Raw genomic sequence first — 288358 nt, 5'->3', positions numbered from 1 at the left:
TCAAAGTTGTGATCCCTAGACCCACAGCATCTGGGAACTCTCCTAGCAATGTATGCTTCAGACCTCCTGAATCAGAAATTGCTTTCACGACCCCTCCAGGTGACTGCCCAGGCCAGAGTGGGGTGGACCTGGGGACCAAGACCCCAGGGCAGCACCTTGAGGCGAGGCCCAAGGACCAGCCTCCTATTTCAGCTTGAGACATCAGTGGGAATGCATACCAGGACTGGGCACAAAGGTTCCACCATGAGGATTCCCAAGCTTGGAAACCTAGTGTAATTTGCTCTGCTGGATTTCAAAATGGCTTAAGACTGGAGACTCCTTTCTACCTTCTGCTCCCTCTCCTTAGAGCCAGAATGTCTGTTACACTGTGTGTCTGCCAGTGCCTCCATCACACTTCGGGAAGAGATAACTAACTTTGTTTTCATCTATGGGCTGCAAAACTAAAAACCAAGAAAAAATTGCCACTGACCAAATGACTTATGCTAAGGCCACAACTATACATAAGCATCCAAAATGCAGGTGCTATTCTGAGGAGAAAGGGACTGGGAACCAGTTGGGAATTTACCACCTTTAAATCTGAAATGAGAGAGAGAATATGCCCATATTTGGTTGGGGGGGCGGGGGCGGTAATCAGTGAACGAGTTAATAGAGATGGGGGCTCAAATTTGAAATACAGGGGCTGGGGATGTGGCTCAAGCAGTAACGCGCTCTCCTGGCATGGGTGCGGCCCGGGTTCGATCCTCAGCACCACATACAAACAATGATGCTGTGTCCGCCCATAACTAAAAAATAAATATTAAAATATTCTCTCTCTCTCCAAAAAAAAAAAAAATTTGAAATACAACCAAGTTTTTTTTTTTTTTTTTAAACAAAAGAGTTGCATATTTTCACTTTTCTGGGTACAAGGCTGAATACTTGTAATGGCTAAGACCAAATCATTAACCTCTTTACCCAATAAATACAGATGTACAATAACCCCTAAATGGTTTCACAGTATTCAGTTACATTAAAAAATTCATACTTTGTTGATTGATCTTCACTTGTAAAGAGATTTAAGCTGTTATCACTCTTCCATTATTGTAATCATCTGTGTGGTATGCACATGTATGTGGTGTGTGTGTGTCTTTCGATACTTGTTAAACACTTGAGTAGGATAAATTCCTAAAGGTAGAATCAGTGGGCCAAAAGAAATGTACATAACCAAGCTCTGGAAAAAGCTGTCATGATGTATATTTCTATATGCAGGACACAAAAGTACCTATTTCTCCACATTCTCACCAACACTGAGCATTTCATTCTTTTTCGCTTCAAATAATCATTTCTTAAGAGACACTCAGTGCAAGAGTCTACTTCCTTCATAAAGTCCCTTTCCTAACCAGAGACAGAAGGGCCTCCAGGACCCACATCTTCTTTAGAAGCTCTAAAGATGACGTTCAGAGTCCCAGAATGAGAGGACCATCCAGGCTGAGCCACACTCCTGAAACACAACCCCATCCATCCATTGCTACGGTACCTCTTCTCACCCAGGGGCCTGCAAACAGACCTCCATCCACACACACGGGCATGCACATAATGCCCCATTCCCAGAAGTGACTCCTCTGGTCCATAATACGCAGCTCATAGACTGAAAAGCCGATATGAAGTGAGATTCTGAAGATCACCCAAGACTGGAAGGGACTCCTCCAACGTAATTCAATAATTCATTCTGTGCCAACTGTGTACCTAGATTCTGGTCCTTACATGTTTGTTCCTCCTAGAAATACATTTAAACATCCAAAAACCATAGAGAATGAAAGATAATCATGACAACATCCACCACGTACTTAGCTTTGACTCTGTGCTGGGTACTCTATGAAGAGCTCAACTTTCACCGACTCTAATCTATAAAGCAAGCCTTCGAGGTATGCATCATGATTCTCATGGAGCACATGAGCACAGCAAGGCACAAGGTGGTTACATATACCTGCTAGGATCACAGAGCTAATAAGCAGCAGAAAAAGCACTTGACACCCCCCCCACCAAGTTTGTTAATTCCAAGGTCACCTGTGCCACTATATTTTGGAGTTCAAAGTAAGGCACCAAAAAAATGTTATCACAGGATGGAAATACTCTGGTAAAGTACAGTGCTGCACAGGATTCCTGGGGAGATTTCCAAAGACCCAACAGGTATTTCCTTATCTCTGGATGCTGCCCAGTTGTTAGAAGTTTATGACACCCGGCCAGGCATAGTGGAACACTATATAATCCCAGCAGCTTGGGAGGACAAAACAGAAGGATCATAAGTTCAAAGCCAATGTCAGCAACTTATTGAGGACCTAAGCAACTTAGTGAAGCCCTGTTTCAAAACAAAAAAATTAAAAGGGCTGGAGATGTGACTCAGTAGTTAAACATCCCTAGATTCAAATCCTGGTACCAAAAAAAATTTTTATTAAACCCAATACAGCATAAACATTATTGGAGATTCGAACTTTATGGATTCTCCTGAGGCCAGTGTTGAGGTCCTGGGTCCAAACCAAGACTTGCAATAAAGAACATTAATGCTATCCCTCTACCAATAAATAGGCTTCACTCCGAGAATAAAATACTTCGAAAATATTTTCCATCAACCCCTGCAGGTATCTTATTCAATTGTAAAAATGTGCTTCAAACAAAGTTTAAAACAACAAAAGTCAGCTGAAGTATCAACTGTCCAAACAACACTCAGTTTCCTTTTTCTTTGACTTACAATACATCATTCAATCCACCCTTTAACTTCTAAGAAATAAAACAAAAAGGATCACTATAAAAACAACATAAAAATTCTAACCAGACAAAAATGAACTGCCTCCAAGTTCAAAATGTGCTTTTTTGATGTCTTGTCCAACTCAGGTTGAAGTAGATTTCTCCCCTTCTCCTGCATCTTCTTCTTTTATTAAGTAATCAACCTCTCTCCTATCCTGATTTTCTTATGATGGTATTTCATCAACTTTTTAGAATATCATTCTGGCTTCAAGGAACAAACCAGAAATTTAGTGCAGTCTATGGCAACTTAATTCAAATGCATGAAATAGTGCAATAATGAAACCCGCTTCAAGGGGATCATCTCCCAAGCACTGTACATGGCACAAAACAGGCATCAATGGGTGACAGCAAGATTAACTGGACACCCTTTACCAAAGGCAGGTGTCTATTTGGTTTCTAGAAGATACACACTTGAGAAATGGAGGCTAGAATTGTATTATACACAGGGAATCTGGAAAGGAAGAGGAGAGATAACCTAACTATCTCACTAGAGATAGGAATATAGAAGCATGGTACTCAAAAAGGTTGGAAAAATTACAAAGGGGAAGGATTGTTTTCCCATTTCTGATATTTAAGGAGATAACCGATTTGATATCAAATGGCAAGCCTGAAGTATTTATGGTTTGGATATGACACTAGGGTAAGATCACAGCACTGGTTATGTTAAGCATGGGGAAATCAAGTGCTTTCATTTATCACCTCAGCAAATCCCCCTACAGAGTTGGCTATTAATATGCCCATGTCACAAACCCCAGAGAGATGTGTTGCTCATCAGGGAGAGATGCAGCCTGGCAGGTTCGAGATTTTTCATCTTTTTTTATTCCCTGAGCCCCTTCGGCTGTGTGTGAAATCTTCAGATGCCTTCTCAGAACTATGCTTTAAATGCATATAATAAAATGAATGTGTACAAAGGAAACCAGCTATGTTGGATCACAGTTCTATCCATGGACTCCGTGGAAACATGAAAAGAATTCCTGGTAGGTAGTGGGATGGTTCCACGCAAAGCATGTGTCCAGAATTGGAAATGTCATTCGTCATACAGTCACCCTGGCCCTGCAGGCATGCATCAGAGAAACAGCTGTATAAGAGAGAGAGGGGAGTGAAGCAGCAGGAGGAAGATGGGGGTGGGGGGGAGAGTGGTAGAGACAGAACTCTGTGCACTGAGTAACTAGACAGGATCACTAACTGTCACGGAGATGCACTGACCTGCAAGGTCGATGACTATGGCAGGTGGGATGTTTACTGTTGGCCTTGCCCTGAACAGCAGTTGTTGTGTTCCTCCTCCCAGGCTCACAGCCTGCTGGAGAGGGCTGCCCCCAGGAAGGGCTAGGATCACACCAGGCCCTAGATCAGCAGAAACCAGAGGACTGGACGACAATTTGTCCCAGACGGTTAGGAGCAAACGAGAAGTGAGGCCCAGGCAATCAAACTGCTGTACCTGATAGCAGCAAGAACCCAGGTGGGCTCACTCAGCAACAGTAGAAATCGGGACAGGTGTCTGAAATGAGACAGTATTTCTGGGGGTCCTGAATGGACCACAAGGAGACAGCCTTTTATCAGGGAAAATTAAAAGCACCCCAAATAGGGTCCTTAGGTAAGTTCATTAAAGCTGCCATTTACAGACACAGGTAGGCTTAAGGGAAAACTAAGAAATGTAAAGTTGCCTGGTTTAGCTACTTTGCCAGAGGAGGAAAAAAATTGCCCTTATGAAAAAGGAAAAGGAAGAGTAGTTATCAGAATCTATAGAGCAAGCTGGGGGTGGGGGGGGGGGAGAGAAGAAAAACTGAACTCCCTCCTCTTCACCCTGCAAATCCTTCTGATGCTTCCCATTGGCTGAGCCCCACAGAAGCCTGAATACATGAAGTCCCTAGAGATCAGCCTCCCAGAGCAGAGCAGGAAGGAGGGACAGTAGACTTAGAGGGCAAATAGAAGCTAGCCAAGGATGCTTTCCATGAGGAATCCATGGAAAGATTAAAAGAGATGCTCAAAAGAGATGCTCAAAGCCACTTAACGTGTAAAATAACTCCTGCCTCATGTCAGAATGATTCCCATGACATTCCCAGGTACATCCAATTTTTTGGACAATAAGACTGAGTCTCAAGGAGGATCAGTAACTTAGTAAAGATTCATAAAAAGCAATTAACAAGACAGAAAATTCAAACTCTGGTCTGCTTGACAACAGTCCCCCACCCTTTAGCCACTTTTCCACACTGTTTCAGAACAGCTACATTTTAACAAATTCTCCAAAGGACTTGGATATCACCCATTCTCATCTCACCACTCAAAATATTTTTTTTCCTAAACTCTTGACATTTTCATGTAAAACCCTCTAGAGGAGAATTATAAGCTCTTGTACGAGGAGAGGCGGTATAGAAAGCAGTGTGTGTTTGGAAATAGTCAACCCAAAATAAGAAATAAACTAACATTTGAGAGGGTGGAGCTGCTTGTCTCCGTCTGGGCAAAATTTCAGGATTTCAGAAATCCATGAAGATTAAAATGAGGCCCCAGAAGAAGCCAACATTGCTGATGGTGCGAAAGCTTAGAAAGCAGGGCTGATGAGATGAAATTCCATTCTGCATACTTCATGTTCAGCCAAGAGTAGGCAAGAGGGAGGTCCCTTTCTCTCCTTACCAAAATATCTTCAAAAAGGAATGCACGCTGTATCACTTGACACCAAGGCTAAAGCCTGGTTCGGCAAGATCACTTTCTTCATTTCAGTGGATAAGACCATGTTCATTCTCTTCTCCCATTTTTCCCTTGTTCTCATAATCCAGCAAAGACTAACTAATGCCCCATTCCCGTTTATATTCATTGGAGATATCGCCATGATTCACACATTTCTACACACATTCTATTTCAAGGTAAGTTCAGACCTTTGTAGATTCTGCTGTAAGGAGAACTCTAGATATCAAGGCCAAAGGGTATTCAGCAGCCATCCCATTAGATTTTCCAGCCCAACAAAGAAGCACCACAGTTGGACTGAGTCAAATCCAGAAAACGGGATAATTCTTATTATAGTTTGGATATGACGGGTCCCCCAAAAGCTCATACGTGATACAATGCAAGAACTTCCAGGGGTGAGATGATTAGATTATGAGAGAGGTAACCATATCTATTCATTAATTTGCTTGAATAGATTAGCTGAGTGATAACTATAGACAGGCAGGGTATGTCTGGAGGATGTGGGTTACTGGGAGCATGACTTCAAGGTTTATATTTGGTCCCTGGAGAGCAAGTGGTCCTGGTCTCTCTCTGCTTCCTGGTTATCAGGTCCTGAGCTATCTTCCTCTGCTATGCCATTCTGCCTCACCTCAGAAGTCAGGCAACCATGGACTAAACCTCAAAGCCTGAGCCAAGGGGCTGGGGTTGTGGCTCAGCGGTAGAGCGCTCGCCTAGCACTTGCAAGGCCCTGGGTTTGACCCTCAGCACCATATAAAAATAAAATAAAACAAAGGTATTGTGTCCAACTATAATTTAAAAATATTTTAAAAAATCATGAGCCAAAATAAACTTTTCCTCCTCTAAATTGCTCTTGTCAGATCTTTTGGTCACCTCGATGCAAAGCTGAATAAAAACTCCTCCTCACCTCTTTGGTGTGGACGGATGAGAAGACAAGTACAGACAATTTTTTTAAAAAAATATTTTTGTTTGAGGATGGACACAATGCCTTTATTTTATGTATTTTCATTGTTATGTGGTGCTGAGAATCAAACCAAGGGCCTCACACATGCATGAGGAGAGTGCTCTACCACTGAGCTATGACCTCAGCCCCAGCACAGGCAATTTTTAAACATGGTATACACTGGATGTTGTATATATTTAAGTACATACAAGTATTTTGTATGTCAATCAGACCCCTGGGTAAGTGGTTTAAAAGGAAAAGGAACATCGGAAAAACCAATAAAGTAACATGATGGTGCATGCCTGGAATCCCAATGGCTCAAAGAGAGACTGAGGCAGAAGGATTGCAAGTTCAAGGCCAACCTCAGCAACTCAGCAGGCCTTAAGTAACTTTCAAAAAATGAAAAGGGCTGGGGATATGACTCAACGATTAAGCACTCCTGGGTTCAATCCACGGTTCTAAAATAAATACAACCAACAGGAAAACCTAAGTCACTTATTCGTGTAAATTAAGTTTAAAGTTTCCCTCTTTTAAAAGGGAATAAAAGGCTGGCGGCTGGAGCCAGCATGGCGGCCGAGCGCAAGACCAAGTTGTCCAAGAACCTGCTGCGCATGAAGTTCATGCAAAGGGGACTGGACTCGGAAACCAAGAAACAACTAGAGGAAGAAGAAAAGAAGATCATCAGTGAGGAGCACTGGTACTTGGATTTGCCAGAGCTTAAAGAGAAAGAGAGTGTCATAATAGAGGAGCAGAGCTTCTTGTTATGTGAAGATCTTCTGTATGGAAGAATGTCATTCAGAGGATTTAATCCTGAAGTTGAGAAATTGATGCTTCAGATGAATGCTAAGAACAAAGCAGAAGATGAAGATGAAGATGAGATAGTAGAGCTTGATGTGTCAGATGAGGAAATGGCTAGAAGATATGAGACCTTGGTGGGGACAATTGGAAAAAAGTTTGCCAAGAAAAGAGACCGTGCCAATTACGAAGAAGATGAAAATGGAGACATAAAACCAGTTAAAGCAAAGAAGATGTTCTTAAAGCCCCAAGATTAAAAATGATGCCTTAAAATATGTCTCGGGGTGGCCATGAGAACAGCAGACTTTGGAGCCCATCCCAGTGGCATCTTTCAGCTATTAATACTTGATATTTATTTGTAAAGAGATGTGTAATTTTAGAAATAGACTGTGTTTGAAACAGATGTGTAATGGATGTTATACATCCTTTTCCGAATCAGGTTCATCAGAAGCGGAAGTTGAGCCTGAATCTTACAGATGTTCATAGGCACAGCATTGCTTCCTGAAGATTTTACCTCAGTTCTTTTTATATAGCTCTCCAGTGGCTGACCTTGAATGGACTCCTATAGATTAATGCCAGTGTTTAAATTGCCTTTAAGATTATATTTTACTTTAAATTATTAGTCATATAATCATGTCCAGCCAATTCATACATTCATTTTGGAGTCAAATGTCATAGGAATTTATTATATGTACATTCATCAAGAGCAAACATGCCTCTCCAACCTGAAGTATTTGCATGCTACCAGGTCTATCACTTTATGGTATTGTTTTTTGTTTAAGGCATTTAATTTTTTAAAATGTTCTGTAATAAATATCTGTTTCCACATAAAAAATAAAAAATAAAAAAAATAAAAGGGAATAAAAAGCCAAAAAGCTTTGCAATGCTAGACACACTGTGGCATCATAGAACGTCTTCAAAGCCCCACAAATCCAGGCCTTGTCACTTAATCCTACCTGTGTGTCACAAGCAAATGCATCCTCTCCGGAGCCTCAGGTTTTCTAACTATGAAATGGGGATCACAATGCCCAGTTCACAGGGTATCTGAGGTTCAGGAGGCCAGGTCTCCCACTTTTTTTTTTAAGCTAACCTACAGACTTTAAAGTCAAATTTCCTCAAAACTCAACTTTGCTTAAGTCAGACTCCCTGAATGCCAATGAAAGTTTACTGGAAGGGGGTGTAAGAACACCCATGAAATATCTGAGATATCAGCCCCAAAATACAAATGTTCCTTTAGAGTTGAAAAAAAACCCTCTTTGTTCTATAAGTTTCTAGAATATATCTCACCACTTAATGTGTCATATTTACCTGCCTAGTTTCCCCTTAGACCTTCACATTCCTGAAGGGCCCTTTTCTTCTATAATCCCCACATAGAGCATAGGGATTGGCACATCCATGGAGCTCAATCAGTATTTACTGGATGGATGGGCAGAAGAATGGAAAATGAATCACCGTCTTCCTACCTCTTGCACAGGGCTGGGGGTTTTGTATACATGTTGCCCGAATGCACATTCCTGGGTTTTGTTTGTTTTTTGGTTTTGGTTTTGGTTTTGGTTTGGTACTGGGAATTGAATCAAGGGGTGCTTAATTAATTGCTCAGTCACATCCCCAATTCTTTTTGAGACAGTTTCATTAAGTTGCTGAGAGCCTTGTTAAATTGCCGAAGCTGGCCTCAAAATTGCAATCCTCCTGCCTCAGCCTCCCAAGTTGCTAGGATTACAGGTATGCACCACCATACCCAGATGCACAGGGCCGTCTTTTGTCGGTGGTGGTGGTTTGTTTTTTTGTTTTGTTTGAGTACCAGGGATTGAACTCAGGGGGCACTCAACCTCTGAGACATATCCCAGCCCTATTTTGTATTTTACTTAGAGACAGGATCTAAGTTGCTTAGTGCCTCGCTGCTGCTGAGCCTGATTTTGAATATGCGCGATCCTCCTTCCTCAACTTCCCTAGCTGCTGGGATTACAGTCATTTACCACCACACCCAGCCACAGGGTTGTTTTGAGGATCAAGTGAGACAGTATATATGGAAATGCTTCAGAAGAGCTCAGTGAACTATCTTGGTTTTCTTTTCACAGGAAGATGGTAAGTATCTCTTAAGAAAAGATGGCTGGTAGCCTGAAACTTAAAATATATCTGTAGAATATATATACACATATTATGTATACAAATGTATATTTTTTGGGTTTTTTTAAGTTTTTAATCAATTTATTGCCTCTTAGATTCCAATTCACTCTTCACTGCCTGCTTTGTGAAAATAAATCTGGGCCCTTTGAATATTTTTCTTTCAGGGGATTCCATCATGTAATGGTTGGCTTACTGAATAATTTTGCTTCCCCTGTGGGATGTTAGATTTTATCAGTAGATGGTGCTGGAAAGATTTCAGGAGAAAAGGATTTTGTTAAATCAAATGTATGGAAAGTCAGTGTTTAGGACAAAACTTCTATGATAGGCCCCAAAGACTAGATCAAACTGAAATGGAGTTGGCTTGTGTTAAGTGGCCACATAATTACACAGAACTTAAAAACAGTCCTATTTTTCTTTAAAACAAAAGAGATTCACAGCAGTCAATCAAATGGGACCCAGTCAACCTGAACCAGCATGATAAGATTGAAACAGAGGAGACATCCTTATCAGGAAAGGAACTTTGAAAGAACCAAATTGCTTCTTCCTTGCCTCTACTTTCTTCAGCCTTTTCTGCCTATAAAGCCCTCTCTCTCTGTTCAGTTCAGCAGAGCCTTGAGAGTTTGCAGATGGGATGCTTCCCAGTCCATGAATTACAAATAAAGCCAATTAGACTTTTCAAACTCAAGTGAACAGTGTCCCGTTTCTGGTATGCTCATCTGGAAGGCTCCAGCATCTAGCTTCTGCTTAATTCTGCAGTAGGAGCAGCATTCCCAGAACCACCTCCTGCAGCACAAACAGGCCCCCAGCACGCAGTTCCTATAGCATAACAAGCTGCAGCATCAGCAGCCAGCCTAGGTGGTTTTGTAGGTGTCTGCAGTGAGACACCTTCCCAGCAACATATTTCCAGCAAATTCCACCAATGAGGCCCCAAGGCAGCCTCTTACCATTGACAGGGCCACGGCCACATGCTCTCCAGCAATGCTGGAAGCTCAGCTCTGGAAGTGGGGAAAGGGTATGATTTCAGCCATAGGGGCCATGGCCATTCCTTATACTGCCATTTCTATATTACTTAGAGATCTCCTTATTCGCCAATTCTTCGTTACATAATCCTCTGCAATAGTTAGTAATTTGTTGTTTGTTATTGTCGCTGGTGATTAAACCCAGGGCCCCAGAAATCCTAAACATGCACTTGACCACTGAGCTATACCCACAGCCCCTAATTATTCTTTATAGTAAATTTTCCCTGGTCACACTGCTGCATGGCTTCTCTCTCCTAGGTGAGCACATATCAATTTCTCAACAGTATGTATATGTGTGTGTATGTATGTGTATGTATATATAACACATATGATTTAGTAGATTATCTAAAACAATTCTTTATGTGTAATTAATTCCTTTAGTATATTGTTGTGTTCATTCATATGTTCATCTGTTTATCTATTCCTTCAACAAATGCTTATTGAATACCTACTATATACTAGATGCTCAGACTACAAAGTCTTGCCCTCCAGGAGTTTATAATTCAAAGTAAGATTAAAAGCAAGTGTGAGAACTATAACCAGCTTATTGAATAGTGTGGACCACGTAGTGAGCAAAGATTCAATGGTTTTATTTTTTTCCAGCACCTCTCCATGATGGTTCTATGTTACAATGCCCTTATTCTATAGCATCTCAGGAAGAACTTAGAATTTTATTCTAAGGGGTTGCATCTTCACTTGACTGAGGGAGGGAGGACAGCAACCCTGTGAAAGTAGGAGAAAAGCCACAGCACAGACAATCATTCTAAACATGAACCACTTCTACCCTTGTAGATGGGATATGCCTGGTTCATGAATCACAAATAAAGCCAACCAATCACTGAGCCACAGCCCAATCCTTTTTTTTTTTTTTTTTAACTTAAAACAGTGCTTAGTGGCAGCATTTCCAAGCTAGTCATTGCTCTGTAAGCACTGTGGTGGTTATCAGGCCCAACTGTTGACAGCTCTCCTCATATAAGGAGACTTAATGAGATGTGGCAGTACCTTAAGCCACGGTGGACCCTCTGTGTAGTTCCAGACAGGCAGTCCCTCTCAGCTTCCTGCTACACAAGTAAGTAACCTATTACAACATGATAAGTACCACAGAGTGGTATCTAACCCAGGCTCGAGAAGATGTCCCAGAGTTAAGTGACATCTAAGTTCAATCCTAAAGGACACATGGGTACATCTGAGCAAAGAGCGTGAAAGGAGAAGGTACCAAAGAGCTCAGATGAAAGTGTGTGTGTGTGGTGGGGGGGGGGGGGGGTTCCAGAAATTACAATTGTTTCTGCAACAATATTTACTATGTGCTCTGTATGGTTCTAGGTGCTGGAGGTTTGGCTGAATGGAAAAAAAAAAAAAACACAACACAGTGGGAAACACAAGACAAGGCAGGGCACAGATACATGAGGCAGCAAAGAAAAAGGGACCAGAAAAGAAAGGACCTTAAAACCCAGCTAGGAAACCCTGGGTCATCAAGAGGGCATGGGAATATCAATGAAGGATTTTAAGCAGAGGAGAGGCATAAGAGATTTATATCACATCACTTGGTTCCAAGCATATTTCCCTTTATCTGTTTCCATAAAACGTCTCCCCATTCAGTTTTCAAGGCCAGCACAGTCTTACTATTCTACTTGACAAAGGTAGCATTCTAGAACCTCAAGTGCTTATATAGAAAAAATCCTAACACTGGAGAAGTTTATCATACCTAAAGAATATAGAAACTTATATTACATGTACATAAAAGTAAGTTTCAGCTGGGGGAAGTGGTGCATGCCTGTAATCCAGGCGGCTCAGGAGGATAAGGCCAGAAGATCACAAGCTCAAAGCCAGCCTCAGCAAAATTGAGGTGCTAAGCAACTCAGTGAGACCCTGTCCCTAAATAAAATACAAAATAGGGCTGGGAATGTGGCTCAGTGGTCAAGTGCCCCCCGAGTTCAATCCCTGGTATCCTAATAAATTTTAGTGAATAAAAGATTTAAACATAAAGGATTAGAATATAGAAAAATACAACCAATACATGCATCAAAACATTACATGGTATCCCATTAACATGTATACTTTTTATGTTTTTGTGTATCATTTGAAAAATAAATTTTTTAAAAGTTTTTAAATAAAATATAGGAAATAAGCCAGGTATGGTGGTACACACCTGTAATCCATCAACTCATGAGGCTGAGGCAGGAAGATTGCAAGTTCAAAGCCAGCTTCAGCAACTTAGTGAGGCCCTATCACAAAAAATAAAAAGGGCTAGGGATGTGGCTCAATGGTTAAATGCCCCTGAATTCAATTCCTGGTACCAAAAATTGAAATTAAAATAAAAAAAAAAAACTACAGGAAAATATTTTATAATCCCAGAATGAAGACATTTTTAAATATTACACAAAATATTCACAGACTTCACTAAAAGTCAAAACATTAAGTATCTAACAAGCAAAAGTGACCATAACCAAATTCAGATCACAAACTAGGAAGGCATACAATAGATGCAATAGCAAAGAAGAAATACACATAAAGTTCTTAGAAATCACTAGAAAGAAGAAACAGAGAAGTGGATACTTGGATGCAAGGGACACACAGTACCTGCGGCAGCGGAGAAACCCAGAAGCAGTGTGGGATCTCACCATCAGGTAAGGGGGCACTAGCATCCCATCAGCATCACACCTCTGTCCTCGAGAGGCAGAGTGGCCTAAACAAACAGCATTCACAGTTAGGTGAACCAGAAATCCACACTATCCAGGTAAACACAGGTGCCATAATGTTCTAACAGCTGCAAGAAAACAAACATCAGGAAACAGAGGTACCAAGCTCAACAGACAGAACTGACACCCAAGGAACAAAGTCAATGGCACCAACAGAGAAACTATGAAAGGAAAAGTGAGAAAAGAACAAGTTAGAGATCCTGGGGGTGGGGGGAATACACAGAACAATGGACACAGTTGGGGAGCAATTAATAAGGCAAGTAGGGCTCTCAGAAGACAGCACAAAACAGCAGAGAGATGAAAAAAAGTCATGATGTCATTTCTGCTGCATTCTATTTTAAGAAATGAGTGACAGGTTCAGCCCAGGCTCAAGGAGAAGGAACTATGCAAGACTGAAAGGCATGAGTCACTGGGGACCATCAAGTGACAGACCACAACATACTCACCTTCCATACTGTCCCTTCACGCTGTAAGTGCCTCTATTATCGCCTTTCACGTGGTGTTATGGTTTTTACCTAGTGGTCTCCCCCTTAGATTGAGTCTTATGAGGGCAAGAACCAGCTTACACCTTCCAACCCACTATGACTGGCTCAGAGTGTAGCTGGAACAGGAGCCACAGAAGGCTTGTGGGATTCAACCATTCTTCTTGCACTCATTCAGAATGCATAGGGTCAGGAGCCAGGTTCTAAAGGTAATTCTGGACTACCTAGGCTGAATCCCAAAAAATTGATGATTGTTTTCAATGTAAAAGTAACCACCATGAGAACAGAAGGTCAGCATGCAACTTGCAAGACATGAGGAGGAATGCAAATGAAGAAAGTGTCATCAATTCAACAAAAGCCTTTTATATGTCTCCCTCAAATCCACAAATAGAAAAAAAAAAAACGCGTAACTAGCAATATTGCACTTTTAAATAATGCAACCATCATACTTGCCCTAAAGGTAAATAGAGATAATTTGGCAGCCAGTTTGTTCTCAGACACACATGCAACATTGACAGAACTACACATCATGCCACAAAGACCTCAAAAACTCAAGAAAAAAAACATGCAGAACACACTGTAACATAACTTAAAAATCAGAAAACAAAATAACATTCTTCATCACTGAAGAATCTATCCAGATAAAAATGTGAAGACAGTTTTAAACCTAAACAAAATTATATATATATATATAAATAATCAAAGGTGCCCTCCCTGAAATAGTCATTAGGTTCCCATGATTTTACATGTAGCTTCTGCCAAACCTTCAAGATTACAATTTCCATGTTACATAAACAAGTCCAGATCAGAGAGAAAGTGAGGAGCTTTTTCATTAATATCATGAGGTTATTATAAGACTGATACTGAAACCAGAAAAAGACTACACAGGGGAAAAATTATAAGCCCATTTCATATATGAAGAGTATTTACAAAGCATAATATTTAAATAATGGGGAAAATATGACTCATTCCAGGAATCCAATGTTAGATCACATATAAAAACCTGTTATTCCAACCTCAGCAATTTAGTGAGGCCCTAAGGAACTCAGTGAGACCCTGTCTCTAAATAAAATACAAAATAGAGCCGAGGATGTTGCTCAGTGGTCAGCAACCCCAGGTTCAATCCCCTAGACCCCCCCCCCAAAAAAAAAAAACTTATTGTTAGGGCTGGGAGGTAGCTCAGCAGCAAAGTGTTTGCCTCACATTTGCAAAATTCTGGGTTTAATCCCCAGTTTACCAAAAAAAAAAAAAAAAAAAATTATCACATACAGAATTACTTTAACAAATCCAAGAAGAAAAGTCATAGAAACATTTCAATATATAGTGGAAAACTCGGTGATAAAAGTCATATCCAGCTGGATATAGGGGCATATGCCTATATCCCAGCAGCTCAGGAGGCTGAGGCCCAAGAATCACCGAGTTCAAAGCCCGCCTCAGGAACTTAGCAAAGCACTAAGCAACTCATTGAGACCCTGACTCTAAATAAAATACAAAATAGGGTTGGTGATGTGGCTCAGTGGTTGGGGGCCCCCCCGAGTTCAATAACCAAGGGGAAAAAAAAAAAAAAAAAAAACACCAGTATTCATTTGTAGGGCCTGGGGCTGTCAGCAGCTCAGTGGCAGAGCACTTGCCTATCATGTGTGAGGCACCAGGTTTGATCCTTAGCACCACATAAAAATAAAACAAAGGCATTCTGTCCATCTTAAAAAAAAAAAAATTAAAGAGTTAATACTCATTTCTTAAGGGGGGTGGGGGAGGGACCTCAAGCTAGAACCAAAGAAAACTTCAAAATTCAAAGCCAATATAAACTTAATGTAATGAGAGGGTGCTTGTCACCCCAATTTTGCTTTTAAAACTGTAGCAGTGGCAGCCAACAAGAAAAAAAAGTGTTACAAGGAACCAAATCACATAGCATGAAAAATCAAAGTAATCAACTGACAAAGCATTAAGGCAAAGTAACAGGAAATAAGAATCAATATATAAAATCCACAGTCCTACTAAAAACCAATAGTAACCAAATGAGTGAAAAAAGATGTATCCCATTTACAACAAAAACCCTGCTATATACACAAAAAATATATAATCATCTACCTAAAGAAACCTATAAGAATTTAGTAGATTTACTACAACAACAAAAAAAGCAGTCTAACATATATTCCCATAAATTAATTTACAAATTTAAAGAAACTTCAAATAAAAATCCCCAAAAGATTTTCATGGAATTGGATACAGTGATTCTAAAATTTATCTGGATAAGAAAATGTCCAAGTATAGATTGTTTCTACTACTAAAAGCAAAACTATGTAGCATTAGAGCAGAAACAAAATGATACAAATTGATACAAAAAGAAAAATCATAAGTATAATGTACACAATGTAGGAATTTAGCATGAATTTGATTTTTTAAATTGTTTTTCATTAGAGAAAAGATAAAGTATGCAATAAATAATTTTGATGATTAAATAATTGTTAACTAACAGTTTTGATAATTTGAATATCTTTCAAGTAAATTGGGAAACAGTAGTTAAATTTCTTATCACTCAACAATAAATTTCAGATGAATTAAATATTCAAAGTTAAAAAAATGAAAAATTTTGGAGAAAATCTAGAATGTTTGTAAGCATAAGTCCAAAAGTTTAAGTCAAAAGCCATAATTTAAAAGAGGCTGGGGTTGTGGCTCAGTGGTAGAGCACTCACCTAGCACATGTGAGGTCCTAGGTTTGATCCTCAGCACCACATAAAAATAAAATAAAGATATTGTGTCCACTACAATTAAAAAATAAATCTTTTTAAAAAGTAAAAAAGATTTTTAGACTAGCTATAAAATCTGGAAAGTAAAAATACTAATAAACTTGGCAATATCTGAATTTAAATTTTTCATGCCATAAAAAAAAGTTTCTGACAAAAGATTAATATCCAGACTATAAGCACAACTACAGATAAAAACAAACAACCCAATAGAAAATGAAAATTGAGCAATTTATAATAGTAAAAAACAAATGAACAATAAACAGAATACATTCAAGTTCAGTAGTCATCCACAAAATGTAAATTAGATAACAATGAGAAATTGAGACTCCTCCTGATTAGGAGAATTTGAATAATTTTATAATATCAAATATTAGTCAGGATGCAGCAAGACTCGGCACTTAGTGAGGCTGCAAACTTCTTGGGAAGCTGTTTTGCGTATTTATTGCATAAATATTGCAAATATACATATACTGCAGATACATTGCAATATGTTATGATATATATGAATATATAATGCAAAAAAATACATTGAAATTTGAGATGTGAATTTTTTTAAAAAAATATTTTTTAGACGTTGATGGGCCTTTATTTTGTTCATTTGTTTATATGCAGTGCTGAGAATCAAACCCTGTGCCTCACACATGCTAGGTGAACACTTTACCACTGAGTCACAACCCCAGCTCCAACATGAATATCTTTGATCCAACAATTGCATTACCAAGTAAATACCCCAGAGAAGAACTGATGCCTGTCCACAAGAAGGTAGGCATGTGGAAAATTGTCCAAGCACAAGGAGTGATGGAGAAAACACTGGAAATGCCCCTCAAAACCATGTGAGATACCATATTTGTCAAAGCAAACACTATATTTCTCTATGTCCATAATTCCATAAATGATTTTAGAAGAGCCTTAAAGGAGACACACCACACTGGTCACGGTGATTCTGGGAAAATAGTCAAGAGGAACTTCAACTCTATTGACTTGAATATATCATAGTGAAAGTATGTTTTTCCACTGCTTATATAATTTTTAGAAAATTTTAAAACTAAGTTTTTAAAAAAAAATTAGAAACAAAGATAGAGCTCTGATACACTGCCCATGGATTGGCCCATAAACATTTTTTAAGTAATGACACTTATTTTGAGCCAGATGTGACACCATTCTCTTATTCCTTATACTTCACTGGGGAAAAATCTGGAATCACAGGGGAGGGGAAAAAAAAATCCAGATGTGAAAAGAACCACTATGTACCAGGCTCTGTTTAGGACCATTTCAAAAATTATTGACTAACTCTCAATGACAGCTCTAAGAGACAGACATTACATTTTACATTTTATAATTGATAATGAAATCCAGAAAGACAAAGTAGCTCACCCAAAAATCAGTTTCTAAGTGGCTCTTTGGGGATCATTCAAATTCAATCAATTCCAAAGCCTATTCTATTTCTCCTGGAACAGTCTACTTTTTCCTCCATCTCCGAGAATGATCATCCTTCAAGTTGCCCCAGCCCAAAGCTTTCAGGCTCATGGAGAGAGGTCTCACTGCATGGACACAGAGATGTGCTTTCCAGGTCTCCTGACAACAAAGGACATTTTTCCCAGCTGCTAAGAGTGAGGGCCTGCACTGTGGGACTGCCTTGGGTGCAGAGAAAAGGAAGGGACAGAGCCGAGTAGAACTGGGCTGTTGTCACCCTGGGCAATGGAGTCTGAGTTGGAGTTTGGTGGACAGGATGTACATTAGAGAGCACCCCTGGGATCAACACTTGTGAAAGGAAGGGAGAGGAAGGGTCAAAGCAGAGTTAGACATCAGGCCTTCCAGGCAGGTGAGCTCTGGAGCCAAGACAGCCCATCAGAGTTGCCCCAGGTAGGCTGGACATGGCCAGGCCACTATATCCCTGCCTCCATCAGTGACTGGATGTGGACTACCAGGGAAGGATATGACCTTGATCTGAGGCCATCCATGAAAGGGATGACAGCTGAAGGCTTTCTGCCAACAGAAAGGGAGGCAACAAGACATTCCTTGAAGGGAGAGTGGGGGATGGCACACTTCACCTACCGTAAAGCAAGGGTCTTGATTAGAAGGGTAAATGAAGGACAGTTAGAGCTCAGGGTCTACCCCTCCCTAACCTCTGCAGGGAAGGAATATTCTAGCCTCTGGGGAAATATACCAGGGAGGTTCCTGGCTCTGAAAGACCAGGAAAAGTGGGAGGTTGGGGGTGGAGCAGGGGATTAAGAGCAATAAGGCTGAGTAACCAGAGGTCTCCTAGGTGAGAGCCCTTCCAACCTCCTTTCCAAACTCCCAGAGCCAAACTGGAGAGTCCCCTGGCTGGAGGCAGAAAAATGCTCCCTAGGAGAAATTGAGCAACCAAGGGGAATGACGAAACGAAACGTTTAAGGAGATGAAAATGATAATTACCCCAATTTGGTCATGACACATCATACACATGATTCAAATGAGCACACTATTTCCCCCATAAACAGGTACAATTATTATGTGTCAATTTAAGTCATACACACAGTGTCACAAGAGATTGTCATATCCACGAACCAAAGGCAAATTGGTTTTTTTGGTTTCACCCCTCCCCGCCCCACCAAAGAAAGAAGAAGAAATCTTAGAAACTAAGACTTTGGTGTCACGGGAGAGCTACAGGTCCAGAGAGAAGGATGGGGAACTCCAGGAAGGTCAGGGAAAAGGAGAGCCAGTCTGGCTCATCCTCTGCTGGAAGGTGTGAGATAAACTAGCAGCAGGTATGAAGAAAAACTGAGCCCATGTTGATGCAATTAACAACTCTGGAAAAAAAAAAAAATAACAGGAAAGGAATTGTAATTGAAGGAAGCCAAAATATTTCTCCCTGATGGACTGAGGATTATTGAGCTGAAGAAATTTAGGACTACAAGAGATTTCTATCCTTTTCCTCTGTGTGCCTCTAGGCAAGGACATAAATTGCTCTTTCCTGGACACAACTGTCATCAGCTGAGAGCCAGGCACCAGAGGGATCTCCAAGCAAGCCCGGCTTATTAAATTCTCCTGGTATATTTGCATTCCACCGCTTACTGACTTTAGAGACACCCCCCTTTCATACCGTCACTACTCTAAGATTTATCATTCTTCATCTAAAAGATACAAAAGCATCTTGCTTTAGCCCTTTCTTTGGACTTCCCTGTTGAGAGGATGCCCATGCTCATCCAAAAACGAATAAAATTTGTATGCGTTTGTTGTCATTCATCTGCCTGCATTCACTTGGTTCCTAGATCCAGTCCAAGAGCCCATGGGAGAACTCATCAGGGTGGGGTAGAGGAGGCCCCTCCTTCTCTAAGTAGTCTTAGTGCGGTCCTCGCTTTAGCACTCAACAATATTCACATGGGCATAGTCACAAACACTGAACTAATATTCAAATATTCTACAACCAGAAATGCTGACTGTATTGGGAAGCCAGGGAAAGCACAGGAGTTGGATGACAGGGTGGAGTAGAAGTCATAGAAAAAAGCTAAATGCCCATGTCCCATAAGGTTAAAAAAAAAAATATATCAGTAAAAACCAAAATAGATGCATTAGGAGACAAAGAATCAGGACAGTGCACACCTGTAAGGAGGCTGAGGCAGGAGGATCACAAGTCAAAGCCAGCCTCAGCAACTCAGCAAGACCCTGTCTCTAAATGAAATATTTAAAAAATATTAAAATATTAAAAACAAAAGAGGCCTGGGGATGTGGCTCAGTAGTTAAGGGCCAGAGAGAAAAAGGATGGGGAACTCCAAGGGTGGTCGGGGGAAAGGGGAGCCAGTCCGGCTCATCATCTGCTGGAAAGTGAGATAAACCAGCAGCAGGTTCGAAGAAAAACTGAGCCCATGTTGATAAAAAGGTTTCAATCCCCAGTATCAAAAAAAAAAAAAAAAAAAAGAATCAGGACAGTATTTAGAAATGTAAGTTTTAAGTCCCAGAAGCAACAGCATCATGAATGGAATGGGACTGAGGGGCACATGGAGTAGGGAACAATTCTTTTAAGTCTTTGTGCACTACTTGATCTTTTTGTTTTTTTTTAACTTTGATAATGAAATTAATTTTTAGAGGAAATTGCAGGTACATCACATCACATCACATCACATCACACACACACACACACACACGCGCGCGCGCGCGCAAGTTGATAGAAATGAAATCCAGACTCAAGACCAATCCTAAGGTTACGCATGTAGATATCTCAGTACCCCAACTCACTTTAGGTCTCCAGGGACTTCAACTCGCCTCTCACTGAGCACTCACCTCAAGTGCATGCTGGGACCCCTCCACAGCTCCAGACCCCAGGGGCCTCACCAAGCACACACATGGGGGGGTTCCAGCCCCCAGGAAAGCCTCTCAATAATGGGGACCAGGAGCTGATGCCCGATTACTTCTCCCAGTCAATCCTCCTGTCGACTGTTCTGAGAGGCATTTTACCCAGAATGTTCCAGGCAGGACCAAGCCCCACTTGTTCCAGCACTGACCTCATGAATGCAGCCCTTCCCTTCTCCCCATGCCCCTCACCTGTGCAACTTGGCATTGCCAGTACCTCCAAAATAACCCACCTGCATCAAGTCTCAAGGCTAAGCTTTCGGAAAACACAATCTAAGAGCCAGGGGACACTTCATGTCCCAGTTTGCCTGCCTGGTGGGGCGGGGGGGTGCAATTTCCCACAACACAGAATATTCAGTGCTAAAATAGGGAAAGTCCCAGCACACCATGATGAATTCACCCTGGCCAGACAGCGAGTCTTGCCAATATCCAAACAGCTTCAGAACTGCTTTCTGCAGTTGGCTGTTCATTTGCAAGTTCTCTCAATGTTTATATCAGGTCACTGTCTGCGCCAAAACCTAGGAACAAAGGAGAGACCCATCTTGGAGTTCTCTGGGCGGGGTAGGGGAAACAATGCCATGAACAAATCATCTCAGTAAGTGGAAAAGCATGCTACCATGGAGTCAGATGATAGATGTCCAGCAGCACAGAAGGAAAGTGCAGCTCTGTGGGGGGCATTGGAAAAAGAGTACCCAAGTAACTCTTGCGAAAAAAGAGGGTAGGATGGGGGAGGATTGGCAGGCAAGCAAAAGGTTGGGGGGGGGGGGGGGCGCATCCAGGCACCGCAAAAAATCCCACAGGTATTTTTTATGATTTAAACATTATCATGTCTGGTGCAACGGTGCACACCTATAATCCCAGGGGTTCAGGAGGCTGAGGCAGGAGGATCTCAAGTTCAAAGGCAGCCTCAGCAAAAGGAGGCACTAAGCAACTCAGTGAGACCCTGTCTCTAAATAAAATACAAAATAGATCTGGGGATGTGGCTCAGTGGGTGAGTGCCCTCAAGTTCAATCCCCACTGCAAAAAAAAAAAAAAAAAATCTTCATGAGTTTATGGATGAAATAAAATGAACTCTGTACCTCAGCAGGACTTTAACAACAAGTTATAACAAAAATGGTTTTATGTGAGCCTGGACTGGACCAAGAAATGCGGTTAGCTAAAAAACCCCTTCACTGACGTGCAAAGACAAGACTTTCAAGCACAATCAAGAGGAAATTCCTGAGGGAGCAACAGCATGTGTCCCCACAGGGCAGCCAAAACCTCTGGAGTATACAATCCTCATCTGAGAGCCGCCTCAGAATCAAGATAGTATTTGCTAGTGCAGCAGTCCTTCCATGCTGGAGACAGGAGGCTCAGGAAGACAGCTGAGGGAGAAGAGAAGGAAATGGTTCTAGTGAAAGAGAAGAAAACTATTATTTAAGATTTCATAGAAGTAGAGAGTAGAATGACAGCTACCAGAGACCAGAGAGTGTAGGGGGTCAGGGAGGCAGGCAGAGGTATGCTAAGGTATAGCTGGACAGGAGCAAGGTTTAACTCCTTGATCCTCTCCAGCTATAACCAAAAGAAGATAAACCTTTCCACTTTTTAAGTTGATCATCTCACGTATTTTGTTATGGCAATAGAAAGCTAATATATTTATTACTATTTCTCCTTTGAAATGAAAATTTCAAATTTGGTTCAAATAACAGTGAGATAAACAACAAAGAAGGAAATAGTAAATGCTATCATTTGGACCAGGAATGTCCCCAAGGACCATGTGGTAAAGGCTTGGTCCCCAGCTGGTGGCATTATGAGGAGGCAGTGGAACCCGTAAGCGCTAGGGCCTGGGGAGAGGTCTTAGATCACTGGGAACATGCTCTTGAAGGGAACTGTGGGACCCTGGTCTCTTATTCTCTATTCTTTCACTTCCTAGAGGCCAGGAAGTAAGCAGCTGGCTCCACCACATCTCCCCACCCCAATACCCTGCATTATCACAAGCCCAAAAGCAATGGGGGTCAACCAACCATGAATTGAGATGGAAACCAAGAGCCAAGGTAAACTTTTCCTCTTTTTAAATTGATTATCTCAGATATTTTGTTATGGCCATAGAAAGCTAATAAAATAAACTAAGATGGGACATCATAAAGCCAAATTGATCATGAGAGTCATGGGGACAAAATACAGAGAAATTGAAAACTGGAAAAGGATGAAGAGGAGGGGACATTGTCTCTCCATTGGACAAACCATAAATTTTATCATGTCAGGAAGTATGTGCCGTGTTACAGTTGACCTCCACTGTTAACATCGTATGGATGGAGATAGTAAACAATTGGATATGAAAAAATAAAAAGTATAAATGATAGAAATAATGAAGCAATGCAAAAAAAGAAAAACCTACAGAATCTAGAAAAGCAGCACCCTAGAAAGTAACCTAGGAAATCCAACAAAACTAAAAACGCATGAAAATTAATAGAATTCTGCAGTTTAGCCAGACAAAAGAGCCAACTGATAGGCAAAAGAACAAAACAACCTACAAATAGGCAGTACTTTCTTAATAAGCAATTAAAAATATAATTTTAAGAATTCCATTCATTATAACAAAAACAATAAAATATCTAAGCATATACTAAAAATGTAAAAGACTGATATTACTAAATAAAAATGTACTCCAGAACAAAAAAGGTGACCCGATAAAGGAAGCAACCATCCATGCCCCTGGTTAAGAAGGCTCGTTATTGTGATGAACTCATTCTTCTCTCAAATTAATCCATAATTCTCTGGCAATTATCAAAAACACAAACAACAATAAATGTTGGCGAGGATATGGGGAGAAAGACACACTCATACATTGCTGGTGGGATTGCAAATTGGTACAACCCCTCTGAAAAGCAGTACGGAAATTCCTTAGAAAACTTAGAATGGAACCACCATTTGACCCAGCTATCCCACTTTTGGGTCTAGACCCCAAGGACTTAAAAATCAGCCTATTACAGGGACGCAGCCACATCAATGTTTATAGCAGCTCAATTCACAATAGCTAAACTAGATGCCCTTTGCCAGATTATGGGTAAAGAAAATGTGATTATATATATATGTGTGTGTGTGTGTGTGTATATATATATATTACACATACATACACACACACAAATACACACACACAAATGGAATATTACTCAGCCAAAAAGAATGAAATTATGGCATTTGCCCATAAGTCAATGGAGCTGGAAACTATCATGCTAAATGAAATAATCCAATTCCCAAAAAAACAAAGGCAGAATGTTCTGTTATGTGAAGATGCTGACTCAATAGGTACAAGGGAGGGAGGAGGGGAGGTTCACTAGATTGGACAGGGAGGAAGTACAGGGGAGTGGGGAGAAGGGAGGGAGGATGGGAATGGGAAAGACAGTAAACTGGACATAGTTTTCCTTTGTTCATATATTAATACACGACCAGTGTGACTCCACATCATGTTCAACCACAAAAACGGCAAGTTATACTCCACGTACATATGTCAAAATACTCTCTATTGTCATGGATAACCAAAGAATAAAAGGATTTTTTTAGCATCCATAAATTCTCAATTAGAACCACCCAAATCCTAGTATGATTTTATAATGAAACTTGATAAATTAATTATAAATTTCCTCTGGATGGGAAAATGCTCAATAGTCGAGAAATATTCTTAAAAAAAAAAAGTCCACAAAATAGCAAAAAGATTTTTAAAGTGCAACAGTGGTGCAATAGGAAAGAAAATAGTGCACACCTATAATCCCAGCGGCTTGGGAGGCAGAGACAGGAGGATCATGGGGTCAAAGCCAGCCTCAGCAAAAGTAAGGTGCTAAGCTACTCAGTGAGACCCTGTCTCTAAATAAAATACAGAATAGGGCTGGGGATATGGCTCAGTGGTACAGTGCCCCCGAGGTCAATCCCCAGTACAAAAAAAGAAATTTTTAAGACACTCACTAGATCAGACTGCATTCACATACAAATAGTGTTTAAGACCAACACAAATAGAAAAGTTATTCATGTTTTGGGGACAATTAGATGCTCAGAAAACACTTAGGTTAGATCTCTACCTCATGCAAATATTTATTGAAGATCTAGCAATAAGCATAAGAAGAAAGACATTTTTTCTGTCCTTAGGGCGTTAACAGGTGGAAAAATGGGAATTAAGTCAAAGCCCCACACAGATAAATGAAAATGAGAGTCACATTGTGGCAAGGGCTACTAAAAACCTGCTCCTTGTAGCTATGAGAATTTTAAAGACTGAGAACTGGCCAAGAGAAAAGGCTTCTCCAAGTGGCCGGGCTGAGTTCTGAAATAAAGAACAGGAGGCTCTGCTCAGCTAAGAGCCAGGGCGACACACTGGCTAAGAGGAAGCTGAGGGAGGGAGGGTGTGTGGAGCCTCCCAGGAAGTGGAGGAAGGCCAGTGGGCTGGGACTTAGAAAAGAGGAAGCAGGAAGGAAATGAGCCTGGAAATGCAGCCTGAGGCCAGACCATGCCTGGCCTTCAAGGCCACAGGAAAGGCCCCAGTCCCCATCCTGACCGCAAGGGGAACTCATCCAGAGTTTGTGCCAGGGAAGAAACAAGAGACTTTGGTTTTGAAAAGATCAACTCTGGCTGGGCTGGTAGTGCACCCCTGTAATCCCAGCAGCTCAGGAGGCTGAGGCAGGAGGATCATGAGTTCAAAGCCAGCCTCAGCAACTTAGCAAGGCCCTATGCAACTGAGAGAGACCCTGTCTCTAAATAAAATATAAAAAAGGGCTGGGGATGTGGCTCAGTGGTCAAGTGCCCCTGGGTTCCATTCCAGGTACAAAAATAATAAATAAATAAATTCTGGCTGCAAGGGAGAAAAAGGATTCTCTGAGAGGCTGTCCTGGATCAGGGGATCACAGATGTGGGCAGGAGCCATGGTCCATACAAAAAAAGGAAAAAGAAAAAGAGTGGTGGTGATGAAAATAGAGAGGTGCATCAATTAAAGATATATCTAGAAAGTAAAATGAAGGCTACAATGGACCAGATGCTAAAGTGAGAGCAAGGGAGGTGTGGGTGGCGGGCTCTGGTGTGGCGCTCTACAGTGGGGAGGAACACTGGTATACTGTAGATTTCAAAAAAGCTAGAAGATAAGATTTGTTTTTTTTTTTTCACCACAAAGAAATGATAAGTGTTTGAGGAGACAGCAATGCTTACACTCCTTTGAGAGTTTATTCAATGTATACATGGACTGAAATGTCACATGGTACCCCATAAATATGGGCAATTTGAACGTGTCCATTCAAGAATGGATGATGGTCACTCTGTTCACCTCAAGAGCGCATGACCAATTGGGAGCTGGTGAGATCATGAACTCAGGTTTGGACATGGACACGTTGAGGTATTTGTGAGATATGTGACTAGAGCTGTTAAGTAGGCCATAGAAGCTCATGGGCGGGGGGAAATTCCATTTCAGTTTTTTAATGGAACATGAAATAGGATACAATTAAATGTTATAAAAAATAAGCCCCATAGTTTTATTGCCTAAACGCAACCGAAGTTGATGTTTCACAAACAGCAAAGCAGGTGTGAGCAGCTCTCACCATCCTGGGTGAGATAACTTGGGTCTCTCCTCCTGGCAGCTGGCTCCTCCCCTAGGGTCTCACTGTCCTCTGCATTGAGGCAGAAGAGGGAAAAAAAAAAAAAAGTACAGAAGGCACCACTGTCACAGTACATATTGCTTCTCCCCAAAAGTTGATAAGACAGCCCACAGGCAAGGGAGCTGAGAATTAGAGTCTCCGGCTGAGTAAGTGCTTCCCAGGTATTTAAAAAAAAAAAAAAATGATTTTTAGTATGAGTATGTCCCAAATAGTGTATCTTAAGTTCAAATTTAATCAGGTGTCTTATTCTTCATGTTTCTTTGTTGGCTAAAATTGGCAACCCTATCCCAGGAACAGGTTTCTCTACAACAGGGCAATCACATATTATGATGGATAATCATTTCATTCATAGGATACAAATTAACTAGGGCAAACTTTCCCAAGCTAGTGCAGGGGAGGGGACAGTGACTTGTTCTCGAGCTTGGACAGTGACTTGTTCTCTATTCTATTCTGGAATAGAGAACTCTGACAAGTAAAGGAAGAATAAGAACCTTTTTTATTTTATTTTATTTTTTTTAGTTGTAGTTGGACATAGTACCTTTATTTATTTTTATGTGGTGCTGAGGATCGAACCCAGAGTCTTGCATGTGCTAGGCGAGCGCTGTACCACTGAGCCACAACCCCAGCCCCCTCCCCAGAAGCATTTTTGATAGACCTTAAGATAGTAGGTAAAGTGCACAATCAAAATGCATTCTGCCATCATATCCCTAATTAAAATAAATTTTTTTAAAAATAAAAATTTTTTAAAAGATAGGTTAAAAAATAAACTAGACCCTGGTTTATAATTTTAATGTACTTTATTCATTTGGTCAATGAGCATCTATTGAGCAATTACTATGTTTAAGGGCCATGCAAGGGACTAATAACACTGAGATATTACAATCCATGCCTTCACATATGCTCATGGTGTGAAGAGTGGTTGGGGTGGGGGAGAACATAAATAGATGAAGGAGCCCTTAAAACAAACTGGTGGGAATCAAAAAGGTTTCCCAGAAGGGAAATGGCTGAACTGGGCCTTAGATGTCAGTTAAACAAGAAATAACCACACGAGGGCGTGTCTTACCCAAAAGTTGGTAAGATGTTATTTCTGGCTGTGCCTGTGAGGGTATCCAATCTGTTGAGTACCCAGATAGGACCAAAAAAAAAAAAAAAAGGTAGAAGAAGGGCAAGTATCACCTCCACACCATACACACACACACACACACACCAATAATCAATCTCTCATTTGCACATCCATCCATTCTGTGTGTTTGTGTGTGTGTGTGTGTGTGTGTTATTTAGACACAGGATCTTGCCAATTTGCTTAACACCTCACTTTTGCTGAGTCTGGCTTTGAACTCGTGATCCTCCTGCCTCAGCCTCCCAAGCTGCTGGGATTACAGGCGTGAGCCACTGCACCAAGTTCTAGCTCCTAGTTCTTGGGCCTGGAGACTCTGTGCCCTACCTGCCAAAGCTTGGACTGGGAGTTACACCACCACCTTCCCCTAATTTCCCATCCTTTGGACTCTGACTAAATTACCCTGCCAGCTTCCCTGGCTCTTCAGCTAGCAGTCTATCTTGAGTAACTGCATGGGCCAGTCTCCATAACAAGTGTCCTCTTATGTGTCTATATATATATCCTATTGGTCTGTTTTGCTGGAGAACTCTGGCTTAAAAAGACAGTAAATCACCAGTTCCTGAAGTGGCCTCCCTGTTCCCAAAAACTTAGCCAAGTGAAGGGAGAGTCCAGACTAGAGTGTCCAGTTCTGTAGCATCTCATAGGACCCTGCCTTTCTCTCATGCATGCTGGGAATTCGGGCAAGTTAGTGTTGTCTGTTGGGAGCTCCTTTCTTGCATGCATGCCAAGCTTGTTGGGATGCTGGTCATACAATGGGACGAAGCAAGCTAAGCTAGTGATGTTCCCGCTTCTTGTAGCCTTGCTCACAGAAACTTTTCCTGCAGTAACTGGTGCATTACCAAAGCACAGTGGAGAGGAAGTGCTCTCTGGCCAGCTGCCACTGGGCTAAGTGTCATGGAGGTAGTATTGTCTGGCAAAGCACCAGAGCACTGTGTGAAACCCAGGTGCCCCTGTCCAGCCTGTCCCCACTGGACTTTCTGGCAAGGTACCTGTCCAACCCATCACTGCTGGATCTTCCCTTGAGCATTTCTTAATAAGCCTCATCTCTCACACCCCATCGCCAGGTGTCTTTGATCTCTCAGCAACCTATGGCACAGCCCTAGCACAACCGGGCTGTGGATGTTATGTACAAGGAGACCGAGACAGCTGGAATTTTCTGGGCCAGAGTACCAGAAAGGAGGGAGCTATGCAGAAAAGGATTCCAGAAATCTGCCAAAGTTCTCCTAGAATCCTTGACTGAATATAATCTATACACACTGAGGTTAAAGCTCCACCTGCCAGAGAGCTTGAAGCTGTATAATTTCCAGAGCCCATTCAGGGCTGGAAAATGTTTTGAGGTCTCTCAGCCACAGCAGAGGGGTCTCAAGGAATACAAAGACATTCAGAGAGGTTCCAGATGTGTCACGCCTTTGTAATAAAAGGCTGCTCTACACAAGATCTAACAAAGCCAAACACCAAGCTAGAAAGAATCAGGTTGATCTGCAGGTAAGTTTACTACCTACCAAAACAAACTTTGATGATATTTAGACAAGATTCGAATTCAAAAAAATATATCATTTATAACTTCAATATCTAATTTTGAAGTTATGCCAAAAAAAAAGGGGGACAATATGACCCCACACCCAAGAGAAATGTCAGTCAACAGCAACAGATTTGGAGCCCGGCACAGTGGCACATGCCTTTAATCCCAGTGGCTTGGGAGGCTAAGGCAGGAGGAGCGGGAGTTCAAAGCCAGCCTGAATTAGCAAGGCCCTTAGCAACTCAGTGAGACCCTGTCTCAAAATAAAAAACACAAAAAGGGCTGGGGATGTGGCTCAGGGGTTAAGCACTCCTGGGTTCAATCCCTGGTGCCAAGAAGAAAAATGAAAGATAAACAGACTTAGAAATAATAAAGATAGAATTATCAAGTGAAGGTAGGTGGGAAGGTGACATAATTTCAAACCAAGAAGCTGGAGCTCTGTTGTTCCCGCCAGAATACAGGCATAGAGTAGCCCTCAGCCCCAGGGGTGGGCAGCTGCACCTGTCCCAAACCACGTAAGGCACAGACACGAGATATGTAAATACACACACACACACAGATATATATACAGAAAGAAAATGTAGCCAGGTATGGTGGCATATGCCTGTAATTTCAGCAACTCAGGAGGCTGAGGCAGGAGGTCACAAGTTCAAGAACAGCCTCAGCAACTTAGTGAGGTCCTGTCTCAAAGAAAAGGTCTGGGGATGTGACTCAGTAAGCATTCCTGGATCAATACCAGGTACCAAAAAAATACAGATAGACTTACATACACATATAAATAAAATAGTACATATTATGTGTATGTATGTATAAATATGAAGTCAATGTTAGATTTCCTGCATTTGGAAACCGCTATGCTCATGTAAAAGTCAGTCCTAGGTCTTGAGTACATACTGAAGTTCAGAAAAAACAACATATTACATATACATGTCGTAAAATTTTTAAAAGGGTACATGGGAGTTTTGGCGGGGAGGGGTGTTCATTTGGTTTTTTGGCACTGAGGGTTCAGCCCCCAGGGCACTTTACCACTGAGCTACATCCTCATCCTTATTTTTTTATTAAGAGATGGGGGTCTCACTAAGTTGCTGAGGCTGGTCTCAAACTTGCCATCCTCTCACCTCAGCCAAGTCACTGGGATGACTAGCTGAACCACCCTCCCTGACTTTCCCTGGATGGTTTTTTTAATGCAAGTCCAAAATTATTTCAGAGGAAAAGGCTCAAGACCTTCGACCCACACACACAAAACTTCCAAGCCAAGCCAAGTAGCTGGATGCACAGGGCTTCTGGAGAGGTCAGCTGGATTGTGTGCGGTTCCCCTTGGTGGGCCTGCTAAGAAAAGGTGGTATGGGACAGACACCTGCCTCCATCAGAGGCCCTGGGTGATGGGAGGCAAATGCATCAACAGGATCTCCTCGGAGAATCCAGGGCACTCACCCAGATCTTCTAACACAACATTGCAGCCCCTTGGTGGGGAGGAGGGGAGCCAAGTCCACAAAGCAAGCCAGAATTGGAGCATCTCTGTCCTGATCACAGTGCTGTCACTTTTTTCTATGTGCCAGACACTACAGTAGGCACTCCCACTTACACGGTTTCACTTCATCAATAAACCAGCCCTGAGAGGCGGGTACTTCTCTCAGAGACAGAAGCAGATTCTGAAATTAAGGAATTGGCTGGGGTAGGTCAAGAATGTCCAGTGTGAACTGCGATCTGTGATAGCCAGTAAATCAAACTGTGATAGACATTTTGAAGTCCTCTGGTGCAGGGCAGCCTTGACAGTCAAGCATACTTGGGTCCAAATTCCAGCTCAGTCTCTTACTAGCTAGATCTTTGGAAAGATCTTCAAGACTCAGCTTCTACACAGGTGGAGTGGGGAGAGTATGTCATACTTTGCAGGGTCATGGAGAAAATTAAGGTTAAATACATGATACCAGAATAGAAAAAGGCACATACTTGGGGTTCAATAAGTATCTGCACACTGTCGTCCTCCTTCTCTTCATTAAGTACCCGAGTCTGAGCATATATGACCACAGGAGGTTATATACCAAAGCCATAACCAAATCAAATAGAAAAAATTTTCAGTAGATATTCAAATCGGTGGTTCTCAAAGTGAGGTCCCTGGGCCAGATGCATCAGTATCACCCAGAATTTGTCAGAAATGCACATTATGACCGCACCCCTATCGATTTAGAAACTCAAAGTGGGGCCCATATTTGTGCAATTTTGATGCACACTAAGGTTCCAGAACTGTTTGTAAAATCATTTTTCTATTACATTAACTCAAAATATTGTATAGACTGTGTCCAAGTCCTCATAACCAAGCTAACCATTGCTCATCCTTCTGTGCTTTATGGGTTAGTTTCAGATTACTTTAATATATTTTGATTCTACCTCTCTCCAAGAAAAAGTAAACCAGGTGAAATGGTGTCACATCAAAAACCTTACTCCAACCCCTGTGGAAATCAGTCTGGAGGTTCCTTAAAAGACTAGGCATGGAACCACTGTAGGACCCAGCTATACCACTCCTCAGTATTGATCCTAGAGAATTAAAGTCAGCATACCAGAGTTATACATGCATTATACATGCTTACCCATTTTTTTTTTTAGCAGCACAATGCACAATAGCCAAACTGTGGAACCAACCTAGGTGTCTGTCAACAGATGAATGGATAAAGAAAACGTGGTACATATACACAATGAGTATTACTCAGCCATAAAGAACCATGACTTCATAGCATTTGCCAGTAAATAGATGGAACTGGAGACTATCATGCTAAATGAAATAAGCCAGCCAGAAATAAGCCAAAAAGTCAAAGGTTGAATTTTTGTTCTGATATAAAGGAGCTAATCCAAAATAAAGAGGGGCAGGATAAAAATTAGAGGAAATATCAGAGGAGTTGACAAAGGGGAATGAAGGGGGGAAAGGAGGGTAAGGAAAAAGGAAAAAAAAGTGGAATGAATCTGACCCATTCCTATGTACATATAGGAACATACTACAGTGAATCTCACCATCATGTACATCCACAAGATACTAATTAGAAAAAAGAACTATAAGGAAATAGAAATATCAGTGGAGTAGAAGGAAGGAAATAGGGGATGGGAGAAAAAGAAGGGAAGGGGAAGTACTGGGGACTGAATTAGAACAAATGAGTTTTACTGTCATGTATAACTAAAAAGGAGCAATTTTTTACCAAAAAAGAAAGAAATTATGTCACTTGCAAGAAAATGCATGGAACTAGAGACCATTAAGGGAAATGAGCCAAACTGAAAGTCAAGGGTCATATGCTTTCTCTCATACGTGGAAGCTAGAGGGGGGAAAAAGGAAAAAAAGTAAGAACTGGGGAGATCTGATGAAAATCAAAGGGAGATCAGTAGAGGAGAGGGACCAAGGGGTGGGACAGAGAAATTGCTGGATACTGGGCAAATCAGATGGTCATATTGCATACATGTACAAATATGTAACAGCAAATCCCATCAACATGTACAACTAAAGGCTGAGACAGGAGCATCGCAAGTTCAAAGCCAGCCTCCACAAAAGCAAGGTGCTATCAACTCAGTAAGAACCTGTCTCTAAATAAAATACAAAATAGGGCTGGGGATGTGGCTCAGTGGTGGAGTGCCCCCGAGTTCAAGCCCCAGTAACCACCCCCCCCAAAAAAAAAAATATACAGAAGAAACCTACCCCTCCCAAAAAAGACTGACCTGTTGATTTGATACAAAAAGAAAAATATAGAACTGTTTTTTTAAAAAGCCATCTTAGTGGCCAAGTGGAGGAAATGAAGCCTGAATCAGGCATACCGCCCTCACCCCAACAGCATTACTAACACTCCAAACATCCAGCCATCCTCACAGTATAAAAGTTCTCATTGAGCTGCTCCTGTCCCACTCCCTGTAACTAAAGCCTAATTCCTAACTCGGCTGTCCCGTTCCGCTCATTGGCAGCTCTGGGTCACACTGAAGCAATCCTGAGCCTGAAATCAGGCACTTGTCATTAGGCGCAAGCGTTTATGTGCTAAAGACGTCAAACTACTGAAAGTTACAGAACAAGAGCTGGCTGTGGTCTGGGCAGCTGAAGCCAATTACACAGGAGTCACTGGGGAATCTGAATACTTAGAACGAGTCCCAATTAGACTGCAGTCGTCTTCATTTCTCTGAATTGCTGATACTCCTCCACATCCCTCTCCCGAGGCTCTACTCCTCCGTCCTGCCTGGCAGATGATTCCAATGGTCTGTTTTGTTAATCTTCCCTTTTATTTCCCATGCTTTGCTTTCCTAACTTCAGGACGCTTTCAAACAAGGGTTCACAGGCGTCTCATGCTTCTACAGAGGCAGGGATTTTTCTTGCTGTCCTTGAAGCGACAGCTTGTCTTTCCCCTCAAGTGTCTTTGTCGCAATGCCTGATAAACTGTTTATTTTTCCTAACAGCTTTCCTTTTTAGCCTGAAAAAACAAACATGAACCAAAAAACGTCCTTGTTTCACAGAATTGTCACTTTCCGAGCCATCCCTGATGCTGGAGCGCCGCCTGCTGAGGAATCGAGGATTGACAGCTTATACTGCCTTTGGTTTGGCCAAGGTTAATAATTGAATTTGGGGCCATATTTTATCAATAGATTCCTTAGAAAGGACTGCTGTAGCTTTTTTTTTTTTTTTGCTTTTTTTTTTTTTTTTTTTGCGCGCAGGGCAGGGGTGTAGGGAAACCAAAGATTGAACCCAGGGGTGCTTAACCACTGCACCTCATCCCCTGACCTTGTTATATTTTATTTAGAGACAGGATCTCACCAAGTTACGTAGGGCCTCACAAAGTTGCCGAGGTTGGCTTTGAACTCACAAACCTCCTGCCTCAGCCCCTCAGGCCTCTGGAATTACAGGTGTGTGCCACCACACCTGGCAGTAGTATTCTTGATATTGTTCTTTTCCAAAAACTCCTGCAGAAGATATGGTACATTATCCCCAAGAACTATGCTCCATGGCATAATAAAACTATTTTATTACCACCGTCTACCAAGTAGTTAGCAAAATGCCCTCTAGAGAATAGGCACTCAATATTTATAGATAGAAATCAACTAATATTTTGTGAGAGCATTTATCAAACTGCATTTTAATCATTTACTTCTTTTTGTCCCTCAGTAACAGCACCTGGAACAGTGGGAGAAACAAATAGAAAAACTGTGTCTCACCATTGGACCCCAGGACTGGCTAAGATTGTGTAATAGATGTTCAGAATGTGTTTGAAAAATACTGATGATGATTCTAAATACATAATAGTCACCATTTTTCATACCTTTCAGGTGCTAAGAACTATCCTTGGCATACATGGAAGAAAAGATAGCACCATTTGTTGAAGAGGCTCGGTAAACTGGAAGTCCATATGTAGTAGAATGAAATTTAACCCCTCTCTCTCACCCTGCACAAAACTCAACTCCACGTGGTGAAAAACCTAAGAATTAGACCAGAAACTCTCTACATACTAGAAGAAAATGTAGACCCAACACTCCAAACGTATCAGCTCAGGAACTGACTTCCTCAACAAGACTCCTAAAGCATAAGTATCGATAAATGGGATGGCATCAAACTAAAAAGCTTCTTGACAGCAAAAGGAAACAATCAGAAGCATGAAGATAGAGCCTACAGAATGGGAGAAAATGTTTGCCACTTGCACATCAGTTAGGGCATTAATTTCCAGAATATATAAATAATTCGAAAAACAACCCCCCCAACAAACAACCCAATCAATAAATGAGCAAAGGAACTGAACAGATAGTTCTTAGAAGAACTACAAATGGTCAATACATGAAAAAAATGTTTAATATCTCTAGCAATTAGAAAAATGCAAACTAAAACTACACAGATTTCATCTCACTCCAGTCAGAATGGCAATTATCAAGAAAACAAGTAACAACAAATGTTGGTAAGAATGTGGAGGAAGAGGTACACTCATACATTGCTGATGGGACTACAAGTTGGTGCAACCACTATGGAAAGCAGAATGGAGATTCCTCAGAAAACTGGGAACAGAACCACCATTTGACCCAGTTATCCTACTCCTCGGTCTATACCCAAAAGACATAAGATCAGCATACTACAGGGATGCACCACGTCAATGTTTATAGCAGCTCAATCCACAATAACTGAACTATGGAACCAACCTAAGTACCCTTCAACAGATGGATGGTACATACACACAAGCATTATTACCATCATAAAGAAGAATGACGGTATACATTGTCCGGCAGCAGCATCTAGAGGTTGGAGCTGGGCTGCGTGCCGAGCCCTGTCCTCCGAAGGCTGGACTGCAGCCTCGAGCGCCTCAGTGGCCTGTTCCCCGCTGCACCTTCGGGCAGAGCCTGCTCTGGGGTCGTTCTGCACCCCCCTGCCAGACCCGTGCTCTGGAGGAGGGGGACGGAGAGCCGCGGCGGCAGCCGCTTGGGCCCCAGGGGCCGGGCACCGGGCTGAGGAGCTGCGGAGGCCAGGGTGGCTCTGCTACGGTCGCAGACGAGCGCGGAGGCGATGGCAGCAGGGTTTCATTTCTAGAAATCTGGACTGGAAACAGAAGCAGCAGTTTGTATAATCCCAAGAACTTGCTTATGTCAGGAAGCTGTAAGGGCAACATGAATATCATTGAGGAGATCTAACATGGTGGCAGGCACAGAGAGATCAAGTCTCTGACATCTTCAACTGCGCGGACATAGGGAGCCATAAACTGTCTAAATGTTGTTTGCTCAGGATCACTAGGCAATGCTGAGCTAACGTGGATCTGGGGTGTACAGGCTGGGCCCCTCAGAACACACACACAGAGCCCGAATAGGAGGCAATTAAGCTCCGGTTCGCCTGCTTCGTGTGACTCAGCACTAACGATCCCGCTGAAATAATTGGTTGGCCCTTAGGAACTTACAGAGGTAAAAGCCAACCGAGCCTTCATAGGCAGTGGCCACAGGACTGAAACGGGGATTGGGAGAGACAGTCAGGACCCACCCGTTGCATTGGTCACCCGGCAAAGGGAACGAATGGTCACCATTTGCATGGGATACCACCATGGCAGAGAAATGGCGTCACGGGCGGAGGAGATAAATGCATTGAAACCAGCGCGACAGGTGTGTAATCCCCTAGCCATCTCTCTCCACACAGCGGGGAAACCTTAAGGGCCACTCCCAGCTCTCTTGTGAAAGCAATAACCAGACCGAGGGAATCAGGAGTGGTGCGGGACTCGCAGCGCAGAACTCCCGGCTACCGCTCCCACCAGTGCTGACAACTGAGGTCTCTTGCACCAGCTACCGGAGGCGTGGCTACAGGAGGGCAAGCAAATTCGCTGGGGGATCTCAGCCCCAAGCTCTACAAACTTAGGGTCTGAGGGAGGCAAACAGGGAGAGTGAGCCCAGGTGTTCATGAAAACAGGGCTCCCAGGAGCAGAAGACCTGGCGTGTAGCCAGTATTGTGGTGAGCGCCACAGGTGAGCACGGCCTGGCTTGAGGAAACACAAGACAAGGCCCTAGACACTCAGGATTGGAGACCCGCCCAGTCTAGGAGAAAGAGCTGCTGCACAGTGAATGGTTCCCACCTATTGAGAGGAGAAGCTTGGCCCAGTGGGCACAGCTCCACCTACTGGAAGAGAAGTTAATAGAACTCTAGGACTGCATTTATTATTATTATCATTTTTTTTTTCTTTCTTTTTTTTTCTTCTTTTTCTTTCATTTTCAATTTTTATTTGTAGTTGTTCTTTAACTTTTTTTCAATGTTTCTAATTTTTTTTTAATTTTTTTATTTTTTTATTATTTTTTTTTAATTTTAATTTTTTTTAATTATCATTATTATTTTTGTTAAAAAAATTTTTTTTCTTTTCGTCTTTTCTTTCTTTCTTTATTATCTAATCTTTGTTATTCTTGTTTCTTTTGTCTTTTCATTTCTTTTCAATTTTCTTATTCCCCCTTCCTTGAATTCTACCTGCCTACTCTCATTCTCTTTAGTGACTTCTTCCCTTCCCTTCTAATATACTTCCTCCCAAGCATCAAATAAATTTATAAGAGTAAACAGTAACTCAGCAGTCAAACAGAACAAGAAGTAACATGAGCAGCATAAAAAAGCAAGGAAGAAGAGGAGTACAAACAATGAAGGACAGCCTAAATATTCAGGAGGACCTAGAGTCAGCAGAAAAATGGTCATATAAAGAACTCAAGGAATACCTTAGACAGATGGAATGGAACCTTAAAGAGGATACGAGACAGCAAATCCAAACAGTGAAAGAACACTTTGAAAATGAATTACATAAACAGATAAAAGAAGAAGTTAAGCATCTTTATCAGGAGATAGAGATTATAAAAAAAAAATAATAATTCTAGAAATGAAGGAAACGATAAAACAAATTAAAAACTCAATTGAGAGTATCACTAACAGAGTGGAGCAAGTAGAAGCCAGAACATCAGATAATGAAGACAAAATATATCATCTTGAAAAGAGCCTAGCCAACTCAGAAAGGCTGGTTAAAAACCACGAGAAAAACATCCAAGAGATATGGGATAACATAAAAAAACCAAACCTACGAGTCATTGGGATAGAAGAAGGTACAGAGATTCAAACCAAGGGAATGAGTAACCTGCTGAATGAAATAATTACAGAAAACTTTCCAGAAATAAAAAAGGAAACGGATATACAAATTGTAGATGCATACAGGACACCGAGCACACAAAATCACAGTAGACCAACGCCAAGACACATTGTTATGAAGATATCCAATATACAGAACAAAGAGAAAATATTAAAAGCTACAAGAGAAAGGAGGCAGATTACATTCAGGGGTAAACCAATAAGGTTAACAACGGATTTTTCATCACAGACGCTGAAAGCGAGAAGATCCTGGAACAACGTATTTCAAACACTGAAAGACAATGGATGCCAACCAAGAATTCTGTATCCAGCAAAATTAAGCTTCAGGTACGACAACGACATAAAAATCTTTCATGATAAACAAAAGCTAAAAGAATTTGCAGCCAGAAAACCAGCATTGCAAAGCATCTTGAGCAAAACACTACACGAGGAAGAAATGAAAAACAATAACCAAAACCATCAGTGGGAAGTGTCTCTATAAAGACAGAGGGCGGGGGGAAAGCTAACCATGGAGAAACAAATTAAAAAAAAAAAAAAAGAAGATAAATAATCAAACATGGCTGGAAGTACAAACCATATATCAATAGTAACTCTAAACGTTAATGGCTTAAACTCTCCAATAAAGCGACATAGGCTGGTAACATGGATTAAAAAAACAAATCCAACAATATGCTGCCTCCAGGAGACACATCTGATTGGAAAAGACATACACAGGCTGAAGGTGAAAGGTTGGGAAAAAATATACCACGCACACGGTCCTCGTAAGCAAGCAGGGGTGGCCATCCTCATATAGAATAAAATTGACTTCAAGACTAAATTAATCAAAAGGGATAAGGAAGGACATTATATACTGTTAAAAGGAACCATTCACCAACAATACATAACAATTATCAATATTTATGCACCAAATAATGGTGCTGCGACGTTCATAAAACAAATTCTCCTCAAGTTCAAGAATCAAATAGACCACAACACAATAATTATGGGTGACTTCAACACACCTCTCTCACAATTGGACAGATCCTCCAAACAAAAGCTGAATAAAGAAACTATAGAACTCAATATCACAATCAACAACCTAGACTTAACTGACATATATAGACTATATCAACCATCATCAAGTGGATATACTTTTTTCTCAGCAGCACATGGATCCTTCTCAAAAATAGACCATATATTATGCCATAGGGCAACCCTCAGTAAATATATAGGGGTGGAGATAATACCATGCATTTTATCTGATCATAATGGAATGAAACTGGAAATCAATGATAAAAGAAGGAAGGAAAAATCCTACATCACATGGAAAATGAACAATATGTTACTGAATGATCAATGGGTTACAGAAGACATAAAGGAGGAAATCAAAAAATTCTTAGAGATAAATGAAAATAGACACAACATATCGGAATCTATGGGACACAATGAAAGCAGTTTTAAGAGGGAAATTCATCGCTTGGAGGTCATTCCTCAAAAAAAAGGAAAAAACAACAAATAAATGAGCTCACACTTCATCTCAAAGCCCTAGAAAAGGAAGAGCAAAACAACAGCAAATGTAGCAGAAGGCAAGAAATAATTAAAATCAGAGCGGAAATCAACGAAATTGAAACAAAAGAAACTATTGAAAAAATTAACAAAACTAAAAGTTGGTTCTTTGAAAAAATAAATAAGATCGACAGACCCTTAGCCATGCTAACAAAGAGAAGAAGAGAGAGAACTCAAATTACTAACATACAGGATGAAAAAGGCAATATCACAACAGATGCTACAGAAATACAGAAGACAATTAGAAATTATTTTGAAAACCTATATTCCAATAAAATAGAAGATAGTGAAGACATCGATAAATTCCTTAAGTCATATGATTTGCCCAGACTGAGTCAGGAGGATACTCACAACTTAAACAGACCAATAACAATAGATGAAATAGAAGAAGCAATCAAAAGACTTCCAACCAAGAAAAGCCCAGGACCGGATGGGTATACAGCGGAGTTTTACAAAACCTTTAAGGAAGAATTAATACCAATACTTTTCAAGTTATTTCAGGAAATAGAAAAAGAAGGAGCTCTGCCAAATTCATTCTATGAGGCCAACATTACCCTGATTCCGAAACCAGACAAAGACACCTCAAAGAAAGAAAACTACAGACCAATATCTCTGATGAACCTAGATGCAAAAATCCTCAATAAAATTCTGGCGAATCGGATACAAAGGCACATCAAAAAAATTGTGCACCATGATCAAGTAGGATTCATCCCTGGGATGCAAGGATGGTTCAATATACGGAAATCAATAAATGTTATTCACCACATCAATAGACTTAAAAATAAGAACCATATGATCATCTCAATAGACGCAGAAAAAGCATTCGACAAAGTACAGCATCCCTTTATGTTCAAAACATTAGAAAAACTAGGGATAACAGGAACTTACCTCGACATTGTAAAAGCTATCTATGCTAAGCCTCAGGCTAGCATCATTCTCAATGGAGAAAAATTGAAGGCATTCCCCCTAAAATCTGGAACAAGACAGGGATGCCCTCTATCACCACTTCTATTCAATATAGTTCTCGAAACACTGGCCAGAGCAATTAGACAGACGAAAGAAATTAAAGGCATAAAAATAGGAAAGGAAGAATTTAAATTATCACTATTTGCAGATGACATGATTCTATACCTAGAAGACCCAAAAGGGTCTACAAAAAAACTACTAGAACTAATAAATGAATTCAGCAAAGTGGCAGGATATAAAATCAACACGCATAAATCAAAGGCATTTCTGTATATCAGCGACAAAACTTCTGAAACGGAAATGAGGAAAAACACTCCATTCACAATATCCTCAAAAAAAATAAAATACTTGGGAATCAACCTAACAGAAGAGGTGAAAGATTTATACAATGAAAACTACAAAACCCTAAAAAGAGAAGTAGAAGATGATCTTAGAAGATGGAAAAATATACCCTGTTCATGGATAGGCAGAACTAACATCATCAAAATGGCGATATTACCAAAAGTTCTCTATAGGTTTAATGCAATGCCAATCAAAATCCCAACGGCATTTCTGGTAGAAATGGATAAAGCAATCATGAAATTCATATGGAAAAATAAAAGACCCGGAATAGCAAAAGCAATTCTAAGCAGGAAGTGCGAATCAGGCGGTATAGCAATACCAGACTTAAAACTATATTACAGAGCAATAGTAACAAAAACAGCATGGTACTGGTACCAAAACAGGAGGGTGGACCAATGGTACAGAATAGAGGACACAGAGACTAATCCACAAAGCTACAACTATCTTATATTTGATAAAGGAGCTAAAAGCATGCAATGGAGGGAGGATAGCATCTTCAACAAATGGTGCTGGGAAAACTGGAAATCCATATGCAACAAAATGAAACTGAATCCCCTCCTCTCGCCATGCACAAAAGTTAACTCAAAGTGGATCAAGGAGCTAGATATCAAATCAGAGACTCTGCGTCTGATAGAAGAAAAAGTTGGCTCCGATCTACATATTGTAGGGTCGGGCTCCAAATTCCTTAATAGGACACCCATAGCACAAAAGTTGATAACAAGAATCAACAAATGGGACTTACTTAAACTGAAAAGTTTTCTTCAGCAAGAGAAACAATAAAAGAGGTAAATAGGGAGCCTACATCATGGGAACAAATTTTTACTCCTCACACTTCAGATAGAGCCCTATTATCCAGGGTATACAAAGAACTCAAAAAATTAATCAATAAGAAAACAAATAACCCAATCAACAAATGGGCCAAAGACCTGAACAGACACTTCTCAGAGGAGGACATACAATCAATCAACAAGTACATGAAAAAATGCTCACCATCTCTAGCAGTCAGAGAAATGCATATCAAAACCACCCTAAGATACCATCTCACTCCAGTAAGATTGGCAGCCATTATGAAGTCAAACAACAACAAGTGCTGGAGAGGATGTGGGGAAAAGGGTACTCTTGTACATTGCTGGTGGGACTGCAAACTGGTGCCGCCAATCTGGAAAGCAGTATGGAGATTCCTGGGAAAGCTGGGAATGGAACCACCATTTGACCCAGCTATTGCCCTTCTTGGACTATTCCCTGAAGACCTTAAAAGAGCGTACTACAGGGATACTGCTACATCGATGTTTATAGCAGCACAATTCACAATTGCTAGACTGTGGAACCAACCCAGATGCCCTTCAATAGATGAATGGATAAAAAAAAATGTGGCATTTATACACCATGGAGTATTACGCAGCACTAAAAAAATGACAAAATCATAGAATTTGCAGGGAAATGGATGGCACTAGAGCAGATTATGCTTAGTGAAGCTAGCCAATCCCTAAAAAACAAATACCAAATGTCTTCTTTGATATAATGAGAGCAACTAAGAACAGAGCAGGGAGGAAGAGCAGGAAGAAAAGATTAACATTAAACAGATACATGAGGTGGGATGGAAAGGGAGAGAAAATGGAAACTGCATGGTAATGGAGGGAGACCCTCATTGTTATACAAAATTACATATAAGAGGTTGTGAGGGGAATGGGAAAATAAACAAGGAGAGAAATGAATTACCAAAAAAAAAAAAAAAAGAAGAAGAATGACTTCATGATATTTGCCAGTAAATAGATGGCTCTGGAGATTATCATGTTAAGTGAAATAAGCTGGTCCCAAAAAGCCAAAGGTCAAATGTTTTCACTGATATGTAGAAGCTAACACACAATAAAGTAGGAGAGGGAAAGAATAGATATTCAGTAGATTAGACAAAGGAGAATGAAGGGAAGGGAGATAGGGAAAAGAAAGATGGGGAAATTATTTTAGATTCATTCTACTATATATATGAATACACCATAGTGAATCGTTCCATCATGTACATCCACAAGAATGGGGTTCTAATCAGAATAACGTATCTCATGCTTATATATAAAAATAAACTATTGTCATATATAACTAAAAAGAACCAATGAAAAACTTTAGAAAAAGAACTATTCCTGGTATCCAACGTCTTCTCAGCTCCTTTAAGCCTGCCCATTTTACAGATGTAGAAGCAAATTCAGGGAGGTGAAGTTCTTTACCCAAGATCTTGAATCCAATTCTGATTCAGAAACCTACACCCTTTCCACTCAACCAGCTCCCTCTGACAAATCTGAAGGTATGACTAAGATTATTAAATATTCCTTTTAAGGTATCTGATAAGCAACCTCACACCCTGTCACTGCCACCACACACATTCACCTTCTCTCCCAATACACTTAGCCACGCAGCTGGGCATGGTGTCACACATCTATAATCCCAGTGGCTCAGGAGGCTGAGGCAGGTGGATCGGGGGTTCAAAGCCAGCCTTGGCAATGTAGTGAAGCTCTAAGCAACTCAGCGAGGCCCCATCTCTATAAAAAATAAAAAATAATAAAAAGGGCAGGGGATGTGGCTCAGTGGTTAAGTGCCCCCGAGGTCAATCTCTGGTACCAAAAAAAAAAAAAAAAAATGCCACACATCTGCCCTCATACATGATGCAAGCTAAACATGTCCCAAAACGTGGGATAAGGCTTTTCTTTGAACCAAAGATATGCAACCCATGAGCCTGTTACAAAAAGCCCAGATGAGGGGCTGGGGATGTGGCTCAAGCGGTAACGCACATGCAGCGTGGGGCGCTGGGTTCGATCCTCAGCACCACATAAAACTAAAATAAAGATGATGTGTCCACCAAAAACTAAAAAATAAATATTTTTTTAAAAGCCCAGATGATTCCAAAAAAGGCTTTTCATTGAAGCCAGCTGGCCATCATTTTTATAGCTTTTGCCTATAATTTTCCAATCTTCTAAGACAATAGAAAATTTAATTACATGAGTACTTCAAATATTTGCAATCACATCCCCCTAAACTTTCAAAATAGTGATCATATCCCGGTGACTATAAATCAGTATGGTAGAAAGCCTGCTTCCGTGTCTGACTTAACATAGCAGGTGGCAGCCCCAGCTTCTAAAGTGTTAGGGACCCCACCCTGACTCGCCACTCCTCCATCCTGCCATGAGCCACCATCTTCTATATTTTAGAAATTTTATTCCCCGGTAGTTACATTTTCAGGTGGCTAACTCGATCTTCTTATTCTGTAGCTGAGACAGTGGCAAAATGATAGATTAGAAAAGTAAAGGCCACATTAAGTTTTTGTTACAACCATTTTTGGGAAAAGCTCCTCACCAATGGCTAACGTCTCCAACTCAAAACACTCATTTTCAGGGCTTCTCTGTGACTCTGACACATTCCTAGCACCTGGTTTCTCAGAAAGTTCCATTTTCAACAGCAACCTGGAACATTCTTTTGTTAGCATAGAAACTCGTATATGGGGTGAGAAATTATGTGCACACATATGCAAAAATTATAAGTCCAGCAAGGTGTGGTGGTGCACACCTATAATCCCAGTGACTCAGGAGGCTGAGGCAGGAGGATCGCAAGTTCAAAGCCAGCCTCAGCAACTTAGAGAGGCCCTGTCTCAAAATTAAAAAAATAAAGGGCTAGGGATGTGGCTCAGTGGTTAAGACCCTTGGTTCAATTCCCAGTCCCACCCCACCCCCCAAAAAAATTATAAGTCTAGGTGTGGCAAAGAAATGGTCACAAATTCTTTTGTTCTAGTATCTAAATGGCCTTGAGATGGTCTTTGATAGAAGTGATATGCATGTCTTAAGAGGCCTTCTGCCTTCTGCTTGAAGCCCACACTGCCATCTGAATGAGCACCAACTAGCATGTACAAGAATGACTTAGGGATAAAGGCCCAGCCACATAAGCTGCATCCATCAGTAGACCCAGCCAAACCACCAGCTAGCTGGAGGCACATAAGCAAGGCTATCCAACACCAACCCATCCCAGCCTAGCCAGATCTTGCCAGCTGAACCACAAGCTAAATAGCTTTGATGTTATCTGAACCTGCCACTTTACCTATAGTGTATCTGAGCTACAAATTAACCAACTTGAATCCAATCAATTCTTTGTCTATAATTTCAGATTATTAGAAATATAATGGATAGAAGAAAAAGTTAACTTTTCAAAATACATATGTACACTCTACACACAATCTATGTTGTAGGGACAGACAAAGCAAGGCACCGAAGATAGCAGGAAACAGTTTTATTTGGCTGCAGCAGGTTCAGAGGGCACAGCTTTTGCTGCAATCAATCAATTCCCTGAACCCGGAGTTCAGATAGTTTCAGAGTTTTATACCCAGCATGTAAGGGGAGGGGCTCAGAAGTTCCCAGTCTGCAGAAGTTCACATAAAAGCAGCTTTTTCTTTTATTGTTCTGGGCAAGTTAACCCTTCAAGGACAATACCTGAGGGGGGGGGTTAGTTTTTCTCCCCTTTCTTCCCCCCACCCCACCCCCTGCCAGCTGTTACCAGGGAGCCCAATTGGTAACCTCTGTTATCTTAGGAATGTAGACATCTGTGTAAAGCCCCAGCTCAAGGCCAGAGGCCTTGTTTACTCATTTTTACATACTACTATACTGGATACATTTGTGAGAAACTAGTAAGGGTGTGTCCAGCACCTGGAGTGCCGATTTCCCCCGGCCAGTGGCCAAGTAAAACAGGGCAATGTGAAAATCGGAAGTTTATCTACACTGAACTCTTTTGTAGAGACTTTTTTGCTGATAGTCCTAAAAATCAGCCTGGTGAAGATTTCTGGAAAAGCCCAGTTAAGACTTTTCTGTAGAGAAAGGGGGTGCCACTTCATTCACACTCTTAATTTAGTATGCCAAGTTAGAGAATGTCCTGAGGACTTTGTCAGGCATTTTCCTAGCACTTCTTACCTGAGACTAAAACCAAATGAGTATCAAGCGCCAGGCACAGTGACGCACACCTGTAATCCCAGCAACTTGGGAGGCTAAGGCAGGAGGATTGCAAGTTCGAGGCCTGATTTAGCAATTTGGTGAGGGCCTGTCCCATAATAAAAAGTAAAAAAGGCTGGGGATGTAGCTCAGTGGTAAAGCCACCCTGGATTCAATCCACAGTACCAAAAAAAAAAAAAAAAGGTTTTAAAGGATAAAACTAATGTCCCCAGTGTTGTTTATGGCATTATAGGGTTCTAATGATGGAAGATGTGACATTATACTTGGTGAGTCCTCCTAAAGAGTGTTAGAATCCAATTCCTTTAGAAACTGTGGTAAAGATTCGTCTATGCAGCTTCTAAAGGATTTCTTCTCAGATAAACTTTTTAAGGATTTGTTTGGCTTTTTGGTACTGGGAATTGAATTCAGGGGTGTTTTATCACTGAGCTACATTCCCTGGCCCTTTTTGAGACAGGACCTCGCTAAGTTGCTTCTGGATCCCTAAGTTGTTGAGGCTGGCCTCAAATTTGTGATCCTCTTACCTCAGCTTCCCAAAGTCACTGGGACTACAGGTGTACACCACGATGCCTGGCTTAAGGATCATTTTCACAGTCGCTTTCTGTAACCAGCCATATAGTCTCTATGATTCACTTCGAGTCAAGGAAGACCATTAGAACAACCATTTATCATCTCAAAATTTTTATTCTCATTGAAACAAGAAAGGATTTATTATCAACTTCTGTAAGACTCAAGTAATAAATTAGCCTTAAGGGGTTGAACTAGAAGTAGAAAAAATATGGCAGACATTTGGGTTCATCTGGTGTCTGGAAGGCTTTGGGATTTTGAAATTCTCTTTAATATATTTTAGGTTTTTAAAAAAAATGCATAATATTTTCTGAAGGCTTTTCTTTATTTCTAAACCAAAATGTTTGAACAAAGAAAGTGGAATCCATGTATTCAGTGTATTTCCACTCATCCGTTACCATGCAACACTGACTCTTTTTACCGGAGTCTTCATGACCCACATGATTATGAGGCTAAAATTTACAGAACTTGCTTCTCCTAGTTCCTCAAATAGTTCCCAGAGTTGCAAACCAGACTCTTGACCCCTCACCCAGAATATCAGCTTCTTAAATTTTTTTAGTCCAAATTCAATATTCATGTGATGGAAAGCCCAGTGAGGCAAGGCCTTCCCCTCTCCCTTTGGCCCTGGATTTTAACGGCTCTGGTTAAACAGAATGAACTGGAGTCCTTATGAAGCAGCACTCAGTCCAGTCTTTCAACTGTCTCAGCCCAAGTAGAACAGCCTAACACTGGAGAATTCCATGGTGAGGAAGTGAGAGGCAGGGCAGCCCCTTCCAAAGCCCTTTTCAAAATATTACCTTTGGATCTGGGTTGTGGCTCAAGTGGTAGAGCACTCACCTAGCACACATGAGGCACTGAGTTCAATCCTCAGCACCACATAGAAATAAAGATATTGTATCCACCTAATAATTAAAAATATATACATATTTTGTTTTATCTTCAGTTATTGCAGCTGGAAAAATCCTACAAAAGCAAGCCCTGGGCTTCCATTGCCTCCTCTGGAAAAATGACAAGCTATCCTCACCCCAGACTCCTATGTGGGCATCTCCTCCACACACTCATCATACATTGGGCACTGAGCCTCTGTGCTCAGGCAGATGAGCTAGTGACACTGACAAGGAACAGTTTTAAAGATTTTTTTAATAAATTTTTTATTTTAATTTTTTAAGAGAATTTTAATATTTATTTTTTAGTTTTCGGCGGACACAACATCTTTGTATGTGGTGCTGAGGATCGAACCCGGGCCACACGCATGCCAAGCGAGCGCGCTACCGCTTGAGCCACATCCCCAGCCCCAGTTTTAAAGATTTAAGTGCTTTAGAGAACTGATTTTGAAAAAAGAAATGTTTAAATTTGATTTTTTTTTTAATCTGAAAAGGTTTTCTGCACTGGATAAAAATAAATTTAAAGGAATGAGTGTGGATGGATTAATTTGGCCACCAGTTGTAGAAAGTATCACATGTCAGATGTGTGTCTATGAAGTCATTTCAATAATTTAGGGTGTTCTAGGTATGGACACAGTTACCCCCACTTTTTCCTTTGTCCTGAGAAATTCAATTTAAATATGAGTTAAAACAGATTTGAGGTTATCCTTATTAAAAATGTTACTCTTACCACTATTTTATTGATTGGGGAAGAAAGGTAAGATTACCACTAGGGTCCTGGAAATTATTTGTGAAAGTGTTCCAGTTAGTATTGTTGTCTATCTAAGTACTTCAAAACAGCAATCATATTTTAACTCACAGATTCTGGAGGTCAGGGTTTCAGACAGATTTAGACAGTTTTCACTTGGGGTCACTCCATGCATTGCAGTCAGGTGTTGTGTTAGGGCTGCAGAAATGAAGGTTCAAGGGTGTTAGACATCCAAGATGGTGCCCTCACCCAGTGGCAATGAATGCTAGCCACTGGTTGGGAACTCAACTGGGCCAGAGAGCCTACACACGACTTCTTCAGTGAAGCAGTCTCAGGGTATTTGGACTTCTGACACAGTAGATCAAAGCTCTAGATGCAAATGTACCAGTAACCAAAGTAGAAGCTGTATGGCTTTTTATGATCTAACCATGGAAGTTACATAGATCACTTTTCTTATATTCTATTGGTCAAAGCGGTCACAAACCTGCCTAGATTCAAGAAACAAAACCAAAAGATCCCTACCATTTAAGGGGAGGTATTTCAAGATTTTGCAGATAAAATTTTAAAATAGTCTTAATAACCATGGATATAACCTCAGACACTATTGCTACCCTGGCCCACATCTGAGTCCGTTCCTTTGGTTGCTGACAGCTTTGACCTTGGGTGCCCAAGTGTAGGGCTCCCCCCCCAGTTATCCCCACTTTTTCCTTTGTCCTGACAGAGATTTAGAGTCCCTTGATCATTCCATGACTAGGTCAACATGTTTTTCCCTGCAGGTTTGAGCCCAAGATATGGCCTTGAATATTTCTAAACATAGACAAACTTGTTTAAAATATTGGTGGAAACACTAAAAGATCAAACACACTGCTAACCATGCAGAAACTAGCCCCTACTGCCCTGAGCCAAATCCCTTAAACTCTCCTACAAACTCCATATCATAACCCCATCATTATGGGCATACCTAGGCAGAACATCCCTTGTCTTGCTGTCCATACCTAGAACACACTATATATAAGCTCTCCCCTAATAAATTCTTTAGACTAATCATTCTAGAATTTGGCACTTTTTTTTTTAATCCCAACTGGCCCCAACTCAGGATGGCTCAGAGAAGTCCCTTGCAGTAATTCCCCTGTTGCCGATATTGAGGTGACACCAGCCTCAGGTTAAAACAGATGGGACACCAGGTCAGCTACTCAGCCTGAGGTCTTTCTCTGGTATGTGGGAACTAGCTCAACTCTCAGGGACAATCCTGAGCCAAAGCCAACTCTCCTGTCCCTTAGTGGGACAATTCTGAGGCACTTACAAGGGGTTCCCAGCATGAAGGGGAATCTGGCATCGTTTCCACTTCTTGTTCGAAGTCTGTTTAGAGAGCCCCCGCCCCAACTAAAACTTCCATGATGTTGTGTCCTGGTGAGAGAAAAGTCTGAGTAGTGTTGTAACAGATGATCTCTAAGGCGTCTCCCTGCCCCAAATTCCTGTTCTTATCCATTGTATAAATTTGGTTACCTACAAATTTCTGAGATTCCCCCCGAGTTCTCAAAGAAGTGACAGGGTGAAGACAAGAATCACCCCAATGCCAGGGTATATAATCCATGTTTTCATAGTTGACCCCATTTTCCTTATGAAATAAGGCACTTTTTACACCAAAACACGAGGTTACTCCTCCCTTAACACAACCATAAAAAATCAGTACTAAATAATGGTCTAAACTAAGACAAAATAAATGTATCCCAGTAAAATCTAAACTGTCCTAACCAGCAAACTTCTGCCAATTGCAATTTTTTACAACTAAGGTTTTATCTAACTTCTTAACCATGCCTCCTAGACTTGCAACACAGGCTGTAGGTCTGCTCAGAAATCAGCTTATCAGATGAATCAGATGTCCCTTGGCTGTCTGGATTTTTTATAATTAGCTTTGGAATATATAATGCATTCAGTGGCTGTGGGCAAAGCTCAGAGGAGTGAGAAAAATCCATTTAGAGCAGTTGCCAGAATTTCCAGTGTTTCCTCAAGCTTAGCCTACTAAATTCAATTCCTTGGCATAACCCAGAATAGATCCCTAGATCTGCCAGACTTTTGTGGCTTCGCCCAAGTTGGAAATCTCAAGAATCAGTCTCGTTATTTTGGCACCTTCTTTAGATGTCCCACCTGAATGGACGAAACGTGGTCACAGAAATAATAGAAGTCTGCCATGTGTCAAACCTTGGGTGGGAGCTGGAGTTTATTAACTACATAGATGCCAACCATCCCTAAAGTAACAAAACTGCAGGGAGACAGTAATGTGGTTGTTTGCTTGAAAGAATTCCAGAGACCAAAGTATACAATTTTGAACACTGGGCTATTCAGGGGCCTGGTAAACTTGGAAACCACAGAGGCGAGGGAAAGGGACAGAAGAGGGAGCAGGATGTCAGCTCTAATTCCACATTCAATTTGCTCCGCTCTGTTTTACAACAATGTCAGCTCTATGGAAGAAAACAAAATGTGGTTTCTGTGTCTTTAAGGCCCAGGAGGCATTGGCAATGGGTAGGTTTCCATAGCAACTTGTAATTCTACTGTCTATTAAGTTGAAAAGCAACAATAGAAACTCCCTAGCAGATAAAGTGTGATACTTCTCAATGACAATTATCTGCTTTTTGGGGCCTGGCTTTTGCCATACTTAAAAAATCCAACACCTAGATTCCTTTGCTATGTTAGCATGAAGCAGGGCTTTTTTTTTTTTTAACTACTTTTCAAAAAGCTCTCAGACAGAAAACAAACATGTTTTTGAGGAAGCTAAGCTGCTTTTTGTCCCCAGAAGAATTTTCCCTCTGTACACATACACACTGCACATAAGTAGCAAGAAAGATTAGGTAATCCAGAAATCTATCATAGCCTGCTGTAGTAAGACTGGATCCATCAAGATCCCATGTCAGACCTCCTTGAAAGCACCTGAAGCCATACCAAGTCTAGACAGGTGTGCTTTGAACACACAAAAAAAGCAAGATCATAATCAATAAACCTCAATAAGCCCCCTCATTAATAGTCAACCAACGTAACACTTGTTGAAAATAGAAGGCATTTTTGGAGGACACTAGAGCTATAAAAATAACGTGACCTCTATCTCTCATAAATGGAGAAACTAAACATAGACATGTAAACATAAAACCATATGATCAGGTTTCCCAAGTGTTAGAAGCCAAACTATATCCCAAAAAATTCATGTGTCAAAGTCCTAACCCATCATACCCCAGAAGGTAAACTTAATATGTCTCTATTAAAATGAGGTTATTAGGCTGGGTGTGGTGGTACATGGCTGTAATCCCAGCAACTCAGGAGGTTGAGGCAGGAGAATCACAAGTTCCAGGACAGCCTCACCACTTTAGCAAGACCCTGTCGCAATAAAATGACATTTTTAAAAGAGCCGAGGAGGCAAGGTGCCCTGGTGCATGCCTGTAATCCCAGCTGCTCAGGAGGCTGAAGCAGAAGGATCGTGAGTTCAAAGCCAACCTCAGCAACTCTGTGAAGCCCTAAGCAACTCAGTAAGAACCTGTCTCTAAATAAAATACAAAAAAGGACTGAAGATGTGGCTCAGTGGTTAAACGCCCCTGGGTTCAATGCCCAGTACCAAAAAAAAAAAAAAAAAAAAGCCAGAGGTCATTAGATGGACCCTAATTCAAACTGACTGGTGTTCAAGAAGACACTAGAAACAGATCCTCCTTTACAACCCTAGAAAGAAATGACCCTGACCACACCTTCATCTCAAACTCTCCACCCCACCCACTTCCAGGGCTGAGAAAATTAATTTCTGCTTTTATCCAACCAGTAGGGTCCTCTGTTACAAAAGCCCTAGCAATCTAACAAAGCTATGTTCCTCCAGCACAGTAGTTCTCAATCTTTTAACTATATGGAAATCACCTGGAGGACTTGTTAAAAACAAGTTCAGGCCCCAGTCCTGAACTCTGATCTAGGAGGTCTGGAGTGAGGTCCTAGAATTGGGAATTCTGACCAGTTCCCAGGTGATGCTGATGCACGTGTTGAAGGTCTACCCGAGAACATTTGCATCAAATGAAGGAGAGGCTACATCTAATCTTAGCTAACTCTAGATGGCAGCCCGGGTGCTCCCTCCTGCCTGAATCTAAAAATGGAAAGGATTCCAGCTGGAGGTTCACAGCCAGGTGCAGTCACCCGAGGGATACTGCCCAGGGGCACTTGCCTACTGGAGAACACAATCAATGAAAGCTGTATTTTGCAGAAAGAGAGATGCTAAATTTCAAGGCACAGTAACCCTGCTTGTTACTGAAACCTAGCCCATAAATAGCTGCACCAAGTTCTGATTAATTAGACCATTAACTCTCCTTCACTGAAAAGTTAGGCCAACAGATGAAGGGTAAAGAAGTTCGCATCCATCCCTTCAGAGGGGACAGAAGTATTCCCTCCTTGACCTTACCAGAGGCACCTGGGCCCCTGCTCAAGACCACACTTTAGAAGGCCTACTTTCCTCCTCTAACTGTTCCCTCCCCTCCAAGGGGGCAACCTAGCCCAGAAACCATGCCCTTTTCTAGATGAAGCCCCAGGTATTCTAACACCTTGCCTAAATGGCCCTGTACTTGCACAAGCCTCTTTAGTTTGCCCCAACCCATGTTTTCCTAGAAGAGCCCGTTACTCTTCACAGAAACTGAAAAATGTTAGCTATTTGCTTCTGCAGGTTCCCTTGCAGAAGGAAGCCCAATCTGGCCATAGGGAGGTAAGAGGGGAAGTCTGCAGGGCTCTTCTGGGTAAGATCCCCTGCATCCCTGCCCCTTTAGTAAACACTGCCAGTGTGCTTAATCCTAAACCCTAGAGGTGATTAAGAGGAACAGGGCATGAGGCTTAGTTCTGGGATAGAAAGAGTCCTCATGTATAGCATTCATTGGCATCCAAGTAATCACTACTCCTACCAAGGCAATTCTGAGAGACCAGAGTGAAATCAATTAGCTTCAAAATTGGCTTTCACGATCAGTGTAACAGAAAGACTGCTGTGCAATGGGGCAGGGGCAGGAGGTGGACTGAGGTCTTCCTCTATATTCTTGCCCTGGCTGGTTCCCTATAAATAGCACCGTTCTTCCATCAACTAGGCCATGGATACCTAGCTCACAGAAGAGTACCCTTTCTCCCTAGCAGTATTCCAAGTAGACTACACTTTTTTTTCCTAGAAGAGCCCGAAAAAAGTTAGCTACTTGCTTCTGCGGGTTCCCTTGCAGCAAGAAGCCCTATCTGGCCAGTGGGAGGTAAGAGGGGAAGTCTGCTGGGCCCTTCTGGGTAAGATCCCCTGTATCTCTGACCCTTTAGTAAACAAGAGGAAGGTTTCTCCTCTTCCTTTCTAGACATAGTACTTCTGTTTCAATGCCTAAACCCTGGCAGCCATTTCACAACCATGAGAGAAAGCATTACAAGCATACAAGATGACAGAGAAAGATCAAAACTCCCAATTGTTTTCTTTTAATTAGTTATGGCAAAATATACTTAAATGGTTAAGGTGGTAAGTTTTATTAAGTATACATTTCCGGTAGCATCAAGAACAATCATGTACCATCAGTCTTCAGACTTCTTTCATCTTGCAAAATAAATTTGGAAACAACACTCCATTCCCATCTCTCCCCATCCCCTGGTAACCACTTTTCTATGTCCTGTCTCTATGAATGTAACTACAGTAGTGCCCCCCCCCCTCCCTTATCTACAAGGAACACTTTCCAAGACGCCCAGGGGATTCCGGAAACACAGTACCAAACCCTATACGTATCATGATTTTTCCTTTGCATACACAGAATATAGCATGGATACACTGGCCAACGGGATGATTCACATCCTGGGCAGGAAAGAAATGGGATGGCACAAGATTTTATCACACCTTCAGAACAGCACACCATTTAAAACTTATGAATCATTTCTGGAATTTTCCATCTAATATTTTTAGATCATGGTTAACAGTAGGTAATGAAACCAAGAAAAGCTAAACTTTCTTGGCGGAGGGGCACTACTGTACCAACAGAAGCCCTTGTGGCTCTCATCTGGCCCTGTTGGGTTTGCAGCCTGAGCTTTGGGTTCCCTATAATGTCCCAAGGAAACCCCAGGCTGGGGTGGCCCCTGGTTCTCCACAAGGCAGGCACAAATTCATCACCACAATGAGAAACAAATTTGGAGATTTTTACTTACAGAACCTGGGCCGGGAGGACGCGGTGAGTCGTGCAAGGCAGGAACGAGAAGCCAGGCGGAGCGCTTGCAGCCCCTGCAACTAGCGGTATATATATACATACCCCGGACCAGGGCGAGGCCCGTGTGGCCCAATTCCCGGGAAGCCAAACGCCAGCTCAAGAGCCCCGTCCTTGGGGCAGATGAGGTGCCTCTAGTTCTTGCTTCTAGTTCTTATCTTGACCACTGGCTTGGGCCATTCGGATGTGACATTCTACTTCTTGGGACGTGTCTCAGTACTGTCACCTGAAAGTCCTGGGCTGGGGGATCTTCCCACTGCGCCTTGAAGGTGGTTGGAGCACAGGTGTGAGCCATCGAGTGAACCTGCTTCTGTAGCGTTCTGATGCTAGGACAGCCACCTTTGCTGTGGTGTTCTCTTTTCACATTATTTATACATTGTGTATCCATTCGTACCTCGATGGACCTGGGTTGCTTCCACATTTGGGCTACTGTGAGTAATGCTGCTATAAACCAGAGTATGGAGATCTCTTGGAGACCCTGCTTTCAATTTCTTGGGGTATACATCCAGAAGTAGGATTTCTAAATCATTGTTCTATGGTAGTTTTTTGTTTGTTTCAGGTTCCCCCCCACACACACTGGGGATTGAGCCCAAAGGCACTTAATTACTGAGCCACATCCCCAGCCCCACCCACCTTTTTTAGAAAGGGGCTAACTAAATTGCTGAGGCCGACCTTGAACTTGCAATCCTCCTGCCTCAACCTCCCAAATTGCTGGGATTATAAGCGTGTGCTACCATGCCTAGCCTATTTTTAATTATTTAGGACCTGGCACATAGTGTTCTGCAGTGGCTATAATTTTACATTCAGTATCTTCACATCCTCACCAACACTCACTTTCTGGGTTTTGTTGTTACTAGTTGCCATGCTAATGGGTATGAGGTATGGTCCCGGTACTTTTGTTAGTTTTGTGGTGCTGGGGATTGAACCCAGGGCCTTGGACATTTGAGGCAAACCCTCTACCAACTGAGCTGTCTCCCCAGCCCTGGTCCTGTCCTTTTGATGGCATTTATGGAGCTTATGAGCCAGTGTGGAACTGCCCTGCCTCTAGAGATCTTGTACACAAAATAAATAATATCCTTATTGTTGAACTCTCCTTTAGAAATGTCTTAAGCATTTTTTAACAGATACACTGCTCTTCCTGTAAGACCCAAAACAGAAAGGATTCATTCTCTTCGTAATTCAATTATCTTTTCCCCATGTTTTCTGTTACAGATCATTTCCTGCACTGAGAACTTAGCACAGATCAAATCACAACACAGTACAACCTCAAAGGAGTGCTCATACCAGCTTCACCCGTGATAACCACAAACTGGAAACAGCCCTGATGTCTGCTCAGTAAGAAGCTGGATAAACCATGGTATATCCATACAAAAGAATACCATTTTGCAATAAAAAGGAATGAGCTATCAGTACATGAATGACATAGATGAATCTCAGAAACATTATGCAGAATGAAGAAAACTTCATTCAGAAGAGAACACTGCAATGACTCCATTTATGTGAAGTCTTAGAACTGGCTATGCTAATCTATGGAGGGAAAAACAATGGCTGTGTAGGCCTTCCCTGTTAGTAAAGGGTCTTTGAATACATTTTAATTCCCTCTTACAACCACTTTATTTTATTGCCTCTCGAAGTTAGCATAAGAATTAATGTGTGAAAATAGTGGAGCCCTGGTAACAGTTTAACAACCAGCCCCCTGGGTAGGAAAAAAGTATGTGCGTATTTATTTAGTTACTGAAAGGATATAAAGCACACAATTTATAAAACATACAATAATCTTTATTGTAAATTCCATATAACCAATCAGTTCTCACAGAATGTAGTACTTGGTTTCTGCGAAGTTACAACTGTCAAGTATAGTTCTGACATAAAAGCTGATTGATATTTAATGTGTATTAGCAATAACAAAATGAAACAAGGAAAACTACATTAGAATTTATCAATGATGTGAGGAGCTAATTTGATGAATCAGATAATAGTTCTCAATTGCTGGAATATTCTTCAATTTTATGTGCTATTCCTTACAGTTACACACATGACATGTTTTTAAATTTAGTCTGTATTAACGTTTTCATCATCACTTTTAAGTCTAGACATTACACCTGATTCATCACACCTTGGTTTTCATAGTATCTGGAGATTTCCATGGTATAAATAACTCCACTCTGGCCAGTTCTGAGCTACAAATGTACCATCACTAGCAGGAAAGAAATGTGCAGGAACACAGTAATTTGAAGTATTTTCACCATACCAGTAAGAATTAAGGCACATAACCTCAAAAACTTAACAGTAAAACTCAGTAACTAGAAAGTGAGAATTTTTAAGGATGGATTTACTGAAAGTTATATATATATAAAAATTGGGGGGCGAGGGGTACTGAGGATTGAACCCAGGAGCGTTTCACTACTAAGCCACATCCCCAGTCCTTTTTATTTTTTATTTTGAGACAGTGGCTCACCAAGTTGCTTGGGACCTTGCTAAATTGCTGAGGCTGGCTTTGAACTCATGATCCTCCTGCTTCAGCCTCCCAAACTGCAGGGATTACAGGCATGCACCACCACACCTGGCTATAATTTTTAACAATGATTGTGTTTATCACTGGCTCCCTAAATTCCTGGAAAGGTAACAGATCCTGTGAGTCATTCAAGCCAGCTGGAGTACATTACAGCTAGAACACCAGGTTGTCCTGGTACTTTTTCTTGAAGATCCTGTAATTGGAAGCCCTCATGCTCCACGTGCACACAACTCCCCCAACACAATCAGGATTAACTCCCTGGCTTTTCATGGAATCTCATTTTGCATTTGGATTTAAAAATAAAAGATAGCCAGATGTTCAATAAATGTGTGCATTATTAGTAAATGACTAAACCGTTACTGCTCCAAATTCAGATACAACAGCTAAGAAAAAGAGCAGCTATCACAAGGAGCAAGAAGTTCATCAAAAGAGAATGAACGTAGGTGCTTTCCACTTTGGAAACTACCCTACTGACATTTAACTGCAAACACCAAACAGGAAACGAAATGGCTTTCATAGGGGAAAAAAAAAATAGAAGTTAGAAACAAAGCAACATCGTAACAAGGGGTGGGGCAGGTGCTAAGGTTAAGGATAAGTGTTCAGAAGAAAATGAGACAACAGGGGGGAAAAATGCACACATCTTACTTCGGAAGCATTAGAAGATCAGAGTTGACTCTGCAGACTCCATTAGGAAAAATAGGGGGGAAATATCAGGAATACCATATTTACCTGTGTAATCTGTATTTGAGTTATATAAAAGCAAGGACCCCACCCTCTTTAGTACTGTACATTAAAATTCTGAAAGCAAATTCACTCCCAGGGAATGTGCCCCAGTTAACCCTCTGGAGGGGGCTGAGATTCCTCCAAGAGTGCCCTCAGGCTCCCATGCCCACTCAGTGTTGTCCTACGTGCATCTGATCCTTGGTGTTGGTCAATCCCCTCAACAGCAACCAACTCTCAGAGTGGGAGCAACTGTGCCCTGCTACTAGAACACAAGCCACAGCTGTTTCTAAACTAAAACCGAAAACTTGGGAAAGCAAACATAACAAATTTTAACATGGGCTCAATGCAAGTGTGAAAACTAAAACCAGATCCGTGAATCGCCTGTCTTTCCTCAATGACTCACAGGCAACAGTTTTTAAATTCAGCAGAAATTCAACCCTTATTTCTATCAACTGACCATTTATTTGGAGTTCAGTGATACCTTGTTAGGCTATGCCAAATGGGGGGACAGAATAAAGTGCAAATTTTGAGTAATTGCTGAATTTTATCAATATCCTGATCAACACCTCAAAGTAGGTATGAGATTAACAAGGGTTTTGTTTTTTCCCAAAAGCACAATTTGCAAAGGAAAAAAGGGGCGGGGGGGGGTTATTTTGTGGCGAGTCTGTGGCAAATGGCATCTCAGTAAAGCCTTCCTTAATTCATGCTTATTAGAGAACAGGACTGACATGAAGACATCTGAGCCACCTCATTTAACCCAGCATTTCCAAATGTATTTGATCAAGGAGCCTATTTCTCCCACCTAACATCAATTAATATCCACAGAAAAGCAGTGGGCATTACCCATTTAAGCAACCGCCCTGATATGGGCAGCTGGCATGGGGACCTGTGAGGAAGGGCAGGGGGCTGTCTCCTGGAGGCACTTCACCCGACTCATTGCCAAGGCCGATCAAGCACCTCCTCCTCTTCTTCCCCACCCAAAGAGAAAGACCTCCTCAGATACAGTGGTCCATGATTCAGTTGACATTACAGAAAACGGGAGCAGTCCTTCCTTGCTGGACTCTCTAAACTCTGAAATCTCCTTTCTTAAAAAGCCCTGCATATATCCATTTCCCCAGGCTGAGTCAAATACGTACATCAGGGTTTCTGCTATGCTCAGGGGAAAGATTAGCTCAGTAAATTAAATTATAAATGGTTTTATAAAATGTCAAGGGAGGTAGACAACAAAACACCACTCAGTTAGAAATAATATTTATTATCCCCTCCCCCCATGTACATATTACTTCTCAGAAACATGAAGATATTATCCATGTCCTCATCAATTACAGTATGTAGAAAATAACTCATATCCTGTCAACAATATATTTTCTATCTTTTTAAAACAATAGCCGCTTTATTTCATTTTTTTATGTTAGTTCAAGAATAGTTTCAAGTTTTATTTTTTGGATCAAATCAATACAGTCTTTGTTTACAGGTAACAATTTTCTGACCGAGTCCCTCCCCCCAACCCCTAAAAAAATTCTATATCCTAAGTGATAAACTCTTCTTGTACATTCAGCAAACTTTATATTGGAAAAGAAAAAGAATAATTGAGATAGGTATTTACTCTCGTGCACAGTAATAAATCTAGCTGAGCTTCTACACCTTGCTTTGCAATGATGTTTGCATAAAATAAATCACCTCTTATCAAGTTACAATGGTAATTTCTTGAAATGTAGATATGAAAGCAATACACTTAATCCACTGAAATTTCCTTCTAATTTTTTAATCTGTAATTAAACTATCACCATAAGGACAAGCTTCATCCCAAGATGTTTCTCCTTACCCTCAGCTATTTCTCTCTGAATCCTGGAGTCCTCTCTCAGATCACATAGACATACATTAAAAGCACAGGGGGAAAAAAAATGTTTTATTTAGCTTGCTGACATAATGCCCTTAAGTTTGCTGACATAATGCCCACATTTTAACTTTAAAATGTAAAATCAGAGTTAAAGCATCACTTAAATTGTACAGTACATTATTAATCAACAGTGTCCCACAGACTCAGAAGTTCCCTACACTGGTTGTCTTCTTTGCACTTAATAAGTCTGTAACATGACTCAATCAAAGAATGTGCTTGTAATAGGCTGCTGGTTTAACTTTAGAATTAGAAGTTTTATACTGGGCTATTTTCAAATATGAGAAAGGCTACGAGTGGTATATGAACTATTAATTTTGTTTCCCATTACCTACAGGAGGAATTTATTCAAATAAAATTTTACAAGACAAAATGAGAATCTATATGCCTACATGTGGATGCATACATATATATATTAAACCTAACTAAAGTTTTACAAGCAATACTAACATAGTTCTGGTTACACATTCCTAAAGACTTAATGGTCTTAAAGATACATGTAATAAAGAGGCTTATGCAAAAGGCAAAACTTAAGAACGTGATCTTTGAGGTTTTCAATATTACTTCAAAAAGCTGTTTCTATCCCTCATAGAAGAAAACTATGCAACTGTTTATCTTAGGGAAAAAAAATATAAAAAGATAATGCTATCATGTAAGAATTCACAAAAACTATAACTGTATATTCCATAACAGTCATACCTACTTAAGGTAAATCACAATTGTGGTTTGTATTGTGTTACAGACATCACCATTACTTTTCCTCTTTAATAATGAGAGGTTTTATCTTTTTAAAAATTATTTAACGAGTGCCACAGAAATTCAAATCCCAGTAGCAACAAGTTAAACAATATTACAAAATAAGGCATTCTGTTCGCATATCAGGAAAGTAACAGGCTTAGTGCAGTAAAGCGAGCTCTTAACATTTTACAATTTTATATAATCCAAACAGTATAAAGAAGGCAATCTCTACCCAAAAAGTCCAATTAATTTCTATTTTTCAGGGAAACAGAAAAACATACATAAAATTCTCAAACTTTGGCTATTTCTCCCACTGCCATAAACAGAGACTGATCTTAAGTGTTTAATAAAGCCATTAGACATGTGGATCAGTCTCTGACTATGCCATTTCTAAGCCTGTAGGTCACACAATAAATGATTCCAAATTATAGATTAAATCTAATTGACAAAAATCCCTGTAGTGTTATTTATGAGGGGAAAAAAAAAACAACACGTGAACTCAAGACACACACACACGTGTGCAAACACACACAAGCACACGTGCCACATAGTAAACAATTTCCTTAATTAGTTCTCCAGAAAGAACCAAAATTCTTTATCATATCATCAAGCTGCAGCATGTGTACGAGGGGCAGCAATGCAACCTTATAGCACAAGGTAAGAATCTGAATGAACTTTTAAAGAACTAGTACCTCGAACCAAAGATTTTACCAAAGATGAACTCTAAAATACGCATTTTTTTTAAATTTGGACTTGACTGCCTGTTGCACTTTTACATTAAGTGTCGCTTAAACAAAAATAGAGCATAAATTCAATATTCTACCATCTAAACATTTTAAAGCAATGGTTATGTTATCATCAACAAGTAAAATGCACCTAATTTGGGTCTTTTGACACCTCTTAAGTTTATTGTATGATAAAGTTCTTCACAGTTTAAAATATTGTGAAGAAATATATTTATGTATAACTATTCACATACATACTATGTACACATACTATGTATTTGATGTATCCATAAACTCTGAATGTATGTATCAGTAGGATACCCACACATATGCAGGAATCCTAAATAGACTGGTGTGAAGTGTGAAATGGTTTCCCAGAAATGCTCAGAAAAGAATATTATTATGAATAACTGTAATAACAAACATTTTACCTTATTTACATAGTGCCTATCTCCCAAGAGGTAAATATGCTTTATAGACATTTCTTAGTATCTCTGTGAGGTTGGGCACTGAGGACACTATCAATTCTCATTTTCCACAACCAAGTACCTGCCCAAGATCATACATTTTAACAGTGGCAGAGTAAAATACAAACATTAAGCTCTCCCAGCTCCCAAAGTCTTTGATAACCAGATCTAACAGTCCTGTGGTGATACCAATATTTCCAACATTCAACACAACTTCTACCACAAAGGATCGATTTCTACATCCTCCTGTACTTGTGATTGTGCGTTATATGTATATCACAGGGAGATTAAAATGGTTTTTGGTTTTGGCAGATGAAAAAGTCTAACATTCAGTGTGATTATAATTCAGTGTAACTTCTGCAGTTTAAGTGCGACACAGCTGATTGGTCTACTGGGGAGATGCAGTCAATGTCTAATCATAGCTGAAGAGTTCCTGATCCAAACAGCTACTGTATGATTACAGAGATAGCCTACAATCTTGTATTGTCTTAAAGGTCTTTTCTATCTCCACATATGGTATACACATATAAATAAGCATTTTAGCACAAAATGTACAGTTAGCATCAGTTCATGTTCAAATAAACAAAGGCCTTAAGGATGAACTTTAAAGGCCAAGAGCTCCTCAGAGTGCATGTTGTTTAAAGATCGAAGATCTGGCAACTTTAGAAGTAGTTTTGTAAAAATAGAGGCCTCGTTTGGATGGTTTTTCATTATTAAGGTCCTTAGTGCACGAATGAGGGTTTCCTGCAAAGCCTCCACAGAGTTGACGTTTTCTATTCCAGATCGATCTAACAGGAAGTAAGGAATACAGAAACAGAAAGGAAGAGGATATATTATTGACAATAAATAAAAATACAATTCTTGCTCATCAATCTTACTAACAAATTCAAACAAGGTCTTTATACTTTGAAACAAAGGCAAAAGATAATCCGGCAAAATTTTTTCAATCTAACGGCAAGTTTTCTAACTGTATTAAAATGCACACGTATCACACAATGTATTTGATAAATCAAAATTCTTTAGTGCTTTGGAATTTTGGTTCACATAAAACAAGAAGTTTTGATCTGTTAAATCAGATGCCATCTGTGATGTCAATGGCTTTCCAAGTGCCAAGATAAAATGAACAATGTGATACAGAAATATATTTTTAATCCATATAAGCCAAATTCCACACGTGAAATGCAGGGACCCTCTAATAATTCCCCTGGTATTCATACCCTGTGTAATCCGTTCCTCTTTCATGGACTAGACTGGCTGAATCATATCCAGTGAATAAAACTCTGGCAGAGAAGTTTAGGTTACAAAAACTTGTGACTTCCATCTTAGGTATCTATCTCACTAAGAAAAGTCAGCTACCACACTTGTGAACTGCCCTATGAAGAGGTCTCCAGGGTAAGGAACTTAGATGGGTCTCCAACCAACAGGCCACAAGGAAACAAGAGGTCCCACACAATAGCTTTCCAGGTGCTGAATCCTGTCAATAACCACATAACCCTGAAAGCAGAGCCTTTCCTCCCCTAGCTTTCAAATGAAGTCAGGGGCCTCTGCTTGACTACAACCTCCTAAGAAACCCTGAGCCGGGGAATTGTCTCTAAGCCACACCTATATTCCCAATCCTCAAAAAAATGTAAGATAAAAAACATGTATTTGTTTGTTTGTTTTTTTACCAAGGATTGAACTCAAGGGCACTTAACCAGTCTCATCCCCAGCCCTTTTTTATATTTTAGTTAGAGACATGGTCTTGCTAAGTTGCTTAGGAAGGGCCTCACTAAGGCTGGCTTTGAACTTATGAACCTCCTGCCTCAGCCTCCCAAGCTGCTGGGATTATAGGCATTCGCCATTTGCATTCATGAGGCACTAAGTTTTGGGATAATTTATTATGCAGTAATAGATAACTAATACACCATGCAACTTTATTATACTAGTTATATTACACTACATTCACTTTCATTTAGCAAGACTATGTTTACTAAGCTTGCCATGCAAAATGTTAATTAGTGATTTAGAATAAACCAGCAATAAAGTATCTCAAAATTAGCCAAACCATATGTAGTCAACCCATAGGCATTTTTCATCAGCAAGTTATTTCCTCTCTTTACAAAAAGAGGCAGTAATGCACAAGAAATATGCAATGGTCCCCAGTAGAAGGAAGCTGTAATTAACATGAAAAAGATTTCTCTTCTACAAGGAGGCAAACTTCTTTGGTCATTCATGCCCTATCATTTTTCACAAGGATACTGAGGATGTCTTGCATTAACACTGGTAGTTTAAAAAGCCCACTGCAATGCAAGCATTTAGAATAAGAACTAAAATTTAATAATAAAGTGGGGAGGGAGTGTGATACAGGAAACATGATGAAAAAGGCTTATCTTTTTCTGTAAAAGATGGGGGAGGAAGACATACTAGACATGGAATCCAGAGCCTTGCACATGCTAGGCAGGGTTTCTACTGAGCTACAATACCAGTCCTTTTTTATTATGAGACAGGGTTTCACCAAGTTACCCAAGCTGGCCTTGAACTTGCAATCCTGCCTCAGCAGTAACTGGTCTTACAAGACGCATCACCATGCCTACTGAGTTTACCTTATACATACAAAATTTGAAATCATAACTATGTCAACTCTTATGCAAAAAGAAACAAATTGAATACTGATTATTGATATGAGGAGTCTGAATTTTTCAGATAAAACTATTAGACAAAAAACCTCTTTCTCTTGGCATCTTTTAGCCAATCATAAAGTTATCTTTGCAAAAATACTTAAAGTTTTCCATAATGCTTCCAAGAATCTGTTTTGCCTTTGATATTCAATTGTTGTTTTGTTTTGTTTTGTTTTATAAACATCTTTGTAACTTATTAAATCATTAGCCAAACTCTGAATGTATGTGCTGGCTACTCTTCTAGGTGCTTGGAAATCAGCAATGAACAAAACAAACCAAAATCCTTTCCTTTTAAGGTCACATTTTAGCAGAATATAATATTTTGGATCTTATCATAGGTAATTACCATACCAGAAAAGAATGACAGCGTTCCCCTCAAAATAACCAACATGGACAAAGAGAGAAACCAATGCTAAGGAGGTAAAAACTGTTTGAGTGGGAACTAGGATCATGAATAAATTGGTCCTTTGGTTAACCTTTGGGTTTAGATGACCTATGCTTGTTTCCACAACTCAGAACTCAGGGAAATGGATGCCTATACTAAAATGCAAATCAAATTACATTTTACAAAAGCCTCGATTTCTTTCTTTTCTTTTGGTACCAGGAATTAAACCCAAGGGCACTTAACCACTGAGTTATACGCCCAGTCCTTTTTTGAATTTTATTTTGAGTCAGGGTCTCTCTGAGTTACTTAGGGCCTCAACAAGTTGCTGAAACTGGCTTTGAACTCCTTGATCCTCCTTTCTCAGCCTCCCAAGCCATTGGAATTACAGGTGTGTGCCACCACACTTGGCTCAAAAGCCTCAACTTCTAAAACCAAGTTCTTTATGATTTTGAGGCCAAAGGACCCGATGATAAATCTGGCTGGACCATAAACAACAATCTGCTATAGACTGTAACACTGAATGCACAGACTGAAGTAGAAACCCATCTTCTAAAAAGTGCACTAAATTAGGTGACATGTTCACATCTGTCCCCCGCTTCTTCAGCTGGTTCTTCCTGCCACTCCCAAAAGCCTGTACACCTCACCAACCTCCTCCAGGATGCATCTATAAAGACAACTGAAATCTCTATCTAGAAGAGTCTGGGCCAAATACTGACATGCTGGTCCCTAACCTTCAACCAAAAATTATTGCTGTCACTTCACACAACCTGAAAAAAACTTACCTTCCAGGTGTAACTCCCCTTCAATGGCATCAGGATTCTTCCAATCTCACAGACAAGGTCATGTTGAGATTCCCCTCTCCCTTAGCAGCTAGAGCTATTTCTTCATAAGCAGTACAGTGGGAAGGCTTTGAAGCCAGGCACTGGAAGCTCAAACACCTGCTTAGCCAATTATTAGAAATGTGACCTTGGGTAAATCATTTAACCCTTCTATTACTCAAATCCCTTGCCTGTATGACTAAGGATAACATGTCCTAGGCTCACATGAGAGGTTCGTTTAGGAAATAGAATTATACAAGGAGACCTAGAAATTAGCTAGCATTTCTTCTAACATCATCAAAATTTTTTTTTACATAAATGAAGTTAAAAAAAAAAAACAGAAGACAACTAGAGATTCTAAGGAAAACAAAAAGCTATTCAAAAAAGAAGCAAAACTATAATGAAGAGAATATAAACAATCTATTTGTTACTTGACATGGAACACTCCCCATCCAGGATAGAGCAGTTTGGGGCAGAGATTTATGTCATTTTTTAAAAATGTTTTTATTAGTGCATTATAACTGTACCTAACAGTGGGATTCATTATGACATAATCATATGTGCATTATACCTTGACTATCATTTCATTGCCCACTGTGTGAATACTATGAGCACTATTTACATACCATTTATTCTACAAATATGATTTTTAACATTCCAACTTTGAAGTTGATAAATGAAGCATGTAAAGCAATCAGTTCCAGAACAGGACACAAATGTTTTGATTCCTAATTACAAAGAAACCATGGTATAGAAGACACTTAAGATAGAGCAGAAGGAAGATACTCTGTAGTGGAGAAACTCTACCAAGACTACCCAAGAAAGACAATGTAGAAGTGAAGGAACAGAAAATATTAATGTACTTAAATTACAAATAAGACAAGCAACTTAAAAAATAAGACAAAAATTTAGAGGAAAATGTAAGGGCACTTTCATTATCACTTGTATCTGCTAAATAAGAGTTAGAAGCAGTACATTCAGTGTTGGGTGGTCAACCATCAGAAAATTAGAAAGAAAGATTATTAGAAACTTAGTCCTCAGATGAATAAAGTTGAGATTAGAGGAAAAAAGCAGAGACTTTTCATTTATGCTCTTCTAAATTTTTTAATCTCATTTTCCCACTTTACAAATAGGTGATTTTTCAGTAGTAAAAATTTAAATCTGATGTGAAAAGTACATTTGTGTATGCTTGTATATCTTCAAATACAGACATAACAAAAATGAGAATGTGTTGCGTTCTTTTAAAATCAGTCTTTCTGCTTAATATTTCAAATATTTTATTTCAATAAATAGGTAAATAGAGAGATGAAGGGCTAGGTAAATGTTTGATAAAGACACCAAAATTAATAGAGATCTTTTTTGGTAATGCTATTTTCATCGTAATATTTTCTAATTTTTCAAATAATCCATATTAATCTCAGAATCAGAGGGGAAAGTCCTTTTTGAAAGATTAAAACAAAATAAAAACACATGCCTAGTGGAAAACATAAGTGAAGTAGCATGGCTCCGGCACAGAGCTCCCTTCACTTTCCTGTCTCTCTCTGAACTATCTCCAGACCTGGTCCCTTCCAGCACCTCGCCCCTGCCCTGTTCCAGGGGCACTGATTCTGCTGCCTCATTTCTATTGCTTCTGCATCCTCTCAACCTAACTCGCCAGCAGTGACTTTCCTATCTAATCTACCCATGATAAAAAGGCAGAAATAATGTTAAGCACTGCTATGTTCATGCCCAATCATTCCCCTATTGAAGAGGTAACAGATTCTGCATTGCCTGTAGATCTGTTAAAACTTCCCTGCTTCATTCTCATAGCTAGTAGCCCACCAGCCCGTGCTCCCCTAACTCTCAAGCCCTCTGTTCCCAGGCTCTGGCCACCTGCCCCTTCCTCTGACCCATCTCATGTATTTCCAAGCCTTTCCATCTTTCCACAAAGAAAATTTCAATAATACCTTCAAATTCCAGCTCCACTTCCTTCTTCCCCTCAAAGCCTTCTCTGATCATTTCATCTTCCTTTCTTTTAACTCCTGCCCCTCTCAGCCAAAAAAAAAAAAAAACTATGCAGTTTAGTACCAAAAAGTCTTGTGGGTTAGTTGTGTCTCTCCTAACAGAACACAAACACTTGGGAGTAAGCTTGTGTCTTAATGTTTTTTGTTTCCCCTGAGCACCTACCACAGAGTGTATTCATGAAGAATTTAACTAGTATTGATTATATCTCTGGTTTCACAAAAATTAATCTGATGTCAACTCAAATCAATTCTAATTACTAATCAAGAGATTCTGCAAAAATGGTACAATGCAAGAGGAACTACAAGGTTAATGAGAAACAGGCATCCTCTATTGACTTTCACACTATTCCATATCATAAATGCACTTCTAGTTATCCAGGTAGAGCTAATCAAAAAAAGCAACCAGATTGTACTTCCAAATGGCATAAGTCTTTAGTTATCCTATTGATATAAAGGCCTTTGAGATACACAGGGTTCTCTAAGATTTATTATAACTTAGCCATCTAATCGGAGGCCATAATTTATAACCCTCACAGTGTCTAGCACCTAGGATGCTTTACAGAGTAGGAAACAAATGGGAAATTTAAGAGATCAAAATATTGTAAAATGTCCAAAAAATGTTTTTAAATGAAGGTAAGTGATACCTAAAAATGCTGGCACTTATATAGATGCTTCCCAGGAAAATCAAAGTCTCAACTTCCAATTTGCTATTACATACTATCTGTGTCTTAATGGCTATTGTCTTTATTGAACTGAAAAATTTTAGTTTGATACAACTGCAATATAAATTCAAGATGGCAGGGAAATTCAGAAACATCAATGACTCACATAAATAGGCATTAAATGTAAGGACTCAGAAACCTTGATCATTCAAACAGTGCCTGACACCACAATAAGTTCACATAGTGAAATCCCTTTCCATTAAAAGGATGAGGAAACCAAGACCCAAAGGATAAAATTACTTACCAATTCACACAGAAAATTCAGCAAAGCTGGGCTGAAACCACAACTTAATATAATCATGTTTCTTTGCTCTTGATGCCTTTAACATTTTCAAGTAATCCACATTATAATTAAAACTCAAGATTCATATTTGAACCACCTACCTACCTGACAATACATAATGTCCCAAAAAATAAATCTGTGAAATAAAGATTTACACTTGCAAAATTTATGAACACTAAAAACTACTAGTGGTAAATGCAAATTTAAACATTATTTGATTTGTACTGTCATTATTAAAAAATTAATTTCACAAAAATAATAGATTCATGTAATATACCACTTTCCTTAAAGGACTTATTTCCTCTATATAGCTTGCTATGACCTAGTTAACTGCCACCTTCTCCATCCTTGGTCACTTATGTTCTAGTTGTGTCACAATTTAGAATCAGCTTGCTTACCTGCAGATACTAGGACAACTGCGGTAAACAAACTCATCTCTTCATCGCTAAGCTGCAGGGCATTTAGCTTCTCACTAAATTCAAACATAGAGTTTAGCAGATCCCCTGCTCCCATTGAGTGTAGATCATCCACACTATACTTCTTTCCACTTAAGAAGGTGACAGTACGCTCTTTTGCATCAAATAATGATGCAAACCGTACCATTAAAACCTGGAAAAAGAAAAAGACTTAAATGTATTTGGAAAAGTTCAATAGTAATACTAAGAAATAACTCAGTATTCAAGTCAGTTAAGAAACATTCTACACACACACACACACATATATATATATAATAAAAAGGAAGCTATAAAGGGGAAAAAAAGTTTATTTTTACCTAGAAAACACTTTAACATAATTTCTCTACCAAAGCAATAAATATTCCAAGGAGAACATCAAGAGAAATTCAGCAACCAAAGGCAAAATACATGAGTCCTATGATACTCTGAAACTCTAATAGTTAAAGATTTTGAAACACAAATATAAAATTAAAGCAGTCAATAACACCAAGAAGTTTTAAAATGGGGCCTGAACAAAAGCATTAAATAAACTTAGACCATCAAATACATCACTCAGTCTCTGTACCAAAGTAAAAAGAATAATATTTCAATGCAGCAACATCTGGAAACATCAAAACACCAAATGCAGACAAGGCAAACACAGCAGATGCCCTCTAATTAGGCTACTTCAAGAAACCATAACCCAGAGAGACCACACACAAGATAACTATCACAATAAAAGTGTTCTAAATGCCAAGTCATTATTGCCATTCAAACCAAATCAGTGAACAATCCCATTACTTACCTACAGCATTCCCTCCGTTACACTAACTGGTGACATCTATTGTCATACATTTCTCTCATAATCAAACGAACACTGAACAAACATCTTCCTTTTGCAATCCTCCCAAGCAAGGACTTGTTTTACCCAAGACAGTTCAAAAGGAAGTGAACCTCCGATGAAAATGTTGTTACCTTAGAATACAGCAATACCAAGACAAATCACAAGGTGGAAAGAATACAAGTCCTGGAATCTGGGATTTGTGTTCTAATCCTGGATGTGTTATGAATTTACTGGTAATCCAAGAAAAGTCTCTTGGCCTCTCTGGGCTGAAGTTACCTCTTCAAAACAAGTGAACTGAACTTGATCACTGATTTCCCTTCTGGCTTTAAACCTTAAGTTTAAAGTTCTCCTTCAAAAAAAAAAGCTGTAAGTGCTACTTTTTAATTACTCCGTAAGTACTTTATTTATGAAAATGTCTTTTCTGTTCTAGTCCAGGTGCTCCAGAAAAGACAGCCTGGGGCAAAAGCTTCTGTGGACTGTAGACAAGCACATATGAAAACAGGAATGAGGGAAAGGAGACAGAGAAGAGAGCAAGCAAATATTAAAGTATGTATTACTGAGCAGGCCACCACTGAACAGCAAGTACAACTGATAGCTCCATCTTGTGGGACCATCCTAGGCTCCTTTATCCTGCTGATCAAAGGCTCAAAGATCTGGCCCAGCAGACATCAACTTTCCACCACCCCCCAAATCTCAGTTTTTGCTTAATCTCAGAGTTTTGCAGGTCCCAAGACTTCTCACACCTCAGCAAGCAATAGGGAGCCCTGGAGCAGACAGAATAAAAGGTACCAGCTCACCAGGTCCAACCCAGGTGGGAAGCAATGGCTGCCTCAAGCCCAGGCTGAACACAGAAGAAACAGAGTAGAAAAATTAGCCAAGGATCCTAAAGCAAGGTGAGCCCCAAAGGATCTGAAATGGCACATAGAGACATCTGATAAATCCTGAAAATATTCTACAAGTTCCTAAAAGACAAAAACCATATTCTGTTCTCCCTTCTGATTCTGATTGAACATAAGAAACACCAAACTAGGCTATTAGTAGATGTCTAACACTATAGAAACCACCAAGTCCGCCCCTAAAACTAATACAAGAACTTGGGAGTTTATATGCTAGGGATACAGAGTCCCTAAGTCACAAGTAACTCTGGATTCACCTAGTTTCTTACCAAAACCCTGAGATGGTTATTCTTTTCTTGGTAGCTTCAAATCATGAACTATAAATACTTACAGAAAAGAATGAAAACACCAAAGAAAATGAGATACTACATGTCCTATATAAATATTTAGGATAACTAAAACCTACCTCAAAAGTCCCAGCTTTTAAAAGGTTGACCTGGTCATGCTGAGAGAGATCTCTGAATCCTGGAATACGCTTTGCAAATTCCACCACTTCTTTCACTGCTGGAGTGAAGCTCATGGAAAATTCTTCCCAGATTTCATGCCCTGATTTATGTGGATCCACATATGGAGACTTACTCATTGGACAAACCTAGTATACACAAAACAGAAAAACTCTTTAACTGTAAGAGGTGATGAAGAAATTTCAAGAGTAGTACCTCAGATGTCAAAAACCCTACAATGAAAACAGCCCCCAAACACAAGTAAAATCTACAGATAAATTCTCCATTTGCTGCTCACACCTTAATATAGGAAGCCTCATGGCAATAAACAGATACAGTTGCACATTGTCAATTTACAGTAAAAATAAATTCTAGTCAATGAAAGGTGTGTAAATATTTAAAAAATAGAGGTATTACAACCTTCACATAAGAAAAAGTCTCACAGCAACCCAATTTAAGTAATAATTAATTTACTATAAAAAGAGGTGGCTAAGCAAAAATGCTACCTGTAATCTATCACAAAAATCTACTGCACAGGTTTAAGAGTTTGTTAACACTGCTGCCACCTTATGCTGCTATATAGTACTTTAGGTTTTTTTAAAAAACAAATTGACGTATATTTGATTCTCAACTCTGTTAGTTATGACCAGTTATAACTATCTCCTCCACCCTCCGCCCAGCCCAGTGCTGAGAATGAAACTCAGGGCCTCACGCATGCCAAGCAAAAGTTCTAACAAAGATATACCCCAGTCCATAATTATTTCTTAGATGAGGCAATGATCTCTAAAAGGTTTGGTGACTTATCTATACATAGCTGGCAGTAACAGGCTTACAACCCAAGCCTATATTTAGTTATTTTAAACTCACTTATTTCTAAATAGGCAAAATTACAATGTTGTGATTTCCAAGAGGAAGACAGTAAGGTGTTCCATTTTTTAGACAAGGTCACTGACCTTTTTGTTTCATAAACAATGATGTGATCACTGACCTCCACTGTTCAATTAAGAATGACTACAGACACAAGGTGTACTTTCTAAATGCAGACTAAGGGAGCGAAAAACAGGAAGCCAGGAAGTCAGGAGCGACCTATAATGAAACATGTACTGTATATTCTATCAGTAACCAGACTTTCAATTTTCATTAATCAATTTGAGATCCTAGAAAGGGACAATTCTAAAACCATGGAGGACAATCATGAAATCAGAACCCCTGAATGCTTAGGAATGTTTCCTTCTTTAAGGAAGCCACAAGGCTTAACAAAATATAAGTCTATCTTTCACACAGATCCTGGAACTGAATATTTATAAAGGACAAAAACTGGACTAGAGTCGACTATTTTGAAAATGAAAAAAGACGACTTTAATTACCTGGTGGTAGAATAATATCAAGCACTATCAAAGGACCTCATGGTTTAAACTGGAAATGGTGTAGTACTGTTGTTTTTGATGAAATTTTGGCAGAATAGTAACACTGTATTTTCATGTAGAATGTTGTATTTGATGAAAAAATTTAAATGATATGAACAGCATTAAACTTATCTCACAGAATGAAAGCTGAGAAAATCCTTACATTAGCTTATTAAATTGAAATATTCCTAAGTTCTCAAATAGTAAATCATCTATATTCTATATTCAAAGACCTTTCTGCATAATAATGGTTATGATGGCACATGCCTGTCATCCCAGCTAAGAAGGCTAAGGAGCCAAGAAGCTCAAGACCAGCCTGGTCAACAAAGCAGGATTCCATCTCAAAAAAAATTAACAAAAACCTCTCTCCACCAAAATCAAAAATTTCTGACTATGGCAAGCTAAAAGATCAGTCCTTTGGAGAAAAATCCCAAAGCTAATACAGTACTAATTAATCACGCTACTTAAACTTTCAAAGGGATTTCTAAGAATTAAAGGCCCAATTCTGTATGAATAGTATTTTACATAAAATCTTAATCCCAATCACAGTATCAATTAAATCATATGCTTAGACCTAGCCTTGTGTGAAATTAGCATTCCACAGAGGCTATTTATTAAATTCTTTGACCTAAATACTATACAAAATCAACTCTATAAATTTCTTAGGCTTTCTGACCCACCTCCCAAGTTGGTACTTCCCCACATAAAAGAAAACCTTCAAAGCTTTCCTTGATACAAGGTGAGCAAAAAATTGATTGCACTATACCAGATGCATCCTCCCTCCAGTGTTGCACAGGTAACTATTCTTGTTCTCATTCTGAGAAAATCCATCTATTGGAACTCTATCACATACTCTTTGAGTATAAGCATTGGAGAAGTTCATACAATGTCCATTTGCAATACAAATGGCATGCCCATTTGGGTAATGCATTATGTTCCTCCCTTTGTACTGTCCATTGAGATGCTGCTGGCTCTCACTACAAGGAAAATGGCTATTAAGCCCATTGCCACAATGGTCGTGATTTAAATTATACTGCTCCATGTTCTTGGGAATCCGCTCTCCTCTCTGGGGCTGCATGCTCTCAGCTGAGTTGTCTCGCTGCTCTTGATTATACATAAAGGTATCCTTGTGGGCTCTGGTCACCATGCCAATCACTTCTTCCTTTGCAAAGTCAGAAGAGGGAGGAGGAGAGCTTTTGATGTTTTCTTGCTCCAGCTGGGGTTTCGGTCGCAGCTGTTCCTGGGCTGGTAAAGCTGTCTGTTCATGATGTTCTACTAATGTGTCATTCTGCAAGTGACCACTGAACTGGCTGTTCATCATGGTCTTCATCGCACTTTGCATTTCAATTAGCATCCTCTGTTTTTCACGCTTAGGAATACGACCAAACCGAACAGCTATTAAAGAAAAAGATATTTAACATATAAATTCTAAGTAAGATCTCTTAGTACAAAAAAATTACAAAAAATTATCTCTGATAGCTAAGGCCTTTAGTCACACAAATAAAAAACATCTATATGTCTCTGGACCAAATTTTTCTAAACTTGGTATTGATGTTCCAAAGAAAGTAGGAAACCGAAGGAAATTTTTCTATTCTTCTAAATCAAAACTAAGGAGATTTATTTCCTAGGTATTTTACAAATAAAATGTAAGAAAGAAATATAAAATTAACTAATGAAAACCACAATTTGAAACAGACCAGCATTACTAACTTGCACCTATTAACAAGGCTGAGTGAGGGCGCTGTTTTCAGGCAGGCCTGAGGGATTCAGGACCCATGACCAGGAACACTGACCAGACCCAGCAGGCACAAACACTCCCAAAATGCTTAACTCATCAATTCCACTTGTAAGCTTACTCTCAAGAACCTAAATGTTAAATTATCTATGCCCCAAAAGCACATTATCATTTTTGGCTTCCTAAGAAAGACAATCACTTTAAAACACACATACATACAATCAACAGAAATGTAGTTATTGGAAAATACACTTGCTGTGTTTTAATTAAAATCAATGGAATAAACAAAAATTAGATCAGTCACCCGCCACTGTTTTAGAAGTTAGCCTTAGGAAGTATACGGTCCCTAATAATCCTATCTCCGAGGCAAAGAAAAGCTATTTTCTAATCTAATATTTAATCAAAGATAATAAAAATTCTATATACCTACCTAGCAAGAAAGCCTTCTACTCTAATTGTAGCCTCTAACAATAACATAATCAAAGACAAACAATTTTATCATGTTTCATATTTTACTCCTTCCCTCACAAATGACTATTGGTTTTGTCTTTTGAGGCAATCGTATCTATTCACTATTTTCTCTTTCTTTCCCCCACCCCCACTAGGGACTGTGAATCCAGGGATGCTTTACCTACCCAGCCCTTTTGTATCTTTTATTTTGAGTCATGGTCTCACTAAGCTGCTGAAGCTAGCCTTGAACTTGTGATCTTCCTGCCTCAGCCTCTGGTGTTAGGTGTGCACCACCACACCTGGCTCCATTCACTATTTTTATAGTGCTAGTCTTACAAATACTACAAAATTCCAGACAACTGAAAAAAATTAATTATTCAAATCTCTTATTCTACAAATTCCTCATTGCAATATTCAATTTCTGTATCTGAGGATATTCGAGTTAGAGTAATCAGAGGGATTGCCTAAATACTCCTCTCTAGATAAATAGAACTGCTCGGCAGTTCCTAACTATCCACACTAGACTAAGGCCTCTGAAAACCTCACATTCCTCTATCATGTTACAGAAAGACATTATCCAGAAATGATTTTCCCTAACTACAAGAGAAGAGTCAAATCTTCAATCATATCAAACATAAATACCACTAAGAATTCCACAGATAAACACTTTTCTTTTCAATGAAAATGGATTATGCCAGAATTGAGCAACTACCTCCACTTCAGGTCCCAATATTTCTTTCAATTTTGCATCTCTTCTGCATGTGTTCAGAATCTGTACACCAAAGCATATTTTCATCTCAGGCTAAAAAAATTATAGACAATTCACGTAAGAAATGGGTTCCTCAGTAATCCTAAGAAATGAAGAGTCCAAAATTCCTATGTGAAGAGAAACCAAATCTTTGTCTTAGAAAAAGTCTTCAAATTGTTTAGTGGGTAAAAATGGGTTTTTATAAAAAGTAACAACATCAAAAAAAGAAATTAAGTCAAAAGCTGTTTTGAGATGATGATGCTAAAAACTGATTTTAATGAATTTAGTGTCCTACAAGGAATCGAAATGTGCCTCCTAAAATCTGCTTCACCCTGAACATAAGAGAGCCATGAGTAACTGGCTGACAGCTCTGGGTCCTTCTGAGGAATAAAAGCCCAGGTTCATACACTTTAAAAACATTCTTTAAACTAGAAACATACCGTCTCTTGACATTCCCACAGACAGACACTTTTTGAAGCGACACTGCTGACATCTGTTCCTATTCATTCTCATTATAGAGCAGTTTTCATTCTTCAGGCACTTCTTGTATTGGATGTTTTGCTGAATACTTCTCCGAAAGAAACCCTACGAACAAAGGAAGATTTACCCATCCTTTAAAAACATTGAGATGAACTCCACAAAAGCACTGCTTCCTCACCTATCTACTATGAGACTAGCTACCTGGGAAATAATTTCAGCTTAGGACAAAGGGAAATATAATACTGACACACAGAATCATCTGGATTCTTACTGTTATGGATAAGCAAGTGCTGTCTATACACTGACCTAACCAAGTTTTTCTTCCCCATAAGGATTCTCTGCACAGACCCAAAGTCCCCCTTCACCACTTGGTACCCTGCTACCAAGTCCCCACCTATAGCCACATCTGCCATCTCATACTTCTACTCACATACAAATTCTAAAACTTTTGAAATAGAAATGACTGATTCTTATAAGATTGGTAGAGAAACATGTTTGACAGCTATAATTCCCTCACCAGAACCCTGAATTACATTGGTAGAGATTGGTCTTTCCTGAATCAGCCAGGTCTTCATCATGCGCCCATAGGCCGGTTACCACCCAAGGAAAGACAATTCCCAGCTAGAGGACTACAAATTGCTACCTTCACTACACACAGAATTTAAGTACATGCCCTGACAGGTCCTCAAAGAACTCTGGCTTAGTGGTTCCCCAGAAAACAGAAAACTCAAGAACACAATTACCAAAGTATTTCTTTCCTCTTTTTATTCTTTCCCCTGTACAAGGGGTTGAATCCAGAGGTGCCCTACCACTGAGCTACATCCCCAGACCTTACTATTTTTTATTTTGAGACAGGGGACATGGTCTAACCATGTTGTCCAGACTTCCTCAAACTTGCAATCCTCCTGGCTCACACCTCCCAGGAGCTGGGATTACAGACCTGCGCCACTGCACCCAGCTACCAAATTCATTTTAAACTGCATTTTACCTGCATATTATGAATGACTACACATTTCATCTTTAACCAGTACCTGTGGGATATCATGTTTTTATATTTTGTGACGGTTATATTACACACTTGAACATGTAAGAGCTAAGTTAAATACTTTTTAAAAGGGTATTAAATAGGCATATGCATTTATCAAGAATACACAGTGAATTTCATTCACTTTGGGCTTTTATTTTCTTGCTATAAAGAGAAAATAATACCTGCCTCACAACTACTTCACATTTTTGTAAGTGTATACATATTATATGATTTTTGAAACAATAGAAAAGAGATATGCCAATAGAAAATAGTAAGTAATCTTGCAAAGAGACTTAGTCATTAAAACTAAATCAAACTCAAACTCCAATTTACTTTGAGCCACCCTAGAGAAGATTTCCTCTTTCATCATGTACATTCATTATCTTGTTCATCCACCATATCCTGCCAAACTGGATTTCTGCTTTTGGCCTTAAGTCAAAAAAACAACGAGAACATATGTCTTCATCATGCTAATTTTTGATAACAGGAGAAAGGACTGTGCCATATATTAAAGAGACTCAGGGAGAAAAACTATTGGTTGGTTGACTGATTCCTGGGATAAACTCAAGAAGACTATCTCTTTTTGGAATTATCTGACCAATGTCCTACTAGTGATAGCTAAGAAATACTCAACTTGCAAATTAACTACATTCCCAAGTGCTCAAGATTGTACTCACTTGTTTAAGATATTACATTTTTACAAGTAACTAGGAATCATTATTTCCAGCTCCCAGTACCTGACATATCAGAATATCAATGTATCTAAGACCTGCTATGGTTTGCATGCAACACCCCAAAAGTTCATGTACTAGAAACTTAATCCCCCTTACAGCAGTGTCAAGAGGTGGGACCTTTAATTGGTGATTAGGTCATAAGAGCTCTGCCTTCAGGGATGGGCTATGTTGTTATCCTGGGTGTGGGTTTGTAATAAAAGTGAGTCCAGCCCCTTCCATGCTCATGCTCACATTTCTGCTTGCTCTTCCTCCCTCTCTCCCTCTACAGCGCTTTCCACTACATTATAATGTAAGAAAAAGGCCCTCACCAGACTAAATCCCTTGATCTGAGACTTCCAAACATTCAAAACTCTCAGCCAAACAAATTTTATAAATTACCCAGGCTGTGCTACTCTGTTATAACAACACAAACAGAACCAAGACCTACTTCAAAGTTCTGTTTAAATGAAGTTCAACAAGGTAATAACAGTGCCTTGCCTGTTTTGCTCCATACTGCTTCCCAAACTCCCAGAACTGTGCCTGACACAGTTTGGTGTACCCGGCTCACACCGTAAGCCTAACTGAGATGGCAAATGTATTTTGATCAATACTTTAAAGAAAAAAGAAATGCTTTCACTGCATTAAGAATATTTTTCAAAACAAGTTACATTTAGACACTACATAAATGCATAATACTTGAGAGGAACAGCTGACTTCTTTTTCCCTCCCAGATATTCAAATGTGGGAATCTGCAAATCTAACCCCAATTTATTTTACCCCAGAATCAGTAGTTTAAGGAAACAAAAGCATGTTTTACCTTACAGCCTTCACAAGCATGAACTCCATAGTGGAATCCTGATGCCACATCCCCACAGACTTTACACAGTAGAACCATGCCACTAAATTCTAGAGCACAAACAGACACGAAGTGAAGAGCTGGAAGAAAAACTTAAAAAAATATTTTCTTTCCAATTGAATATTTTATTTCACTCAACCTGAAAAATACATATCTGCTTTCATAATGTAAAAGAAAAATCTCCACACCAAATTAATAAGAGTAAATCACAGTATTCTTTCTTTTTTTATTTTTTGTACTAGGGATTGAACCCAGGAGCGCTTTACCACTAAGTTACATCCCCAGTCCTTTTTGTTTTTTATTTTGAGGCTGGGCCTTGCTAAACTGCATAGGTCCTTGCTAAGTTGCATAGGTCCTTGCTGGCCTGGAACTTGTGATTCTTCTACCTCAGCCTCTCACATTGCTCGAATTATAGGTGTGTGCCCTATATGCAGCCATGGTTTTCTTTTAAATACAGCTTATAGAACTTCCAAAAATACCTCAGAGTACTTTTTTTTCCCCTTTCTTGATAAATTTTAAACATACTCTCAAATTTTGTAAATTTGTAGTTGCTTTGCAGCAGATATGAAATCAGAACCAAGAAAATAATTCTCTTTTGATAAAAATTAAGATTTTAAGCAGAGAAATCAATCAATAAAAGATGTGCAAGGATGTCTCCACAGGCAGCTGCACTCATTCCACTCAACTACGGGAGCAGCCAAGTGTACTCCTTCTGACCCTCCCCTCTGCCGGTGCTTGCTACTTCCACACTCACTCAGGAACCCAGATCCACTTCTCACTGGTTATCCCAATTCTGCTTTGTTATCTAATCCTAAGCATTCCCAACTCCAACTTCAAGAAACTAAACCCTGTCCCACAATTCTTTTTAGTCTTTTGTTCGAGAAACAAGATTCAACACTAGGAGTCAAATAGGAAGATATGTGATAAAAGGGGATACCCTAGAAGAAACATGTTCAGGCAGAGAATATAACTACATTGACAGCCCCTAGGCTGTTACTTTTAAAATCACTGCTGATTTCTTCTATACTGATCTATGATTATCCAGAAGGGAATGAAAATTATACTCAGAAATATACTGACTCCCCCAAATGAAAAGTTGATCAAATAAGCCCCACCTGCAATTAATGGCATCAACCTTCAAAATATTTAAATCACTTACTTGTCACACCACTATGACTCTTTGTCATCCCAGGAGCACTCGATTTGCTTGTTTTCATGGAACAATCTATTCGGTCATTCTTCAGGATGCCTTCAATATTGGAGAGATCCCCATTCTTGGAATTACCATTGGTATCAGAATTAGAGCTATTTGGAGAAGATGGAACAGAAGAGGAGGAGGACTGGAAGCTATTCTCAGAACCCTCACTGTGACAAGAGGCAGGGCTAGAGGCCGAGCTGGAAGAACTGATATAGGCGATCACACCTCCTAGAAAACAGAGAAATCAGACAGTTAAACACAATATGCATTTTTTTATTTTTGCAAATCTGAACATACTAATTTACCAAATTGTTAGTAAAGTCACTCACTTTAGAAACAGGTTACTAGTATTAAATGTTTGCTTACATTAAAAAAGTAAAAAGGAACCCATTCCTTTATTTCCTACTACCCTTTTGTTCCACGAAGGTCAAAGCACAGGTAACTTCCACTGATTTAAAATGTGAGAAGGTCCTTGAGGGCTTGATTTCTCTGAGCACACACAGACCCAAACCTAAAGCCTTTCATTTTCCACTCTTTTCCTAAAAGGGCTGAAAATCATCCCTGAGTGACTTCATAACTTACAGTAAACAAATTGTTCTGGCTGTAAAGAGATCTGGTTCTAGTCCTCTCCTTGCCTCCTCCATTATCCCCTCATCAAACAGTGTCATAAAACAATGAATTCATCATCTGCCTCCCGAGCACTTGGCTGAAACACAGTTGATGGGGAGGGAACAGATGTAACCTTTGGATCTTCAGGTAAAGTGATATATCTCACAACAGGGAATTTCCAAAGGTTTGTTGCTCCCAAACCTTTTGTTTTGATGCTCTCTGAAGACCTCTATGACTGTCCACTAATCCGTAATCCTCTCCCTCCTCCACCCCATTATTCTGCCACTGGACTTGCAGGCTCTGAGCAGCTCCTAAGGAATCCAGACTCACAACTTGTTCTTCTGACTCACTATTCATAGTACATGTTAAAGAGGCTTGAAAGAAGAACTCGGGCTACAAGAATAGTAAGGCTGCAGCTAATGCACTCTTCACAAACCTACTCTCAAAATGCAGCTTACCAGTTCACCAATGTAAACCCCACAATCCTCTGAAAACTGGCCTGAACCTCCCAGGTTAAGACAGAACCCATAAAATTATTCCCAGGGTATAATTTTCAACTTCTCAAATAGATAAAAGGTTGCAGGAGTAACCTCAAGGCCAGATATAGTATTTTTCCAAATCCCAGGCAAAATAAGTCATTCTCATCCTCCCTGCCAAGATCTACCATATTTTCTTTTCTTCTTCCCTCCATCATCAACAAATATTTATTGGCTTTTTTGGTATGCAGCATATAGAAAGTTTAATTATCTCTTTGATCACTGTCCTAAAATCTTATATAAACTACTGTTTTCTGTTTCCATCTATTTCTCAAGTAGACCATGAGCACCAGGTGCACAGTGTAAATTCTCTGTACATGCTTCACAGATAAGTCTGCCATAAATTGTTTTTAAGACCTATTTTCCCACCTTTATAAAGCCCACATCCAGTAACACAGACAAATCCTAAGCAGTGACAAACATTACCAGAAAGCCGCAAGTGTAACACAAAATACCCACTTCCTGACAACAGTCTTAATGTCTATATAGAGCAGAAAGGAGAACTCTGCACCTTTCCAAAGTAACAAATGCAATTTGAGAATTCATCCTGAAATAAAAAATATTCTCTGCTAAAGAGAAATGACTCCCCATTCTTTTTTCCCCCCAGATGAGAAGCCATGATTTACCACTCATTCTCTCTCTCTCTCTCTCTCTCTCTCTCTCTCTCTCTCTCACACACACACACACACACACACACACACAGAGCAAAAATAGAGGCCAAGGGCTGGGGATGTAGCACAGTACTAGAGTGCTTGCCTAGTATGTGTGAGGCATTAGGTTCAATTCTCAGCATTATACACACACATACACACACACACATATAAATAAAAATAAAGATCCACTGACAACTAAAACAAAAGTTGAGGCCAAAACAATTCCAAAGAATAGACAGACATTTTAATTTAGACAAGAAAAGAACAAGCAGAGGAATTTAAAACCACTTTTAGTCCATTATGCTGAAATTAGGTATGATATATGTATTTAGCCATCAATATACACATCCAGTCTGGGAAACCCCTGAGGAAAAAAACACAACCACCACTCTCAAGTGGTCTGAGCACAATTCAGAAGAGAATTCTCTGCCAAGAAACAATGCTTCTTATCACACACAGATTTAATGTGTAAGCTCAACTTCATTTGAATTTCACTTGTACTTCACTTTTAAAGGCAAAAACATAAATAATTGGACAATCCCATTCATTATGATACACACTCAGTACATGCCCAGCAAGAGTGGAAGTAGAAGGTGTCAATCTGCTTTTCTTACAGTTAGAGCCACTCTCCACATGCTGTCTTGCCGATTTCACCTGCCCAAAGGGAAGCTAGAGCTTCACAATTAATATGGTCCCTACTACAAACCAATCATTCTCAAAGTGTGGTCCTTGGACCTGGGGCACCAGCTGTCACCTGGAAATCTGCCCAAAATGTAAATTCTCAGGTTCCCCCTCTTCTCAGCTCTAGCATATCTGAAATGTTAATATATTCTCTTAATATGTTAATATGTTCTCTCTTAATGATTCTGATATGCAATGAAGTTTGTGGAACACCGTCACAAGTCAATTACTTCAGCTATAGTGAAATGACAAAGGACAGTTTTCACCTACCACTGATTTTAAAATCTAAAAGCTCCTAAGAGTCTAAACACAAAGAAAAATCTTCCCAGCCTTATTTTCACCCCAAGAGAAATTATGTAAAATATTTATCACCAAAGCTATCCGGTGCTTTTTCAAAATCCATGTTTCCAAGGCGAGAAGTTACCCTCAGAAACATGCATTTTTGCCTGGCAGAGTGGCACAGCCCTTTAATCCCAGTGACTTGAGAGGCTGAGGCAGGAGTCCAAATTTGAGGCCAGCCTCAGCAACTTAATGAGACCCTGTCTAAAAATAAAAAGGGCTGGGGATGTAGCTCTGCCAGTAGAATGCCCTTGGGATCAATCCCCATAAATCCCCAGTACCATGAAAAGAGAGGAAAAGAAGTATGCATTTTTAATAAGCTTTTTGTAAACTGGAGTTTAATATGGCTACAGGAAATTCAAACATAAATTGGCTCACAGTTGTAAAGACTGACATCTGCTTGACACAAGTGCCCCCAGATCTTCAATACCCTGTGAATTCAGAGAAACCATTTTAACCTGGAAGTCTATCAAATGCCACATTACTGGGCCATCTGTCTTTATAAAACTTTTAGAGATTTGAAGTTCACGTTAGGAATTCTAGGTGTTAGCTGTTACCTTTTTTACACTTAGTACAGGAAACAAAGAAAAAACATCGTTTTTAGTCCTCAATAAACTCCCTGAGGAATGTTTGTCTTTCCTAAAGTAGAGCCTTAGGTAGAAAGAAAGATGAGAAAGTGATTTTTTTCCCTGAAATAAGACTTTCCTAGGGCCAGCATTGTGAATCAGTCATTTTTGTTCAAAGTCTTCTAACTACCTCTGCTTCCAAATGAACTTTTAGAAAGCAGAGCTCTCCAGATGCCTTAAGAGTTGGTTAAAAAGCAACAAATGAACAATGGAAAGTGTTGTAATTACAACATCATGTACAACCAGAGAAATGATTCCATTTATGTAAAAAATTAAATTAAAATTTTAAGAAAAAATGTTGTAATTAATTACCCAAAAACCAACTTCCTTCACAAAAGCTCCAAAATCAATCCTGAGAAAAGTTACTGTGCTACCACTATCAATTAAGATGCCATTCCCACCTTGGAGGAGTTCAGGCATTTGTACCAGGGACACAATCTAAGATGACTCACCTAGAAGCAGCTGCATTCCCCCAACAAAATATTCAACGCTGAGTCAGTTGTCTTAACATCCATTCTTTCTACTACATACCAGTCTACCAACCTGCGGGTTATATTTAATTTCCTAGAAGGTAAGGACTACATCAAGTAGTTCCTCAACCCATGAAGAAAGGGAAGTAAAACTACAGTCATCATGTACCTATCAGACACCAAGCATAAAACGACACAATCTCATGTCACATATTATCCTCCTAAGAGTCCTGTGAACCAACTTCCTTTAACCCATGTTATAGATGAGCAGTGCAGCTCAGAATGGTTAAGCAATATAGCTACTCTGCGGCAGGGCCAGAGCTGACAGCGGAGGCTGTGTGATCGAGTACAGACTACCACATCTTACTGAGAACACCTGAGCAAGCAAGCTACTTTCAATCTCTCTAAACCTGAGTCACTGTCCATAAAATGGAACCATCTGCCAGTTATTACACAATGAAATGGTGCTCGTAAAAGGGATTATTATTAAAGTGCTTTTTTGCACAGTTTTTGATGATAAAGCAAGAAAGGTAAAATCCCCAAACCAGCAAGTCCCAACCCCTCCGGAAGTAGGCTGAATGTACTTCTTAGAGGCCTTGAGCTAAAATTAGCTGAGGCAGAGTCTTCTCTATTTTTAGCTGAAAGGGACCCTGGCACTGGGCCAGGTTCCCAGGCTAGGGCTTACCCAGTGGTCAACTGCAGACAAACCAGAAGTCAATATCCAATTTGCACTGTTGGAAAGCACTGCTCCTGCACACACTGGTGTTTTCTTCCCCCTTTCCAGGCCTGCCCACCCTCCTGGCAAGTATGCTGAATGTCAAGTCACGACTATACTTTTTTTGCCTTATGACTTAGAATAAAACAGTTTTACCACTGAGAAATTTCAATTTTCTCATCCTAAAAGCAGGCTATAAGTAATTCCCCCTTCACAGCACCATAGGGTAGATCTAATAGAAGCACCAAACTTCTGGGTCCTGGGTGTCTGGACTCCAGAGTACAGCATAGTCCCTTCCCTAAAAAGTCTCAGAGAACCACCAGGTAAACGCACATGGAAATGTGAGCAACATTTCATACAAATGACTGATATGCTGAGGATCACACAGAGCATAAAGAGGGCAGAGATGGGGGGGGGGGCAAACACAGCAAAGGTGACAAAGTCAAAGTGAGGTCTTAAAGAACTTAGAAATTAAATGATGTATCACTATGACTCATTCTTAAATGGGTGACAAAAAAATGTAAAATCAGCAGCACTTTCATCTCCATGCAAATTGCTGGAAAAAGAAGGCCAAGGTGGAATCTTGCGTCTGGGAGGGGAAAAAAAAGCCAGCTTAACTAGCAACAAGGTTAAAAAAAAGAGACCTATGTGGATATAAGGAGGCTGTGCACATGGCAGTCTTTTTAACCAGCTATGACATCACAACTCTGCAATTCAAATGGATCCTTACAGTATTTCCTTCAAGCCCAACACAGAACCACCAACTTGTGCATACATTTTCAAATGTTATGTAAGCTAACATCTTTGATGGCAGCATAGTATTCTGAGCAATCCAAGTGGACTTTTGGGTTCAAATTCTTACTCTATTGCTATGCTAAGTTATTTAGCTTCAATTTTCTTAGGCCCTCACCTTTAATATGTTGACAACGGTACCTTCCTTCATGGAATGTGAGGGAAAATATATATAGTGGATCTGACATACAGTCTGAGATCAATAGACAGTGCTGTTATTTTGCCATTATCATATTGGAAGAGCTCAATGAGAACAGCTCAAACAAATCTAAACCCCCTTTTCCTTTCCTTCTTTCACTTTTTAATGTCATTTGAATCCAGGTGTTTTCTCTGTAGCTTATTTCCATACTAACTTTCTGAATTCCTTAACTCCACTAACTAGCCAAGCAACTTCCTACTTCACTTCTGATTGTTCCCATTATTTTGCTATTTCTCTCTTTGTGAAGATTTCTTTGAGCTTTGTCCCTCTGATTTTTTCCCCAAGACTGGAAAAACATAGAATACAGATTTGTAAACATAATAAACTGTGGGAATATCTTCCACTTTAAAAATCTGAATTATAGCCATGGTTATGAAGGATGTGTAGTGAGTCATCTTTTACTTTACACAATTCAGAATACTCAATCAAAATCCTACTGTGACAAAACTATACAGTTAATATCTCTATACAAACTTCTCACTTAACTATTTCGCATCCTTAACTAGGGGAGAGCAGAGATGCAGTGGGTCATGAATTACAGACAGCAAGATGAAACAATCACTGATTGGACTGTATCCTTGTATATACCAATCCTAGAGAGAAGAGCCAAAGGTATGTATGCCTCACAGCACTGAAATTAGCCCCACCCTGGTCAATATTTACAACCTAAAAGAAGTTAAAGGGAATTCTTATCAAAACTCCCTTTGACAGATGGCACAAATTGTAAATATATTGGCTAAAAGCTTGTCAGCCTTGAACCTGGGACCAAATAAATAACAGAAAATTTTAGAAGGTAAGTGAAAATTCCTACACTTCAGGTCAAACAATTATCTGCACTATTTTGAACTCTAACTTCAAAACAGTTAAGTGAAAAAGGTTCTAGATGATGGTGGCAAGATTACTGTGAGTCAGCAAAGCAATATGCCAAAAAAAAACTAAGCCTGCCAGATAATTCATCTGCAGCAAGTTCCAAAACAAAGAAGGTAACTTGGAACTTGGTAATTGTCCAACCACTTCCACAGGAACCTATTCACTTCTGGATGCTACATCCCAAAGGGCAAGAAGGATGAGTGGTCAGGGAAAATTAAAAAAAAAAAAAAAGACACGAAGCAAGGACCAAGGGATGAGAACTACAAGTGGAAGAACTGAAAAGAACGGGGGAAGGAGCTGTCAAGTCTATCCGGCAGATTTTTACTGTTTATCTCTAAAAGTCAACATGAAAATCAGACATGTTTCAGGGAAGTTCAAACCAGAGAAAACTTCCACCACGTAAGCCAACACTCCCTATAGGTTGCAAAAATCTGAAGAATTAATACTAAAGGCTGGGTTAGAAGACAGTGAACCTGATAACTTTTAAATATCTATCATTTAAAAATTTAATTCCATAATTACTGAATGTTTTTAAATACCCTCAAAGACTAAGCAGGACTATAGGTAATCAACACACAATCAGACAAGACAAGGACTTTATTGTTATTGTTAGTAAAATATTTACAATATGCTTATTATCAAAGTATGATTTTTTAGAGGTGCATAAAACTCAATAAATTTTTAAACAAACTGGCTGTTGCTGTAATTTCATTTGCTTCAGGTATAAGGGCCATCATTTGTCTGGGGCAGACTAAAGGAGGACAAGGAGTGCTGTATTATTCTGTGGCAACTTAACTGGGTTCAAGTAAGGTGAGCAACCTGTAAATTTTTTTAATTTAAATAAAGAATGAGGGGCTGGGGATATAGCTCAGTTGGTAGAGTGCTTGCCTCGCATGCACAAGGCCCTGGGTTCAATCCCCAGCACCACCAAACATACATAAATAAATAAATAAATAAATAAATAAGGGCTGGGGATGTAGCTCAGTGGTGAAGTGCTTGCCTAGTATGCGTGAATCCTTGGGTTCATTTCCTAGTAAAAAAAAAAAAAAATAACAATAATAGAACAAGGACTGGTTTTCCATAAGATCTCAGAGTCACCTATGATGACCTGAGTCATTCTGACCATAGTTCCTAGTATGGCACTTTAACAGTAAAATTCCAATGCAAGGGGACTTTTAAGCAGTTTTTAAGACAATGAGCTTAATAAGGCAGGTCGTCCTAAACTTTTTTTTTTTTTAATCAACATCAGGGTGGCATCCCCACTGCAAGTGCTTGCGGGTGTGTGTCGTTGTTCAGGATCTCAGCGGTTCAATGCTCCAGCGAGGATCTCCACGGGGAAGCGCACGCTTTCTTAGAGACACTCGCTTCGCCCTCGCCCTGCAGTCCTTCCTCGGGCTCTGCAAGGTTAGCTGCAACAACATCCCCAAGCGCAGGTCCAGGCGGGATTCGGGGTAGGGGTCACCTAGCGGCCGTGCGGGCGTGGGCCCGCGCACTGCGGCGCGGGAGTCCTCCTCGGGGACGCCCCGCCGCGGAGTTCCGCGGACGCGCACGCGCAGCCTCCTCCGCAGTGTGCAACCCCGCGGGGGAGGAGGGAATCGCGGCCACGTCACAGCCCGGAGGGTTCCAAAGGGGCGGGGCCTCCCGGGAGGCTGCGGCGCTCCCAGCCGGCGCGCGCGCGCGCGCGCACACCCGCCCCCACGTGTCCCTGCGGCCCCGGGGAATGTGGGTCACAGAGCCGAGCGGCCTCACGTGTCCCCGCCCGCCACCGCCGCCTCAGCGCCCATTATGTAATGCCGCGTCACGCGCCCGCCCAGCCAACCGGCTCCCGCGCGCCGCCGAACGTAAACACAGCGCGCACGTGGCTCGCGCGGCCGGGCCATGTGAGGGGGGGGCCGGGTCGGGCGCCACCGGGCCGCGCTGCGGCGTTGCGGGGTGTCGGGAGGGCCAGCGCAGGGCAGCCCGTGGGGCGACAGGAACCGAGCCCGGGGCAGACACGCGGCGCGCGGCAGCCCACCCCGCCGGCCCTGCGGACACCCCCCGTCGCCGCCCCCCAAAATGCCCACTGGACCCCTCCGCCGTCCCCTCGCCGCAGTCCAGCTCTTACCCGCATTCACCTCCATGGTGCCCTCAGGGAGGGGGCCCAGGCCTCCCGCTTCCCGCAGAGGGGGCAGCGCCGCCGCCGCTCAGCGCCGCGCCGCCCCGGGCTGGAGGCGGCAGTGGTCGCGGGGCCACCTCATGGGCAGGGCCGGCGGGGCGCCCGGGACCCAGGCCCCGCCGCTGAAGAGCGGGCTGCAGGGAGAGGGTGGCGGCGGCCGGCGAGCGGCGCTCCTCCCGGGGTCCCTGACAACAAAAGCGGCGGCGCGGCGGCTTCCTGCAGCCAGCGCACCGCGGCGGTGAGGGCGGCTGATAGGGAGGGCAGCCGCGACCATGTGACCCGCGCACACACCCCCTCCCTCCGCCCGCCCCTCGGCCGGCCGCTGCGGCGACTCCGCCCCTGCCCGCGCCTCCGCCGGGCTCGGCTCGCGTCCCCCCTCCTCTTCCCCCGCTCCTCTCTTCTCCCCTGCCTCCTCCCTTTTCTCCTCCACTCCTTCCACCTCCTTTTTCCAATTTCCCTCCTCACCATTCCTCCTTGTCGCTCCTCCTGGCTGACCTTCCGGCCTTGCACTCTGCTCCCCAGAACTATACCCCACCCTTGCCATCTCTGGACTCCTCCGACCACCCCGAAGGTTACGAGGACCGCCCGAGGTGTCAAGCAGAAGTGCTTTCCAGGACCCCGGGCTGGGCCAGCTTCTTCAGGCTGGTCCAACCCCTGACCTCCAATTCTCTGGTTCCCGCTCTTCCATCCGGCCTCTAAATGCTGGGCTCTGTGGACAGAGACCTTCTCTTCCCTCTATACACCTGAATATTTTCATCCAGTCTCATAAATAAACCTGTGTTTTGATGACTCCAAAACTTACATTTCAAACACAAACCTCTCCTCCCAGAGCCAGATTCCCACATCCAACAGCCCCCTTGCATTTCAGTTTAAGGCATGGATAGGTGTATGCATTGTCAGAACTCAGCCAGTATGCACTTAAGATTTGTGCATTTCACCTTGTATGTAAATTTTAGATCAAATGAAAACAGATTAGATTCTTGCTGATGTGAATTTAGAAGGAAATACATTGAAGTCTGCAATTTAACTGCACTCCAAAAGTAAGGCTAAGAGAGGCATATACAGATGGATAGTAAAGTGTAAAATTTAGAAGGTGGGTTATGTGGGTATTCGTTGTAAAATTCTTTCAATTTGCTCTTTGAAATTTTGAAATTTTTCGGTGTATAATGTTGAAGAACACATCATATGAAAGACATTTATATGTACAACACTCTTCCTCCCCCACTTCCTCCCAGTCCCCAATGCAGAAGTTCTTTCACCATATCAGTCTTTACTATTTTGGTATATATCTGCCTGCTCTTGAATGCAGCAAGTTAGGTTACTCTATTCTGTCTCCCTGCCATTCAATCCATTAACAAATCTAACCTTCAAAGTGTCTCCAGTCTCTGTGCTTCTCACCAGTGTCTTTACTCTTACTCTAGAGCAAACCACCATCATCTTCTGCTTCCACTACTGCAATAGTTATTTAACCCCCAGACTGCTTCTGGGTCCACCTACAGTCTCTTCTTCCCAGCAGTCTGTGTGTTATTTTTAAAATGTAAATGAATTCTGATTACTTTGCTTCAAACTCTCTGATGGCTTCCTGTACACTTGAAAGAAAAGCCTTCCCTTAACCTGCATAGCACTGCCCAGGATCTGGGCCTTGCTCCTGTTTCAAAGGTGCTCTCCAAGCCCTCTCTAAACACAGTTCCCTGGCCACAATACTCCTCATTTCTTCTTTCCCTCAGGGCTTTATCACCCCCATGTGATGTGGATGAGTTTCCCAGGTTACACTTTGTAGCTTGCTTTTTCCTTTTGTGTATCAGTCATCATCTACTTCTCCACAGGTAAAAATGAGGTTAATATGAACTGTGTAGAAGGCAGAAATGAAGTCATAAAAGATGACACCACCACTCTGAAATTGATATAAACTATGAGATCCCAACTACATGACTTTCTGGAAAAGGCAAAAGTATGGTGATACAGGAAAAAAAAAAAATCAGTGAGATGGGCGCTCGCCTTTAATTCCCAGCAACAGAGGAGGATAAGGTAGGAGGATCCCAAGTTCAGGGCCAGCCTCAGCAACTTGGCAGGAGCCTGTCTCAAAATAAAAAAGGACTGGGAATGTAGTTCAGTGGTAAGAGCCCCAGGGTTCAATCATCAGCACCTCCCGCCCAAAAAAAGAAAAAAAAATCAGCAGTTGCCAAGTGATATTGAATGGAGGAAGGGATGAATACACAGAGCACAAAGGATTATAGGGGCACAGAAACTATTCTGTAAAATATTATAATGGTAAATACTTGTGTTTATGTATTAATCAAAACCCATAAAGTACACAACGCCAAGAGTGAAGCCTGAATGTTAACTAAGGGCTTTGGGTGATGTGTCTATGTAGATTCAGTGATGGTAACAAATGTACCACTGTGGGGCAAGATGCTGGTAGTAGGGGAAGTTGTGCATTTATGGGGACAAGAGATACACTGGAACTCTACTTTCCATTCAGTTTTGCTCTGAACTAAGAACTGCTCTAAAAATAGCCTTTTAAAAATATATTAAGTTTTATCTTCATCCCCTTTGCTGGGCACCCTTTGAGAAACTTCAGTCTGGAAGCTACTGGCCTTCTGTTTGAATATTTTTCATAAATCATATCTATGTTAATTTCCTTGATTCTCTCTTTCTGGAACATTATTTGGCCCAATTTTAAATTTTCATTCATTTTATCTTTTTTCATTTGTTTGCTTTATTCTCTGGTATTTTAAAAAATTTACTTTCTTTTCTGTCAGTATTTTGTTTCTGCTACCCTATTTTTAATGTCTGTGAACCAGTTTATGGTCTGATACTTCTTTGTTCCACAGATGCAACATATTTGGTTATTTTCTTAAGGATATTAATGATATTTGTATATTTAAAGAATTATCACTATATTTTTATTGTGTCCTATATACTTTTTTGTTTCTATTTCTAAAAAATAAATTTTCCTCATATGTCTAGTCACTATTGATTATCTGTTTATATTTCAAATTGACAGAATAAAAAAGTGATTGGAATATATATACGTATGTATGTGTATGTGTGTGTGTGTGTGTGTGTAGTTATCACCAGATAAATTTGAAAAGAACTTCTATAATAATGTCTGTAAAATAAAATGTGTCTACGAGTCTCAGGATCTTTAAAAACTGCCTTCTTGTGAGGCTTTTCAAATAATCATCAGAGGATATAGAGCTATGACCCAGGTCAGTGGCCAGTCACACCACTGGCCCCTGGAAACTGGTGGGCTCTTCAGTACCAGAAGAGAAGGCTGAGTGACAACCAGATTGGATTGGCCCCAGAGTGCTGCAGTGGAAATTGCCTTTTGCTGTTGTCATTCCAAGGAGTGTCATTTATTAATTCTGCATTGTCTCAGACTCACTCTGTTGAGATTTTCAAACTATGCATGGAGGGCTCCTACTCCATCCATCTTCCTCATTCCTCAGACCAAAATAACTGTGGAATGAAGTGACTATGTCTTCAAACATTAATCTGTTTTAAAAATGCAAATTATTTCCTTGAAAACTGTCTCCATTGGCCTTTACATGCAACTAACAAGGTCCTGTAAAGTGCAACTCAAGACAGGACAATCTGAACGTGGATGAAGGAGGGAAAACCCTAATTAGAGTCTTCTAGCTCCAAACTCAAGTACAATGGGTCAGTACAATAAGAGGACCTTGATGAAGGAAGGATATTAGGGGAGAAAAGAAAGTAAAAAGGGAGATGGGATTTCCTTAAACATGAGGCCAGTTTCTCATTTTAAAAGTCCTTATTTTTTAAATGTTCCAGTGAATCCTGCTAGTTCATAATGCCACAACAACATTCCACTTAAACTTTACCTTTTCTATGCCCTAGATCAGCAGTTCTCAAACATTTTGACCTCAGAACTCCTCTACATTGTTAGAATTATTGAAGAGCATAAAGTGTTTTTCTTTTGTGTGTGTGTGTGTGTGTGTTTAAGAGCAACATGAATCAATAACTACTGAAAAGAAAAACAGAAATGTTTAATACACAAGAATTCACAACCCCCGGGGAACAGTGGCACATGCCTGTACCCCAGCAGTTTAGGAGGCTAAGGCAAGAGGATCAAGAGTTCAAAGCCAGCTTCAGCAACTTAGCTAAGCAACTCAGTGAGACTCTATCTCTAAATAAAATACAAAATAGGGCTCGGGATGTGGCTCAATGGTCAAGTGCCCCTAAGTTCAATCCCCCGTTACCCCCACCCCTCAAAAAGAAGAATTCACAACCATAAATCTCAGAGCACTAACAACATCACATGTTGACAAACAACTTTGGCCATTTCCTCTACCATCTGAAATTGTAGTTGCTATTCCTGGTGACATTTGTGGCTTATCTTCTTCAGGTTCCCTTTTTCTTTACTGTTCTGATCATTATAGCAGCTTCTATATAGCACCCAAATTCTTCATCAATCATATGCCTTTATTTTAAATTCAAAATTTTATCTATTCTTATTTTTTAATTAGAAAAACTGTCATAACTAAGTAATAAATGTTTCAATTTAATTACCAGTTATGAGTTACAAACGAATTACTATGTAAATCATGCCTTTTTGTTTTATGTCTTCATAAAATATTCAAATAAACACATTCCAATATTACATCTGCTCATAGAAAAAAATCCATTCAGTCCAAATCAATCCATTAACACCAACAAGATCCGTGAAATATTTATGGACAATACTACAAACTTTACACCCCCCCTACACACACACACACCGCCATGCAAAAATGATATCTTCTGAGATGCAATGGTTAGAGTGAAGTAGAGTCCTATCAGAACAGCGTGTTTAATGGAAAAGTAATCTACAAGTTATCAGTTTTAAATTTAATTTTAAGTTATTCACAAATAAAAAGTAAACTTTTGTCCCTCAGTTATGGTAGCCCTGTTTCAAGCATCAATAGCCACATGTAGCTGGTGACAGCTGTTCCAGATTTACAGACTTATTTTCTCTTCCTCTCTTCAATTCCTCTTTTTTTTTTTTTTTTTTTGAACTGGAGATTGACCCCACATATGCTTTACCTCTGAACCACATCCCCGGCCTTTTTTAAATTTTGAGACAGGGTCTCTCTGAGGTCCTTGCTGAGTTGCTAAGGCTGGCTTTGAACTCTCAATCCTCCTGCCTCAGCCTCCCCAGCTGCTGGAATTACAGGCATGGGCCACCTCTCCCTCTTACTTCTAAATTTGTCAGTTTACCATATAAATCTGCTTCGTTAGTCAGAGTCAGTTTCTCCTATTTGTAACTAAGGAAACTTCACTGATAGAATTGCTTTCACTCATTCTCACTTATTTTAGGAAATGTTCCAGTAACTACAGCAGTACCACAAATCACTCCATAAACTTAGTGGTTTAAAGTAACAACCATCAGGGCTGGGGATGTAGCTCAGTAGTAAAGCACCTGCCTAGCATGCACAGGAGGCTTTGGATTTGATCCCCAGCATTAGGGGCGTGGGGGGGAAAAAGGAGGAAATAGTAGTAATCACTTTACTATCCAGTGATTTTTGTGGGTCAGGAAACTTGAGAGTTCCTGACTGGACATTTCTGACTCAGGGTCTCCCAGCAATCAGTAGGTGGAGCTGGAGTAGCAGGGGCGGAAGCAGCTAGGTATCCGCAGGGCATTTCTCTCTTCTCTTTGGCAACTTGCAGGGCTTCTCCACAAGGACTCTAAATTGGGGGCTACTTTGGGCTTCCTCTCAAATCCTTCAGAGCAGTCAGAATGCTTTCAGAGCAGCTCAGGGCTCCAGTGAAAGTAGCCAGGGGACTAGGCAGAAGTTACATCACCTTTTCTAATCAAGCCTCCAAAGTGACGCAGTATCCATTTGTCACATTGTTGGTTAAACGGAATTCACAAGCACACCCGGATTTAAAGCATAAGGATTATAGTTCTCTTCCATAAAAGGAATGCCAAGGTTATATTTTGAATACCATGTGAGACAGAATATATTCTTGCAGCTGTCACTGTTCCAACAGAAGACAATTTTGAAGAATTATACAAATATGCAGTCCACCTTGACGTGAGGACCACCCTGCAGTGTTAAAGCTTTAAGAGGTTGTACTTCTCTGGGGCTGGGATTGTGGCTCAGTGGTAGCATGCTCGCCTAGCACAGGCGGGACATGGGTTTGATCCTCAGCACTGCATAAAAATAAAGGCATTGTGTTGTGTCCATCTACACCTAAAAGATAAATATTAAGAAAAAAGAGTTTAAAAAAAAAGAGGCTGTACTTTCAAGGTAAGCACTTTCACTCCCTCCATCTGGCAATATTCCCTAAGAATATAAGGAGGAAGGATGCTACAGAGAAAGGAACATGAGTCAGAGAAGAAGTGGATACCTAGAAAGGCCTCCACTCCCCACTCCACAAGAGTGTTCCATTACATTTTTTATCTACTTATTTTTGCAGTGCTGGGGATCAAACCCACAGTCTCATGCATGCTAGGCAAGCACACTCTAGTACTGAGCCACATCCCCAGCCCCTCCATTCTATTTTTGAGATATTCCTTCTTTCTGAGGAACTAAAGGCCAGCAGTGACATTTCAGATACAGACTCAGTCTTTTGTCGATTTGGAGTCATTTATTATCCAATCTCAATATCTTATGATTTTGAATAGGGCTATTCATTCAGATAAGAATCTAGTAAGAAAAAGTGTTCTGTCCACATGTAATGAGTGCAGTCTGTACAACACTGCATAAAAATCCAAGACAACAAGCCAGATAACCCTCCCAGTAGTTTACGGTGGTTGATAACAAGTTGGGAAACCATGTAGTTCAGCACATACACCCCTCATGGCTTAAACCAATCAGTTCAAATGAATACCCCTTTTGTACTGACCAATCACCCCTACCCAACTTGTTCCCGCCAGTGAATGTGCTAATCATGTTTTAGAGTTGTTATTTGATTTTCCCGCGGTGTGTGATGATTTGCTAAAAGAGGCTATGATGTATGTGAAGTCCCTGCCCTCTCCAAAGAATGTATAAAACTGCTGCAAACCCTGAAAAAAAAAAAATCCAAGACAACAGAAACAATTTGGGTGAGATGCCTCATTAAATACAGTAGAAAAATACCTACTGCCATTCAGAAACTGGCTGAATTGTTTAAGTGCTCTGTTGATTTAATAACATCCCAAACAGAAATTTGAAAAACTAATAAAGAAGAAATGTTACATGAGAGTTCATTAAATAAACATACTACAAGGAATGCCTGATCATCTTTATTACTCTCCATCACAGTTTAAAAAAAAAAAAATTCTGCAATTCCTTCCACCACCACCCCCGCCCCACCCGGGAGTGATGAACAAAACAAAAATAAAAACAAAAATTAACACCAAACACAAAACTAGCTCTAACAACAGGGCATACTGCTGAGCTAAAAGAACTATACACATTGCTGACTTTCTCAACTCCTAATTTTCCCATGTTCCTATTTATTATTTTGAAAACCTATCTAATTGAGAATCCATCCTATGAGTATAACTTATCCTGATATAGTGTAATGAACTGATTCTCTTTTTTAAAATTTTTTTTAGTTGTCAATGGACCTTTATTTTATTTATTTATATGTGGTGCTGAGAATGGAACCCAGTGTCTCACACATGCTAGGCAAGCTCTCTACCATTGAGCCACCACCACCTCACCCCCCTGATTATTCTCTTATTTTTTTTTCTTTTTTCTGTTTTTTTGGTACTGGAAATTTAACTTGGGATGAGGTTTAACACCAAGCTCTACTCCCAGTCCTTTTTTCCATTTTTATTTTGAGACAGGGTCTAAGTTGCTGAGGGGGCTTGTTAAATGGCTAAGGCTGGCCTCAAACTTGCGATTCTTCTGCCTTAGCCTCTCTACTCTCAGGTAATACAGGAGTGTGCCACCATGCCCTGTTGTCTTAAGTCTTGTTTTTCTTTTTAATTTGTTCTAATTAGTTATAGTGTCAGCAGAATGCATTTTGACACATTGTACACAAATGGAGCACAACTTCTCCCTCCTCTGGCTATACATGGTGCAGAGTCACACCAGTACATGTATTTAGGGTAATAATGTCTCTCTCATTCTACCGTCTTTCCCATCCCCACCGCCCCACCCCTCCCCTCACTCCCCTCTGCACAATCCAAAGTTCCTTCATTCTTCCCTACCCCCATCCCCACTGTGGATCAGCTTATCAGAGAAAACATTTGGCTTTTGGTTTCTTGGGATTGGCTTATTTCACTTAGCATGATATTCTCTAGTTCCATCCATTTGCTTGCAAATGCCATAATTTCATTCTTCTTTAAAGCTGAGTAATATTCCATGGTGTATATGTATCACATTTACGTTATCCATTCATCTATTGAAGGGCATCTAGGTTGGTTCCATAGTTTAGCTATTGTGAATTGAGCTGCTATAAACATTGATGTGGCTAAGTTACTATATGCTGATTTTAAGTCCTTTGGGTATATACTGAGGAGTGGGATAGCTGGGTCAAATGGTAGTTCCATTCCAAGTTTTCTGAAGAATCTCCATACTGCTTTCCAGATTGGTTGCACCAATTTGCAGTCCCACCAGCAGTGCATGAGTGTACCTTTTTCTCCACATCCTCACCAACATTTATTATTGCTTGTATTCATGATAATTGCCATTAGGTTTTTTTTTTTATCACAAATGATCACCAACATTCAGAAGGAGCTTAAGACACAGGTGAGTTCCTTTTCAGCCATCAATTCCTCATTCCTCTACTTCGGCTTATCAGCAACTGTCATCAGCTGGTTAATTCTTCCCAGTGTCCTGTGTCCTTCCTCTGCTGGGAAGTTAACCTAGACCAATGTTCTCAAGTGTGGTTGCTGAATCAGCAGCATCTGGGAACTTGGTAGAAGTTCCACCTTGCGGCTCCACCGAAGATCTAATGAATCAGACAACTCCTGGGATGGGCCCAGCAATTTGTATTACACAAGTTCTCCAGGGTAATTCTGATGCATCCAAGTTAGAGATTGCCAGCTTGGAAATTGAACCTGCAATTTGGTCAGTCCCAAGAACCAGATAATAGATATTCCAGGAATACAGACCCAGCGCAATTCAAGAAAAGATTAATGATTGCTTTCCTCCAGACTTTCCACATCATGTCTCCAAGTGACCAGGATTTCTGCCCTGTAACAAAACAGAATAAAATTCTAAATACAAGCCCGGCATGGTAACACATGCCTGTAATTCCAGCAACTCGGGAGGCTGAGACACAAAGATGGAAAGTTCGAGTCCAGCCTCAGCAAATTAGTGAGGCCCTCAGCAATTTAGAAAGAACTTGTCTAAAAATTAAAATAAAAAGTACTGCAGATGAGACTCAATGGTAAAGCACTCCTGTGTTCAATCCCCAATACCACACACACACAAACACACACACACACACACACACACACACAAAAGAATTCTAAATGCAAAAAAATGGAAAGCACATTGCCTGGGGTTCTAATTCTATTTCCTCCTCCAGGCCTGGATGCATTTCTACCCAGAGACTCTAGGAGAAACCTGCTATGCTCATAATAAACTCTTCTGCTGTGCTTATTACCAGTAAGCCTTTACTAATTATCTATAGATTTTTATAGCTAAATTCTAGAAGATGAATTTGTTTCCAATGCTTACACCCTTCTTTATGGCTGTGCACAAAAAAATAAAACATTTTAATAGTAGTAAGAATAGGATACCATTTAAATTTCAGTCAGGCCAGCCGGGTGGCACATGTCTGTACTCCAAGGTGGGAGGATTTCAAGTTTGAGGCCAGTCTCAGCAATTTAGTGAGACCCTGTCTCAAAATAGGAAATTTTAAAAAATATTGGGGCTTGTAGCTCAGTGGTAGAGCACCCTTAGGTTAAATCCTCAGTTAAAAAAAAAAAAAAAAAAACACAGTCAATATCCAAGACTATCTCTCTTAGCCTCTTAATTCATATAAAAGCTACTGCTTCTCCTTCATGATGCAGTTTTATAAAAAAAAATTGGAAAAATTCTGGGTGCAGCATCACCTGGGTAACAGTAAAGATACAGATTGTCAGGCCCCATTCTGAACTTCATGAATCTGAATCTGCACGTGATTCCAGGTCATGGGTCCAGGTTGTGTGTGCACAATGGAGTAGAGAAGCACAGCTCTACCGTAGCAGAGAGGCAGAAGCTTTCCAGTGGGAGTGCTCCCTGCAGGGGTGTAGCACTTGGCCCTCTCAGATGAGCTCCAATGATCCGTGACTCCCAGGATTCACCTCTGAGAGTAATCCCTGTGCTTGAATGTGACCTGGACTGAGTGAGGTGCTTCTAACAATAAAATAGGCAAAGGCGATGGGTATCACTTCCGAGATTATGTTGTAAAAGAATGGAACTCTAAATTTGCTCATACCTTCCCTTTCTGGTTCTTTTCATCTACTTGCCCATCAAAGCAAGCTGCAGTGTTGTGACCTTCCCTCTGGAGAAACTCAAGTGGTAAAGGACTGAGGGTGGCCTCCAGCCAACAGCCAACCAGGAGCTGGAGCCTGCCAAGAGAGGACTTGGAAGCAGATCTTTCCCCAGTTGAGCCTTGAGATAACGTTAGCCACAGCCAACAACCTCTTGATTGCAGCCCGTGAGAAATCCTGAAGCAGAGACCCAGCTGAACTGAGCCACATGGAACTTCTGATCCACAAAACTACGTGATAATAAATGCTGTTGTTTTAAGTCAATACATCTTGGGTAATAGATAAGTAAGCGATAGATGACTAATACAAAGAGCAATCAACAGACCAAAGATACTGGAATCTCTGAGATCATCTAGGTTCCCCTGAAGTCACTGAGCCCTAGGAAACAGATGGGAGAAAGAAACATCACTTATCAAAGTCAACTCCTGGGAAAAAGTAGGCTTTCTTTGAGTCCAGGGTGATTCATGAGGCTGAGAACAGTAAGGATGACTGAAAGTTTTGCATAAGAATCTCCTCTGGATAAAAAGAGATTCTGCCTGTGCTCCCCTCACTGAAGTTTATCTCCTGAAGAAATTCCATCTTTGAAACTGCAGCTCCTGGGACAACAGGCACTGTGGAAGACAGGAAAATAGGTTAGAAGGTCTACCTATGCAATAATGAAACCCTCAGTCTACTTTCCTTCAAGCAGAAGAGGGGAGGATTTCCCACTGGAGCACATAGGTAGCCTCAGAGATGAGACTTACAGATGACAACCTTTGAGAATCTGCAGTAATGTGGCAGGTCCCACTCTCCGTTGACTCTTGCCAGTCAAAAGGGTTCCTTAGAGCCCCCAACACACACACATGCAGGCACATGCACACATACAATGGCCGGGCCACTTCTCAAGGCTTCTCTCAAACAAACAGATAATAACGGATCCCTACACTGTTGAAAGAAGATTCCACCATGACAGAAAGAAACTCAGAAGCATACAAGGAGCAAGAGAGACTCTTTATCCCTTTGAAGAGGTAAGAGATGATGACAGCCATCCTTGAAACCAGGATACTACAAAAAAAGGAACCCAGAACAAGTAAGAGTTCTTGAAAATTAAAGACAAAAATCTAAAATAAATATGTTAGAAAAGTTGGAAGATAAAGCCAAGGAAATCACCATCAAGCAGAACAAAAAGACAAAGAGATGGACATTACAAGAAATTTTTTTTACAGACCTAAAGATTAATCCAGGAGGGCTGGGGATATAGCTCAGTTGGTGGAGTGCTTGCCTTGCATGCACAAGGTCCTAGGTTCCATCCCCAGCACCATTTAAAAAAAAAAAAATTAATCCAGGAGGTATAAAAGGAGTTCCAGGTGCTGGAGTTGTAGCTCAGTAATAGAGCTGTGTCATCTCTTACCTCTTACCTAGCATGTGTGAGGCACTGGATTTGATTCTCAGCACCACATACAAAAAAGGTCCATTCAGTATTTATTTGTGTGTGTGTTTGTGTGTGTGTATGTGTGTGTGTATACACATAAATATATATATATATATATATTTCCAGGGAAAAAATGATCAAAAATATGATTCAAGATAATTTTCTCGAAATTAAATGAAATAGGGTTTCAGGGGCTGGGTTTGTGACTCAGTGGTAGAGCACTCGCCTAGCATGCATGAGGCACTGGGTTTGATTCTCAGCACCGAATATAAATAAATAAAATAATGATCCATTGACAACTAAAAAAATATTAGGAAAAAAAAGAAATGGATTTTCAGATTTAAATACTCATAGATTTTTACACAATTAATTTTTTTTAAAAAAATCTATCTTCAGATGAAGGTTTGGGTCATTTCCAATCCTTGGCTATTATAAATAAAGCTGCAATGAACATTAAAAAAAAAAAATCTTCCAAGGATAGTATGGTGAAATTTCAGAACATCAAGGGACAAAGAGAAGATCATAAAAACATCCAGAAGAAATATCAGATCACATATGCTATGTTTTTTTTTATTTTTTATTTGTTCTTTTTAGCTATACATGATAGTAGAATACATTTTGACATAAAATACATATATGGAGTATAACTTCCCATTTTTGTGGTTGTACATGATATGGAGTTACACTGGTTGTGTATTCATATATGAACATAGGAAAGTTATGTCTGATGCATCCTACTGTCTTTTCTATTTTCTTTCCCCACTCCCCCCTGTCCAATCTGGTGAACCTCCACTTCCCACCTCCCCCCCATTGTGAGTCAGCATTCACATATCAGAGAGAACATTTGGACTTTGATTTTTTGGAATTGGCTTATTTCATTTAACATGATAATCTCCAGATCTATTCATTTAAATGCCAAAATATCATTCTTCTTTATGGCTGAGTAATATTCCAGTGTGTGTGTGTGTGTGTGTGTGTGTGTGTGTATCACATTTTCTTTATCCTTTCATCTGTTGAAGGGCACCTAGTTTTGTTCCATAGTTTAGCTATTATGAATAGAGCTGCTATAAACGTTGATGTGGCTGCATCACTAGAGTATGCTGATTTTACGTCCTTTGGGTATATGCCAAGGAGTGGGACATATGCTATGGCTTCAGTGTATTCCCCAAAGGCTTTGTTAGAAACTGAATCCTCAGTGCAACACTGTTGGGAGGTGGAGCTTCATGGGAGGTGTTTAGGTTATGGGGCTCCACACTCATGAATTAATTCCAATTTTAAAAGGCCTGAAGGCTTTCTGGCTCTTCTCACGTATGTGCATGCCCATTTGGCTTCCACATTCTACCATAGAATGACCTAGCAAGAAGACCCTCGACAGATGTTAAGCAGTTGCCAACACTTGGACTTGCCAGCTTCTAGAACTGTGCGCCAAATAAATGTCTTTACTTTATAAATTACCAGGTCTGTGTAGTTCTGTCATAGCAGAACAAAACAGACTAAAACAGAATATCATTCAGCTTCCCAAAAGCAACTCTGAATACTTGAAGAATGCCTTCAAAATTCTAAGAATAAGATTTGGGGGCTGGGCTATAGCTCAGAGGCAAACTGCTTGCCTAGCACGTGTGAGGCACTGGGTTTGATCCTTAGCATCACATAAAAAAATAAACAAATAAAATAAAGGCATGCTGTCCCAAAAAAAGAAAAAGATTACTTTATTTCAAATATTAAATTTCAGCTAAACCATCAGTCAAGTATAAGAGTGGACTAAAGATATTTTGAGACAGGTAAACTTTCCAGAATCTCACCTTCTAGGGCTGGGGTTGTGGCTCAGTGGAAGAGCACTTGCCTAGCATGTGCAAGGCACTGGGTTTGATTCTCAGCACCATCTAGAAATAAATAAATAAATTAAATAAAGGTCCATCAACAACTAAAAACAATGTATTAAAAAATAAAAGTGCATTAAAAAAATAAAGAAACTCACCTCTAGACACCCCTTCTAGGAAGTTACTGGAGAATATGTCCCACCAAAGAAAAATTGATGTGAGATACATTAAGTGGAAAAAGAGAAGTATGTGTACTTGCACATGCATGTGACTGTGTACCAATATGCCCACATCTATGAGAGGAGGAATGTAACATTAAAATTCTCATTTAGGGCTGGGTATGTGGTCCAGGGGCAGAGCACTTGCCTTTTATGCATAATGCCCTGGATTCTATTTCCAGCACTAGGAAAAAAAATTCTTATTTTCTTTTGGTCAAAGGATATAAAATTTCAGACAGGAAGAATAATTCAAAAGATCCATTTTGAGCTGGTTTGCAAGGTCAAGGTCAGCCTCAGCAACTTAACAAGTCCCAAAGCAACTTTGCAAGACCCTGTCTCAAAATAAAAAAATGCAAAAAGGGCTGGGGATGTGGCTCATCAAAAAAAGATCTATTGTACAATAGAGTGACTACATTAATAACTGTGTTATATGTATTATATATTTGGAAATTGATAAAAGAATAGCTTTTTTTTAAAAAAAGAATAACTTTTATGTGTTCTGACAGCACACACACACACAAAAAGTATGTGAAATAATGTGTATGCTTTAACTTAATTTAGCCATTCTGGATTTAATTTTTATGGGAATAGAGGCACTTAACCACTGAGCCACATCCCCAGCCCCCTCTTTTTTTAATATATATTTTTAGTTGTAGGTGGACACAATACCTTTATTTTATTTTTTATGTGGTACTGAGGATCAAACCCAGTGTCTCACACATGCCAGGTGAATGCTCCATCACTGAGTCACAGCAACAGCCTCCCCCCAACCCAGCTCTTTGTTTGTATTTTATTTAGAAACAGGGACTCACTAAGTTGCTTAGGGCCTCACTAACTTGCAGAGGCTGGCTTTGAACTTGCTATCTTCTTGCTCCAGCCTCCCAAGCCTCTGGGATCACGGGTGTGCATTTCTATTCATTCTAAATGTAGGTATATTTCAAAATACCAGGTTATCCAACATAAAGAATTTTTATTTGTCAACTAAAAAAATTAATCATTTAAAATTTTTCATCTTCCACATTAGAAAGCCTAAAATTTGTGCATACAAGAAATAGAAATGGCATTTTAGGGATATTATTTAGAAATATGAAGACAAATACTCAAGGAAGTACTGAAAGAATTAAAACTGGGAATTTGAGAATGGGGAAGGACAGGGCAGGGGTCCAATTTTTTATGAGCTTTGTAGTTAATCATGCAAAATATATTACCTTGATGAAAATAAAAATTACTTTAAAACCCAAAACTCTTTGATCTTCCTCAAATACCGCAAACTTCCAATCAAAGAAGGAATATGTAAATGAATTACAGAGAGGCTGTGGTGAATTATTCGAGTTGCTTTTTCACTTGTCTCATTTCTGGTCAGGATTCTATTGATGAGGCTCAATCTGTTTTTTCCATATTTAAGGGGAAAAAAAGGTCTTTGATTCTGTAATCCCATTTCTGAGAACCTGTCCTAACAAAATAATTCTAAATATAGGAAAATCTGTATGTGAAATGATATATAGCATTATTTCTATAGACTACAAAACTGGCAAATCCCTATATGCCCAGCCAAAAGGAAACAGGAGTAAATTCTCCTCAGCTTTTAAAAAGAATATTTGCAAAAATAAGGGAATAAAGTGAGAATGCTAAAAACCTAAAGTTAAAATTTTTTTTAAATCAATATGAAAATTACATATGAAGTATTATCACAACTATGTCTAAAATTCCATACACTAAAAAGAAAAGTAAAATGTTATAGCAAAGGGTTTAACAGAGGTTTTATTTCAATGGTGATATTACAGATGATTATTTTCTTCATTTAACTTTTTTGTTATTTTTATAATAAAAATACTTTCAAACACAAGTTAAAATAATTTTTATGTTAGAAACTTTGTTTTCAGTATTGGAATTGAACCCAGGCATACTTTAGTACTAAGCTACATCTGCAGCACTTATTTTTAATTGCTAATTTTTTTTTTTTTTTTGGTACTAAGGATTGAACTCAGGGGCACTCAACCGCTGACCACATCCCCAGTCCTATTTTGTATTTTATTTAGAGATAGGGTCTCGCTGAGTTGCTTAGTGCTTCACTTATGCTGAGGCTGACTTTGAACTCATGAGCCTCCCGCCTCAGCCTCCCCAGTTGCTGGGATTACAAGTGTGCTCCACAGTGCCTGGCTTTAAATTTTTATTACTACTATTATTACTAATTTGGGGAGGTATACCAGAGATTGAACCCAAGGGTGCTTAACTTCTGACCAAATCCCCATCCCTTTTCATATTTTTATTTTGAGATAGAGTGTCACCAAGTTGCTTAGGGCCTCACTAAATTGCTGAGACTGGTTTTGAACTTGTAATCCTCCTGCATCAATCTCCTGATTCACTGGGATAACAGGCATACAGTTGTAGAGACTTCTGATCCTACCATGTCAATTCTGGTAAGTTGGCCTTAATGTTTTCATCCAGTGGAGCTTTTATAATGAAAGTCATTTCAAGCCCAGAAGTAATTGACTCTGAAAAGTTTATGGACACAAATATTTTAGTCAAAATCATCTCAACATTGATACATTTCCAGCAAGAAAGTATTAAGAGAAATTCAGTAGTCCAATTTGACTTAAATAAGGAGTAAATTCTCCTCAGCTTTTAAAAAGAATATTTGCAAAAATAAGGGAATAAAGTGAGAATGCTAAAAACCTAAAGTTAAAATTTTTTTTAAATCAATATGAAAATTACATATGAAGTATTATCACAACTATGTCTAAAATTGAGCAAATCAATAAATGGTCAATTTTGCATATGTTGAGGTCAAACTATTTCAAGTAGTTTTCATCTTTATTTTCTTGGAATCATTCCTATAAAAATCAAACTTTCCCCTCAAAATTCTAAAGAAAGAACTCATTTCTCAATCAGGATTTTGTTTGTTTCTGTTTTTTAGCTAATCAGAGCTGCCAGCATGAGCAACTTTCTCTCATAGACTTATTTCTGAGTCCATCTGCCTTAAAGAATTTTGCAGATTTTCCTTCTGCCAATATTTAATTCTATTATTCGCAAGTCAGCAACAAAACTGAAAATGTTTAGTTTTAGCCATTATCTGTTTTATTTTTACCACAATAGTCATTGTGTACTTTATTTAAAAAATAAAGACTGCCAGGCATGGTGGCGCATGTCAACAATCCCAGCAGCTTGGGAGGCTGAGGCAGGAGGATCACAAGTTCAAAGCCAGCCTCAGCAAAAGCAAGGCATTAAGCAACTCAGTGAGACCCTGTCTCTAAATAAAGTATACAATAGGGCTGGGGATGTGGCTCAGTGGTCAAGTGCCCCCAAGTTCAATCCCCAGTACAAAGACTGGCTCGTGCTTGACAGCTACCACTCACCGCTTGCTTCCAGCTACACCAGCCTCGAGAAGTGCTTCGTTTTTAGCAACAGGCGGCAGCTCTGGCTGTGGCTGACAGAGGCTGAGCAGACATTGGGTTTGCCTATAACAAATGAACAAATCCAGGAGACGAAATCAAACTGGGACAACATGGACTTCAAGATGACAGCTGAAGAAGAGAAGCAGTTGCGACATGATGTTATGGCTCATGTACATACATTTGGCCACTGCTGTCCAAAAGCTGCAGGCATTATTCACCTGGATGCCACCTCCTGCTATGTTAGAGACAACACAGACTTGATTATTCTTAGAAATGCTTTTGACCTACTTTGGCCGAAGCTTGCCAGAGTGATCTCTCGGCTTGCTGACTTTGCTAAGGAACATGCCAATCTTCCTACCTTAGGTTTTACACATTTCCAGCCTGCCCAACTGACCACAGTTGGAAAACGTTGCTGTCTTTGGATTCAAGGTCTTTGCATGGATCTCCAGAACTTGCGCTTCCGTGGAGTGAAAGGCACCACTGGCACTCAGGCTAGTTTCTTGCAGCTCTTTGAGGGAGATCACCAAAAGGTGGAACAGCTGGACAAGTTGGTGTCAGAAAAGGCAGGATTCAAGAGGGCTTTTATCATCCCAGGGCAGACGTACTCACGAAAAGTAGACATCGAGGTGTTGTCCGTGCTGGCTAGCTTGGGAGTATCAGGGCACAATATTTGCACTGACATACACCTCCTGGAAAATATCAAGGAGACAGAGGAACTCTTTGAAAATCAGCAGATTGGCTCTAGTGCAATGCCATACAAGAGGAACCCCATGCGCTCAGAACGCTGCTGCAGCCTTGCCCGTCACCTGATGACCCTTCTCACGGATCCACTGCAGACAGCTTCTGTGCAGTGGTTTGAACGCACACTGGATGATAGTGCCAACCGCCGAATCTGTTTGGCTGAGGTATTTCATAGGCAGATACTATACTGAACACACCATAAAACATTTCTGAAGGACTGGTGGTGTACCCCAAAGTCATTGAATGGCGCAATAGGCAGGAACTGCCTTTCATGATTACAGAGAACATCATCATGGCCATGGTCAAAGCTGGGGGTAGCCACCAGGATCGCCATGAGAAAATTAGAGTGCTTTCCCAGCAAGCAGCTGATGTTGTGAAGCAGGAAGGGGATGACAATGACCTCATAGAACGAATCCAGTCTGATGCCTACTTGAGTCCCCTTCACCCCAGTTGCAGCATTTACTGGATCCTTCTTCTTCCATTGGCCGTGCCCCCCACAGGAACAAAGATTCTTAGAAGAGGAGGTATATCCCCTGTTAAAACCATATTACGTCTGTAGAGTTGGAAGAGAATTAAATGAAAAATCATTGCTGGTTTGTTAACTTTATTGCTGACACTTGAAAGTAATGTTACTGTAGTGCCTTGTTTTACAACAAGAATGGTTATCTTAAATTGATACAGTCCTTTCTTCTTTCTAAGGTTTAACACTGCACAACAAAGTGAACTGTACTTAACTCTGTGTGGTTTTTTGGCGCTTTTTTTTTTTTTTTTTTTTGCCGTTGTGGTTGTACTGGGATTGAAACCAGGGCTTTTTGCCACCGAGCTACAATCCCTGACCTTTTTTTTTTTTTTTTCCAAACCTGGTGTCACTAAGTTGCTGAGTCTAGCCTCAAACTTTTGACTTTCCGGCCTCTGCCTCCTGAGTTGTTGGGATTACAGGTGCACCATGGTTCCTGGCTGAAGAAAACCTATTGTTTAGAAGATTTACATTTGACCCAGAATTAGGAGAATAACTAAGATTTCATCTAACAAGGATAGATTTAAATCAGCTTTTAACTCAGTATGAGCCAGAACTGAGAAGACAGTTCCTGATCTAAGGGTAATCCAGAGCACCAACATCCAAAAGAAGATTTTGTTGTAAAGTAATAGAGGCCTCTTCTATCCTAGACAGGAGAAAACACATCAACAATACTAATATTGTATGGAGGAAGGAGGCTTGATTATCTTTTGTCATAAGAGTTAAAACCAAGATCAGCGGCTGGGGTTGTGGCTCAGTGGTAGAGTGCTCACCGACTACGTGTGAGGCCCTGGATTCGATCTTCAGTACCACATAAAAATAAATAAAGGTATTATGTCCAACTACTATATATATATATATATATATATATATATATATATTTTTTTTTTTTAATCAACGAGAAAAAAAGAAAAAGAAAATAAAGACTGATGGTTTCTGTTCCTTTCTTCTTCTTCTTCTTTTTTTAATGTAATTAATGAAAATGTGATAAATATCCCTTAGATCTAAATGGATTAGTACAAAGTGCATGAGCATGCTAACGCACTATTGAGCCAAAAAAAAAAAAGACCAAATATCTAGCCATGGCCAACTTACGTACATCATTCAGCCTTTCTGGTACCTGCTCCATGTCGGGCACTATATTAAGCCCTAGGAATGAAGGGATGTCACAATCTCTGGCCTTTGGGATTCAAGGTCTTGTAATGAGGGGAAGGACCATCATGTGGTAGTCTTCCCGCTGGGCTTGTTAGTGGCTGAGTTGGTTAATTTTCTCCCAAGGAAGACATCTAAGATTTTGCTTGTATAAAATTATTTTTCTCCATTCCAACAATGACAACAGCCTCTTCATTGGTCTCTGCTAGTACTCATGCCCAACAATCTGTTGTAGGGGTCTTTTTGAAATTTAAATAAAATTATGTCACTTCTAGGCTTGAGACCCTCCAACAGCTCTTCATTTCACACAGCATAAAATCCCAGGTCTTTACTGCAGCTTAGAACGTTCCACGAGGCTGGCCCTTTCTCATCCCCAACATTATCTCCTTTCACTCTCCTGATGACACTTCCACTGCTGCTTCACTTTCAGGGTAGCTGATGCTAATATCTATGAGAGACACATCTCTAAGTTCAAGCAAAGGTTTATTGACAGAGAATATCTGCAGGCTGCCCTTCTGCTGGGGAAAAAAATAAATAAACTTCTTAACTATATAGTCACATAAAATGGATTAGTTAAAAAATAACCCATCTGGCCCTGTGATTGTTATTGGGGGTCTTTCCTACAGTTTCAGTACTCAGGGAGTCTTTGGGGGTGGGCCTAACAGGAAGGTCATGCCTGGGTGGGCAGGTGCTGATTCTCAAAATGGACTTACTTTGGCCTAAGGACCTAACACTAACCTTAAAGAGATTATCCGGTATTAGCGAAGAGGGCCCCATGTCATCACAAACCTTCTCTAGTTGTAGAAGAGGGAAGCAGGTCAGTATCAGCAGGAAGCATCCTGAGAATGGCTAAACCAGCCATCACTGGATTTCAAATGGAAGGGGGCATGAGCCAAGGAACGTGGGCTCCTCTAGAAGCCGGAGAAGACAAGACAGAAATTCTCCCCTGTGGCCTCTCTTAGGGTTGAAGCCCTGCCCACTTAATTTTAGCCCAGTGAGACCTCCTTCAGGACTTCTGTCCTCCAGGACTGTAAAATCTTTATGTTTGAGTTGCATGATGCCACTTACTTTTTGGTAACTTGTTATGGCAGCAATAGAGAACAAATAGACACCAAAGTCACTCAAGTAAAATGAGGAAAGGAGAAGCAAGACTCATAGCTAGATTATGGACTCACCTATGGAAAAGATCTGGTAATCAGTAGAAGGGCTAAATTCCAACCTCTTGGAATGCCAATTCCACAGAGGTCATGGTCATTATGTAACATGTTGGGGACAGCCTGAAGAACTGAGCAATCCTTAAGATCATTTTCAAGGAACAAAGGGAAAGAGGGAGTGAATGAGATTAGAGGGGGTTCCTGGTGAATCCATCTGTACAGTTTTACCTTGTCATTCTTTTAGGATGTAAAAAAATAAGTTATTGCATGGATCCCTCAAACAATCTTCTACAAATTTTTAAAAATTGACCGGATAAGAAGTCTTCTGATATTCTGTAAAAAGTATTTTTTTTTTATTTTTACAAGAAACCAAGAATGGATTCTTTCATTTAGAGGAGGGGGAAAGTCCCTGAAGAAGGTTTTATTTTCTCAGGAAGATGGGCAAGCTGTGAATAATCACCATCGTGGTGAACAATCATTCTTGCAGAGTTGGCGCTTGTAGGTCAACCAGATCCCTTTCTTTTGCTTTCTAAATTGAGCCGAAATAGTTCCTGCTGACCCAGGAGTGCTGGCTGCATGCCCAGAAGTGCCACCCCTGCAGGCACTGTATAATGAGGCAATCCACAGGGCTGAGCTCAGCATAAATAAAAGTTCAATCTGGGACTTAAATTTTTAACACATTTGCAGTCTAAAAGCAAAATAGTCAGAGGAACAGCAACAGAGTGACATCATTCAAATAGACGAAGAATCATTTTAATCATTCAAAGACCCAGTATCACAAGGGACATGTCATTATGACAGCATGTCCCACAGCTGCCTAAAATGCATGCTTCTTTCTTCATACCTCTGACAAAACATAAGGAAATGATTTTTCTGGATGTTTGGCTTTGGTTTATTGGAAGGGTTTGTTTGAGGGTAAGGAAAGGTGAGATGTTCAAGTTTTCTTTGTGAGAAGAGAAAGAAATGTTCTGCATATGTGTGATGAAGGAAGGAAGGAACAAATCATAAACACATACCTTCCCCATTTCTTGTAGACTTATATAATATAAGTTCAGTTTATAACCGTGTCATTCTTTAATGAGCTATATTGAGAAAAATCTCTTAAGCATTGATAACATTTATAATATGCAATTTATAGTTTAGTACATTTGGGGGTTAGGCTTGAGGCTCAGTGGTACAATATGTGCTTTGTGTGTTCAAAGCCCTGGGTTTGAGCCTCAGCACCATAAACAAATAATGTTAATTTTATTTATTGTTTTTATTTATTTTTAACAGTGCCAGAGCTTGAATCCATAGCCTCACAATGCTGAGCAAATACTCTGCCACTGAGCTATAATCTCAGCAAATTCGCAAAGGCCCCAAAATTTCATTCTCAAAGAAATATTGATTAGGTTATTGATATGTACCAAGGTACTGGGATTGAACACAGGGCATTTAACCACTAAGCCGCATCTTCATTTCTTTTTTTTCTTTTTTCTTTCTTTTGTATTTCATTTAGAGAGACAGGATCTTGCTGAGTTGCTTATGGCCTCCATAAATGGCTGAGGTTTGCTTTGAACTTGTGCTCCTCCTGCCTCAGCCTCCCGAGTTGCTGGGATTACAGGCATGTCCAATGGAGCCTGGCTATGTAAACCCTCTATATGTATTGCTTAGCAGAAAAAGGAAGCATTATTTGAGTAAAACTAAAAATGTTCTGTTAGAATTTCTAGCATTAGTGATTATATGGTCACGACTACAGCCTACTATCAGATCCCTTCTGACAAGAGCCATCTGTAGACTATATGTGGACCAATTCAGCATGGAAGTCCTTTGAATAGGAAAATCAGGTATTTGGAAACTTCCAGTGGCAATCCTGCTGGCAAGATCACCCAGATACATCAGTCCTATTCAGCTCTGTCAGGTCCCACAGAGCGCCAGAGATAGGGTGATCTGCTGCAGCCACCTAGCCATACAACCTCTCAGAGATGGGTGTAGCCTGCCAAGATGCCAATCAACCTGTTGACTAAAAGACATCATGAAGCAAGACTCCACCCCTGAAACCTTATCCCTGCCTTTGATGTACCCCCCTTAAATAAAACCACCAGAGCCATTTTCTAAGTTGTTCAGCTCAGTTTCTGTGTGAGCTGGACCTATCAGGTGCTCTGCTTTAAAACCTACTTTGTGTACAACTAGAGATATGAAAACTTGTGCTCTGTATGTGTAATATGAATTGAAATGCATTCTGCTGTCATATATAACAAATTAGAATAAATAAAAATAAAATAAAATTATTTAATTAGTTAATTTTAAAAAAAGGAAAACTGGGAATGGAACCACCATTTGACCCAGCTATCCCACTCCTCGGTTTATACCCAAAGGACCTAAAAATAGCATACTACTGGGACACAGCCACATCAATGTTTACAACATTACAATTCACAATAGCTAAATTGTGGAACCAACCTAAATGCCCTTCAATAGATGAATGGATAAAGAAACTGTGGTAAATATACAAAATGGAATATTACTCAGCATTAAAAGAGAATAAAATCATGGTGTTTGCAGGTAAATGAATGGAGTTGGAGAATGTCATGCTAAGTAAAGTAAGCCAATACCAAAAAACCAAAGGCTGAATGTATTCTCTGATAGGTGAATGCTGATCTATAATGGGAGTTGAGGGGAGCATGGGAGGAATGGAGGACCTTTGTATAGGGCAAAAGGGAGGAAGGGGAAGGGAGGGAGCATGGGGGTAGGAAAGATGGTGGAATGAGATGGACATCATTACCCTAGGAACATGTATGAAGACATGAAAGGCGTGACTCTACTCTACTTTGTGTACAACCAGAGAAATGAAAAATTATGCTCCATTTGTATACTATGAATTGAAATGCATTCTGCTGTCATGTATAACAAATTAGAACAAATGAATAAATTAATTTAAAAAAAATAAAACCTATTCTTTGACTCTGTCTTTTATTTCTTCACTAATTACTTCAGACTCTATTTTCTCAGGTGGCTTATCCCCTCCTGGGCAGAAGAAATTACCCTTGTGAGGTGCTGGCCGTCTCATGAAACCGTTCTTCAAATTTATGAACTTCTTCAAATTTATGACTTAAGAAACGTGAAGGAAGAACTCAAAAAGCTAAACACCAAAAAAACAAATAACCCAATCAATAAATGGGCCAAGGACATGAACAGACACTTCTCAGAAGAGGATATTCAATCAATTAACAGATATATGAAAAAATGTTCATCACCTCTAGCAATTAGAGAAACGTAAATCAAAATTACTCTAAGATTTCATCTCATTCCAGTCAGAATGGCAGCTATTATGAAGACAAACAACAATAAGTGTTGGCAAGGATGTGGGGGAAAAGGTACACTCATACATTGCTGGTGGGACTGCAAATTGGTGCAGCCAATATGGAAAGCAGTATTTAGACTCCTTAGAAAATTTGGAATAGAACCACCATTTGACCCAGCTATCCCTCTCCTCGGTCTATACCCAAAAGACTTAAAAACAGCATACTACAGGGACACAGCCACATCAATGTTTATAGCAGCACAATTCACAATAGCTAAACTGTGGAACCAACCTAAATGCCCTTCAGTAGATGAATGGATTAAAAAAGCTGTGGTATATATACACAATGGAATATTACTCAGCAATAAAAGAGAATAAACTCATGGCATTTGCAGGTAAACGGATGCAGTTGGAGAAGATAATGCTAAGTGAAGTTAGCCAATCCCAATAAAACAAATGGCAAATGTTTTCTCTGATATAAGGAGGCTGATTCATAGTGGGGTAGGGAGAGGGAGCATGGGAGGAATTGATGAACTCTAGATAGGGCAGAGGGGTGGGAGGGGAAGGGATGGGGCAGGGGGTTAGCAATGATGGAGGAATCCAAAGTACATATATGAAGACATGAATTGGTGTGAACATACTTTATATACAGAGATATGAAAAATTGTGTTCTATATGTGTAGTAAGAATTGTGAAGCATTCTGCTGTATTTAAAAAATAAAAGCAATTAAATTTTTTTTTTAAAAATAAGAAACCTGAAGGAAGAGTTAAAGACAGAACCAAATGTCTTCAACTAGATGTTAGCAGTTGAACAGTAACTTTGTACATCTGTCTTTATGTACATTTTAAAAAATTCATAAGCATGCAAATTTAAAATGAATTTACACATTAATGCTCTTTGTTTGTCACTCAACTAAACAACACAAACACTCTTACAGATTCTAGGTAATTTCCCCTTAAAGAAAAAAGTCAGAAAGGGGCTGGGGATGTGGCTCAGCAGTATAACGCTCGCCTAGCATGTACAAGGCCCTGGGTTCAATCCTCAGCACCACATAAAAATAAATAAATAAAATAAAGGTATTGTGTCCAACTAAAAAATAAATATTAAAAAAAAGAAAAAGGTCAGAAGAAAATAATCATCTTTGGAAGGGATTAATTTCACACTTTGGTGAAAGCAGTTCTTCTTAACCTTTTAAAAAATTGTCATTGTCATTCACCTAAGGAAAAAATAAATATAATATAAAGAAATTTAATGGGAGAAATTAATACTGAGGAATAAGATTTCATCAGGGTAAGGAGCCAGGTGCAGTGGTGCACACCTGTAATCTCAGTGACTCAAGAGGCAGAGGCAGGAGGATCACAAGTTCAAAACCAGTCTCAGCAACTGAGCTAGGCCCTGTCTCAAAATAAAAAATAAAAAGGGGCTGTGGATGTGGCTAGTGGTTAAAGGCCCCTGAGTTCAATCCCCAGTAGTACTGGAAAAAAAAAAAAAGAGTTCCTCAGGTGAAGATGAACTTTAGAGGGCCACAAACCATTGTAATATCTAAGTTTTTTACCCCCACCTTGCTATGGAGTAAATTTTTGTGTCCCTCCCTAAAATGCATATATTAAAATCCTCATGCCCCCATATCAGGGGTGGGGCTTTGGGGAGTAAGGAGGTCATGACTTGGATGAGTGCTCTTAAAGGAGACTTAAGAATCCGCTCTCTGCCATGTGAGGAAATAGCTAGAAGATGTCATCTGCAAAAGCAGGGATTGGGCTCTCACCAGACACTTAGATCTTGGACATCCCAGATGCAAGGACTGTGAAAATAAATCTTTTTTAAGGTACCCAGTCTACGGTAATTTTTTACAGGAGCTGAACTAAGACACTCCCCAAGAACCAATTTTTGCCTCCTCAGGGGATATATTCCCTCCTGTTCTAGTCAGCTTTTTTTTGCTGTTGTGACTAGAAGATCTAACCAGAACAATTTTAAAGGGAGCAAAAGTGTATTTGAGGGCTCACAGTTTCAGAGGTCTTAGTCCAAGAGATGGCAGGCTCCATTCCTCAGGGCTCCAGGTGAGGCAGAACATCCTGGCTGAAAAGTGTGGTAGAGGGAACCAGCTCACAGATGATCAGGAAGGGGGGGAAGGAGGGGGAGAGAGAGAAGGGGGAGGAGAGAGGGGGAGAGAGGGGGGGAGGGGAGGGGGAGGGGGAGAGGGAGAGAGACTCCACTCTCCAGATACAAATATATATCCCAAAGCCACACCCCCCAATTAACCACTTCTTCCAGACACATCCACCTGCCTCCAGTTACACTCAGTTAATCCCATCAGGGATTGATTCACTGGTTATGTTAAGGCTATCACCCAATCATTTCTCCTCCACACCTTTCTTGCATTGTCGCACCCCATGAGCTTTTGGGTGACACCACATCTAAACATAACACCTCCTTTGAGAATTCATAGTAGGAAGAAAGCAGGACCAAAAAAAAAAAGGCGGGGGTGGGGCAGAGGGAGCCGGTACAGGAATTCCTTGCATACATGCCCTCAACGTCTAACTCAGGAGTTACCTAAACTGGTATTTGAGTAAATGGGGTTTCTCCATCAATGATGCTATTGCCATTTGGGGCTAGAAAATTCTTTGCTTTTGGGAGCTGACATGTACCTTGTAGAATGCTTATCAGCGTTCCCAGCCTCTACCCAGCAGATATCACACTCACACCTCCCAGTTATGACAAACAAAGTTCTCCAGACATGGCCAAAAATGTCCCCTAAGAGCCCAAACCCTTCCTCCCCCTGCATTGAGAACCACCAGCATAGAATGATTCAGAAAAAAACTGGCCACAGGGAGAAGTTCTGGGGGTGTGGGGTGAAACGGAGAATAACTTCTCTGTGTCAGATGGTGACTAACGCAAACAGCAGAACGATATTGAATTTGTCTCCTATTGTTGTCTTAGCACACCTAGTGACTGATTGCAGTATGGATTTATGACCTCAGAGTTCTGTAGGTCAGAAGTCCCACCCAGGTCTCCCTGGACAGGAATCCAGGTGTCAGCAGATGTGTTTCTTCCTGGAGACCATGGGAAGAGCCTGTTTTCTCACCTTTGCCCACATTTATGGCTGGGCTGCGCATGCTCCTGGTCCTCCCTGCTTCAAAGCTAGCAATGTCAGGCTGAGACCACGTCACCTTGCCGTCTCTCTGGCTCTCATGGTCTTCTGTTTTCTTTTCTATATTTAAAGGACATTGCGATTATGTTGGGCCCATGAGAAATCTCCCCATCTACAAGACAGCTGATAGCAACCTTAATGCCATCCCTTAATTCTTTCTTTCTTTTTTTTTCTTTCTTTCTTTCTTTTTTCTTTTTTTTTTTTTTTTGTAGTTGTAGATGGACAGAATGCCTTTATTTGTTTATTCTTATGTGGTGCTAAGAATCAAACTCAGTGCCTCACACGTGCTAGGCAAGTGCTCTGCCACTGAGCTACAGCCCCATCCCCTTAACGCCATCTCTAACTTGTGTTTTCCATTTGTTCTGTAACCTAGTAGTCTCACAGGTTTCAGGTAATAACATATGGTTGTAATTGGGGCTATTATTCTGCCTACCACAGATATTTAGGGTGTAATGATACTAACATTCACATTACTGAATTCCAGCATAAATTTTGGAAGAAGAGATCTTCTCCACTAGCTTTTTTTCTAAAACTATAGAAGTTGTTTTGTGGAAGGTAATAATATGCAGTTCTTATGTGGATTTTTTTTTTTTTTAAGGAACTTCACTCCAAGTCATGAAATTTTAGGTTAAGATAGGAACCTCTATACCTCATTTATGCAACTTATGCAAATGACTGGAATTTCATAGTGTATTATCTTGGTTGAATCTCCTTTTATTGAGCCCTATTTTCTAGGCACTGTTCCAATAACTATGGTTTAAAGTCGGCCTTCTGAAAAAAATAAAGACTGCCCTCTGTCGGGCACAGTAGCACATGACTGTAATCCCATGAGGATCACAGGTTTGAGGCCAGTCTCAGCAACTTAGAAAGACCCTGTCTCAAAAGAAAAAATAAAAAGGGCTGGGGATGTAGCTTAGTGGTAGAGCACTCCTGGGTTCAATCCCTAGTACTGTAAAAAATAAAAAATTAAATAGAGGCTACCTCCTGTGACTCACTCAAAACATTCCTGGCAGATTCCACCATGTCTATAATTGCTTCTGACCCTGCCATTCAGTTGCGATTTTCTAGGGTCATAAATGCATCTTATTAGAAAGAGAGTCCAGAGTTCTATGCTCTGCTCCTCTGTAGTCAATTGACTTTGGGGTAATATCGTTTACAGAGGTTCTTGCCTACCCTGCTTTTCAAAATTACCCTCTCCATTCATGAAGACTTCAAAAGCCATGGGCAGATCCTGGTACCATAAGCATCATCACCTGATTGAACACCCTGACCCTGCCCAGTAACCAAAAAGGAAAGGGGGACACTCTTTGGGGCCAAGAACTGACAATCAATGTGCAACCCATCGGATGGTTTAAGGATGGAAGATGAATTTGGGTCTGAAGACCCTTTGCTACTTCCTGAAACGCTCCTTTCCCTTTCCTTTCTTCTGCTGAGATTTATGGAGCTTAGCAGTCAAGACAGGAAACCTTATCATATTACATCTGAAGCCTCTAGAGGTGGAGGTGGTTAGAAAAAATAAGTAAAACAGAGAATGTCAGATGTGATGCCAAGGAGAAAAATTAAGCAGGGAAGGGGGAGGAGGAAATGCCAATGAGGAATATTAAATTTCAAATAAAGGGCCTGGGAAGTTCTCACCCAGGTGGCAATGTTTGAGCAAGGACCTGAAGGAGGTGGGGAATGAACTGTAGCCACATGTGGGAGAAGAGCATTCAGGTGGAACAGCCATGGCAGAGATCCTAAAGCAGGCTTGATCAGATCTGAGGAATCATGAGGCTGCACAGGCAAAAGCCAGGAGATGAGATCCAGGAGGGAACAACTCCCTACGTCCCTAAAGGAGTGATTCTCAAAGGCAGCGTGTGATTCCTCCATGTCAGGGGCACTTGGCAGATTGATGGGAGTGATGGTTGTTTTTTTTTTTTTTTTGGCAGGGGGATGGTGGGTACTGGGAATTGAACTCAGGGACACTCAACCACTGAGCCACATCCCCAGCCCTATTTTGTATTTTATTTAGAGACAGGGTCTCACTGAGTTGCTTAGCGCCTCACTGTTGCTGAGGCTGGCCTTGAACTTGAGATCCTCCTGCCTCCTGCCTCAATCTCCCGAGCCCTTTGATTGCCACAATGACACGAGGGAGAGTTATAGCATTTTGTGTATAGGGTCCAGGGACACCAGAAGTACTACATGGGGTAGTCTTACTGGATGGGGAATTGTCCTGGGTTCAGCAAGACTTAAATGTCTTGCCAGAAAATTATATTATCTGAGGCTCGAACATAGCTTCATTACACATAGAAACACAATGTGCTTGTTGCACAGTTTTAATGCAGCCTGTATTATATAGAAGTGCAATTACCTTGCGATTAAAGGAAAATTGTTTTGTTTGAAACTTTCCTAAGAGTTTTTAACCATATCAGATACCAGGTCACTGATGGGAACCCTTCTTATGGCATACTGGTGGCACACGTAGCTGTATTAGACTGGGTTCACAGCCATTCTGCCTACAGGTATAAACACCATCTTATAACACATTATATGCTCTGATCTCATCTTTTTTTCGGGGGAGTACTGGGAATTGAACTCAGAGACACATCCCCAGCCCATTTATATATATAATCTTTCTAAATTGCTAGGGCCTTGCTAAATTGCTGAAGCTGGCTTTGCTTCTGCCTCAACCTCTCTGCTGCTGGGATTACAGGCAGGCCCGATCTTTGATCTCATTGTATCCAGGAATACATGTTGTTTTATTACAGATTACTTTTCTTCTTCCTTATATTAGTTTGAACATCTCATTAACTTTTCCACAATTTTATTTGTAGATTAGTTATTATCTTTTTTTTTTTTTTTAAAATACCTTTATTCTATTTATTCATTTGTATATGGTGCTGAGGATTGAACCCAGGGCCTCACATGTGCTAGGCAAGCACTCTACCGCTGAGCTATAGCCCCAGCCCCCTAGTTATTATCTATAAATTTCATTTTGCAATAAGGACAATATATATTTCTATTATGAAAAGGGGATGTTGGGATCTTTCACCCCCCCTAAAAAAAAAAAAAAAAAAAAAAAACCTGATAGGACAGTAATTTTGTAAGCTGTCTTCTTTTTTCCCCCCTTACTTTATCTTTTACTATGAAGTTGAAAGTCACTGCAGGGTTTTGAGCAGGAGTACCTGGTCTGCCAATTTCAGAAAACTTCCTCTTGCTGCTTTACTAATAGATGGCAGGGGATCTGACTCAAAGCGCAGAGGGTCTGTCCCTGTGGACTGCTTGGTGACCTGTTCTCTATGTTTTACTCATTGAACCCTTGAGGCTGTCAGGGTTGCTCAGCCTTCTCAGCCTTTCAAAATCAGCAAATACTGGCCAGGATGAAGCAGCCCTGAAGGCAAGCCCTGTCAAGATTCCCCATGTTCCCCCTGACGTGGCTTCTGCAAACCTTCACTGCTCATTAGCTCCCCCATGCCTTCAAGCCAACTTGACATACATGACATACACACGTATCATTTGATCTCCTATCTAGTTGTCTTCAGAGAGAATCTGTCAGATTACCTGCTTCACAAATTACTCATTCCACCATTACGAAAAACTGAAAGGATCTTATACCTTTTTCTTTCTTTTTTTTTTTTTTTTTTTTGGGGGGGGGATGGGAGTGATACTGGGGATTGAAGGATTGAACTCAGGGGCACTTGACCACTGAGCTACATCCCCAGCCCTATTTTGTATTTTATTTAGAGACAGGGTCTCACTCAGTTGCTTAGCGCCTCACTTTTATTGAAACTAACTTTGAATTTACGATCCTCCTGCCTCAACCTCCTGATGAGCCACTGGGATTACAGGCATGTGCCACCACACTTGCTCATCTCTACCTTTTATACTTAAAAAAAAAATATATATATATATATATATATATATATATGTGTGTGTGTGTGTGTGTGTGTGTGTGTGTGTGTGTGTGTTCAGAAGTGGTGGCATGCACAACTCAGGAGACTGAGGCTGAAGGATCAAGTTTGAGGCCAGTCTCAGCAATTTAATGAGCCCCTGTCTTAGCATAAAGTAAAAAGGGCTGGGGAAGTAGTTTATTGGTAGAGAGACCCTGGGTTCAATCCCCAGGACAAAGGAAAAAAAGAAAAGAGAGTGAGAAAGAAAGAGAATGGAAGAAGCTGAGATGGTGGTGCACATCTGTAATCCCAGTAGTTGAAGCAGGAGGATCATGAGTTCAAAGTCAACCTCAGCAACTTAGTGAGGCTCTAAGCAACTTAGTGAGACCCTGTCTCAAAATAAAAAATAAAAAGGGCTTGGGATGTGGCTCAGTGATTAAGGGCCCTGGGTTTAATCTCCAGTATCATAAAAAAAAAAAAAAGAAAAAGAAAGAAAAAAGGTAAATAAGTAAAAGAAAGAGAATGGAAGAAAATAAACCAAAATGAAAACATGGTTCTCTCCAAATGATGGAATTCAGATAACTTTTGATTCTCTGTATTTTCAAATGTTCAGTAATTTAAAAAAACCAAATACCTTATATATTAGCATTATGTTTAAGATGTTTGACAGTTGCACACATTGTTTGCACATTTAAATAAAAAATGATTTTACAGGTAATCTAAGACATAGCTTTAATTTTAATTTTTGTATTAAATATCCCCTTAAATAATTTTATGAGAAATTCAAGTAACTGTCATGTGTGGAATCCCAGCCACTTGGGAGGCTTAGGCAAGAGGATTGAAAGATGAAGGTCAGCCTGGACAACTTAGAGAGACTCTATCTCAAAATTAAAAAGAAAAAGGGCTGGTGACAAAACAGGCTCAGTGGGAGAGCACTCCTGGGTTCCATTCCCAGTGCCCAAAACAAACAAAACCACATTCGTTTATTTTAAGATAGGTGAGAAGACTATTTGTAACATCCATGGCCTAGAAATGATACTATTTAATTATTTAAAAATCATTGTATAGAAGAGAAAATCACATGTAAAAAATTACGTCCCCACGGTAGTCCCAAATCTATTTTGAAACGTTACATTGTCTTATGATGTCACAATGAAACATTCAATTTAAATATTTACCCTAAAGCTGGCCAAGTTTTAAGAACAGGTCCCAAACACAGGAGACGAGATAGTGCAGTCATTCACTGGTTTTATTGTGCTTCAAAGAAAGTAGTGACAATGAAAATGCTTTCAGAAGAAAGCCCCAACTAAGTAAGGACAATTCGATGACATTGCAAGGACCTTTTACTGCTCCTGTCTTGCCTCGTGTGCAATCTCTGTGTGTTTTTGTTCCTGATGGCCTGTGCCGGTGACTCTCTGGCAGGACAGCCCTTCAGCAACTGGAGACTTTGTCTGCTCCTAGAGCAGGTGCCTGGGAGCAGGTGCATTATCCCAGGGCAGGCGTTACCCATGACCGAAGGACACAATGACATGAAAAACCAGTTTTCTTGCCATGATTTAGTACAAACTTGGAAGTGTTTCTTCGGCTCCAGTTTCCCTGTGGGATCAGGCAGAAACAGCTCTGTGCAGGACTTGGACTGAAATCACACTTGGACTTGGCTTCTTTCTTGTCCAGCCTCCGCCTTCCCTTGTTAGTTCCCCTGAGAGTCCTTGGGTGACAAACCCCTACCCTGTAAATGCTTGACTGGGAGTTTGCTTCCATATATGGCATTAGTTCCAATTCTCACTTTTCTAGGGAAAAAATATTGGTATGAACATCTTTTTGGAGTAATGTTCAAGATGAAACAGGTTTTCTTGTTCTGTATAAGTCAGATATAACATATATGAGAGTTAAATACAATTTACATATTTAGAAACTTAATGCTATCAGTTAATTAGAGACTGGGGTAGGGGCTGAGGGTAATGAGAGTTAATGGTAGTTAGATAAAGACTATTTTATGTCAGCAGTATATAAACTGGGAGTCCAGATCGATGGTCTGCAGAAAAAGAGCTATTCCTGGTTCAGTTGGGAGATCAAATAATTAAACGGTCACTTGGAGAAGCCCAGCATTAGAGGAAAGGGAATCGACAAGTGAAATTTCATTCATAACATCAAACAGATTCCATTTGTTCCACTATAGAAATATTTCTCTCAAAGAAGTCTGAGCTAGACATCCAGACTCTCAAGAGTATTTTCCCTCCCCAGGTAGGTCTGGAAAAATACTGACAAAACCCTGGTTCATTGTATTCATTTTACAAATGAGAGAACCTAGATTTAAAAACTGGAAGCCACTAGTCCAAGACAATTCCTGCTAGGAAATGGCAGTGCAGGGATTTGACCTCAGGTGATCTGACTCCAGAATCCTTGCCTAGCATAGCATCCTGTCCTTTTAAGAGGGGAAACAGGTATAAGAGAGTAAGAAATTTGCCTAATGCCTTAGAGATTCCCCTGGAGCCTTTATCTTGTTATCTGTATGGAAAAGTGACTAGTTTTGTCTTTCCTGTTGTCCTCTAGATCCTAGCAGGATTCTACTAATCCTTTTCAAAGGATTTTTCCAGGTCCCAGCTTCAATACAGAGTCTTCAAGGAAGATTATGTGGTGGTGGTAGCGACCACTAAAGGACCAGAAAGTCAGGAAAGTCCTGACTAGTTCAGCTGACACTTGGCAACTGTCCACCTCCACGGAACTTGAGATAAAATTTTTATTAAAAAAAAAAAAAGCAATGACTAACCCATTCATAAATGTCTAACACATTCATTAAGTGTAATGGTAGGAAGAGTACCAGTCTGAAATAATTGTAATGTTGTTGCTCAGAATATTGAAAAAAGCTAGTGGTGCACACCTATAATCTCAGTGGCTCAGGAGGCTGAGGCAGGAGGATTGCGAGTTCAAAGCCAGCCTCAGCAAAATCGAGGTGCTAAACAACTCAGTGAGATCATGTCTCTAAATAAAATACAAAATAGGGCTGGGGATGTGGCTCAGTGGTCATGTGCCCCTGAGTTTAATTCCTGGTACCAAAAAAAAAAATTTTTTTTTAAAACTTCGAAGGATTTTATAAATCATATAAAAACAATCAATGATATCTTGAGGAGGGGTTATATTAGGAACATATAACCAGGGATTGAACACCAGGGACACTTAACCAATGGGTCACATCCCCAGCCCTTTTTATCTTTTATTTTGAGACAGTGTCTCACTAAGTTGTTTAAGGGCCTCATTAAGTTGCTGAGGCTGGCTTTGAACTTGCAATTCTCCTGCCTCAACCTCCAGAGTCACTGGGATTACAGGCATGCACCACGGCACCCAGCTATTAGGAACATTTTTAAGTGGCAGTCAACATCTTCACTGGTGATTTCTGTCTTTGGGATTGGCACTTCTTGGTCTTTTCCCTAGTTACTGATTTGCTTTAAGGGTGTGGGGTGGGGGTAAGGCTCCAATTCTCTTCTTACAAACTGACTTTAAGAAGGGGGAAGAAGGGCTGGGGGTGCAGTTCAGTGGTAGAGGGCTTTCCTAGCCTGGGCAAGGCCCTACTTGTTCAGTCCCTAGGAAAACACACACACACACACACACACACACAGAGGGAAGAAAAAAATTTGAATGAGGACTTAAAGGAGAAAATATACTTAGTAGTTAGTATATTTTTGCATGATACAAAAACTAATCATTAATAAATTAAAGAACTGCTACATTGAAAAGGGGAGGGGGCATTGAAAAATTTTTCATTCTAATCACAGTATTAATACTGGATGTGTTGATTGCATTAGATTGTAACAGACCTCACCCACAGAATCCAGCTCAGGGCCAATGAACAGAGTTCTTAGTGTAAATCTTTTTTTTTTTTTTTTGTATGTTCCTTTTGGATAAGTGAAATTTCCTAGTTTAGTTAGTCACCAATCTCTAGAACCTGAATACTATGTTTACACTCTAATAAGAAGTTTTGTGACAAAGCCAGAGGCGTTCCAGCTACTAGGGAGGCTGAGGCAGGAGGATTGCAAGTTTGAGGCCAGACTGAACAGTTTAGGGAGAACCTGTCTCAAAATAAAAAGTCCTGGAGAGGTAAAAGTGCCCAGTGGTAAAGTACCCCAAGTTCAATTCCCAGTACCCAAAAAGCAAAAAAAAAAAAAAAAAAAAAACTTAGTGATTAGATGACTGATAATTATATTACCCCTCCATTATTCCTTCTAAACTAACCAGGACTGCCAAATAAATAATGAATCTCTCTCTAAATGACAATGAGATTTGCAAGCAAATGAGTTCAGGCACTCATGGCATGTAATTAAATGATTTAATCAATTTTGGAGGTTTAAGTTCCCATTTACCAGGATTTGAAAGTGAGTTGCAAAGTGTGTGTGGCAGTTACTTCATTCAAAAGTATGTTTTTGAATGCTTTATGAGGCATAGGCTAACTGTTGTAACTTTGTAGCAGAATTTTTAAAAGAAACTTGATCAACGTTTCCACTGAAAATAGCCACTATTTTCAGTCTGTATTTCCTATGTAAGTATAGGTTGGTTAGCTGGGTGTGGTAGTGCATGCCTATATTCCCAGTGGCTGGGAGGCTGAGGCAGGAGAATCAAGAGTTCAAAGTTAGCCTCAACAAAAGCGAGGCACTAAGCAACTCAGTGAGACCCTATATCTAAATAAAATACAAAATAGGGCTGGGGATGTGGCTCAGTGGTTGAGCACCCCTGAGTTTAATCCCTTGCACCAAAAAAAAAAAAAAAAGAATATGTTGGAAAGTGTATGTTCCCTGCAGCATAAATATGATTAAAATCTATGCTGGGCATAGTGGTGCACACCTGTAATCCCATTAACTCAGGAGGCCAAGGCAGCAGGTTCACAAGTTCAAGGCCAATTTAGTGAGACCCTCTCTCAAAAAAATTTAAAAAGGACTGGGGATGTAGCTGTGGTAGAGCACCCCTGGGTTCAATACCCAGGACTGCCAAACAAACAAAAATAGCTAAAGCCTATGAACAAGATACACGTTAACTAAACTTCCTGAAGCTGAACTTGGGGAAGGGCCTAGGGAGTGAGGGTTGCTGGGTATAAATTCCACTTAGGATCATTCTCTGTGGGGTAGCTGGTGGTCAGAGTAGAGCTTGTGACTGCATGTCACTTTACTACTGGTATGGCAGGCCAGCTTGGCTCTTTCAGGACAAATCTGAAGAATTGTTTCTTCTCTGAATAAGGAATATTTATAAAATTGATTTCAAGGATCCAACAATTTGGCAAAAGATGCAGGCCAAATTGGAGCCAATGGAAAACTAAAGTTTTTTTTTTTTTTTAAAGAAAACTAAAACCTTTGTTCTTGGAAAGGTGATATAGTGGTTCCTCCTCTTGTAATTTGTACTGTTTGTATAGTTTGTACTATTGTCAAAGACTTCTAGAAATCCAATTATCAACCAGAAAAAAAGGGGAAAAAATTTATAGCAAGAAATATAAATTTGATATGAAATCTACACATGGTAAAAACAGATTTCATATGCCTCATCTCTATCTCCTGCAAAATAAAGGAGAAAAAATTTCAAGGTTTTAAATCAGCAATAGAACTTTCTATAGTGGTCCAGAAGTTTTCTCTGCTGACCAATATGATAGCCAATATAATCATTAAGCTCTTGAAGTATAGTGTGACAGGACTGAAGATGTAGATCAGTGTTGGAGCGCTTGCTTAGCATGTGTAAAACCCTGTTTTGATCCCTAAAACTACTATTTAAAAAAAAAAGGCTGGAAGGCTGGCCTTGAGTTTGCAATCCTCCTACCTCAGCCTCCTGAGTTGCTGGGATTACAGGCATGCACCACCATGTCTGGCCTGACTCTCCTTATGCTAAAAAAATGACTCAAAATTGGATATAGAGTTAGGGGGAAAAAAAAAAAAAAAGCCTGTGTGCAGTGGTACATGCCAGCAGCTTGGGAGGCTGAGGCAGGAGAATTGCAAATTCCAAGCCAGCCTCACCAATTTAGGAGGCCCTAATGAGCCCCTAAGCAACTTGGTGAGATTCTGTCTCAAAATAAAAAATAAAAAAGGGCTAGGGATGTATCTCAGTGGTTAAGCACCCCTGGGTTTAATCCTTGGTACCAAAAAAAAAAAAAAAAAAAAAAAAAAAAAGAATGTATTTGTATCTGAAGAACTGACATTTCAATTCTAAATCATTACTAGTGGCTAGTGGCTATCATACTGTGCAATGAGAATCTAAAGTATTTTTTAGTGAACATTTATGTGGTTCTCAGGAAAGGAACCAGGTCACATAAAAAAAATATCACATGAATTTTTTACAGAGTCATGTGTAGATAGTGTGCAGATGACCGTATTTTGCCAAATGAATCAATTAAATAAGGTGTTGAATGATCTGTAGAGAATTTAAGAACAACAAAAACCATCAATATATTTGTTTTTACCTCCACCATAGCTAGCAAGTCTAAGCAATGTTAGTAATAAAATACTTCTTTCTTCTAATATGGAGTGTGTACTAGCTCCTTCTGCCAGCTGTTCTTCATAATTCCTCAAGTGTGTGCAAAGATAAAAAGAGCTGGGCGTGGTGGTGTACGCCTGTAACCCCAGCGGCTTGGATTGTGAGTTCAAAGTCAGCTTCAGCAACTTAGCAAGGCCCTAAGCAACTTAAACTTAGTGAGACCCTCTCTCTAAATATTAAAAGGGCTAGGAATGTAGCTCATAGACCCTGGATTCAATCCCTGGTTAAAAAAAAAAAAAAAAAAAAAGACAAAAAGAAAATCAATGGGTTACTTTGTATCAGTTATTGGAGTCATTCACAAACATTTGGTTGTCTTCTCCCAGGTACTTGGTAAAGATTTCACTTCTCCACCCTGTGAATAGACAATCTTCTAAAGTGAATTGCACCAGGCTTTCTTTGTCTTTTGCCCTAGACATCTGGCAATATTCCAGATGATAGCTTCCCGAAACAGCTTGGTTTCTGGAGTAAGGACAATGACCAACCCTCAATAAATATGTAATATGAACAAGAAACAAACCTTTATTAATTTAAGCCACTGAGATTTGAGAGTTGTAGCCAGATCTAGTCAGCCAGACTGATGCAATAGACCTACTAATTTGGTTTAGGAATTTTAAAGTTAGAGATAGAATCAGGGCTTAGAATTAAAAAAGATAACCTGAGATTGGGGATGTAGCTCAGAGACAGAGCACTTGCCTAGCCTGTTCAAAGCCCTGGGTTCAATTTCCAGCACTGGGAGGAAAAAAAAAAGACTAAAATGAACAGCTGAAATTTTGTTATTTTAAAAATCTTTTAAGCAGAAAAATGATGACGCATAGCAGAAATGAGCTAGCAGTTAGAATATAGTATGATGCTTAAGGGGAGAAGAATTCATTCACTGATGGAAAATAGAGATAACAAAAGGTCCCTGGTAAACAGATTCATAAAAAAGTCTAATAAATTATTTTAAGATGTTAATTGATGCCCAACTTTATCAGTCAGGGTTGAGCTAGGCAATCCTGTCATATGAACAAAACAGCTAACAATAGCTTAGCACAGTCATTATCTTCTTCTCATTTGTGCATTTGATAGTGGTTAAGTAGCTTTCTTCATCTATACTGTCTGGATCACTGGCCTCCTCCAAAGTTGTGGGAAGTGTGGAGATATACCAACTCTTGAGAGCTTTGGAGGGGAAGTAATATGCTACTTCTGCTCCCATTTTATTGGCAAGAATATGATATGACCCCTATCTAAATGTATGAGACCTTGGAAAACAAAGCTGTTATGTCCAGGGGAAAAAAATCTATGCTATGCATATAGTTTTGTCTCTGCCACACTCAGAAGTGCAAAACAAAAGTAGGTAACGTATCATTTTTCTCTAATAGACTGGCAGAGATTAAAAAATTTGATAATGTGTTGACAAGGATAGGAGTAAAAAAAAAATCCTCTCCTACATTGCTCATGGAGATATAAATTGGTACAACCTCTATAGAAGACAATTTGGCAAGATCTATCAACATTTAAATACATCTGTCAGGTAAGGTGGCACATGCCTGTAATCTCAGTGGCTCAGGAGGCTGAGACAGGAGGATTGCAAGTTCAAAGCCAGCCTCAGTAACTTGGCAAGGCCCTAAGAATCTTAGGGAAACCCTGTCTCAAAATAAAGATATTTTTTAAAAATTTTACATACACCTAAAATTTTTAACTCCTGGGGCTGGGATATAGCTCAGTTGGTAGAGTGCTTACCTTGAATGCATAAGACCCTGGGTTCAATCCCCAGCACCACCAAAAAAAAAAAAAAAAAAAAAAAATTTAAAACTCCTTTTTGTAATAACACGTTGGAAAAAAATCTTAAATGGTCATCAGTAGGAATCACATTAAATTGTTATATCCATATGATGGAATATCATGCAGTCATAGATGTTCTTTATGAACTAATACAGAATAAGCTCAGAGATAACTAATTAAATATAAAACAGTATGTATAATATCCTACTGTTTGGGTAAAAGAAACATTTGTATTTTTTGTACATTTGTGAAAGTATCTCCAATTAAAAATCCAAGAAACTCACCCCATCAGTTGCCTTCAGGGAAAGTAACTGGGACTTTCTTCTATAGAGTCTATTGTATCTTTTGAATTTTTAATGTTAATGCAATAATTAATCAATATTTTTTTTGGTTTTTGGAACTGGGGATTAAACTTAGGGGCACTCTGCCACTGACCTACATCTCCAGCCCTGTTTTTTTTTTTTTTTTTTTTTTTAATCTTGAGACAAGATCTTGCTTAGGATCTTGCTAATTTGCTGAGGCTGGCTTTGAAATTGTGATCCTTTCAGACTAGCCAGTCACTAGACTACAGGTGTATACCACTACACTGGGCTTTGTTTATAGAATTTGAATTCAGACTACTACTATGGTAACATTGAGCAAGTTGCTTAATATTTGTGTTTCCTCCTTGGTAAAAAAAAAAAAAAAAATCAATCCCAGCTATGTGGGAGGCTGAGACAGGATTGCAAATTTGAAGCCAGCTTCTGCAATTTAGTGAGACCCTAAGCAACTCAGCAAGTCTCAAAAAAATAAGAGCTGAAAATGTAGCTCAGTGGCAGAGTGCCCCTGGTTTCAATCCCCAGTACTGCAAGAAAAAAAATAGTACTTATATATTGTGGGGTTGTGAGAAACAAAGTATTTTTTATTTTTGAGGGTCACCAGGGATTGAACCCAGGAGCACTTAATCACTGCACCACATGCCCAGCCCATTTTATTTTTTGAGACAGGGTCTTGCTAAGTTGCTAAGGCTGGCTCTGAACTCGAAATCCTCCTGCTGCTGCTTACAGGTTGAGCCACCCAGACAAGCACCAAAACCGTTATTTTTAAATACCTGAATTGTCAACTTTGCTTATATGCAAATATTAAAGCAAACCAGAAGAGCTCATGGGGCAATCAGGAAATAATTAATAAAATTTAATGTCTGAGTTTTCCCATCAAAGACATTATAGTGAAATTATTTTAAGAAACTGAGGCTGTGATCATATAGAACGGTGTAAAGGATATTAGAGCCATTGAAAGGACTTCATTTCCAGCACTGGTGTCATGATTCACAGGATTCATTTAACTATTGTAGAGATAAAATTATAGGGTAGACATCAACAAGGCCAAGAGATTTTTGTAGACAGGGGACACTGACCTTTAACCTACCAGAACCCCTCTCCTTTCTAAATTACATAAAGAATAGTTTTTCATTTTTTTAACTTACAGTTAATTGAAGAATCAAGAGAACTCTTAGGCATCAAGCACTACATATTCTCCCTCAAAATGTTATTCCTACCATTATTCACCACTATTTTTGTAGGTTATTTGGTTTACCTCAAAGCACAGCATTTGTACTAGATGACAAAAAATAACAGAAGGTCCACTTGTTTAACAGTCATTTATTCCTTTAGTTGAACAACTTCTACACACAATCAAAATGTATGGGCTTTTGTTTTGTTGGGTAGAAAGGAATTTGATTCTCAAGGCTTTATGAGCCTGCTTCAGATTATTTCCTGGAAATCAATTGACTTGAAATTGCTGAAGAAAAATCAGTTCAAGAAGGGCATCAATTAGATTTTAAAATTGAAACACCTATAATGTCAGCAAACCCAGAATTTGAAGACTAAGGGGCAATTCCTCCGCCACATTCAACTTCACCCTAGGAAAGAGCAGCCTAATCTACAGGAAAAGATTAACAGAAATGAAACAACGTGGTAATATACTTAATTGATGGACCAACTCAAAGATTTGGAGGATTGCTTCACCAGGAATGAGAAAAATAGCCACACAACATAAAATTACACAGGTAACAACTTTTTAAGTACCCTTGTGTGAGTTCCTGGTGACTTGACTGAGCAAATAAGTGCTTTTAAATAGCCAGACATACATTTGCACATGTGGCTTGAGGATTCAATATGGTTTCAAACTGGCATTATGTACTTTGCTGGATCCAACAAGCCACGTTATTAAACCAGCTTTTACTCTTTATGTGAACTTATAGGACATGGTGAAGACTTTCGCAATTTTGTTTAGCCTAGATTTTTTTTAATTTCTAAGATTCTTTTAATTTTCTCACAACAGATTTATTCCTCTGAAAGTTTGACTGCATTTGGGAAGCTTTTCCCCTTTCAGAAGCAGCAATTACACAAATGAAACACTGAGTTAAATTTTAAAATGTGGGCTTCAAAATTGAATGCATATATCCATGTTATAGGATTAGGATATCCTCCTATCATCTTAATCAAAATCTAAAGTTTGAACTGCCACACTCCCAAAAGCCCAACCACTACTGGAGCATTACATCATCCCAATTAAGTTGTAGGTTTTGTCACATGCACCAAAACAAATCTATAGGGCTAGTTCCAGCACCCCTCTTTTTAAAGAATTTGACACCTATTATACCACATAGCATATTTTAAACACTGACATATAACTCCCTAATAAGATAAAGCAAGACAGAAAGTTTATCTTATTAGAAACAAGATACACCATCACTTATTGTCTTCAAACATTATTGCACTTTAACTTCCATAATTTGACAAAGCATTCATGAAATAATCTGCAGACTAGTTTTAACAGACAAATAACACCTTTAAGCAGACATGACTGTCCTAAATTGTTTATTAGGTATGAACTTTACAAACATCATACTTATATTAGCGATAACGGTGGAGCTGGAGAGTATTGCGCCTTCTCCAAGCTGCACGACGAGAACCACCAATAGTGTGGTGGAACTTGTGGCCCTTTCCAAGGCCACGACTCTTCCGGCCTGCAGATGTTAGGCCGCGCATCTCCCTGTGCTTGTGGACTGGTTTAGTGATCCACTGGGTGTCAGGATTTCTTCTGATAGCTTTATGGAATGGATCAATGAGGATAACCTCAAAGAATTTGTATGTAGAATCTTCACCAACCCAATAAGAATTCAGGACTCTCAGAGCCCCACAGTGGCGTCCAGCTCGCTCCTATAATAGGAAAAAAGGCCCAAGGTAAGCCTCCTGCTTTGCTTAGGGTAGCAAGTTAGAATTCTAACTCTTACCTCTAGGTTACTAGACAAATGACTAAAGCTTTTTATGTAACTAATCAATTATTTACTAGGCATCTCCCCCCAAGAGGCTGGCACCATGAGCATGAAATAAAGTAGACTTGCTAAAACACAAATACACTTTTGCTATTACTCTCTGTTTAAGGCACTAACATTAATACTTAGATAACAAATATAAGTTTAGGATGTTTGAATCTTTTTCTTTTTTTTTTTTGCAGTCTCGGGGATCAAACTTACTTTTCACACATGCTGGACAAACTTTCCACCACTGAGCTATACCCCCCAGCCCCAATTCAGCAAAATTTCTACAAGTCTTGAATTTCTTCTGCATATTACCTCTTCTTTAAAAAAATTTAACCTTATGGAGAAAGGCTTACAATTTGCAAACCCCTACAAGAGTATAACTCTGAAGAAAAACAGCAACAGACCAGATGATTAGCAACATAAATGCAACCCCCTCAGTAAACAAAGTTTACTGCCCCTTTGAAAGCTTAAGTTTCACAAGTTCATTAATTATGTAAGCATAGATTATTAACAAAAACTGACAGTTTTTGACAGTAACTCCTAATTTCCAAGATTGGTAAAGACCTCATCTTATACACAATAGATTCCCTAGGTACAATCACAAAAGTTGCTCAAATATTTCTTGCCTACCATCTCTAATAGAAAAAAAAAAGTGTCAACTCAAACCCATTTACCTCAGCAACAGACTGAAGGCTTCGCGCAAACTTTAGCTGGTTAACACCATGATGGACAGGCTTGCCATAGGTGGCACCCTTAGGAACTGGGCGTTTGCGGCCACCACGGCGCACACGAATCCTGTATATGACATAACCTATACACACAAAAAGAGCAGGTTATTAAAAAAAAAACCCTCCAGTGTTATAAAACACTGTTAATTACACAAAAGATTATTTTTAATCCTAGATACAGATTTGTCTTCTTCAGAACAGTTGCCACTCCAGACAAAGTGCACCATAACTTAACCAGTTTAATTGCGGAAGGTGCTAGCAAATTGATTTCCCCAAAGCACTCCGAAGGAAGACAATGGGGCAACAGTGTGTTCCTAACCACCGGTTTCTAACTCTTCCGAGTAGCAATTTTAACGAAGCTTTCAAGCCAAGAGAACACGCACCTTGCTTGGCCTTGTATCCCAGTCTGCGCGCTTTATCCGGCCGAGTGGGGCGGGGAGCCCTGTGGAGCGCCGAGAGCTGGCGGTACTGCCAGCAGCGGACCCGCAGAAGAAAGCGCATCACATCCGACTGCTTCTTCCTCCATAGCTCCTGGATATACTTGTACGCGCCCATCTTGGCTTACCTTCGAGATGGAACTGGGCATTAAAAGACAGCAGCCGCTAAAAGTACAATGAGATCTCGCCCGTCCATCTTAGTTCCCCACCAACACAAGGGAACCGCCGGGAATGAAAATGGCTCTGCACCATCTGCAGGCGACAGCTAGCCTAAACCCCACCTCTAAGGCCGCGTTCAGTCACCTCTGCAAGCTCGGCACGAAAAGCGCGGGTGAGCACTCGGCTTTATTTTCGTTGGATGAATGGACAGACTTGGTTGGGCACCGAGGGGCAACTAGCTACGGCAGGCGGCGTGTCCCCAAGGGCCCAGCCCGCAATGTGATGTCGCTGACACCACAGTAAATAAAAGGTTCTACTGACGCCTAAAGTTAACTCTTAAGGAAAAATGCACTTACCCTCCCCAATCAGTCGGCCTCGCTCAAGAACGCTCGAGGCCGAGCCTCCCTCCCCTCAGCCCCACGCCTTCTTCAGGCTCCCGGCCCAGCTCCAATTTGCGCCGCCATCGCGTCTTCCCCCACCCCGCTCAGGGGAACACCTCTCCATGCCCTCGCAGCCCAGCATCCTAGTTGGACTCTCGCCGCACAAGAGGCAGGAGGAGCTCCGAGGGCGCAAGGTCTTCATGCCCGGATGGCTGAGGCAGAGGGCGATTAGCCGCGGATAGAAAACCTAAGATCTCTCACCCAGCTTACCTGATGGCTGCCGCCAAACCGAAAGGAAGAAGCCTTTCTCCCGCAATCCCTTTTAGGCTCCTCCCCCTCTTCTGAGAGCCCCTTTCCGGTGGAGCGTTGAGGCTGCCCACAGCCTCATGGGATATGTAGTTCCGGCCTCGAGCCGGTGGGCGGAGTTCGGCCGCGATTGGGCACCGCCTCCTGTTGTCCCGCCCCCTGCTCTGAAGGATTCCAACCTGCAGAGGCAGGGGCTGCGGGAGGCTGAGAGAATTGAAGTCTTGGCTGGACTGCGAGCGTCGGTCTCCATCAGCCGGCCCCGCTAGGCGGCTAGTTGGAGGCGGTGCTATAGAGCCGGTGGCTGGGAACAGCCGAGGAGCCTCGCTGCTGCCTTCAGGGTCTGCTGGAGGACAGGTTTGTTTCGCGCACCGCGGGTTCTTGAGTCGCGGCCGATCCCCCCAAACAGCGCTGACTCCCCGCCCCACTCCCCAGAATGGGCGCAGAAATTTGGGCCCCGACTCTTCTCCACCCCAAAAAAGGCCTTCCTGGAGCTGGATCTTCGCAGGTTGGGCCGCTACTACGTCCCTTCTTCTCAATTCCGCTGGAAGCTTCTGCAGGCCCGACTCGAGGGGTGCGGAGGCAGTGGATGCTGGCAGCTTGACCCTTTTCATTTCCGTTCTTTTCCTGAATATGGATTAGATCCCAGGTTTGCTAACGTCAGAACCCCATTTTTTTAGAAAAGCAAAATATTTATTTGCCAAGACATGTTTAGCAGGTGCGAGTGTTTTGGGAAGAAATGCCTAGAAAAATGCTGGCATTTTGTGTTGCGGTTTTTTTTTTTTTTAATTTCTAATATATTTTTAGTTTTAGGTGGACACAATACCTTTATTTTTATGTGGTGCTGAGGATCGAACCCAGTGTCCCACGCGTTCCAGGCGAGCCCGTGTTGCATTCTTTATTGAGAAATACAGTTTGCTGGGTTTTTTTTGCGTCTCCAGAATATTTTAATTTTTGATAAAACTCTTGTGGTTTCAAATCCTTTCCAACTATCATGTTTATGTGTGGCTAGAAAACATCTTTACCTTGTAAATAGTGATTTTTGGTTATCTCTTTTACCTACTTCATGTTTTTCTTTAAAAACAAAACAACAACAACAACAAAAAACCAACCACAGCTTTACCATTGTAAGAGTGCTCCCCTGGTATGTTGATTCATTCAACAAATAATTATTGAATGCCTAATATATATCCAGGCAGTGCCCCATCTGTTGAGATACAGCAGTGAACAATGAAAAAATTCTAGTCTTCTTGGAAACAAATGAACATAAATAAGCTATGCATTATGTTTGATGTTTTATAAATACTAAGGAAGAACATCAAGGAAAGTGGAAGGGGTGTTGAGGTGAAGGTTGCTGCAACAACAGCATGAGATCTAGGCTGTCTTCTGTCAGCACCTTCCACCTATGGGCCTGAGCCCTGATTACCATGGAGAAGGGCAGCCTGCCTAGTAGGCTCCAGGTCTGGGCTGATTGTGCCAGGGACTCCCTGGGGTTTAGAGGGGAGATGCTATCTCCCAGTTAAAGGCCTCACCAGATTATCCTTTTAGCATATTTGGTGGAGATTGCAATTTTGGATGGAATGTTCAGGATAAGTTTTCTTGAAGGTTAACATTTAAGAATACACCTCAAGTCTGGGGGCATAACCCAGGAGGTAGTGTGAGCTTAGCATGTAGCATGAGGTGGGGTCAGTCCACAGCACCTAAAGTAACATCACCACTACCACCCTCAAGATAAAGAGCTGAGTAGGCGGCACTGATTCAGGTAGAGGGAAAAGTGATTAGGCAGCACTGATTCAGGTAGAGGGAAAAGTGATAAGGCTAAAATGAAGCACGCCAGGACTAAGAGAGGAATAACAAGGAAGCATTGTAGCTGGAATCAGCCCTAGGAGAAAGACGGATAGAATGTCAGAGAGGTGGTTTTTATATGAACCTTAGATTCCACATAGCTGTAGATTGGAACATTTGAGTACATGGTTTACATTTTAAAAGAATAACTTGGATTGCTGCTTTGAGGCTAAAAGGAAAGAGAAGATGGAAGCAGACTAATTAGGAGGTTGTATTTCCCAATGTTACTGTAACCAGTTAGAACAAATTTCCAGACTCAATAACAAATTTATCATTGTGTAGTTAATTTTATAGTCGAAAATTTGACTAGGTTAACTTCAGGGATCTGTAGGGCTGTGTTCTTTCGGGAGGCACAGCATCTGGAGAATTCAGCTTCTAGAGAGCTGCCTTCTTTACTTGGCACCTGACTGCTTCGTGAACCTTTCAATCACTCCTCCTCCTCCCTTCTAGGACACTCCTGTTAATAATGATGGTCTCAAAGTTTTGATTCAATCCGACCTGCAAAATTCCTTTTACTAGATAAAATAAAGTACTTATAGGTTTGAGGGATGAGATTAGAGACATCCTTAGTAGTCCAAGTGAGAAAAGATGGTGCCACTTTGGTAGTAATGGAGGTGGTTATAAATGTAACTCCGGCTGTATTTCTAAGGAAAAAGGTAGGATTTACTGATGAATCAGATGTGGAGTATGAAAGAAATGAGTTGAGAATGGTTCACTACCAGGTTGGATGAATCATTTGAAAAGATGAATCAGACAATGTGAATAATCTGCTAATTTATCAATTGATTTTGTAATTTTGTTTTTCAATTTGCAGTTCCTCAATTATCAGTTTAATAGGATTTGTATTTCCAATTGATTTCAACATTCCTAACCACAGTGATCTTTTCTGGTTTTGCCCTTTTGTTCATCCCTAATGTTTGGTATTATGGAAGGCCCTTAGTAAGTATTTGTTAAGTGAATTGAGAATGGTAAGCTGGAATCTGTTTATATATTTTACTAAGTAAATATTATTTATAAAACCCTTTGAATATGTATGTAAAACACATGAATAAAAGTATTACATGCCATACATGTTTAAACAAGAAAATACACGGTGTAGAAGTTTTACCCTTTTATGCTTTTTTAAAGATTTATAACATCTCTACTATGATGTTGTGCTTCAGTATTATTTTTCTAGTTTCATAGAAAAGTTGTTTTACTTATAAAAATAGAATGATCCCCTCATGCAGAAGAACAACATTGGTAATTTGAAGGAGCTGTTTCTGATGGCTCTTCAAAGAGAATGAATGTTGACAAAGCTCAGTGTTTTCCATAGGAATGGACTGAGTCATGTGTTTATTCTCTAGCAATATTATTGATTTGTCTGGAAAGCAATATGCATTAAAGATGTCATTGGATTTTGCCTGTAAAGCATGTACTCTTAGTCATATTTGTCAGATGAAGTTTAATGGTCACAGATTGGGTTTTATGTTCAGCAGTTTTTTAGGTAAGGACTGTACTAAGTAGTTAAAACTTCTAGTGTTTTTTTTTTCTGTATTAACTTTAGTGTTGATGCATATTCTGGATAAGCAGTTTCCCCTGTTATAGCATCACAACACTGAAGGGAACCTAATGGTCTTCCATCTACTCTGGAACCTCCAAACTCTTGAAACTACATTTAAGAGGCTTGGCCACTCTCAGGATCTATCCCACTCATTACCCATTCAGGGTACTACAGGTGATCTTTTTTGTATTTGGGAGGAAATGATGTACATATTGTATATGAAATATACATATTCATCTATACTTTAATGTTATTTATTTAGAATGTTATTAGATCTTTAATAATTCATACTTTTTGGATATTTAGAAAATCATCTTTATTTCCATGTAGAGAAATTCACAAATTTTGAATTAGAACCCCTTCACATACACACACCCATGCACCCACTTGAAAATTTAAGATTTTTTTCCCTGGGGAGATTTTCCATGCCATAGATAGTTAAGGAGGTGGTATCTGCCTTTTCTAGCCCTTGAGACATTTTGAAAATAATGAAAATGGTACAGATTTTCAAACATTTTTCTGTTATAGGTTATACCATAACACCTTAAAAATACTTAATGTATAAGAAATTCATTCATTTTAATTGATGTAATAGGTCACTAATTATCTGCTTTTTGGTAGTGTTTTTTTTTTTTTTTTCCCATTTGGAAGATAACTAGGGACCTAGGATATTACAACCATGTTTGATTGATCACACTTATTTCTTTATCTGCTTTCCTTTTGATAGTATAAAATATTTAAGTAGATCTCTTCTGTTTTATTCCTTTATTTTTCTTTCCTTCCTTAAAAAAAAAAATCTTAAATAAACCTTGTTTTGGGCTGGGGTTGTGGCTCCGCGGTAGAGCGCTGGTCTAGCATGTGCCGTTCAATCCTTAGCACCACATAAAAATAAATAAATAAAATTAAGGTATTGTGTCCAACTACTTCTAAAAAAAATAAAATTATTTAAAAAAAAACTTGTTTATTTTTGTTATTGTTTTTTTTTTGAGATGGAGTCTCTCTTTGTTGCCCAGGGTGATCTAAAACTCATGGGCTCATGATCCCCTGGCCTGTCTCCCATGTAGCTGGCACAGTAGATACATATCATCACACCTGTGTCATAGCTGGTGTTTAGAGCCACCTCCTTTCAGTTGCTTTTGCTGTTTGCCCTTGATGAAATCTTCTCTAGTAGTAGCAAAGTAAACACTAATTTATTATACTTAAATGCATCAATACAATGTATATTTTTAACAAAAACCACATTTTTTTTTTTTAAGAGAGAGACAGAGAGAGAATCTCTTTTTTTGTAGATGGACACAACACAATGCCTTTATTTTTATGTGATGTTGAGAATCGAATCCGGGTCCCGCCCATGCTAGGGGAGCGCTCTACCACTGAGCCACAATCCCAGCCCCCCAAAACACATTTTTAAACAAGCTTTGTGTTAATCCTAGTATCAATGAGCAATCTAAAATATAATTGTGTACTACTCTTTTTTTCTTTTGTACTGGGAACTCCAGGGGTGCTTTACCACTGACCTAAGTCTCCAGTCCTTTTTCATTTTCATTTTCATTTATTAACTTTCTGAGGCTAGCCTTAAACTTGAAATCCTCCTGCCTCAGCCTCCAAAATCACTGTGATTACCGGAGTGTTCAACTAGCCCAACATAGTATAATACTTTTAAAACATTTTAAGACCACTTTCTAAGACGCTTAGAAATACAGTATTTGATTTCCAAATTTCTTAGAATTCTGTTGCTTTCAACATTTTTCAGTTGGCTATAGTCCCCATTGCTTGTATTTACCCCACTTTAACAGATGGCTTGTTCCTATTAATCTTTGGGTATTTTTACTTATAGCTAAGCATACCTCTCTTTGGCTCATGTATGCACCTCCCTTTTTTAAACCACTTGAGCATTTTGGAATAGTATAACATGGTAAAGGGGCATTTTTTCCCAAAAAATTAAACAAAGAGGAGGGAGGTAGGGGTTGGTATTTAGAAATTCTACTGGTTCCAACATTTTCAGAGGAATATAAAATCTAGAATTTAGATTCCAGCAACAACCTTTTCTTATAGAATTGTATTACACTTCCATTATTTTTTTTATCCTCTGGTACATTAATTTCTTTTTAAAATTCTTCTTACATGGCTAGATGGCAGCTTCCTTTAAATTTTAGCTATTAAAAAGCTGTTTAAGGAGCTGGGATTGTGGCTCAGTGGTAGAGCGCTCGCCTAGCATGTGTGAGGTCCTGGGTTCAATCCTCAGCACCACATAAAAATAAATAAAATAAAGATATTGTGTCCAACTACAGCTAAAAAATAAATATTTTTTTAAAAAACTGTTTAAAAGAAAGGCTCAGTGGTATCATATCTTAGAGAAATCACAATATGTGAAAGAGTAGAATCCTATGATAAATAAGGTGACATTAATTATAAATTCAGAGTTATGTGTAGAAGACTCTAAAATAGGCCATAGTTGCAGACATGAGAGATAACATTATAGATGATCAATGGTACATAAAATTTTGCCGTTATAAAGGCTGAGGATTTTTGTATTGTAGTTATATTGAAAGTACAAAGAAAAGATAGTGTCTTAAAAGAATCTATATTCATGGGAGCAAGTAATATATATTCTTGGAAGACCTAGAAGGATTATTTGCTGGGTTTGTCACCCAAGAAATAATGGTTACATCACAGAAGGGATAGTAATTTTTCTCTGATAAAGTACAATGCACTGCTCTGGAAATGAGTATCATGTTATTACTGTGCTGAAGTAATGGTGACTTGTGGGTAATTTGGGTCCTAAAAAATTACTCTGAGCAAGTAGAAATAACTTGATGAAACCTGAGAAAAGAAAGTTCATTTTTTTCTTAATGCTGTAGGAGTTGGAAAAAAAAATAGTGTTGTGGGACACACATGGATACAAAGGTGTTACTGTTCTGCCTCCATTAAAATGTGTTCTGCATTGGGTTTTTTAGTTCATAGTCCAGTGAGCACATGAGCACAGAAGGATGCTCAGAATCCCTTTTGTTACAGTTGTTTCTGACTGACTACAGGAAGTTGTAGCATCCCTTTTAGCCAGGGGCTTGTAGATAAAGAAGAGAATTGGGAGGAAAGGAGATGTTGTGCGATGGCAAAAATCGAATCAGATTGTAAAATTTAATACGTCTTTTTCCTTTATGCCTTGGCATCTAGTCCTTTGCCTTCTGGAAAACAAAGCCCTGAGGGAATTTGACCTTGCTCTTCCTTGCAAATAAGTTGTGAAGCTAGGAGAGAGGAATTTTTCTTTTTCTAGTTTAAAATGCCTGGGCAATTTTTCTCTCATGGTCTATTCCTCAAAAAGAAGTATGACTATACTTGGCTACAAAAATCCAATTTTTCACATTCTTGAGAAAAGACTATGGTAACATTAATAGTCTTTAAGTCCATCCATTTTCTATCGAAAAATGTCTTCATGCTTTCTTAAATTTTTACTTAAATGTTTATTTTCTCAGGTAAATATTGATGAGTCAATAGTCTTTTTTTATAATTGATTTGATGCATTATTATACAGAATAGAATCCATAATTCCTTTTCAGGTATTTGTATATGTGTACTATGTAACAATATAACTTGGCTAGCTTTGTTTCAGCCTCCCAAATCACTGGGATGACAGGCATGTACCACCACATACAATTTTATCTATTCTTACAGTATTTCTAGATTATCTCTGTGAAGATATGTTAGAAACTTGTAAAACTAATTGCCCTAAGAGGGCAAATAGGAGACTAAGGGAATGGGGTTTGGAAGGATATACCTTATTTTATCCTTTTTTTATATTTGAAATTTCCCCTATATATACAAAACTGATTAAATATCAACCTTAAAAGAAAAGTATACTGGTTTCTAAAGTATACTTTTTTTTTTTTTTGTACCAGGGATTGAACCTAGGAGTGCTTAACCACTGAGCAACACCCCTAGCCCTTTTTATTTTTTATTTTGAGCAAGGTCTCACTGAGTTGGTTAAGGCCTCAGCCTCCCAAGTCACTGGGATCACAGGCATGTGCCATGGTGCCCAGCTCTTCAACAGTATACAATTTTAAGAGCTTTCATTCTCTTCACAGTGATATCCTGAGAGAAGATGGGAAAGGGATGCAAGGTTGTAGTTTGTGGATTGTTGTCTGTGGGGAAAACCGCAATCTTGGAGCAGCTCCTTTATGGGAATCATACTATTGGTAAGATTATTTTTCTCTAGTTTTTCTCTGGAGGGTTTTTGTTGGTTATGCTAAACTAAAGATGGGTGATGGTACACCAAAGTGAAGTAGAGAATAGAGGAGAGGAAAAAATATTGATTTTATTGAAATTTAGCAGTGGTTGTTAAAACAGGTAAGAAATGGCTGATGGATATGAATATATATTCTTTTGTACGTATGTGGTTTTCTGTGTTTATTAAAAAAAAAAATGATGGTCTAGAGAAAGAATACATTGGAAGGATCCATACTGGAAATATGGCTTTCCAAGAGTATTCTGTAGATTTTTAAAAATGGAAGATATAGCTGTTTGCTGTACTATGAATTAATTTTGTGAGTTGGATTATTCATTCAGTGAGTTACAGAGGTGAAGTATCATTTTTGGTTTTAAGGAGGTCATGGTAAGGCAGACAGACATTACAAAAGAGGTTTATCTAAGAGATAAGTAAATATGGATCGACAAAGTATTAAAGTATTTATTTTTGGCAAGTAGCTTAGAGCACATTTCTTTTATTAACCATTTTGACAAAATATAAACGATACCGTTTTTGAGGCTTTGCATGCTTGAAAATATCTCTATTTTACCCTCACATATGAATTATAATTCTGATGGGTATGCAATTCTAGGTTGAAAATACTTTCAGAATTTTGAAAGCTTTATTGATCTAGTGTCATCTTTTCTCCTCTTACTAAAATGAATACTTTTTAAATGCACACTTATAAGCCATGTTTGGATAATCACCATGTGAGTCAAAAAGTAGAATGTTGTGCTGCTTCTGAGAACCTGGGAACTGTTAGGATGCTTGGAAGCTTCTGAAGCCTTACTGTGTTCCCCACTTGCTGTGGTTTGAATGATAGTGACCCTCCAAAATTCATGTTGAATCTTAATCCCTTTCCAACAGTATTAAGAGGTGTGGTCTTCAAGAGGTGATTGAACTATGAAAGCTCTGCCCTCGAGTGAGATTTAGCAACTTTATAAAAAAACTTGGGCTTGAAGGAAGTGCTGTCTTCCCCTTCTGTCAAGTAAGCACACAGTGTTTGACCCCTTTGTAGGGTGCAGCAATGAGGAACGACCTTGGAAGAGGAGACTAGGCCTTTCCTAGGCACCAAACCTGCTAGTGCCTTGATCTTGGGTGTCCCAGCCTCCAGAACTGTGAGAAATTTGTTGTTTATAAATTACCTAGTCTGTGGGATCTAGTTGTAATGGCACAGATGGATCAAGACACCACTGTTCTGAAATTTTACAGTGATGTGTCATAAAACTGGTCTGTTTTCATCCATTGTACTAGGCACTGTGGCTTCTTTCAATATGATATGTATATTCTTCAGTTGTGAATTATTTTGTGGATGCTCTTCTGTTCTCTTTATGGAACTCTTTATTGATGTTGGACCTTCTAGATTAATCCTCTGGTTTTCTTAATATTTTTTTCTGCATTTTAGGTGATATTTCCTCATATTTTCCAGTCCTTTCATTGAATTTTTATTTCTTATTTCTTAGTGCATCTGTGAAATAAGAACTGTTATACTATCTAGTTTCCCTGTTGTTAGGTAGTGTTTTGGTTTTCGTTTGCATAGTCCATTTCCTCCAAAGTACTCTTTTCTCTTTTTTAAAAAATATTTATTTAGGACACAATACCTTTACTTTATTGATTTATATGTGGTGCTGAGGATTGAACCCAGGACCCTGCATGTGCTAGGCAAGCGCTCTACCACTGAGTCACAACCCTTCTTTTCTGACTTTTGAGTCTACTTTCCTCAGTTGTCTGGTAAACTTTGGTTATCTGCTAATAAAGAATGGAGGCCTACAGGGCTAACTGGGAGCTCTAAGCAAATGGACAGGGTTCATGACTTTGAGTTTCACAAAAGGGATCTGACTGAGCATTTGTTGGAAAACCCTAGATATCAATACATTTAGAATTTTTCCTTTTTTACTGGTCACATTCTTTGGCATTGGAGTAAAGGCCTGACTGCCAAAGTTTTAGGAGCAGAGAAAGGGAAGAGAGTGGAGGTAGGAGGAGTTCAACATTTACTATGTGTACCCTGTATGTGCAGGTATGTCACTTGATTGCCTCCGCTAGTGTTCACTGTAATCAAAGCCCAATAACTTTGTCTTAATAGAATAGCCCTTAGCAATCCAGTTAAAATTATTAACTTAATCTATGACAGCTTAATTTATGACAGGATGATACAGACACAAGTTCATATAATCAAACTTAGAATTTTCCCTTATTAAACACCAGCCATGTTCCTTGAAAAGTTAGGCTGATGAAAGTAAATTCTTGTATTCTCATGATCTAATCATTAGATGATTATTCCTTGTAAAATGGAGATTTTATTTACAGCTGATGAACATTTCATATAATGCATCTGGAATAAGTCATTCTATAGTATTAGGTTGTTTAGGAAAACCATAACCGAATTTCAAATGTGACAGTTTGTGTGTATGTGTAGTGTGTTAGTCCACGAGTTCTCCTCTGGATGTAGCTCATATTTAAACATGAGGTTTAAATATGAAGGTGGTTATTGGGACCATAATCATACCTATCTTATGTCTCTGCTCTACTCATAAAAATTCTAAGTGTTAATTTTCTTCCTTTAATTCCTATATCAACAAAGGATTATTAACTATTTACAGCATACACAGAATGGGTCCTTTCACTTAAGCAACTTATAGACTCATTGAAGAGACAAATCCTGCAAAAATGGAATAACCTGCAATCATGGAACAAATTGGTAAAATGCATTTTTAAAAGATCATAGGCAAGAGGAGAACTGAAATTGGCTTATCAGTTATGAGGCCATTCATTCAGCAAACATGTATTAAGGACCTTCTATGAATGTAAGTTTGTTCATTCTCAGAGCTATAAAGATAAACTAGTCTAGATTCTCAAGGTGTTTACAGTCCACTTGGAGGGGTTGGATATGGAAAGACTGAAGTATAAAATGGTATTACCTGTCCAAGGCCCAGTAGTAGCAGGAGGAAAATGGGATAATTAAGAGAAGGTCCACATGACTGACATTTCAGCAGCATCTTCAAAGGGTCTGAGGTATTTACTAGGTGTTCACTGATCTATCATAGTAGTTCAGGTGGAAGGTACTAGGTGGTCACTGATCTATCACAGTACTTCAGGTGAAGGTAGCAATCCAGTTGAAGTAGGAGGCAGGAATCAAGCAGGTATTTCAGCAGCAGAGTGGATGGTTTGAGGTAACCTTCTGATTTTGCTCATAAAAAACCGAGGACATCGTGGTAAGTAGTGATCAAGGGAAGAAAGCAAGGAGGAGGAACAGGAATGGAAGGATGATGACAAAAATATTAGTTGAAGTGCTTGAGGGACATTCACATAAAAGTGACCAGTAGGTACTTGTGGATTAAAGGCCCAGTACTGGGACACAGACTGGACACGTGTAGTTTTGAGTTCTATAGAAAAGACCTGGGGAGTTCTATAGAAAATAGCAAATTTGGGCTGAGTCTGTGGTTGTGGCTCAGTGGTAGCGCACTTGCTTGGCCATGTGTGAAGCACTGGGTTCGAGTCTCAACACTGCATATAAATAAATAAAATAAAGGTCTATCAACAAATTTAAAAAAAGAAAGAAAATGGCAAATTTCATTCCAGATCCTGTCATTAATTCTGATGGAGAAGAAAAAGTGCCACTTAGTAGTTGAAGCTTTTTAAATCAACCTGAACTTTCCAATCTAAGTAGTAAATGCTTTTGATTTTTACAATTGATACTTATAACACACATATTGAGGACTTAACCCAGGCGTGCTTTACCTCTAAATTACATCCCCAGCACCTATTTGAGTTAGGGTCCAAGTTGCTTAGGGCTTTGCTAAATCACTAAGGCTGGCTTCAAACTTGTGACCCTCTTGTCTAAGCCTCCTGAGCTGTTGGGATTATAGACATGCACCACGGCACCAAGCCAGAAGAAATATTTTCAAAAGTCATGTTGTCAATTTACTATGAACAGCTACTTATTCAAGAAGTCACTAATAAAGTAGAAATGTGATTATTATATATCAAAAATAGGAAACCTTTAAAGGACAACAAAATACTGAATAACTGACACTGGTTTATCTAAAAACGGCAATTTCTTTTTAATCCCAGGAATGGAAGATTGTGAAACAATGGAAGATGTATACATGGCTTCTGTGGAAACAGATCGGGGAGTAAAAGAACAGTTACATCTTTATGACACCAGAGGCCTACAGGAAGGCGTGGAGCTCCCAAAGCATTATTTTTCATTTGCTGATGGCTTTGTTTTAGTGTACAGTGTGAATAACCTGGAATCCTTTCAAAGAGTGGAGCTTCTGAAGAAAGAAATTGATAAGTTCAAAGACAAAAAAGAGGTTAAGTATAAATTACCATTTAAATCATAACATGAGGGGCTGGGGTTGTGCCTCAATGGTAGAGCACTTGCCTGGCATGTGAGGCCCTGGGTTTGATCCCCAGCACATGACTTCTTGGGTCATTTACATACTTAAAACCCACTAAATTGTATTGTAACTCGTTTTTTTATAGGACTAAGTTCATTCAGTACTGTGGTATTATAAACAGGTTGGCAAAGTATAATCTCTTTAATCCATTTTTCCATCCAGGTAGCAATTGTTGTATTAGGAAACAAAATCGACCTTTCTGAGCAGAGACAAGTGGATGCCGAGGTGGCACAGCAGTGGGCAAAAAGCGAGAAAGTAAGACTGTGGGAGGTGACTGTCACAGACCGGAAAACTCTGATTGAGCCCTTCACTTTATTAGCCAGTAAACTATCCCAACCCCAGAGCAAATCCAGCTTTCCTTTGCCTGGGAGGAAAAACAAAGGGAACTCTAACTCTGAGAACTAAAAATTAGTAATTCCACAATTGTTTTTTGAATAATGACTGCTTTTAAGTGTCTATGTATGTGAAGATTGATATTTAAAATAGACCATTTGTATATATCTTGGTTGGTAAGGAAACATCTAAGGAAGTAATGAAATGCACTTTATGTTACTGGACTAAGTTTATTAGTATTGCCTGATATGAAATATATTCTCTGTTTGAAATATGTTCCTGAAATTAGCGTGTTTTGTTTTTATGAATGTTCCACCTATCAAAGTAGTAAAATAAAGTTTGGATAGTGTGCAAATGAACCCATGTATGAATCCCCCCAACCTATTTCAAAAGTTGTCATACTCATTCTATATAACTTCACACAAACTTAGTTCAAACATTACTAATAAAGTAATCTAATGACTAGGGTTAGAAAACATTTTTTTGACATACCCAGTTTGGAACAATAACAATTAACAATTTGGACACAACATAAGCTAAAATTTTGTGTTATGGAGATTTTTACTGAATAGGACAGAAATCATGGTTTAGGTGTCTGTGTATTTTATGTGTGGGTGGTACTAACGATCAAACTTGGGGCCTCAACATGCCAGGCAAGTGCTTTACCACAGAGCTGCTTCCTCAGCCTTGTGATTTCGTATGCTCCATTTTTTCTTTTAAGATGACTTCAGGTGGTAGGGATTGGCACTGTGAGCTGTGAGAAGGTTTATCACATTCAAGCCTTTGTTTTCTTCTTGAGTTGTTAGGTTCCTGTCAAGAAGCCAAATATAGAGGGTCTTCTTTCTTTTGAAATGTACTTACATTTTTACAGTAGTACTGTATCTTTAGGAATCGTTGGCTAGATGTAATAAATACATCCTGCAAATACTGGATTATTGGTGGTCTAAAAGATCAACAGGATTGACTGTTCTATGGTTTGCTGGAGATTTTGGCAAGAATTGAGCAATGTGGCTATATTTAGCAACTTGACAGCATTATAACTAATATAAGAAGTAGGAAATGAGCTATTTGGTGGTTAGTGGTTAACTGACTTTAAAATATGAAATGAGCTATTCAGCAAAGAATATAATTAACATTTAAAATGAGATACTTTCATTAAACTTGGGTGGCTCAGGTAGGTGAGATCAAGCCAAGGACTAATACACATAAATACATATGAGAGGGGACTGAAAAGTTATTCAGGTATTCTTTCTTTCCTTGTCTTCTCTCAGTTACTTACCTTCTGGCTTTCTTCCCTGTGTATTTTACATACACCCCTGTAATAGTAGATCTATATTAATACCCATCAAGTTAAGAGTTAACCATATTTTTAAATCCTCAAATGAACTTGGGCCCCTGGATGATTTTACTGGAGTAAACTCTAAGGTGGCTGTACTAATTTATCCACAACAGAATCCACAGCATCTCCAAATTAGAAATGCTTTTAAAAAGATGCAGTAGAGTTAGTTCATTGGAAATGTAGACGGGTTAGATTATTTAATTTTTTCTAAGACATCTCTAACTCTGTTACCAGTCCTAACATAAACGATACTGATTCACTGAGTAGATTGTTTTAGAAGCAAATAATCTACCAAAACGGGGCTGGGACTGTGGCTCAGCGGTAGAGCGCTCGTCTAGCATGTGCGAGGCCCTGGGTTCGATCTTCAGCACCAAATAAAAATAAACAAAATAAAGGTATTGTGTCCAACTACTTCTAAAAAATAAATATTAAAAAAAAAATCTACAACCAAAAAGCAAAACAAAGTAAATCAACACAGCAGTGGCAGGTAGTTGTTTTAATATTGTTTATTAGCACAGTAACAAATGCAGACGTAAGAAGTCTACAACATATAACCAATCCACTGAGTGACTCCTATTTCACACCTTAACAGCTTAAGGTATTTCACTACAGGTTTTCACAAGTCCTGATTTAAACCTTTAAAGTAGATTTGCATATAAAATAAAATACATTAACTACTGATTTCCTATATGGTGTCTTATATATATATATATATGAGATGACAATGTCTAAAAACTGTTAAATAGCAATGTTCCCTTTCAAGAAGGGAAAAAAATTCCAATTTTTTTTTTAAACAAAGAGTATGTAGTCTTAGGACTTTTACATAAATGGCCATATGTGTAACCTGTACAAAATTAAGCTGTTTTAAAATTAGACTATAAGCAATTGAACCCAAATGTCTAAATGTACATTCTTTGCTGTACTACATTTCAGCTAATATTGCAGAACTAATGACAGTTTTAAAAGATGCTATTACCAATTTGTCTACTGTAGCAAGATACCTTAAGTTACAACAAAATCTTAGGAAATAAGACTGAATAATATCTGTTATAGAAATACCCTACTCTTTACCAGCTCCCACCCTCCCCCACCCCTTGAAAATCATAAGCAGCTCTTCTTCTGTGACAGACAAATAATGTAAGAATTGTGAAAACCCAATTTATGTAGCGTATCTCTTGGTCCACTGTCTGGCCATTCTGTCATGTTCTGCTCTGTTGGTCATATACTGAGTGGCAATACTTCCCACCAAAGGGTCAGCTGGAAGAAGAAAATGTAGAACATTTTAAATTAATAGCACCTTAGCGTAAGTAGAAGTGTACAACGTACTCATGATCAACCCCACCCTAAAACACAATTTTGACATTCTAGATGTTTTTTGGCACTCATCATGGCACCCTGAATACGGTGAAGTCCCCATGGCTACTGCAGTATAACACCATTTATTGCAACACTGCTATTTGCCTAGAAAGAGCCAGGTCAAAACCTGGACTTACATTTGGCTTAGCCAGGAAAAAAAAAAAAAAAAGTCTTTTAAAATGAAATGAAGTCTCAACAAAAATCACAATTCAGCAATCATTAAGTAACAATATTGAGAGGCAATACTCAATATGGCCAGAGTTCAGGGTGGGCATTTTGTGTGTAAAGTCAGTTAAAATACCTTGTTTCTAGGAGGTATCAATGCTGCAGTTGCTGCATTTTTTAACAAGAGGATTGAACTTTACTGATTAAAGCTTCCTTTGAAAGTTCTTAGAAAAACAAACCCCACCTTTAGAAAATCTTAGTTTATGTGGAAAACAAGTATTTTTCACATGAGGAAGAATAAAACAATTATATTAACCTTACCAGGATTACAGTCTGTAAGAAGTGAGCAGATAGAAAGGAGAACTTTAGAAATAGTTAGTGCTGGACTCCAATTATCTTTCAATATATCCAAGCAAATAACTCCTTGACTATTAATATTACAGTGATAGATTCTTGTTCGAAATGTAACCTTAAAAAAAAAAACAAAGTATCAAACAATATTCAAAACAGTAAGACTAAAAATCTTCTAGATTTCCAGTTAATAAAGTGAATAATAGTTTAAAGCTGACAAGATAGGTAAGACTTTTAATAAATCTGAGGCTAGAAAATGTTCATTTGATCCCACCTTGAATTATGAATTTCCTTTTAAAGTAATGACTTCTGACCAAAGCAAAGGAGATGTAATACTTCCTCAAATCATCTAGCAATTTTAACCTTTTAAATATTAATATTTCCAAGTCTGAACAACTATTTGCTGACCTCTTGTGTTAGAAGGTAGTACTACACTAGTTCAAAGCAAGCATCAGAATCAAATATTGAGAATCTTATGTCATCATAAATGCTTTAAAAACTAGCAAACAGGGGCTCGGGCTTCGGCTCAGTGGTAGCACACTTGGCTGGCATGCATGAAGCACTGGGTTCGATTCTCAGCACCACATATAAATAAATAAAATAAAATAAAGATCTATCAACAACTAAAATATATATATATTTTTTTAAAAAAACTAGCAAACAATGGCTACACACCAAAAAAAAAGTACAAAATTTGAAGTATACTTCCCTCTTTTGACCTGCATATCAGATCTGTATATTTACCTAAATGACAGAATTTATTAATATTTCCACAACTGAACAGTCAGTAATGAGTCACTTTGGTTTCCTAATTTTTTGTAATGTACCCTGAAATGTAAAAATTCTCTGTGACCACCATTAAAAAAAAAAAAAAAAAAGACCCAACTTTTCTTGCATTCATTCTACCCAATCCCCAACATGTTCTCCTGACAGTTCAGGTGAGAACCAGAGACTATTGGGTAGTTATAATAGACATGAGGGAGTTGGGCAGTCTTTAATTGTACTAGTGTAAAAAGTAAGGCCTAGAGGTAAGGATGTGAATGAGACCAAAGATGACAGAAAAACAGAATCCAAAACTTCGGTAGAAGATTAAGTGTTTCAGTTTTTGACTGTGTAAGTATCATCATGCTATTTTAAATTGTTCAGGAATGTTTCTGTGGGGTGGAAAATAAGGGATCAATTATTGATTGCTAACAACGTTACCAGAAATGGCATAATTTTAAACACTCCTAGAAATGGTCTCTGGCAAATGAGGCAAACCCAAGTGGTATTTGGTATGCTCAAATATTCTTAAGATTCATTAGGACATAATAAAAATCTATAGTTTTTGTCAGTAATTAAATTTTATTCTCATAGGAATTATGAGAGATATTGAGCATAAATCAGGGCCATTTCTTACCTTTGGAGGCTTGAAGGGATATTCTGGTGTAAAAGTGATATCGAGGAAAAATACACCACCTTCATACACAGATCCTGGAGGCCCTAGAATGGTTGATCTCCATTCATAGATGTTATCACCTTTGGGACCAGCACTGTGAAGTAATATACACCAGATAAGTAGGTGGTAGCATTATCCCAATTTTACACTATATCTCTTCCGTTTTAAATATTTTCATTCTCTTCACAAAATTGTGCCTTTCAGAAACAATCTGATAAAATTGCAACAAACCCATCAGCCATTAGTCAAAAAACTGGATGTAAAAGAATATTAAATCCATTCTAAGTTCACTTAGCTGTCACCAAGCAAGAAACATTCCTCAACTCTCACACCTCTCCTTGTCACACAAGAAAATGAAAAGAGCCAGGCATGGTGGGGCATGCCTATAATGCAGCAACTCGGCAGGCTGAAGCAGGAGGATTTCCAAGTTCAATGCCAGCCTGGGCAACTAAGCAAGACCCTGTCTCAAAAATTAAAGGGTTGGGGTGGAGCCCAGAGGTAAAGTACCCTGAATTCAAACCTAGTACTCCTCCCCACAAAAAAGGTACTTAAAACAAACACAAAAAAAGACATGTTTACATAGAAGCTAAATTAGTGGCAAATGACTAAAGATTTTCCTCTGATCTACATCATTACTTGTGACCATTTTCAACACGTTTCATTTTATGACCCAATAACTGGTGCAGCTGTGCGTCCTTGCTCTTTATCTCAATTATCTTAACTTTAAAAAAGAATCTACACATATTATACACACAATTAAAACAAAAGAATCTAATAAACTATTATAATTACATTATAAACTTTGCCAGATGGGAGGAAAATGACAATAATACATTAATTTCTGCTACTGAGTTTCCCTATTATAGTTGCAACATTAATTCAACCTATTAAATACACTCAGCTATACCAGAGTTTCACCATAATACACTTCCAAAGCATTGTATTGGCTTCCAGCGGGCTTTGTATCAAGTACATTAACACAATTTTTAAAAACTTTACCCTCCAATTCTAACACCGACAAAGAGCTTAACATTCCTCTCCAAATCATGAAATGAAGTATTGTGGTGTTGAGAGAAAAAAGACAAAACAACTGGGAATTGCTATTGCATGACTTTGGCACGGTTAATGGTGTAGAGTGACTAGTTACAACTAGTTACAACCTTCACCATAACAGCTGCCTGAAGAATGATGTGTGTCAGGTAAACAAGGTCTGTGCTTAGAAAGACTTGAAAACTAAGGCAAACTGCTCTTCTAAATGTGTGGCACAAACTGGATTTATTCACTCAGTTATTGAATGCTCATGTACTAGCCTACCTGTTAGTCTATGTTTTTTTTTTTTTCCTTTTTCTTTCAGTCTGAAATTTAGGTTGGGAGAAGCAATAGAAACATGAGAAAATGACATTTTGATCTTGAGGGAGAATGGGGCTCAAACTGAGCTGGTCACAGGCAGAAAGAGCTTAGAAACTGACTGGAGCACTTACCATGGGACCTTGAGCAAGTTACTAAACCTAGTTTTACACCACCTGCTTCACAGGAAAGAGAATGAGAACAAGAGACTCACAGTGATCACAGATATTAATATCCCCACTGGCTCAAACAGTATGGTCTTAAAAAATCTTAGGGATAATAGTATGCCCAGGAACTATTAAATATATATCCAAACTAAAACAAGTTTTTATCTTTGTGTTTTTTTTTAAAGTGACTTCCTGCTTTTACATGACATCTGACCATAATTTTCAAGACTGAGGCTCTTAATCAGCCCTCTCCTTCTAGAAACATGCTGTAACCTCTCCAGTGAGATTAAAACTGGTCCTCTGTCATCAGAAGCTTGCTTTCATGTTTGTCCCCTCCCTCCAATATGTTGAGATCCTAACCTACAATGAGATGTTATTAAGAGGTGGGGGCTATTGGAGATTAGGTCATGAAAGTAGGTTATGAGTCGGGGTGGTTTCAGTCTACACACATACACACCCCTAACTCTCCCTGTCCTGTGAGAGAGAGCCACCTGGAAAATAACACTGAAGCTCCCAGTGCCTTTATCTTAGATTTCTATCCTCCAGAAACTGAGAAATAAATTTCTGTTTCTAATCTCTCATATATTTCATGATATAGTCTTAAAGGCAAAGGTTTCTTTGTACAGAAAAGCTCTCTAAAATCCACTAACTATATTCCAAGATGACCCCTACTATTTTCTTCATATCCAACTTGATGATGCTAAGAAGTCAGCCTAGAAAAAAAGATCAGCCTAACCCTAGGTGACATGTTAGCTTAGGCCCAATTCTGCTGGCCCCTTAGTATTTAGGGGGAGGGGGGAGTTTAACAATGCCATTATAAGCAGATTTTATAAACTATACAGAAAAATGGAGGTCCCCAAATTTCTCTGAACATCAAAATAAATTATGGGGCTTTTGAAATAAAGATTCCTTGGATCCCTCCTAGCCTAGAATCTCTGAATTTAAAAAGCTTCCTCTAGTGCTTTTTTTGAGATAGTGGTTTGTATTTGGGAATAGATAACTCAAAATAGGGCAGTTAGGAATGCTTATGAGCCTTAACATTTTATAGTTTATCACCTGATACATATCTAGAACTCCAAATCAAGATCATTACTTTGCAATTTACCCTGCTTTCAGTTTGTGTATAAAATTACCTGAAAGTTTTTTTTAAAAAAGTGTCTAGAAAGGGAGTTAAGGAATCAAGTACACCACATAACTATATAACAAGGAAAAAACGTTAAGCTTCAAGGGCTGGGGTTGTGGCTCAGCGGTAGATCGCTTGCCTCACATGTGTGAGGCCCTGGGTTCAATCCTCAGCACCACATAAAAATAAAGATTCTACGTGCTCATCTACAACTAAATAAACATTAAAAAAAAGTTAAGCTTCAAAAAGAGAAAAAAGATTGGTTATAAGAAATACAAACACTATGTGAAACAATATCAAATGTAGTTGAAATCATAAATGCCTAACAGAAGCCCTGAAGAAGATTCAGTAATTGGGAATCGCTAACCTATGGGCCCCTGAGTAGTTCCTGTGAAAGAGCTGAGAAGCCACTGAAAAGACCAAGCATTGTTACAAGAACAAAAAAATCTTTAGGCATTTACCACTACTAGATAAATTCAGGTACCTTTTTGTCATATACTTTTTTTTTTAATCAGGAGAACAAAAAAATCAAAAACTTACAGTAAAGGGGCTGTACATTTTTGGCTTCCCCCTTTAAAGTTCTCACTGAAAGAGTTAGGAGGCACTTGTCTAGAAAGTGAGCAATGACCTATGGAGCAGGGCATGTGTTAACAGCTATCAGGTGGCCAGTGTCAGAACAGGAACAAGAGAATCTATGTAAGGCTGTTTGGACAAAATGTCTGCTCAAGTACCCCGCCCATTTTTAAAACAAATTGTTATATATGACAGAATGCGTTGCAGTTCATACTACACATATAGAGCACAGTTTTTCATATCCTTGGTTGTATACCACCCATTTCTTAATAAGATGATGAGGCTCATGTTTGGGTCCGCAAAGTATACTTTTAACAGCCTTCTACGCCTTCTTTTAACAGAAGATACTTTTGGTTCCACAATAAGAAATTCAACTTCAATTTCAAACACTGAAGGAAGTACACTTTAGAGAAACATAAATTTAGTTAATCAATCTGCAGTTTGAGCTCCAAACACAAAACAAAACAAACGACAACAACAAAAACACTTCACATAATTTTGTCTGAAATCTACCCTGGCAGCTTATGCCTGGGCACTTATTTTGACTGGGATGCTCTAAATTAGGTCATCTCAGTTTTGCATAATATGAATTCTAAAAAATAGGCAACTACTTTAACTATCATTGGTATTATATCAATTAGTATAATTTTTAACCCACTTGTCCCGGTTTGAAGATGCTAAAATTTAACTGTGATTAGTTTGTGTAAAGCTGTGGATGAGAAGGTGAAGAATTTTCTTCAACAGATTTAAGGTTTATAACCAGAACACTTTATAGAGGCTGGGGGTGTGGTTCAGAGGTAGAGCGCCTGCCTCGCATGGGTGAAGCACTGGGTTCGATCCTCAGCACCACATAAAAATAAAAACAAATACAATAAAATAAAGGTATTGTGTCCATCTACAACTAAAAATATATATATTTTTTTTTTTTTTAAAAATGAAAGTACACAGGGCTGGGGTTGTGGCTCAGCGGTAGAGCACTCACCTAGCACATGCAAGGCCTTGGATTCCATCCTCAGCACCACATAAAAATAAATACATAAAATAAAGGTATTGTGTCCAACTACAACTAAAAATTATTTAAAAAAAAAATCAAAAGTACAATACATTAAGCTCTTATACTAGGCAAAAAGACAAATAAATAAAACGACCAGTTGTTTCTTTTTTCTTCTAGTCAAACAAATACTGCTATGGCATACATTTTAGGAAAATGGTCATTTCTATTTCTGACATGGTATTTTATTTATATGATGGCTTCTGACTTCAGAGAGGCATGTAAACATGAGGAGCAGGACTGTCACAAGTTACAACATAGTTCTTCCTGGACAGGAAAGTCTGTTGACTGATAGGTTTCCATTTGAGGAACCTCAACAAGGACTCTCATCTCTGACAGTTCTGATGCGAGAGACCTATTTTCTTTCCAATTACCACTGGACAAGAGCTGTATACATTTTGTGCTTCATTACAGAACAGTCTTACTAGAATTTGATGTGCTCCCTAGACTGGCTTAAAATTTTCCAATATAAAAGTTTCCAAAGTAACATTTAAAATTCATTCTGGTTTGTCTTAAAATGTTTGTGAGTCCTCACCCATTTCCATCCTCAGTACTAATTTACTACAGCAAACTCTGCTGTTCTTCCATTTAAATAGAAATCAAAGTTCAATTTCAATTTTCAAATGGTACCACTGATTTCTTTTAAAGAACATTCTGAGGTAGAGAAACAATTGTAAAATTTGGGTTTCTGGGCTAGGGTTGTGGTTTAGTGATAGAGTGCTCGCCTAGCATGTGTGAGGCACTGGGTTTGATCCTCAACACCACATAAAAAAATAAATATTTAACAAACTAAAGGTATTGTGTCCATCTACAACTAAAAAAGAATTTTTTTTTTTTTATAATTTGTTTCTAACCTAGGTGCAGTGGTGCACTCCTGTAATCCCAGTGGCCTGGGAGGCTGAGGCAGGAGGATAGAAGAGTTCAAGGCCAGTCTCAACCCTAAACAACTTGGCAAGACCCTGTCTCTAAATATAAAGGACTGGGGCTCAAAGGCTTAGTTTTCTGCTCTCACAGTTACAAAAAAAAAATGATGAAAGGTGAGAGGCTAAAAGATACATCATGCTAGAAATAGGAGGGAAAGCAGAGAAAGACTGGACAGTTCAAGTATGTCATATTTCAAGAAAGAATATAGGCTTGAAACCAACTCAATTCTAAATTCTCATCAATCTACCTAAAAACCTCAGTTACAAGCCCCAGAAAGGAAGATGTGGCAAAGACTGCTGATTGGCTATTCCAGGTCTATCTCCTTTCTTTGGAGAATATTTATAATACTAGCCACTTGTATGAAGTGTACGATTCATATCACAAAATCTCCTAAATCTGCATTTCAGCTGTAGTCTTACAGCAGTGGTTCTCAATCAGAGGTAACCCAGAACACTTGGCAGTCATTTTTGAATCACCTAATGGGAGAGAAGATGCTAAGGGATGTTCCTAAATATGGTTCAGTGCATCTGACAGTTTCTATAACAGCAGTCACCTCAGCCTAAATTGTCAATAGTGCCAAGGATGATGCCTTCGAGAAACTCTGCTCAAGCTTAAGATAGTAAAGGCAAGGGAGCTTCAGTTTGAGCCTGTTGTCAGACTCCAGTGCCCATCACATTATAAGACCACCCCACCAACATCTTTTTTTTTTTGTACTGGGGATTGGATGCAGGGGCACTCTATCACTGAGCTACATCCCCACTCCCTTTTATTTTTAGATATCGTCTCAGTAAGTTGCTGAAGCTGGCCTCAAACTTGTGCTCCTCCTGCCTCAGCCTCAGGATTGCAGGTTTGAGCCACCACACCTGGCACCAATCCATTCTTAAGTTAGTTTTGAGAAGTCAGCTATGAAGGATATTAAGTGGCAATAAAGATCAATTCTTTTCTAATTTTATAGGTTTAAATTAACATTTGTATTATGTCTAAGGCTCTTCCCTTTTCTGTAACTCTGCAATAAGAAATTTGTCAACCCTAGTAATGTTCAGTTCTATTAAGACTGCAAAAATGAGTATCAAACAGAATTTAGAAAATGCTATAGGAAGAGATTCGCAATCAAATCTATATTCCCTATGATGAACACTACTCAAAATGCATTTTTTTATTCTTCTTTTGCTAAGAAATTTGTACACAATACGATAAACTATGAAGGTAGCCAACAACCAACAACCAAAATCCTCTTCCCCAACAGTGATCTCCAAATCTACAGGGGGGTGAAAGCTGTTGCTCCATGAGATCTTCTATATTTGGCATATCCAGAAGACTTTTATAATAAATAGAGGGGCTGGGCTGTAGCTCAGTGACAGAACACTTGCTTAGCATATGTGAGGCACTGGGTTCTATCCTTAACACCACATAAAAATGAAAAAAATAAAGGCATGCATGCTGTCCGTGTACAACTACAAAAATAAAATTAAAAAATTTTTTAACTTCTTGCCCTCAGCATCCCTTCTTCATTAAACAGTAACCACTTATAACCTAGAAGTGAGTGCCAGAAAGAACAAATATCAGAAAACCTCACTAAGGAGACTAATAGGCTAGAGATGTGGTTTTGCAAGTGCCATAGTCCTAATTAATTAAGAGGCACCCTCATATACAGTGGAGAAAAAGGAAGACAGACTCTCTGTACTGCTGGGAATGTACCATTCAGATTACTATCCCTTGCAAATAATTTCCAAACCAAGGGTCAACCTATAGGCCCCAGAAAAGCTGGTATTCACAGAAGAATTTACAGCAACAGGACCCAGTGTATGTTATGATAGAACACAGTGGGCCCAAACAAATGGTACAAGCACCCTAAACAATGGGAAAAATATAATCCAGGACTTGCACCACACCCACTGAGCCCTACACCTCAGTCCCTCCACAAGAATTTTTTATATAACTTTTTGTAAAAAATACAAGGCTGACTTCTGGCCTAAGAAAGCTGTAGAGTTCACTTTTAAAATATGTTCCAAACCGGAAAGAAAACAAATTTGCATACACTACAATGTCAGTCATTTGGGTACACATACTCTATTACACCAGATTTTAAGTTTCTGGAGAGGAGTAATTTCCCACAGATACTATAGAGCCTGCTATTAACAACAGTTAACAATATTAAATCAAATATGTACCACTGTTTAGGATTATGCAACAATGTTTTAAAATCAGGTAAAATAACTATAACACCATAATGGCTTGATCTTGCTCAGCTAGTCATTCAACTGTAGTTTTACTGTATGTGCGGCTCCTTTAGAAATTAGTGATAATCCACTTTGGAAATTTACATTACAATATTGGAAAAAAAGGGTATTCATAGAATAAGGACGTGATTTTAAAAATAAAACTACTTTCAAGATCATTTATGAGTAAGCAAAGAGTCAAAGATGGCAAAGAGCAGATCTAAACATCATGAACATTAGGGGGTCATTACAGATGGCTATATTGTCTGAGTTTTGGGTAAACTGAGCTTTAACATGCTTTAACTTCTGGCCTATCAGTACAGTGGTGTGGGTAGGTGGCAAGCAATGAAAAGACTAATTCCACTTCAAGGGCCTGAAAGAAGAGGAAGGCACAGGAATAATTACAGAGAATGAGATGATCAGCATTCCTTCTGTCTTGGAAACTATTTGAATATAGGATAAGCTGGGGTCCAACGACAGCTCTCGGTAGCAGAAACTATACAAGCCTGACTTAGAACAATTGTAATTTGGTAGGAAAATAGTGTCAGCGCAGAATCAAGTGTGACAATGACTTCCACTCCCACTAAATAATCCAGAGCCGGGTTATCTACCCTAGTCTGAAATGAGTCCAGCTTCTTAAGATGCATGCTTCCATTGGTATATATAAACTGCTATCCAAATGAGTCAAGGGAAATAGATTACTAGTCTCTGGTTCTTAAGAGTTACCAGTTCACAGGACATAACCAATTCTTCTATTAGGATGATATCTGTATTGTGGATAAGTGAGAGGCAATTGGGGAAAAGCTTTCAGAGATAAGATAGTATAGTCATTAACATTTCCTCCACACATTTAGAGCTGAACCTCCAAAGCAACAATGTCACAAGGAAAGCATTTAAAAGACACAAAGTCTTATAAAGGAACTTACCAGGTTTTACTCAATTCTGAGACAAAATTTTAGAATGTATCTTTGATTATGAAATTTGCTTCATTGGCTAAGGTTTCTCATTCACACCTCCTAGTCAGTTTCCATACTACATTGTTGCCAACTAAGACTGGGGTGGGGAGGGTAAACAAACGGGGCGGGGCGGGGGGGGGGGCGCGGGGGCCTACAAGGTCAGTGGGAAACATGGGACATGACACAAGTGTTAGTGTACAAGAATCAGACTTTAGCAGTGTTGTTTTTTGCTTTTGTTTTTGCGGGGATTGCCAGGGATTTATCCTAGGGTGCTTAATTACTGAGACACATCCTGGGCTCTTTTTATTTTTTGAAAAGACTGTCTTGCTGAGTTGCTTAGGGCCTCGCTTAAGTTGTTGAGGCTGGCTTTTGGCTTTTAACTTTTGATCTTCCTGCCTCAGCCTCCCAAACTGCTGAGATTACCTGTGCCCAGCTTGCACAGTGATTTCTGTTCACTTATTGTGTGATGTGAACTTGTGATTATTATATTTTTTGGTAAAACCTTCAGTAATATCAGTTTTTTATTGCCCTTTTGCTTTCAAAGAATTCTAATTTGGATTCCTTGTGGTTAATTACCCTAATTATGAGTGGATCTCAGAACGATTTCCTACACCACCCAATCGGCCTGGAACTTCTTTCCTGCTTTTGGCAATCTTGCTGTTTCTTCATCCTCACTCAGCATCCTCCTTCTTAAGGCATCCTAGGTCCCAGGCCCTGTAACTTCCTTCAATACACGCCTTGCTGGATGTTGAGGTTGAAGATACTTTTAGCTAAAGCTGGAATTTCCATCATCAGGAAAGGGTGAGGCGGCTCTCCCAAGGCCCTCTCAGGGAGCCCACAAGGCCCAAACTACCGATCTAAAACACTATTTGCCATTTTTACCCCCATTTTCTCACAATCGTATGAGGTTTTTAGAGGCTACACCAGATGTGATGTGGCAACAGACTGAATGCAGAAGCAGAGATGAAAATCCAGCTGTGTTCTATTAAGTCAGACATTAAATCAATTTGCAAATACATAAAACAGTGCTATTCTTGTAAGTTTTTAATTTTAGAAGTTATTTTTATTAAAAATGCTATTTATTTTCTGTTTACTATTTTTAAATTATAGATATTTTAATGTTTAATTTTTAATACAGTAAAAATCAATAATTATTAACCATACAATCAAAATCTCCTGGGGTCTGCAATAAGTTATTAAGAGTGTAATGGGATCTTTTCTTTTTTTAACCTGGGCTGGGGAAGGAACCCAGGGTCTTATGCATGCTAGGCAAGTGCTCTATCATTGAGCCATATACCCAGCCCTGTAACAAAGTCTCGAAACCAAAGTCTAAGAACCACTTACTAGACTATTTTAATTATTAGTATAGTTTATAAACCATTAAAATTTTTAAATAGAAATTAGAAGAAATTTAAACGAACAGTTTTACAGTTTGGGGCTGGGGAGCCATTCCTATACTGACAACCGATAGCAGAGGCCAACACAGTGCCTTGCCACATCCCTTATCACCCAAGGCTCCTTTGCTCATGGAAACAGGCAAGTGAGGTAAATTAACTCCCTGAGGTGGTCTAACAACATAGATTCTTTGAAATCGCCCCCACCATCAGGGTATTCTAATCCCCTCCCCTCTAGGCTGGTGGTAATTACATTTAAAGTGATGAAGCATGTGACTTCCCAAGCTGGAAAATAGAGAGATGGTTTTCTCCTGGCATGTGCCGCTGTCTCTTTTTCTATATGCCTTGGAAACCCTCACCAGCACATTCATCACATAAGAAGTCTAGCTTCTCCAAAGGCTTCCATTACAGCAGACACCTCGTAGCTAGACCCTACGGAGATTGAGAATTTAACCTAAGCAGCCAGGGGTTTTTTGCCCCTCAGCTCTTTGGTGTGCCCAGCCCAGGCAGGTGAGTATGACAGCATTCAGATGATCATCAGAGACCCACTCAGCTGAGCCCAGCCCCAGTCTGCCTCTAGATCTAAGAAAAGTTCTAACAACAAATGGTGGTTGTTATTTTATACCACACAGCAATAAACAACTGGCACCACTCTTTCAAGAGCAGTCACAATAACAGTTATCTGGGTAGGACAATTTTTTTTAAATTTTTTTTTTATTTGAGACAGCGGAATGCATTACAATTCTTACTTCACACATAGAGCACAATTTTTCATATCTCTGGTTGTATACAAAGTATGTTCACACCAATTCATGTCTTCTTCCAACATGTACTTTGGATAATGATGTCTGACATTCCACCATCATTTCTAACCCCATACCCCGCCTCCCTTCCCCTCCCTCCCCTCTGCCCTATCTAGAGTTCATCTATTCTTCCCACACTCCCCCTCCCTACCCCACTATGAATCAGCCTCCTTTTATCAAAGAAAACATTCAGCATTTGGGTTTTTGGGATTGGCTACATGAAGCAAGTGCTTTACCCAATTCCCCAGTTTCCCTGTCAGCACCTTTCATTGTGGGAGCTGGCTTGATTCTGGTAAGGCACCCTTTATTGACTTTTCTTCTTTTACTTCAACTCTTTCCCTCTTGCACCTTGAAATAAATTACAGCACTTGTATTAGAGATCTCATCTCAATAATCTTCTAGGAGAGCCAAAATTTGAGTCACACTAAAGTTAAAGCACACAATAAAAGATGAACAGAAAGACACCATCGGCAAAGTTTATAAAGGCGGTAGGAGGAGATGATATTTGCAGTACATCATTTAGACTTAATATAGTGATTAAAATTTTTAAATAATATCAGTAGATAAAGCACACAGACATTTCTCAAAGGTGGAAACCCATATGGCTGGCCAATAAATAATAAATTCTCAATCTTAGACTCAAATGCAAATGAAACACTGGTATCATTTTACCTGTCAGAATGGCAAGTCTTTAGAAGACCCTTTGATACAGAAAGTCTATTTCTCTGACAGTTCTCTGAAATGCCCCCAAATAACTGGACATATGCAATGGATGTTATTTATAAAGTTGTTATGATTTGGAGAGAAATTTGGATTGTGCTAAATTATTGATAGGATATATGTTAAGTAGATCGTGGTGCACCACAAAATGGTACACTGTGCTGCTCTTAAATGAGATGAAGTATGCTGACTAGAAAGGAAAATAAGTTCATAATGTATTAACTGGAAAAGGGGTGAGAGATGTGTGTGTGTGTGTGGGGGGGAGTTCCAGAACAGTATGCAAACAATCTTCTTTTTTTGGTACCAGGGAATGAATTCAGGTACACTCAACCACTGAAGCCACATCCCCAGACCTACTGTGTATTTTATTTAGAGACAGGGTCTCACTAAGTTGTTTAATGCCTTACCATTGCGGAGACTGGCTTTGAACTTATGAGCCTCCTGCCTCTGCCTCTGCCTCTGCCTCCCAAGCCTCTAGGATTACAGGCATGTGCCATGTGCTTGGCAACAATCTCATTTTTTGAGAGAGAAACAATATAGCCAACTCTAGACAATAAGAGAACAAACAACCCAATCAACAAATGGGCCAAGGACCTGAACAGACACTTCTCAGAGGAGGACATACAGTCAATCAACAAGTACATGAAAAAATGCTCAACATCTCTAGCTGTCAGAGAAATGCAAATCAAAACCACCCTAAGATACCATCTCACTCCAGTAAGGTTGGCAGCCATTATGAAGTCAAACAACAACAAGTGCTGGCGAGGATGTGGGGAAAAGGGTACACTTGTACATTGCTGGTGGGACTGCAGATTGGTGCAGCCAATTTGGAAAGCAGTATGGAGATTTCTTGGAAAGCTGGGAATGGAGCCACCATTTGACCCAGCTATTCCCCTTCTTGGTCTATTCCCTAAAGACCTAAAAAGAGCATGCTACAGGGACACTGCTACATCATTGTTCATAGCAGCACAGTTCACAATAGCAAGACTGTGGAACCAACCTAGATGCCCTTCAATAGACGAATGGATAAAAAAAATGTGGCATTTATACACAATGGAGTATTACTCTGCATTAAAAAATGACAAAATCATAGAATTTACAGGGAAATGGATGGCATTAGAGCAGATTATGCTAAGTGAAGCTAGCCAATCCCTAAAAAACAAATGCCAAATGTATTCTTTGATATAAGGAGAGTAACTAAGATCAGAGTAGGGACGAATAGCAGGAGAAGAAGATTAACATTTAACAGGGATGAGAGGTGGGAGGGAAAGGGAGAGAGAAGGGAAATTGCATGGTAATGGAAGGAGACCCTCAGGGTTATACAGTGGAGGGGGTAGAGAGAGGAGGGGAGGGGAGGGGAGGGGAGGGGAGAGGTGGGGAGGGGGGAGGGTGGAGGATGGGAAAGGCAGCGGAGCACAACAGACACTAGTATGGCAATATGTAAATCAATGGATGTGTAACTGATGTGATTCTGCAATCTGTGTATGGGGTGAAGGTGGGAGTTCATAACCCACTTGAATCAAAGTGTGGAATATGATATGTCAAGAAATTCGTAATGTTTTGAACAACCCACAATAAAAAATTAAAAAAATATATATATATAGCCAACTCTAAAGTGGTTTATGGCCAGGTGTGATGGTACACACCTGTAATCCCAGCAACTCCAAAGGCTGAGGCAGGAGGATCCCAAGTTCCAGATCAGCCTCAGCAACTTAGTGAGGCCCTAATCAATTTAACAATGCCCTGTCTGAAAAATAAAAGGGTGGGGGAAGTGGCTCAGTGGTAAAGCACTCTTGTGTTAAATCCCTGGGATTAAAAAAAAAGAAGAAAAAGCAGGATGAAATGCAGGGGATTTGAATTATTATCCACTAAGTAAAGAAAAAGTAAAAGTAACTATGGTTACTGAGGTAAGTAGGGTGTCTAATTAGAAAGCCAGTATTGATTTTTACCTCCTCCTTGGAAGAGTAGGTAGGGGGTTACTCAATCTGGGCTATCAATACTACTGCTCTAGCCATTCAATCTTCATTTTACTTAAGCCCAATTTTCATATGGTTTTGTTGTTGTTTTGCTTTGTTTTAGAACAGCGCAGGAAAGGCTCTGAGGAAAGATCTTTTGACAAGTTCATCCCTGCTTCTTAGGGCCAAAGTATGATCTCAAGAGCGATATACATACAGGTCGAGTATCCCTTATCCAATATGGTTTGGACAAAAAGTGCTTTGAACTTGCAATTTTTGTTAACTGGAGAATATCTGCATATACATAATGAGATACTTGGGTTTGGAGCCAGTTCTAAACATGAAATTCTTTGTTTCATATACACATGTAGCAATTTTAACTGCAATGTCATATGATGTTATATGTAAAATCTGAACTTATATCATGCCTGTGCTCAAAAAGATTTGATTTTTAAGATTAGGAATACTAGGGGTGGGGTTGTGGCTCACTGGTAGCGTGCTTGCCTAGCACGTGCGAGGCCCTGGGTTCAATCCTCAGCACCACAAATAAATTATATATATGAATACTATACTCAACCTGTACCATCGCCTTGGGTGAAAATCTAAAATAACCATTCATGGACTATGTTTGACTGCTCCCATCCCCAACTAAAACCCCTCAGAAAATCAGTGATCACAAGAGTGTTTCATGTGGCTGTGTGGTCTCATTAAAGGACAGACTAGATTTGACCTAGGATAAAAACTTCCACTGACATTTAATCTGAAAATTTGGAAATGCCTAGAATGAATGGACATTATCTCACTGTCTTTCCTTCTCCTCACTTCTCTCTCCAATTCAGGGGCTCATTCCTAACAACTATGCTGCTAGGGAGCTAGGAAACTGAATCTCAGGAAATACTGAGACTCTTGCAACAGTGTAAATCAAAGGGCTCAAGTTTGCTGAAATAGCAGAATGCAAATCCACCTTCAAAAGGAGGCTGGGAGCTAGCTTGTGAAGGCCCTGAAGTCCCAGTTACGGCGGGGGGGGGGGGGGGGGGGGGCGCACACCTAGGGCAGCCTAGACAGCTAAGTAGACCCTTAAGTTTGAATTCAGTTCTCCAGAATTTAGAGCCAACATAAGACGAAGATAGAAAAACCCTAACATTTGTAGAAAAACATATAACTTAAAAACTCTTTACTAGGTATCTTTTTTTTGGAGGGGGGGGGTAACTGGGAATTGAACTCAGGAGTCACTGAGACCCATCCCCAGCCCTATTTTGTATTTTATTTAGAGACAGGGTCTCACTGAGTTGCTTAGTACCTCATTTTTGCTGAGGCAGGCTTTGAACTCACAATCCTCCTGCCTCAGCCTCCGGAGCCACTAGGATTACAAGCTTGAGCCACCTCCACGAGGTCCTAGATTTTGACAGTTGTTGAACTGAATCAGGAAAGGAAACATGATGCCCATTTTAAAGACAGGAAAACACAACGCAAGTGACTGTACAGTCAGAAAAGCTTGGAATGCAGTTCTTGCCAAGCACTCCCGATTCCCTGCAGTGCTATTCTTTCCCACTACATCATGGAGCTTCCAATAAAATCATATTTTTGGACTCACCACACAAATTATTTAATTACATTTCCAGGTCCTCATCTCCTTCCTTACTTTATTTCTCTTTCACATTTGAATGGAAGTTGGGATTAACAGAAAGAAGGAAATATTGTTATCTGCTAAAAGATATGATTAAATTCTTAAAAATTAATTCACTTTGTAGAAATACATTAGTTGATAATAAACACATACCACACAGTACTTAATGTAGGGAATATTTCAAAAACAACTTGACAACTCAAAAATGCTCAGAATCCCCACCTTAACGAAAACTAAAGACAGCTTTGTAGAAAACAAATATCAATTCAACAGTCAAAATATTATGTTCCTAAATTGCAAAGACCAAGAAATAAGTACATTTCTTTTTAATCTTCCCCCTAATGCTACAAGACAATAAAGAAAATGACACCTACTTTCCCCAGCTTAGAAGTTAGTTCAGTCCCAAACACTATTTCGTTCTAGTTCACAGTGGCACTAGGAAGTCCAGCAGTCACTGAAATGCCCTCCACTGACAAGTGAGGTCAACCCCTGCCTGAGGATACAGTATCACCCTGTATCCTCTGTGAAGCTGAGGCCTCTGCTACCTCTTAGTTCCTCCTTCCCTCTCCAATGCAGGACTTGCAACTCAGAACTACCAGGAAATAACAGGGTGGGGCGGTGAGGAGAGCTATTGTACTTAGGGAGTCACTGATGTCCTTCTTGGTCCCAGATAGTGTGGAGAAGAAAGGGGAAGGCTGTTTATATTTGCATATGGCTGAGAAACTGAATGACTGAGACTATACCTTGAATGTGAAATACAGAGAAAGGCTTGGAGGGGAAGGACCTGGCTATATTTTCACCACCAATTCTGTTACCTAAGTGCTCTCCATCCTGTAGTGTCCACATGCCCTTCTAGCTGAGCACTAAATGCCTGTTTTCACAAAGCTAGCTGTTAAGTTGATAGAAACACTTATGTGACATTTCATAGCTGCACGTGTAACAAATCTAGTATTGAGGCTAGCAAGCGGATATGTAGAACTTTCGCCACTGGTCAGCCAAACTGACTTGTAAATTAACACATGACAGTGCATGTTGCTATTACCTGCTTCCTATAATGACTATAATAGTGATTTAATAGTTAATACTAAGGGAATACAAGTGGTATTCCCAGAGAAGGGTCATATTCTATGACTTTCTGATCTTACATGAAGCACACTCTCAGAGAACTAACTGCCAAGAGTCTGTGCCTATTCTAGATAGGTCTCCTAGAAAAGGCCCAAAGCCAACAAAAGTTATGGTTAAAAGGAAAGGAGGCAATTGTTCCAAGCCCAAAGTGAGGAGTTTGGTTTCAAGGTCACGAATAGGGCTATGAACCCAAATGTATTGACTGGAAAATAAAGTTTAAAGAATAGAAGGATGTGGAAAATAAAGTAAGTGGGAATTTTAGCCTCTTATTTCTTTCCTTCTCAAAAAGAAAATGTAACCCTAACATACTGGAAAAAATACAGATACCACAGGACACACGCATAAAGATGGGAGAAAGACAGCACGCATCAACTTCTCTTTCTCCAAAATCCACCCACATTACAGTAAGGGGGTTATTTAAAGGGTCTATGCCTCCAAGGAATGGAGGAATGGTAAAGAAACATCAGCAACAAAAGCTTAGAAACAAGAAGGCTTAGTAATTAGTGGCAAAAGGTCTGAATATTCAAGCAAAGAAAATCCTTACGTGGATGTCAAGAAAGCCAAGATTATATCTGTATATTCAATATAATCCCTTAAAGACTTGGCGATCTGTGGTACCTTGGAAGTTGGGATGAGGCAGGAGGAGGTTTGGTTCAAGGGTAAGGATTGGCGACGAATATGTTAAGGGAGCAAATTCCAAGACCCTCTGGTAGGAGAGAATTCTAAGATGGGCTGCTGGATCTCCTCTCCTGGAGTGTGGGCTTGTGATTTGCTGCTAATCACTAGAATATGGCAAAGTCAATGGGATGACACTCCCTAGACCAGGTTGTGTTTTATTTATATGAAGACTCAAGTCTTTACTGGCTGCAGAGTTTCCTGATGGCTTTGAAACGCAAGTTGCCATGAGAAACTGCCTAAGAAAGACAAAGACAGTGGACCTATAGCTGCAAGGAACAGAGTTCTACCAACAAGAATATGAGCCTGGAAGGGCTTCAGATGAAGACAGAGGCTGCCAACTCCCCTTCACTGCAAGCTCAAGAGACCCTGAGCAGAGGACTCAGCTAAGCTGGGCCTTCACTACTGATCCATGTTAACTGGGAGATAATAAATTCATGTTGTTTGGAACTTATAAATTTACAGGAAATTGATAAGCAGCCAAAGAAACCCTGCTAGACTGAGGTTTATTTGCTGGAGAGGGTAAAACAGAGGGTCTCTGCACCAGGGTCATTAATATGGATGAGGGCAGAGGTGCTGTGCTGAACAAGGGCTTATGCATGCAGGACAATAAGACCCCTTCCGCTACTGAGCTCCCAAAAAACAGCCAGGCTTCCACTTTCCAGGAAGTCCCTTTTGGGGAATGAGCAGCCCAGAGGAAAATTTCAATATATTGATATTAAAGACTCACAAAATAAAAGAAAATCAAGGAACAAGGTTCCTTCCTAACATGAAAAACAAAGAACAGAGCAAACTAGATGGTCAACTACAGAAAACAGATTAGAGAAAAGGAAATTGCAAAATAAATTCATCATTAATATTCTGAGGGAAAGAAAACATTGCATTGATGAAACAAGAATAAGGTTAAACAAAACAAGATTCAGGAGAAAAATTAGTAGTTTGGGGAAATTAAAAATGAAAGCAAAAAAATTTTCAAACTTGTTATAAAAGGTAGAGATGAAATCTCCTAAGTAAAAGACAGGTAGAAAATAGGGGGAAAAAAGTTACAAAACAAAGGACAAGAAGGTCCAAATTTTAAGGGCTGGGAGATAGTTCACTAGCATGTATGAGGCCCTGTGTGTGTGGGGGGGGGGGGGGGGGAGGACAGGAGTGGAGCGGAGGTTGGGGTTGTCCAATTCTTGAACTGCAAGAATGATCCAGAGAGGCAGAAGTCAAACTGGAACCTAAGAAAATTTTCCAGGCCACAGGTTTCCAGACTGAAAAGGCATAGTACTTGAGGAAAATATACCTACATAGGGCACACAGGTTTCCAGGGAGAGAAAAAGAGATAATGTACAAGGAATAGACAATCAGCTGGCTTTGGGTTTCAACACCAGTAGGGATGGTTGGCTCCGGGGCAATGTCTTCAAAATGATTTCCAAAACAAATTCTATACCCAAACCATCAATCAAGTATGATGGGATAAACAGAAATCTTTTCAGATATTTGAGGTCTTTAAAAATTTATCTCCCAAAATATAAGTGAAGTTAGCCAATCCCAAAAAAATCAAATGCCCAATGTTTTCTCTTATAAGAAATGTTATCTTTATAAGGATGCTGATTCATAATGGGGCAGGGAGGGGGAGCAAGGGAGGAATAGATGAATTCTAGATAGGGAAGAAGGGTGGGAGGGAAAAGGAGGGGGCAGGGGATTAGCAAAGGTGGTGGAATGTGATGGACATCGTTATCTAAAGTTCATGTATGGAGACATGAATTGGTGTGAATACACTTTGTATAAAACCAGACATATGAAAAATGGTGCTCTGTGTGTAATGTGAATTGTAACGCATTCAGCTGTCATATATAAATTTTAAAAATTTATTTCCCAAGAATCCTTTTTCAGGAAGTTACTAGGGGATATACTCTACAAAGGCATAAGCAAGAAATGCACAAAGATAAAGGAAACAAAAATCAAGTGAAGGGGCTGGGGATGTGGCTCAAGCGGTAGCGCGCTCGCCTGGCATGCGTGCGGCCCAGGTTCGATCCTCAGCACCACATACAAACAAAGATGTTGTGCCCGCTGAAAACTAGAAAATAAATAATGAAGCGCCCATCCCCCCAACAGTGACAATAAAGCCTGATATGACAGCTATATATAGACTTAGCAGGTCCAAACTGGGAACAGGTTACAAAGCTCCAGGAGAAAGGCTGGGCACCATGGTGGTGCACGCCTGAAATCCCAGCGGCTTGGGAGGCCTGAGGCAGGAGAATCCGTAGTTCAAAGCCAGCCTCAGCAAAAAGTGAGGCACAAAACAACTCAATGAGGCCCTGTTTATATACAAAATAGGGCTGGGGATGTGACTCATTGGTCGAGTGCCCCTGAGTTCAATCCCTAGTAAACCCTCCTACTCCCCCAAAAAGAAAGCTCCAGGACAGATTTCTTCGAAACAGATAAACTTCATATAAAGTCCAGTGCTTCTGAATTTCTTCTGTGAAGGTTTAGACAAGTATGAAATCATCTCAGGTTGAATTAATGACAAGTGTATAGACAACTATAAGGTGAGAAAGGAGAGAGCTGGGAAGGATAAGAGAATAATTAATTCCAGGGGAAAAGGTTTCACAGGGAAGGAAAAGTAATCAGGCTACTATATATGAACAATGTTTACATAGTATAAACAGTGACTATTGATCTTGACAAGAATAGAGGGAATACTAGGGAGAAAATAACTAAATGTTCATCATGTACTACCATGAATCAAGAGTTACTGGTAAAAAAGAAAAAGGGAAGAAACATCAAGTAATATGGACACAGTACCTAAAAACAGGAAGAAAAGGGCAAAGTAACCAGTTCCTAGAGGACCAAATAATTGCCACTGGAGAGCAAAATGTAGGCAAGGCTACTGAACAGTTGTTTTTTATAAAAAAACAAAACAAAACAAAAAAACCTAAAGAGCTATTTGCACCTGCAAACTACGTTAGTGTATAATTTTATTACAAATAAAAATTAAAAGAAAAGATGGAAAAGATCAAGATAATATCTTAGAACCTACAACCATGTGCACAGCTAGCTCTTCTTTCCCCAATTCAGATTCCCTACAACAGAGCTGTTTTTCCAAATGATCATCCACTTGGTTTTCAGAGGTCAAACAAAAAAGATTAGCTTAGTATTATGTATTCACTACATGGGGTTCAATGCACATTGTACAATGGAAACTAAATATAAAAAAGGAACAGACATTTATTCTAAGGAGAACTGGGAAGGTTAGCCAATAGATGTTTAGCCTAACAGACTCCTCCCCCCCCACCCCCCAGGGGAGAGATAAATAGAATGGAAAACTTTTAGTACAGAGATGTGTGTCTCCTACAGAAATGTAGCTGAAGATGGAACTGCAAAGAGTAATTGCAAACACATCACAGAAGACCTTAAATGTCTGGGAAAGCGATTTAGATTATCAGCTTTGCATGTGCATAGGAGTGAAGTGACCAAAAACAGTCACTGTCTTAAGAAATGAAAAACCCAAACACGAAAAACATCAACCTATTCAGAAATAAAAAGTTACATGCAATCTTCAATGAATGCAGCAGAGAATTTAACTTATTAGAAGATACAGAGATCTAACAACCAGGACTACAGCAGTCTCTGGGAAATCCTAAGTACTTCATGGTAATATAGATCCTAAAGAGTTATCAATAAACCACAGGTACTATTAGCACATTAAGATGTACCCAGGGCTGGGGCTGTAGCTCAATGGTAGAGCGTTCGCCTAGCATGTGTGAAGCACTGGGTTCGATCCTTGGCACCACATAAAAATAAAACAAATAAAATAAAGGCATCTGTCCATCTACAACTACAATAAATAAATAAATACCCAATAAGAAGTCTACCTTCATTCAGTACACAAAGAGCAGAAAAGGAACCCCGTCTGTCTCTTCCTGGACTGCCCAGCCTCCCAGCAGTACTGTTCACCACACATCCCAGCATCATCCCACGTACTTGAGACATTATTTACTAAATAAAAAGTGGCTTCATGTATATAACACAATGTTCAAAAATGATCCAATCTATACTGGTTTTAATTCAAAAACACAAAATATTTTTTGCCATTAGTTATGCAATTGTTTCAAAATACACTGTACATGTTAGTTTAGGTATTACCTGGCTTTATTTCAAATTATTAAAAATAAGGTTCAGTATTCTTTCAAACACTATTTCAATGGGTTTAGAGCATATAAAAAAAAAAAAAGCAAAATCAATACTTTTAATTTACCTGCCAGCTTGGTTGGATGGTTCTTTTTAACAACCAGAGGTCATGAGTTTAAAGACTCACAAACAGGCAAACTCAACACCACATAAGACTGAGGTAAGATGAACACCAAAATAAACTCGTAGGATAACCACTAAAATGCAGTGCATTTCTGACCAATAATCTCACCTCTCCACAAATTTTTTTGACTAAAGGCATTGTCAATATTAGGCCACTTTAGTGTTTTGTTAATGGGCACTTAGCACTGACATTGAGCCCTGCACATCACAAGGAGGCACACCAGCTAAGACACTGCTAAGAGGATAAAATTAGTATACTAAAGATTTGCTTGGCAAAACCACTAAGTGAGGTCAGTCACCAGTGCTGGAGCAGCAGCAGCTGCAGCACTAGTCCCAAGCTCACAGAAACCTGAGCAGGGGACAGAACGTCCATCTTCACCCAGCCAAGGTGAAAGCACTCAGAAGCCAAGGAGCAGACAGCTGTGGGAGCAGGCTGGCAAAGGAAGGAGCCTCCTCATTCAGCCCAGCGGAGTAAGACGGCCTTCTCCTGCAGCAACGGTAGCCATCAGAGCCATCCCTCACACCAACACACCTTTTACACATCTGCTGTGCAAAATGTAGATGCAGGACAGGATTCTGAATGGTGGTCTCAAAAGAAATGAAGGAGAATTTCAGTGGCTAGCAGTTGAGGCTACTATGCAGAGAGCTTGAGATGGAAAATAATTCCTAATGTGTTTTATGACAGTATTACAAACCAATAAAAACATCCATTTAGACCATACCCATTTGTTCAATATCATGCCAGGTATAAAATAAGTTTGCCTACTGGGTGGGCAGACTGAAGACAAATCATTAAAGGTCCTTAAAACATCAGAAAGTGGAGCTGGTGATGTGGCTCAAGTGGTAGCGTGCTCACCTAGCATGCATGAGGCACTGGGTTCGATTCTCAGCACCACATAAAAATAAAATAAAGACATTGTGTCCACCTAAAACTAAAAAATAAATATTTTTTAAAAATACAGGAAGAAATGTTTACACTCAATGCACTGGATAAAGCAAAGCCACAGGGGGTTGGTTCTTTAACCTTTTAAGCATGCAGGAAACTGAGGATCAGAGTCTTAATTAAGCTTAACCTAAGGTCACTCAGTTACTAGCTGGCAAAGGTTGGGCTCAAACTTTTGCATTTCCAAGGTCATTCTCTACAGAATGATCTACTTGTTGCTCCAAGCTAGGGTTTGGGGGCAAGGAACCTGGCAATCACAAGCAGCATGGATCACGGATACAGGTGGTACAGTCAGGATGAGGGGGTCAGGTAATACAAGGAAACAAGAAGGCATGTGCTCAGGTGAAAAGCAGTTATGGTAGTGTTGGAGGGGAGTGGAAATTCCCAGGCTGTTTTAGTCAGCTTTTTCACTACTGTGACCAAAAGACCTGATAATTAGAGGGAAAAAAATTTATTTTAGGACTCACAGTTTCAGAGGTCTCAGTCCACAGACAGCCAACTCCATTCTTTGGGGCCCGAGATGAGGCAGAACATCATGACAGCAGAGTGTGGTAGAGAACACACCGCACCAGGAAGCAGAGAGAGGGAGTACTTTCCTCCCCACACACAAAAAATATAAACCTAAGGGCACGATCCCCCATGGCGCACCTCCTCCAGCCACGTCCTGCCTACAGTTATGGCTCAGTTAATGCCCATCAGGGGATTAATTCACTGATTGAGTTAAGGCTCCAATAACACAATCATTTCACCTCTAATTCTTCCTGCACCATCTCATACACAAACACTACATATCTAAACTATAACACATGCCTTTTCCTTCCCTTAAGGAGTGAAGGAAAGCAAGAGAAGGCACATTACCATCTGGGAAAAGATGAGAAGTAGGCCAACATCATTTCCTCTCCACCAACCAGACTTTCCAGGCAGAGCAGAAGGCTCTGGCTGCCGAGAAAGGCAAGGCTGAGTGAGCACTGGCACAGGTATTGTTTGGCCAAGAGTGTTGAGCGAGGTAACTGGTAGTAAGTTTAGACTAGGAATGAGTTTCACTTCCACTTAACACCTATGGCAAAACTTTAAGAAGATACATAAAAATGGTAAAAAGCTAGTGCCTACTCTCATAAAGCTAGGAGCTAAGAGGGGGATCTAATAGCAAATCATTAAAATGCCAGAGTAAAGGGTCAGAGGACAGCTAAAAAGAAGGTGGAGTGGTTGTGAACTCAAGTTTGAGAAGCTTAAAAACCGGCCAATCTAAAAATTTCACATGGGAAACCCTCTCTCCCTTAGATTTGTGTGTGTGTGCGCGCACGCACACACACACAGCAGTCAGCATGAGAAAAGCTCCCCTCCTCTCACCTGTGAGAACTAAGAGGGAGGACAAGTATTCAGAACAAGTTTCCCAAAATGAACAGCCTCAGTGCTCTTAAGTCAGTGGTTCTTATACAAGAATGTTAAGAAAAAGGAGGAAAGGATACAATATTACATTTTTTCCATAAATTTTAACTGATGCAAATATAGATTTTTCCTTTATCTGGTATCAAGTTCTTATTTTGTAATAAAAAAAACTGTTTTCCCTTTTATAAAATTTTGGTGATTTTTTTTTCAATATCTTTGCAAGACAATATTAATAACCCTATATCACCCTGCTGTGAGTTAAACCCACATTTTACTGTTGGTAACAATTCCTGTAGCCCTGAGTGGATGTGCCATACCGGAAGGGACTAAGTGAGGTCCCAAGCCTGGGGCTTAAATGGTCCAGAGCCGTTGGTCAGGCCAATGCCACCCTCTCAAACTCAATGGCATCTTTATAGAGGAACATTAATGGAAATAGTTTTCACGAACATCTAGATTTTATCAAAAGGTAGGGGACAGCAGCTCTTGGAGCTGCCCAATGAGCACTTCCAGAGCACATGCCAAGTCCCGTCTCTCACCAGACCCAGCAGACAAGTCTCTACAAGCAGCAGGTGAAGTGAAACCTCTGTATGCCAAACTATTTCCAAAATAAATTCAGTGTAACTTGACTTGGCAGGAACATGTCTCCAGTTTGATAGGCAACCCCAAAACACAGGTTTTAGAAGTAACATCTTGAAGTACAAAATGTGTTGTGTTGTTTATAAGGACTTCTAATTTATCTTGATATCCCTTGCTCTATCAAACCTTAATTCTCTACACGTGAAAATGTCTTTACTCCTGTCTACTTTTCCCCTTTCATTTCTTAAGTATGTGTAAGTCTCTCTAATATAACATGTGGTCTTTATCAAGTTTATCTTTTTTACTTTACTGATGGATTGAACACTTAGCTATAAAAAGTTCAAACTTTCCCATGGGGGGGGGGAATAAATACGTAAACAAACGAATAAATAAATAAATAAACAAATAAATCTTAAAACATATTCCTAAACACCTCTACCCCTTCAAGCCACTAGGACAGCCGTCTCCAGCCCTTTAATGCCAACCTTCTGCCCTTCTCCCAACAGCATACACACATACCCTTCTACATGCAATTCAATTCGACTTTAAACAGTAAACTAGCCTCTTAAAAAAGTCACCTATGACCTTCCACACTGAAAGCTAAATGACATTCCCCATTTTCTTCATTACCCGTTTTTATCAAGGACTGACTATACTTGTCTTCTTGAAACTTTCTTGACATCATGACTTTAATTTTCTAGTTCTCCTCTTACCTCTGAACTCTCCCTTTCACTTTTCACCCTTCACCTGCTAATCTGACAGAAACAAATTCAAAAGGCACTCCCATTGGAATGGCGTAAAAAGAGAAGCACTTTAGGAAGATTTTGGGCATTAACTTTACTGGCATTAATGGAAGGAGAAAGGGAGAAAGCAAGCTCAGGATATTTGATACAAATTTAGTAGGAAATCTCAGCTTGCTGGTGTTATAGCTGCTGGGCTTTGGCAACACACCAGGAAAACAATGCCTTACTATAATACAATGACTTTCAAACCATATTCCAGATGGGCAGACTAGGCTTAATGTCTTAAATATCTGAGGTCTTTTTTTTTTTAATACTTTTTAGTTGTTGATACATCTTTATTTTATTTATTTATATGTAGTGCTGAGAATCTGGCTTCACACATGCCAGGCAAGTGCTCTACCACTGAGCCCCAGCCACTGAAGTCTGTTTTAAGAAAGAATAATACTGCTTTTTAAAGCTTTAAAAGTACAGTTAAGATTGGGGCTGAAGCTCAGTGTAGAGCACTGGCCTCGCATGTGTGAGGCACTGGGTTTGATTCTCAGCACCACATAAAAATATATTGTGTCCATCAACAACTAAAAAGAAATTTTTAAGGACACTTAATAGTATAACTAATCTCCTACAAAATGTGAAAATCAGGAAAGTGTGCAAATTCAAAATCAGCCTTCAGTTTCCTTATCTGGCAAACATGGCTAATAGTAATGATATCCTACTTCTCTGAACAGAACCTTTAGAGATTTAAAGTATGATGTAAAGTCCCTTTGAATCCTGAAGCACTAGCTCTATACACAAATTATTTTTAAAGCAATAACTGATAACTCCATAAAAATAAATGCTTACTCATTAAGTGCTTAACTGAGTACTGATAACATGTGTCACAAAAATCTAAAGCTACATTTTCATTTTCCAGTAACCACCAGCTAATCTTTTGACATTAAAGATCAAAGTGAATATAATACAATTCCCATGTAATTAATGAGAGTATTATAAATGATGAGACAATACAAAAAGTAACATCTCAATTAAGAAGTATTAATTTAATAAAATTTAAACATAAACTACTAAGAATGATGGAAATGCTTCCTATAGAAGGTTGTCCTTAGTTAACCAAATAAGGAGGAAAAAAAAGATGCTGGGGGTGGTGGCACATGCCTGTAATCCCAGCAATTTGGGAGGCTGAGACAGGAGGAGCATAAGTTTGAAAACAGCCTGGGCAACTTAGTGAGACCTGGATTCAAAATTTAAAAATAAAATAAAATAAAGGGGCTGGGGTTGTGGCTCAGTGGCAGAGTGCTCACCTAGCACATATGAGGCACTGGGTTCGATCCTCAGTACCACATAAAGATGAAATATATTGTGTCTACCTACAACTAAAAAACAAATATTTTAAAAATAAATAAAAAGGGCTGGGATTTAGCTCCATGGTAAAGTGCTCCTTGGTTCAATCCCCAAAGATTACTTTAAATACTTTAATTTTCCACAGCACAGTGAGTTCTATTTTTTGTTAGATACGGATATGAAATAACTGCCCTGTGAAACTTTATAATCTCACAAAATTATTACAACCCTAAATAAAAATTAACTCGAAAATCCTAACAATTAGCCTTCATAAAAGTGAAGCCTCTATATGCATTTAATTCTCCCATAAAATACTATCAAGAAGTTTGTCAAATGAATAATTAATCCATATAGTCATTAAAGGCAGACATTTAATTCAGTTATGTCTCATTAACCTTAAAACTTAAAATTTAGTCTCCCATAAAAATAGTGTGACTGGGCCAGGCACGGTGGCGCAAGCCTTTAATCTCAGTGACTCCAGAGGCTGAGACAGGAGAATTGCGAGTTCAAAGCCAGCCTCAGCAGTGGCAAGGCACTATGCAACTCAGTGAGACCCTGTCTCTAAATAAAATACGAAATAGGGCTGGGGATGTGGCTCAGTGGTTAAGTGCCCCTGAATTTAATCCCCAGTACCAAAAAAAAAAAAATAGTGTGACTGGGGCTGGGCGGCAGCTCAGTGGTAGAGCACATGCCTAGCACATGTGAGACCCGGGGTTCAATCCTCAGCACCACATAAAGATAAATAAATAAAAAATAAAGGTACTGTGTCCATCTACAACTACAAAAAAAATAAAAACAGTGTGACAATCCCTGGTATTTAACAAAATTTCCTAGCTTTTATTAAAAACCACATGGAATTACTTCTTCCCATAGCACACACAGAAGCAGCTGTTCCTTTACTACCCATCTATTAATAAAATCCTAACATATTTGAAACTCCTATAATCAGACCTTTATTTGAGAAAAATAATAGCTTATCAGTAAGTACTTTTCATTTAGAAGCCCAGATACCCTAACACTAAGAGCCTGAACCAAGAGAGGAATTGATTGGTTCACATAATTAAAAGGTTATAAGAGGGCTTCAGGACCCAAAGGGATAAACAGTCATTATGGGCTCTTCACCAACCCCCTCCCTCAGCTTTGGGTTAACTCCATTTTGAGAAAGGCAGTTTATATGTGATGGCTTGGAAAAAGTAGTATCAGAAACTAGATACTACTGACACCCAACTGACAACTACCTCAGGAAAAGGGACAGCCTTCAAAAAAGAGCCCTCTCCAATACTATTCCATGGCTCTAATCAGTTCACACCAGGTCAAATCCCTTACTCTGAACCCTTCACTGTGGGCTAAAGATGAAATGCTCTGGTGAGCTGGGCTTAGGTCATGAGCCTTTCCTGAGAAGAAAAGAAGAAACGTTTAAACCTATGTGGAACAGAAAGATTATTATAAAATGAGTAGTGTTGGTACTCCAAAGGAACATTAATTAGATGGATAAATAATATGACCACTGTAGATGGTTATAAGGCTGGTTGTTGCAAAAGCAGGTTTACACACTGTTACCTTCACTAATATACTCATTACCAAGAAACAAGATAACAACAAGTGCCTCTTCTCTCTACCAGCTCTCTCCTATATGCATTTAAAGTTGACTGAATCGTGAACAGAAATGAATAGTGAACTTTAAGAGCTAAAACTATAAACTTCTTTAGGGCTGGGGATGTGGCTCAAGCGGTAGCACGTTCGTCTGGCATGTGTGCGGCCCGGGTTCGATCCTCAGCACCACATACAAACAAAGATGTTGTGTCCGCCAAATACTAAAAAAAAATAAATATTAAAAATTCAAAAAAAAAAAAATAAATAAATAAATAAATAAAACTATAAACTTCTTTAAAAAAAAAAAGACAAAAATCTTTGTATTAAGGTAGGCAGATTTCTTAGGACACAGCATGAACCACAGAAGAAGAAAAAAACTGATAAACTGGGCTTTTTCAAAATTAAAAAGCTTAGCTCTGAAAAAGAAACTATTAAAAAACTAGCACTAATACTGGTAAAAGACTGAATGCTTTTCCATCTAAGATAAAAAATAATAATAATAAAAAAACAAGACAAACATGCCCACCCTTACTTCTACTTTGTTTTTTAAGCCCACCTTTGATACTGGAGATTGAAGCCAGGAGCATTCTACCTACCCCAGACCTTTTTAAAATCTTATTTTGAAGCTGGGCATAGGGGCACACACCTGTAAACCCAGCAGCTTGGGAGGCTGAGGCTGGAAGATCCAGAGTTCAAAGCCAGCCTCAGCAATTTAGCGAGGCCCTAAGCAACTAAGCAAGACCCAGTTTCTAAATGTAAAAAAAGGGTTGGGAATGTGACTCAGTGGTTAAGCACCCCTTGGTACAATCCCTGGTACATATACATACATAAGAAATAATTAATTTTTAAAAAGAAGTCGCGCAAGCCAGGGCAATTAGGTAAGAAAAGGGAATAAGAAGTATCCAAACAGGAAAAGGTGATATGATCTTGTACATAGAAAATTCTATAGACTCCACTAAGAAACTATTAGAACTATGTGCTGAGCAAGAGTACAAAAATCAATATACCAAAAAAAAAACACATATCAATATACAAAAAATTAACTATATACACACTACTGAGGAATAACCAGAAAATTCAATTTTTAAAAAATCCACTTATAATACCATCACAAAGAACAAAACATCTAGGAATAAATTTAATGAAAGAAGTGTAAAATGTACACACTGGAGACCATAAAACATCATCAAAAGAAATTTAAGATGATCTAGACAAGTGGAAGGACATTTCATGTTCATACACCAGTAATTTAATATTGTTAAGATGGAACTATTTCCCAAAATGGTTTACAGATTCAACATAATCCCTACAAAAATCCCAGTTGGACCTTTTTTTTAAAAAAAAAAAAAAAACAAAAACTACAATTGACAAACTGAATCTAAAATTCATATAGAAATGCAAGTGACCCAGAAGAGTCAAAACAATACTGAAAATGAACAAAGTTAGGGGGATTATAATTCTCAATTTCAAAATTTATTACAGAACAAATTTATTATAGAAATGAGAACAGTGTGGTAATGGTATAAGGATTAACGTATAGATCAATGGAATAAAATTCAGATCCCAGAAATAAATCATTAGATTTATGGTCAAGTGAATTTTGACAGGAGTGCCAAGGCCACTTAATGAGGAAAGAACAGTTTTTATATGCCAAATGATGCTGGGACAAGGAGAGAGCCATACATAGCAAAAGAAAGAAGCTGGACCCTTTCTTCCCACCACAAATACAAATTAACTCAAAACAGATCACTGACCTCTAATTCAGAATCAAAACTATAAAACTTAGAAGAAACCAGAGTTAGTAAATCTTTGAGTTTGAGTTAGATAATGGTTTCTTAGATACAATTCCATATCACATGCAACAGAAGAAAAAACAGATAAATTGGACTTTATCAAACCACCAACTTAGTCAGGCACAGTGAAACACCTATAATACCACTGACACAGGGGGTTGAGGCAGGATGATAGCAACTTTGAGGCCAGCTTCAGCAATTTAACAAGTTCTTAAGCAACTTAGTGAGACCCTATCTCAAGAAATAAATAAATAAATAAATAGGGCTGGAGGGCTGGATATGTAGCTCAAAAAAAGCACCCTTGTGTTCAATCTCTGGTATCAAAAAAAAAAAAAAAGAAAAAGAAAAAGAAAAAAAAAAAAATCAACCTGGGCTCAGTGACACATGCTTGTAATCCCAGTGGCTCAGGAGGCTGAGGAAGGAAGGAGGATTGCAAGTTCAAAGCCAGCCTCAGCAAAAGCAAGGTGCTAAGCAATCAATGAGACCTTATCTCTAAATAAAATACAAAAAGGGCTGGGTGCCGGCAAGGCCAAACTAGCAGGTTTCGATAAGGGGCGATGGGAGATTGGAAGAAATAAAGACACCTAGAATGATCTGCTTATAAGATTATTCCCTTTTTGCTTTTATCTTCAGTGTACCTCCTTAATTCTTCAGCTTCATTGTCTTGTGCTGTGAATGAAGTGTGATCTTATGACTAAAGATTTGGGAAGACTGGGGCTGGTGGGACCTTTTATTTTCAAAGAGTGGCATATTATTTGAGTCACGGACTCCATTTCAGAACTGAGAATAAATAAAGATCCTTGGTACTTTCAAAAAAAAAAAAAAAAGACTCACCCAGAGATCTTTAAGATGAAACAAACACCTGGGGTCAGGTGGGGCACTGCTTTCTGATGGATAAGCAGGTTTAAAGAATTACACCAGCAATCTTTACTATGTATGTTTCATTAATCAGATTAAAGACTATGCAAGCATTATTCATGAAAGTTACAGAGTTAGCAACAGCATGCAGCTATTTCCTCGGTTACATTCTACAGTTACAATGTGCAATGTTAGGAGCACTGTGAGGCTCTCAAAAGAAAGTCCACTGTTTAAAGTAACTAATTCACAGGCAGATTCAGGAGCAGTGGAACTGGTGAAACATTGTGGTTATCTTAGCAAGGAAGTTCCTTCTTTCCCAGGAGCTGTGTGCCTGAGAATAAGATCAAAGCTGATAAGACTCTTACAACAAGAGCCTCCCCATGGAGAGCACTGCCATAGCAACCAGGCATCCTACACCTTTGCAGAGAAACTTTCCCAGTCACCAAGATGCCACAGCCATAAAGTCATCAGGGACCCCAACCTCAGACAGTGGTCTCCCAATCATTGTCACCGCTTTCCACAACTGGGGATGTGGCCCAGGTACCAAAACAAAACCTCTGGGGTCAATCCCAGTACAACAAAAACACCCCATGTGTGAGATAATACAAGAAGGTTTAGGTGAAATTATAAAAGCCTTAACTTAACAAGTGAATTAACCCTTTGGAAGGGATTAACTAAGCGGTAACTGTAGTGTGGCTGGAGGCAGTAGGTCACTGGAGGTGTGTGCCTTTGGGTATTCATAGTTTGTATCTGGCGAATGGAGTTTCTCTCTCTCTGCTTCCTTGCATGATATCGTGAGCCACTTCACTCCACCATACTCTTTTCCCCTGAAGTTCTTTCTGCCTCACTTCAAACTCCTAGGAATGGAGCCAGCTGTCTATGGACTTCGACCTCTGAAACTGTGAGCCAAATATAAACTTTTCCTCCTCTAATTGTCCTTATCAGGTCTTTTGGTGACAATAGCAAAAAGGCTGACAAAAAAAAAAAAAAAAACACAAAATGTTCATGGGTATGGAGTGCGTGTACTCTTATGGATCATACCTGAAGTAACCCATACACGATGCCCAGAAAAGTGGCATAGCAAGTGCCTTTGAAGCTGGAAATAGAAAATTTTGTTGTTTGTTTTTGGGTAGTTTTTTGGTGTGTGTTTATTTGGTTTGGTTTGGGGTTTTTTTGGTAGCGGGGACTAAATTCAGGGGCACTCAATCACTGAGCCACATCCCCAAACCTATTTTTTATTTCATTTAGTGTTGCTAAGTGCCTCTCCATTGCTGAGATTGGCTTTAAACTCACATCCTCCTTGTCTAGCCTCCTGAGATGCTGGGATTACAGGCATGTGCCACCACAACTGGCTGGAAATTTTCATTTATATATGCTTTTCTATTGTCTAAATTGTCTGCCAAGTGTGTTACTTCCAAAATAAAAAACTATATTAATTATTAGTATGTACATACAAATACAGATACATGAAAAAAGTTTAAAATATTTAAACCAGATTATATCTTTTAAAATATTTTATTAGTTGTTGATGGACCTTTCTTTCCATTCAGTGCTGAGGCTAGAACCCAGTGCCTCACATGCTAGGCAAGCACTCTACCACTGAGCCACAACCCCAGTCCCAGCATTTCTATTGTTGGGGTAAAACTAAACTTCATTTCAGTTATAGTTATCTTACAATATTTACCATCACCTTTTTTTTTCCTTTAAAAAACCCTTTTGACAAAATGTTCTACTGAGATATGACATTGGTGAATATTTTTTTTCTATTTACAAAGTTGAAAGAGTGATCCATCCTTTATTTCAAAGTACTATACTTGACTACTAAACAGATCACTATATATATAGCCTGATTTGCTCAAAAAATTCTGGTTTTTGCCTGCTGCCCTGGTATAATTATTAATTATATGGTTACCTAATTGATGAAATCAAAAAGAAAAGAAGTTTACTTTTCATATAATAATCAAAAAGACCACTCCATCAACTTAAGGAAGAAATTATGACTATTTGTTTAATAAATTCCCTGTCTGGGAAGTTTAAAGAATTGGCTTATTATCTTCTTAAGGTGTATAATAACATGATTAACATCATTTTTATCTCACACAGAATATCTGGCCCATCCCTTAGCTCTTGTTTTGGTTAGCAAAAAAAAAAAGGGTGGGGGGGAGGGGGCTCTATTTCTCTCTCTAAAAATACCATCTCAAATGACATGCTCTAGGACAGAGTAGCTCACTCACCTAGCATGCATTGGGGCCCTGGGTTCAGTCCCTAATAAGGGGGGGAGGCAAATCCTTCCTACCCTATATATTAAAGAAATGGGGGAAACCACAATGGACAAAATAGGAAATATCCATTTACAACAATGACCCCAAATAATTCTGATGTGGACAATATATTCAGAAAACACTGATCCATACTACTCTTTATATACAGGAAAAAAGGGGAATTATCCTGTGGAGGCTTAAAATTTCATAGCTGAGTAAAATGGTAACAGTAAACTTAAGACTGCTTGCCTTTTGCCATGTACACAAGTGCACTTCTGCCATTCAGCCTCCCTTCACCTGGAGAGTATGCAATTTACACCAATACATGATTCCTAAGGTAAAAATTAAGGAGAAGCAGAGGGGATTGTGGCTCAGTGGTAGAGCACTCACCTAGTACATGTGAGGCACTGGGTTCCATCCTCAGTGCCACATAAAAATAAACAAACTATAGAGGTGTTGTATCCACCTACAAGTAAAAAATAATTTAAAAAACAAAAAGCAAAAAAAAAAAAAAATAAGGAAAATGGGATGGGATTGTGGCTCAGTGGCAGAGTGCTTGCCTTGCACATGTGAGGTGCTGGGTTCGATCCTCAGCACCACATAAAAATGAATAAACAAAATAAAGATATTTAAAAAATTAAGGAGAAAATATCCTGTCCATTAAGCATGAGATTTTAATTTCATGTGACAAAATTGGTTTCTGTTATCCTTAATATTTTTGTTTTGGAAGATATGCCCCAGACTAGGTCACATTTTCTTTTTTAACTTGATATCAGCTTTTATTCTTCATATATAGGCCTTTATGCATGGTACTGGGTAGAAATCCAGTCTCGACATGGTTAGTCAGTTTTTAACTACAGCCATTCTGGAGACCTATCTGGCACACTAAAATCAGCAACAGTACTAGTGATTAAACCCAGGGGTGCTTAACCACTGAGCCATATCCCCAGATATTTTGAGACAGGGCACTAAATTGCTGAGGCTGGCTTTAAACTTTCGATCCTCCTGCCTCAGATTCCTGAGCCACTGGGATTATAGGCCACACTAAAAGGGTCTTCATGCCCATAAGGAAGGAAGAAAATATAGGCTGAAATTAAAATTTAAGCAAACCCTACCATCTGCAAATCAGCTAAATTCTTACAGAAATCCCACAAAAAGACATATACTAGAACTGTATTGTATATCTAAAAAAGAATTTAGGGGGTTAAAAAAGAAACATACTAGAATGCTCACTAGCTCTGCGAGTGGTGATGGAGAACTGAAAGCAATCTGGGATTCTGCAGACAATAACTGGTACACTCCTTGTAAATACCATGTGGCAGTTCAAAGCAATTAATTAGACCTTTTTATAACATTAGGGAGAAAGATTAAGGCACTGGGTTGGTTACTAATATATAGGAAAGAAAATAAGATAATATTTATGTAAGCTAAAAATATAAACACACTAAAAACATTTTGCAAGAACAGAGACAATATTTTGAAACCCATCAGAATGGGTGCTTTAGGGGGTGGCGTTAATAGAAGTAGAAGGAAGAAGGAAGAAAAAAAGCAACAAACCTTTACTAGAGGGAAAAGAGGACTAATAAACACTGTAGCCAGCACCTTGGACAGACCATCCGTAATCTCAACACACACACACAGCTCTACCACTAATTATTTTTATATACTACAACTTTACACAAAATAGATATTTATTCCAGGAGCCCTAGTAGCATCGAAAATTATAAATGGTGAAAGAAAAAAGAAGATAGCTTGAACTAGTACAACTATAATGAAGGATAAAGAGCAATATCTTAACATGGTCAATCATTAGAGATAAAGGAACACAGGAAAAGCATTCAGATGAAAGAATTATGATGAAAGTTTTAGGCACGGTATGTTTTTAAGTTCCACTGTTTGCAAATTTTGACTTCAGAAGGTAATCATGAATGGCTAGAGATACTTAAAAGTCAACTGGGGTGCCAAATGTCCTAAATGCCACAGTTGTTAAAGAAGTTTATGTCAGAGAAGATGCTTGCAGAATTAATGATGTGGGTGGGATGTTCTGGGGGAGGTGATGGAAAGGTGCTGGTTTGAAATGAAATAAACCAATAGGAAGCAGAGAGCAATAATTGTGGAAGGTGAGAGTGGAGAAGGTAAATTATTGTAAGTTCATATTTTTAATAAATGAGAACATGTATAGTAGAAATTAAACACATAATAATTTGTGTTGAAACATCATTATATTCTACTCTAATAGCAGCAGGCACCAAAGGTTTAAAACAGATTTATGCAGCAAGCAAATTTGGAACTGAGAAGATCTATACTGTCATTATGTGAATTATATCACGGAGAGTTGTGCAATTAAATGGTCCTGATTCAATTTTGTTGTTTTTGTTGTTGTTGGAAGCTGGGGAGTAGCTGTGGGTTAAACTCAAGGGCACTAGACTACTAAACCACATCCCCAGATCTGTTTTGTAATTTATTTTAGAAACAAGGTCTCACTGAGATGCTTAGTGCCTTGCTAAATTACTGAGGTTGGCTTTGAACTTGCGATCCTCCTGCCTCAGTCTCCCAAGCCCCTGGGATTACAGGTGTGCGCCACCACATGTGGCCAGATTCAATTTTTATTAATAGCAAATACTATACACAGTTTGCAATGTCAATTAACAAATATTTAACACTTATACATACTAGGCAATGTTAGGAATTGTATATCCTGGGGTAAACAAGGCTGGTATAATTACACAAAGTAAATATATTATGGCAACCTGACAAACTACCATCTGTCCCCCTTTCTACCCCAACAAAATCCCGTCTGGAGGACAGGCACCTTCCTAAAGAAAGCCAATTCTAATCTAGAAAATCTGAAAAAAGTTGTTCTCAAATTATATTCCTGTTTTTTAAAAAAAAAATAGCTCTATACCAAATAATCATATTATAAACTGTAAGATGTTTATATGTAAATATATAGCATACCAAGGCTATATATATATATATATATATATATATATATATATATATATATATATATATATATATATATATATATAGTGCAGGGTTACTTTGTGGTATAAACCTATACCATTAACTTCCAAAATCATACTATCAGGGTACTTTACTTAAATAAAGCAAGCCACTGCCCTCCTCAAGTCACAGATATAAAAATGTGAAAAATTCAATGTTCTGAGTATTTCCTCTATAAAAATCTAAATTGTTTCTGTTTTATTTAGTGCTCTACAATGAGGAATCTTTATTCATTCAAAAAGTATAAAATCTTATTACTAACTTTAGGATCAAAATTAAATACAAAAAAAAAAAATCTAAAAACACATTTGTAACCTGTGGAAGATTTTATGTCACAAAAAATGCCAAGTTTCCACACAGAGACAGCTTTGTTTCCTTGGGCTCTAAATTTAAATTTAATTTACATAACAAAAGGTCTGAACCAGCTAATCTAATATCTTAATTTAAAGCAAATGTTGAAATAAAAGATATATATTCTTTAAAAAAAGTAGTGGTAGAGTGCTTGCCTTGCATGAACAAGGGCCTGGGTTCAATTCCTAGCAAAACAAAAAAAAAAAAAAAACAAAACCAAAAAACCACGAACAAACCACAAGCTGGGTGCAGTGGTACACACCTTTAATTCCAGTGACTAGAGGCTGAGGCAGGATGATCCAAAGTTCAAAGCCAACCTGAGCTACTTTGCAAGACACTATCTCAAAACACAAAGGGCTGGGGATGTAGTTCAGTGGTTTATTCCCTAGTACAGCAAAAAAAAAAAAAAAAAAAAAAATCAAACTCACTCAGTGAGTCATCAAATCTACCTTCTTACCTGATCCTAACATAGAGCATGTTAAATCTAAGATTTACTATCCATTACACTTGTTTTTAAGGTAAATGCTTTCCTGATCCAGTGTAACAATCACTACAACAATCAAAGTACTAAATCATCACCTTTAAGGAGACTTCTATTTTGCCCTCCGAGTGAGTCCTTCTCTACCAACCCAGAATACATACACCTCTCTCCTAAAAGAACTGCAAATTTTCTACCTCCAAATATACTTCCACAAAACAAAAATATCTAAGAGAAAGTCATAGCAAAACTCAGATCCACAGCTTCATGTTGCTCTGTCACTCACCTATCCATAGTCAAATTTCTATGTCTGTGCTGTACAATACCAAATTTAAAGGAGCAGTTGTTGAGTTGTTTTGTTTTCCTTCTCTCATTTGGTTAATGGTGGCTATAAATGTGGCTCTCGCTCCTAGAACAGTCAGTGGCACTGATATGTGAAAATATAAAAATGATGACTATATGACAATTTCTCCCTTATAGACCCAAAACATTTCATTTGCAGATCCAACAGAATATACAGAAAGGAGAAATGTAATCTCTAACAATGTGGCCATTAAACATCCTATCATAGCCAGCTGTGGTTAGGCACACCTATAGTCCTAACTATTTGGGATGTTGGAAAAAGGAAGATTACAAGTTTGAAGCCAGTCTTGGCAACTTAAGACTCTGTCTAAAAAAATAAAATTGAATGGAGAAGTACCTCAGTAGTAAAATGCTCCCGGTTTCAATCACTAGTACCACAAACACACTCACAAATAAAAATAAATAAAAAGAATAAAAAACCTACCATAATCAACACATAAATATTCTGTGATATGGCTTGCTCTGTGATAGTACTAGAATTAGTATGTACTCAAGCACACCTAATCCTAAGAAGAATAGAGAAAAACATCAGTCTAGTCTAGAGAAGTAATGTAAAACAATTAAAAATTTGAATTGCAAAGTACAGTTGACATGGCCAAACACCAAGTCTCCAAATTTCATTCAAATAAAACCTTTCACACATTTATAGCAGATAAAATTTGAAATAAGCCATTTAGAATGAGCTTAATTTTTTCCCTAACTCATTATGGAAAGAATCCAATTACCCTTTACATCTTTTTCTATATTTTCCAACAGTTTACCCACATTTCTAAAAGTAAACATTATCACTATAAATATATAAAAGCTGGAATGGCATGAAAGTAATGTTTCTAACGGCTAATCTTTATTTATAAAAAGAAATGTCATGGGATGCAAAGTCATTTCAGCTTCTAGCCAAGATGGAGCAACAGGGACCAAATTAACCCTCCCATCTTAAGCCACCAAATAATGCATGAAATAACACTTTCCAGAAACCAACATCTGGCAGTTTAGGGCAGTGATCCCCGAAAAGGGGAAAATATGGTAAGGACTACACAGAGTCTGTTAAATCTGAGATTTCCTATCAAATTCTTAATTTACAGTCAGAACAAAAGTTACACCTATTTACTTTTATCTAGTTATCATAAACGTTTTAAGGCAAAGCGTTTTCTGATCCAGAGCAACTGTCACTACAATAATCAAAGTACTAAATCATCACCCAAAGGTTTTAAAGAGACTTGTTTTGTCCCCCAACAGTTATGAGTCCCTCTCTACCCAATCAGAACACTTCAAACTCTCTACCTGATGCAGGAAGGGAGAACAAGTGGCCAGAATTCACAAGTACCCAGAAAAGAAAGGACTGCAGAGAGAATTCCCGATCTCTTTCTTGGAATATATTTCCCAATATCTTGAGAAATCATAGGGTCTCACTCACATTTTTGGATGCATATTGATTGTCACATGCATACCCAATGCCAGGGAAGGAACCACACACAAGAACAGAGGGAGGATCCCTCTCACACAGGGCTGAGAATAGCTTGAGTTCCCACTAATCAGATGGAAAAAAAACAATTCATAGGGCATCAGGTAGATATTCAAAATAGCACTGCCTCAGCGTAGAGGGGAAACTTAGCAGGACCCTGTCCCAACATGAAGTGAAAATGACAAGAGGTGTAATTTAGAGTTAGAACACTTATGTAGCACGTACTAGGCCCGGGGTTCAACTCCCAAGGAGAACGACAAAGAGAAAAACAGTCAACCTTGAAATCTTATAGCCAGCAAACGTGTTTTGAAAACAAAAAAGAAATGGCATACAAAAACTGAAAAAATAACAATGAATGTGTCTAAATATCAAGAAATGTTAGTTTCTCAGATGGAACTACACAAAGAAAAAAGTCAGAAGTGGAAATAACTTCGTGAAAAATACAAATTTTCTCTCATTTCTTAAATTTCTTTATATGATCCAGCCCAATGTGGTGATGTACACCTATAATCCCAGTTAGTTAGGAGGCAGAGGCAGGAGGATTGCAAGATCAAGACCAGGCTGGGCACCTTAGTGAGACTCTTCTCTCAAAATAAAACTAAAAGGGCTGGGAATGTAGTTCAGTGGGTAGAATATCCCTGGGGTCAATCTCCAGTACCGTTTAAGAAAGAAATGAGTTTTGGTAAACAGTGTAAACACACTCCATTTTTAAAACAAATATTGTCAGGTAAATAAAAAAAAATCAAGTCCCAATTATATGATGCTTTTAAAAGAAATCCATGTTAAATATTTTTTTTTAAAGAAAGAGTGAGAGAGAGGGAGAGAGAGAATTTTTTTTTTTTTAATATTTATTTTTTACTATTTGGCGGACACAACATCTTTGTCTGTATGTGGTGCTGAGGATCGAACCCGGGCCGCACGCATGCCAGGCAAGTGCGCTACCGCCTGAGCCACATCCCCAGCCCCATGTTAAATATTTAAAAAGTACCAGGTATCACTTATAGATATTTGTAAATCAATATGCAGAGTTTCCTTGCAGGGACTTATCAACTTTAAGTAAGCTACACAGATTAGCAGAAAAGTGGAAGGAAAGGGAAATTTTCAACAGCATCATAAAGACTCTTAATTCTCCATATTACCTGACTCAGTCTTCTATTCCAAGTTTATACTACACAATATTCAATTCTCCAAGTGTCAGCAGTTCCTCAAAGGGGGGTAAAAAAAGCTACTTTTTAAACAAATTGTTTTTATTCAATTCAGATGTAAGCTGCTCCTCTAATTAAAAAACAAAAGCCAAAACCTAAACCAATCCACCAAAGAACAAAACACTATGTCCAATGCTTCAAGAAGCTTATAATTTTTAACATACCAAATGATATATCACAAATCCTTTGAATTTCAAATTGAGATGAGCCAACAGCTAAAAATTAAAAAAATATCAAGTTGGACCTGGATGAAGCAGGCAACATCCCCCAATTCAGTCCCCCTTCCTTCAGAAAAAAAGCAACTATATTATCAAATAGTTCATTAACACATTATGGACTTTTTGAGGTGCAATATTCTGGCATGCTTTGAATTTTGAGAGTTTCTCTAGTAGCATTGTTAGGTTTTACAACACAGTCTGGCTCAGCCCCTAGGTCTAAATGCAGAGTGGGTTACACTACCTGTGTTTAAATTCTGGTTCCCATTCATTCTAGTTGTGTGATCCTTGGCAAGTTACTCAACTTCCTTATGCTTAACTTCCTTGTCTGTGAAACTTCAGCAAATGAACAGTACAATTTTTTTAAAAAAATAATTTTTATAGTCATAATAGTTATTATACACTGAGTGCTTACTATGAGTCAGGCACTGTTCCAAATGCTTTATATACATTTTTAAATCATAAGATCATGAGATAGAATATAATTCTAAGATTTATTTTCCTCTCAAAATTTCAGAGCTATTAGATGGGGTCCCAGGATTTTAATTCAGAACCTGCCATCTTAATCAATATCTAAACATACTTGTTTATACATTTCCTAAATTATATGTCTTTTTGTATTAGACTGAACTACTTAACAGTAAGAGCTTCATCCTCATCATTTTGAGTAAGCCCAGAATCTAACAGAGAGCACAAAGCAGAAGATCAATGAAAAGTCTGCTGAATGAATAAAATTCTGAGCATCATCCTGTTTGTCATGTCACTTTCACACATTATTGGGGGCAGGGTAGAGACTGTACATGGTTAAAAATCAGAAGACTGGTGTTCTATCCCAACCATATCAGTCCTCAGATGTGCCATTTCAGGAAAGTCACATTGCTTCCCTTCATCTGAGTGTTCTCATTTGTAAAATGAGGAACTGAACTAGATCTAAGTTTCTTTTCACCTCTAAAATTTCCAAGAAGAGCCAATATCATTCTTGTGGAGAAAAGACAAAAGAGTTACCTTACTGAAGCATCTTGCAGGTTTTCTGAGGAACAATTAAAGTTTTTAATTTGTTATTTAGACTCTCCTTCTTCCCCAGAAGAAGAGTTGCAACAAGGCCTGAACCTAGTGCTTTCTGTCTTGTCTTTTCTCTCCCATCACTGCACATAGTGTGTGGGAGAGTGCTGGTGTTCAGTGAATGGGTGCAACATAGGTGAAAACTTGTGTGCAATAAGTGAAATGTGGGGGGGGGGGAATATATATATATATATATATATATATATATATATATTTTTTTTTTTTACATAGCATCCTAAGTCAGCAATTCCTTAAATTCCATGAATGGATGAATAAACTATTAGCTGGATACTCATTTTAGGTATCAGTATTTATTTACAAAATACTCTGCTTAAAAGATTTATTCACTGTGGGCTGGGGTTGTAGCTCAGTACAAGAGCACTTGCCTAGCATGTCTGAGGCACTGGGTTCGATTCTCAGCACCACATATAAATAAATAAAATAAAGGTCCACCGACAACTAAAAAAAATATTTTAAAAAACAACAAAAAAAGATTCACAAGTCTCTTAAAATGCTTTAACTTCCTGATGTTTCAATGAATTTCATCTCTATCCTAGATGTTTTTTGTTCCAAATGTCCTATTTAACATAAATTAAAAAATATCACACACACAAATAATAATAATTTGGTGAGCTGAGGATAAGATCAGTGGTAAAGTGCATGTTTGGCATGCAGTTGGGTTCAATTCCCAGTATACAAACACCTATGCCAAAAGTAATCTTAACATCAATATACAAATTTTTTTCTAAAATATCTTATCAATGCTACAACTAAACCATAAAAACAGCAGGAGAAAAGAGCTTATTAGAAATAGCTTAAACCAGGCACAGTAGCACATGCCTGTAATCCCAGGGCCTCAGGAGAATAAGACAGGAGAATCACAAATTCAAAGCCAGCCTCAGCAATGGTGAGGCACTAAGCAACTCAGTGAGACCCTGTCTCTAAAAATACAAAACAGGGCTGGGGATGTGGCTCAGTAATTGAGTGCCCCTGAGTTCAACCATCGGTACCAAAAAAAAAAAAAAAAACATAGCTTAAAACCCAAAGCTAACCTCCCTTCTTTTTTTCTTAATGTCTTTAAGTGTGAAGCTATGAAATGATTCTTTTATTTCAAGGATTATTTATGTAGATTATTCACATAACTGCACACTGAAATCTAATAGTCTCAATTCACAAGAGTTCTTCACAATAATCCACAAATTGAGGCAGCTATACTCATCTTTACCAGATGTTTTCATTCTAAAGTCTAAAAGAAAAAAAATTCTAAAATTTAATGGCTTTTTATTATAAATATTATGATACTTCATAAATAGAGATTAGAAACCAGAGGTATACTATATGTAAAATATGCATTGTTTCCTTGATTTATTGTAATATAGATGAATAAACTTCCCTGAAAAAGATTCCAGTGGGGCAGGGACCCCATTTGTATTTTTAAAAACACTTGAGAATTACTGCAATAAACATATAACACTCAATGCTAGATTACTTCAGGTAAGTGATCGGGCTAACTATATAAAACTGGAAAATATGAAAAAACTATTTTTTATATTCTTTTTCTCAGTTTTAAACACTATTAATTATGGCAGTAATTATTCATACTGATTTTTTTGTTTGTTTCTGCATTCCAGGGAATACCCCTAAGTTATAAAAACAAAATTCAGCATAAATTCACTTTAATTTTTAAAATAGTGGTACATATACACAATGGAGTAAGTTATCACAGCCATAAAGAAGACTGAAATTATGGCATTTGCCAGTAAATGGATGGAAGTAGAAACCATCACACTAAGTCAATTCCAAAGAACCAAAGTCAAATGTTCTCTCTAAAATGTGGATACTGAGTCACAATGAGTAGTGGTGGTAAATGTTCACCAAATTGGTCAGCGGGGAATGAGGAGAAGGGGGGTGGGCGGGGAGGGAGATGTGAATGAGAAAGACAGAAGAATGAATTGAACTGAACTTTCCCATGAATTCAAAACAGTGGAAGTCCGCATCATGTACAACCACAAGAACAGGAAATTATACTCCTTGTATGTATGATATGTCAAAATATATTCTACTTGTCATGTAGAACTAAAAAGAATTAAAAAAAAATCAAAATTTTTTAAAAAAATAAATTCCTTAACTTTTAAAAGAAAGGCAATTGTGGTTTTTGTTTGATTTGTTTTTTTTTTTTTTGTTGTTGTTGTTTTGTTTTGGTGGTACTGGGGATTGAACCCATGGCCTTGTACATGCGAGGCAAGCACTCTACCAGCTGAACTATATCTCCATCCCCAATTTTTAAAAATAAATTCCTTAACTTTTAAAGGAAAGGAAATGGCGCATGTTTTTTAAATAACTTTTTATTTTATTTATTTTAACATGGTGCTGAAGATTGAACCCAATGCCTTGCATGAACTAGGCAAGCACTCTACCACCAATGGCCACAGCCACAGCTCTGTGCATCTCTCTCTCTCTCTCTCTCTCTCTCTCTTTGTGGTGCTGGGGATTGAATCCAGGGCCTGGGCAGACAACACAAGCACTCTACCAACTGGGCTATATCCCCAGCCCCCTGTGCATCTCTTCTTGAAAAGCTTTTAAGGAATGGATGGAAGTTAGCCAGGCACTATGGCACACGCCTATAAACCTGGCAACTCAGGAGGTTGAGGCAAGAGGATCACAAGTTAGAGGCCAGCCTGAGTAACTTAATGAGACCCTGTCTCAAAATAAAAAATAAAAAGGACTGGGCATGTAGCTCCATGGTATAACCCCCTAGTTAAGGGGAAAAAAAGAAAAAGAAAAAAAAAAAGGAGGGCTGGAGTTGTGGCTCAGTGGTACAGCACTTGCCTGGCATGTATGAGGCAACACATAAAAATAAAATAAAGGTATTGTGTCCAATTATAACATATATATATATGTTATAATATATAATATAATATATATAACATAATAATATATATGTTATAATATATAATATAATATATATAACATATATATATAACATATATACACACACACATATATATGAGCTATATATATATATATATATATATGAGATATATATATATATATATATATATATATATATATATATATGGGAATGGGTATAAATTATTTACCAGTCCACCCCAGCCCACAGCTACCCCCAAAAAACTGATTGGGAATTGAACCCAGAGGCACTTTACCACTGAGCTACATTCTCAGCCCTTTTGAGACAGGGTCTTACTAAATTACTGAGGCTGGCCTTGAACTTGAGATCCTTCTGCTTTAGCCTCTTGAGTCACTAGAATTATAGGAATGCACCACCATGCTCATTTCTAAAACTGAATACTTGAAATGTCTTCCTCATGCAATACAAAATCTGAAAAGAAACAGGTACTATTCCAGGACTGATTTTCTGCTTACTTATCAGACAAAGATATGTTGACTGACACCTAAAACTTATGGATATTTTTAATGAGCTTCCAGATAATATTTTTTTAAAAACCTTAAATATAAAATATTAAGGGGCTGGAGTTGTGGCTCAGTTGGTAGAGTGCTTGCCTAGCACATTCAAGGCCCTGGATTAGATCCTCAGCACCACATAAAAATAAATAAAATAAAAGTATTGGGTCCAACTACAACTAAAAACTAAATATTAAAAATTTTTAAAAAGATATTGTGTCCATCTATAACTAAAAAAAAATTTTTTTTAATATATTAAAGGGCTGGGAATGTGGCTCAGCAATAGAATGCCTCTTTGCATGTATGACGCCCTGCGCTCCATCCCGGTACCACACAAGGGAGGGCTGGGGATGACAGTAAATGTTTGCCAGGCGCCGTGGCATACACCTACAATTCCAGGCTTGGGAGATTGAGGCTGGAGGATCACAAGTTCAAAGCCAGCCTCAGCAACTTAGTGAAATTCTAAGCAACTTAGTGAGACCCTATCTCAAAATAAAAAAATAAAACAAAACGGGCTGGAGATGTGGCTCAGTGATTGAGTGCCCCTTGGTTCAATCCCTGATATCAAAAAAATATTTAAAATTGAATATAATATTTAAATAAATTTCCTCCCCAGCAGATTTTCCCCTTTACATAAGTATTTTAAACAAATATTTTTGTTAAAATTTATAAAACAGAACTTTAAGAAAAAAATCATTCAATTTCTAATCTCAAAGAGCTTTCCTAATATTGAAGAGAACAGAGGGAAATTTTTTTATTTTCTTTTTCTTTCCTTTAAATAGTTGCCAGATGTTAGCAAGGGCTGTTCAAGGCACAGCTGAACTTCAAGGAAACCAAGGAGGAAGGGAGGTTAGAGGTGTGTGAAACACTTTATAACTAGACATGGTTTAGAAAAATCATCCTAGGGGATGGGGTGGTAGCTCAGTGGTAGAGCACTTGCCTAGCATTTGTGAGGCACTGGGTTTGATTCTCAGCACCACATGTAAATAAATAAAATGAAGGTCCATTGACAACTAAAAAATATTTAAAAAAATAAAGAAAGAAAAATCATCCTAAATAGGGGCATATGTTTGCCCTCTGAAGGAGAATATGCTGGGAATTAAAAGCCCCCATTTGTGGATAAGAGGTTAAGTAGAGGTTAAGTGATCTACCCAAGATGACAGTGCTAACAGAAGTCAGAATTGAGATTTGGCTTGGGATCCCAAGCCAAACTTTGGTTATAGCAAAGAAAATCATGTGACCATTCAATAATGAGGCCCATATATGGCTCCTAAGTGGGCTATAAAAGTCCTTACCCAGGGACATTCCAAAAAATGTTGTGAACAATTGAACAAGAGTACGCCTGTGAACCCATTACCAAGTTTTCTGTTATAAAACTTTTGGCATCTTAAATCAATCTCATTTCTCCAGTTATGCCTATAATTTTCTCTACACTGACAACAAATTTTCCATAAAATGCAAGAAATCTTCTTCCTCCTGGCTTTTAACTGACACTGCTTTCTAATACTCTCCTCTTCCCTGTAAAAATGTAATTCTTTGCTGCTACTATATGGCTTTCAAACCTTCTGTGGCTTTCTACATCTAGCAATTATTGTTATCTCCCAGCCGGAGTCTGGGGGAAAACTATTTATCTAAAATAAACCAAATTTAATTCATTAATGTAACTGTTTCCAAAAGTGTCTTTGAAACAAATGCTTCCCCAAGTGACGAAATCTATTAAATTTTTCTTTTGTAGTATATGACTATCCCTATCACACAATTCACTTTCAAGGAAGGCATACACCATATATCACTCATTTTTAAGGTTAGGAACAAGCAACCCAAAACACGTATTCAGAAAATAGTGTCAGTCAAGTGCAGTGGTGCACACCTATAATCCTAGTGTTTAGGGGTGTTGAAGCAGGAGGATCTCAAGTCCAAGGCCAACCTGGGCAACTCAGTAGGACCCTGTCTCAAAATAAGCTAGGCACGGTGGCTCACAGCTTTAATCCCAGCAGTCTCAGGAGGTTGAGACAGGAGGATCGCAGGTTCAAAGCCAGCTTCAAAGGCTCAATGGTTCATTATCCCCAGATTCAATCCCTCGTACCAAAAAATAAAATAAAATAAAAAGGGGTGGAGATATAGTTCATTGTTACAGTGCTCCTGGGTTCAAGTGAGTCATTTTTAATTTAAGCTCTCAAGAATAATAAGGATAGTAACTGGAAGGCAGGAACATTAGAAAGAGCAGATTGAATAAAGTTGGGGAGTGGGGTAATAACAGGATGGAGATCAGGTTGTAGGGAATTTGTATATTATGTAAAGAATTCTGAGCACTTAATTCTAAGGACATCTGGGGCCTTAGGTTTTTAAACAAAAGGGTAAGATAATTAAACCTACAGTGGAGAACATGTAGAAGTAGATGGCTTCTCTGATGAAAAACTATCAGTGGCTAAGCTGTTAAATATGTTAAATACAGGACTGTATGAGTAAAATTTAATAGGCAATAACTTGAAGTGAAATCTACAATTCATAGAGCCACTGCAAGAGGTAGGAGAACATAATGGTTAGGCATAAGGCTTTGAAGACTAGGGACTAAATACCTGCTTCACCACTTAAAAGCCAAGTGACCTTGGGCAAGCTACTTAACCATTTTAATATGCTCTTTTATAAAATGGAATAACAATCATATTGACATACTTCATAAGTTAGCTGCTATCATTATTAAATTTTATTCTATTTTTTAAATCTCCACAGCACAGACTATGAAGCAAAAAAGAATCTAAAATCTATCTAAATCTAAAGAGTGACCCAGAGGGCTGAGGTAGTGATGCATTGGTAGAGCACTTGCCTGGCACGTGTGAGGGAGGCACTGGGTTCTATCCTCAGCACCATATAAAAATACAGAAATAAAAATGAAGGTATTGTGTTAAAAAAACAATCAAACAAAAAAGAGTGATCCAGAATATTTTACATAAATCAGGCTTTCTACTGCTCCTTCGTATGTTTGTACACAGTGAATACCCAGAATATTGGCACATTCAAATTGTTCATCTTTACCAAAATTAATTTCAAAGTTAAATATAAATTACATATTTTTTAATTTTTTTTTTATTATTGATATTGTTTCCCTTTGAGCAAATAATCATGTTATTTCTTCACTGAAATTTTGTCCCCTTAAGAATTTTGAATGAGTTGGACACAGTGGTACATGCCCATAATCCCAGAAATCTGGGAATCTGAGGTAGGAGGGTCCCAAATTCAAGGCCAGCCTAAGCAATTTAGCAAGATGCTGTCTCAAAAGAGAAAATAAAAAACATCTGGGGATATAGCTCAGTGGTAGAGTATACCTGGGTTAAAAAAAAAAAAAAAGACACGTAAACTTTCTATAATGGGTAAATGAAAAAATTTTTCTCAGGGCCTTTTTCCTAGTTGTTAATTAGCTCAAGGAAGGGGGGGGACATACAAGAAACTGGTACTTCAGTAAGGAAAATGACTGTTCTGCAAAAAATTATATAATTAAGAAATAAAATCAGTGCAACTCACAAACTTTGTGGCAACAGATTACTATAATATGTTGAAGAAGCTGGGTGCCATATGCACACCTGTAATGCCAGCAACTTGGGAAGCTGAGGCAAGAGGATCCCAAGTTTGAGGACAGCCTCAGCAACTTACTGAGACCCTGTCTCAAAAAAACAATTAATAATAATGATAATACTAATAAAAAGAAAGGCTAGGGATGTGACTCGATGGTTAAGTACCTATGAGTTCAATTCCTGGTACCAAAAAAAAAAAAATACAAAAAAAAAGTTACTTAACAATGGCACAACAATTTGTGTTGTAAGTCATTTTCTATAGCATAACAGAATTTTAGTGCCCGAAGTTTCAAATACACACCCCAGAATGATTACATCACTACTCTAGTCTTTATTAGCCTTATCACGTGTGTTCACAACTCTGCAGCCAAATATCACAATTATCTCTACTAAAAACCATGGAAAAATTATTACTCGAGAAAATCATCAACCAAATCATGAAAACTAGAAAGCATTCTCTCTACAGTCATAGCATACAGATTTGAGGCTTCACAGAGCACTGAGAAATCTTTCAGGTATCATGGGTAACCAAGCAGGAACTGGTGGGGGTCAGGCAAGCTGACCCCTGACTGCTGCTGAGCTGCCCAGCTCTCCTAATTTCCCTGCTGTCTCATTTGCTGTTCCTGCTCTGAAGAGGTAGAAGGCCAAGCTCTTGATGCTTCCTTACTGCCAGACTTTGGTTGCCTTCACTTTAAGTGGACAGCCAAGAAATTGCTTTTGTTGGCCTGGAACACTACATATGCATTACCAAGCATTCACACATTCGTCCAACCATCTTGTTAAGACATGCTAAGGAGTGCCACACTGGCTGAGACACAAATTTTTGGTAGCATGACTTCAATTTTTGTAAAATTTGTATATATATTACACATAGAGCCATAAATATAGTAACTCCTACATAAAGATGTGTCAGTAAAACCGTTCATAACACAAAAAAATTTACAGAGTATCTACACAATCTATTATCATGAATTAAAATTTTTATGTGAGGTATTTTTCAAATACAAGCCAAATATGATGGTACATCCTCCTCTATTTAAAGCTCTCCCATGGCTTTCTAATAAAACTGAAAATATGACCCCTGCCTACCTCGTCTCCTGTACTCTTATTTTATGCCCAGCCACACTGGCCTTCCCATTCAGCACCTTTCTATTTGTTGTCATTTGGCCTAACATGCCCTTCTCATGGTTGGGTCATTGTCATAAATCAGGGCCATCTACCCCACAGTGACAGTCACCAATGTCCCAAACTGCCCAGTCATGCCCTATGCCATCACTCCATTTTAATTTCTCAGGACTGTTATCTGATGTTACCTTTGCACATTTGTTTCCTTTAACTTTTTTTTGGCAGTGCTGGGTACAGAAGCCAGTTCCTTGTGCATGCTGTAGCTGTATCTTAAATCAAAGGGCCACACAATAGAGTAAGTCAGGGCAGAACAGATCCAAATATTGGCAGTGTTGTCACCGATTTGTATTGCTCGGGTCACAGTGAAACATGTGGGGTGGGGTGGGGTGGGGCAGGTAGAAAACTGCCCCGGCCCACCCCAGCTGAGTCACTGATAACCATGCCAAGGCTCAATGTGCTCACAAAACTAGTAATGAGGCTTAAGTGAAACAAACAAAAATCTGGTGTTAGTACAGACAATTCTCATGATGCAAATTATGTGTTATTTGGTATGTTATATATATTTTAAAAACTCATCCAAAGAATAAAATTACTAATCCTTCTGGGCTTGGTACTATTACCTGTTGGGAACAAATAATACCTTCAAAGTTTAGGCTCTTAAAAATTCATATACAGGGGCTGGGGATGTGGCTCAAGCGGTAGCGCGCTCGCCTGGCATGCATGCGGCCCAGGTTCAATCCTCAGCACCACATACAAACAAAGATGTTGTGTCCGCCGATAACTGGAAAATAAATATTAAAATTCTCTCTCTCTTTAAAAAAAAAAATAAAAAGAGAAGATACATTTTTTAAAAAAAGAGAATTCATATACAGTCTGGGAACACAAAATTTTATTGCTCCTCAAAAACTCAAGTGTCAGGCTGGGGCTGTAGCTTAGTGGCAGAGCACTTGTCTAGCTTGGGTGAGAGCTGGGTTTCATCCTCAGAACCACATAAAAGTGAACAAATAAAATAAAGGCATGCTGTCCATCAACAATTACCAGAAAAAAAAAAAAAAACTCTAGTCACAAACCAGCTCAAATGAGTATGTCCATAGGAAATTTCTAAGAAAACTGGTCAGCCATTTTTTTCCTAAAGGAGCAGGAAGGGGAGGAAGCATATCAGGTTGAAAGAAAGACAGAAATACACAACAGAACTAATATTTCAAGCAGAAAAGAAAATGCAAATGATGTCTGTAGTGATGGTATTAGGTATGCTAAGACCGATCTCAGGCCATCAAACAGCAAGATGATATTTCTTTTTATGCACCTTCATGTCAAATGACAATGAATAAATGTTATCATCCTCAAACCTAGTGCTCCTTCAGAGGGACTAGAGTATATCAGAGAAGCTTCAGGATTAAAGACAACTATACACCACAAGGAATCTCCAAATTATGTACAACCACAAGACTGGGATCCCAATTAGAATAAGATATGCTCCATGTTTGTATAAATATGTCAAAATACACTCTATTGTCATATATATCTAAAAAGAACAAATTAAAAAAGAGACAATTGCTGGGAGTGAGGTGGGGGTTCTTACTATTAGGGTGGGACGTTTACACCTTTGGAAAACAATGGAAGTTGGATTATATATAACAAACCACTATAGAAAGGTTTTAAGAGTGGCTCTGGAAAAATAAAAAAAGAAAAGAAAAAGTACAACACTCTATGAGTCACCTGGATAAAAAAATGAATAAAATTACTGTTAAATTTCTCTGAGCTAAGTGACCACTTTAAAGAATGTGTTTCTTCACAAACTCATTATCAATACACAGCTCACCAAGAGGTCCCAGAGAAACAAAAAAGGGGAGCACTCTGTCCTTCCTAGCCAGAAAATCTGGACTCCAAGATTTTCAGAGCTTTTTGCTTTCTTTCCAATCATGTATTTTAATTCACAGGTACTACAATACAGAATTTCCTCCCCATTTATATAAATATGAATCATTAACAGTAAAACTCACAGAAATCCCTGTATCTAATACATAGAATCCAGTAGTATAGACAGGATTAAAAGCAACTTCAAATTTTAGTTCTAACAAAAACTGTGTCCAACATGTCATTTTTTTAGGACTGGCCCATATCAACTGACAATATTTACTTTTTTAAAGTGAGACATCTCAGGATCCTAAGCTGCAAAGAAGAAATGTCTTCTGGGGGGGTCTACCATTCTCACTGAGGAGTGAAGTTAAGCAATCAAGACTTTGACAGAGAGGGTTATTCCGAAAAAGATCAAGGAACAAAGCAGTCTCATTTACCAGCAAGTAGTAGCTATACAGCCAGTCTACGCACACAGGACTATAATCACTTAACATACATTTATTTTGAAATATTTACTTAGGTGAGAGGAAGTTATCTTTCATGTTTATAAGAAATCCTCCTGGGTGCTTGTAATAAAACAAATGTTTTCTTTTAGGGTGTTTTATATATACCAATTCAGTGATCTTTTATTTAGAATAAATGTATTCTAGTAAAGATTCCCAAGAAATAAATTTTTATAATGCCAATTCCAGTAAATTACCTTAAAAAACTGAGATGTATTCTCACAGAAGTGGAAAGGTTATAAGTGGGAGAAATTAAAATTATTTGTGAAGCAAAACTGCTTGTGACTCTATGTGCTATTTTTTTTGTTTTCCTATGTCAGTATCTGTTTGTGATCCCAATTACTCTTGGAATAGAAGAATAACTCCTAATCCTACAAATTTCTGAATTCTACCTTCAATTATTCAGATTAAGCAGGATGAACAGTACCTGGCCTAATCCAAAACAAATCGATGACCCAATTAGTAGACAATTAGATAGATGATGCTGGATGTGTAACCGATGTGATTCTGCAATCTGTATACGGGGTAAAAATGGGAGTTCATAACCCACTTGAATCAAAGTGTGAAATATGGTATGTCAAGAACTATGTAATGTTTTGAACAACCAACAATAAAAATTCAAAAAAAAAAAGATAGATGATGCTTATAAGGTGTTTTAAGAGTTCTAGATATATCCAATACAAAGCATTCACACAAAAGTCAGTCCTAAAAGAATAAAAAAACTGAATATGAATAACTTATTCTCTTCATTTTAAAATACAATAACTTTTGTTTATTTTTTTAATGTGGTGCTGAGGATTCAACCCAGTGCCTCACATATGCTAGGTGAGTGCTCTACCACTGAGCCACAACCCCAGCCCCATAACTTACTGTTTGCTAAAAGTAAACACAAGCACCCACTTATTTTGGTACATTCTTAAGTTTGAACAGAATACAAAAGTTGAATGTAAATCAAAGCATATAAAACATTTTTAAGGATGGAAAAATTTATAGATTTTCTAATTCATGTACTGCTGGCTATTTTCAAACTAGAAATTCATCAAGATATATATGATCCAACACTATTTATAATATCTATACTACAATGTCAGTCATAACGATCACAAAGGGCTTAGATCTCAAAATGTTAGCTTTTCTTTGGTAAGTAAGAAGGAAACGAACAAAAAAGATTTTGAGAATCCACAAAAATGACACACCCTGTCCCCAGAAAGAAAATATATACAATATTAAGAAATTCTTTCCTCAAGAGTATTAATGAGTCAGGTGCAGTGACACATGCCTGAGATCACAGTGACTGGGGAGGCCAACGCAAGAGGATTAGAAGTTTGAGCCCAGCCTCAGCAACTTAATGAGGTCCTGTGGATAAAATAAAAACTAAAAAGGGCTGGGGGTATGAAATACCGCCCTGGGTTCAATCCCAGTAGCCAAAAAAAAAAGTATGAATGAGATAATACCCAATCTCCTTTACACAAAAATACAATGAAATATTCTAACCATGAAGAGTAACACCAATAACATCTTTTTCTTAAAAATCATTCCCTCCTTTTAGTCATCTCTAAATTAGAGGTCTGTCATCCCTAAATTAGGTCTGTCATGCAAAGGTCAGTAACAAACTTCAGATGTAAAATGCAATGGCTATTTGCTGGTCTTTGGTCTCACAGCCTCACTTCAAATTTGATAATTGCTCTTACCCCAAAACACTTTCCACTGACTGCCTTCTAACACCACACTCTTGATTTTCCTTCTCTAACTCTACCTTTGTTGGGTTCCCTTAATAAAAACCTGTAAATGCTAGGTGCCTAAGCCTCCATCTGAGACATCTTGTGTTTCCAAGTGAGCTACATTCCCCAGCCAGTGAGGTCTCCTGAATGTTATCTCAACATCAAAATATCCCTCTGCATTTCAATTACCTATATCAACTTCTATCTGACACCTTCATCTGGGTGCCTCATGGCAATCCATGTCTGAAAAGGAGTCATTTCCACCTTACCTTCCTCCTAACACACTCTATTTCATGGGGTTTCCCAACCAATAAAACATCACCATCCTCTAGCCAATAGCAAACCCCACAAACCTAGGGTCACTCCTGCTCCTTTCCCCTAACTCCTATATGTAATTCATCAACACCTGAACAGGTCACAGTGTTCTAATACCATCTCCACAGCCACTATCTTAATCCTAGCAACCACTACCAGTTAATCTTAAACATAGCAGAGGTCTCCCTTCTCCCATTAGTGCCATATTCCTAGCTATTTTCCATAAGCAGGGAGATGGGTAAAGCCTTTTAAGTCACTGCAGAGACAATGTCACTTCCTAGCTTCAAAATCTTCAATGGCTTCTGACTGTTCTTCAAATAAAATCCCAACTCTTTACCATAGTTTATATAATCTGCATCACTTGGCTCCCTCACACCTCAGGGCCTCTGTGTTTATGTTTCCCTCTGTCTGGGAGGTTCTTCCTGGACTTTGCACAAGGCCATTTCCTTTCTTCTCATCTTTCAGGTCTTTGCTTAAATGTCTTCTTAAGGCTTGTTCCAGGTAATCTCCTTGCACTCCCCAATTATTCTCTAACACTGTGTTCCATTAGTTTCTTTCCTACTCTTCATTCAAATTTGTACTGATCCTTTTAATTCGTTGTTGCCTATAGTCCCTACTAAAATTCAAGTTTCACAAGCCAGAGGCTAGCTTTGTTTTTAGTCACCTATACAGCAACCCCTAGCACACAAACACTATTATTTTAGATGACTAGGATCTTATCTACTTATGCTGCTGTCACTTTTGATAGCCCTGCTTCCTGATCATAATTCTGATTTTTTGAGTTGCATCATATCTAAAACTTTTCTCCAAGAAAGATCACCCCAACCTCCTCTACTGCTATTTGAAAAATGTGTTTCAGTGTCTCTATAGAATTTACTAGAGGTCTATCCACATCAATTTTCCATCTATCAATTAAAATAGATGTAAATGCCCAAAGTCCTAAAAGTACATATAATGATCATTGTTTTAACACTAGAAGACCCTCCTGAGAGCTCTCCATTGACTATTACTATTATTTAAAATGTAGTAGTGACACAGGTCCATTGAGACACCTCAGAGGTGACACCTGTGGCAAATCTGCTTTTCAATGCTATGTGAGAGATAATACCAGTTCCTTTACTTTGGCCTGCTATTTCACTTTGTCACATTCAGGTCAGCACATTCTTTGAAAAGCAGACAGAATTTCGTTTTTAAACAACTCCGTTAAAGTATGAGCGAACAGTATGTATTCCCGCCCAAGTAGCAAAACCTAGTAAGAACTTTAAATTATTCTCTCCATATGAAAATCTCTAGTACTGCAGTACTTTCCCAGCTGGAATGGGACATTACCTTGGCATCCCAAAGATTTATCTATGTGGTGTGGCACAGATTCTGGAAGGCAATCCATGATCACTTGCACGTGTGTTTCAAGAAAAGAGTCATTAGCATACAGCCGTTCCTGGGTTCCGGTTCTCAAGCAGGGGCTTTGATGAGCTTTTAGCCTACAGAGTAGGAGGTTTCCCAGAGGATTAGAAGCATATTCTGACACCAGTTACTAGGTCTTTTGTTTCACTTCAGAGTGTGGCTGCATAAGAGAGGCTGAGTAAGAATGGGCTTATTATGAAACCCTGTTTCACTTCACTGGTGATAGGGAATGTGTCAGATGTCTCAAGCCGGTGCCAGCATCTCTAACATAACCAACTATCTGGGATAGCTTTAGGATTTGGGGGAACATCTCTGGAAACCCAACTTACTTAGTACCCCTACATCCATGCTCACTTGTGGGCAAACAGTAACCTTATAAAGCCAAAATATGTGAATCAGAGCTATTATATTTTCTTTAAGGCCTAAATTAGGTTTCTGTGTTTGTGTTTTAATTTAACAAATATGTACTCTTTACTCTTCCTTGGACACTGTAGAGATGCAAAAATAATAACCCCTGTTCTTAAGCAACTTAAAAGTTCCCTGGGAGAGAACAAACTGGAGACAGGAGCTGGGGTTGTAGTTCAGTTGGTAAAACACTTCCTCAAACCCATGAAGCACTGGGTTCAATCCTCAACACCACATAAAAATAAACAGATAAAAATAAGAATTGTGTCCATCTACAGCTAAAAAAAAAAAAAATTAAAAAATAAAAAACTGGAGACAGATGCTGCTGCTTCAAATTCTACATGAGCTGGAGTGCTACCAAGCACCAAAAAGGCTAGGAATCAGAATTCCAGGATACCATCCCTTCTCAGCATTCACTCTCCACTTAAGGCCTCCGTTGCATACTTTACCATCTTCTCTAATTGTGTTTACAACACCATTCCGCGTTTGCTTGCAATTTCTTCCCTTTCCTGTTTGCTTCTTCCTTTCAGCCCACAAAGCATACTCATAAATTTTTATATTTTAAAGCCCTTGGAGAAAATTTCCTTGACCTCCCCTAGACTTTTTGCAAACCTCAGCTCATCTTCTTCCTTCTTCTTTGCTGCTTCTTTCTCCCAGTTCTGCATTTGTAGACATCTCTCAGAGCACAATTCTTTTTTTTTTTTTTAAATATTTATTTTTTAGTTATTGGCAGACACAACATCTTTGTTTGTATGTGGTGCTGAGGATCGAACCTGGGCCGCACGCATGCCAGTCGAGCGCGCTACCGCTTGAGCCACATCCCCAGCCCAGAGCACAATTCTTAACTCTCCTATTCCCCTTGGCAACCTTATGTACTTTACCATCACCAAAACTTTCAAGTCAAATGTGGACTTCCAAAGCCAGCTCCACTTAGCACCACTGCCAGGCCATCTCAGGTTACATGTGTGCAAACTTAAACACACAGAAGCATCATGATGCCTGCAGCTTACTTTCATGTGATGTCTCAAAATAAACAGAAACAATGCATACATGGTAAATTTTTAACACCTGATGAGTCAAGGTGAAGGGTGGGTACTTGCTGTATTATTCTTCTGCAGCTCTGAAAACTTTCAAACTAAAAACGTTTTGACAAACATGTAAGGTCTGAATCAAAGTCAGAAATCACTGTCCTTGCCTTTTAGGGGATTTATAATCTACTTGTCTAATCTCATCTAAAAGGGGGTAGATCTGAGAGTTCCACAACTGATTAATAATAAACTCAAATACATAATCAAATTGCAAATATTTACTAATGGCCTACTAACTGTAACATGCTAACAAAAATTGTGTATGATCAACAAAGCAAATAATTAAACTATTTTAACCTTGGAGAGAGGACCTCTGCCTCCCCTAAGTCGGTTCATTTTTCTGCCTTATCTATTTGTATTAATGATGGCACCAGCATCTTCCCCAGTACCCAAAGGGACCATGAATTCCTTTTTAAGTTCTCCATATCTAAATCAGTAGCCAAGTTCCTTGGATTCTACTGCCGCCTTCTCTTCTCCACTTTAAAGGCCACCACCTGTAACTCTGACCTACTACAGACTACTGAAGCAATCTCCAAGCCTCCTGCTTCCCACCCAGATCTACTCAATCCTTATTTGTCTCTATCCAGATGCTCAGCTCTAAATGAATTACAGCTCCTACTTAAGAGGATGATACTGCTCCTCAGTCTTTATAAAATGAAATTCAAAGCCTTAGCCCGATAGTGAAAAACACCACAAGATTGCTCTCTATTTTATCCTCCCACTTGTTTCTTACTATCCAAAGCTTTATTCCCTCCCGTGCAAGAGTGCCCTCTCTCTGCCATCTCTGCTTACATGTTTCCTCCACCAAGGAGACCCCTTATTCTTCACCCTATTTCTCATGTCCTCTGTGAAGCCTTCTCAGATTACTAAGTGCCCCAGGTCAAAGTTAGCTCTCAATCCTCTGAACCTTTATAACATGTCAGTTTCATCTATTACTTTGATACTGTTCCCCCAGTCTCTATAAAATGAAATTCAAAGACAATATTCAATATTTCCAAGTACTATTCAAAATCCGTGTATGCCTTTCTTACCACCTGTACAGATTATGAACTCCTTGAGGGCAGTGCCTTTTCATGTAGAAGAGGGACTCAAGGTTTGCCTCAGGAATTTAACATCAGCATAGCGTGCTTTACAAGAATCTACAAAGACTGGTATCTTCTAAGTTATAAGAATTTTCCTCAAAATACTACTTTAACAGTGATAGTTTTTATTCACACATGCACCTCATAAAATTTTCCCTTTTCATCATGTTTAAGTGTACAATTCTGGGCATTAATTACATTCACAATATTGTACAATAACTGCCACTATTTCCATAATTTCCACCACACTATACAGAAACTCTGTACCCATTAGAAATAACTCCTATTCTCTCCTTCAAATAGACCCTGGAAACCTCTAATCTACTTTCTGTTCCTCGGGGTTTGCCTATTTTAGGTATTTCATATAAGTGGAATCATACTCTGTCCTTTTGCATCCAGCTCATTTCACTTAGTGTCTAACATTTTCGAGGTTCATACACATTGTTACCATGTATCAGAAATTCGTTCCTTTTCATGGCTGAATATTCCACTGTATATACATATGACATCTCATTTGTCCACCTCAATGATATGAGTTATTTCCACTTTCTGGCCATTATGAATAATGCTGCTGTGATTATTGACATACATTTATCTGTTTTGAGTCCATTTTCAATTAACATGGTTACAGAAGTTAAAATGCTGAGTCACATGGTAATTCTGTTGAGCTACTGTGTGTGTGTGTGTGTGTGAGAGAGTGAGAGAGAGAGAGAGAGAGAGAAAGAGAGATACACAACTGGAGATTGAATTCAGGGCCTCACACATGCAAGCAAGCACTCTACCACTGAGCTACATCTCCAATCCTTTTACTTTATTTATTACTAAAGACTGAAGCCAAAGGAACTTAACCACAGAGTCGCATCCTGAGGCCTTTCTATTTTTTATTTTGAGACAGGATCTCACTAAATTGCTCAGGGCCTCCCTAAGTTGCTGAATTTGGTAACTTGTCATACTCCTGCCTCAGCCTCCTGAGTCAGTGGAATTATAAGCATGTACCACTATGCCCAGCCTTTTATTTTGAGACAGGGTCTCCCTAAAATTTCCAGGGTGACCCCCCACCCCTTGCAATTTTCCTGCCTCAACCTCCCCAGGAGCTGGGATTACAGGTGTGCACAACAGCAACAGTAGGGTTTTATAATTCAGATACAGCTTTTTGGTAAACACAACAGCCACAAGAGTTACCTACTCATTTGGAAAACTATTCACTTCTGGACAGGTTTCCTTCCAACCCTCTCAGGCCCCAGATGATGATCTAATTTCAGGAGCTTAACCCTTGTTTGGGTGCTAACTTGACTGTGTTGCCATTCCAGTCTCCTGGTTCTCACTATTTTCAACATTGCTTTTACATATGTAAAGATACACACACTGCAATGGTAACACCCCAAGTGAAAAGTTATGAAACTAACCATTGTTCAGATGTTTAAGTCATATTTTCATCCTTAATGCATTTAGCAACATTAGATAAAGGCATTAAAAGGATGTTTTTCAGCACATACATGGATTTTTGAAAAGGAAGACTTTTGTTAATCCCACTCTTACACTCAACCATTTAAAACATGCTGAACTTGGACAACTGTTTAAGACTGTATTATTGCAAGAAACAGACTTCTTTTCATTCCCAAGGTTAGCAGCCTCTCACTATCATTACCACCAATTATAGATTTTGTTAAATGAGAAAAATACAAGTATGTAAATTCAAATAAACTATGTGGAAAACTATGCACAAAGTGCAAATCTGAAGCATCTCTGCAAAGAGCAGAACAGAAGATGTCATGGAGATCTTTCACTATTTAATAAACAAACTTGCACATTTGAATTTTTCAAAAATACATGTTCTTATACTATTGTGTAATGGTTTTAAATTAAATGTATTTACAACACATATCGAATAAATTTTATGATAAAAAAGGCAATGTTAGCTAAAAAGACGAACTATCAAAAAGAGGCTAGCTGGGATCCGTGGTGCATACCTATAATCCCATCGGCTCGGGAAGCTGAGGCAGGAGGATTCTGAGTTAAAAGCCATCTTCAGCAATATAATGAGGCCAACTAAGCAACTCAGTGAGACCCTGTCTCTAAATAAAATACAAAATAGGGATGGGGAGGTGGATCAGTGGTTGAGTGCCTCCAAGTTCGACCCCTGGTACCCCCACCGCAATAAAAGCTCAACAGGCAATTCTAATATCACCATATCACATACAGAAAACTTCAATCTCAATTGAACTTTACAGCAATTGAACATTTATAAGCCCGGCAAGCCAGGTATTTTAGACCATTCTAATAGATGAGGAAAAAGCGGCTGAGAAGATTTAGAAGCTTTTTAGACAAATGCACTGATTTTTTTTTTAAAGATGTTCTTCTCTTTCACCTTTAAATCATGATTTACAGCTGAACACAGGCAATGCATGTTCATAATCCCAACTACTCCGGAGGGGGAAACAGGAAGATTACAAATTCAAGGACAGCCTTGGCAACTTAATGAGACCCTGTCTCAGAATTTGAAAATGTAGCTCAGATAGAGCACCCCGTGGTTCAATCCCCAATACACACACACATACACACACAGAGTAAATATGATTTAGCTGTAAAATTTAAAACCAAATGTATGTAATTACATAATACAGTTATCCAAGAAAAACAAAAAGCACTGAGTTCAGGAAAAAAAAAATTACTGGTCAACATATAATGAATTAAATAAAAGGAAATTTATGTTTATTATTTTCTCCCCATGAATGAAATATTTAATGATTTCTCAAAGACAGTTTATCTTAAAATAGCAGCCAACCAAAATCTCAGTTTTTAGGTTTCAAGTCACTATATGAGAATGTTGTTCACAATATAAATGTGTCCATTAAAAAAAAATCTAAAGTTTAAAGGACTTAGACAAAATATGCCAATCACAATGCGTGGACATACCATCTACGTTTAAGTCTAAGGGCTAGTTATACAGCTGTAACTAGTCAATTTAGCAAAGTTTCAGCTGTGGGCTATAAATAACAGCTGCAAAACTGACTCTAGTGGCCCAGAGTTCACCAGCTATTTAAAAGGCATAATTTTACAATCCAAGATAGGACAAGAGATAGGGAGTCATTACAGCAGTCAAGACAATATTTTTTTTTCCTAAAAGAACTGAGCCAAACGATAGAGAAAAAAGCCTTACCAAATGCACAGTAAGTTGAAAGACACTGAATACCCACTGAAGGAAGTAAGTTCTGGAAAAGGTTAAAATGTATCTGAGATACATTAATTGAAAGCCAGGTATTTAGCTCTTTCAATATATAATTTATGGTTGACGAAATCACAATTCAATAGGAACCAAACTATTTAGCTTTCATGCTGAGGGTTGCTTCAGGAAAAAATACTTTTTAAAATGTGTGCATTTAAAATAATTAAATTCATACATTTTAACTGGAAGCTAACTTCAAAAATTATCCCCAAACTGAATCATTCCTTTTCATCTCCACATTAAACAATTACATCCTCTAAGATACAAGAACAAAGCATAAAACCAAACACACGTAAGAGACCTGAATATCGGGACTACTAACATTAAAACCATAACACTAGTAGTAAAGGCAACTGAAAGTTAAAAAACAAACTGGGGGGTGGGGTACAGGTTACTGAATCCAGGGATATTCTACCACTAAACTGCATCCCCAGAATTTCTTAGTTATTTTGAAACAGGGTCTTGCTAAATTGCCCCGCTGGCTTTCAACTTGCAATTTTCCTGCCTCAGCCTCTCAAATCATTGGGATTACAGCCATGTGCCACTGAACTTGGCTTAAGAGTAAAAATTTTAATTCATATTACTTAAAAGATCCCACTGAAAGATGTCTTGAGAAAATAAAGCAGTCACTATTTGAAAAGGACAACATAATAGACATTCTCTTGCAAAATAAAGATGACTGGTATTTTCTCTGAATTTACATATTTTTCTCCAAATCTTTAAGTGCACTGAGATTTGTGTGCCCACTATCAATCAACCAACAGCCATGCAGCTTACAGCTTCTCCTGACATAGCACAGGTAATGCCCAGTTTCACCTTAATTAGGTGGATATTCCAAAGATAAAAAAGTTCTACATGCCACAGAAACATAAATCTCTCATACATGAACTCAACTGAAATAATGCAAAACTGAAATGTACTTATCCTATTTTTAAAATGATTCACACCATCAAAATCTTCAAATTGTTTATAATTTAAAATTCGTCAGCACTTATTCATAAGAAAGTCATTACATGTTCTAATAAAATATTAGTTTTGAAACTATGCTTTATAAACTTTATAATTCCATCAGCTTGAGCTGTGTGAACATGAGAGACATGATATAAAACAGGAGCAAAACTACAAAATACAGATCTACCAGGGGAATGTCCACAGACTCCACACAACCAACCCCAGGAAGCAGTGTACTTCCATTTGAACACCAGTTTCTCAACATATTGAAAAGATCTTTTTTGGGCTGGGGATGTGGCTCAAGGTGCGGCCCAGGTTCGATCCTCAGCACCACATACAAACAAAGATGTTGTGTCCGCCGAAAACTAAAAAATAAATATTAAAAATTTTTTTAAAAAAAAAAGATTTTTTTTCCTTCTTTTTTTTTTGTGGTGCTAGGGATTGAATCAGGGCCCTGTGCATGGGAGGCAAGCACTTTGCCAACAGAGCTATATCCCCAGCTCCCTGAAAAGATTCTTTTTGGCCATGAAAGAAATCCTCAAGAACAACAAAGTGATTCAGTTTTGAACTAAAGAGCATTTCAAACTAAAAATGACTTTTCTCACAGAACAGGACAAAATTCAATAAGCATCTCACACCTGGTCAATATTTTTAAAAAAAATGCATCCAAACTGTGAATGATGGTGCATGCCAATAACCCAAGATACTCCATAGGCTAGGCAAGGGGATCACAAACTGTAGGCCAGTTGGGGCAACTTGGTGAGACCCTGTTTCCAGTTTAAAAAAGGGGGTTGGGAAATATAGCTCAGTGGTCAAGTGCCTGGGTTCAACCCCAGTTCAGGTGGGGAAAAAGTATCCTATAAAATAGAAATACTTAAGTTTGCATTTAATCCAGTAATCACAGTTTAGAAAGTTCAATGATAATAAGCAAAATACTGCATTTAGTTTTCTTTTTTTAAATATTTTTTTAGTTATAGGTGGGCACAATATCTTTATTTTATTATTTTATTTTTATGTGGTGCTGAGGATGGAATCCAATGCCTCACGCATGCTAGGCGAGCGCTCTACCACTGAGCCCTGCATTTAGTTTTCAACCTGAACACTCCCACATATTCATCTTAAATTCTGCATATGGCCAATGAATATTTTGCCAGTAACTTCTACTCCTATCTCCAAGTTAGAACATTAATGAAATCTGACATCCCATTCCATTGCCAATCCCAAGAACTGGGAATATGGTAAATGCTATACTTCATTTTTTGTTCCTTTTCTTTTTTTTAATTGATTAAAAATAATAATAAATGACAGCAGAATGCATCACAAATCTTATTACATGTATACAGCACGATTTTTCACATCTCTGATTGTACATAAAGTATGTTGACACCAATTTGTCTTCATACATGTACTTTTGGATGATGATATCTATAACATTCAACCGCTATACTTCATTTTTGGACTACAGGAATTATAGGATCTAAGAATGATTCTGCATGAAATACACAGTCCTATTACAGAGTTCGAAATCTGTCCTTGCACCTTGACTCAACAGTAGCAAATGGCTATTCTAAATAAAGTTAAATGACCAACAAACCCTTTGAAAACTGGTTTCAAATTGTTTTGAAACTTAAACACACACACAACACACACACACATATATGGACTGAATGAACATTATCAAGGGAAAACACCACCTTGTAGGAATTTAAATCTATAATTACAAACAAAATCCTTTTATCAAAGCCACAAATTATTTCCTGAAGTGCTCTGCCAAAAGTTCAATACAAAATAAGTTTGAGGATCCAGTGTTTTAACTCTACACTTTTATATTGGCTTCATAGCCTTGAATAAGAGATTACTGTAGCAATGCAAGTTTTCTAAACCAAAATGTACCTCCGCAACTGAAGTGTTTTGCATCATCTTTAAATAACATAAAAATCCATTAGGCAAAGAAAGGTACACCTTTAAATTTACTTCGCAGTTTTGTTTCATGTATGTAAGTGTCTACTACAAATAAATCCATTACTCGGCTTCTACAAAGTACTGAGATAGTCAAAGTTTCAAAGACATTACACTCTGGTTAATACATTTCAGAATACTTGATGCTAGCGCCAAAACAAGGAATTAACCAAAGTAAAGCAAAAATCTACAATATTACAAAGAAAAACCCGAGACAGAGATTAGAAAAATTTTAAAAAGAAAATAATCTGAAAGGCAGCTCACCTGCAGTTAGGTGGAGGGTCTAAAGTGATGTCTGCCAGTTCCTTCTGAATCCTGGAGTCAGGGAAATGAGAAAGAGAAACACAAGACGCATTAAGGCCTTGCAAGCCTCCCACCTGTAACTACAGGTCTGGCAGACAGACCTAGCCGCGATAATTGGATTCCACTGGGGAATGAGGAAAAGACACATCAAAAACTCAGGTCTGGGACTGGGAATGTCGGTAAGTGATAGAGCACCTGCACAGATGCGTGAGGCACCGGGTTCAATGAGGGGTGGGGGTGGGGGTAGGGGTAGGGGTAGGGGTAGGGGTAGGGGTAGGGGTAGGGGTAGGGGTAGGGGTGGGGGTGGGGGGGAGGGCAGATCTGTAATTCAGGAAAAAACTTTTTTCCCCCAGAAGCAGTGAAGCGGAAATCTGAGGTCTCCTGCCATCATCTACAATGTGTGGGTTCCAATTTCGCCTCCCACATTTGCCGTTTTCCATTTGGGAATCGTTTTAAAGATTCCCACTTGCGAGCTGGGCTGGTGGCGCACGCAATGACTAAGAAGTCCGAGGCAGGAGGATGGCAAGTTCGAGGCCAACCGGGGCAACAAGGCGAGACTGAGGTCTCAAAATTTAAAAAGGGAAAAGAAAAAAATATGAGGCGGGCTGCACCCTTCGTGATCGAGTGCTCGCCTAGGAGGCACAAGGTCCAGCATTCAATTCCCCGCACCGCAAAAACAAACAGCCCCACTTGCGGAGCAGTTCCCTGATTCCTCCTTCCCCCGCTCCCCCGCTCCCCCTCTCCCCTAGGACAGAGATCAGAGCCTCCGTGGGTGGGAAGGTCGCGACCCTCTGGCCTCCCCGCCCGGGGAACGCGCCGGTCCAGCCCTAGCCTGGCCCGACGCCCTCACGTCCGGCCCGGCCCGGCCCGGCAGGGCGCCCCCAGCAGGCCGAGGATCCCAGGACCCGCCCGGCACCGGCCCGAGTCCTCGGTGACGGAGCCAACATGGCGGCTCCCCGCGAGGCCCCTCGGGCCCTGACTGACCTGCCAGGCGTCGCGCACCCTCGGGGCTGGCCGCTCGGCAGCCGCCCCCGCGGCCGGTCCCTCCCACCCCTACTTGTACACAGACGGCTCGCGCTGCGCGGGTGAAGTTGCCAGACTGAGGAGATGGGGTGCCCGCGCGGGGGGACGCTCCGGGTGCTCAGCGCCGCCCGGAACCTCGGCCCCGACGCCACGCGTCGGCCCGCAGCACCCGCCCGGGCCGCACAGGTGCACCGGCGCCGGCCTCCGCACGCTCGCTCAGCCCACCTCTCCAGACCTGCCTTTTCCTGACGTCCTAACTTCTTGGAAGGCCTGCCCTTTCCTTCCCTGTGGACGCGGAACCCGGACCCCAATTTTCTGCCCAGGCACCAACCCTCGACTTCACAAAGAGTCCCATCCCCCACTCCTAGGCCGAAGCCACCAGGCAGTTCACACCAAGCCCTGGCCTTTTGTCTTCTGCTTACCTAGGCGCTCAGAGCATCCATGAATAGGACAAACTTGGGGCCTAAGAGCCTCTGCCACTTCTAAACGCCGCCTATTTTTTATAATCTTTTCTCCTATCATATAAAGCCCTCCGGGCTGTGTTACAACTTAAAAAAATCTCACCATGGCAGGATGGTAGTAAAAACAAGAACAAACATACACGCTAGGCAATTTGAATGACAATGATGCTTTTCTCTTTCCAAAGGTTTTCGGAGGGTAGGAAGAGGCCAGCTATATGCATGAGGTTTTAAAAGGCGTTCTTCCACGTTAAAGTAAAAAAAAAAAAAAATTAAGGGCGACGACTGGGGAAGTTCTTTCAACTTCCCTATTGAAGGATATTTCCTGCCCCCTACAAATCTGATCAGTTTAAGAAAGGGGTTTTTTCAGTCTCTTCTGTCATCTATTTACCAGTGTCCTGCTAAATTCCCCTGCTACCAATAAGCATTTCAATTCAAAGACAGTGGCATCCCTGTTGTTTAACTCACTGGATGTTAGATTTAAGAGTTCCAAATCCTGGCTTCCTGATTCCCTACTTGCAGCTTTTAGAATTGGCTGTAATTGTTTTTTTGTTTGTTTTTGCAGTACTGGGGATTGAACCCAAGGGGGCTTTACCGCTGAGCTATAACCCCCTTTTTAATTTTTATTTTAAGACAGGATCTCTCTAAATTGCCTGGAATTTACAATTCTGCCTCAACCTCCCTAGTTGCTGGGATTACAGGCATGCATCACCGCAGCCAGCTGAACTGACTGCATTTTTAAGACCTAGGTATGAAAAAATATCCTCTCCTTCGGGTCAAATAAGGTAATCGCTTCCTTAATACCTAAAAAGTGTATTACCAGACAGCTTTATGCACTTCATCTTGACAGCCAGCATTTGCACCATTTCCAGAGTGCTGGCCAAAGATTTGCAAGAGGAATACATGCATATGTCCCAGGGAGTGAATCTTGTTCAGAACACTCTCCATAGGGGCTTTCCTCTCTCCGACCCCCCCCCCACCCCATAGTTTAGAAACCACTTTCCAATGTGCAATGAGTAACCCCTTAAGTCTGCCAATTCAGTCTTGTTTTCACACCATCTCTTGGTAAATTTGTCTCTTCCAATTCTATGGCCAATAACTATCTTCCAAATCAATATATTTCACAAAGCACCATCTATAGGATCCCACTAACATCAATTTTCCTTTTACTCTTTCCTGGATATACTGTCCCTCTCCACCTTTTGCCTTTTGATATTAACCTTAGCTCTGCTTTAACACAAATAGTCACTCTTTCAGCAAGTTCTCCAGGCAACTAAATTCACTGTATAAAAACAAAACTGGTGTTAACTTATAGGTAAAATCACTATTTGAAGCTTCTCATCTCTCTCCCAGCCATTCCAAATAATCTTTTAACCTCTTTTGCCTAAATGAGCAAATTGAGTCTAGGGAAAAATCTTTGTGAATGCTAACAAAAAGCACACTATATTTTATTTGGTACCTATGCCTTTACCCCCCAATATATTCATGTACACCAGGGATACCCAGCAAAATATAGAAAAAAAAATACTAATGACCTAAAGCAGATATCCTACATTGGGGCAGGTCAGGCCAAAAGCAGCCTGAGGATAGGGAGCTTAGAGGCTTGGGGGAGGGGTAATTGTTAAGAAAAGGACCCAGCCAGAGTGGATAGGGTAGATGCCAGATTCCAGGAGAACCCACTCAGAGCTAATCAAAAAAGGCCAGTTAGGACTCCTGGGAAGATGAGACATAATCAAATTAACATCTTGAAAATGACAACAATCTTCCAAGTCATCATGCCATTTCACCCAAGAACTTCACACTGTTTAAAATAAGCTAAAGTCACTACATTGGCCCACAACTAGGTCACCAAAACAGTTTACTAAATTTTCCAAAACTTCAAGTCAGGGGAAATGACAGAACTCAAAACTCTCAGGCTCACTACTCTTCTGAAAAATCCCTTTAAGAATGGAATCCTATCTAACCCAGCATTTGGATTCCTTACGGTCTTCACAGCTTGCCACTTTAAGGTTTAACAACTATTTAACTGAGAACAGAAGGATTTATGAAAGGGTTCCTAGAAATCTGCTATAGATTATTTTAAGGGTCATGGGGATCAGAGGATGTTACTTAAGGATGATGGTGGTAAAAAAGTAGCTAACACGAGAGAAGAGGAAAGGAATAAAAAAGCCAAACTACTTGAATTCATTTGAAAAAAAGGGAAGAGGGTGAAAATTTCAGTTTTACAGCATGAGAGCCAATGGCACCAGGAGGAAAAGTCTCCCTGAAATTTGGCAAGTAGAAATTCTTAGAAAAGAGTCACAAAAACAACGTGGAACAACCATTTTACAATCATTTACTGGTTGATTCATTTGCGTCAACTCCCCAAGTCAGAAAAATCTCTTAAAATTCCATCAGAAAACATCACCTACTAAATTTTTTGCCTGCTCATGTGAGCTACTTATTCCTTTTGCAATTTGTGGAGAGAGCACTATGCAAAAAAGATCATCCCTGCAACAGGTGATGAGGAAGTAAGACGGTCATAGAATTCATTTAGACACGACTTGTCTGAGAATGTGTTAGTAATTAAGAAGTGGGATGACAGCCTTGGAGAGGGTAACAGATCAGTGACCAAATTTGAGGGTCACTAACAAAAGTAACGCGGACTCTTACAAACTTCAGCAAGAAACTCAAGCAGCAAGCCACAACAGCTGCATGTGGACAATGATTAAAAGTAAAACAGAAGAGGCAACAGAGAAAATAATTAGGGCTTCCATGGCCCCATTTTCATTTTTGAGAACACATAAACTATGAGGAGCACTTAAGCTACCCTCACTGGGAGGCAGATCAAATGCAGTACGAGGCAGTTCCGAAGACAGGAAGCCTGTGGGGGGGTGGGGAGGGGATACGGTACCTCTTGGCGCTGGTGGAAAGGAGCTTGGAGTTTTTGCTCATGCTGACTTTACTCTCCTTCTTCTTGGGGGTGTTTGTTTCTTTCTCGGTTTGCTGGTTGGAGGACGAAGATGAGGAGGAGCTGGTGCTGGCCCTCGAATCGTCATCCGACATAGCGAACCCCCCACCCCACCCCGCAAACGGCCCCTGCAGGGGGAGGGAAACAAAACAGAAACACACAAACCATGCAGGCGGTGTAAATAAGGAACTCGGGTGCTGTCAGGAGGGCACAGACCCTGGCTGCACCCGGCCGCCCACCACCCGCTTTTCAAAGTCTCCAGGCCCATTAAAGCTTTTGCAAATCGGTCGTGGCTTGTTTATTTTTGGCCCCAAGTGAAGGACACGGTGGGAAAACGGTCTGGAGCCCTGCAAGCAGCCCCTCCCTCGCCCCCCGGGGCTCCCCACCGGGCCGGGAGGGAAAGCCGAGGTGGTGGAGGAGGACAGGGGCGCGGGGTGCCTCGGTGGGGACAGGAGGGAAGGTCCCGGCGGCCGGCCGGCCTTGGGGCTGTTTTTGTCCGCTTTCCGGGGGTCGCGGGGGGCCGGTGGCCCGGGCGAGACTGCGGGGGCCACGAGCGGAGTTTGGCGAGGTCGGGAAGCGAGGAGGGGCGGGAAGGAGTAAGAGAGGAAGCCGAAACGGGGGGACGGAGGCGGGGAGCGGGTGCCCGGTGGGGGAAGGGAGAGGCCGCCGGGGGGCAGGGGCGACGAGGCCCGAGGCCCCGCGCCGCGCCCCGACGCCCCTCCCGCCGGCCTGCCCCAGGGCGGCCCAGCTTGGGACTGCGCGGTCGGGGCGGGGGTCCCGAGCACACGCCCGATCGCCCCCCGCGGAGGGGTGGGGGAAGCGGGGGGCTCGGCCTCCGCAGTAGCGGAATAACAATGAGCCCGTCGGCCCGGGAGGGGTTAATCCCCGCGGCCCCCGCCCCGGAGGAAAGCGGGGCTCCCCCAACTCCCCCTCCCCCGCTCCCGGCCCCCTTGGCGGCCAGTGGGGGGCTCCCGGGCAGCGCTGACAGTTCGAGCTACAATGCCCCCCCCACCCGGCCCCGACGCGGGCGGCCCCCGCACCCCACGCGGCCGGGGGTCCCTGCCCATCCCCCGCAGGCGGGCCCCGGACCCCTGGGGCTCCCCGGCCCCTCTCCACCACCATCCCGGCCCCGTGCCTGGCGGCCCGGGCGGCGCGGGTCCGGGAGGCGGCGAAGGGTGTCCCCGAGGCCCGGCGGCGCGGCCGGGGGGCGGCGGGCGGCGGGGGGGATCCCCGTACCTCTCTTTGTGTCTGGCTCCTCCGTGCCGCCGCCGCGGCTGCTGCTGCGGCTGCGGCTGGGCCTGGCCACTCGTGTCTCTCTCTCGCTGGGAGAGAAGCGGAAGTGCAGCAACAGCAACTATTAAACAGGCAATGGCTTCCCCCAGCCACACACGCTCGCACACACACCACTCCTCCTCCTCCACCTCCTCCTCCTCCTCCTCCTCCTCGCCCTCACCCCTCCCCCACCCGGCCCGGTCCCACCCACCCGCGCTCCCCTCCCCCTGCAACACCTCGGGGGTGGGGGTGGCGCGAGGAGGACACCGGGGACCCCGGAAAACCCTGTCGCCTTCCCCACCCACACCCCGACCCCAGCGCCGCCTCCGGACGCCCGGGAAGGGGGCGAGGGGTGTGAATTTTTTCTCAAGTGGTTTGGGGGACCTGGATTCTGGGCGCGACCGGGGAAGCGGCTGAGAGACGGGGGGCGATGGAATAGAGAGAGGAAGTTCTTTCCAATGAAGGCTTCTGGAAAGGGGTGGGGGGGCGGGAGTGGCAAATGAGTGAAAAAGATGGTCATCTGGTGGCAAGGACTTTGGACTAGAAAATGCAGCGGGAACTCCTCCTAAAAAAAAAGTGATCAGTTTAAAGAGAGGGAAGGAAAAAAAAAAAGATCCCTCAACAGGGTTTCCTTTGGGCTGACACTTGCTTCTCCCTCTAGCAATTTACCTGCCTGGAGCAGAGGTCATGCCTGTGAGAAAATCCCAAGCTTGGAATTTTCTGTTCAGGGCACGAGGCACGTGCAATTTTACAATATTAGAGTCTTCCATTCACTTTTTACAGAAAGTGGTGTGGTTTTATAAAAGTGATTGAGAGGATTTCGTGACAGGTAGAAACCAACGTGAGTCGGGGTTTGCAAATGTGAGAGTCACTGGGAATACACAATATTCCACTGAGTTAGACGGGGTTTAGGATTTTTAGTGTCCGTTGACATTAGATGTAAAGTTTGATTTTTTTAGAAATCGGATGGAAAGTTATACGGGTTTTTTTTTTTTCTTTTTAACCTTTTGCCACAATAAAAACGCTATTCGAATAAAATTTTTAGAATAATCACAACAATTCTGCTGAGTTGTTCCTTATTTAGCATTTTAACAAAATTGATTTTTAGAAATATTAAGTCATCAAATTACAACTTAGTTTCTTACCTATTTGTCATTTAAATTAAAGAGAACTGAAATAATGTGTGCCATCCAAATACAACAGTGCACACATACAAGGTCTTGACATTGAGGAGACAATCCCAAGTCAGATTTCCACAGCCCACTTAAAAATATTTCATTCAGGTTACCATCATTTTCTACGGTAACAATGGCTTCAGTCATCACTGAACAAAAGATACAAAGAACACGGCATATCAATAACCAGAAAAACAGGCCTTCCCGATACCCAGCTAAGTCCCTTCTAATAATCAAACTGAAATCCCAACTTTATGAAGATTCAAAGTAGCTGGGCATGATGGTATATGACTGTAATCCCAGTGACTCAGGAGGTTGAAGCTGGAGGATAGCAAGTTCAAGGCCAGCCTAGTCAATTTTGTAAGACCCTGTCTCAAAATAGAAAGGGCTAGTAAAGCTCAGTGGTAAAGTGCCTCTGGATTCCATCTCTACTACTGGAGGAATGAAAAATGATTCATAAAGTAATGATATACACTTCTTGCTCAGTGCTTATGAGGCAAACTTTATCTACCAGAAGTTGTCAATAAAGTCAAGAAATGTAAAACTGGAAGAATATAGATCATCATTTCAGTTTCCTGCCTCCAGACAGAGCTCTCCCTCCACTACCCAAAAGAATTCGGATTTTGAAAAGATCTCCAGACATACCCTTTCTTAGAGTTTGGTTTCAGGAGTCCTGGTAGAGCATATAAAAATTATGACATTCCTTTATGTATGATATTTGAAAACAACAAAAAATAATAATAATAATTCCTTAAAAAAAACTCTTATACTTTTGTACTTTTTGTACTTCTGATGAAAATTGTATATTTTGCAATAAGTAAATTTTTAAAAAACTCAGGATTAGGAAAATAATTAAAAGACAGTTATGAAAATTAGCATTTTCTCTTATTAAAGTTTGAATTTCTGATATTTAAAATACGCATTTATTTTATGAGTACCAATAGTGGGGGGGGGGGATCATACATGTATAAAGACAAGAGCTGGCAGAGATCACAGGAAAATAAATTATTTGATTTGTTAAAGTAACCAGGACAGCTAGGCACTCCTGAGGCTGAGGCAGGAGGATCACAAGTTCAAAGCCAGTCTCAGCAATTTAGCGAAACCCTGTCTCAAAATAAAATATAAAAAGGGCTGGGGATGTGACTCAGTGGTTAAGCACCCCTGGTTTCAATCCTCAGTACCAAAAAATAATAATAATTTAAACATAAAGTAACTAGGACACTGGGTGAATGTTTCTTTAATATTGGTTTTCATAAATTATATACTTGAATACTAAGTATAATAATAATTTTAATGTTTTTGGAAAATTGAACTTGATTTTTTTATGTTTCATTGTTGATGATTGGTTCAGATTGGTCCCTGGGGAAATTAATCATGAACTCTAAGAGTTCATCCTGGGTAGGGAAGTGCTTTCCCAGGTATCTGTCTAGAAGCCTCCTAACCCTCTTCTGTCCTCCTCTAATCTCTAATACACACTAGTTTAAGTTAGTGCTTTATGGTTTTAGAATGACCTGCCGAGGGGGAATAAAGACCTCAAAATGTTTAGAGAATAACCCACTGCTTTCAAAAGACTAATCTGTACGTATTTTGAATGTACAGTTGCCTTAGGAAAAAGATTCATTTGAAGCCTTCTAGTTCTTCTACTTAATAACTACAAGGCCTAAGGAAGTAAATTGATATTCCTGAAGCCAGGTGTGGTAGTTTATGCCTGTGATTCCAGCCACTTGGTCCAGGCCAGCCTGAACAACTACTAAGACCCTGTCTCAAAAAATATAAAAGGGATGGGGATGTAGTTCGGGGTAGAGTGCTCCTGGGTTCAATCCTCGGGAGAAAGTGGAGAGACTAGGAGGAAGGAATTCTCAGGGAATAAGGATTTCATTGGTAGAAGGGCCCTAAGAATGGTTCACATTCATGTTATAAGTGAAGAAATTAAGACAAAGAAAGTTGGTACCAATATCTTATCCAAGGTCATGCAGTAAATTGGTGGCAAAAGAGCAATTCTGACCCATGCTGTTCACAGATGATCCTGTCAGTTCTGGCAATATTGGGGTGGAAGAAGAGCCTCGATTACAGTTGGAGAAAACTATATTAAATATAAAAGAACACTGATAATATTTTCAAGACTGCATTAACAATTAAGACATAATTGGAAAAGTGGGCAGATGGGAGCAAGCTAAGGGAATCACTGAATTTGTAACATTTACTTGAATAAACTAATGACCACTGTGGAAGGCCCCTACCCCTCATCCTGAGAACAATCCTCCCTCTTTATTTATTTCATATTTACAGATACGTATTTTTCTTTCTTTTTTTCTTCTCTCTCTCTCCTCTCTCTTTTTTTTTCTCTCTCTCTGCCTTTTGTACTAAGGATTGAACCCAGGCATGCTCTACTATTGAGCTACATTCCCAGCCCTTTTTGGTTTTTGAGTCAAGATCTCACTAAATTGCAGAGACCGGCCTCAAATTTGCTATCCTCCTGCCTCACTCCTGAGTTACTAGGATTACAGGCATGCACCACTGCCACTATGCCCTGCTTATGGATAAGTTTTAAGTAGGTAATACATTTTCATGCAGCATTTTTCTTTTCTTTTCTTTTTTTCCTACCAGGAATTGAACCCAGGGCCACTGAGGAATTGAATCTACCAGGAATTGAACCACTGAGCCACATCCCCAGCCTTTTTTATTTTTTGAGATGGGTGGGGTCCCCCTAAATTGCTTAGATCCTCAATCAATTGCTGAGTCTGACTTTGAACTTGTGATCCTCTTGCTTCAGCCTCCCAAATTGCCTGGATTACAGGCATGTGCCACTACACCAAATCCATGCAGTATTTTTCTAAAGAAACCAGAATATGTGCTTCGAAAATATCCTGTTCCCCCAACACCACCACTCCCAGTTTCCCTCAGAGGAAGCAGTTTTCTGTTGTAGTCTAAGCATGTGCAAGCAAATGCATGCGTACACATTGAATGCTTTGATAGGACTGATTCATTTACATTTTTAAAAATGCATCCAGTCAGGGTGGTGACCACAACTCTAATCCCAGGGACTCCAGAGGTTGAAGCAAGAGAATGCAGGTTCAAGGCCAGCCTCAACAATTTAGTGAGGCCCTAAGCATCTTAGTATAACAGGGTTAACTTGATGCTTTTACTATATCCCTTGTTGCTTTGAAACTTACATATTTTTTTCTGTTTTCCAATCTTCTCCTCCCTAATCTTCTTTTCTCTAACCTTTTCCTTCCTGATCTTCTCCTCCCCATCTTCTTTTCCTTAACCTTCCTGATCTTCTGTTTCCTGATCTTCTCCTTCCTGACCACTCTTCCCTAATCTCATTTTCCCTCAATCAATTAAAAGCCCCCTGTTCCTGCCTGTGGGCAGAATCTCAGCCTTCGGGACAGGAGTGGCCTGTGTTTCTCCTTTGCTAGGAAAGCAATAAGCTGCTTTGGGGACAAGGACTGAGCTGTTGGCAAGTTTAGGAAGACCCTCTCTGAAAAAAAGGCTGGGGTTGTAGTTCAGTGTAAAGCTTTAGGCTCCTGGGTTCAATCCCTGGTACAAAAAAAAAAAAGCATTCAGTCACAGAAACCCAAACAGAGGTGCACTGTGACATCTCCTGGGCTTTGAGAAAGTGGGCTCCAGTTTTCACTAGTACCTGTTCCTGGTTCTCAAAATGATCCAACTCTCTTCTTCAAGTCATCTTTAGAATATCAAGTACTTTAAAGTAGAAGCACTTGAAGATCAAGGGGCTAGCTGATCCCTAGAAGGTGAAAAAACAAAACAAAAAAAAAAAAACAGTTAATTCAAAAGAAAGAGACCCAGTCTTAACTTTTTTGAGCGCTCCTATTTTGGCTTGTTGCTTATACTGAAATTCCTGTATTTCACAAAAATAACCCCTCTCATTTGGTCAAATTCATGCCCAAAGAATTGTTAAACAAATTAACATTTGTTTAACTTACCTATGGCTAAATTGAAAGCATTTACTTTCTCTGTTAAACAAACAAAAATATCTTATGCTTGGAATTTAAAAAGAATTTCTTCAAAGCCTTTCCTCAGTATAGATTTCAATCTACTTACATTGTATAATGCTCCATTGGCTGAAAAGTCTGTTCCTTATACAGAAAGATAAGGAAGAGTCAAAAAAAAAGGGTCAATTCCATGAAGGCTATCTTTAATTTGGGTCATTTTTCCATAAGCCTTAAAAAAAAAAAAAAAAAAACATAAAGCTGATCTCAGACCCTAAGCATCCTCAGACTATTAGTCCACAGTGTTGCTATCACAGGAAGCTAGGACAGAGCTAAATTATTTTTTCTACCACACGGAGGCATTGAACAACCATGTGATTTTCAAATTATACCAAGGCTTGATAAGAGTCTAATACTGTCTCAGGCAAGGGCAAAGGGGTTTATTTGATGTCTACAAATGGGTAGTGCTTAATATGAGAACACTCTTCTCGGTTTATAGTTGAGCATTTCCTCTATCAGACTTGTTTTCTAAAATATTAACCTTCAACCTTCTATATGTTGATCACATGAGGACCGACAACGTTGGAATATACTAGAATACAGTTTGAGTAGTTTGGTTCATCAATCTCTGAAATGTTTTCCTGAATTTAACAATTTTTTAGTTTACCAAAATTTGGAGGAGCAAAATAATAGGGAATAATTACATTCATTTCACATTCTTAATTATCTATGGTGAAAGTTTTAAAATTATATCAACCTCCCTACAGTTATATGGTGTGGCAAATCTACAGCCAAGGATCCAGTTTTTTTTAGAGAGGGTCTGGGGGAGGTATACCAGGGATTGAACTCAGGGGCACTCAGCCACTGAGCCCCATCCCCAGCCCTGTTTATTTTATTTAGAGAGAGGGTCTAACTGAGTTGCTTAGTACCTCGCTTTTGCTAAAGCTGGCTTTGAACTCCAGATCCTCCTGTCTAAGCCTCCTGAGCCGCTGGGATTATAGGTGTGCACCACTGCACTGGGCTAAGGATCCAGTTTTGAATCCAAAATTTACTTTAATAATTGTAAACCCCAGAAGCAATTGGCAACCATTCTTGACTTGCTAAGTCTACATGATATGTCTTTGTCACAGATAATACTTATGTCTGAGAATCTCAATCAATTAATGAACAAATATTTATTAATTAGCCTGTGTGGACTAAGCATAGTGCTGAGTTCTGTGGCAGATGTGAAGTCTAAGAGGTACATCCTGGCTTCTGGCAAGGGCCAAGGGAGAAAAGATTAGAACTGAGTCTACAAGGAAAAGCAAGACTTCGGAAAGAGAGAGGCAGTCCCCAAAGATTGAAAGGACATTAAAAAGATAAGGGAGATACCAGATGGAACCAAATATATTGTTATTAAAATATAAAATTACAGCCAGCTGCAGTGACATGTGCCTGTAGTCCCAGCTGCTCCAAGGCTGAGGCAGGAGGATTACTTGAGACCGGATCAGGGCCAGTCTTCAGCAAAACCTTGTCTCTTTAAAAAAGAAAATTTGAGCTGGGCATGGTGACCCAGGCCTGTAATCCCAGCAGCTTGGGAGGCTGAGACAGGAGAATTGCAAGTTCAAAGCCAGCCTCAGCAAAAGCAAGGCGCTAAACAACTCAGTGAGACCCTGCCTCTAAATAAAATACAAAATAGGGAGGCGGGCAGGAGCTCAGCAGTAGCGCACTTGCCTGGCATGTGTGAGACACTGGGTTCAATTCTCAGCACCACGAATAAATAAATAAATAAATAAAGATCCATCAACAATTAATAAAAATATTTTTATAAAAATTCAAAATAGGGCTGAGGATGTGGCTCCGTGGTTGAGCACCCCTGAGTTCAATCCCCAGTACCAAAAAGAAAGAAAAAAGAAAAGTTGTGTGTGTATTAACATAATATTTTATTATTAAAAACAACAACAATTAAGCAAAGGTCCTTATTCTTCAAAAATGTCACTGGCATGGAAGGAAAAAAAAAAAACTGAGATTCCTGATTAAAAGACTAAAGAGGCACAAAAACTGAACATGTGATCAAGGACCAGATCCTATACTGGATGGGGAAAACAAAATTATGGAGGACAGAATTAGGTCAATTCAAAAAAACTAGAGTATACAAGATTAGATAAAACTATTGTCTCAATGTTTAATTTCCTGAAGTAGATAACGATATTGAGGATATTTTTCTTTTTAGGAAAAACACACTGAAATATTAGAGGGTAAAGGGGCATGATGTCTACAAACTATTTCAAATAGTTAATAAATAAATAAATAACAGTGTGTGTGGAGAGAAAGAGAATGAGAAAAACTAATGTACCAAAATGTTACAACTTGATGAATTTGGGTACAGGGAGTATAGATATCCTCTGTAAAATTCTTATGCTTTTCTTTTAAGTTTGAATTTTGTTTTTTAAATGCAGTTAACCTCAGAGGGAATGAAATGAGGGGAATGAAGGAGAGATTGCTAATTCATATTTCATATTTCTGTATTGTTTTACTCTTTTTTTGTACCCGAGATTGAACCCATAATCACTGAGCCATATCCCCAGCCCTTTTCATGTTTTTATTTTGAGACAGAGTCCCACTAAGTTGCTTAGGGCCTCACTAAATTTCTGAGGGCTGTCATGCCTTTTCTTGGGGGGGGGGGTTGGGGTACTAGGAATTTAACTTAGGGGCACTCCACCACTGAGCCACATCCCCAGCCCTCTTTTGTATTTTATTTAAGGACAGGGTCTCACTGAGTTGCTTAGCGCCTTACTTTTGCTGAAGCTGGCTTTGATCCTCCTGCATCAGCCTCTGAGTGGAGTTGCTGGGATTACAGGCGTGTGCCACTGTTTTACCTCTTAAAATGTGGATTTGGTTAATACACTTGTGAAGTCCAACCACTAAATCATAAAAGTACCACTATGACAAAAAAATGGAAGCAGAAAAAAACCCAGAAAGTGATTGTGGAGACCATGCATAGCCTAATTTGGTGGAAGGACTCAGAAAAGTGAGTGAATTGGTAGAAAGAAAGATGATTAAAGGAAGTCCTCCCAGTGTGTGGAGGGGCTTGATGTGAGCTAGGAAGCCTGGATTTCATTGCAGGATAAAAGGTGCAAAGGAAAGACATCAGGGACATTATAGCCTATGGGTCTTTTTTTGTGGGGGTAAAGTATTGGGGATTGGACTCAGGGGCACTCAACCACTGAGCCACATCCCCAGCCCTATTTTGTATTTGATTTAGAGACAAGGTCACACTAAGTTGCCAAGGCTGCCTTTGAATTTGGGATCCTCCTGCCTCAGCCTCCTGAGCCCCTGGGATTACAGGTATGCACCGCTGGCTGCCTATAAATCTTTTAAGCTTAGATTGATAGAAAAATCAGAAAGGAGTCAAGGAAGTCATGGAGGAAGCCATCAAGGAAGTCTGGGCTTAGGGAAGCAGCTCTTAATTTTTAATTTTCTGGGCTTATTTTAATTAATCACTGTTACATGCAGAAGCTCTGGGAATCTAGGTTCTATGATAGGGAATTTGTCTGCTTAGAAGTATCTTAGAGGCTGGGCATATTGATGCACACCTGATGCTGAGGCAGGAGGATCACGAGTTCAAAGCCAGCCTCAGCCATGGCGAGGCACTAAGCAACTCAGTGAGACCCTGTCTCTAAATAAAATATAAAATAGGGCTGGGGATGTGACCCAGTGGTGGAGTGACCCTGAGTTCAACCAAAAAAGAAAAGAAATAGAGTAGTGCTTGGCACTTAGTAGGCATGCAGTAATAATAATAATAATAATAAAAACAACAACATCAAAGATAGAGAATGAAAATTCAACCTCATTTTCAGTTAGTTCTAGTTCCTTCCTTCCCTGCCTCCTCTCACTTCCATCATTCACACATAAATGATGACACCATCAAGCCCCTGACAAGGAACATGTGGAGTGCACGTTGTTGTTTCCTGTGGGGGCATGGGTGACCCCAGGATGAGGCTTGAAGGGGCCCCCCAGCCTGGGAAGGAATCCCAGCCTTCACATCAGAGTTATAGAATTCCAAATTGGAAGAGCTGGAGGGATCACCTACTGCCTCCTGTTCTAGTCACAGATGAGGAAGCCGAGGTGCAGAGGGGAAGAACGAGCTTTCTGAGGTCAGGCAACTAGTTTGCAGCAAAACCAAGACCTTTCCCTTGGGGGAATCAGTGCGCTATGGGGACTTGTGGAATCCACATTTCTACACCTCAGATAGGGAGCTGTGGCTAGGGACTGCAGAAGCAGGAGGTAACCTCTGTGCATGCAAGCGTGCTCTTGTCCTCTCTCTGTGGGGAGATGGGCTGCCACACACAACTGCCATCATCTCAACAGTGGCCCCTGGGTGGGTGCAGATTCACTTTTCTCTCTCTCTCACACACACACACATACACACCCACCCTGCTTCCTTAATTATACTCACTGAATTGGAAGCTGTCCTAAATCTCACAGTGAAGCAGAGACAGATATTTGCCCAATGTGACTGAGAGGACAGAAGCGAAAATTCCTTTCTTCTTTTTTTTTTTTTTCATCCATTTTGAGAGATCTTTCTATATCTTGGTGGAAGAAGAGGAAAACAGGAAAATGGTGAGCATAATCAACTTGGTCTCTGTGGCTGAAATTACACATATCCCCTTTGGATTCCCCACAGGTTGTCAGGGACTGAAAGTTGGGGAGCATCCTTGTTCCCTTTTCCCACGGCTCCCCCTTCGTCTCCCTGGGATGGAGCACAGTTCAAGTTTCCCACCTGCCCTGCCTCTCACTGGCTGCACATCAGGGAAGTTTTGTTTTGTTGCTGTTATTTATTTGAAGTACTGAGGATTGAGCCAGGGGGCACTCTACCACTGAGCTACACCCCCAGCCCTTTTAATTTAATTTAATTTTTTAATTTTGAGACAGGGTCTTGCCGTGTAGCCCAAGATGGCCTTGAACTTTCGATCCTTCTGCCTCAGCTTCCTGGGCAGCTGGGATGACTGGTATAAGCTATTGCACCTGGATCTCAAGAAAGTTTTTAAATCTGCTAAACGTTTGTTGCTGTATAAACTGGGATAATAATACTCACTTTGTAAGGTTTTTTGAAGGTTAAATGAGAAGCATCTGTGAAATACTTAATCTAGTGATTGGCTTGTCCTGAGTACCCAATAAATAGCTGTTATTGGCCCTCGAGTTTAACTCACATCCTGGCCCAACATATTTTTTCAAGGCTCAATTCAGTGACCTTGGGCTTTCTTTGGCTGTTCCAGAGTTAATAAATTAGAGGAGCACATGCAGGCAAACCTCACTTATGTATATATATTATTTTGTGTTGTTTCCTGTGGGTCAAGACATTGGAAAGGAAGGGAGGGGAGGACCCCAGCCCTACTCCAGCTCCTCCCAGTGCCAAGCTCATGCCAGGAGCTGAGTAACCACCTGTTGATTGATTGTTACAGAGTCAAGAGCCTCTGAAAGAGCATCAACAAACACGTAAGTCAGAAAACATCTGGATTTGGCTCCGAAATGCCGTTCTTATACGAGTAAGTCAGAATGGCCGGAGTTTGTGCCACTTGTGTTTAATTGTTTGGAAAACTGTTAGGTAAAGAATCTTGGGCTGGGGATATAGCTCAGTTAGTAGAAGGCTTGCCTCACATGCACAAGGCCCTGGGTTCAATCCCTAGCACCACACAAAAATAAAAATAAAATAAGAATCTTTGTGAAGGATTTGTGCCCATTGCCTGAAATTAATTCTCTTTTTCTGGAAAGATAGCCTCACTTCTTACAAGTACTAAATCAAGAAATCTAAAACAAAACTGGGGTCTGGGGATATAGCTGGTTGGTAGGGTGCTTACCTCATATGCACAAGGCCCTGGGTTCAATCCCCAGTACCACACACACACACACACACACACACACACACACACACACACACAAAATCCTAAAAGAAAACTGGTTGTGGACAAGTTGAAATTTTCAAAGAAATGTGAAACACAAGGAACTTTTCTGGGAAGTTTGTGAAACACAATATGGGCAAATGTGGAAAATGTTGGTGAAAATTTTAGGCTCCTAAAGCATGCTTTTTCCTCCCCCCCATGAGATTTGCATATTAGATTCTTGAAAGCAATGAACTGCTCATAATCAGCACTTTTTGTTTGATATGACTTTTCTATATCTATGAGCTGTTCAAATCCTTATGTCTAATCTAGGAGAGAAATTTGGAAATTTGGGGAAATATTTGTCTTCTTCCAAGAGTTTTTTTTTTTTTTTTTTGGTACTGGGATTGAACTCAGGGGCACTCCACCACTGAGCCACAACCCCAGCCCAATTTTTGTATTTTATTTAGAGACAGGGTCTCACGGAGCTGCTTAGTGCCTCTCTAAATTGCTGAGACTGGCTTTGAACTTGTGATCCTCCTGCCTCTACCTCCCAGGCAGCTGGGATTACAATGTGTGCGCCACTGCACCTGCCTTTTTCCTAGAGTTCTAAATGTTTATTGTATTGAGGGGTAGAGAGCCACAGCTTCTCTCTGAAAACAGATTTGGTTTCTCCTATAATTATAAGATGTAAAGATTTATATCCAGAAACCCTCAAATAGCAGTGGTGGTGGTGGTGGTGGGGAAACAATTTTCCATAGCTCTTGGCCACTCTTTGGCACCACTGTGTCCTTGAACATATAGGCAGATAGATTAGAAGGATCCTTTCTACTCTGAGACTTATATTCCAATGCTCAGAGTTTATTTAGTTCCAGTTGTGTCTTTGCTTAAAATAAATCCTTAGGGCGGTGGGTTGGTTTAAGAGATATATATTTAGATGTTATTTTTGGAAATGACTAGAGAATGAAATGAAAACTTGTGATTTTCCTTGAACTGGGCTTGAAAGTAAAAATAAAGATTTTATGAACTTAAAGTTGAATCCATTTACTCTCAAGCATTCTTACTTGTAAATGAGTGACTCAGTGTAGATCTGGGAGTTGGGAATTGAAATTCTATAGATTTTTCTTAGCTCTGTCCTTGCTCCTGGATCAATCTTTACCAAAATCATCAACTATCGTCCTATTAAAAAAACAGTACTTACAGTTCCAATGTGTTTACATTACAAACACATACCATTATTGATTTAATCCCATAATTTATTTGTTACACATCTAAATGCTACACAGTCTCCAAACTAGATACTTTAGATTTTGCCCTTCATAATAATGGCCAAAGAGGTTTTCCCTAGGGTATAAGATGGCTTTTTTTTTTTTCCTTCCTTCTTAAATATAGGATTTTTGTGTCCTCTCCTCATGAAATATACATAAAGTTTGCGACTGGGTAAGGTGTGGAAGGCAGAATTGTATTGTGTCCTTTGGACATGGTGCTAAAAAACTTTGGCACTGGGCTGGGATTCTGGCTCAGCGGTAGAGTGCTCGCCTAGCATGTGCAAGGCCTTGGGTTCGATCCTCAGCACCACATAAAAATAAATAAATAAAATAAAGGTAGTGTGTCCAACTAGAACTAAAAAAAAAAAAAATATATATGGGCTGGGGATGTGGCTCAAGCGGTAGCGCGCTCACCTGGCATGCGTGCGGCCTGGGTTCGATCCTCAGCACCACATACAAACAAAGATGTTGTGTCTGCCGAAAACTAAATAATAAATATTAAAAATTCTCTCTCTCTCTCTCTCTCTCTCTCTCTCTCTTAAAAAAAAGAGAACTACTATTAAAAAAAAACAAAAACTTTGGCACAGCCAGGCACAGTGGTGCATGCCTGTAATCCCCATGGCTCAGGAGACTGAGACAGGGAGCATTGTGAGTTCAAAGCCAACCTCAGTAGCCTAGCAAGGCCCTCAGCAACTCAGTGAGATCTGTCTCTGAATAAAATAATAAAAAGGGCTGAGGATGTAGCTCCGTGGTTAAGTATCCCTGGTACCAAACCAAACAAAACTTTGGCACACAACTCCTGTTTTCTAAAAAATGTCCTTTTGTTTGTTTGTTTACTTTTTATTATGAAAATCTCCAAACACTCATTAGAGGAGAAAGATTAGTACAATGACCCCTCTATACCTACTCACTACCTATATTGAAGAGTTGATGTTATTTAGTTACATTTGTTTTACTTATTTTTTGCTAAACCTCTTATTTATTTATTTATTATTTTAATTAGTTACACATGACCTTGACATATCATACATTTGAATCAGATGGGATATAATTTCTCATTTTTCTGAGTGTACAGGTTGCAGAATCACATTGGTCATGCAGTCACATATATACACACAGTAATAATAATGTCTGTTTCATTCTACTATCCCTTCCCTCCCCTCCCATCTTTTAAAAGTAAATTACAGAAATCATGAAAATATGCTCTTGAATTCTTCAATATGATTCTTCAAAAAGCAACCATACAGGTGATCCACACCTGTAATGCCAGCTACTCAGAAACTGAAGCAGGAGGATCACAATTCTCAGCCAGCCTCTGCAACACAGCAAGAACCTGTCTCAGAACATCATTAAAATCAAGGGCAGGGGACAGTACTGGGGATGTAGATCAGCAGTGGAGTGCTTACCTTGCATTCAGAAGACCCCGGGGTTCAAAACCCAGTACCATAAAACAACAACAAGATATATCTACAACTATACACATCACACACTATTAACACATCTGACAAACCTATTAGTGGGGTATGGTGGCAGACACTTGTAATCCCAGCAACTCTGGAGGCTGAGACAGGATGATCATGGGTTCAAAGCTAACCTCAGCAATTTAGCAAAGCCCTAAGCAACTCAGGGAGACCCTGTCTCTAAATAAAATATAAAAAAGATTTTTAAAATGGGGATGGGAATGTGGCCCAGTGGTTAAGTGCCTCCGGGTTCAATCCCTGGTAACAACAACAACAACAAAAAAAAGTCAATAGTTCACTAGTATTTAAAAAAATATTTTGTCTTATTCAATTCCCTAATTTTCTTTCTTTTTTTTTTTTTTTTTTTGTGTGTGTGTGTGTTCAATTCAGTATTCTACTAAAGACCACAGACCTTTTTTTTTCTTTTTTAGGTACTGGGAATTGATCCCATCCCAGGAGCACTTTACTACTTACTTAGTGACCTCCCCAGTCCTTTCTGAGACAGAATCTCACTAAATTGCCCAGGTTGGCCTTGAGTTTGTGATCTCCTGCCTCAGATTCCTGAGTTGCTGGGATTACAGGCTTGCGTCAGGCCTCGTTTGCATATTGCTTCTGTTAGGTCTCTTTAAATCTAAAATAATCTCCCCAAAGTGCCACCTCTTCTGCCTTTTTGTTTTTCTTCTTTCCCTTCCTGCTTTTTTTTTTTTTTTTTTTTTTTTTAGAGAGAGAGAGAATTTTTTAATATTTATTTTTTAGAGGATCCAACCCAGCGCCCCACGCATTCCAGGTGAGCCCACTACTGCTTGAGCCACATCCCCAGCCCCTCCTGCTCTTCTTTTAATTGTGGCATTGACTTGTTGAAAAGACAATGGGGTTGTATTGTAAAATGTCCAGATCTGCATGATTGTCTTATAAAGTGACACCTCTGTTCCTTCTAGGTCCTGTAAATTGGAAGTTTCCTAGGAAGGCAGGATTCAATTGCAGGTACATGTTTTTTGGTAAGACAGTCGAGCCATAAGTGACAGAACATATCATCTGGAGATGATGACTGCCTGCTCCCACAAAGCCACCTTTTGAGAAGCAGAAATGTCTACCATTTTATATGTTTTTAGGAAAGAAAAAAAAAAAAACCCTCTCTAAAGCCAGAAATGTGAACATCATTGAACCTCTCCTATCCTTAGTTTTCTTGTTACAGACAAAACCAATCCCAGAATTGAAGTCCTAAGGACTAAAGTAGAAAAGAATACTAGTGTCAGCTTAAGTATCTCATTCTAAACAATTGCAATGCCAAGTGCTACATTCAAGAGCTTTTCATTCACCATTTCAGTTAATTCTCACAATAACATGAGAGATAGGTACAGGTTTCCCTTCTCCATTGTACAGGTGAGGAAATGGCACAGAGAGATTGAACAACCTGGCTAAGGTGCAGAGGAGAACCTAGGATGTACAGCCAGCCCTTGTTGATAGCTACAGTTTAGTAGATGAGTACAGTTTAGTAGTTTAGAATGATGCCTGGCATTTTGCTAGAGGGAATGGTTGAAAGGTGACCCTGCTCTGGGATTAGGGCAGCTCCAGGATTAGGGCGGATCCTTCTGGGATTAGGGAGGATCCTGCTGCCTGGCTCCTGCTACTTTGGAGTTCCCGGGGGTTCTGGGAGAATTGGCACGCGGAGCCCGGTGGAGGGAGTGTGTTCCCAGGAAGTGTGTGTAGAGTGCCAGTGAGAGTTCGGGAATAAAGAGTTGCTGTTCGAACCTACAAGGCTTTTTGGCGGCTCGGTTATTTTGTGCCCAGACAGACTGCGACAAACCCGCCCAACTGCAGAGCCTGTGCAAAAGTCATACAAAAGTAAAGAATGGACTGACACAGAAATACCAGTTGTTGCATTAGTGGGTAGAGGAGCCTATTTTTTTGTCTTTGTCTTCCTCTATTTTTCCAACCTTCACTAGTGTTATTCTATTAAATAACTATAAAATGAACAGGTACTTCCAGTGTAAGACATACAATATGAATATAAAATAACAATTAGAATCATTTACTAAGTGTCTGCTCTGGCAGGACTGACAAGCAAATAAAAGGAATCACATCACAATAATTTAAAAAATTTGCCTAGAGGGAAATTGGCACATAAACTAACACCATAAACAGATATTCTGCAGTTTGTTTTTCACAATTTTCTTTCTTTTGTCCTGTTTTATTTGACATATGGCTCACTTCATAAAAATGTTTAAATATTGATTTCCAAATAGCTTTACATGGTCCTAAAACAATATTAACAGACCATGTGGTTCCTGGAAGGATCTGTTCTACTGTTTCTGTTTTTTAAAATACCGCCCCCCCCACAGGCTTTTGAATCAAGAAAGTTAGTTGGTCAATACACCCAAACATGGTACCTACCATATGATTTCTTTTAGAGGATGTGGTAAGGCATGGGAAGAGGGCTGGTCATAGTGGGTCCTCAAGTGTTAAGCTTCTTAGGTGAGCATCTGTCTTCTCCAAGGGTTGAAATCATCCTTTGCAAACAGTGTCTGAGCCCCACAACCACGGTCATCCAGAGCCCTCACATTTTATGCCCACACACAGTGCAGACTGCATTCCTCAAAAGGTCTTTGCCATTAGTGTCTCTAGGAGCCCCCTCCCCACCTTTCCATTCTGCTTCACATATCAGAAATACATAAAGTTTAATTTAGTAACTGTAGTAGTCCTAATCCTGAAAATATTTACCATACAAACGTCAGTAAGATCTTTGAAGTAGATTTGAAAATATATACATTGACCCACTGAAGGGAAAAAAATACAGAAATATCATAAAGCTGTGGAAAGGTAACTAACTACATCACAAAATTTAAAAATCATAATTATCTTTTATCATGCCTTAGTGGTGATAAAAAGAGAAAATTGTTTTTTTGAAAATTTCATATAGTCTATTTTTTTTTTTTTTTTTTTTTTTGGTGCTGGGGATTGAACCCAGGGCCTTGTGTTTATGCAAGGCAAGAATTCTACCATCTGAGCTATATCCCCAACTCTCATATAGTCTATTTCTACTTGAAAGAGACTAGTATCTTGGTGGGGGGCACTCATACTAGATATATATTGATTGCTTGCTATGTCCTGAACATTTCACCGACATTATTTCCCTTAATCTTTACATTAGTCCTTTTAGACAGCTGCAGTTACCAATTTACAGATGAGAAAACAGAGGCTTAGAGAGGTTAAGTTAATTGAACTGAGACACACAGCTGCCTAAGCAACTCAGCGAGACCCTGTCTCTAAAAAAAAAAAATGTAAGAAATATTTTTTTAAAAGGTGATGGGAATGTGGCCCAGTGGTTCAGTGGTTAAGGTGACAAAGCCAAAACTCAAACTCAGGCTGTATTGCTTTAGAGGCGACCTCACTAGGTACCATGGACAATAAACAATGACTACGATTTTCATCAACTGAATTTCAAACCCTAAGAATATACAAATCCAGGGCTGGGGATGTGGCTCAAGCGGTAGCATGCTCGCCTGGCATGCGTGCGGCCCGGGTTCGATCCTCAGCACCACATACAAACAAAGATGTTGTGTCCGCCGAAAACTAAAATAAATAAATAAATATTAAAAAAAAAAAAGAGTAAATGCTGAGGCTTGCAATTCTTAAAAAAAAAATAAAAAAAAAAAGAATATACAAATCCAGCACTTAGCAGCATGACTGAGCTGAGTCTAGAACAACAGTGCAAGGAAGGTATAGAGTTGGAAAATGCAGTTGTGCAGCTGGGACACAGACTCATATCACCTGTATCGGCAGCAGAATTATTCTCAACAGCCAGGGGCCTTCTCTCCTCCCCACTCTCCTGAGCAGCCTGTGGGGGTTCCTCACAAAGACCCACGCGGTCAGCCTGGTGTGCATGGCCTCTCTGCATCCCTGCCTCTGTGCCTCCCGCTCAAAGCTCTGGTGGCCAGTGTGTCTTCTTTTTAGCACTCCCTTCAGCACTCAATCAATAAATATTTGTTGAATGAATAAATGAATGAATGAGTGGATGAATAAACAGCTGTCAAACCAGCCACAGATGGCAAAGTACACAGAGGTGCTTAAATAGTAAGCTGTTTGCCTAAAATAGCCTCCGCCTGACCAGAATAAAAATTCCATCAAACTTCCAGTGGAGAAGGGCTTGCTTATTCTGTACTAGACATCAAATTATTTGCTTTACATTTCATACTTGGTTTCCTTAACATTATTCATCCCTTAACTTACTATGGGACTGGGTCCAAGCACTTCATCTCTCTGGTCTTTGTTTTCTGTTATAAAACCATGCTCTTAAGTCACACCTCACAGATTTTCCTAAGGATCCAGTAAGGTCCCATGGGGACCAACTCTGTCAAGTTACACAGTGCCTTCTCACACTGCCATCATCTTCCATTCATTGGTCCCTGCTATTTGTGGTTTTTGGGGCATCTGGTTAGGGGGAACCAAACTGCTTTGCTCAAGAAGAGTTTTGTTGGGGAATGACTTCACGACGCTGCTCACTTGAACAAAAGAGACTTCAGCTGCAGAAGGACTGTCATGAAGCCAGGGTGCTTGCTGCAAGTGAACCCAGGGAGCAAGGAAGGGGGCCAGCAGCCAGCTCACACTGGAGGAAAGACCCAGAAGCCTCTGGAATCATCTTTCTCTTCCTCGTCAGCTATCACCATCCTTCAATCAAGAATGTTTAACTTGAATCAAAGTGTGGAATATGATATGTCAAGAAATTTGTAATGTTTTGAACAACCAACAATAAAAAATTAAGAAAAAAAAAAAAGAATGTTTAGACTGTCAGCCAACAACCTTCAGATTGTGAAGTTGAACGATGCCACCACCTTTAAGACAGTCACCACAGAGAAAATGCTGGGTTTCAGCCACAGCATCTGCTGAGGTGGCCAAGGTCCAGCCATCCTGGAGAGGCGGCACCCCACCTTCCTTCCCCATCCATCCTCCCTGAGGGTGACAAAAAGGGAGAAGCAAAATTCAGGTGAATTTTCTTTGATCCCCGAGAATTTTCTTCCTTCTCCTCCTTGGGATTTACCTGGATAAGTGGGATCATTCATATTTGCTCTGTATGTAGGGGAAACTATTCCCCCTACAATGGAATCTCACAGAGATGACACAGCAAGATGTCAAGAGATTTGGCTCCTGTCATGAGTCTATCCTTTTCTTGGTTGTCCAAGCCTTCTCTCTGTCATGACCTTTTGCCCTTGATTTTTTTTTATGTGTGTGTGTGCTGGGGATTGAACACAGGGCCTTGTGCATTGGAGGCAAGCACTCTACCAACTGAGCTATATCCCCAGCCCCTTTGAATATTTTTGAAACACACTAACAAAAACTCTCTTCATTTCTTCCTCCAAGGTTCTTTGCAATAATTTTTTAAACTTAAAAATTCCCCCAAAGTTGTTTTGGTGGGTTCAAGACCATAAATTTTAATTCTCATGCCCCCCCCCCCTTCCCCACCAAACATTTCAACCAAGGATCCTTTACCTTTTTTAAAAGTGCAAAGTCAATTTCTGCAGCAAAGAAAGACCCAGTATTTTCCTGGGCCTTCTTGCAAACAGAGGCCTCTCAGACAATATTTACATCTACGTGTGGGTGAGTTGGGACTGTGCTTGGAGCAGCTGGAATAAGAGAGGCATTGATAGATTCCAGTAAGGCTGGCAGATATTGAAGGGTAAGTCTGGGGTAACTCGGGAGCCAGTACTGGGTTTGCCAACAGGTCTAAAGTTTAGGGAGGACTTCTGTGGACCAGGCATTGTGCTGATGGGCTCTGCAAGGTCACCTTCTCATTGCATTTTCCTAAGTGCCCCACAAGGTAGGGTACTCCTGATTTACCGAGGAGGAAACTGGGACAGGGAATTAAAGCCTCATAGCAAACCCACTGTAAACTGGGGATTCTAATGCAAATGCAAACCTTGGGACTCCAGACCCTGCCACCCTGTGTGGTCCAGGGACCTGCAGCACCTGCGAGCTCCTTAGAAAAGCAAAATCCCAGGTCCCGCCCTAAACCTCCTGAGTTAGCTCAGCAGGTTGACAAGACCCCAGGCGATCAGTGTGTAGATTCTAGTCCTGTCTTCATTCCTCAGAGTACTGACTGCCTGAGCACAGGTTCTCCACGCCCCCCCCCCCATACACACACCAAGGATTGAACGCTTGACCGCTGAACCACATCCACAGCCCTTTTTAATATTTTATTTAGAGACAGGGTCTCGCTCAGTTGCTTAGGGTCTCATTAAATTTCTTTCTTTTTTTTCTTTTTCTTTTTCTCATTAAATTTCTGAGCTGACTTTGAGCTTGGGATCCTCCTGCTTCAGCCTCTGGAGCTGCTGGGATTACAGGTGTGCACCACTGTGCCTGGCCACCCAGGTTCTTATTCTGATGCTCCTGGGACTTTTTTTTTTTTTACCTTTTTGAGACTCAGTCACTCATCTACAAATGAAGATTGTTGCTGAGTATCCAATGAGTTAAAATGTACTAGGTCATTGGAAGTTAACACCTTTAAAGGACTTTTTATTTTTTTTAAATATTTTTTTTCGTTGTAGATGAACACAATATCTTTGTTTATTTATTCTTATGTGGTGCTGAGGATGGAACTCAGTGCCTCACATGTGCCAGGCAAGCGCTCTACCACTGAGTCACAGCCGCAGCCCTTAAAGGACTTTTTTTGAGGTTAAAGTAAACATCCTTTGCATAGATGGTATCCATAATTAAAAACTGGTTATCAGGGCTGGGGATGTAGCTCAGTTGGCAGAGTGCTTACCTCACATGCACAGGGCCCTGGGTTCAATCCCCAGCACCACACACACACACACACACACACACACACACACACAAATTGGTTATCAAAAATAAAGAAAAAGAAAACAAACATTTTTCTCCCCAAACCATCATCATGATATAACCTCAGAAACATTGAGTTGCATTTCCTTCCAGTATTTTCTCTACACATATGTGGTGGGGTGTGTGTGTGTGTATGTATGTGTGTGTTTACTAAATTGGGATCATTCTGTATGTTAGAAATTTGCATCCTGATTTTTTTTTTACTCTTCACATTTACAAGATAAGCATTTTTAAAATAGTTTAAACCCATGAATACACACATTGCTTTCTAGGACTTAGACTGTAAATCAGAAAAAAAAAATTCCACCTAGTTTTAAATCTTTCAGCCGCAATTTAAGAATTAAAATGGGAACTGCCCTATGCTTGGGCGTGTCAGCAGTCGAACCCAGGTTTTGTGTGTTGAGAGAGAGAACTGCTGTGGGTGGGGGCAGTGGGAATGGAAGCAGACCCAGGAAGCCCTTTGTCTCCACGGTTCTTAGTTTTGTTTGTTTTTGCTGTACTGAGAGCTGAACCCAGGAGAGTTCTACCACCAGGCTACATCCCCAGCCCTTTTGTTATTTTATTTTGACACAAGGTCTCCCTAAATTGCTGGGGCTGGCCCTGAACTGGCCATCCTCCTGCCTCAGCCTCTGGGGTAGCTGGGATTACAGATCTGCTCCACTGTGTCTGACTCAGCAGTTCTTTTTGTGTGTTTACCGGGGATTGAAGTCAGGGGCACTCAGCCACTGAGCCACACCCCCAGCCCTATTTTGTATTTTATTTAGAGACAGGGTTTCACCGAGTTGCTTAGAGCCTTTTGCTGAGGCTGGCTTTGAACTTGTGATCCTCCCGCCTCAGCCTCCAGAGTTGCTGGGATTATAGGCATGTGCCAACGTGCCTGGCTGTGACTCAGCAGTTCTAAGGCCCTGCGGGAGTGTCCCTGTTTATCCTGGTAGCAAATCCTTATCTTACAGCAGCTTTGACCTTTGGGACTTGGAGTGAAGGTGGGATTCCAATTATGCAAGCTCCTAAATAGGAATGGTCTAGGTTTTGTTTTGCTTTTGTTTTTAAATCTCTATGGCTTAGGGCTTAGTGCTTGGCCTGGCACATAATTGGTATCCAATAAATGTGATGCATGCATGAATGAATGAATGGATCAATAAATGAAGATGCCTAATGATGTAAATTAGATATCTTCTCCCAATTCCACTTTGGCCCCAGGCAGCTCCTCTGTTGGCCTCAAATTCCATGAGGAGATTATTTCTTTGTAGCAAACTTCAAGGAGCCTATTTTTAAAAGCAAGCATCCCTGGGGTGGGGGTGGGGATGAGGGTGGGTGGGGGAGTGGGCCTCCTAAACCAGATTCTTTGTCCTTTTGCATATTCATAAAACTTGTGTCCATCAAGGATGTTTTGCCCAGGACTAAGAGACTTTGCTCGATAAAAGTTCAAGGAATGGCCAGGCACGATGGTGCACGCCCAGCGTAATCCCATCAACTCAGAAGGCTGAGGCAGGAGGATCAGGAGTTTTCAAAGAGAACTCCTCTTTGTCACACTTTAGGTGACAACCAAGAAGTAAGAGAGGGCCTCTTACCACCTTCACAGCCGCTTACCTGTAAAACCCGTCACCCCCCTCTTTCAGCAATCTCCTAAAGAACCCCCCCCCCTTTTGCTCCATGACCTCCTATAGTCCTATCCATACAGTCAGAAAGGGTGTGTACTCAAAAAACCTCCACTGACTTTCCAGTTCTGTGCAAAACCAAACAGAATCCACAAGGTTGACAATCTGTCAGGCTCTACTACCTTTCCCATGCCATCTCCTGCTACCTCTCCCCTTGTTTACCACATTTTACCTGTACTGCCCTCCTAGCTGTTCTCTAACTGCACCAAGCATACTTTTACCTCAGGGCCTTTGCACTTGCTGGTCCTTGTGCCAGAACCCATCTCCTTACTCCGCTCTCTGATCTCTCTTACCCTTCACTTCCTTCTGGTCATCTTAGCTTCCCCTGGAGGGCCCACATAAAATAGTAACAATTTTCCAGATATAACCTTCTTCCACTCCCCTCTGCATTCCCTAACCCTACCTTATTTTTCTTCATAGCTTCTCTCACCATATGGTAATCTATGTGTTTGTCTCCTTTCTAACTAGAATAAAAGCTCCATGAGAACAAGGATGCTTGCTAAGTTTTATCTACTGCTGTTGTTGAGTGCCTAGAATGTTCCCTGGATCCTACTTTTTATTTTATTTTAATTTGTTATATATGACAGCAGAATGTATTACAATTCATATTATACATATAAAATACAGTTTTTCATATTTCTGGTTGTACTGGATCCTACCTTTTAAAGTGAATATTGAATGAATCTTAAAGAACAACAATGGTGTAATTTATTTTTGCCTTTCTTTTAAAGTTCTATTACCATTCTTCCAATACAGCATCCCTCTCTTATTATTATTATTATTATTATTATTATTATTATTATTATTTTTATTATTATTACAGGGCTTTTCATTGCAAAGGAAAATCCAAAGTCGGAATGACTAGTCAGTTGTAAATAGATTCTGAAGTGTAATAAAACATGTAATGAGTTTTTCATTTGCTCCACAAACAAGGCTACGTAATAGCTGGGATCTGAATTGGCCTCGTGTGTCTGAGTTTCCTGGTTTATTTTAAGAAGGACAAAATATCCTAAGCGTATAGCTAGGAGAATACCTGGCATTGTCTTTGCAGGTTTAGCAAATGGCTTTTGGGATAGGATGCTAGGATTTAAAAGTGGAAAACCAGAGTTCAGAGGACCAGGGATTTGAGAGATCAATTTCTTTTCTTTTGTTTTACTCAGATTTGATTTTTTTGGAGGGTGTTGGGGGTGTACCAGGGATTGAATTTAGGGACACTCAACCATGAGCCACATCCCCAGCCCTATTTTTTGTATTTTATTTAGAGACAGGGCCAAATATAGTTATTTTATTTTCCACCTTTTTATTGGTGCATAATAGTTGTACATATTAATGGAGTTTGTTGTGATGTATTCATAAGTGCATATAATAGAACAACATAATTTGACCAATATCACTCCCCAGCACTTCCCCCTCCCTCCCTACCCCCCATTCCTTGGTCCCTTCTCCTCTATTGGTGTTTCTTAACCTGACTTTTAGAAAACATTTAAAAAATCATTTAATTTTATTAAAATTCAATAGGGGGGCTGGGGCGGTAGCTCAGGGGCAGAGCTCTTGCCTCGAAAGTGTGAGGCACTGGATTCAATGCTCAGCACCATATAAAAAATTAAAAAATAAAATATAGGCATGCTGTCCATCTACAACTACAAACAAACAAAAGAACCTCAATAGGGGTGCTATGTTCTAATTTAGCTTACATTAATTTTTTTTTTTTTTTTTTTTGCTAACTTCCATGACACACTGCACCCATTTTTGGCCTGACAATTTCTTTTCTGTCTTTCTTAAGTATATAATTTAATTTCATGAATGACACTTGTTGAGCTACAAGACCAAGAAGAAAGGAGTGTCCTTCATGTGTGGCCTGCATGCTGATGAGAGGTGATCCATGTGTCTCTGAAGTGACCCTTCCCAGCTTCACCCAGCCCCAAAGGCAGTGTTCTTGGACCTTTAGGGTGCAGAGGGATCACCTGGGGAGTCTGGTCAGAACCCTCCTCAGGGATCAGGTTCAATGCATGAGGGGCGGGGCTGGAGCTGCACTGTAAAGTCCAGTCCTGGGAGCATGTGATAGTGTCTTCCAGAGACTGGCTCCTAAACTACCTGCAGGCAAAACCTCACCCAAAACCACAAACAAAGTGGTGAGGAGGATCTGCACTGGAGACAGCTCCTCAAGGACTTTTGTCATTAAGACAGTTTTTTTTTTTTTCTGGAAAGTTCTCTTGGCATCCAACAAAGGAATCTCCTCAGGCAAGAGAGGACAGATAGAGGGTTGGGGAGAAGCTAACACTGAATGTTTCGCAAGTTTTCTCCTTTTTTTTTTTTTTTTTTGGTTATCAACTTCAAAAGCTCTCCTTGGAAGGTGGGGGTGTGGCTCAGTGGTAGAGCACTGGCCCAGCAAGGCTATGGCCCCGGGGTTCAATCCCCAGCACTGGGGGCAGAAAAGAGAAAGTAATTCTTTTAATCTTATCAAGATAAGTTTTAGGGTGGTAGGATGATGGGCACCTAATGAAGCCTTTTAAAATTTGAGCATGTCTTGGACTACCCAGCCAGTTGTGATGGGCCCTGGGAATTAGGGCTCCTCATGGCTCCATTCTGAATTAGAAGGGTTACTAGGAACGTATGTGTTGCTCTTCCATCAAAGAAGGCTAGGTGTTGATTTCACAGGACTGGAGGAGCCCAGCAATGTCAACCCACGGGCACTGAGACCCATTATTCTCTGTGAAAAGCCTTCAATAGGAGTTCTGATGGGGGTGAGGTCATGTTACCTCGTTCGCTTTTCTTCCCAGTAATGCCATTTTGCAAGGGTCATGCCTGTAACACAGGCAACTGGGGAGATTAAGGCAGGAGGATCGCGTGTTCAAAGCCAGCCTCAGCCATTTAGTGAGAAGCTAAGCAACTCAGCAAGACCCTGTCTCTAAATAAAATATTAAAAGGTGGCTGGGGATGTGGCACAGTGGTAGAGCTCTTGCCTAGCATGTGGGAGGCCCTGGGTTCAATCCTCAGCACCACATATAAATAAATAAATAAAAATTTAAAGGTATTGTGTTCAATTATAACTAAAAAATAAATATTTAAAAAAATGTGTATTAAAAAAAAAAGTTGGCTGGGATGTGGCTCTGTGGTTAAGGGCCCCTGGGTTCCATTCCAGTTACAAAAAAAAAAAAATTTCTATCTTCCTTGTTTGTTGATTTATCGGTTTATTTATTTTTACTTATGTATTATTTATGTACTTATTTGAGGTAAGGGGGTTGAACCCATGGGAGCTTTACCATTGATCTATGCCCCTATCCCTTTTTAATTTTTAAATTTTGGTACCGGGTCTCCCTAAATTCTAAAGCTGGCCCTGAACGTGCAATCTTTTTGCCTCAGAGTCACTGGGGTTTACAGGCATACCCAATCACTGTGCCTGGTTCATTTTTATTAAAGGGGATGATTTTTATGCATATCTATTCATTGTCATAAATAAATAAAGCAAGCAAATAAGAGTGTGAGTCAAAAGAGAAAAATCCCTTTCAATCCCTTCCTATTTCTAGTTCCACAACCAAAATAGCCATGGCTACTAGGTTGGTGCAAATTATTCCAGGCCCATTTTCTTTTTCTTTTCTTTTTTGTTACCAGGGATTGAAACCAGGGGCACTCATTCCACTGAGTTATTTAGGGCCTCACTAATTTGCTGAGGCTGGCTTTGAACTCAACATCCTCCTGCCTCAGCCTCCCAAGCCTCTGGGATTATAGGCCTGTGCCATTGCATCAGGCTCCAGGCCATTTTCTATGCATTAAAAAAATAAATGTCCAGTAGGATCTGAAAGGGAATAGAAGTCCACTTATCTCCCTGGGGCCAGTGACAAACCATTCTACCGCTTTTCCTGTATCAAAGACCTAAAGGCATTTGGAAGGTCTTGACCCCACGCCCCCCAACCCCACAATTCCATATAGCCACCAACCAACAGACTTCCCTCTGAACTTCCTTCATTGAGTATTTAGTCTCCTGCTCACTATTTGACTTCTGTCCTCCTTCTGTCTGACTCGTCCCCCACCCTGGTACTTACTCCTCTGTTCACAGCATTGACTTGACAGCACCAGCCATTGCACTGATTCTCAGTTTCAATGTTCTACTCTCAGGCCAGCCTCCCCTGTCCTCTCCAGCCGCCTCTCATACCTTGCTTCCAGACACTGTTTGCTCCTTTCTCTTGTTGAACATCTGAAGTCATTTACCTCTGCCAGGCCTTTGTCCTTATTGTCCCTTTGCCCTGGAACATCTTATTTTTTAAAAATATTTTTTAGTTGTAGACAGACACAATACTTTATTTATTTTCATGTGGTGCTGAGGATTGAACCCAGTGCCTCACAGGGGCCAGGCAGGTGCTCTACCACTGAACCACAACCTCAGCATGAAGCTTCTTCTTAAGGGCTCCACACTTCGCCAGATCACTCTGGTCCTCAGTGTCTCTTGAAAATGCCACCTCTTTAGAAAAAGCCTTCCTAGCCCACCTTAGAGCAGTTTCTCCAAATGGCCCTCTTTCTTTCCCATTTTATCCTTTCATAGTGCTGAGACAATCTATGATTACCCTGCAACATATTCCTGTTATTTGTTAGATGTCTAGCAATCCCACTAGATGGTTCCCTTCCTGCTCAATTCCCAGCTCTATCCCAGGGCCTGCCACAGCAGCCTCTGGTCATTGAATGAATAAAAAGATATGGGATCATACTAGGTATATTTATTTGTGACTTTTTAGATTTTTCCTAAGTGCAATTTCTCTTTCCTTCCTTCCTTCCTTCCTTCCTTCCTTCCTTCCTTCCTTCCTTCCTTCCTTCTTTCCTTCCTTCCTTCCTTCCTTCCTTCTTTCCTTCCCTCCCTCCCTCCCTCTTTCTTTCTTTCTTTCTTTGATTGATTGAACCCATGGCCCCATGGCCTTGTGCATGTGAGATAAGCAATCTACCAACTGAGCTATATCCCCAGCCCCTACATGCAGCTTAGAGGTTTCTTTTTTATGTCATAAGATGTAGATCTGTCACTGTTTTAGTCAGCTTTTTCACGGCTGCAACTAAAAGAGCTGACCAGAAAAAATTGTAGAGGAGGAAAAGTTTATTTGAGGGCTCACAGTTTTAGAGTTCTTCGTCCTGGGACAGCCAGCTCCATTCCTCGGGGCTCTAGTGAGGGTGAACATCATGGCAGAAGAGTGTGACGGAGGGAAGCAGCTGACATGATGATCAGGAAGCACAGAGAAAGGAAGAAAGAGACTCTATTAGCCAGATACAGATATATACCCCAATTAACCACCTCCTCCAATCTCACCCTACTTGCTTTCAATTACCACTCAATTAATTCCATCAGGTGATTAACCCACTGATTGGGTTGAGGCTCTAGTAACCCAATCATTCTCCTCTAAAACTTCTTGCATTGTCTCATGCAGGAGCTTTTGGGGGACACCTCACTTCCAAACCACAACAATCACTTTTTTAAAAAATGACTACTTTGTTATATACATTGTACATGTATGGATCATCTGTATTGTAGGACATTTCCCCCCGCCCCACCCTGATTTTTTTGGTTTTGTTTTTTACTATTCAAGACCGATGCAATAAATTCTTCCTGTATCTATTTTTGTGTGTGCATGCAAATATTTTTTTAAGTTAGATGACTTGAGGTAGAATGATGAGGTCAGAGACTATGAACATTTAAGAGTTTGATAGGCATTGCCAAATTGCCTTCCCAGAACAGCTTTGTCACTTCGTATTACCAACAGCATAGGAGAGTTCCTGCTTAAAGTCAGGCATGGTGGCTCACACCTGTAATCTCAGCAGCTCAGGAGGCTGAGACAGGAAATCACAAGTTCAAGACCAGTCTCAGCAACTTGGTGAGGCCCTAAGCAACTTAGTGAGACTTCAAAAAAAAAAAAAAAAATCTCCAGTACCAAAAAAACCAAACCAAACCAAAACTCCCAAAGAGAGAGAGAGGAGAGAGAGTTCCTGCTTACCTACATCTTCAGCGATACTGTATTTTATCCAACATTTTAAATTTAAATTTACCAATTTGAGAAGCAAAACTAGCCCATTGAATTCCTCTAACTACCCATGAAAGTGAGCATTTTCATATATAGACCACACACGTGTGTTTCTGTGAATCACTCATTCTAATTCTTTGCTTAGTTTTCCATCCGGATGCTTGCATTTTTTGTTATTGATTTTCAGACTCTCTTTATATATTGGAGATAATAGCCCTTTATGCAACTTATAAATACTTTCTTCTGGTCCATTATTGGTCTTTCACTAATCTGAGGAGGCTCTTGGATTAGTCAAGTTTCTGTTGCTGTGACAAAATATCTGGAAAAAAAAAAATCAACTCAAAGGAGGAAAAATTAGTGTTAGCTCCTGGTTTCAGAGGTTTTAGTCCAGGGTCACTGGGTCCCATTGTTTCTGGCCTGTGATGAGTCAGAATGTGTCAAGGAGTGTGTAGGGAGAAAAGCTGCTCACCTCATGGTAACCAAAAAGAGAAGGGAAGGAACTAGAACAAAATATACCCTTCAGAGTCAGGTTCCCAGTGACCAACTTCCTCAACGAGGCTCCATCTCATAAAATTTCCAAGATCCTCCTACAGCCTGTTAAGCTGTTGATGCATCAAGGACTAGGCTCTACCTCTGAAGATTGCTGTCTCGGGTCCAAGCTTTAAACACATGAGCTTTGGGGGGATGTTTCAGATCCAAATCATAATGCACTACATCATTTAAGGCTTTCTTTTGCTTCTTGTATTAATTTAGATGAATTTTCCCCAAGCTCTTGATTTTCCTTGAGTAGCTGAGAATGTTCAGTTCTTCATGTATATTTGTGGATGATGTCTAGATGGAGAACATTATGCTTGCTCCTGGTTCTCCTGCCGGCTGGTGTGTGTTCTGAGGGGTGACCCCTCGCTCCAGTAATTATGAGAGGATCGGGAGGCAACAGGCACAGTCAAGTGGCCCTTCCTTTCCAGTGTCTCCTGGATACAGAGCTACATGGTCCTTAGGGTATCAAAGGTTACCTGAGGCACTATCCAAAAAGGGATGGGTCTAATACCCTCGCAGGGAGTTTCCTGAGGGGAATTTCCTATTTATTACCAGAATCTCACTGCTTTACTCAAGGGGCAAATTCCAGAATCTTCCTATAAGGAGCAGGTCTTGCTCTGCTGCCCCTTTAACTAATTATCCAGTTGACTATCTATTTCCCACTCCTTCCCCTACTTTCTGCTGCCTCTTTTCATGGGGTGTTTTTTTATGGAGGCGGGTACCAGGAATTGAACTCAGGGGCACTCTACCACTGAGCCACATCCCCAGCCCTATTTTGTATTTTATTTAGAGACAGGGTCTCACTGAGTTGCTTTGAGCCTCGCTTTTGCTGAGGCTGGCTTTGAACTCAAGATCCTCCCGCATCAGCCTCCCCAGCTGCTGGGATTACAGGTGGGGTGCCACTGCACCTGGCTAATCATGGGGTGTTTTCCCATGAATTTGCTGGGAAGTTTCACTGTGGGTGGGGAGCATTGTCTCTGGGTCTTCCAGGTTCATGAGATTTTGCATTTCATCTCACCTCAAAATTCCTCGCTGTTCTCAGCCTTGGTGATATTCTATGCACCTCCTATCACTGCCACAGGTTTACATAAACCTGGTACATTGTTAAATTTCTCCTGCCATTTCAGTGGTACTGAAGTTGGAAAGGGATATAGACACAAATGTTTAGCCATCCATCTGGAACAACTGAAAGCCCCTAGAAGATGGTGCAACTGTAAAATTAGCCAGTTTTTACCGAAAATAGAATACGGAACTTTTAAAAGTATAATTATAGGGGCTGGAGTTGTAGCTCAGTGGTAGAATACTTTCCTAGCATGTGTGAGGCATGGGTTCAATTCTCAGCACTGCATAAAAATAAATAAATTGACAAATAAAAAAAATGACAAGTAAAAAAATTTTTTTAGAAGTATAATTATGGGGAAGTCTAACCACAGTAAAATTTTCTAAGAAGGAAAAATTCCAGTTTCTGGAATTACTTAGTAGAAATCCCTTTTGGGCCGTGTATGGTGGTACACACCTATAATTTCAGCGGTTTGGGAGCTGAAATCCCTAGTAACAAAAAAAAAAAAAAAAAAAAAAAAAAAGCAATCCTTTTTGGTAAATTTCCCAAATGGTTGCGCTGCCCCAAATCTTATTATTTTCATTATAGTTTTCCCTGCCTCATCAGGGATCTCAAATTTCTGGAATTGCAGTCACTGATGTTTCTGGATTAACAAAGAATTCTTGATGCGTGCACTCTCTGTGGACCAGAGTGGCTGACCTAGGGGGAAGAAGCCAGTGCCTCTGTGGCAAGACTGCCACCAGATTCTTGGCTTCTTGGGAGGCTGGGATTCCATCAGATTCATTTCTATGTCCACAGAATCTGCCTAGTGCCTGGCCCCAAGTAAGTACTCAAAAAATACCTCTCACATTTGGCTTTTGAATTTATGCCCATGTTGCTGATTTGCAGGCAAAATAAGTGTTATTGTTTTATGCGACTAAGTTCGGGTTTGTACAATAATGGATAACTAGAATAGACTCTGTGCTCCCAGTAACTTAAGGGTAGAGGGCAGGTCTGTCTCATGGGGAAAGACAGATGAGGGAGAGATCCTGGGTCTGGTGGGAAGAAGTGGGTGAACTTGTGGGCTGGCAGGCTGAGTCAGGCAGCTTAGGGCATGAGGGTGCTAGGCACAGGGACAGTGCTGGCCAGAGGAAGGGGGGCCCACTGCAGGCTCTCAGACTCAGGAAGCAGTTGTTGACTTGTCCTTAGCACAGAAGTTCTCCCCAGAGTGTTCTACTGAAACAGCCAATGTGTATGAGGCCATTCCCTCCCTCCCTCCCTCCCTCCCTCCCTCCTTTTCTTTCTTTCTACTAGGGATCTAACTCAGAGGCATTTTATCACTGAGCCACATTCTCAGTCCTTGTTTTAAAATTTTTTTAAATTTTGAGACAGGATGTCTTAAGCTGCAGATGGTCTTGCTAAGTTGCTGAAGCTGGCCTTGAACTTTTGACCCTCCTGTCTCAGACTCCTGAGTTGCTATGATTATAGGCATGTGCCATTGTGCCTGGCCATGAAGCCTTTCTTATGTGCCAGACAAGGGTGGGCAAGGCCTCTACAGTGTGATCTCCAATGGTTGCCCGAAATAGGTATTATCTTATGCAGGTTTAAGAAAATTGAGGCAGGAGGGTTTAAGCAACCTGACAGAGGTCATGGAAGGACAAAGTAGCAAACCCAGGATTCAAACAGGATCTCCTTTAATGAAACTACTGTCCATTACTATTCCCCTTTAAATTTATTTTTTCTTATTATTTTAGTTATACAAATTAATGGTGTACACAGTGATAATTTGATCACGTGTATAGTGTGTAATGGTTAAATCAGGGTTGTTAATGTTTCCATCTCTTTAAACAAACAGACATTTATTTATTTATTTATTTTGTTTTATTCTGAGACAGGGTCTTGTTAAATTGCCTAGACTGGCCTTAAACTTGCAATCCTTTACATCAGTTTCCTGAGTACCTGGTATTACTGGTGTGCACCATTACATCCAGCTTCCTTGACACTTAATTTTTTTTTTTTAAAGAGAGAGAGAGAATTTCAATATTTATTTTTTAGTTTTTGGCGGACACAACATCTTTGTTTGTATGTGGTGCTGTGGATCAAACCTGGGCTGCACGCATGCCAAGCGAGCGCGCTACCGCTTGAGCCATATCCCCGGCCCTTAAAAATGTTTTTAACACAAAACAATCGTATGTATGTGTGATACATGTACACATGTATATTGATCAGATAAGGGTCATAATTGTTTCTACCTCTGTATCATTACTTTGTGTTTGGAACCTTCCAGCTCACAATATAGATATTCATAAGCTATGTAAGAGGTGATTGTGAACTATACTGATCACTTGTGACAAGTTACTACACTGCTCTTGACCTGAGTTTCCCCATTTTTAGATGGGAATTGTGGTGGTTTTCATCTTGCAGGGAGGATGAAATAAAACAAGGCATGTTAGAACAATATGATAGCCTCCATCTGTGCCTGTCTACAGAACACTTGAAATGTGGCCAGACCAAATTGAGACAGCTTGAAATTCTAAATACATAGGAGATTTCATATACTTAATAAGAAAAAAAAAAGATTACAAACAATAACTTTTTACGTGGATTATGTATTGAACTGATATTTGGCTGTAATATTTGCAATTAAAATGAGTTTGACCTATTTATTTTTACTTTTAAAATTATTTATTTATTTACTTGAAATAGGGTCTCACTGTGTTGCCCAGGCTGGTCTTGAACTCAAGTAATCCTCCCGATTCAGCCTCCTGAATAGCTGGGACTATAGGCATGCACCACCACACCCAGCTATTAACATAGGCTTTTAGAAAAGTTTATTATGAATTACATTTCTTTGGACAGCACAGGGTTAGAACCTTAGGGTGTAAGGTTAAGAGCTGGCCATTATAACTGAGATAGCTCAGCTTACCATGTCTCATATCATGTTCTTTTTTTTTAGTACCCGAGTTTAAACTCAGGGACACTTGACCACTGAGCCACACCCCCAGCCCTATTTTGTATTTTATTTAGAGACAGGGTCTCAATGAATTGCTTCGCACCTCACTTTTGCTGAGGCAGGCTTTGAACTTGTGATCCTCCTGAGCCTCTGGGATTACAGGAATGTGCTATGGCGCCCAGCTCTTCATATCAAGTTCTTGCTTTGCGTTTTTACTGTTTTATTTTCTTGGAATACATACTTTTTCTATATGACCTCATTTAGTTCTTACAATAACTGTTTTGCAATTTTTGTGATTGTTTTCAAACAATATCTTTCCATATTTGTTGAATTTCTTTCTTCTAGTCAGTCTCCCTGCAATTTGTGGTAAAAGTATTACATGAAAAGGACTCAGGGGCTTTTCTGCAAGAATGATAAGGAAAGCAGAGCAGGGAAGATTTTACCAGTGTGGGAAGCCACCCGTGAATGACTTGAGTGTCTTCTCTCCGTAGGGCAGCCAGGGAGATTTTAGGCTTAACCTTGGGAACTATTTGTGGCTCTCCCATGAAATAGATTGCCCAAGGCACATGCATGACCTTGTCTCTGCTCTACTAGGAAGATCCCTCACAGTAGCTTCAGAGATGAGTGTAACCCGTCGGGAACTTGACAGCCCACCTACCTTTTTTGGTGAAGAACATTCTATGAAAGGCCTTTGATGTTCTCCAGTATAAATAAAGCAGGCACGGGCTCCATTTTGCCTTTTTAGTATAGAAGCTCCATCCGTATGATCGGCTTGCCTGTCCCACTCCTGCTTTCTGAAAATATTTTCTGTGTCTTGGGTTTTTTCATCGTTCATTTTTTCTTAGCTTTTATTTCTCAGCCAGCCCATTCCACCCAGGGGAACCCCATTCCCATTGCCTGCACAGGACGTCGGTGAAATACTGGGCTTGAGAGGGGCCGAGCTCTTGCCTTCAAGAGCTGAAGGGGACAGTATTTGGGGAGAGAGGAAAGGAAAATCATTGTAGCTGTTGGGACTTGGGCAAGGTAAAGGAGAGCTGGTCTCTTCCTGGGAAAAAGGTCCGGTATCCATCAGCTAAAGGTTATCCTTGGTCTCAGAGATGCTAGGTCTTAGAGTTTTCTAGGTGGCCTTCTGGCTGGAGTAGAGAGCAGCCTGCTGTCCATTCCTGCAAATCCAGAAGAGGTACTGCAAGAGCTAAATAAAGCTACTTCTGCTCACTTAAGATCTCAGGTATCGAAGAGGAGAAGTGTTCAGATGAGGGCTAGAGTAGATTTGAACATAAAGTGGATTTAATGGTTCTTCTCACAATCTGTAACAGTAACCTTAAAAGTGACCAGTCTGGGCTGGGGATGTGGATCAAGCAGTAGCGTGCTTGTCTGGCATGCGTGTGGCCCGGGTTCGATCCTCAGTACCACATACAAACAAAGATGTTGTGTGTGCCGAGAACTAAAAAATAAATATTAATAAACTCTCTCTCTCTCTCTCTCTTTAAAAAAAAAAAAGTGACCAGTCTGCTGGGCATGGTGGTGCAAACCTGTAATGCCATCAATTTGAGAGACTGAGGCAGAAAGGTCGCGAGTTCAAAGCCAGCTTCAGTAACAGTGAGACTCGAAGCAACTCAATGACACCCTGTCTCTAAATAAAATACAAAAAAGGGCTGGAGATGTGGCTCAGTGGTTGAGTGCCCCTGAGTTCAATTTCCAGTACCTCTTCCCTTCAAAAAAAGTGACCAGCTCTGGGTGTGGTGCTACACACTCATAATCCCAGACTGAAGCAGGAGGATCACAAGTTTGAGGACAGCCTGGGCACCTTAGTGAGATCCTGTTTCAACATAAAAATTCAAGAGGGCTGGAGGTGTGGCTCAATGGTAGAGCACCCCTGGGTTCAATCCCTAGTGCAAGAAACAAAACACAAATACAAAAAAACCTGAATAACAACATATTGCCTCTTTAGAATGGGTAAATGTGACTTATAAGCATGAAGTTGACATTAGGTAAAGCAACATAAAAGTCTTTAAACGAGTTGATATTTGTAAACTTTGCACACCATTCTCTCTCCCTCTCATGGAGCCTTACAGAAAAGGATTTGGTTTTAATCAGCTTTTTCACTTCTGTGACTAAAAGATCTGACCAGAAAAATTGTAGAGGAGGAAAAGTTTGAGGGCTCACAGTTTCAGAAGTCTCAATGCCTGGACAGCCAGCTCTATTCTTTGGGGCTCAAGGTGAAGAAGGACATCATGACAGAAGAGTGTGGTGAAGGGAAGCAGCTCATGTGATGATCAGAAAGTACATAAATACAAATATATATACAAATACAAATAGATACCCCAAGTCCACACCCCCAATGTCTCACCTCCTTCAGCCTCACCCTACCTGCCTTAAATTACCACTCAATTAATCTCAGCAGGTGATTAATCCAGTGATTGGGATAATACTCTCACAACCCAATCATTTCTCCTCTAAATCTTCTTGCATTGTCTCACACATGAGCTTTTGGGGGACACCTCACATCCAAGCCATAACAGATTTCTTTCTGTCATGTAATAATAGAGGTTCATCAGGTAATCATCTGGCTTATACATTCACATTGGTTGATTCTAATTCCCCCTCACTGGGAGAACACGGTAGGCTTTTCTGAACTGGAATCATTCCTTATAGAAAGGAATCACATGCTTTCCTTGGGAAATTTGCAACCTCACACTCAGTCCCAGAGGGACAAAGGATAACGATTTCACGTTGTCTGGCTACTGACTCCCTAGTGGTTCTGAAACATGGGTTTTCCTTTGAAAGGAAAGCTGCCTCGTCCTTTTTAAAGGACATCACAAGGCTCTGTGTGGCACAGTTCAGCCCTGGCGTCCACCACAAAGACATTTGTGTGTCCTTCTGGGGCTTTGAGCCAGGCATAGTCTGTCCAAACTTTCTGCCCATCTGCCACCTGGAGAGCGAAGCCCTGGCTTCTGCCAGGCCACAGTGATAGGAAATAAAGACAGCTTTTGCTCCTGCCCCAAGCAGCGGGCAGCTGCCTAGGTATGAACCTCAGGTCACCACATGCCCCACCTTGGACATTTGTGTACAGTGGAGTGAGCTGGGGAAGGCCAGGACAGCTTGCTTGGTTTGACAAAGGACAGTGTGTGGCCTGATAAGCGTGTGATGTGGGGCGGTCAAGGAGTCATCTTCTTGGTGGGGTAGCCAGGAGAGGGTGGTGCATTCCATGCACTGACCAGCAGGGCCTTTGTAAAAGTCCCCGAGAAAGCTCCCTCCTTATCCCCCACCTCTTTGAAACCCTGTCAGCCCAAAGTTCAGGATCCCTGTGGGAGCCCCCAAATCAAGGAGGCAATTCATTCTAGAGGTGAACTTCTGGGCTTGGTGAGAGATTCCATAGTCCCAACCTTGGCTCTGTTGTGCATTACCTGTGCAGCCAGGCTACAGGTTGCTCAACCCTTCTAGAGTTGAGTTCCTGACAGCCACCTACCCCAAGATGAGGATTCAGGGTAGCCAGTGAAGGGAGGAGGGAAGACAGTCAAGGAGATCGTTTGACCACGCCAGCTACCATCGCAGGCAACTGAGGCTTCAATCTGCAGGGAAACTCCAGGATACACGGCAGCATCATCCAGCCAAGGGTGAGGGAGTTGGGTGCTTCTATGCCCACACGGGTCAGGCACATGTTAAGGGCCTGCCAAGGGGGCAGTTAACTCCCAGGCAGTCCTGGCCCGTCATGTTCAAGGGTTAAGTGCATTTTGGCATTCCCAAAGGCAGCTGTCACAAAGATGAGGGACTGACCATGGGAAGCCAGCCAGGGGACACCGAAATGATAATGGAACTGGGCCGCTTGTGGCAGCATCTGCTACGTCCTCTAAGCCTCGTGTGCTGTTTGAAAAGTGAAAGTAACTGTAGTTTTTATCTTGTAGGAAGAATGAAATAAAATAAGGCCTGCTAGGCCTGTGGCAGCCCTTCGAGGTTGGTTGATATTACTGGGACCCCTCAGCTTAGAAGTGTTGGCCCTAGGATTTTATTCACTATTTCTTTTATTTCTTTGGGAATCACTGAGCCTTTGAACCTCTGCACAAACATGTGGGTTTCAAGAGCCTTGTGCTTTGTTTTGGTTTGTCCACAGAATGCTGGTGACATCACTGTCACTCTGCTGATTTGAGAAACAGCAAGTCAAGGACACAGGATAGCAATCTGCAAGAGATGGTTTTGGCACAGCACCCTTCCCACTGCCCTGCAGTTCAGTTAGGGGAGGCTGCTCCATAGGGGCCGGAGGGAACAGGCCCTAATATATACACGGGAAGTAAAAGGGTAGACAAAGCTGTCCTTGCTTCAAACAATAGAGTGTTTAGGGCTTGGAGAATCTGCTTGGAAGTTTGGCCAGGGGAGGCACGGAGGTGGGCTTTATAATTGCCCTGGATATTGCCCGTTTCTTTGTAGCACATTGATAAAGCCTTGGCCTAAGTATCCTGTGTGTGTGTGTGTGTGTGTGTGTGTGTTGTGCATTATATATACATTTTAACATATGAAAGGTTACTTAGCACCAGGTGCAATGGTATGGTGGAACACGCCTGTAATCCCAGCAGCTCAGGAGGATGATGTAGGAGGATCACAAGTTCAAAGCCAGCCTCAGCAACCTAGTAAGGCCCTAGGTAACTTAGTGAGATCCTATTTCAAATTGAAAAAAAAAAAAAGGGGGAGGGGGTGCCTAGGGATGTGGCTCAGTTGTTAAGCACCCCTAAGTTGAATAGTTGAATCCCTGATATCAAAAAAAAAAAAAAAAGAAAGAAAAGTAAAGAAAAAAAAGAAAGTGTACTTATATCTTAAAAGTTTCATATATGCAATTATTTCTGGATGAAAATTCTCAGTAATGTTTTTCTTTTAATGTGCCACATTCTACCTTTTCTACATTGCCATGTTTGAATGGAATGTTCTTTTCAAAACTCATGTTGAAGTTTACTTGCCATTGTAACTTGGTGTTAAAGGGGTGATTAGGTCACAGGGGGCTCTGCCTTCATGAATGGGTGCATGCTATTATAACCAGAGTGAGTTAGTTATAAAAGGGGAGAGAGAATTCATCCCCTTCCTCCTCTTCTCTCTCATCATGTGATACTTTCAGTCATGATATGATGTAGGAAGAAAAGCCTCATCAGATGTAACCCCTTAATCTCAGACTTCTCTGTCTCCTGAACCCTGAGTCAAATAAATGTCTATTGATAATAAATTGTCCAGTCTCAGGTATTTTGTTACATCAGCAGAAAATGGACCAAGACATACGGTGAGCATGTATTACTTAACACAAAGTACTGTTTTTAAAACTACATCATAACTGACAGATCTAGAAACACAGCCAGGTTCATGAAAAGGCAGGCTGAGAACAAGTAAAAAGATATTTATTTATTTATTTATTTTTTTTTTTTCAGGGTACAGGGATAGAACCCAGGAGAGCTTAACCATTAAGCCATATCCCCATCCCTTTTTTATATTTTAGACACAGGGTCTTGATCAGCTGCTTAGTACCTTGCTAAATTTTTGAGACTGGCTTTGAACATATGATCCTCCTGCTTCAGCCTCCTAAGTCATTGGGATTACAGGTGGTGCACACCTGTAATCCACCACACCCAGCACAAGAAGCATTCTTTATGTTTGAAAAGCAATGACTTAAAATACCCTCCTGTGGGTGCACGTTTAAGTGTACCTGTCAGGTATGTGGTGGCAATGAAGCAAGTCTCTTCTATAAAGAGGCACTGAAAACATGATTGGGCAGTGTGTTTATTCCAAGCTGCAATGAAATTGTTAAAAGCTGAGCCTAGAATCTGCTAAGTGATTAAGAAAAAAAATTTTTTTTTTGCAGTATAAAATAGGTAATTTAAATAGTAAAGTCAATTAGAAATTATGCATATCAAGCACATAATAGAATGGGAACTGTCTTCAAATATCTGAGCTCCACATATGTTATTCTTTAATACTACATTATATTTTTACTTTTCTTCTAGCACTCAAAATTAATAAAGCGACACAGTATGATAAATACTTGTAAGTCACACGCACAATATATTTTTGTCAGTGTGCTTTCTTCCTCCCTCGTTTTGACAATGCACTCGGGGGACAATACATATTAATCACATAAATGAATAGGTGAAAACAAGCACATTGGCAGTCACATGGTAGCAGTTTACCCATGTCTCAGCTTGGGTACTTACTTGCCATTACTCTCTCAGGATTCCTTTGAATTTGAGTTTTATTCCAACCATTCAAAGACTCAATCCATTAGAAATATTAAACTAAAAGAAAAAGCAATTATGATTTTAAAAGCACAAAATACTGAAACAAGTTTTACAACAAAAGTCCATGCATTAGCCTGGGTATTTATTATTTTAGCTCTTTGCTCAACCCAGCTGAATATTTGAGACTTGTTAATTCTAATGTTTGTAAGAGAGTTTAACAACTGTGTGTGGGTTTTTGTTGTTGTTGGGTTTCTTTTCTTTCTTTTTTTTTTTTTTTTTGGTACTAGGGCTTGAACCCAGGAGTGCTTAACCACTGAGTCATATCCCCAGCCCTTTTTTCACTTTTTATTTTGAGATAGGGTCTTCACTAATTGCTGAAGCTGGCTTTGAACATGCTATTCTCCTGCCTCAGGGATTACAGGTGTGTGCCATTGCACCTGGAAGCAACTGTGTTTTCATGCCCCAAATGATCAGAATCTGTCCCTGGTTCTTACAGAGCTTTCTGTTGCATCCAGTTTATAGAATTGATCAGAGAAGTAGCTAGTAGAACGGACAAAATCTGTTCTCCAGAATTTGGAAACTTGGGGACATGTCTCCCCAACAAAGCAGTGAGCTCTTTGAGGGCAAGGACTATTACACACACACACACATACATATATTACTAATCTAGTGAGACCTTGAGTAAATACATATGTATCCCCCTGGACTAGGTAGAGATTGAATGAATGGATGATAAAAATAGCAACTGGCACCAAAAAAGGATTTTATGAATTAGTTTTGTTAGGCCTTAAAACTAGCACACTCTATCATTAAACACAAGGAGAAAAATGGTACTTTTACAATCGAACCTGGCAGACACCACCTGATCCTAGTGATTAAAGTAGACATCATCGGTAATGGGACAAATTGCTGTGGTACAGAGGAGGACAGCTTCACTTCTAGGGTATTTCCTGCCAAAGATGGCTAACCCGACTCTAATCACGAGGAAACATCAGACAGATCCACACTGAGTGGCAGTCTACAAATCACAGCCCCAGCTCTTCAAGCATGGCCATGTCAGGAAAGATCAAAGAGAAGAAAGAAAGAGAATTTAAAGGCTGAGGGACAATTTCAGATAAAAGGAGAATAAGGAGTCTTGACAACTAAATGTATTGTATGATCCCAGATTCTGAACCGGCAAGAAAATTGCTGTCAATAACATCATCGGGGAAACTGGCAACATTTGAATGTGGACTGCAGCTTAGAGAACAATATTTTAATCATGTTAAATTTCCTGATTTTTATCATGTTATCAGTATCGTCTGAGATAATGTCTTTTTTTTTTTCCTTAAGGAATATTTGGTTGGCATAAATAGTTCAGAAACACACACACACACACACACACACACAGCCCACAGGTCTTAGTGTAGTTTTTAAAAATTGAGATTAAATTCATGTAATGCAAAATTACTCCCTTAAACTATACCCGTAATACATTCAGTGACATTAAGTACCATGTTGAACAATACCTCTATTGGTGCCCAAATGTTTTCATTGTCCCCAAAGAAAATCTCAGACCCATGAAGTTGTTACTTCCCATTTCCCTCCCAGAAAAACCTCTAACCTGCTTTCTAATTATAGACATACCTATTCCGGATATTTCATATCAACGGAATCATAAAATACACGGCCTTTTATGTCTGCTTTCTTTTATTTAGCATGTTTTTGAGAGTCACCCACATTGTAGCATGTATCAATGCTTCATTCCTTTTATGACTGAATAACACTCCACTGTATGGTTAGACCTGTTTTTTTTTTCTCTCTCTCTTTCTTTCTTTTTTTTTTTGGTACTGGGGATTGAACCCAGAAGTGCTTAACCATTGGGCAACATCCCCAGCCTTTTTTAATTTTATCTTTTTTTAAAAAAATATTTATCTTTTAGTTGTAGTTGGACACAATATCTTCATTTTATTTATTTTTATGTGGTGCTGAGGATCGAGCCCAGGGCCCTGCACATGCTAGGCGAGAGCTCTACCACTGAGCCACAACCCCAGCCCCTAATTTTATCTTTTTAAATATTTTTTAAGTTGTAGATGGACACAGTACCTTTATTGATTTATTTCTTATGTGGTGCTGGGGATCGAACCCAGTGTCTCACATATGCTAGGCAAGTGCTTGATCACTGAGCCACAACCCCAGCCCTATTTTTATTTTGAGACAGTCTTGCTGAGTTGCTTAGGGCCTTACTAAGTTGCTGAGGCTGACTTTGAACTTGTGATCCTCCTGTCTCAGCTTCCTGAGCCACTGGGATAACAGGTATCCACTGGCCCAGCCTGTTTTTCAATTTCTTGATGGGTACTTTGGTTGCTTCCACCTTTTGACTCTTGCAATTAGCGATCCTATGAACACTCGTGGAGAAGAAAGTGTTCGAGTATCTGTTTTCAGTTCTTCTGGGTATGTACCTAGGAATGGAATTGTTGCGTCATCTGGCAAATTTATATTTAACTTTTAGAGAAATTGCCAGATTGTTTTCCAAAGGGGCTGCATCATTTTACTACTGGTACTGTTCTTACAAGTCTTCTCAAAATATGAACTCATTTCAAAGAAAAAAAGAAAAAAAAAAAAACAAAGAAAGAAATTAGTGCGCGCATCCAGGCAGAAGGGAAAGGAAACCCAAGTTCACAGAGTGAGGAAGTGAAGACAGATGTTCATCTAACAGTGCTGAGGTGCGTGTGCCTCTGATGGTTAGAGTGGCAGGAGGCAGCAGCCCAGTGGGAGATTCCAGAGTGGAAATTTTGTGAGAGATCACACGCTTTGAAAGTGCTACCAAGGCACCCTCATGACCAGAAATTCAGCCCCAGGCAGGCAAAGAGAGCTGCTGGTTTGCCCAGCCTTTCGTTTTTTTCTTTTTCTTTCTTTTGTCCTAGGGATTGAACCCAGGGGTACTTAACCACTGAGCCACATCTCCAGCCCCTTTTTGTATTTTATTTAGAGACAGGGTCTCGCTGAGTTGCTTAGGGTCTCACCAAGTTGCTGAGGCTGGCTGTGAATTCCTGATCCTCCTGCCTCAACCTCCCCTCCCCCGCCCACGCATTTCCCTCCCCACTCCTGCTGCCCAGCCTTTCTCTTCTCCTGTGGGGGTGTCATTAGCAGCTCCATGGCTGCACAGTCCATTCACTGACTGTGTGCATGAGTGAGCACCGGCTGAGACCTGCACTTGTATAAATGACCATCTGTGGGAAACTGCAATTTCCCTTACAGATATCTGCTCAACTGCCTTGTTGCTGGGACCTTTATGTGTTAAAAGACGATAATGTCCACCTCATACAATTGTTTTGATGGTGAGTGAGTGAAAGAGAGAGAAAGAGAGAGAGAGAGAGAGAGAGAGACAGACAGACAGACAGAGACAGGACCCTGGGCTGGGCATAGTGGCACATGTCTGTAATCCCAGTGACTTGGGAGGCGAGGCAGGAGGCCAGCCCTGGAACCTGGTAAAATCCTTAGCCACTTAGTGAGACCTTGTCTCAAATATAAAATAAAAATTTAAGAAAAGAGTTGGGGATGTAGCTTAGTGGTAAATTGCCCCTGGGTTCCAACCCTAATCTCTCTCTCTCTCTCTCTCTCTCTCTCTCTCACACACACACACACACACACAGGACACTGGTATGAAAGTTCTGCAAATACTGTGCTGAATTCAGGTCACGTCATTGTTAGTTACTCTTGCTACTTTCTCAGAATGTGAGTCCCACCTAGCCATGGGGGGAACCCCTGGGAGTGTGTGAGGAATGCAGACTCTCAGGCCCACCTGCCCTGGTTGAACCAGAATCTGCTGTTCAACACGATCCCCTGGTGATGGGCATGCCATTAAAGTTTGGGAAGATTGCTTTAATACAGAGTTAACTGATCTATTTTGTTGTTGTAGTTTGCAGTTCTGGGAATGGAACCCAGGGCTTCATGCAGGCTAGACAAGTTCTGTACTCCTGAACTACATCCCCAGCCCATCTAAACTTTTCTAACTATAACAGCATCTGGGGCTGCTTATTAAAAAATGCTGTTTCCCCTTGCTTGCTATAGTAGAGATTAATTCAGGGAGTCTGAGGTGAGGCCCTGGAATGAGAATTTTTTTTAATTGATTACTGGGGATTGAGCCCACAGGTGCTTAACCACTGAGCTATCTCCCCAGTCCTTTTTAATTTTTTAATTTTGAGACAGGATCTCAGAAAAAAAAAAGTTGTTTAGGGCCTTGCTAAATTGCTAAGGTTGGTCTCAAACTTGAGCTCCTCCTACCTCAGCCTCTGGAGTTGCTGGGATTACAGGTGTGTGCCACTGTGCCTGGCTGTAATGAGAATTTTTTTTTTTAAGGTACTGGGGACTGAACTCAGGGGCACTCGACCCACTAAGCCACATTCCCATCCCTATTTTGTATTTTATTTAGAGACAAAGTCTCACTGAGTTGTTTAGAGCCTCGCCATTGCTCATTGCTGAGCCTGGCTTTGAACTCACGATCCTCCTGCCTTAGCCTCCAGAGCCACTGGGATTACAGGTGTGCGCCATTGTGCCTGGCATGGAATGAGAATTTTTAACAAGCCTCCATGTGAGTCTTCTGGTCAGGTAATTTGGGAAAGCAATACTTTAAATACATAGTTTTAAAGACAAAGGGAAAATCAATCTTCTGGAGAGAGAGACTGAACCTATCCTTTTCATTGATCGGATGTTAACTCAAGGGCTTCTGAAAAGCCCTGTGGTTTCTACAGGAGGAGGCTTTCTCTCAACTCAGAAAAGGCTTTGCTGAGTCTCTGCTCCATGCAAGCACCATGTGCTTCTACTTTAATCCTGACACCACCTGACTAGGAGCACTAAAATCTGTTGCTTGGAAGAGGTATCTGAGGCTCAAAGAGGGTAACTAGTGGCTCAGGGTGCCTCAGCCAGTAAGCAGCAGCAGGACCTGGATTTAGAACCAACTTCTTTCTGGAGCATGTATGCAGTGGACACAGGCTGCTGATCTAATGTGACAGCATAAACCCCAAGTCCACTCCTATCTGACTCCCTTCAACCTTTCCCTCTCCTTTCTGCCTGTACCACTGGGAATGTGGGCATTTCAGAGAACGTTCTGGCTCTTCTGAGTGGGAATGCTTGATCTGGCTTCCAGACCTGTTTATCTTACTTCTCGAAACCTCCATTAACTGTAAAATGGCAATGACATTAAGGTATTGTGAGGATTGAAAAAAAATAAATGTATCAAACACTTATTCAATTTTCTGGTATGTAATATATGCTTAATAAATGGTAGCTATTTCTGTTTTTATTTGACCATGGCTGCAGCAGTAGAAAAATTTAGAGATGAAAAATAAGTAGATAGTCACTTGCAGTACCCTGTTTAGAGCAGACATAATTCCTCAAAGAGAAAATTTACCTTAACTTTGACATGTCTGTTGTAGTCATGCAATTTTGGTTCACAAAGAGTATTGCTTTCCTAGGGCAGCTGTCACCAATTCCCATAAACCCGGTGACTTAATACAACAGAAATTTATTCTCCTCTAGTTCTAGAGGCTACAAGTAAAAAATTAAAAAAACATCGAAGCATCAGAACTGTGCTCCAGGGAAGAGCCCTCCTTGCTGCTTCTAGATTTTGGTGGCTCTAGGCATTTCTTGGTTTGTGGCAGCATCATGCCAATCTCTGCCTCCATCTTCTTACGCTTTTTTCTCCTCCTTTTCCAACTCTGTCTAGGACACGAGTGATCGGATGTAGGGTCCACCCAGATAATTTCATCTCAAGAGCCTTAACTTAATTACATTTGGAAAAATTCATTTTCCAAATAAGGTCACATTCACAGGTTCCAGGGGTTAAGATGTGAACATGTTGTTTTGAGGCCATAACTCAGCTCATGACTTGAGGCTTGGAGTGCCCTTCAGTCCTCCTGCTCCAGGACAAGGGCCATTTGTGGTCAGGAGACATCCAGACAATGGAACTGGAGGCAGTCTTGCTCTGATGTTCTTCCACTAGCGATTCTTGCTACTCACTGCTTCCCCTTTCTCCTAACTTCATGATAGTCCGTTTGGATTCAAACTTTACATTAACTACGTCTTTCTATGTTTCTCGATTCAAATTCCCAAGTATTCAGGGTTGCTGGTTATCCGGGGCTGAGCTAAACGTAGGTCAGGTGTCTTTCCATGTTCCCATCGCTTGGGGCCATAGAGAGGTGGGGACAAGAGAGCTACATGGTTCAAAGCATGGCATCCCAGGCCTGCCCTGCAGGTCCCTCTAGTGGGAATGGTGCAGCAAGAGCAATAGTTTTCTTTAGAAGGAGGTTATTTTAGCTGATGTCACTTGCACAGATCCTAGCAAGGACTTGAAGAAATCCTGGGTCCCATACTGTACCCAAGGCTGAGCTCCAATTATTGAAGTACTAAAGTCATTATAAGGCAGTCACACTTTTAGGGGGACAGGCAGCATAAATCCTGGGGTCACATTATAAGGACATTCTGGTAGTAATAGAGTTAGAGCCGTCATCCTGTTCACTGAGTACCACATTCACATTTTTTCTTTCCCTTTTTTTTTTGGTACCAGGGGCACTTAACCACTGAGCAACCTCCCCAGCCTTTTTATTTTTTTATTTTGAGACAGGTTCTCACTAAGTGGCTTAGGGCCTCCCTAAATTGCTGAGGCTGGCTTTTTTTTTTTTTTTTAGATGTAGATGGACACAACACAATGCCTTTATTTTTATGTGGTGCTGAGGATCAAACCCAGAGTATTGCACATGCAAGGCAAGTGCTCTACCGCTGAGCCACAGCCACAGCCTGAGACTGGCTTTGAACTTGTGATCCTCCTGCCTCAGCCTTCTAAGCCACTGGGATTGTAGGCATGTGCCATCATGTCCAGCCCCTTGTTCATTTTCTCATTTAATGTTTATAACAACCCTTGGCCCTACTGCCATTCCACAGAGGAGGGGCTCATAGAGGCTAGATTACTTGCCTGGGTTACCTGGCTCCTAAAGGGTAGCCTTCTCCACTGTGGATTCTCTTCAATGTGACTTTTCATTCATGCTAACACTTAATCTCTCCCTTTAGAAACCATGTCGGAATTAATGCAAAATTCAGGGCACCACGTTGGAAGAAGGAAGACCTGGATATCATGATTTGGAATGATAGTCCTCATAAATATGGGGAGATGAACGTGTGAGAATATGAGAATAAATGCTCGGGAAAGCTGTCCAGTAAAAGTATTTAAGATTTCATATTTTTCCACGCAATCATTTTTCCTTTTCTTCTGGTATCACTGAGGGCTTGTTGCCTATAAAATATGTGAGGAAAATTAATTGAGGTTATTTGTCTTCCCCAAGTCAGGATTTACATGTGTGTGTGTGTGTGTGTGTGTGTGTGTGTGTGTGTGTAGGGGATGGGGGAGCTCAGGTAGAGAATAGAAAGGACCCTGGAAGAGCTCTGAGATCCCTGTAAATATTCTGAGATGTAACTACCTGGCTTTAGACCCAGGAATGGGAAGACAACCTCTGCATCAGGGAACAGTGAATTAGCAGTTTCTTCTCCTGTGAGAAAGGGAGCCCTCTGGTTCTTGGAGCTAGGGTGGAAGGCGCCCTTAGGGGCTGTCTACAGGAATCCTCTTTTCATTCCTTCCCATTTCCCAGGTGAGTTTAGAGCCTGCTGGAACCTTCAGGAAATAGATGATCCGGGAAATGTTTCTTTTCCTAATCTAGGAGGCACGTTCTTAATTGTTAGGAAAACAAAGGAACTTTTAAAATAATAAGGTCATCTTTAAATGAATTGCACTTCCAGTGGGCAGTCCTCTTTGATGTAGAGACATCGGGGCCACCCAACCTGGCTTCTAAATCATCATCCCTTTGGATCTGCATTTTTATTTTTTTTTTGCATGCTTCGAATGCACCTCTGGGGAGGGAGATGTGAACTCAGGGACATCATTAGGGCCTTCACAGGCCTGCTGGGCTCTGTTGGCCGGGTGTGCTAAAAATAACTGGAGAGGTTAAAAAAAAAAGTTGAAGCCGATTTAGGGGCTCTTCTGCAAAATGAAACACAGAAGCTGGGCCCTGGGTGGTTCTATTTAAAGATGATCATCATCTCATCCTCTCTCCTGGATTTACATGCCAGGACTTTATTCCCCAGGCGGCTAAGGGAAGGACTGTCTGATCTGTACCAGGACTCACCTCCTCCCAACCCTCTGCAAAGCTGCAGCTGTCCAGAGCACTCGGAGCGAAGCTGGCTCAGGCTGGGGCTGGGGCTGAATGGCTCCGACCTTTACTTCCACAATTGCTCCTTTGAATTGAAGGAAACGAAAATAAAGTTTTCAAGGCCAATTTCACAATTTCATCTTCTGTGAAAAGCAAAATCAACGAGGCTATGAAAAATTATAAGTAGTTAAAACATTTTCACAGCATCCTCAGAAAGGGATGAGAGAGAGAGAGAGAGAGAGAGAGAGAGAGAGAGAGAGAGAGAGAGAGAATGGATTAGATTATTCAAAGCAAGGGCCAATGCAAACTTCTTCCGCCTCCTTTTTTTTAAAGGCATAGACAGAGGTTTATTTAGGAAGGTAGATACACGATCAAGAGAGAATGTGGGCTATCTTGAGAGTGAGAAACCTTTTTTTTAAAAAAAAACAAAACACATCTGGTCTCAATCTTTATACTCCAGTGGACAAAAGCAATTAGACAAGCTCTGCTTTCCATGTCATAATAATGAAAGTCATATATTTTCCATGGCTGTCTCATTGGGTTACCCAGATCTGCAGAAAAGAGCTTAAATGGTATTTAAAAGCTGGTCTTTGCTTGGCAGTCCTGTTAGTGACCTGAGGGATAAGCACTCCTGCGTCTTCCAGAACCGAAGAGAAGAAAGGGTAGCTATTATGGGTGTGTGCTACTAAACCTTGACACAGCTTACGTGCCTGCAGGGCAGGCTCCCACTACCTGATTTTTCTAACAAGCCCTGTGGGAGAGGAATGCATTATTAGACTTGGTTCTGATTTAGGATGATATTCTTGACACATCTGTTGGAGGAGCTTTCCTAGAAGGTGAAACTTTGCTCCTCTCACTGTATTGGTCAGGACTCTTGATCCCAAGTGACAGAACTGAACCCAACCAGCCTGAGCCAAAAGAGAGACTTGGTTCACATCACTGGGAATTTGAGGAGGTAAATCGGGTCAGAATCAAGTGATTTCAGGACTTCAAAAAATACCATCTTCTTCTCCTCTTTGTTCGCCTCTCCCAAGGTTAGTCACCCCAGGAGAAGAGTGGCTCCATCCCAGATTTTCCATTCATAGCCATCCTGTAGTTAATTCTCATTGACTCGGGTGCCCATCCTTAAACTCATTCAGACTGGGACCACTGATCCCTTCCTGGAGGTGGCAATGGAGGTGAGACCTGCTCATCAAACCACAGACTGAGATTGGTAGGATTGACTCGCCAAAAGAAAACAGTGCCTCAGCTTCAGAAGGAGAGGGAATGGTTGCAGGATACCTCTGCTCCCCGAGAAGGGATACGCGTGACCTGGAAACAGGCAGCCTTCAGGCCTGGTCCACCCGCTGCTTGGGGAGCGGATGTCTCCATTGGCTGGTTCTCTTCTGGGCTGAAGAGGCCCCAGAGCCAGGACACACAGTCCTGGCTGAATAGAGCTAAAGCTGGAGACTAGCCCACTGGCCTTCTCAGCAGGACACCCTTGTGCTGTGTGGCCTATCAGCAACAGTCAAAGGTGTCAAAGGTGGCAATGGTGGCAAAAGTAGCAGAGGTCAGCAACCTGGACCCCAAACCACCTTAAAGAGATAACCTGCCCCCAAGTTTTCTTGCCTGACATGCTTCTGCTATGACTTGTGCCTGAGCTATAATTTTTTTTTTAAATTTTTTATTTAGAGACAGGGTCTCACTGAGTTGGTTAGGGCCTTGGTAAATTGCTGTGGCTGGCTTTAAACTTGCAATCATCCTGCATCAGCCTCCCAAACCTCTGGGATTACAGGCGAGTGCCACTGCGTGTCACTTGAAGCTGTTTCAGAAGGAGCTGGATCGAAGATTCCAGAAACCTGGGTTGGACGAAGGCTTTGTGTTTTGCCATCTGGGCGTACCTGTTCTAGCCCTGATGCTTTTTGGGTGTCGCCTTTTCCTCTATAGGACAAGAGGACCCTTCCAAAGACTCTTCCCTCAACCCCCAAGTCCAGATGGGGAAAGACCTGTAGTTTGGGGATCTTTGCTCCCAGCCTCCCGCTCCTTGAGACAGCAAATGCAATCTTCCTTCCTCCTCTGGGCCTCTCCCCATACCCAGTCACCTCAGATGTGTGAAATTGGTGGTTTTGCTGCACTCAGTCAGATCCAGGGCGTCCTCGGGGTTGAAATTTCCCTCCCAGAGGCATGGGTTGGTGACACACAAATCCCCTTTATGCCTGTTAGGCAAATTAGCACCCACTCCTCAGCGGGGGCGGGAGGGGGCGACCTGCAGAAGCTGAATGGAGACAAGTGAAAATGCAAATTGGGGTGGCAGCGGCTGACTTCTGTCCCAGGAGAGTCATCCTGAGCAGGGGGAGGACCACTACAGCAGGGTGTACAGGGGAGGATGGGACTCTGTGTGCTGGCCCAGGGCCCAGCAGAGACCGGGTGGATTCTTAATCATCATCTGTGTGGGCATTTAACGCCCTATTTTGCATTTGCCAACAATAAATCCTAGTGCTCAGCTTGGAACCCCACAAATACCCTATTCTCCTCTGTTATCTATCAAAAACCAAACCTTCTTTTAGGTGCCCTTCTGGTCCCACTCATCAGAGCCTAGGAAAGCTATGGCACGGTGAGCTACCTTGGCCTTGCTCAGAGCTGATGGGGGAGGACTTGGGGGTCCTGTGACATGTTCTTTGGGGTGAACTAGTTTGCTTCTGTTTTACTACTCACAGTCAAATTGGTCTTTCAAGGCCTAGATATTTGGGCCACTGGTCTGAGTGGGATTAAGCAATGCCTGTGGGTGCCACTGGGTGCCAGTAGTGGAGTATTTTGGGGTCCAAGCAACCAGGCACACACACAGGGACTTTCTTTTTAATAATTTCTGCTCTATTATTAAATGGCTTCGTGAGCTTGGAGGATATTCAGGGAAGCATAATGATAATGCCTAGATTCATAGAGCACCATTCAGTAATCAAAGCTCTTTTAAATTCAGCAGAGTTTAGCAGGTAAGAGCTTGGAAGACTGCATTCAAATCTGTGTGTGTGTGTGTGTGTGTGTGTGTGTGTTGGTAGTGCTGGGCACATGCTTAGGCAAGAGTTTAGCACTGAGCTACACCCCCAGTCCTTTTTAAGGTTTATTTTGAGACAAGGTCTTGCCAAGTTGCCAAGGCTGGCCTTGAATTTGCTATCCTCCTTGCCTCAGTCTTCCAAGCAGCTGGGATTACAGATGTGCACCACTGGGCCCTGTTGGGTTCAAATCTTGAATCCTCCAAAGACTGAGGAAACTTGAACAAATGACTTAATCTTTTAGAGCCTGTTTGCTTTTGGACACAATTCAAGATAACAAGAGCCTTTAGTTTCACAAGTTTGGGGAGAGTTAATTGTAACAATCCATGGTAAGCACATGATCAGGCATAGAATAATGATTCAATACACATTAGCAATGACTATTAATTTACCCTTGAACTCATTCGACTACAAGAACTTTGTAAAGTTGAGTGGGCTGTAATATTCCCCCACCTTTTTTTTTTTTGGTGGTGCTGGGGTTGAACACAGGGCCTTGTACGTGCAAGTCACACACTCTACCAACCGAGCTATGTCCCCAGTGCCATTTTCTTCTTTTGATAAATGAGGAAAGTAAGATTAGAAAATGGCAATGGTCTAAGGATGTAACTTTGCTGTAGAGCTCTTGTCTATCACGTGAGAGGCTCTGAGTGCCACCCCTAGGGCTGATAAAGATAATAACAATAAAAATAAAAATAAATAAACAGCAGGCTTAGGGAGAGCAACAGATGTTCAAAGAACTGGGAGAAGGGGTAATGTGTGCAAGGGCCCCACAAGGGACACCAAAAGGGCAGAGGCTTACTCTTGCCACAGTGGCTTTGAGGTTCCTGCTGTATGTATAGGAGAAGAAAAACCTGCTGATGGCTGGCATGGAGATGAAGTCATTTGAAGGGGACCCTCTTGCAGAAGGAAATAAAACTTCACAGTAAAAAGTGTGTGTGGGGGGGAATGGATTGGTATTTTATCTTGGGGGAAAAAAGACACCAACATTTTGAAAAAATTTTTATCTTCTCACAAAATTTAGATGATGGTTTCATCTATATGCTCATTCTAGGAAAAAAGATTCTAAAATTTGTTTTTCCTGATAAAATTGCATATAATTTTTGCATACAATTTTATCCTTCATTACATTTTTTTTTTACTTACTCTTCACATTCATGAAGAGGGTCATCCCCCTCCCACAAAAATATTTGATGGTCTTATCAATTGTTAGAGGCTTTTCCTGATTCCTTGTTTGTCATATGGTGTCATCTTCCTTATCTATTTTTTCTTGGGTGATTATTATCTGGTCTCACTCCAGGCTTTGAGCAATCCTGCTCTGTTACTTTCTTGGACCTCACAAAACTGTGACTCTTGCAACAGTCAGCACTAATTGTTTTTTTTTTTTTTTGGTACTGGGGACTGAATCCAAGGGCACTCACTAGTAACTGAACTTCATTTGCAGCCCTTTTTTATTTTTTATTTTAAGACAGGGTCTCATTAAATTGCCCAGGTTTGCTTTGAACTTGCAGTCCTCCTGCCTCAGCCTCCCAAGTTGCTGAGATGAGAGGCATGCACCACCATGCATGCCCATGAATTTGCACTGAATTTGAATTGTAATTCTGGATGTTGCTACAAACCACAGAGGTGTGATGGGTGGAGATGACTCTTAGCATGAAGCAGGCCGAGACTCTGTGTAGACTGTGCTATGGTCCACTTGCAAAAGGTTTCATGTTATGATTTTTACTTCACAAACAAGTCATACCTGGTGGCACCTAAACATGAAGATAACAACCATCCCCTGTACAGGAACACAGCACAAGGTTTTGATACACACAGATTTCTGCGGCCAAAAATGTGGCTAAACACCTCTGTATACAGGCAGTATACAGTGAGGTGGCTGAGATCTCAGAACAGGAAAGGAGTGATAGTAAAAGACTCTACCTAACATGTTGGATAAAATGAGAAACCACTGGTCCATTTTGATATGAATAAATGACTCAACTGAAAGTGTGATGAGAAATGAAATATTCACGTACTTTCAAAGGTTTCCACAAAATATTTATGAAAGGGAAAGAGTTTCTGAATAGATGAGGAGTCTGGCAGAATTCAAGAGCTTGGGACTGCAAAATCTGAGACACTGAGATCTTGTCTGAGACACTGGGAAGCAGTAATAGAGATCCAAGTGCCATCACCAGGAAGGGGGACAGATGTTCACTGCACAAACAGAACACAGCACCTCACATGCTGCTCTCCTTCCAGAATCTAATCAAGAGGAAACATCCCCAGGTGTGGTGGCACACGCCTGTAATTACAGCGGCTTGGGAGGCTGAGGCAGGAAGATTGCAAGATTACAGCCAGCCTTGGCAACTTAGTGAGACTGTGAGTAACAAGTGAGATCCTGTCTCAAAATAAAAAACAAAATAAAACAAAAAGGCGGTGGGAGGCCAGGGGAGGGCTGGGGATGTGGCTCAGGCGTTAAGCACACTTGGGTTCAATCGCTGGTACCAGAAAAAAAGGAAACATCAAGTCACACCAAAATTGAGGAATGTTCATGTCTGGATCTCTGGACTGTAGTCTTCAGGAGTGTCAAGGACATAAAAATCAAAGAAAGAATGAGAGGCTTCTCCAGACTGAAGGAGCCCAAAGAGACAGGACAAATGGCATAACATGTGATTCTGAATTGAAACCTTTTACTGTGAAAATGAAGTTATGAGGATCACCAGCAAAACCAGAAAGGGACCTGAGGGTTGGCAGTAATGTATCAGTGTTAATTCCCTAACTTTAAAGATGGCTGTACTGTGTATGTAGGAGGATGACCTTGTTTATAGGAAATGTATTCCAAAATTGTCAGGGGATCAGGTCAGCTGTGCAACTTACTCCCAGATGGTTCAGGAACAAAAATAGTGCATGGACCCTACTTGTAACTTTCCTGTAAATTTGAGATTACTTTTTTTTTTTTTGGTACCAGGGATTGAACTGAGGGGCACTCAACCACTGAGCCACATCCCCAGCCCTTTTATATATTTTATTTAGAGACAGGGTCTTGCTAAGTTGCTTAGGACCTTGCTAAGTTGCTGAGGCTAGCTTTGAACTTGCAATCCTCCTGCCTTTGCCTCTGGAGCCACAGGGAATACAGGCATGTGCCACCACACCAGACTTCTTCTTCTTCTTTTTTTTTTTTTTTAAGTGCAAAGAAGGAGGTGACTTCACTGTGTTTTTGGCAGATTCACCCAAGATACACAGATGAAGCTGAAGAGCAGTGCTGGGGAGTGACCTGGTGGTTCTGTGTTTTGGGAGGACACTTGTCCATGGTGTATAGGGGTGGACGTGGAAAGGAAGGCAGAGGAGGGGTGAGGGAGACCAGAGGCAGGTGGCTTGTATAATGAAACTTGTAAAACAGAAGACAGATTTGATATCTACTGAGTCTCACAGTTGGACTTTAAGCTTTGGAAAGAGGAAGGAGGAGAAGACGATGGTTTCATGCCTCAGAGAGAATGGCATGGGATCAAGAATCAGATGATGGGATCACAAGTTCAAAGCCAGCCTCTGCAAAAACAAGGTGCTAAGCAACTCAGTGAGACCCTGTCTCTAAGTAAAATACAAAAATAGGGCTGGGGGGGCTGGGGATGTGGCTCAAGTGATAGCGGGCTCGCCTGGCATGCGCGGGGCACTGGGTTCGATCCTCAGCACCATATAAAAATAAAATAAAGATGTTGTGTCCACCGAAAACTAAAAAATAAATATTAAAAATTTCTCTCTCTCTCTCTCTCAAAAAAAAAAAAAATAGGGCTGGGGATGTGACTCAGTGGGCGAGTGCCCCGGAGTTCAATCCTTGGTACCTAAAAAAAAAAAAAAGAATGAGATGAGATGGGGGCTGGGGCATGGGCTTTGGTGGGGAGGTGGTGGGTGCTGTTTGGGGACTGTTGAATGGGAGAGCAGTCTGGCTGTGACCTTGGGCTCTTGGCTGGGCTCCAGGATATCAACCAGTGTGTCTCATCTTCCCAGATCTGGAATTTGAGGTCTTGGGGGTGACATACTCACTGAAAGACCAGGAAGCAATAAAATATAATCTGGAACCAAGAAGAAAGATAACAGCAAGTGACTGATCTGCTTGGAAGTTAGAGGATAGTGAAACTGGGGGGTGGGGGGCAGGCTTTGGGAAGTCTAAGGAGAAGGAGGCTGTGAAGGTGGCAGAGTGCACCTTGGAAGGGCGGAAAATCTGTCCATCTGATTATTTAATAATGCAGATGAGGACCCCACATTTTCTTCTGCCCCGCTGAAAAAAAAATCCACCATATCACAAGGGCTTGCTATTTATTTGCTTACATTCTAGCTTCTGCTGTTTTCTTCTTTTATAGAAACAAACATCTAAGGTGAGCCCCCTCCCCACAACACACCCACAATCTGCATAATTCCTTCTACTTCAGTTTCAACAGAAGGCTTAGTCAAGCAATAACCAGAAAGGAGGCACAGTGTGGTCACTAAGAACCTGGAGACTTCCTTCCTGGGTTCAAATCCTCACTCTGCCTTTCACCAGGGCAAGTTCCTTAATCTGATTTAGGCAGGAAAACAAAACGGAGGTGGGTCAAGTCTTGGTAGATGTGGTCCCTGATATAGTCGCTCCTTGCTCATTTCCACTTGAAGGTAGGTATCTTTTTGAGCAGCTCTGGGTATGGCCTCATTTCCCCTGGGCCCAGCTCAGCCATGGGGATTTTCCTTGACACTGTCAAGGTGGAAGCATTTCTATATACTCAGTCCTCTCGGGGGCACCCAGTCAATCATCTTTGTCCCTGATCCCCAGGAAGGCATGGTAGAATAGGTTCAGGTTCCCAAGACCCACAGAATAACCACTCTTATTCTTGATGCTCCTGGCCACCATCTCCTTCTCATATGCTCAGGTTAATCCCCTTGGTTTAACTTGAGGGATTGTGGTTCCAGGCAAGGGTTGAAAGCTCAAAACCTTCCAGGAACCTAGTGGGACGCTACCTAAATGAATGAAGCAAGTGGTGCAAGTCTTTAAGGAATGCTGGGGATTGTGGGGAGAAGGGAGGTTTTCATGAGAACCCTGAAATTTAGATTTTTTTTCTGTACCTTTACTTTATTGCTTATATTGCCTGTTCCCATGAACACAATAAACTCCTTTTAGAAAAGTAAGGCACACCAAAGCCTTCTGTGCAAGTTCCATATTATTTTAAAATTCTACTGGCTGATAAAAGCATTTCCACTACGGAACTGGAGATCACAGAAAACACATGATTTATTTTGGGAGCAGAATACCTGAACCATTATTAGATTTCACCTCATGGCACAATTAGCAGGCCAGCAAACCCAGGGTTTGTTATGATGACGTGGCAGCTGCTACCACTGCAAAGCCCTAGTCAGTTTATCCACATGGGTACAGCCAGGTCCCCAAGTGTTAACCACACAAGATCCGACGGAAGAACGGCATCTCACTGCATTTGGGTCCCGGTTTGTCACAGGGGTGAAATTTAGATTTTTATAGGCTATCTACTTTTTGATCATTGCAGCCAATATTTAAAAAATCATCCAAATTACTTCCCAGGCCAAATAAAAGATAACCCAAGCCAACCGAGCTTTCAGTCTCCAATAAGAAAAGGTGGGGTGGTTCATTCCCCTCCGCTGGCTCCCCTCTTTCCCACAGAAAACACACAAAAAGGCTGTTAACTGTCCCTGGGGGTAAGGGAAGTCGGACTTCCAGGACACACAGGCGTGGTGACCTTCTCTCAGGGGAGGGGGGGGGCAGGATGTGGTGGGGGGAATACTTTTCATTCTTTCTGGAGGAGACAGGGAGAAACAACTCCCTTCTCAGCCAATGAGGTTAATGGAGTATTATTACAGTCTTGATAATTTGGATAGCTATTAGTTGGGGAGTCAGACATAAATAACTACGTGCAATAATTACATAGCAGCTTTCCGACAGTCCCAGAGCACGGCCTGGCAGACTAGGGCACAGAGTGCCTGATGGCTGAGGTGGGACTGCAGGCTGCTGGGGAGGGTCACAGGATGCAGCTGGCAGAGCAGCTGGGGGCCAGATGGAGCATGTAGGAGCCCGAGGGCCTGAGCGTTAGGCTAAAGTCATATTTTGGGTTTTGTCCTTGAGAAAGGAAGAGCCAGCCAGGGCTGTCTCTCAGGGGCGTGGTGCCACCAAGACTGCAGTTCTGAGTCATCTTGCAGATCAATGCTTGTGTGAGGGTGGGTCAGGAGGGACAAGAAGGGGACATATGTGGGAAGACCGGTTCAGAGGCTGTGGAAACTGTCCAGGTATGAGCCAGAGGCTGATTTGGGCGTGGGGAGGGAAAAAGGAAGGGGCAGTTACGGGCACTGTTACCAAAGAAGAATTGTCAGGAAGTGAGGCACCAAGGAGGGGAAGCAATCAAGATCCCAATCTGGGCAGCTTTGCTCTCCCTTCCTCTCCAGGAGGTAGGGACTGTGCAGGAGAGAAAGTGAGGGCTTCAAGAACAGGTTTAAAAGTTGCCACATTCATAATCACCAAAGTACAGCAAATATACCCACCTCCTTCCAAACCACCATGTTTACCAGTTCTCAGATGCATGGCACTCACATTCCAATCTCTCTGACATTGGTCTACCTCAACCTCAATTAAACATAGGTTGAATGTTTTATGGGCTGAATTTTATTCCTAAAATATTCCTATGTTGAAGACCTAATCCCCAGTGCTTCAGAATGTGACTGTTTGGAGAGAGAGTTGTTAAAGAGGTAGTTAAAAGGAACTTTATAAGCAAAAGGAAGTCCGGTAAAGTAAAGGAGGGAGACGTGGGGGAGGGGCAGGAGGGAAAAGAGGAGATCATGAACTGAAATCGATTTCCATGCATGTTTGAGTTTGTCAGGATGCACCCAACTGCTATGTGTAACCATTAAGCTCTAATAAAAATAAATAAGTAAATAAAAACTAACTAAATAAAATGAAGTCTTTAGGGTGGGTCCTAAGGCAATATGATTAATGCCTTTAGAAGAAGAAGAGATTAGGGGCCAGGTATGGGGGTGCAAGTCTGTAATTCCTGCAATTTGGGAGGCTGAGGCCTGAGTTTCCCAAGTTTAAGGCCAGCCTCAGCAAATTAGTGAGGTCCTAAGCTACTTGGTGAGAGTCTGTCTCAAAAGAAAAAATAAAAAGGGCCAGGGATGTCGCTTAGTGGTAAAGTATCACTGGGTTCCATTCCCGGTGAAATAAGAAAGGAAGGAAGGAAAGGAGGGAGGGAGGGAGGGAGGGAGGGAAAGAAAAAGAAGAGAAGATTAGGATATACATGAAGGAAGACCATGTGAAGACCTGGGGAGAGTACAGTCACCTACGCTAGGGACAGAGGCCCCAGGAGAAAGAAGCCTCTTGACACACTCTCCTACATAGCCTCCAGGACAGTGAGAAAATTTATTTCATGCCAGTCTGTGTTATTTTGTGATAGCAGTCCTGACAAACTAATACAGAGGGCTTACCTCCTCCTTAACAGTACACAACACAGCGGTGCATTTTATAACTGATATAATCTTCTGGGTGTGGTGACACACACCTGTAATCCCAGCAATTCAGGAAGCTGGGGCAGGGGGATGGCAAATTCAAAGCCAGCCTGTGAGGCCCTGCCTCAAAAATAAAAAGTTTAAAAAGGGCTAGGGATGTGGCTTCATGTTTAAGCACTACTGGGTTTAATCCCCTGTATTAAAAAAAAATGATGCAATACAAGCATCTGAGAGTCCTAGAATTAGATTACTTTTTGTTGTTTGTTTTGTGTTTTTTGGTACTGGGGATTGAACCAGGGATACTTTACCACAGAGCCATATCCTAAACCTTTATATAATTTTTTAAAATTTTGGGATGATCTCACTAAGTTGCCCAGAATGGCCTCAAAATTGTCATCCTCCTGTTTCAGCCTCCTGAGTTACTCAGATTTATAAACTTCATTCAGATTAAGATAACTCTTTCATCATCTAAACTGGGGTTAATTATAAGAGCAAACAGGGGATGCTATTTAATAATAACTTCTGAACAACAGGGGTACATGGCACTGTCCCATTTGAAAATGTTAAGAGACAAGAGAGTCCTTCATCTCAGACAGACTTCACTCCTAGTTTTGTCTCTGAATGACATGCCCCAAGCCACCATCTTCCCTGATGACAACTCAGATGATGGTACCATTAGGGCTGGGGTTGAGGCTCAGTGGTAGAGCACTTGCCTACTGTGTGTGAGGCGCCGAGTTCGATCCTCAGCACTGCATATAAATAAATAAACAAAATAAAGATCTATCAATAACTAATAAAAATATATTTAAAAAAAATGATGGTACCATGAACAGAAACAGAGAAGCCAGGAATTCTTTGTTGACACATAAAGCCCTGGAATCCTAGCAGCTCTGGAGGCTGAGGAAGGAGGATCACAAATTCAAAGCCAGCCTGAGCAATTTAGCAAGGCTCTAAGCACCTTATTGAGACCCTGTCTCTAAATAAAATATAAAAAGGGCTATGGATGTGGCTCAGTGGTTGAGTGCCCCCAGGTTCAGTCCCTAGAATGGGGATGGTGCAGGGGTGGTGTTTGGGGGGGAAGCCCTAGGTGCAAGGTGGATCATATTCTAAATACTAAAAACTGGGCTGGGGGTGTAGCTCAGTGGTAGAGCACTTGCCTCACATGAATGAGGCCTCTGGTTCAGTCCCCAGTAATGGTAAAACAAAAACAGAACAAACGCCCACCCCCCCCTTGCCATAAATACCAGGGAAAAAATGTCTGGGTGGCCTAATTGGATAAATTCCCCAAAGGCCCTAATTTTTTAAACACATCTTTCCCAAATGATCTGCCACAATGTGAGAAATCCTCACGGCTTCCTCTTCTGAGTTAAAGCATCAGAGATTTTTATGAAAATGTGAAAGAAAAAGTTACCCATGGGGGGGCTGGGTCTGTGCAGCTCAGGGGCAGAGCGCCTGCCTGGCGCAGGTGAGGCCCTGGGTTCCATCCCTAGCACCACGGACAAATGAACAAATAAAATACAGGCATTCTGTAATAAAAACAAATAAGATAAAGGCATACAATGACAAATAAATAAATAAATGAATAAATAAATAAAGTTACCCTCGAAAATTGACAACACATTGAGCTAGTAAACCTTGTCTTCCATGGGCTGATCAAGGAAAACCACTTACTAAGCCTTATTGAGCACTGAATGTTTACTTCATAAACATTGCCTCATTTAATTCTTCCAACAAACCCAGATGGGTAAATAATACTGCTTTTTTTTTTTTTCTTTTTCCAGTGAGAAAGCTGAAACTCAGATTGGGTGATTCGCCCAAGGGCATACAGCCACCAACTGGTGGAGTGAAGGTTCTCATGCAGATTCCTGACTGCTGATGCTGTGTCTGTTCTCTCTACCGTTGGGTCCTTTTCCTTTCTCTTTTTTTTTTTTTTTAAATATTTTTTTTAGTTGTTGATGGACCTTTATTTTTTTACTTATTTTTTATTTTTATGCAGTGCTGAGAATCGAACCCCGTGTCTCATACATGCTAGGCAAGTGCTCTACCACTGAGCCACAACCTCAGCCCTCCTCTCTTTCTTAACTAATCCCCACCCCCTCCCCAACCACTGGAGATTGAACCCAGGGGCGCTTAAACACTGTGCCACATCTCTAGCCCTTTTCTATATTTTATTTAGAGACAGGGTCTCACTGAGTTACTTAGTGTCTCACTTTTTTGCTAAGGCTGGCTTTCAACTCTTGATTTTCCTGTCTCAATCTCCCGAGCTGCTGGCATGCACCACTCTGCCCAGACCAGCCTGCAGATATTATATTTATATATATATATATATATATATATATATATAATATTTTACATTATATATTTATTTTTATATATTTATACATGTAAATATTTATATATTTTATATATTCATAAATATTAATATATATATCTTATTTAGTACTTCATAATAATGAAGGAAGGCTTGGGAGAGAACGTGGAGAATCAAATGGAATGAACTGGACATGAGAGGTAAAGGGACAAGCTTCCAGGTTTTGCCTGAGGCTGGCCCTGTATTTCTTTCTGCTATCATATTCTCCCAGTCTTAGATCTTCACCTGATCTCCTAGGTGACATGTGTACAGAGTGTAACATTAGCCCAAGTTCCCAGAACTAGTTCTGACACTATTCTGAGTTGAAGAAGACAGGCAAACCCTCCCTACAATTTCCTTTACTTTCTGAAGGCAATTATCTTACAGATAACAGTTTAAATGTTATGAGGGTTACAGGAGGCCCCAGAAAAGACACGCAGAGTACTAATCAATCACTTTAATATAGGTTCAGGATGACCTGACGGGAAGACTTTTTTTCCCCTTCTACTCATGCTCTTGGGAAGTGATGTCTTCATTCAATTTGAGCAAAGCATCACTCTAACTCATTTTCAGAGCTACAGCTACTGATAAGAAGATGGTAGGGTGGACATCAAAAATAGGTACCTGTAAATGCAAAATATAGGCTTTTCTACAGCAAGGCAAGTCTCTAATTATTCCCACACGTGAACTCTGAAGCAAAATTGCCAAGGCCTCTTCCTATCATATGCATTATATATACATCCAGTTCTGTACTTTGTAACTTACTCAGGCTTAAGGGCCCTTCAACTGTGTTACCAGAAGAAGCCTACACCAAATATTTTCTCCCTGGATTACTGAGCTTTGTTTAAGAAAATACATTTTAGAAAGGTAGTTCTGTTTTGTTTATTCTTCAGTGACCATGATGCAAAAGACAAGTCCAAAAGAAAAAAGGAAAAAAAATATACAAGTCCAAGTTCAAGACAATGTAGGTATTCTAGTTGTTAAAAGTTATGTCTATTTTTTTATTTTTATTTTTTAAAGAGAGAGAGAGAGAGAGAAAGAGAGAGAGAAATTTTTAAATATTTATTGTTTAGTTTTTTGGCAGATACAACATCTTTCTTTGTATGTGGTGCTGAGGATCGAACCCGGGCCACATGCATGCCAGACGAGCACGCTACCGCTTGAGCCACATCCCCAGCCCCAGTTATATCTATTTATTTATTTGTTTTTTAATATTTATTTTTTAGTTGTAGTTGGACACAATACCTTTATTTTATTCATATATTTTTATGTGGTGCTGAGGACCGAACCCAGGGTCTTGCAGGTGCAAGGCGAACACTATACTGCTGAGCCACAACCCCAACCCCAAAAGATATATCTATTTATATGTCTATAATATAAATTATATATGTCTATCCAGCTATAAAATTTGCATTACAGAGAAAGACAAGTTAGCCTAGTGTTGTCCTGCCCTCCTGGAATTCAGTCAGAGCCCAGAGCTCTATCATTTGGTGGCAGTTTTGGAAGTGCTGGCAGTTTCTTAACCCTGGCATTTCAACCAGTGGTGTGACAGACACTCTATGATACTGGGTAATGCTACTGAGAAGGGAGGGAGGAAGAAGAGAGAGAGAGGTGGGGAAAAGGAGGAGGGAGAAGGTATTTTTCCGGAGGTGTCTACTTATTTGTTGTTCTCATGGTCAATGAAACCTGGAGAAGAAAAACTCAATTGGCCTTAGTGAAAAGTCCAGGCAATGTCGAGTCCCATGGGCTGTAGTGGGGCCACACAGTACCCTTGTCCCACTAATTTATTCCTTCCACGGGGTACATCACCGCTCATCAACGCCTTCACTAGGGGGTAGGCTGTGAGAAGTGAAACTCAGTTCAGTAATTTATTTCTTGGTGTTTCCGCAGCTATGGAATCTCCAGTGAGGGAGAAATTTAAAATTCATGGTTAGAATTAGTTATTTGGATTATTTCAGGTTTCCCCATACACTTTTCTTTTTAAGTAGCTGGGTGGGCTATTGAGAACTGAATCTTACGAAGAACATTTTTCTATTTTAAATGACGGGAAGGAGGTGGGACCTGGTAAAGATCAGGAAAGGTTGGTGTTGGACTGGAAATGAGAAAGAACAAGAATTGATGTAGGGAACTTCAAACATTTCCACTACCAGGAGATGGGTTGCTTCCACCAAACAGTTCCTGGCAGGGTCCACAGGAGAGGTATCCGATTGTAACCCATTTTTCTTCATGTCTTGACTTTAGCCTTTAACAACTGGGGGCATCACATAAAGGTGGATGGTCAGGGGCTCTGTAGACAGTGGAGAATGACCCAGGCAACACCTCAATTTGAGAACTTTTAAGGCATACTTTCCTCTCCAAAGAAAAGCAGTCTTGCCAAGCACAGTGGTGCATGACTGGGGAAACTGAGGCAGGAAGATCACAAGTTCCAGGCTAGTCTCAGCAATTTAGTAAGACTTTGTCTTGAAATTTAAAAAAAAAAAAAGGTACTGGACAAATGTTCTACCACTGGACTACATCTCCAGCCTGGCCTGGAAGGGATTTCTCTCTTTAATTCTGATATTTTGTTAAGGTGTAGGCATGTGTGCATGACTTTTTAAAAATTAATTAATTTATTTTTAAATTCTAATTTGTTAATTAGAATTAGCATTGCATTTCATTACACATATAGAACACTATTTTTCATATCGCTGGTTGTACACAAAGTATATTCACACCATTCGTGGTCTTCCTGCATGTACTTGGGGTAATGATGTCTATCTCATTCCACTGTCTTTTCTACGTTTGCACGATTTTTTTTACTTTTGTAGGATAAAGGGGGAATAAGGTGTTAAAAGGACAAACCTCTTTCCTCCTAATTTGTAGCTATTAAAACCTTTCAGCCCTGTATGGTGGTATATGCCTGTAATCCCAGCATCTTGGAAGGCTGAGGCAGGAGGATCAAGAATTCAAAGCAGCTTCAGCAAAAAGCAAGGTGCTAAGCAACTCAGTGAGACTCTATCTCTAAATAAAATACAAAATAGGGCTGGGGATGTGGCTAAGTGTGTTATGCTCGAATTCGGGACCCCCAAAGACCACCAGAGACCCAAGATCGATGCAAGCAGCAAAGAGGTGTTTATTGCGAGCTAGCTCAGTCCTCTGCGCACACACACAACAACTGGTGACGCTGAGAGGCCCCGAGCCCAGGGTTTGCAGCAGTTTTATACATTTTTTGGAGAGGGCAGGGACTTCACATACATCATAGCCTCTTTTAGCAAATCATCACACACCTCGGGAAAATCAAATAACAACTCTAAAACATGACTAGCACATTCACTGGCGGGAACAAATTGGGTAGGGGTGATTGGTCAGTACAAAAGGGGTATTCGTTTGAACTGATTGGTTTGAGCCAAGAGGGGTGTACTTGCTGAACTACATGGTTTCCCAACTTGTTATCAACCACCATAAACCACTGGGAGGGTCATCTGACATCCCAGGTATTTCCCTGTCCCATGCTGATTGGTGGCTGCTAGGGGGCTGCTATGGATCCCCACCTAGCCTGACTGAGTCAGGGACACCTGGCGCAGCAGATCTCTCCTGTTATTTGTAGATAAACAACTTAGCAGGGTGGCAATGTGCCTAGGAGTGCTCTGTGGGTTTTTCCAAGGACAAAGGCCATGTCCCTTCCTTGGACAGCTTTGCTCTGAGATAGAGGCTGGTTTTTCAAGTGGAGGAGTGCCCCTGAGTTCAATCCCTGGTTCCAACCACCCCCACCCTCAAAAAAAAAAAAAAAAAAACCCAAAACAAAACAAAACAAAAAACTTGCAGAGAAAAAAGCACTAGGAATCTGGGTAAAGGGAAAAGGGCAGATTTCCCCACTGGCTTCCCTTTGCCCTGACTTATCCATCTACCCTGCTGTCCAAATGGTTTGGTCCAGGCTTCGAGAATTAGTTCTCCCTCTCTGCTCTTCCTCAGGGTCATTTAAAGCTTTGGAAGTCTTTGGAATTAAGTCCTTAGCATCAGCACACCCTGCCTTTATCCTAAGCCTCGGGTCTGGAGTCACACTGGCTACTCAGAAGTGGGCTCTTGGCTGTTGAGGCAGGAGGCACTTGACTTCCAAGAGGGCAAGAGCATCACCTGTTGGGATGATGCTTGGAATGGTAACTTTGCAAGTCCCAGCCTGTGCTCAGAGGGCTAGACCACCCATGTTTCCCCTGGTCCCCAGCATAGGTGGACAGGAATCTCAGCCCATAACTGATGAGGATAAACACAACTTGTTTTGGGGGTGGGTGGGTACTGGGGATTGAACTCAGGGGCACTTGACCACTGAGCCACATCCCCAGCCCTATTTTGTATTTTATTTAAAGACAAGGTCTCACTGAGTTGCTTAGCGCCTCGCTTTAGCTGAGGCTGGCTTTGAACTCTTGATCTTCCTGCCTCAGCCTCCTGAGCCGCTGGGATTATAGGTGTGCACCACCAAGTCCAGATACAACTCCCCCACCCCCACCCCCAGTCTTTTCTGGAGATTTAACCCAGGCCCTTGCACATGCTAGGCAAGTACTCTACCACTGAGCTACATCCCTGTCCATTAAAACATTTTTCTATTTTGAGATAGGGTCTTGCTACATTGCTCAAGCTTCCCTAGGATTTGCAATCCTCTCGTCTTAACCTCCCAAATAGCTGTTTGCCAACATGCCTTAATTTTTTAAAACAACTCACTAATTTCTGTTTTAAGTTTCCATTCTTTCTGGGATATGGAAACTTGATTGAGATCAAGTTTCTTCCTTTCACGGGGGTGGGTTGTGCTATTAAGGCATGAGGTGGGTTATTGGGTCCCTGTGTTGCAGCTGGGGCCCCATCTGTTGTTTCTGTCTTCCCCTGGGGTGGGATTCTTGGAGACACCGCTGCATTCTGCTTGGACAGACCTCAGAGCCACTTCCCTTGTAGGGTTTTGCCTCCCATGTAGGGCTGGAGGGAAAGCAGGGTACAGGAATCCCAGCTCTTGAATTTCACAAATCTCTAGGATTTTGTTGCATATGGCTTCCCCTCCCTCCCCAGCCCCCACTCCTCCAAGTCTCCCCTTTCCAGCCTTGGGGGGAACCTTCCCCTAAACGTCAATCCTCTTTAATATCTAAGCTCCTGGGGTTAAGCAGGAAGGATGCTTTTGTTTCTACTCTGCCCAGGCACATCTTCCCCTGGGGCAGAGAGCTAGCAGCTGACTAATAGGTCTGAATCCACTGGAGGGGTGGGATGGGGCAGTGGGTGGTGGGGGGAAGATGGCTGGCTGCTGTCTCTGAAATGCCACCCCCTCCACCAGTGGTGAAGTACATCTGTTTGAATCCTCTCTTTCACCAGGGACAGTGCTTCCAGAAACAGCGACCAGGTGTCCTTATCTTTGCATCTATCTTTAGTGTCTCCCTGACACCAACTAACCCTTTTTGGGTAAATGAGGGAAGACAAAGGAACCTTGAATCTCAAAGGACTCAAAACGGTTTTAAGGGAGCACAGGAGGAGGTCCCTCAGCTTTGAGGAGTGGCCAACCCAACCACCACTCTCCAGGGACAGGTAAATAGGTTGAAATATTCTGTACCTGAACTTTTATGAACTTGCATGTTGGGGTTGAACAGTTGGGGCAGAGAGTGTGGAATACTGGGTGTGGGGCTGTGGCGGAGAGGCAAGGGTCTGCAGTTAATAGGTTCCCTAAACATATTTTTGGGTCTTTTTTTTTTTTTAAATACTTATTTCTTTTAGTTGTACACAATGCCTTTATTTTTATTTATTTATTTTTATGTGTTGCTGAGAATCGAACCCAGGGCCTTGCATGCACCAGGCAAGCGCTCTACCTCTGAGCCACAACCCCAGCCCCATATTTTTGGGTCTTTTTAAAAAAATTTTTTTAGTTGTAGATAGACGCATATTTTTATTTTATTTATTGTTTTTGGTACTGGGGAATGAACCCAGGGGCACTCAACCACGGAGTCATATCCCCAACCCTTTTTCATATTTTATTTTAAGACAGGATCTCACTGAGTTGCTTAGGGCCTTGCTAATTGCTAAGGCTGGCTTTGAACTCCTGCCTTCACCTCCCAAGCCTCTGGGATTACAGGTGTGCACCACCTTGCCTGGCCCTTTATTTATTTAATTTATTTTTTATGTGTTGCTGAGGATTGACCCCAGAAGGGAACACGCGCTAGGCAAGTGCTCTACCATTGAACTACAACTCCAGCCCCTGTTTTAGGATCTTAATGACAGGTTTATTATGCTGAGAAGAGATTTTAGTGGACACAAGCTCTCCTGAGGAAAGGTCCCATAGCTGTCCACTGAAAATCAAGTGAGTGAATGAATTAAAATGAACTTGAATTCCATTCCTTAAGTGTGCATGCAGCAGCGGACTCGTGCATTCACTAGTACTCACTAGGTATGCTGTTAAACAGAACCGTGGAGTTCTGAACAGTTCACCTAGATGCAAGCTGATAAATGAAAGCTTAAAAGTGAACAAGTAAATATAACTCAGATAACACGTGTCTTTGCTTTCGGCTGGGAAGCCAGCCAAGTGACAGGCATTTTGGATTAATATTTTTTAGGGAAAGCAAATTAATGACTTAGTAAATAGAATTTGCTAGACAAGCTCTCTCAAAAACCTGGGAGAAAAAAATATGATAAAAAATGGTCATTAGTGATTCCAGGAAAGTCTATTTATTGTTTAAAAGGCAGCTACTTTAGCTCAAGAGGCAAATATTTGCTTTTTTTATATTGGCCTTAAAAGTATTGATATATTTGAATAAAGATTAGGCTGACAATTAATCAGTGTTAACATCCAAGGTTCACTCGAAGCTGGAATTAACTGAAGTCAAATACACTTGGATGCAGAATCAAAAGCAGGAGTCTTATTAAAGACTGAAAGGTGGAGAGGGGCTGGCATGACTAAGTTAACTTGCTGTTTGATTTTACCTAAATATATTTCTGATATCTACAAGGAGAACAAATTTCCAGATTGAGGATTGTTCCCTGGGTTCTTTTGGAATGCCACATCAAAGGTGTGAATGCCACATCAAAGGCCAAGAACACTTGGCCTGCAGGAGAATATGAGAACAGCCCACTTGGGGCTGGCATGTGAGTGTCCAAGGCTGCTTTTCCCCACTAGGGGAGGGTGGTTGCCTGTGAAGGAAGAGATGAGTCACAGGGCCCTTGCATCTTGCACCTGGCATCTAACACTTCATCTAGTCTAACCTCCTCTAGTTACAGATCTGGAGACAAGGTAAATTAGACTGCAGAGCCCCATCTAAGTCCTGAGCAGGCTTAGAATCAAGTCTGCCATCCTAAATCCAACACCCATCTATTCCATTAATGACTTCGTAAACCAAGTCCCCAGAACACCACTTCTGTGTGCTCTCAAGAGATGCCCTCCAGAAGCCCCAGGGGCACAATGGGTTAGCATGGTGGAATACTTACAAGAGATGTCCTCCATCTCCTGAAAAGGGTTTTGGGGTCAATGCTGGCTAAAACAAATTTAAACAGATGACTTTTCCCTCCTTCAGGAATTCTCAGGAACTCTAAAACATTTAGATACACTGAAAATCTCTAAGAGGAAATATGGGTCATCTTAAAAATGTTAGATGACTGGGAGCAGTTGAGCACACCTTGAGGCAGGAGGATCATTTGAAGGAGTTCAAGGCCAGCCTGGGTGATATAGAGAGACTCTGTTATCAAAAAAAAGAAAAGAAAAAGAAAGAAAGAAAGATTTCATTTTATTATTTTAGTAGCAGCGATTGAACCCAGGGGTGCTTAACCACTTAGCCACAAACCCAGCCATTTTATATTTTATTTAGAGACTAGGTCTCACTAAGTTGCTTATAGCCTCTCTAAATTGCTAAGGCTGGCTTTGCACTTGCAATCCTCCTTCCTCAGCCTCCTAGTCGCTGGGATTACAGGTGTGTACCACCATGCCTGGCTGATTTCATGATTCTATACATGAGCAGAGAATGTGTATCAAAATGCTGGGTAAGAAATGGTTAAAACACGGTTAAAAAAAAGAAATGGTTAAAAAAATTGGTTTTGAAAGCTGAGGAATCCATTCCAACCTGTTGCAGAAAAATTTTCATGAAATGTAAGAAATTCCTTGTACAATATGGTAGGAAAAGAAATAATCTACTTCAACTTCCTTCTCTGCTGTAGTTTATAATTTTCAGTGAAACCTACTTGCAACTTGAGTGTTGGGAATGCTGGACTGTGTGTGAATCTGCCAGGACTTGGGTAAAGCCTTTGAAGTGCCTAGGGAGCAAAATTTAAGGAAGTGCTCACTCTGGTGTTATGCAAATGCAGCCCTTACAAGAAGCTGAGAAGGAGTGCCTCCTTAAATCAGGCACCTGCTGCTGCTTAGCTGTAAATCCTGGCTGGAGGCTGAGTGGTTTGTACATAGACTTGGAGTAGGGGCCGCAGGAAAATGAGGTTCTTCTGGGGTTGCGGGACTCAGGATGTGCTGAATCAATCACACTCCAGCAGATAAAGAAAAATTAGGTCACAATGCCAATTCCATGGACACATGGGAGTAGAGACTGTATGAACAGGCTGGTCTGGAAACAGGACATCATCTATAAGAAAGTGACATTGTTTTAAGAAGTGCAACCATTGTCTTACTTTGTGGCTCAAAGGACCCATTGGTGTTAAAGGGGATGGGAGTATAAATACCTGAGTCATCAAGGAAGGGGCTGGGCTAACGGAAAGAATGACTCTGAGGTGGAGGAGAGGGCGGACAATACCAGGCTTCCTGACTCACACAAATCTGCTCACAGAAGAGACACGGGGGTCTCTTTTTTCATGAAGCAATTTTTATGGCTTCTCTATGGGAATCTCCTCTGTGGCTCAGATGATTCAGAAGTGGGCACTATGAATAGATTTCATTAGATGCCCTCCAAGGTTTATTTTTATAAACTAGAAGTTAGCACTTGGCATTTGCGAAGCAATTAATAGCGTATGTGTTAGTTAATATCCCATTTTTGGTTCAAGAGCAATATTTTGTTACTTAAAAATTAATAGCAATATCACAAAGGGCTTATAAAAAGAGATATATTACCCCGATAGGCAATTCCATATAGAGCAAAGTTTTTATTTGCCATTACTTTAATTACTTAGATATTATTTTATATGTTTTCATTATTTTAAAGTGCCTTGGGAGTATGAAAGATGTCTTACAGATAATGTATTCCATTTTAGCCAGAACAGTCTAATCATAAGTAGCTGTAGATTAATGCATTTATCACTTAAAATTTCTTTTTAATGTTCTGTAAGCAAGTGAAATTGATGTCTTGGGGAAGCCTGATACCTCCCATGCCACAGAACTCCTCCTCAGTGAATAGTTCTTCATTAGATTATGAATATTCCTGGAAATGGAAATGAAAAAATCTAGCAATAAGTAAACAGCTTACTGCATGCGGCATGACAGACCCTCGTGAGAGCTGGTGCTTAGAAAACACTTTGCATCCCTTGGACACAGAATGATCTATTTTAAACTAAACTGGGTCTCCAGATTCCACATGCACAAATTCTTCTCCATTTCCTCATCGGTGGGTTGGTGTGACTGTTGGCTCTGTAGAGGTGGCAGCGTGTCAGGGAGGGTTTCAAGTATCCACAGAGCCGTGTGGTTTTCCTTCAGCGGGCGCACTCGGGAGATCAATGTGACTCATGGTCATGATCCCTTGATGAAGGTTTTTAAAAATAACCTATAGCCTCTATTTTTGGACAATCTGCCAAGCTGCAGGGTTCCCTTTCTGCCCAGAGAGTAATTAACAAATCTCAAAATCCCTCTGGAGATGGATATCACTGAAGTTCTTGGTAGGGAAACAAAAAAAAAAAATGAACCGCTTAAAACAAAAAAGGGCCACCCTCCTTTCATTGCCTGCCCTGGAAGGAGCCGGCTAACT

The 288358-nt window shown here is 40.2% G+C and overlaps 5 protein-coding genes, 1 non-coding gene and 1 pseudogene across 8 annotated transcripts; 4 read left to right on the top strand and 3 right to left on the bottom strand.

Moving 5' to 3' along the window:
• The first annotated feature begins 6954 nt into the window (after positions 1 to 6954).
• LOC124109194 (M-phase phosphoprotein 6) lies at positions 6955 to 7776 on the top strand. The gene has a single exon (XM_046467732.2). It carries the CDS (start codon positions 6970 to 6972, stop codon positions 7453 to 7455), a length of 486 nt encoding a protein of 161 aa, XP_046323688.1. The 5' UTR covers positions 6955 to 6969; the 3' UTR covers positions 7456 to 7776.
• Positions 7777 to 58176: 50400 nt separating this feature from the next.
• Positions 58177 to 87753, bottom strand: Nr1d2 (nuclear receptor subfamily 1 group D member 2). The gene is made up of 8 exons (XM_046467723.2): positions 87461 to 87753; positions 78828 to 79094; positions 77630 to 77718; positions 75033 to 75177; positions 72426 to 73054; positions 70217 to 70402; positions 68035 to 68245; positions 58177 to 61556 (listed from the first exon to the last, which is right to left on the bottom strand). Exons 1-8 carry the CDS (start codon positions 87474 to 87476, stop codon positions 61360 to 61362), a joined length of 1740 nt encoding a protein of 579 aa, XP_046323679.1. The 5' UTR covers positions 87477 to 87753; the 3' UTR covers positions 58177 to 61359.
• Positions 86214 to 86286, top strand: Trnaa-cgc (transfer RNA alanine (anticodon CGC)). The gene has a single exon. It is a non-coding gene; the product is annotated as a tRNA-Ala (tRNA).
• On the top strand, positions 87475 to 106118 carry LOC124109185 (adenylosuccinate lyase-like; annotated as a pseudogene).
• Positions 106119 to 128536: 22418 nt separating this feature from the next.
• Rpl15 (ribosomal protein L15) lies at positions 128537 to 132302 on the bottom strand. The gene is made up of 4 exons (XM_046467744.2): positions 132193 to 132302; positions 131330 to 131511; positions 130893 to 131029; positions 128537 to 130114 (listed from the first exon to the last, which is right to left on the bottom strand). The coding sequence occupies exons 2-4, from the start codon at positions 131499 to 131501 to the stop codon at positions 129809 to 129811; spliced, it is 615 nt and encodes a 204-aa protein (XP_046323700.1). The 5' UTR covers positions 131502 to 131511; positions 132193 to 132302; the 3' UTR covers positions 128537 to 129808.
• A 138-nt stretch (positions 132303 to 132440) lies between these two features.
• Nkiras1 (NFKB inhibitor interacting Ras like 1) lies at positions 132441 to 144948 on the top strand. The gene is made up of 4 exons (XM_046467745.2): positions 132441 to 132582; positions 139696 to 139806; positions 143928 to 144169; positions 144419 to 144948. Exons 2-4 carry the CDS (start codon positions 139713 to 139715, stop codon positions 144659 to 144661), a joined length of 579 nt encoding a protein of 192 aa, XP_046323701.1. The 5' UTR covers positions 132441 to 132582; positions 139696 to 139712; the 3' UTR covers positions 144662 to 144948.
• Positions 144949 to 146419: 1471 nt separating this feature from the next.
• Positions 146420 to 218603, bottom strand: LOC124109202 (ubiquitin-conjugating enzyme E2 E1). 3 transcript variants are annotated; one of them, XM_046467740.1, is made up of 7 exons: positions 218443 to 218603; positions 217150 to 217334; positions 212737 to 212787; positions 208307 to 208411; positions 149200 to 149332; positions 147771 to 147918; positions 146420 to 147185 (listed from the first exon to the last, which is right to left on the bottom strand). In XM_046467740.1, the coding sequence occupies exons 2-7, from the start codon at positions 217299 to 217301 to the stop codon at positions 147088 to 147090; spliced, it is 687 nt and encodes a 228-aa protein (XP_046323696.1). In that variant the 5' UTR covers positions 217302 to 217334; positions 218443 to 218603; the 3' UTR covers positions 146420 to 147087. The 3 variants fall into 3 exon arrangements, with proteins under 3 accessions (XP_046323696.1, XP_046323697.1, XP_046323698.1); XM_046467741.2 differs by lacking the exon at positions 208307 to 208411 and having other exon boundaries at positions 218443 to 218598; XM_046467742.1 differs by lacking the exons at positions 208307 to 208411; positions 212737 to 212787 and having other exon boundaries at positions 218443 to 218601.
• Positions 218604 to 288358: the final 69755 nt, after the last annotated feature.

The sequence above is a fragment of the Marmota monax genome, unplaced genomic scaffold (assembly GCF_021218885.2).
Source record: "Marmota monax isolate L192 unplaced genomic scaffold, Marmota_monax_Labrador192_F-V1.1 WCK01_AAM20220418_F8-fsc00152, whole genome shotgun sequence".
Lineage (NCBI taxonomy): Eukaryota > Metazoa > Chordata > Mammalia > Rodentia > Sciuridae > Marmota > Marmota monax.
Note: the sequence above shows the minus strand (reverse complement) of the source record. Positions and strands in the feature narration are given on the sequence as shown.

Bases quoted from the DNA above. Each gene is read 5' to 3' on its own strand.
- LOC124109194 (XM_046467732.2), top strand. From the start codon at position 6,970: ATGGCGGCCGAGCGCAAGACCAAGTTGTCCAAGAACCTGCTGCGCATG.
- LOC124109202 (XM_046467740.1), bottom strand. From the start codon at position 217,301: ATGTCGGATGACGATTCGAGGGCCAGCACCAGCTCCTCCTCATCTTCG. The intron at 149,333-208,306 runs GTATGCACCACG...ATTACTTCACAG, and splicing joins CCGAGCCGATGGGATTATAG to TGCTGGTCCCAAAGGTGATA. The intron at 147,919-149,199 runs GTAAGAAATGGC...TTTTTTTTTAAG, and splicing joins ATCCCTTCAAGCCTCCAAAG to GTTACATTTCGAACAAGAAT.
- Nkiras1 (XM_046467745.2), top strand. From the start codon at position 139,713: ATGGGAAAGGGATGCAAGGTTGTAGTTTGTGGATTGTTGTCTGTGGGG. The intron at 139,807-143,927 runs GTAAGATTATTT...TTTTAATCCCAG, and splicing joins TTATGGGAATCATACTATTG to GAATGGAAGATTGTGAAACA. The intron at 144,170-144,418 runs GTTAAGTATAAA...TTTTCCATCCAG, and splicing joins AGTTCAAAGACAAAAAAGAG to GTAGCAATTGTTGTATTAGG.
- Rpl15 (XM_046467744.2), bottom strand. From the start codon at position 131,501: ATGGGCGCGTACAAGTATATCCAGGAGCTATGGAGGAAGAAGCAGTCG. The intron at 131,030-131,329 runs GTGCGTGTTCTC...TTGTGTGTATAG, and splicing joins GGGATACAAGGCCAAGCAAG to GTTATGTCATATACAGGATT. The intron at 130,115-130,892 runs GTAAATGGGTTT...TTCCTATTATAG, and splicing joins GCCTTCAGTCTGTTGCTGAG to GAGCGAGCTGGACGCCACTG.
- Nr1d2 (XM_046467723.2), bottom strand. The intron at 68,246-70,216 runs GTAGGTTTTAGT...TTCTTTTTCCAG, and splicing joins TAAAAGCTGGGACTTTTGAG to GTTTTAATGGTACGGTTTGC. The intron at 61,557-68,034 runs GTAAGCAAGCTG...ACTTCCTGTTAG, and splicing joins AGTTGTCCTAGTATCTGCAG to ATCGATCTGGAATAGAAAAC.